Here is a 288,358-nt window from a genome sequence, read left to right on the forward strand (position 1 = left end):
AATGCTCCAAATGTGGTCTGGCCACAAGATATAGGGCTGAGATTCTAGTACAATGCTGTGAGTGAGTGCAGTGGAGTTGGTGGTGCTGTTTCTCAGAAGGGGATGTTCAACTGAGACTCAACTGCTCTCAGGTGGACATAAATTATTTCCAGAATATTAACTTTGAGGAAGAGCTGAGCAAGTATCCTTAGTGTTCTGGCCAATCCTTCAATCAACATCACAAAGGTACTGGCATCCCTTGGGAGCTGCTTATTGGCTGCCATCTTTCTTACATCACAACAATGGCAGTACTTTCTGGGCTGAGGACTGTAATGTGCTTTGAGATGTGCTGAAGTCACAAATAAATAAATGATGCTATTTAAATTCAAGTGTTTCATTCCTTCCTACTCACCTCCATTTGTAACTCTAGTTACACTGTGAGAGATTGTCAAGGGTAAAAGCAACTCTTGCTGATCACAAGACAAAATACAGATGGCGAGATTTGCAAGAGCTGAAGGAGTAAGGGGAAGGAAAGTGTAACAGAGAGAAAGGGGACAGTAATAAAAAACAAAGGACAGGGCAGACAGGGAGAAAAAAAGCAAAAAAATACATAGGTACAGGAGATTGGAGTCCGTTCAGGGCACCCCAAATCTCCATGAGCTGGAGGAGGAATGAGGTAAAGAATTGATGATGTCTATCTCAATGTCTAAATATTCAAACATGCCCCTTGGCAACCTGAATCCAAACTAAGACTCAGCAGACTGAAGGACACTCAATCTTAACTCTACCTTAACAAATATGCAAAATCATGCAAGAAAGTAGAAAACTTTATGAATAAGTAAATGTCCAATCCAATGGGCATCATAGGCATCAACCACTGTTCATTCTACCCTAAGTCACGATGTGAACAATGCTATAAATGTATTCATCTGCTAAAACACTTTCCGTTGGTTTTAATTCATGGGCAAAAACTGCAGTGTTTCTTTGAGAATTTAGTTCTGTTTTTGAGGAAGTGTGTTTAGAAATTTTTTTCTCTGGTGTAAAAGCAAATTTCAACAAGAACACTGAGAGTATTTGATTCTCTCTCAGAGCCCTGAACTTTCCAACTGCTTGTGAAGGTGAGATTGGCAAGAAGCTTACAGATCCCAGGTACATAGTAATCACAGCACCACCCAGTGGATGTTGATAGAATTATTTCCATATGAGAATTCTCAATACAGCCATTACAGTTTCATGGAACAATGTTTTTCCATGTAAACAAAGATATGGGAAGTTAGTTGTCCATTAGTATGTAGACTGGTCAGAATATCAGAGTCTAAAATATATAAGTAATAATATCGTGCTTTTGTAATATTCATTCCTTCATGTAGACCTCCTGCAAGTCTGGCATTTAATGCCCCTGTAAAGGCAATGGTGGGCCATCTTTATGATTTGCCGCAGTCCATCTGGTATTGCTACGCCACAATGCAGAGTTCCAGAACTTTTCACACTGGAACAGTGAAGGACAAAAGTATATTCCAATTGATAACAATGGACGTGATTTTTGAAGAGAACTTGAAGTCTGCACGTTGCAGTTGCTCTTTCAGTTGGTAGAGTCATTGGTTTTGAAGGTGTTATCAAAGGGGTTGTTGCAGTCCACCTTGTAGATGGTGTACACTGCAGCTAAATGCTGCTGGTGGTGCAGGGAGTTACTATTTCCAGTGCTGAATGAAGTGCTGCTCAATAAGCTGTTTTGTGAGCTTCGTATGTTTTGTTGGAGCTATACACATCCAAGTTGGTGGAGAGTATTCCACCATGTTCCTTGTACTTTGTGGATGGAGAATAGATTCTCAGAACTAGAGAAATGAGTCAGCCATCCTAGAGTATGGATACGGTTACCAGTTAAACTTCAGGTCAATGGTCACTCCTATATATCGATAGGGGGAATTGATGACAGCAATATTATTGAACGTCAGTGGGAGCTAATAAGACTCTCTCCTGAAAAAAACCAGAAATTGCTGGAAAAACTGTAAAGGTCTGGCAGTATCTGTGGAGACAAAGCAAAATTAACATTTCAGATTATCAGTTCTGCAGAAGGGTTACTGGAAAACTCTCCTTTCGCTCCACAGATGCTGATTTTCCAGCAATTACTGATTTTATTTCTGATTTCCAGCAATTACTGATTTTATTCCTGATTTTCAGCATCCTCAGTTCTTTCAGTTTTTTTTCCTACTGGAAATGATCATTGTGGCACCAATCTTAGTTGCCATTATTAACCTAAGCCTGAATGTTATTGCAGGTCTTGCTGTGAGCACTAGCTACTCCATTCATCTGTAAAATTGTGCACTTTCCAATATCTGACCTTACAGTGAAGTCCTGGAGCTGATTCTCATTGATTTCAACTTTGGCAGGACCTCTTGGTGCCACATGAGGTGAGATACTGCCTTAGTGTCACTCTCACCTCACCTCTGGACTACTTCTCCTCTCTTATCCATACTTGAATCAAGGCTGAATTGAGGTCAGGAGCTGAGTGGCCCTGATAGAACACAAACTGAACGTTAATGTGTGGCTTAATGCTGAGTAAGTGCCATTTAATAGCACTTCTGACAGCAGACTTCCCATTAATCTTTTTTTTTAGTTAGTTCATATAATTAGTATGGATCAGAGACATCAACAATTAATCTTGTTAATAATTCTGGACCTCTAGATGTTATTGGACAAAAAATGCAAAGCCAGATGAGGCTCCATGCATGGTTGGCAGGAAAGTTGCAACGGTGATAAAATGAAAGATTGCATTGTCTTTTACTAGCCCAAACCAAATGTCTTCTAGTTATTGCTACATTTTCCATCAAATAGTTTAACTGAAGCATTGAAAATGAATCATGTCATGTCTGTGGCTACTAAAGCTGTCACTTTTTAGAGGAATAAGTCTCAACCACCAGCAATTTAACCAGCTAGTGGAAGGTTGTCAAAATCACTATGAACTTAGTTGTATTTTGTGCAGAGGCTAAGTAAGGGATTGCTTTTCAAATTTGGGTGATGAGGTCCAATAGTTCATGGAGTATAAGAAGAAAGCTATTGTTGAATGGCTTCAAACCCTTACTTTCTTGATGACTACTACATAAACCAAAACTGCAGCAACTTACAATTGTATACATCCTTTAAAATTATAAAACATCCTGAGGCATTTCTCAAGTGATGTTGGAAGCGCAGTTAACCAGGTGGAGAGTATTCCAGTCAAGATGAAAGTGGTGCTGGAAAAGCACCGCAGGTCAGGCAGCATCTGAGGAGCAGGAATTCCTGCTCCTCGGATGCTGCCTGACCTGCTGTGCTTTTCCAGCACAACTCTAATCTTGACTCTAATCTCCAGCATCTGCAGTACCCACCTCCGCCCTGGAGAGTATTCCACCACACTCCTTGCATCTTGTAAATAAGATAATGATCTGGGGAGTCAGGAGGTGAGAGCACCTGGACTAGTTTAATAAAAGAAACAAGATAGACAGAAAAAAAATAAACAACATTTGATACGAAACCTTTGAGTCCAGCTGTGGGAAATGCAATATGCCTGAAGTAATTTGGCACATCTTCCCCAGTTGGAGTCATGAGCAACACAGTTGGATTTCAATGAGCTGTCACCACAGAGTAATAAATAAGCAAAATTATTGAACTGAGAAAGGGATTTCAATAAAAATGATCTGAAATCAGACACCATGAAGAAGAATTTGCAATTTTTAGTCCCCTATTCCTGTCAATGTGCATGATATGCTTGAAGAGCTAGAAATGGAAGTTAATGAACCGTTTTGCAACAGTCTATGTTGGACTGATTACCCAGTATTACAATAAGCAATTCCTGGTATACCTGATGAGGAAAGGTTTGACGAATAAGAAGTGACTTGATTGAAACATATAAGATCCTGAGAGTTCCTCACAGCATGCATGTTTCCTCTTATGGGTGAATCAAGAACTAGGTATCGCTGTTTAAAAATAAGGGGTCTCCTGTTTAAGGCAAAGATAGGAGAAAACGCTTGTCATAGAGGTTTTTATGTCTTTAGACTTTACTTCCTCAAAAGTGCTGGAAGTAGAGTCCTTGAAGGTTGTTAACCAGAGCTCAACAGATTATCAATAAACAAGATGGCCAAAAGCTATTGGGATAGGCAGGGATGTGAAATAATCAGATCAGCTACAATATTATTATATGGCAGACAGTCTTGAGGGGCCAAATGGCCTACTCCTGCTCCTAACCTGTATTTTTGCTTGTTCATACATATGTATCAATAGCTGGCATCAAATTTTTACCAAATCAGTATTTTTTGAAGCAAAACTTCCATCTATATGTTGGTATATGTGTGAATAAATGTTTAATGTCATAGGCATCAACAAACCTAATCTACCATCCCAATAATGTGAGGTGAATCTGAAGGAATACAGTACAACCTCGATTATCCAAACATCAATTATCTGAATTTTGGATTATCCAAACAACATCTCAAAGTCGCGTAAAAACGGCATTAAGCAACTTAGCATTTGGTTATCAGTTAAGTAGCACTATAGCATGCATTTCTGGATAACCGAGATATGTTCGATAGCCAGCACTCAAATTACTGTTTGTTTATGATAGCACAGTTATCGGTTAAATAGCATTATGGCATGCATTGGCGGATAACCGAGAAATGTTCGGATAACCGGCACCCATTAATTACCACTTGTTTCCAGTTATCTGAACAATCAATTATCCGAACAAAATAGTCCATGCCGTCTCGTTCAGATAATCAAGGTTCTACTGTACTCAGTTGTAAAGACTCAGAACAGTAATTTACTGCAAATGTTGATACTAAAGTTTGAGGTAAGAAATTATTAATATAAGACAGCAGCAATACTAATGAATAGAGTCTAAACACAAGAAATGGTATGGTTTATGTATGTCAATTTGTATTTCAAGGTTAGCAGAATTTTAGCAATAACTCTGCCATATCAATTAAATTTCCTCAACCCACCATCTTCCTCCTTACCTTCCCTTTGCCTTTAGGAGAATACTAAGTATCCAGGGTGAGGGCTGTGAGTATTGTGAAATTAAATATTTTTTCAACTATTTTAACCCAATGATGGGAGTGTCCACTCCAAATTCAGATCTGGTATGAGGTAACGAAGGGCATGGTTTTGTCTCCACTACTTGAAATGGTTTTTCCTGAATCTCAGAAGGCCTCCAGCCATTGCATCTTTGTGGAAGTGCTCCAGCAGCCAAGCCAGCAGAAGTACAAAGGTTACAGAGCAACATGGGCCTGATTGTGTCTATAACATTGCTATTTCGAGGAAGTACAACATACCACAAATGGAACAATCTTGGAATTTATTTTTGCTGCACAACTTCTCCCTTTGCAAAAAGACAAATCAAGGGGATCAGTTTGACATAACCATTCCAAAGGAGACTGATGGGGAAATCTCATGACTTTAATACAAAATAAAACTAAACGGGTTAGGTTCAAATGAGTTTGTAAGTGTTTTTCTGACATCTGCTGGGCAGTTTGAGTTGTGACTGAAGTGTTTTAGATAACTTTAAGATTATGGTGGGAAGAACAAGTGAGGTGGTCAGATGGGGACTGGATTAGGAAGGTCTGGTGGTTACTTTGGCCATCAGAACAAGGCAGAGCAGACTTCCTACACACTGAATAAATTGCATTTGGGATGCAATGATGTCAAGAGTTTTCCGACATGTGACAGGAGTCTAGTGGGTCTTCACTCACCACCATTTTAACTCCTTGAAATCACAGTAAACAGAAATACACAATGAGGAAGATCTGTGATAGGGTAGCCGCAAGGAGTAATTAAGTGGCAAAAAGTTGATGGTGCAGGGACAATGTAGATGGTTTTGGTTTTTTTAAATAAACGTAATACGAGCACAGAGTTTAAATTCATGAGTGGAATCATGTACCCTACTCCATGTTGAGTTCGGTGGTGGTTGCATATAGTTAAACGGGAAGGAAACTCCTAGCATCCACTTCTGTTAAGCCCATGGGACAATGTCCATGGATGACTGTCCTGCCTTGCTTCCAGTTGAGGCCACTAAGTGGTTAATTAATGCTCATTTGAGCACTTTATCCCTTGGTCATTGGTGATAACCCAGCAGGGGCAGGGGACAGTATGAAGAACATAACAAGCATTCCATGGTCCAGGGATAAAGGACTTGTTATTTGAGGGGTGGTTGAGGACTCTGGATCTATACTCGATGGAGTTTAGAAGGATGAGGGGGCATCTGATTGATATGAGATACTGAGAGGCCTGGATATAGTGGATGTGGAAAAGATACTTCCAATTGTAGGACTATCTGGGACTAGAGGTCACAGCCTGTGAGTGAAGGGAGGACCTTTTAGAATTGAAATGAGGAGGAATTTCTTCAGACAGAGGATGGGTAATCTGTGGTTCTAATTATCACAGAGAGCTGTGGAGGCAAAATCATTGAGTGACTTTAAGACAGAGATAGATTGTTTTTTGATTAGTAAGGGAACCAAAGATTATGGGAGATGGCAGGAGAATGGGATTGGGAAACATCTCAGCCACAATTGAATGGTGGAGCACACTTGATGGGCCAAAAAGTCTAATTCTACTCCTACATCTGATGGGGTTCTTTGCCTGGAGGACCAGCAGAGGGGGCTGTGCCACTAGACCCTGCCAGCCTGGTCTGAAGTTGCCATCCAGGTCAATGCCACCTCCTGGCTGCAGAGGAATGGCCAGCAGTGCCACAAGAAAGTCAATGACCATCTCCACTCCACCTGAGTAAGTGCCACATTCGTGTCTGCCACTGCTCTCTCTACTACTGCACCTGCCTCCCACCAAGAATCCAGCTCTGGCAATTTCACTGTTGCACACAACATCCTCTCTCTCATGCCAATCACCTTCCCCCAACCTCCTCTCACTACCTATTCCCCACTGGCATCAGCAGTAATAGTTGTGCCACTCTGGATGCCCTCACTCAGTGATCCCCTGTTTCTCACCAACAGGAGAGCTCAGCCCATCTCAGGACAGAGAGAGCCCAGAGTGGCGGAAGGAGCCCAACATTGTTTACTCACCTCCTCCCTATGAGAAGAGAATCCCACTCCTTGCAGGAGAAGATTGAGACCACTGCTGCAAGGATGCCCAAACATTCACATCCTTCCAAACCAGAAGGTACTAATCTTCATTCAACAGCAAATCTCAAATTAAGTGACTCTCAATCAGTGCATACTACTTCTAACACTGGCTGTGATGACTTCTCCCTCTTTTGTCTCATAGGTTCTCACCAGCCATCCCAAACCCTCTGTGGAGAAAATGCCCAACTCCCCTACAAGCTGCCTCCCTGACCTCTGAGTTCTTTGAAGAGGTAACAAGTGGGTTAGACCAGGGAAACCCAATGGACGTTATTTACCTAGACTTCCAACACGTCTTTGATAAAGTGCCTCACAGGAGGCTGCTGAGTAAGGCGAGGGCATAGTGTTCAAGGTGAGCTCCTGGCGTGGATTGAGGATTGGCTGACTGACAGAAGGTAGAGAATTGGTATAAAAGGTTCTTTTTTGGAATGGCAGCTGGTGACAAGTGGTGTCCCACAGGGTTCAGCGTTGAGGATGCAGCCGTTCACTTTATACATACATGATCTGGACAAAAAAAACTAGGGGCGTTCTGGTGAAGTTCGCGAATGATACAAAGTTAGGCTGACAGGCAAATAGTTCTGAGGAGGTGGGGAGGCTACAGAAAGATTTAGACTGTTTAGGAGAATAGTCCAGGAAATGGCTGATGAAATTCAATATGAGCAAATGTGAGGTCTTGCACTTTGGAAAAAAGAACACAGGCACGGACTATTTTATAAACAGTGAGAAAATTCATAATGCCAAAGTACAAGGGGATCTGTGAGTGCTTGTACAGGATTCCTTAAAGGTTGACTTGTAGGTTGAGTCCATGGTAAAGAAAGCAAATGCAATGTTGTCATTTATCTCAAGAGATTTGGAATGTAAAAGCAGTGATCTGCTACTGAGACGTTATGAAGTTCTGGTTAGGCCCATTTAGAATACTGTGTCCAGTTTTGGGCCCCACACCTCAAGAAAGACATACTGGCACTGGAGCGTGTCCAGCAGAGATTCACATGAATGATCCCTGGAATGGTAGGCCTAACGTACAATGAATGGCTGAGGATCCTGGGATTGTATTCGTTGGAGTTTAGAAGGTTGAGGGAAGATCGAGTAGAAACTTACAAGATACTGATGGCTTAGGGTGAACGCTGAGAAATTGTTTCCGTCAGGTGGGGATACGAGGACTTGTGAGCACAGCCTTAGAATTAGAGGGGGTCAATTTAGAATGGAAATGAGGAGACATTTCTTCAGCCAGAGAGTGGTGGGCCTGTGGAATTAATTGCCATGGAGCACAGTGGAAGCCGAGATATTAAATGTCTTCAGTGCGGAGACTGATAAATTCTTAATCTCGCACGGAATTAAGGGATAAAGGAGAGTTCGGGTAAGTGGTGTTGAAATGCCCATCAACCACGATTGAATGGCAGAGTGGACTCGATGGGCCAAATGGCCTTACTCCCACTCCTATTTCTTATGGTCTTATGGTCTGAGGACTATCCTACCAAGGCCTCAGAGGATATGCCAAGATTGCCTCCTGCCCCCTCACCAGCTTTATTAGTGGCATCTCAAGGGCAACAAGAGGTCTGGAGAGTGTGGGATCTGGTGAGCACCTCACTGTGACAATTCTACAGATGGCTGAGGAAGAAATGCTGCAGGCTGCTGGCACTCAGGACTGCCAGAGATCAGGCACCAGCTCAGCTCCAGAGCTGCAGTTGGAGGAATGTAAACGTAATGAATGGGTTCTTGTGAATTAGATTTTTGTTAAACAGTGAAGTACACAATAGACCAATAGAACTTTATATTATAAAACATGACTTTATCTGACCTCTACAAGGATTCACCACATGAAAAATAGTAGGTGAATTGGTTTGAAAGCAGTCAAGGCATCGGGCAATGCTAACAAAAATAGAGATTGCTGGAAAAGCTCAGTAGGTCTGACAACATCTGTGGAGAGAAATCATAGTTAATGTTTCAGGTCCAGTGACCCTTCCTCAGAACCGTTCTGAGAAAGGGTCACTCAAGCTGAAACATTCACTCTGATTTCGCTTCACAGATGCTGCTAGACCTGCAGAACTTTTCCAGAAATCTCTATTTTTGTTTCTGATGGACAGCATCTGCAGTTCTTTTGGTTTTTAAAGGGTAATGAGTAATTGGACATGTGGGTTGTCATTCAGGGCACAAAATTGGCATGGGGCAAATAAAGACCTATTGGGGTGGGTACGGGAAGATAAGTTTATGTAGGGACCAAGATGGGCCATTGGGCACAGGTTGACTTGGAAAGTCTAGGGGGCAAGGGGATGAATGCAAGGCATGAGTTGGCATGAGTGAAGGGAGGGGGCAGGGTGAAGGCTCCATGGATAGAAACGTAGAACATAGGAACAGACATCAGCCATTGAACCTGCTACACCATTCAGTATGATTCTAACCGATCATCCAACTCAGTAGCCTGCTTTTGCTTTTTCTATATATCCTCTGGTCCCGTTAGTCCCAAGTGCTATATCCAACTCTTCCTTGTTATCATACAATGTTTTGACCTCAACTGCTTTTTCTGGAAGTGAATTCCAAAGGCTCACTGCTCTCTTGGTGATGTTTTATGTTTTATTTTTTATTTTATAATTTTAGACCTAGGGGTATAGCCCCAAGCGGGGCTTCTGCCAAGCCCAGCCCACCTCCCCACTTGGCATCTCCCCAGTTACTAACATAGCCTGCACCTGTAGACATACCATCTGACACCCAGGCAGCCATTTTGAACCTCAGGCTCATGCAGTCTGGAACTCCCCCAACTCTGCATATCTGACTCAGACAAAATTCTAAGCAATTGATTCTATGTCTACTCTATTGAATCTGTCTGTAATATTACACTTCTCGTGACTCAGTCTCCTTTTCTTGTTTTTGGAGGAAGGAGCACAAGGCTGTTTAGCATTTCCTGTTGATATAATCTTCTAGTTCTGATCAGAAGTTCACAAATCTTTTTTGCACTGGTTCCAATCTTTCCACAGCCTTTTCTGTAAACATGAAGATTGATACTGCGTCCATTGCCTGTATAAACCAGGCATTTGTTTTTGCCAATAGTAAAAGTAGCGAAACAGATAACTGTTAAGTTTTAAGTTGGTTAATGCTTGCAAACATTATACCTAATACTAATCTAATTGTCAAATGTGTAGTAAGTATTACAAATGAAACAGTTCCATACTTTTGCATTGGACCACCAGGACTCATTGATACTGTACCGATACCCACCACTAGAGGTACAAAATGAACATGAGACAGAATATTTTGGCTACACATCTGTCAATTTCCTTACTTGGTACATGGAAACCTTGATTATGGCTAAACACTATAGCACAATGTCAGTGGCTGAATAGTGAGTTTAACATTTAAAATATTTTCTGTTAACGTGACAGATCAATTTAAGTGATTACCCAGTGATAGTGTGGCTTGTCCATTGGATATGTAAACATATTCCAGTATTAGTAGGTTGTTTACTTTCTTTACTGCCAAACCTGTGATAAACTACTTTGAAATATGTTGTTTCACACCTCACTGACATAATATAAAGAATATTAATTGCTGCAGTATCAGCTACCTGCCAAGTGTGGGCAGGATTACCTTGAAATACTTGCAAACATTATACCTAATACTGATTAAACCTCTTACTTCGCCACTATAACTTCACTTTAGTATTGATTGGGTAATGAAAGATGTTGAAAGTTGCTCCCTTTCATTATCATTAGGTCACCCAAGTAATAATAGCCTATCCCTAATTATTTTGGAAAGTTTGTTTATGTTCTCATCTTCTGTATTATTTCAAATAAGTTGCTTACCATTCCACACTACCTGTCGCTTGTTATTTTACTTTTAGTTTGAGATTTCCTGTCCTTTCTGGTACTTCAGTTCACCCCGACATTCACCCAGAATGACACAGCCTGTTGTGATCTCAAATCCAACTACTGCAGCCTATGGCAAAATTGAACAAACATCTATTGCTCGATCTGATGTAACCACTTCCTGTAATAGTGCCTCCCTCATTCTGTTCCCACATTTTATTACCACTTCAGACACATCCTTGTTGAGCTTTAGGAAACCATGACTTTGAGGAGGTTTGATTTAAGTGCTTCCAATGATAAAAGACTAAATTGTAATGAACAAATAAATTGGAATAAAGAGTACATTGTGTAAATGAAGGTGAAAATGCATATATGTGTGTGTGTTGAAGTGAAGTGACAAATTATATTAAGAGATAGAAGGAAATAGATCAATAGGAATGCAGCGGTAGACATTGAAGGTATATTTTAGAATACACAGAACAAATACATTCCAACAAATGAGAAAGTTTTCATAGAGCTGACCCACCATCTCTAAGACAATAAGACTAAAGGATATACAGACAGAAGTAGACCATTTAGCCCATTGACTCTATTCCACCATTCAATGAGATCATGGCTGATCTGATAACTCTCAACCTCACTTTCCTACCTTATCCACATCACCTTTGATTTTCTTACTAATTAAAAATGTGTCTACCTCAGCTTGGAATACACTTAACAACCCAGTCTCTACAGCCCTCTGATGCAAATAATTCGGCAGAGAGAAGGAAGTCCTCCTCATATCTGTCTTACATGGATGACCTCTTACTAAGGATTATACCCTCAGATCCTAGATTTTCCCAAAGGGGAAACATCTACCCTGTCAAACCCCCTAAGAATCTTACACGCTTTAGTAAAAGTTCCTCTCATAAACTCCAGTAAGTACAAGACCAACCTATTCAATCCCTACTCATTGGAAAATCCCTTCACAACCAGCATCAAACTAATGAGCCTTCTCTGGACTGCTTCCAAGATGAGTAAATCTTTTCTTAGAAAAGGAGACTAAAATGTTCACAGTATTCCATGTGACATCTCACCAATACCTTGTATAGTTTTATACTCCATTCCCTTTTAAATAAAGGCCAAAATTCTATTTGCCTTCTATTTTCTCATTGAACGTCTGTGCTTGCTTTTAGTGATTTATGTACCAGAACCCCAAAATCCCTCTGTGTGGCAGCTTTCCACAGTTTTTCACCATTTAAATAATATTCAACTGTCTTTTCCTTCCTGCCAAAATACATAGTCTCACATTTTCCCACATTACTTTCCTCTGACAAGTTTCTGCTCATTGACTTAACCTATCTGCATTCCTTTCTAGATTCCATGTGTCATTCTCATTAAATGCCATCCCAACTGTTTTAGATTAGACTAGATTACTTACAGTGTGGAAAAAGGCCCTTTGGCCCAACAAGTCCACATCGACCCTCCGAAGAGCAACCCACCAAGACCCATTCCCCTACATTTATCCCTTCACCTAACACTACGGGCAATTTAGCATGGCCAATTCACCTAACCTGCACTTTTTTGGACCGTGGGAGGAAACCGGAGCACCCAGAGGAAACCCACGCAGACACAGGGAGAATGTGCAAACTCCAAACGGGCAGTTGCCTGAGGTGGGAATTGAAACCGGGTCTCTGGCACTGTGAGGCAGCGGTGCTAACCACTGTGCCACCCAAATTTAGTGATAATAAATTCACTTCCAATATCCCAGTCGTTCATATTCATTGTAAATAATGTGGCCCCAGAACTGATCCCAGTGCCACTCCTCTAATTACAAGTTTCCGGCATGAAAATGTCCCCCTTAGCCCAACTCTCTGTCTTCTATTAGTTAGTCAATCCTTCATCCATGCCAATGTACTAGCCCAATATCATGGACTGTTATATTATTGAGTAGCCTTATGATCAGAAATCCAAATATATTCCATCTACAGATTTCACTTTATCTGTCCTGTTTGTTACCTCTTCAAAGAAATGTAATAAAGCTTGAGGCGTAATTTCTGCTTCATGAACCCATATCCTAGAATAATAACCTGGGTTCTGGATTACTAATCCAGTGACATTAATACTACATCACTGCCTACCATCTGATTACCCTTTCACAAATCCATTCTGACTCTTCCTGATTGACTTAAACTTTTCTAAATGACCTGCTATAGCTTCTTTAATAATAGCTATTATCATTTCTTCTATAGAATCCATAGAATACCTACAGTGTGGAAATAGGCCATTCAGCCGAACAAGTCCACACAGACCCTCCAAAAAGCATCCCACCCAGATTCATCACCCTACTCTTTCCCTATAACTCTACATTTCCCATGGCTAATGCATCTAACCCATACATTCCTGAATGCTATGAGCAATTTAGCATGGCCAGTCCACCTAATCTGACAGTAAACTAATGGGTGTGTAGTTTTCTGCTTTGTCTCCCACTCTTTTTGAATAAAGGAGCTACATTGGTATTTTCCAATGTAATGTAACTTTTCCTGAGTAGGACAAGCCTTGGAAAATTAAAAACAATGCATCAACTATTTCTCTAGTCACTTCTTTTAAGCCCTAGGAGAAAGTCCACTAGGCACAGCCACTCATTCAGCCTCAGCTCCAACAACTTGCTCAATAACACTTTCCTAATAATTGCAGTTTTCACAATTTATTTTACTTTTATCTTCTATAGTGAAGACGATAAGAATTCAATTCATCTGTCATTTCCTTATTTTCCATTAATTCCCCAGATTCACTTTCCACAGAACCAACACTCACTGTAACTCTCTTTTACAAAATATCTGCGCAATCTCTTAGCATTTGTTTCTCACCAGCTTTCTCTGCCCTTATTCATCTTTTTTGACTTTTCAAAATATATTATGTCCAATCTTCTGATTTGTCACCCATTTCTATGCAATTACATACTTTTTATTTAACTTTGGTACTATATGTAAATGTTTACAGTTAGCCATGAACAGTGGTTCTCTTTTCTTGTTGGATTGTATTCTGTGAATTCTGAAATATCCCCTTCAATATCTGTCATCGCATCTCTGTTGACCTATCCTTTACCTACTTTGCTAGCTCAAGTATAAATGAAATATTTACAATATATGCTGAAGGATGTTGTTTTGCTCCACAGGTTTGGTTTCAGTTTCATCCATGTTGCGACCTGCCTCTAGAGATCCTGTAACCTCTACAACTCCCACCTGATCCTTTGTTTATCCAGCTTGAAATTTTGCTTGTCTCCCAATATGTTACAGCAGTACCTAGATCCTTTAAACAAATCCCAGCTCAGCTGAGAATATTCCCTGGTGTAGAGAGAACTTGTTGGAACACCACCAAAGTACTGGTAGATTACTGCTACAGCATCACAGAAGCAAGGATTTCAACAACAATTGCATTTAGGTTACTTTTTTCAAGTATACTGGAGATAAATATTGTTTTTTTTATATACTCTGTGGTTTTGACTTTAAAGACTCTCCAGGGATAAAGTCTGTGTTTTAGTCATTAATGACAATTTCAAATAAAATCGAACCATTTGTTTTGTAAAGTTTTTCACCCTCAAATTTCTTCATTTTCAAAATTTGCCGTCAATCAGTGCAATTCTTCATTGTTTTATAGCGTATTTTTAAACAAATACAGTTTGCTTAAAACGTTATTGATCAAATAATTTATAATAACCTGCTAAAACTTGGTTAACACAGCTGGACATTAGTTATCAAAAATATTAAATGTTTCTTAATGAGACCAATATAGGGCACAGTACTCTTGATGTGGTCTCAACAATACACTCAATAACTGAACCATAACCTCCACACTTCTAAAATTTCTCTCACAATGAACAATAATATTTTAATGGTTTTCACAATTACTTGCAGTGCTGTGTCCCAACAATAGGAGATACAGCAATCAAATCTTTCGTAAAGCCTCTTATGGGGTCCCAGAAATGTGTCCACTACAAATTCCCCCTGTCTATCCATGAACTTCCTTCCAGTCATACTTGGAATCATGGAGTCATAGAGATATACAGCATGGTTCAACTTGTTCATACCAACCAGATATCCTAAATTAATCTCATCCTATTTGCCAGCATTTGGCTGATATCCTTCTAAACCCTTCCTATTCATATATCCATCCAAATGTTGTTTAAAAATTGTAATTGTACCAGCCTCCACCACTTTCACTGACAGCTTGTTCCATATACGTACAGCCCTCTGTGTGAAAATGTTGATCCTTAGGTCCCATTTAAACCTTTCCCCTCTCAGGTTAAACCTATGCCCTGTACTGTTGGACTCCACCCTTCCCCTGGGAAAAGACCATGGTTATTCACCTTATCCAAGCCCCTTATAATTTTCTAAACCTTGAAATGATATAATTTTGAAATAAATTCAACAGTTGACTATACACAGATGGAAATGTTTATAAAATACACAGCAGCCACTCACACAAGGGCCAGGCATGCTAGCTTGCTTCAGGTCTGAATATTGTGATACATATCTGAAAAAATATCTAAAACTAGTTAGAGATAAACACAATAAGTCTGCCGCAGAATCATCCGCTCTCCAGGGATAACACCTCACTTGCTTGAAGATCGCGTGATCAGTTATTGATTTTACATATATATATATGTATATATATAAAATTGCACAACAGTTTCAGAATTAGTAAACAAGGACATTATGTTTACCAATTCATTCTGAGTTTGTCAGAAACACCAGGAAGAATTCAAGCCTTTTCCTCACAGGTAAGTTGGTAGAGAGATACAAAAAATACAGATAACAAGGTGTCTAAAAGCTTCTTTCATCAGTATTAATCCTGCATGAGTCAGTAAACCACTTTTAAATCAGCAAACATGACTTTTAAAAGACACACACAATTATTTTCTAGTTTAATTGGATTGGTCAGCTATTTAAAGGTTTTTTTTATATAAGTCTCAATTTTTAGAATATAGTTATTGATGTCCTGCCATTCAGAATTCCCAATATAAGTTTTGGACCCTCCTTGAAGCTCTAGAAGCAAGTACAATTAAATAGGAAAGTAGCAATGTAATTAATTAAAATTACAGGAAAATAACAATGTAATTATTTACAATTAAAGGAAAATACCAATGTAATTAATTACAATTATAGGAAAATACCAATGTAATTAATTGATGAAACAAACACAAAGATTGCTGGTGAAGTTCAGTATCTGTGGAGAGAAATAGAGTCTGGCATGTTCTGAAGAAGAGCCGTAAAAGACTTGAAACTTTAACTCTATTTCTCTCCACAGATGTTGCCAAATCTGCTGAGCTTCTCCAGCATTTTCTGCAATTTTTTTGGGATTTCCAGCATCCGCAGTGTTTTCTTCCAATTAATTGACTAATTTACCAAATGAAAGTGCAATTAAAAAATAACTACAGACCTCTATTTGGCTTATTTGTTTTGAAGTAATGTGAATTAATGGCTTTTGTAGAAAGCAAACTCCCCTGGTCATGCATAATATTGGCAAACATGTCTCATCCATTCGTAACCTCCACTGAATGTACATTCATCTTACTGATATTCTCAGTTGGTTCACATGTTGGTAGTCTGGATGGTGGTTTGTGGCACAGAGTGGTGCCAAAAGGCGGGGTTCAATTCCTGTACTTGCTGAGGTCATCATGAAGGCACCACCTTCTCAACCTTGTTCCTTAAATGAGGTGTGGAGATGCTCACATTAAATTCACCATGAGTTCTCTGTTTCTAAAAAGAGAGCTGCCTCTAGGGCTATGGGGACCTACACTTTCAAAACTTTCAAATACACAGCACGTGATTATTTCACCTTTGTGAAACACTGTATAGAAAGGGTATTATTAACCTAGAGAGAGTTCAGAAGAGATTTGCCAGGATTTTGTTGGGTATGGAAGGTTTGAATTACAAAAAAAGGTTGGATAGGCTGGGACATTTTTCACTGGAGTTTAAGAGGTTGAGAGGTGAACTTAGAGTGGTTTATAAAATCATGAGAGGTATATATAGGGTTAATGGTAGGTGTTTTTCACTAGGATGGGGGACTTCCAGACCAGGGAGCATATTTTTAAGATGAGAGGAGGGAGATTTAAGAAAGATATGGGTGGCAATTTTTTTACACAGAGGGTGATTCACCTGTGGAATGAACTTCCCGAGGAAGTGGTGCATGTGAGCACAGTTACAACTTAGATGCTTAGATAAGGACATGAATAGGAAAGGTTTGGAGGGATATGGGTCAGGATCAAGCCAGTTTAGTTTGGGATTATGTTTGGCATGGAGTGGTTGGACCGAAGAGTCTACTTCCGAGCTGTATTACTCGATGACTTTTCAATTTTAATGATGACATCGGAATTGACAACAAAATATAACTGGAAAAGTCTGTTTCACAAAATATCTACTTAATAAACCTTGTAATCACAATCGATCTCTGACTTTATCATCAGATAAATCTTAGTTTTATCATGTTATGAATTTTGTATTAACACGTGAATTCTCCCTCAGGGAAAAAAGAAGTTCCCCTCATCTCTGTCAGAAAGGGTGACACCTAATTTGAAAACAGGCCCCCTAGTTCTGGGCTCACATACCAGGAGACATTCTTTTCCACATCTCCTTGTCAAAACTATTCAGGATCTTTAAACCTTAATCACCTCACTACTCATTCTTCTCAGCTGCAGTGAAAACAAGCCCAGCCTTTCCAATCTTTCTTCTTTGGGCAATCCTTTCATTCCAGGTATCAATCCAATGAACCTCCTTTAACCAACTCTAATGCATTTATTTCCCTCCTTAAATAAGGAGACCAAAACGACACATAGTATACAAGATGCGATCTCAACAAAGCCCGACATAACCCAAGTATGACATTCGTATTTTACATTCATCCTTTGCATATTAACATTTACGATTCAATTAGCCTTTTTAATTACTAATGCACTAGAGACTCATGCACTAAAACATCGGGATCCCTCTCTGCCTCACAATTGTATGGTCATTCTCCATTTAGGAAATACTCTGCCCTTATTACTCTTCAGCCCTTGGGGTTAAAGGGATCAAAGAATATGGAGGACAGCAGGTACAGGTTATTTAGTTGGATGATCAACATGGTCATAATGAACAGAGGAGCAGACTCAAAGGGTAAAATGGCCTACTGCTGCTCCTATTTTATAAGTTTTTGAGATAATCAAGGTGCAAATGGAAAGTAAAACCTTGTAACAGTCTGTGTGATGAAGGACAAAGTATTTGACTAATTAATGGGACTGAAGGTTGACAAGTCACTAGGAACTGAATGCCAGCATCCAAAGCTTTTAAAGGAAGTCGCTGTGGTGATAGTACAGGCATTAGTCAAAATACTCCAAAGTATTCCAGATAGTTCCAGCAGATTGGAAAATCACTATAGTGATAACCCAGTTCAAGAGGGAGGCTCATAGTAAATAGGAAACTATAAGCCAATTTGTCAAATGCTTGTTGCTGGGAAATGCTGGAGTCCATTATTAAGGAAGCAATAATAGAAAGTTTAGAAAGGCTCAATGATTTGGAGGAGGCGGCAGAGTGCAATATATCCAAATTTACTGATGATACAAAAATAGGGGTGAGGGCAGATGCAATGAGGACATAGGAATCTGCAAAAACTATTGATCATTGGAGTGAGCAAGCAAAAATGGTGTATTGGAGTGAATGAGCAAAGATGGAGCATTGGAGGGAAAGAGCAAAGATGGAGTATTCGAGTGAGCGAGCAAAGATGGAATATTGGAGTGAGTGAGCAAAGGTGGAGTATTTGAGTGAGTGAGCAAAGATGGAGCATTGGAGTGAATGAGCAAAGATGAAGTATTGGAGTGAGTGAGCAAAGAAGGAGTATTGGAGTGAGTGAGCTAGTGTGGAGCTTTGGAGTGAGTGAGCAAAGATAAAGTATTGGAGTGAGTGAGCTAAGCTGGGGCATTGAAGTGAGGAGCAAAGCTGGGGCATTGGAGTAAGTGAGCAAAGATGGAGTATTGGAGTGAGTGAGCTAAGATGGTGTTTTGGAGTGAGTGAGCAAAGATGGAGTATTGGAATGAATAAGCAAAGAAGGAGTATTGGAGTAAAGGAGAAAAAATGGAGTATTGGGGTGAGTGAGCTAAGTTGGGGCATTGGAGTGAGTGACCAAAGATAGAATATTGGAGAGAGTGAGCAAAGCTGTGGCATTGGAGTGAGTGAGCAAAGATGGAGTATTGGAGTGAATGAGCAAAGATGGGGCATTGGAGTGAGTGAGCAAAGATGGAGTATTGGAGTGAATGAGCAAAGATAGAGTATTCGAGTGAGTGAGCTAGGATGAAGCATTGGAGTGAGTGAGCAAAGGTGCAGCATTGGAGTGAGTGAGCAAAGACGGAGTAATGGAGTCTTGGAATGAATGCGCAATGATGGATTATTGGAGCGAATGAGCAAAGACGGAGTATTGGAGTGAGTGAGCAAAGATGGAGTATTAGGGTGAATGAGAAAAGATGGAGTATTGGAGTGAGTGAACTAAGATGGAGCTTTGCAGTGAGTAAGCAAAGATGGAGCTTTGGAGTGAGTGAGCAAAGATGGAGTATTGGAGTGAGTGAGCAAAGGTGCATCATTGGAGTGAGTGAGCTAAGTTGGAGCTTTGGAGTGAATAAGCAAAGATGGAGCTTTGGAGTGAGTGAGCAAAGATGGAGTATTGCAGTGAATGAGCAAAGATGGAGTAATGGAGTGAATGAGCAAAGCTGGGGCATTGGAGTGAGTGAGCAAATCTGGGGCATTGGAGTGAGTGAGCAAAGATGGAGCTTTGGAGTGATTGAGCAAAGATGGAGCTTTGGAGCGAATGAGAAAAGATGGAGTACTGGATTGTGAGCTGAGATGGAGTATTGGAGTGAATGAGCAAGGATGGTGCAATGGAGTAGTGCGCAAAGATGGAGTATTGGAGTGAGTGAGCAAAGATGGAGCATTGGAGTGAGTGAGCAAAGATAGAGTATTCGAGTGAGTGAGCTAGGATGAGGCATTGGAGTGAGTGAGCAAAGGTGCAGCATTGGAGTGAGTGAGCAAAGACGGAGTAATGGAGTCTTGGAATGAATGTGCAATGATGGATTATTGGAGCGAATGAGCAAAGACGGAGTATTGGAGTGAGTGAGCAAAGATGGAGTATTAGGGTGAATGAGAAAAGATGGAGAATTGGAGTGAGTGAACTAAGATGGAGCTTTGCAGTGAGTAAGCAAAGATGGAGCTTTGGAGTGAGTGAGCAAAGATGGAGCTTTGGAGTGAGTGAGCAAAGATAGGGCATTGGAGTGAGTGAGCAAAGATAGAATATTGGAGTGAATGAGAAAAGATGGAGTATTGGACTGTGTGAGCTGAGATGGATTATTGGAGTGAGTGAGCTAAGATGGAATATGGCATTAGTGAGCAAAGATGGAGTATTGGAGTGAGTGAGCTATGATGGAGTAATTGGAGTGAGTGAGCAAAGATAGAGCTTTGGAGTGAGTGAGCAAGGATGAGGCATTGGAGGGAGTGAGCAAAGGTGCAGCATTGGAGTGAGTGAGCTAAGGTGGAGTATTGGAGTGACTATGCAAAGATAGAGTATTGGAGTGAGTGAGCAAAGATGGAGTATTGGAGTGAGTGAGCAAAATGGAGTATTGGAGTGAGTGAGCAAAGATGGAGTATTGCAGTGAATGATCAAAGATGGAGTAATGGAGTGAGTGAGCAAGCTGGGGCATTGGAGTGAGAAAGCAAAGATGGAGTATTGGAGTGAGTGAGCAAAATGGAGTATTGGAGTGAATGATCAAAGATGGAGTAATGGAGTGAGTGAGCAAAGCTGGAGTATTGGAGTGAGTGAGCAAAGATGGAGTATTGCAGTGAATGAGCAAAGATGGAGTAATGGAGTGAGTGAGCAAAGCTGGGGCATTGGAGTGAGTAAGCAAAGATGGAGCTTTGGAGTGAGTGAGCAAAGTTGGAATATTGGAGTGAATGAGAAAAGATGGAGTATTGGACTGAGTGAGCTGAGTTGGAGTATTGGAGTGAGTGAGCAAAGATGGAGTATTGGAGTGAATGAGCAAAGATGGAGCTTTGGAGTGAGTGAGCAAAGATAGAATATTGGAGTGAATGAGAAAAGATGGAGTATTGGACTGAGTGAGCTGAGTTGGAGTATTGGAGTGAGTGAGCTAAGATGGAATATTGGAATTAGTGAACTCAGATAGAGTATTGGAGTGAGTGAGCTATGGTGGAGTAATGGAGTGAATGAGCAAAGATGGTGTTTTGGAGTGAGTGAGCAAAGATGGAGTATTGGAGTGAGTGAGCAAATCTGGGTCATTGGAGTGAGGGAGCAAAGATGGAGTATTGGAGTGAGTGAGCTAGGATGAGGCATTGGAGTGAGTGAGTAAAAGGTGCAGCATTGGTGTGAGTGAGCTAAGGTGGAGCTTTGGAGTGAGTAAGCAAAGATGGAGCTTTGGAGTGAGTGAGCAAAGATGGAGTATTGGAGAGAGTGAGCAAAGATGGAGTATTGCAGTGAATGAGCAAAGATGGAGTAATGGAGTGAATGAGCAAAGCTGGGGCATTGGAGTGTGTGAGCTAAGGTGGAGCATTGGAATGAATGAGCAAAGGTGGGGCATTGGAGTGAGTGAGCAAAGATGGCATATTGGAGTGAATGAGCTAAGGTAGAGCATTGGAGTGAGTGAGCTAAGGTGGAGCATTGGAGTGAATGAGCAAACGTGGGACATTGGAGTGATGCCGTATTGGGGTGTACGAGCTAAGGTGGAGCATTGGAGTGAATGAACAGAGCTGGGGCATTTGAGTGAGGGAGCAACGATGGAGAATTGGAGTGAGTGAGCAACGATGGAGCATTGGAGTGAGTGAGCTAAGATGGAGTATTGGAGTGAGTGAGCAAAGATAGAGTATTGGAGCGAGTGAGCAAAGATGCAGCATTGGAGTGAGTGAGCAAAGATAGAATATTCAAGTGAGTGAGCTAAGATGAGGCATTGGTGTGAGTGAGCAAAGGTGCAGCATTGGAGTGAGTGAGCAAAGACAGAGTAATAGTGTATTGTAATGAATGTGCAATGATGGATTATTGGAGTGAATGAGCTAAGATAGAGTATTCGAGTGAGTGAGCTAAGATGGAGTATTGGAGTGAATGAGCTAAGGTGGAGCATTGGAGTGAATGAACAAAGCTGGGGCATTGGAGTGAGTGAGCAACGATGGAGCATTGGAGTGAGTGAGCTAAGATAGAATATTCGAGTGAGTGAGCTAAGATGAGGCATTGGTGTGAGTGAGCAAAGGTGCAGCATTGGAGTGAATGAGCAAAGACAGAGTAATGGTGTATTGTAATGAATGTGCAATGATGGATTATTGGAGTGAATGAGCTAAGATAGAGTATTCGAGTGAGTGAGCTAAGATGGAGGATTGGAGTGAGTGAGCAAAGATGGAGTATTGAAGTGAATGAGCAAAGATGGAGTATTGGAGTGAGTGAGCTAAGGTGGAGTATTGGAGTGAATGAGCAAAGGTGGGGCATTGGAGTGATTGAGCAAAGGTGGAGTAATGGAGTGAGTGAGCAAAGCTGGGGCATTGGAGTGAGTAAGCAAAGATGGACCTTTGGAGTGAGTGAGCAAAGATGGAGTTTTGGAGTGAGTGAGCAAAGATTGATTATTTGAGTGAGTGAGCAAAGATGGAGTACTGCAGTGAATGAGCAAAGATGGAGTAATGGAGTGAATGAGCAAAGCTGGGGCATTGGAGTGAGTGAGCAAAGATGGAGCTTTGGAGTGAGTGAGCCAAGATAGAATATTGGAGTGAATGAGAAAAGATGGAGTATTTGACTGAGTGAGCTGAGTTGGAGTATTGGTGTGAGTGAGCTAAGATGGAATATTGGAATTAGTGAGCTCAGCTGGAGTATTGGAGTGAATGAGCAAAGATGGCGTTCTGTATGAGTGAGCAAAGATGGAGTATTGGAGTGAGTGAGCAAATCTGGGTCATTGGAGTGAGTGAGCAAAGATGGAGCTTTGGAGTGAGTGAGCAAAGATAGCGTATTCGAGTGAGTGAGCTAGGATGAGGCATTGGAGTGAGTGAGTAAAAGGTGCAGCATTGGAGTGAGTGAGCTAAGGTGGAGTTTTGGAGTGAGTGAGCAAACGTGGGACATTGGAGTGAGTGAGCACAGATGGGTATTGGAGTGAATGAGCTAAGGTGGAGCATTGGAGTGAATGAACAGAGGTGGGGCATTGGAGTAAGTGAGCAAAGATGCAGCATTGGAGTGAGTGAGCAAAGATAGAATATTCGAGTGAGTGAGCTAAGATGAGGCATTGATGTGAGTGAGCAAAGGTGCAGCATTGGAGTGAGTGAGTAAAGACAAAGTAATGGTGTCTTGTAATGAATGTGCAATGATGGATTAGTGGAGTGAATGAGGTAAGATAGAGTATTGGAGTGAGTGAGCTAAGATGGAGGATTGGAGTGAATGAGCAAAGCTGGGGCATTGGAGTGGGTGAGCAAAGGTGGAGTATTGGAGTGAGTGAGCTCAGGTGGAGTATTGGAGTGAGTGAACAAAGATGGAGTATTGGAGTGAGTGAGCAAAATGGAGTATTGGAGTGAATGAGCAAAGATGGAGTAATGGAGTGAGTGAGCAAAGCTGGGGCATTGGAGTGAGTAAGCAAAGATGGACCTTTGGAGTGAGTGAGCAAAGATGGAGGATTGGAGTGAGTGAGCAAAGATAGATTATTTGAGTGAGTGAGCAAAGATGGAGTATTGCAGTGAATGAGCAAAGATGGAGTATTGGAGTGAATGAGCAAAGCTGGGGCATTGGAGTGAGTGAGCTGAGTTGGAGTATTGGAGTGAGCGAGCTAAGATGGAATATTGGAATTAGTGAACTCAGATGGAGTATTGGAGTGAGTGAGCTATGGTGGAGTAATGGTGTGAATGAGCAAAGATGGTGTTTTGGAGTGAGTGAGCAAATCTGGGTCATTGGAGTAAGGGAGCAAAGATGGAGCTTTGGAGTGAGTGAGCAAAGATAGCGTATTCGAGTGAGTGAGCTAGGATGAGTCATTGGAGTGAGTGAGCAAAGGTGCAGCATTGGAGTGAGTGAGCTAAGGTGGAGCTTTGGAGTGAATAAGCAAAGATGGAGTATTGGAGAGAGTGAGCAAAGATGGAGTATTGCAGTGAATGAGCAAAGATGGAGTAATGGAGTGAGTGAGCAAATCTGGGGCATTGGAGTGAGTGAGCAAAGATGGAGCTTTGGAGTGATTGAGCAAAGATGGAGCTTTGGAGTGAGTGAGCAAAGATGGAGTATTGGAGTGAATGAGAAAAGATGGAGTACTGGATTGTGAGCTGAGATGGAGTATTGGAGTGAATGAGCAAGGATGGTGCAATGGAGTGAGTGCGCAAAGATGGAGTATTGGAGTGAGTGAGCAAGGATGGAGCATTGGAGTGAGTGAGCAAAGATAGAGTATTCGAGTGAGTGAGCAAAGATGGTGCTTTGGAGTGAGTGAGCTAAGGTGGAGCATTGGAGTGAGTGAGCAAATCTGAGGCATTGGAGTGAGTGAGCAAAGATAGAATATTGGAGTGAATGAGAAAAGATGGAGTATTGGACTGTGTGAGCTGAGATGGATTATTGGAGTGAGTGAGCTAAGATGGTGTTTTGGAGTGAGTGAGCAAAGATAGAGTATTCGAGTGAGTGAGCTAGGATGAGGCATTGGAGTGAGTGAGCATAGGTGCAGCATTGGAGTGAGTGAGCAAAGACGGAGTAATGGAGTCTTGGAATGAATGTGCAATGATGGATTATTGGAGCGAATGAGCAAAGACGGAGTATTGGAGTGAGTGAGCAAAGATGGAGCTTTGGAGTGAGTGAGCAAAGATAGAATATTGGAGTGAATGAGAAAAGATGGAGTATTGGACTGAGTGAGCTGAGTTGGAGTATTGGAGTGAATGAGCAAAAATGGTGTTTTGGAGTGAGTGAGCAAAGATGGAGTATTGGAGTGAGATAGCAAAGATGGAGCTTTGGAGAGAGTGAGCAAAGTTTTGATTATTGCAGTGAATGAGCAAAGATCGAGTAATGGAGTGAATGAGCAAAGCTGGGGCATTGGAGTGAGTGAGCAAAGATGGAGCTTTGGAGTGAGTGAGCAAAGATAGAATATTGGAGTGAATGAGAAAAGATGGAGTATTGGACTGAGTGAGCTGAGTTGGAGTATTGGATTGAGTGAGCTATGGTGGAGTATTGGAGTGAATGAGTAAAAATGGTGTTTTGGAGTGAGTGAGCAAAGATGGAGTATTGGAGTGTGATAGCAAAAATGGAGCTTTGGAGTGAGTGAGCAAAGATAGCATATTGGAGTGACTGAGCTAGGATGAGGCATTGGAGTCAGTGAGCAAAGATGGACCTTTGGAGTGAGTGAGCAAACATGGAGTATTGGAGTGAGTGAGCAAAGATGGAGTATTGGAGTGAGTGAGCTAAGGTGGAGCATTGGAGTGAGTGAGCAAATCTGGGGCATTGGAGTGAGTGAGCAAAGATGGAGCTTTGGAGTGATTGAGCAAAGATGGACCTTTGGAGTGAGTGAGCAAAGATGGAGTATTGGAGCGAATGAGAAAAGATGGAGTACTGGATGGTGAGCTGAGATTGAGTATTGGAGTGAATGAGCAAGGATGGTGCAATGGAGTGAGTGCGCAACGATGGAGTATTGGAGTGAGTGAACAAAGATGGAGCATTGGAGTGAGTGAGCAAAGATAGAGTATTCGAGTGAGTGAGCTAGGATGAGGCATTGGAGTGAGTGAGCAAAGGTGCAGCATTGGAGTGAGTGTGCAAAGATGGAGTAATGGAGTGAGTGAGCAAAGATGGAGTATTAGGGTGAATGAGAAAAGATGGAGTATTGGAGTGAGTGAACTAAGATGGAGCTTTGCAGTGAGTAAGCAAAGATGGAGCTTTGGAGTGAGTGAGCAAAGATGGTGTATTGGAGTGAGTGAGCAAATCTGGGGCATTGGAGTGAGTGAGCAAAGATAGTGCTTTGGACTGAGTGAGCTAAGGTGGAGCATTGGAGTGAGTGAGCAAATCTGAGGCATTGGAGTGAGTGAGCAAAGATGGAATATGGCATTAGTGAGCAAAGATGGAGTATTGGAGTGAATGAGCTATGATGGAGTATTGGAGTGAATGAGCAAAGAGGGTGTTTTGGAGTGAGTGAGCAAATCTGGGTCATTGGAGTGAGTGAGCAAAGATGGAGCTTTGGAGTGAGTGAGCAAGGATGAGGCATTGGAGGGAGTGAGCAAAGGTGCAGCATTGGAGTGAGTGAGCTAAGGTGGTGTATTGGAGTGACTGTGCAAAGATAGAGTATTGGAGTGAGTGAGCAAAATGGAGTATTGGAGTGAGTGAGCAAAGATGGAGTATTGGAGTGAATGATCAAAGATGGTGTAATGGAGTGAGTGAGCAAAGCTGGGGCATTGGAGTGAGTAAGCAAAGATGGAGTATTGGAGTGAGTGAGCAAAGATGGAGCATTTGAGTGAGTGAGCAAAGATGGAGCTTTGGAGTGAGTGAGCAAAGATAGAATATTGGATTGAATGAGAAAAGATGGAGTATTGGACTGAGTGAGCTGAGTTGGAGTATTGGAGTGAGTGAGCTAAGATGGAATATTGGAATTACTGAGCTCAGCTGGAGTATTGGAGTGAGTGAGCTATGATGGAGTATTGGAGTGAATGAGCAAAGATGGAGTAATGGAGTGAGTGAGCAAAGCTGGGACATTGGAGTGAGTAAGCAAAGATGGACCTTTGGAGTGAGTGAGCAAAGATGGAGTATTGGAGTGAATGAGCAAAGATAGATTATTTGAGTGAGTGAGCAAAGATGGAGTATTGCAGTGAATGAGCAAAGCTGGGGCATTGGAGTGAGTGAGCAAAGATAGAATATTGGAGTGAATGAGAAAAGATGGAGTATTGGAGTGAATGAGAAAAGATGGAGTATTGGAGTGAGTGAGCTATGGTGGAGTATTGGAGTGAATGAGCAATAATGGTGTTTTGGAGTGAGTGAGCAAAGATGGAATATTGGAGTGAGTGAACAAATCTGGATCATTGGAGTGAGGGAGCAAAGATAGAGTATTCGAGTGAGTGAGCTAGGATGAGGCATTGGAGTGAGTGAGCAAATCTGGGTCATTGGAGTGATTGAGCAAAGATGGAGCTTTGGAGTGATTGAGCAAAGATGGAGCTTTGGAGTGAGTGAGCTAAGATGGAGCTTTGGAGAGAGTGAGCAAAATGGAGTATTGGAGTGAATGAGAAAACATGGAGTATTGGAGTGAGTGAGCCAAGGTGGAGCTTTGGAGTGAGTGAGCAAAGATGGAGCATTGGAGTGAGTGAGCAAAATGGAGTATTGGAGTGAATGAGAAAAGATGGAGTATTGGAGTGATTGAGCCAAGATGGAGTATTGGAGTGAGTGAGCCAATGTGGAGCTTTGGAATGAGTGAGCAAAGATGGAGCATTGGAGTGAGTGAGCAAAATGGAGTATTGGAGTGAATGAGAAATGATGGGGAATTGGAGTGAATGAGCAAAGATGGAGTATTGGAGTGAGTGAGCAAAGATGGAGTATTAGGGTGAATGAGAAAAGGTGGAGTATTGGAGTGATTGAACTAAGATGGAGCTTTGGAGTGAGTGAGCAAAGATGGAGCTTTGGAGTGAGTGAGCAAAGACAAAATATTGGAATGAGTGAGCAAAGATGGAGTATTGGACTGAGTGAGCTGAGTTGGAGTATTGGAGTGAGTGAGCAAAGATGGTGTTTTGGAGTGAATGAGCAAAGATGGTGTTTTGGAGTGAGTGAGCAAATCTGGGTCATTGGAGTGAGGGAGCAAAGATGGAGTTTTGGAGTGAGTGAACAAAGAAAGAGTATTCGAGTGAGTGAGCTAGGATGAGTCATTGGAGTGAGTGAGCAAAGGTGCAGCATTGGAGTGAGTGAGCTAAGGTGGAGCATTGGAGTGAGTGAGCAAAGATGGAGCTTTGGAGTGATTGAGCAAAGATGGACCTTTGGAGTGAGTGAGCAAAGATGGAGTATTGGAGTGAATGAGAAAAGATGGAGTACTGGATGGTGAGCTGAGATTGAGTATTGGAGTGAATGAGCAAGGATGGTGCAATGGAGTGAGTGCGCAACGATGGAGTATTGGAGTGAGTGAACAAAGATGGAGCATTGGAGTGAGTGAGCAAAGATAGAGTATTCGAGTGAGTGAGCTAGGATGAGGCATTGGAGTGAGTGAGCAAAGGTGCAGCATTGGAGTGAGTGAGCAAAGATGGAGTAATGGAGTCTTGGAATAAATGTGCAATGATGGATTATTGGAGCGAATGAGCAAAGACGGAGTATTGGAGTGAGTGAGCAAAGATGGAGTATTAGGGTGAATGAGAAAAGATGGAGTATTGGAGTGAGTGAACTAAGATGGAGCTTTGCAGTGAGTAAGCAAAGATGGAGCTTTGCAGTGAGTAAGCAAAGATGGAGCTTTGGAGAGAGTGAGCAAAGATGGAGTATTGGAGTGAGTGAGCAAATCTGGGACATTGGAGTGAGTGAGCAAAGATGGTGCTTTGGACTGAGTGAGCTAAGGTGGAGCATTGGAGTGAGTGAGCAAATCTGGGGCATTGGAGTGAGTGAGCAAAGATGGTGCTTTGGACTGAGTGAGCTAAGGTGGAGCATTGGAGTGAGTGAGCAAATCTGAGGCATTGGAGTGAGTGAGCAAAGATGGAATATGGCATTAGTGAGCAAAGATGGAGTATTGGAGTGAGTGAGCTATGATGGAGTATTGGAGTGAATGAGCAAAGATGGTGTTTTGGAGTGAGTGAGCAAATCTGGGTCATTGGAGTGAGTGAGCAAAGATGGAGCTTTGGAGTGAGTGAGCAAGGATGAGGCATTGGAGGGAGTGAGCAAAGGTGCAGCATTGGAGTGAGTGAGCTAAGGTGGTGTATTGGAGTGACTGTGCAAAGATAGAGTATTGGAGTGAGTGAGCAAAATGGAGTATTGGAGTGAGTGAGCAAAGATGGAGTATTGGAGTGAATGATCAAAGATGGTGTAATGGAGTGAGTGAGCAAAGCTGGGGCATTGGAGTGAGTAAGCAAAGATGGAGTATTGGAGTGAGTGAGCAAAGATGGAGCATTTGAGTGAGTGAGCAAAGATGGAGCTTTGGAGTGAGTTAGCAAAGATAGAATATTGGATTGAATGAGAAAAGATGGAGTATTGGACTGAGTGAGCTGAGTTGGAGTATTGGAGTGAGTGAGCTAAGATGGAATATTGGAATTACTGAGCTCAGCTGGAGTATTGGAGTGAGTGAGCTATGATGGAGTATTGGAGTGAATGAGCAAAGATGGAGTAATGGAGTGAGTGAGCAAAGCTGGGACATTGGAGTGAGTAAGCAAAGATGGACCTTTGGAGTGAGTGAGCAAAGATGGAGTATTGCAGTGAATGAGAAAAGATGGAGTATTGGAGTGAATGAGAAAAGATGGAGTATTGGACTGAGTGAGCTGAGTTGGAGTATTGGAGTGAGTGAGCTATGGTGGAGTATTGGAGTGAATGAGCAAAGATGGAGTAATGGAGTGAGTGAGCAAATCTGGGGCATTGGAGTGAGTGAGCAAAGATGGAGCTTTGGAGTGATTGAGCAAAGATGGAGCTTTGGAGTGAGTGAGCAAAGATGGAGTATTGGAGTGAATGAGAAAAGATGGAGTACTGGATTGTGAGCTGAGATGGAGTATTGGAGTGAATGAGCAAGGATGGTGCAATGGAGTGAGTGCGCAAAGATGGAGTATTGGAGTGAGTGAGCAAGGATGGAGCATTGGAGTGAGTGAGCAAAGATAGAGTATTCGAGTGAGTGAGCAAAGATGGTGCTTTGGAGTGAGTGAGCTAAGGTGGAGCATTGGAGTGAGTGAGCAAATCTGAGGCATTGGAGTGAGTGAGCAAAGATAGAATATTGGAGTGAATGAGAAAAGATGGAGTATTGGACTGTGTGAGCTGAGATGGATTATTGGAGTGAGTGAGCTAAGATGGTGTTTTGGAGTGAGTGAGCAAAGATAGAGTATTCGAGTGAGTGAGCTAGGATGAGGCATTGGAGTGAGTGAGCATAGGTGCAGCATTGGAGTGAGTGAGCAAAGACGGAGTAATGGAGTCTTGGAATGAATGTGCAATGATGGATTATTGGAGCGAATGAGCAAAGACGGAGTATTGGAGTGAGTGAGCAAAGATGGAGCTTTGGAGTGAGTGAGCAAAGATAGAATATTGGAGTGAATGAGAAAAGATGGAGTATTGGACTGAGTGAGCTGAGTTGGAGTATTGGAGTGAATGAGCAAAAATGGTGTTTTGGAGTGAGTGAGCAAAGATGGAGTATTGGAGTGAGATAGCAAAGATGGAGCTTTGGAGAGAGTGAGCAAAGTTTTGATTATTGCAGTGAATGAGCAAAGATCGAGTAATGGAGTGAATGAGCAAAGCTGGGGCATTGGAGTGAGTGAGCAAAGATGGAGCTTTGGAGTGAGTGAGCAAAGATAGAATATTGGAGTGAATGAGAAAAGATGGAGTATTGGACTGAGTGAGCTGAGTTGGAGTATTGGATTGAGTGAGCTATGGTGGAGTATTGGAGTGAATGAGTAAAAATGGTGTTTTGGAGTGAGTGAGCAAAGATGGAGTATTGGAGTGTGATAGCAAAAATGGAGCTTTGGAGTGAGTGAGCAAAGATAGCATATTGGAGTGACTGAGCTAGGATGAGGCATTGGAGTCAGTGAGCAAAGATGGACCTTTGGAGTGAGTGAGCAAACATGGAGTATTGGAGTGAGTGAGCAAAGATGGAGTATTGGAGTGAGTGAGCTAAGGTGGAGCATTGGAGTGAGTGAGCAAATCTGGGGCATTGGAGTGAGTGAGCAAAGATGGAGCTTTGGAGTGATTGAGCAAAGATGGACCTTTGGAGTGAGTGAGCAAAGATGGAGTATTGGAGCGAATGAGAAAAGATGGAGTACTGGATGGTGAGCTGAGATTGAGTATTGGAGTGAATGAGCAAGGATGGTGCAATGGAGTGAGTGCGCAACGATGGAGTATTGGAGTGAGTGAACAAAGATGGAGCATTGGAGTGAGTGAGCAAAGATAGAGTATTCGAGTGAGTGAGCTAGGATGAGGCATTGGAGTGAGTGAGCAAAGGTGCAGCATTGGAGTGAGTGTGCAAAGATGGAGTAATGGAGTGAGTGAGCAAAGATGGAGTATTAGGGTGAATGAGAAAAGATGGAGTATTGGAGTGAGTGAACTAAGATGGAGCTTTGCAGTGAGTAAGCAAAGATGGAGCTTTGGAGTGAGTGAGCAAAGATGGTGTATTGGAGTGAGTGAGCAAATCTGGGGCATTGGAGTGAGTGAGCAAAGATAGTGCTTTGGACTGAGTGAGCTAAGGTGGAGCATTGGAGTGAGTGAGCAAATCTGAGGCATTGGAGTGAGTGAGCAAAGATGGAATATGGCATTAGTGAGCAAAGATGGAGTATTGGAGTGAATGAGCTATGATGGAGTATTGGAGTGAATGAGCAAAGAGGGTGTTTTGGAGTGAGTGAGCAAATCTGGGTCATTGGAGTGAGTGAGCAAAGATGGAGCTTTGGAGTGAGTGAGCAAGGATGAGGCATTGGAGGGAGTGAGCAAAGGTGCAGCATTGGAGTGAGTGAGCTAAGGTGGTGTATTGGAGTGACTGTGCAAAGATAGAGTATTGGAGTGAGTGAGCAAAATGGAGTATTGGAGTGAGTGAGCAAAGATGGAGTATTGGAGTGAATGATCAAAGATGGTGTAATGGAGTGAGTGAGCAAAGCTGGGGCATTGGAGTGAGTAAGCAAAGATGGAGTATTGGAGTGAGTGAGCAAAGATGGAGCATTTGAGTGAGTGAGCAAAGATGGAGCTTTGGAGTGAGTGAGCAAAGATAGAATATTGGATTGAATGAGAAAAGATGGAGTATTGGACTGAGTGAGCTGAGTTGGAGTATTGGAGTGAGTGAGCTAAGATGGAATATTGGAATTACTGAGCTCAGCTGGAGTATTGGAGTGAGTGAGCTATGATGGAGTATTGGAGTGAATGAGCAAAGATGGAGTAATGGAGTGAGTGAGCAAAGCTGGGACATTGGAGTGAGTAAGCAAAGATGGACCTTTGGAGTGAGTGAGCAAAGATGGAGTATTGGAGTGAATGAGCAAAGATAGATTATTTGAGTGAGTGAGCAAAGATGGAGTATTGCAGTGAATGAGCAAAGCTGGGGCATTGGAGTGAGTGAGCAAAGATAGAATATTGGAGTGAATGAGAAAAGATGGAGTATTGGAGTGAATGAGAAAAGATGGAGTATTGGAGTGAGTGAGCTATGGTGGAGTATTGGAGTGAATGAGCAATAATGGTGTTTTGGAGTGAGTGAGCAAAGATGGAATATTGGAGTGAGTGAACAAATCTGGATCATTGGAGTGAGGGAGCAAAGATAGAGTATTCGAGTGAGTGAGCTAGGATGAGGCATTGGAGTGAGTGAGCAAATCTGGGTCATTGGAGTGATTGAGCAAAGATGGAGCTTTGGAGTGATTGAGCAAAGATGGAGCTTTGGAGTGAGTGAGCTAAGATGGAGCTTTGGAGAGAGTGAGCAAAATGGAGTATTGGAGTGAATGAGAAAACATGGAGTATTGGAGTGAGTGAGCCAAGGTGGAGCTTTGGAGTGAGTGAGCAAAGATGGAGCATTGGAGTGAGTGAGCAAAATGGAGTATTGGAGTGAATGAGAAAAGATGGAGTATTGGAGTGATTGAGCCAAGATGGAGTATTGGAGTGAGTGAGCCAATGTGGAGCTTTGGAATGAGTGAGCAAAGATGGAGCATTGGAGTGAGTGAGCAAAATGGAGTATTGGAGTGAATGAGAAATGATGGGGAATTGGAGTGAATGAGCAAAGATGGAGTATTGGAGTGAGTGAGCAAAGATGGAGTATTAGGGTGAATGAGAAAAGGTGGAGTATTGGAGTGATTGAACTAAGATGGAGCTTTGGAGTGAGTGAGCAAAGATGGAGCTTTGGAGTGAGTGAGCAAAGACAAAATATTGGAATGAGTGAGCAAAGATGGAGTATTGGACTGAGTGAGCTGAGTTGGAGTATTGGAGTGAGTGAGCAAAGATGGTGTTTTGGAGTGAATGAGCAAAGATGGTGTTTTGGAGTGAGTGAGCAAATCTGGGTCATTGGAGTGAGGGAGCAAAGATGGAGTTTTGGAGTGAGTGAACAAAGAAAGAGTATTCGAGTGAGTGAGCTAGGATGAGTCATTGGAGTGAGTGAGCAAAGGTGCAGCATTGGAGTGAGTGAGCTAAGGTGGAGCATTGGAGTGAGTGAGCAAAGATGGAGCTTTGGAGTGATTGAGCAAAGATGGACCTTTGGAGTGAGTGAGCAAAGATGGAGTATTGGAGTGAATGAGAAAAGATGGAGTACTGGATGGTGAGCTGAGATTGAGTATTGGAGTGAATGAGCAAGGATGGTGCAATGGAGTGAGTGCGCAACGATGGAGTATTGGAGTGAGTGAACAAAGATGGAGCATTGGAGTGAGTGAGCAAAGATAGAGTATTCGAGTGAGTGAGCTAGGATGAGGCATTGGAGTGAGTGAGCAAAGGTGCAGCATTGGAGTGAGTGAGCAAAGATGGAGTAATGGAGTCTTGGAATAAATGTGCAATGATGGATTATTGGAGCGAATGAGCAAAGACGGAGTATTGGAGTGAGTGAGCAAAGATGGAGTATTAGGGTGAATGAGAAAAGATGGAGTATTGGAGTGAGTGAACTAAGATGGAGCTTTGCAGTGAGTAAGCAAAGATGGAGCTTTGCAGTGAGTAAGCAAAGATGGAGCTTTGGAGAGAGTGAGCAAAGATGGAGTATTGGAGTGAGTGAGCAAATCTGGGACATTGGAGTGAGTGAGCAAAGATGGTGCTTTGGACTGAGTGAGCTAAGGTGGAGCATTGGAGTGAGTGAGCAAATCTGGGGCATTGGAGTGAGTGAGCAAAGATGGTGCTTTGGACTGAGTGAGCTAAGGTGGAGCATTGGAGTGAGTGAGCAAATCTGAGGCATTGGAGTGAGTGAGCAAAGATGGAATATGGCATTAGTGAGCAAAGATGGAGTATTGGAGTGAGTGAGCTATGATGGAGTATTGGAGTGAATGAGCAAAGATGGTGTTTTGGAGTGAGTGAGCAAATCTGGGTCATTGGAGTGAGTGAGCAAAGATGGAGCTTTGGAGTGAGTGAGCAAGGATGAGGCATTGGAGGGAGTGAGCAAAGGTGCAGCATTGGAGTGAGTGAGCTAAGGTGGTGTATTGGAGTGACTGTGCAAAGATAGAGTATTGGAGTGAGTGAGCAAAATGGAGTATTGGAGTGAGTGAGCAAAGATGGAGTATTGGAGTGAATGATCAAAGATGGTGTAATGGAGTGAGTGAGCAAAGCTGGGGCATTGGAGTGAGTAAGCAAAGATGGAGTATTGGAGTGAGTGAGCAAAGATGGAGCATTTGAGTGAGTGAGCAAAGATGGAGCTTTGGAGTGAGTGAGCAAAGATAGAATATTGGATTGAATGAGAAAAGATGGAGTATTGGACTGAGTGAGCTGAGTTGGAGTATTGGAGTGAGTGAGCTAAGATGGAATATTGGAATTACTGAGCTCAGCTGGAGTATTGGAGTGAGTGAGCTATGATGGAGTATTGGAGTGAATGAGCAAAGATGGAGTAATGGAGTGAGTGAGCAAAGCTGGGACATTGGAGTGAGTAAGCAAAGATGGACCTTTGGAGTGAGTGAGCAAAAATGGAGTATTGGAGTGAATGAGCAAAGATAGATTATTTGAGTGAGTGAGCAAAGATGGAGTATTGCAGTGAATGAGCAAAGCTGGGGCATTGGAGTGAGTGAGCAAAGATAGAATATTGGAGTGAATGAGAAAAGATGGAGTATTGGAGTGAATGAGAAAAGATGGAGTATTGGAGTGAGTGAGCTATGGTGGAGTATTGGAGTGAATGAGCAATAATGGTGTTTTGGAGTGAGTGAGCAAAGATGGAATATTGGAGTGAGTGAACAAATCTGGATCATTGGAGTGAGGGAGCAAAGATAGAGTATTCGAGTGAGTGAGCTAGGATGAGGCATTGGAGTGAGTGAGCAAATCTGGGTCATTGGAGTGATTGAGCAAAGATGGAGCTTTGGAGTGAGTGAGCTAAGATGGAGCTTTGGAGAGAGTGAGCAAAATGGAGTATTGGAGTGAATGAGAAAACATGGAGTATTGGAGTGAGTGAGCCAAGGTGGAGCTTTGGAGTGAGTGAGCAAAGATGGAGCATTGGAGTGAGTGAGCAAAATGGAGTATTGGAGTGAATGAGAAAAGATGGAGTATTGGAGTGATTGAGCCAAGATGGAGTATTGGAGTGAGTGAGCCAATGTGGAGCTTTGGAATGAGTGAGCAAAGATGGAGCATTGGAGTGAGTGAGCAAAATGGAGTATTGGAGTGAATGAGAAATGATGGGGAATTGGAGTGAATGAGCAAAGATGGAGTATTGGAGTGAGTGAGCAAAGATGGAGTATTAGGGTGAATGAGAAAAGGTGGAGTATTGGAGTGATTGAACTAAGATGGAGCTTTGGAGTGAGTGAGCAAAGATGGAGCTTTGGAGTGAGTGAGCAAAGACAAAATATTGGAATGAGTGAGCAAAGATGGAGTATTGGACTGAGTGAGCTGAGTTGGAGTATTGGAGTGAGTGAGCAAAGATGGTGTTTTGGAGTGAATGAGCAAAGATGGTGTTTTGGAGTGAGTGAGCAAATCTGGGTCATTGGAGTGAGGGAGCAAAGATGGAGTTTTGGAGTGAGTGAACAAAGAAAGAGTATTCGAGTGAGTGAGCTAGGATGAGTCATTGGAGTGAGTGAGCAAAGGTGCAGCATTGGAGTGAGTGAGCTAAGGTGGAGCATTGGAGTGAGTGAGCAAAGATGGAGCTTTGGAGTGATTGAGCAAAGATGGACCTTTGGAGTGAGTGAGCAAAGATGGAGTATTGGAGTGAATGAGAAAAGATGGAGTACTGGATGGTGAGCTGAGATTGAGTATTGGAGTGAATGAGCAAGGATGGTGCAATGGAGTGAGTGCGCAACGATGGAGTATTGGAGTGAGTGAACAAAGATGGAGCATTGGAGTGAGTGAGCAAAGATAGAGTATTCGAGTGAGTGAGCTAGGATGAGGCATTGGAGTGAGTGAGCAAAGGTGCAGCATTGGAGTGAGTGAGCAAAGATGGAGTAATGGAGTCTTGGAATGAATGTGCAATGATGGATTATTGGAGCGAATGAGCAAAGACGGAGTATTGGAGTGAGTGAGCAAAGATGGAGTATTAGGGTGAATGAGAAAAGATGGAGTATTGGAGTGAGTGAACTAAGATGGAGCTTTGCAGTGAGTAAGCAAAGATGGAGCTTTGGAGAGAGTGAGCAAAGATGGAGTATTGGAGTGAGTGAGCAAATCTGGGACATTGGAGTGAGTGAGCAAAGATGGTGCTTTGGACTGAGTGAGCTAAGGTGGAGCATTGGAGTGAGTGAGCAAATCTGGGGCATTGGAGTGAGTGAGCAAAGATGGTGCTTTGGACTGAGTGAGCTAAGGTGGAGCATTGGAGTGAGTGAGCAAATCTGAGGCATTGGAGTGAGTGAGCAAAGATGGAATATGGCATTAGTGAGCAAAGATGGAGTATTGGAGTGAGTGAGCTATGATGGAGTATTGGAGTGAATGAGCAAAGATGGTGTTTTGGAGTGAGTGAGCAAATCTGGGTCATTGGAGTGAGTGAGCAAAGATGGAGCTTTGGAGTGAGTGAGCAAGGATGAGGCATTGGAGGGAGTGAGCAAAGGTGCAGCATTGGAGTGAGTGAGCTAAGGTGGTGTATTGGAGTGACTGTGCAAAGATAGAGTATTGGAGTGAGTGAGCAAAATGGAGTATTGGAGTGAGTGAGCAAAGATGGAGTATTGGAGTGAATGATCAAAGATGGTGTAATGGAGTGAGTGAGCAAAGCTGGGGCATTGGAGTGAGTAAGCAAAGATGGAGTATTGGAGTGAGTGAGCAAAGATGGAGCATTTGAGTGAGTGAGCAAAGATGGAGCTTTGGAGTGAGTTAGCAAAGATAGAATATTGGATTGAATGAGAAAAGATGGAGTATTGGACTGAGTGAGCTGAGTTGGAGTATTGGAGTGAGTGAGCTAAGATGGAATATTGGAATTACTGAGCTCAGCTGGAGTATTGGAGTGAGTGAGCTATGATGGAGTATTGGAGTGAATGAGCAAAGATGGAGTAATGGAGTGAGTGAGCAAAGCTGGGACATTGGAGTGAGTAAGCAAAGATGGACCTTTGGAGTGAGTGAGCAAAGATGGAGTATTGCAGTGAATGAGAAAAGATGGAGTATTGGAGTGAATGAGAAAAGATGGAGTATTGGACTGAGTGAGCTGAGTTGGAGTATTGGAGTGAGTGAGCTATGGTGGAGTATTGGAGTGAATGAGCAATAATGGTGTTTTGGAGTGAGTGAGCAAAGATGGAATATTGGAGTGAGTGAACAAATCTGGGTCATTGGAGTGAGGGAGCAAAGATCGAGCTTTGGAGTGAATGAGCAAAGATAGCGTATTCGAGTGAGTGAGCTAGGATGAGGCATTGGAGTGAGTGAGCAAATCTGGGTCATTGGAGTGATTGAGCAAAGATGGAGCTTTGGAGTGATTGAGCAAAGATGGAGCTTTGGAGTGAGTGAGCTAAGATGGAGCTTTGGAGAGAGTGAGCAAAGATGTAGTATTGGAGTGAGTGAGCTAAGATGGAGTATTGGAATGAGTGAGCAAAATGGAGTATTGGAGTGAATGAGAAAACATGGAGTATTGGAGTGAGTGAGCCAAGGTGGAGCTTTGGAGTGAGTGAGCTAAGATGGAGTATTGGAGTGAGTGAGCAAAATGGAGTATTGGAGTGAATGAGAAAAGATGGAGTATTGGAGTGAGTGAGCCAAGGTGGAGTATTGGAGTGAGTGAGCCAACGTGGAGCTTTGGAGTGAGTGAGCAAAGATGGAGCATTGGAGTGAGTGAGCAAAGATGGAGTATTGGAGTGAATGAGAAATGATGGAGAATTGGAGTGAATGAGAAATGATGGAGTATTGGAGTGAGTGAGCAAAGGTGGAGTGTTGGAGTGAGTGAGCTGAGATGGAGTATTGGACTGAGTGGGCTAAGGTGGAGCATTGGAGTGAGTGAGCTAAGGTGGAGCATTGGAGTGAATGAGAAAAGGTGGGGCGTTGGAGTGAATGAGCAAAGATGGAGTATTGGAGAGAGTGAGCAAAGATGGAGTATTGGAGTGAATGAGCAAAGATGGAGTATTAGAGTGAGTGTGCAAAGATGGAGTATTGGAGTGAATGAGAAATGATGGAGTATTGGAGTGAGTGAGCTAAGGTGGAGCTTTGGAGTGAGTGAGCTAAGTTGGAGCATTGGAGTGAATGAGCAAAGGTGGAGTATTGGAGTGAATGAGCTAAGGTGGAGCATTGGAGTGAATGAACAAAGCTGGGGCATTGGAGTGAGTGAGCAACGATGGAGCATTGGAGTGAGTGAGCTAAGATGGAGTATTGGAGTGAGTGAGCAAAGATAGAGTATTGGAGTGATTGAGAAAAGATGGAGCATTGGAGTGAGTGAGCAAAGATAGTGTATTCGAGTGAGTGAGCTAAGATGAGGCATTGGTGTGAGTGAGCAAAGACGGAGTAATGGTGTCTTGTAATGAATGTGTAATGATGGATTATTGGAGTGAATGAGCTAAGATAGAGTATTCTAGTGAGTGAGCAAAAATGGAGTATTGCAGTGAGTGAGCAAAGGTGGATTATTGGAATAAGTGAGCAACAATGAGGCAGATGCGATTTAATGTAGGAAAGTGTGAGGTAGTGCACTTTGTATAATAAGATTAAAAAGGCAAATTATTACTTACTTGGAGAGAGACCTGAGAACAGTTCAGCCCAGTGGCATTTGGGTCCTCTTTCTCACAAACAAAAAAATTAGCATACAGGTACAGCAAGTAATTAAGAAGGTGAATAGAATTTTGGCTTATGTTGCTAGGGGATTGGTATTTAAAAACTGGGATGTTCTTTCTACAATTGGACAGGGTGTTGGTGAAAACGCCCTTTGAATATTGCTTACAGTTTTGGTTAATGGATTTAAGAAATGATATCTTAGCAGTGGAAGTTGTTCAAAAGAAATTCACTATGCTGATTCCTGAGATGAAGGGAAGACTTATCATTAACGGCTAAACAGTTTAGTCAGTTATTTATTAGAATTTATAAGGTAAGCGATTATCTTTTGGAAACATACAAAATTCTGAGCTTCTTGACAGGGGAGACCTTCGAGAAGATGTTTCCACTAGAACGGGAATCTCGAACCAGGAGGTACATTTACAGACTTAAGCAGCACTCATATAAAACTGTGCCACAAAGGATCCCCTTTCAGTGAGTAATGGATGTTTGAAATTTTCTACCCCGGAGAGTTGTGGAGGCTAGATCATTGAAAGTATTCAATGAAAGTATTCAAAGTAGATAGATTTTGAAATATTGGACAGTTGAGGATCATGAAGAGAGGTTTGAAACAGGAATTTAGGCCTTGAGCAGATGAATCGTGGTCTTATAGGACAGTGGGACAGGCTTGAGGGGCTGAATGACCTAGATGTGCTCCTATTTGCTATGTTCCCAATTGCTATTAACTTTTCATATCCATTCCTGTAGAAACTCTCTTGCACCCTGGATTATTTCATTATATTGATGTTAGTTGTCTCACCTCTAGCCTCATCCATTCTCTCATTCCATTCCTTGTCTTTATTTTATTGATCTTAATCATAGAATATTTACAACTTGGAAAGAGGCTATTTGGTTGGATTTTTTGCAAGCCCTCTGCAAGTGCATCTCACTTATTCTGCTCACCTGCCTTTGTCTAGAAACACTGCAAATCTTTTCTCTTCAAATAGCTAGCCAATTCCCTTTAGAAAACTTGGATTAAATCTGTCTTTATCATTGTCTTTGACAATGCACTTCAGATTCTAATCACTTGCTGTATAAAAAAAGTTTCTTCCCGTTGCAGTTGCCTCGTGTGCCAATAAAAGCTTAAATTGGTATGCCCTCATTCTCAATGGTTCTGCAAACTGGAACAAGTTCTCCCAACTACTGTGATCAGACTCTTCATGACTTTGAACATCTCTATTAGATTACCTCTTGATGTTTTGATGCCCAAGGAGAACAGCCTCAGTTTTGTCAATGGAACTAAAATCTCTCATCTCGAGAGTCATTCTTCGGAATCTTTCAAGCACCATCTCGAATACCTCAACTATTGTGCCCACAATTTTCCAGTTGAGGCAGAACCAATGTTTTGAGCTTGTTGATTGTAACTTTCTCATGTTTGTGCTCTATGCCCTAATTTATAATGCCCCAAGGTTCCATATTCTTTATTAGCTGCTTTCTCAACCCACCTGGCCACTTTTAATAATTTATAACTACTATGCTAGTAGTCCTTGTTCATTCTTCCATCAATAACTGCAACATTTCTTCAATACAAATGTCAGAGTGTGGTGGTAGAAAAACAGTCAGTCGATGGGCTGAATGGCCTTACTTCCACTCCTATGTCTTATAGTCTTATGGTCAGGCAGCATCCAATGAGCAGGAGAATCGACATTTCGGGCATAAGCCCTTCATCAGGAAATCTGAAATACAAGTGTACAAAATCACCCCAAGGGACAGGGTGTTGGAGAGGGAATAGATGCCTAACCAAAGGAAATATCAGGTAAATTATCACAAAGCTTGGTTATCAGAGGTGCTCTTGTAAGTGGTCGATGTGTAAAAATGAGGAAATTCAAGGTAGTGGTATTCAGACATTCACTATCAATTGTGGGGCAAAGTGAGGGGATACACATGAGGCAAGAGTCAAAAGAAGAGAATTCTGAAAGGAAGCTTGAGATACTGAAGGATCTAGTGAACTACTCCAACTCTGTATTGGTCAAGAAAAAACAAGGTTGGCAAGATACACAACATATAGTTTAACTAGCTTCCACCTGTTCTACACGCTGGCCAAAGGTTTGGGTCATTTTATATGTAACTTCCCTTATGAAGTGGAAGGGCTTTTTATAGCACACTTCATTTCTGGTGGTGAGCTAAGATTGCAAAACTATACAAGCCCCTAACGTCCACCTTGCTATTTGCAGGTGTGATCCCAGAACAAACTACTGAAGTAATGGCTTTTCTGAAAATATTTGTTCTCATAAATGAAGAAGCACTTTAAACATAAAATGGAGCACTGTGCAGAGATCGAAATGACTTGATAAGGGCTGCACTAATAGTCAACAAGCTATGAGTATCCCTGGTGTTTCTGGTGCAGGGGTAGAGGCGGGGCTTCCAGCTGCCGAGCACATCGATAGGAGGCGTCAGATTATCCCAGGAGAATCTAAGAGAGCCGCTGTGGAGCAGGCTAGGGAAGCTGTACACCGCTGAGCCCTTCTCGCTCTCACCATGACAATACACACCAGTCGAACTCACACAACCAAAATACAGATGGCATGTCTGGCTAAGGTAAGTACTTGCTGAACAGGCTATTGTACGCTTAAGTAAAAGCACAGGTACTTTTCTGAGCAGTGTAAAGAGAGTGTAGCCTGTATTGACATGTTGAGAAATTTTATATTCACCTGGAGGATTAAAAGATGCTAGAACGTTAGCAGCATTCATATTTTTATGAAACTACAATAAGCAGAAAGAGCCGGTCTAATGCATCAGACTGACAATTTAAGCCATATACTGGATGAAACAGAAATAGTTTAAAATTGGAGGTTAGATGCGCACTCCCAACTAAATCCATGCAGTAAATGAGTTGGACGCGGACGACAGTGTCTGTAGAATTCACCCTATCCAGTTGTTAACTTGGAGCAGAGAGCTGTTTGTGTAAGGAAACCATTTGTTGTCCTACATTGTTCGCACCAGCGGAATGATGTACTAGATTTACTCTTTTACAGATGTCTTTTTCAATCTCTGTTTACTGTTACCTTGCAGATGGAGAAAGTGATCGTAGCAATGCAAGACCCTGACGTAGGCATTAAGATGAAATACCAAAAACTTATAATTACAGGCATCCCCCATGCAGTCACTGGTAAGGGCGTTATTGGTTCATTATTAAGGAGATTTTTAAGACAATAGTTGGGTTATACCACCTTCTTGAGGAACTGTAAACATAACCGTGTTTTCTAAGTTTTTGAAACTGTTCTAAAATCTATCTCAGCTCCGGAGAGTGAATCTTACTTCCGCACTTTGGTCAAAAAAAATACGGGTTTGCATTTATGTAGCACTTTTTTGTCCTGCGATATGACAACGCGTTTTCAAGTCAATTATTACTCTCAGCAAGTAGGAAATGTGGCAGCCAATTGCACAAACAGCAATCTCATCACCATCATCATATTTTGTGATCTTTAAGGAATAAATATTGACCAGGACACCACTTCCACACTGTTCTTCCGTGTTTTTATTCATTCGCGGGGTGTGGGCGTCACTGGCTAGGCCAGCAATTATCCCCCAGCCCAAATTGCCTCGAGGGCAGTTAAGAGTCATTGCTGTGGGTCTGGGGTCACATGTAGACTAGACCAGGTAGGGATGGCAATTTCCTCCTCTAAAGGGCATTAGTGAACCAAATTGTTTTTTATAACTGTAGAGTCATGAAGTCATTCAGCACAGAAACAGACCTTTTGGTCCAACTCACCCACACTGACCAGGTTTGCCGAATTAAATAGTCCCACTTGCCTGCATTTAGCCCATTTCCCTCTAAATCTTTCTGATTCAAGCCTTTGTCCAAATGTTTCTTTAAATCTTGCATCTACTAGTTCCTTTGGCACTTTAGTCCACTTCTGAACCACCTGCTTCATGGAAAAGTTGTCCCTCAGGTCCCTTTTAATTTTTTCTCCTTTCACTATGCCCCTAAGGTTTGAACTTGCCTACCCTAGGGAAAAGACATTTACTACTCACCTTATCTATGCTCCTCATGATTTCATAAACCTCTCAACCTCCTATGCTCTAGTGAAAAAAGTCTCAGTCAATCCAGCCTATCCTTATAACTCAAACCCTCCAATCCTGGCAACACCCTGGTCAATCTTGTCTGAACCCTCTTCAATGTAATAATATCCTATCCATAGCAGGGCGACCAGAACTGTGCATGCTACTCCACAAGTGGCCTCACCAATGTCCTGTGCAAACTCAACATAACCTCCCAAGTCCTGTACTCAATGGTCTGAGCAATGAAGATAAACATGATAAATACATTCTTAATTACCCTGTCTACCTGTGATACAACTTTCAAAGAACTGTATACCTGAACCCCTAGGTCTCGCTGTTTGACAACACTACCCAGGGCCCAATCCTTAATTACATAAGTCCTGCCCTTGTTTGTTTTACTAAAATGCAATATGTCCCATTTATCCAAATTAAACAAAGATCCCTTTCTAATCTTGGATAACATTCTTCACTGTCAATTGCACCACTAATTTTGGTGTCTTCCGCAAACTTTCTAATTATACTTCCTAAATTCTCATCCAAACTGTTTATGTAAACTACAAATGAAAGCGGATCCAGCACCAATCCCTACGGAACACCACTTGTCACAGGGCTCCAATCCAAAAAAAAACTGTCCACCACCACCCTCTGACTCCTACGTTTAAGCCAATTTTGTATTCAATTGGCAAGCTGTCCCACATAATCTAACTTTACCAATTAGTCTACCATGTGGAAACTTGTCAAAGGCTGTTATTAAAGTCCATGTAGACAATGGCTACCATTCTGCCCTCATCAATCTTTTTGGCTACTCCCTCAAAAAACTTAATCAAGTTTGAGAGACATGATTTCCCATGCACAAAGCTATGCTGACTGTCCCTAGCCAGTCCTTGCCTCTCCAAATACATGTAAATGAGAAGGAGGAAGAGAGGAGACCAGATCGAGGCATACAAGATAATGAGTGGAATAGATAGTCAATAGCCAGAGACTTTTCCCCAGGACAGGATTGACTGTATGAGGAGTCAAAGTTTAAAGATATTAGGAGAAAGGTATAGAGGAGACGTCAGAGATAGTTCTTTACGCAGAGAGTTGTGAATGCATGGAATGCATTGCCAGCGGTGATGGTGGAAGCAGAGTCATTGGGGACATTTAAGCGACTGCTGGGCACGCACATGGATAGCAGTGAGTTGAGGGGTGCGTAGGCTAAGTTATTATATTTCACATTAGGATTAAACCTCGGCACAACATCGGGGGCCTAAGGGCCTATTCTGTGCTGTACTTTTCTATGTTCTGTGTTCTCGATGTTCTAAATCCTATCAGACAGAATTCCCTCCAACAAACACCCACCACTGACCGAAAGCTAACAGGAGATTATTGGTGTAAAGGGAACAAATTAACTTGCAAATGTTTTAAATTATAAACCAAGCATTCCCTTGATGGCAGAAATGCTATGATTGGCATCCAATCCGGATTATCCATATCCATATCTATTAATGCAAGGCCATTCACCTTCAAGTCTAGCTGCTATCAGGTTCTCTCGAACCTATCTGGCTTGTCTCACTGTTCTCTGGGTTTCTTACCATGATTTTCACCAGCGTTGTGTTCAACAGCATCTCTGCCAGACTCTTATTCTTCCTTGACTGAGTGAGATGGGTGGCTGCTCCATCTCCCCATCTTTTCTATTCAAATGCCGTTGTTGTGCTAGGTTCTGCAGTACTGAACAAACAGTCAGTACACCCTGTCCAGAGTACTGGAGCACACCTTCTGCATGGCCAGGTGATGGAAGTGCTCCTTCAGAAGGCCAATTATCTGTTCTAAGATGACCCTTGTAGATGTCTGAGTAGTGTTATAGGGCTACTTCGCATCAGCCTGAGGGTTGTGCACTGGGGTCATTAACCTACGTTTTGGGGGTACTCCTAATCACCCAGAATCCAGAACCTCAGAGCTGCTTAGAGTGCAGTGCCACAGCTAGAGGAAACATTACCAGTGCCCTTAACATACCCACAACAGGTTCTTCCCGGGTTGCTGAAGAGCACAACTGATGATACTGAGACTTTGAACCCACACTCTGCTTAGCATTCACTTGAACTTCCACTTAAGCTGTGAAGGCTCTGTCCATGGGCTGTTCTTGTAAAGAGAGAGAGAGAGAGCGAGCACTGCAGATGCTGGAGATTACTGTCACTGGAAAAGCACAGCAGGTCAGGCAGCATCTGAGGAGCTGCAGAGTCGATGTTTCGGGCATAAGCCCTTCATCAGGAATTTGGGGCAGTGAAGGGGGCTGAAAGATAAATAGAAGGGGAAGGGTGGGGCTGGGGGGAAGATAGTCGGGAAGGCAATAGATAGATGGAAGAGAGGGTGGAGCGGATAGGTAGGAAGGAAGACGAACAGGTAGGACAGTTCAAGATGGCATGGTGCAGAGTTGGAGGGTTGGATCTGGGAGGAGGTGGGGCAGGGGAGATGAGGAAACTGGTGAAAGCATCATTGATGCTCATGTGATTGGAGGGTATCAAGGTGGAAGATGCGGCATTCTTACTCCAGGCATCAGGATTTGGCAGTGGAGGAGGCCCAGGACTTGCATGCCCTTGGTGGAGTTGGAGAGGGAGTAGAAGTGGTCAGCCACAGGGCAGTGGGGTTGTTTGGTACATGTGTCCCGGAGGTTGTTCCCAGAAATGTTCCACAAGTTGGCATTCTGTCTCCCCAGTGTGGACCACATCGAGAGCAACAGACACAGTAGATGAGGTGTTTGAATGTGCAGAAAAATTTCTTCCGGATATGGAAGATTTTTGGAGCCTTGGATAGAGGTGAGGGGGTGGTATTACACCTCTTGTGGCAGTAAGGCAAGGTGCCAAGAGTGGAAGGTGGGTTGGTGGGGGACGTGGACTTTTCGAGGGAGTCACGGAGGGAATGGTCTTTGCGGAATGCGAACAGGGGTGAGGAGGGAAAGAAATCTCTGCTTGTGGTGGCTGACTGTAGATGGTGGAAATGGCGGAGGATAAATACGGTATCCGGAGATTAGTGGGGTAGAAGGTGAGGACCAGGGGTGTTCTATCCTTGTTGCAGTTGGAGGAGTGGGGTTCAAGGGCTAAGGTGCAGGAAGTGGACGAGATGCACTGGAGGGCACTGTTGATCAATCGGTTGGGAAATTTCAATCCTTGAAAGGGGAGGCCATCTGGCATGTCCCTGAGTGGAATTGCTCCTCTTGGAAGCAGATATAGTGGAAGCAGAGGAATTGGGAGTAAGGGGTAGCATTTTTAAAGGGGGGTGCGGGTTGGGAGGGGGTGTAGTCAAGGTAGCTGTGGGAATTAGTGGGTTTGAAGTAGATGGCCCATGTTGAGTTGGTTACCGGAGATGGAGATAGAGAGGCCCAGGAAGGGGAGGGAGGTGTTCGAGGTAGTCCAGGCAAACTTGAAGTCAAGGTGGAAGGTTTTTGTGAAGTTGATGAACTGTTCAACCTCCTCGTGGGAACACGAGGTGGCACCGATAAAGTCATCAATATAGCGAAGGATAAGGTGGGGAATGGTGCCAGTGTAACTGTGGAAGATGGACTGTTCCACATATCCGACGAAGACACAGGCATAGCTGGGGCCCATGCGGGTGCCCATGACTACCCCTTTGGTCTGAAGGAAGTGAGAGGATTCGAAGGAGAAATTGTTGAGGATGAGGTCCAGTTCCACCAATCGAATGAGTGTGTCAGTGGAAGGGTACTGGTTAGGTCAGTGGGAGAGGAAGAAACAGAGTATTTAGAGTCATAGAAACATATAGCACGGAAACAGACTCTTCGGTCCAACTTGTCCATGCCAACCAGATATCCCAATCTAATCTAGTCCCATTGCCAGCACTTGGCTCATATCCCTCTAAACCCTTCCTATTTATATACCCATTTGGATGTCTTTTACAAGCTGTAATTGTACCAGCCTCCACCACTTCCTCTGGTACCTCTTCCAATACCCATACCACCCTCTGTATGAAAAAGTTACCCCTTCAGTCTCTTTTATATCTTTCCCCTCTCACCCTAAACCTATGCCCTCTAGTTCTGGACTCCCCCCCCCCCCCCCCCCCCCCCCTCCCCTCCCCCCGGGAAAAGATTTTGTCTTTTTATCCTATCCATGCCCCTCATGATTTTATAAACCTTTATAAGGTCACCCCTCAGCCTCCAACACTCAAGGGAAAATAGCCCAGCCTATTCAACCTCTCCCTATAGCTCAAATCCTCCAACCCTGGCAACATCTTTGTAAATCTTTTCTGAACCTTTTCAACTTTCACAACATCTTTTCCGATAGGAAGGAGACCAGAATTGCACGCAATATTCCAGCCAAACCAATGTCCAGTACGGCCGCAACATGACCTCCCAACTCCTATATTCAATACTCTCTCCAATAAAGGAAAGCATACCAAACACTTTCACTATCGTATCTACCTGTGACTTTATTTTCAAGGAGCAATGAACCGGCACTCCAAGGTCCCTTTGTTCAGCACCACTCCCCAAGACCTTACCATTAAGTGTATAAGTCCTGTCCTGTTTTGCAGCACTTCACATTTATCTAAATTAAACTCCATCTGCCATCCCTCAGCTCATTCGTCCATTTCATCAAGAATCTGTTGTAATCTGAGGTAACTTTCTTCACTGTTCATTGCACATCCAATTTTGGTGTCATCCACAAACTTACTAACAATACTGGAGGCTTTGTAATGGCGGATGGACATGTATAGGGACTGGATGTCCACAGTGAAGATGAGGCGTTGGGGGCCAGGAAGTCGTAAGTCAAGGAGGAGGTGAAGGACATGTGTAGTGTGTCCCAAATGTATGTGGGGATTTCCTGGAGCAAGGGGATCAGGAAGGTTTCAAGATATGAGGAGATAGGTTCGGGGGGCAGGAGTAGGCAGAGACAATGGGTCGACCGAAGCAGTCAGGTTTGTGAATTTTGGATAAGAGGTAGAACCGGGTGGTGTGGGGTTCCGGGACTCTGAGGTTAGAGGCTGTGGATAGGAGATCCCCTGAGGTGATGAGGTTGTGGATGAGTCTGGGAGATGATGGTTTAGTGATGGAAGGTGAGGTCATGGTCGAGGGGACAGTGGGAGAAGGGGTCTGTGAGTTGGTGCTTGACTTCAGTGGTATAGGGGCACTGCTGAAAATGGCTACACTCCATTGTAGACTACAAAGTGCTGATGCAATGTGAACTGAGACCATCCAGCCTGGGATTTTATTTCTGTTACTGGGTCCCTGACACCCTTACCACTGTCCTGTTCAGACCAGAGAAGACCTCCTGGGTTATTCCTAATCCCAGTGTAGTGTTTCACTGTGATTAAAAACAAAAATTGCTGAAGAAACTCAACTAGTCTGGCTTCATCTATGGAAAAACAGTATGACTCAAAATGGTAACTCAGTTTCTCTCTCCGTAGATGCTGCCAGACCTGATAAGTTTCTACAGCACTTATAGAGTCATAGAGTCATAGAGATGTACAGCATGGAAACAGACCCTTCAGTCTAACCCGCCCATGTCAACCAGATATCCCAATCCAATTTAGTCCCATCTGCCAGCACCCTGCCCATATCCCTCTAAACCCTTCCTATTCATATACCAATCCAAATGCCTCTTAAATGTTGCAATTGTACCAGCCTCCACAACTTTTTCTGGCAGCTCATTCCATACACGTACCACCCTCTGCATAAAAACATTGCCCCTTAGGTCTTTTTTATATCTTTTCTTTCTCACCCCAAACCTATGCCCTCTAGTTCTGGACTCCCCCACCCCAGGGAAAAGACTTTGCCTATTTATCTTATCCATGCCCCTCATAATTTTGTAAACCTCTATAAGGTCACCCCTCAGCCTCCGACGCTCCAGGGAAAACAGCCCCAGTCTATTCAGCCTCTGTCTATAGCTCAAATCCTCCTTTCTTTTATTTCAAATTTACAGAATTCAAAGTACTTTGCTTTTATTTTAGTGTTTAATTATTCTATGATTGACTCTGTTCACAATTGATACTCACTGCGTTTGAGTCATGAAGTCTAAGTTAAGGCTATACTGAAAGAACACAGATTTTAGAAAGAGCTGGAAACCAGAGTTGTAAGAATGTCGTGGACAATGTACAGTTTTGTGTCAAAAGGTATGACACTGGAAAAGTGCAGCAGGTCAGGCGACATCTGAAGAGCAGAAGAGTGGATGGTTCGGGCCCGAAACATCAACTCTCCTCCTCGGATGCTGCCTGACTTGCTGTGCTTTTCCAGCGTCACACTTTTTTACTCTGAACTCCAGCATCTGCAATCCTCACTTTCTCCCAATGTACAGTTTGTATAAGACTATTATGAATAAAGTTGCTGTACATATGGAAACTGATGTCATCACTGTGTAGATCTGAGATATGATATACACAACAGCTGATACTGACTATTTTCACTAATACTCACTGCATAAAAAGTTATCTACTTCACCTTAGCTCATGGTTGTCTAATAGAAATTTTTGAATATTGAAAAAAATAGCTATTGTGTCTCATAACTTGGAAACCAAAGTCTTAAATGCAATTCAGGTAAATATTCTTCACACTTATATTTATGGAACAAATATCTGCCACTGTTCAGTGGAAAACATGCAACTTTTCTCTACAAAGTTTAGGATAATGGGACGAATTAACATTAATAGTGGGGAAAATGCTAGAGTTTATTGTAAAAGAAGTGAAAACAGAACACCTGGAAAGCATTAATGGGATTGGACAAAGTCATCATTGGCTTATGAAAGATAAGTCATGCTTAAGTAACCTATTGGAATTTTTTGAGGATGTGACTAGTAGAGTTGACAAGGGAGAACCAGTGTGTGTGGTGTATTTGGATTTCAAAAAGTTTCTGTATAAAGTCCCACATAAGAAACTAGTGGGCAAAATTGAAGCTTATACAATTGAGGGTAATATACTGGCATTGATTGAAAATTCATTGACAGATTTTTAACAAATCTGAAAGATTAGGAGTGAGAATAAATGGGTCTTCTTTCCAGTGGCAGACGGTGACTAGTGCTGTCTCACCAGGAACAGTACTTGAGCCCCACCTATTTGTGATAAGTGTAAGTGAAGTGTAAACTGCAAGAGGCAATATTTCCAGGTTTATTGATGACACAAAACAAGATGGGATTGTGAATTGTGAGGAGGATGCATGTTGGCTTCAGGGAGATATAGTCAAATTTATGGCAGAAACACTTACATGAATAAATGTGAAGTTATACATTTCAGTCTGAAAAACAGGCAAGGTATTAGTTATGGTGCTATGTTAGGAAATATGGATGTATAAATCAACCTGGGTGTTTCTGTACACTAGTCAATGAAAGTAAACAGGCATCTGCAGCAAGTAATTGGGAGGTAAGTGGCATGTTGGCTTTCATTGCTGGAGGGTTTTAATGCAGAAGTCAGGATATCCTACTGCAGTTATACAGGATTTGAGTGAGACCACACCTGGAGTATTGTGAGCAGTTTGATCTCCTTATCTAAAACGTAATTTACTTGCCCTAGAGGGAGTCCAGCAAACGTTCATTAGGCCTGATACTAGGAATGGAAGGACTGTCACGTGAGGAGAAGCTGGTGAGTCTAGGCCTGTGTTCTGTAGGGTTTAGAAGACTGAGAGGGTATCTTATGAAGACATGCAAGATTTTAACAGGGCTAGACAGATTAAATGTTGGGAGAATATTTCCCCTTATTGGAGAACCTAGAACCAGGGGTTACAATCTCAGGATACAGGGTAGGCCATTTAGGACTGAGATGATGAAGCGGTTCTTCACTCAGCGAATAATCAATAAGTGCAATTGCTACCACAGGAAACTGAAGGCAGGATTATTGAGTATATTCAAGAAAGAGATAAATACATTTTTAGATCTAAAATGAATCAAGGAGTATAGAGAGAAAGCAGGAGTATGGTGTTGAGTTAGAGGATCAGCCATGAATGATGGAACAAGAACTTTAAGGTCCTACTCCAGCTCTGAGCTTCTCTGGTTAAGTGAATTAATGGTCACCGCGGGCTGGATTTTCATATTTGGGCAGAGCCCTAATGCCTAGATGAATTCTGGGTTGGGGTTAAGGTTAGAGTCCTGCACATGTAACTCTTGCTAAACGTGAATACTTTAATTGGTCAGGTCTAATTAATGATGCCAAGTGAGTGGTGCTTACTGGTGTCAGTGTCAAAGGCAAGTGGAAGACAGAATGAGGGCTGTATTGCTTTCCTGAGAGGCTAATCACATAAACACATATGATGGAGTACAAATAAGTAAAGATGCATTGATCAGGCAGTAAAGGATGCCATCATTTAAACAGTAGAAAGAAACTGTCCTTTCACACCATAATGAACTGTGCGTTGGTATGAACCAGATCTTTCAAATTTGTTAAAATCTCTATTAATGTGAAAAATTCTGACCTCCCCAGACAATCGCCAGACTCGTAATGGAGCTGTTAGTTGCAGGTACGTGGGGTTTCCATTCCCTCTGCAACCCCACACTCTACTTTGAAAATTGCAGACAGACTCAAAAGTCCTTGGATCCACAGATTGCTTCTGGAAACACAATTTTAAAATCATGCCCTAAACCTGGTACAGACCATACTGACAATGGTAAATCCAGTCCACCATGCCTTTGTGTGGCTTTTTCCAACAGTTTTCAGCAATAGTTTGATTTCATCAGAGTGTTGGCAAGTGTGTAAATGGCATGTGCTAAGAGTTCCATCGCTTTCCATCCAAAAAATAGTTGGTTGTAATTTGCCCGCTATGATTACAAGTTTCATTCAAGATGCTTGTTATTGCTTGATTTGCTTTCTTTCTGCTTGTTAGGAGTGATTATTCTGGTTGGTTGAGTTGACCACAATGACAGAGATCTAAGTTGACTGTATAATTTTGTGGGCCCCTTGGAGTCAAAAGTTGAATCTTGGGTTGATTATTGCTAATAATATAGATCTCACATACTACCAGTGGCACAGCCAATCTCTGAGAGTACCTTTGGGAAACTGGCCTATAAATAATACCAATAATAGTTGGACAATGCTACAGGAATGTTATTGTTTGTAAATTGTTATCTTTGTAATGCTGAGACTCTTAAAATGCGCAGTATTAAGTTAACTCTAGTCAAAGCAATTATATCAAATATAATTGAATGTATTCAATCATATTTTATGATTTGTAAACCTAGTATTTTAATTTTGAAAACTATCCAGTCATTGATGCTTGTATTTATTGTGAAAATGCCTTATTTTGGTTCTTTTTTTATCAGGCAATGATATTGTCGAGTGGCTTATTCAAAACTTTTCTATATCTGAAGAAGGTAAGGAAAATTGCTTTTCTGCTTTTTATACGTTACTTCTTTTTCTGAAAGATTGGACTGGAATTTGATTCTTCAAATTGAATATAAATTATTACTGAAAAGCCTTGTGTATGATATCATGTTTGGGTATATGAATAGGATGGGATTAGAGGGAGATGGGCCAAGTTCTGGTAAATGGGATTAGGTCAGATTGGGATGTCTGGTTGGCTTGGACAAGTTTGACTGAACGTTCTGTTTCCGTGCTGCATGACTCTATGACTCTATAACTTCTATGTTGTATGTTACAAGTCACATCATGAAACTTTAATGAAGCTGCCCAAGGCATTGGTAAAACGAAAGTCTGCAGTTGTAGTTCTATTTGTAATGAATTTTCTGAACTCAGTTGGATCATTGAAGGAAGCAATTGACTGTAGATGAGATACTTGTTCAAAGAAAGCAAATGGAAAAGGAAACATGAAACTAGTCACTATAAGTTGCTTTTCGGGGATCTTAAAATAGAGATTGGCACATGAATTGTAGTGCTCAAAATACTAATGATACAAAAGCCAGGTAGATTAATGTATGATTTCTTACTAAAAAGATTGTCTTTCTGTGAAGCATTAAACCAAATCAATTTTCTTTAAAGTTTTAGGTTATTATTTTGTATAATTCATGCTATGAATACTTAAATAAATCAGTTCTCATTTTCTTTATCCACCCCCTTTCTGTTATAACTAACAACATTCTAAATTGTCTAAAATGGTAGATGATGACCCTGAATCTCCTCAGACTTCTGGCCTCAGCATCTCTGTAACCTTGTCAGAAGCACTTCACATGGTGACATAGCAGAGGTTCAGGAATTCAGAGCTGCTACATTGCTAAATTCACTGTGAATCAGTGTTGATAATTATAATTATCTAGTCACTTTGCAGCTGGCCTCTGTAGTTAATAGAGCCATTTATAATGTTGATAAAATTTTACATTAAATAAACTTATAGCATGCTGGTAATCATAATGTGTTATACCTCCTGCAGAAAGCTGGGTAATGCTTTTTTTGCTGTGCTGTGTTTTAGCTCTATTTCAGTATTAATATTTCAAACTTTGAATATGATCATATTAACTGGATCAATTCAAGTGATTTGAAGACTGGCAGAATTAACATGTTATTTTCAGGAATTAGTGTTTCAGAATTCTGCAAATCACTTATGTATGTCTGTGTTTATCCACATCAAGGGATGTTGGGATTTATAATGGGCCATTGCTTTCTGTTCAATTTATACATGAATATCATCAAGTCGCTCCGAAATGTCATTGTTTTTCTAAATTTGACCTAATATTTATAAGTTTGCTCATTGCTTGCACAATTGGGCACATTCAATCATTTTACTTTGTTCGGTCATTAATTATAATTAAATGTAAACATGCAAAAAAAAAGGCATTTGAAAGAAGGAACAAATGGTCCTGGTTACTAAATGTATTGCTACTGCAGGAATTGTTCCAACTTAATTTTAGCAGTTCAGTGAACACAGAAATGAACATGAAATGGGATTGAGCAGGTTAGGATATGACAGTATAGTTTTTGGTAAGTCCAGGTCTATGGAGAATGGATGGTAGGAAACAGGAAAGCATTGTAAAATCAAGTTGGAGGTAACAAAAGTTGCGATGACAATTTCCGAGCAAATAGGCAGAGATGGGTGACTTGAAAGTGGTTGGTTTGTGCGATGAAAAAGAAATAGATTCATAGTTTCAAGGTAAAATATGATGCAAAATTTGGGAGCACGTGAGTCGGGGGAAAGAGAGAGAATCGGTGGCAGAGTTTTTTTCTCAATGTTTAATTGAAGAAAGTTGTGATTGGTCATGAAGTGGATGCCAAGCAAGCAATCTGACAACACTGGAGCAGTGGAGACATTTTAAATAGGCAAAGCTTGATTATATCAGTGCACGTGTGAAACCTGATGTCCTGCCATCCATTGACATCACCAAGGGACAACGTATAGCTGGGAAATGGGTCAGAAACAGCAAGTATAGACCTTTAGGGGAGTCCTGAGATAGCAGTGCAATGGCTGGAAGAGAAACCATTTCTGGAGATTTTCTTAACAATGGAATGATGTCGGGTCAGTCCTGCACACCTGGATAGCAATAGCCTGACGAAGAATTTCAGTCCATAAGTTATTTCTTTTGATGTTTGTCACTGATCTCTCATTATAGAAAATTGCTGTTTTTAATATTGTCTGTTCCTACCTTGTGTTATTGGGTGGAATAATAATAAGGATTTCACTCTTTTCAACCAAATGCCGTGAGGTTAAGGTGAATTTTCAAGATGTTCTACTTTCCCACTGTAACTTTGGTTGAGCATTCACAGAAACTACAAAAGTATAACATCTGCCAGCACGGACAACTGGAACTCCTGTAGAAAATCACCCTTTATTTTTCACATCTATATATTCTATTATGGTGATGAATCTTGATAGAGTTTGGGTGCTTGACAAAACGTAAAAGAGACTGTTTGTTTTAGTTAACTGTCTTTTTAGTTTAATTGCCAACACATTCAAGTTTCAGTATGGATTTGTTAGGAACAGGGTCCCTATACTTTACCATTGACTAGAGATTTTTGCAGATGAAAGTGAGGACAGCAGATACTGGAGATTAAAGTCAACAGTGCAGTGCTGGAAAAGCACAGCAGGTCAGGCAGCATCCGAGGAGCAGGAGAATCGACGTTTCGGGCAAAAGACCTTCCAGCACCCCACACTCGACTCGAGAGATTTTTCTATGTTGAATTTGCCACAAAGGTTTTTCTCCTATCTGTATGGATGTTAAATGTACAGCTCTTATCTTGCTGATGACTGAATGCAATAGCAGATGACATGAAGCGAATTTTCAATTTTCAACCTCAAGACTGAATTTCCAAATCTCCACTACTGCCAGCATGTGGAATGAGATAACTGAATGGGATTGGCACCACTGCTCATGGTATTGTATATGTAGTTCAACTGTGTCTGTACCTCACTATGAAGTACGTGTATTTCCACCATCTACTTCAGACATAGGAATTGACAAGGCCTTCTATGTCTAGTATACTGGAGGAAAGCCACTAACTCTTCTAACTAGAAGAGACAATACCATGCAAGAAGAAGTAGGTTATTATATGATTGTAACTAGTTATAGATTACATTGATTTGACAGATATTGAGCAGAAAATTTCTTGCCTCTAAATAACATGGGCATTGGCAAGCACAAAAAGGGTGAAGTTGTCAGTCATGAAATTCTGGACATTAAGATCAGAAAGTACGATTCTCCAACCAAGTAATGAATGGTGGGATGAGAATTAGAATTAACTTTAATGTCACAGATGCTCAATGAGTACAGTGAATATTTTACACGTTGTCACTTACAGTGCCATCTTAGGTACAAAGGTGCCCAGGTACAGCTTCTTCAATTTCAAAATCTTAGACAATAGAGAAATAAAATATCCAATATTGCAGAAATAAAAATTCAGTACAACGGTCATCCAACCCAGACCACGTTGGCACCCAGCCTCCAGTCTGCAACAGGCCCTGGCTCCAGACCACACTTCAACTTGAGGATCATGAAGCTGGAACATATTTCAGGCAGCCATGCTAGGCCAATAGGTCGCCATGCACTCAGAGGCCTATTTTTATAAAGTTCCATGCATTGACATCTCATTGTTAGTTAACTTCATCTACGAGTAAAAAATGAGGTCTGCAGATGCTGGAGATCACAGCTGCAAATGTGTTGCTGGTCAAAGCACAGCAGGTTAGGCAGCATCTCAGGAATAGAGAATTCGACGTTTCGAGCATAAGCCCTTCATCAGGAACATCAATATACAGTTTCCCATTCTCCCACCCTCTGTATAGAAATTGGACAGCAACATTTCCCAACGTGAAAGTCAGAGGGATCTAAAGGGCAACTGTTTTCATGCAGACAATTATGTGTGTATGGAATGAGTTACCAGAGGAAGTGATTGAGGCTGGTACAATTACAACATTTAAAAGGCATCTGGATGGGTATGTGAATAGGAAGGGTTTGGAGGGATATGGGTCAAGTGCTAGAAAACGGGACTAGATTAAGTTAGGATATCTGGTCGGCATGGACGAGTTGGACTGAAGGGTCTGTTTCCATGCTGTACATCCCTATGACTCTATGATCTGGCAACTCTGTCTCACTGCTTGCTCCTCCAGACCTCAATCTTGGACAGCAGTCACTAACATCTCAGCACAAGCACCATGGGCAGCAACTGTCCATAACCCCATCCACAGATATCGGTAGCAGCTACCTATTAGCTTCATTATACCTTCATGGCACACCTCTAATCCACTTAGTGTAGACCTGCATTTCAGTGGTGGCCTTTGCAGTACACTTGTAGCTTTCATTGAAGCACTGCTGCCAGAACACATGGCACAGAGGGAGAGGTATCCCTCAGGGCTTATCACTTGGTCCCTTAGTGCCAGCTTGGATGCGCATAGTATTTCTGAACATCCTTGTTTTGCTTTTTTGCACTTTGCCCCCTCAGCTAACGTTCAAAGGCTCACAGCACTCCAGTTTCAATTTGCCTCCTAGCACAGACACAAAGGCAGAAATCTTGTCATGGATGTCTCTAGTCATCTGTCAAGTGGATGGACCTGTTGCTGTAGCACACTGTGCTATATCAGCCTCTCGCCTGCACTATGTGCCTGCAGTATAAATGGCAAGCACATGCTGCATGTGCTTCAGAAAAATGGCTACCTGTCAAAGTCTAAAGGCAATAGACCTCAGTCCGATTAGGGAGACAATCCTTGGTCGGGGGTCCAAGGACAGGAAGTCAAGGGTCTCATGCACTTGGACTTGGTCAGTCACCCACTTGGACTACTATAGTGTTGCAACACAACCTGGAAGAGCAAAACCTCATGTTCTGCTTAGGCACTTTACTGTCTCTAGGACAAAGAATGGAGAGTCCCTAATCAAAGAAAGGTCACTGGGACCTGAAACATTGGTTCTGCTTTCTCTCCACTGTTGCTGCCAGATCTGCTGAACTTTTCCAGCAATGTTTGTGCGAAGATTTGTAGCTCGGGTGCTCGTTGTTGTGGTTCTGTGTGTTTTCCAGCAATTTCTGCTTTTGTTACAACCTCTAGGATTCAACATTGAGTTCCAAAAGTTCAGAGCATGACCTCTGTACTACTATGTTTCTTACATCTCCCACCCTCCCCAGGCTGTGTCTTGTTGGCTTTGTTGTCGGCACAGCGGACCCATTTTCTTCTTTTTCATAGTTGACACGGCCACTTACTTTACACATCTATCACTCCTTTACAACCATTGTCACTTCCTTTGTCATTACTCGGCGGATTCACACTATCTGTCCCACTTGCTCCTCCTCCCCCCTCTGTCTATAGCATGAAAGACATTTTCCCAGTTCCTTTCAGTTCTGAAAAAGAGTCATGCTGGACTTGAAATGTATTCTCTGTTTCTCTTTGTACAGATGCTGCCCGAAATACTGAAAGCCTCCAGCGCTTTCTATCTTATTTCAAAATTCCATGACTACAGGATTTCAGTTGTATTTGTTAATTGTTCTGTTTGGCTATTGCATAATAAAAGTGAATTTTTCAAATGTTTAAAGGCTTATCAGTATGTAATGGTCTCACATTGAACCATGAAAGGATGTTGAGCTACCCTAGGCACTGGGGACAGCGTAGCATTCCTTTTTGGCAATGCTCTAAGATGGATAATGCTAAGGATGGGTAAACAGTGTACCTTAGTTTTCAAGTAGCAATACATGCATGAATGTGCACCTGTACATGCACTGAAGTGCCACCATGCCACCTGTGCGTCCCAGACAGCATTTGTTTTTGATTTCCCCCCCCCCCCCCCCCCCCAACTGAGACAATGCATACGGAAGGACAATGCCTGGCTGGCAGCATTTGACTGGGTGCAAGGTTGGTTTTTAAAGATGGTGCCAATGCAAGGAATCCCAGGGAGCTCTGCAGAAATTAATACCTCTATCTGTGGCATAAAGGCAAAGACAATAAGTGGGGTGCTATAGGAAATGAGAGTGTAGTGCTGGAAACGCTCAGTAAGTCAGGCAGCATCCGAGGAGCAGGAAAATCAATGTTTTGAGCAAAAGCCTTTCATCAGCCCATCATCCTGTTTCTCGGATGCTGCGTGACCTGCTGCACTTTTCCAGCAGCACACTCTTGACTCTAATTACCAGTATTTGCAGTCCTCACTATTGCCTGCTAGAGGAAATGAGGCAAGTCTCAGAAAATAGTTTGTGAAATCTTGCTAGGTCTCAAGGAGAAACCCTTCATGAAACTTGACAGAATTGACACTTAACCAATTTCGAATAAAATTCCGACTCTTGTTACAGAGTCTATGACAAGGTTTGGAACATTAGATCTAACTCCTCCAAGATCCTATGCTGTTCTCCCAAATATTCATATCATATCTTCATAATAGGTGGTGCTTAAGACCCTCTTCAGTTTTACCCTTCTCAGACCCTATACCAATATGCAACCACCACCCCCTGCCTTCACCATAACACCTTGACTGAGTTGTGGATGAAAATCCGTGTAATCTGACTTGAATCTATTCAATAACCTAGCCTATAGTAATGCCTGGAATGGAGTTTTCCAAAGTTTAATGACACTTGAATGAGAAAGGTTTCTCCTCATGTCTGTTTTAAAGGGAAACCTTTATTCGGAAACCATGCCTCCTATTTCTAGATTATCAGCATCTAGCCTGCTGAAGCCCTTCGCAATCCAATATGATTTCAAATTGAGTTTTATAAGATTATTACAGTTTGGAATTATAGCTTTAAATGTAAGGCATGTGAAGAAGTTCATTTGACATGTTCTGCAGTCTGCCTGAGAGTAAGCCTTTGTGGTTTGATTGGTAGAGATCAAAAAAGGACTTGGATGTTTTTCAACCAAGAAAATGATGTGTGACAATTACGCTCAGACACAATATTTACCCAGCCTGAGGGTTTATAATGCAGGGACTTAGAGTCTCCCAAGGTCCCAAAAATGTGTTGGAGGTACCATGTTAGAAGTAGTGATGCTGTAAATTGTCTTTTACTTCTAATATTGATATAAAGCTGGGGTCACAAATAACTAATTAACAGTGCTCCCATAATTGAAAGTTAATGCATTTTACTGATCAGTGGAGAGAAGTTGTGATGTACTGTACTCCGATGTGGGAGGGAAATGGTCATTAGATAAAGGAAAGCATCAAATGTAACATAAACAGCTCAGTTTCTGGTTTTGAGACTGGCTGTCATGCAATGAGGGGTATCTGGGTTCCAAGAGATCGATTGGGTTAGAGGACTCTCTAGTCCGAGGTATGGGCAGATGTTTCTGTGGCCAGCAGTGAAAAATTAGAATGATGTGTTGCTTCTCTCGTCCCAGGATCAAGGATGTCTCAGAGAGGCTGCAGAATGTTCTCAAGGGAGAAAGGGACCAGCAGGAGGTAATTGGACATAGGCATAGGAAGGGAAAAGGTTGAGATTCTAAAGGAAGATTACAGAATGTTAGGCATGAATTTAAAAAGCAGGTCCTTGAGAGTAGTAATAGCTGGATTACTCCCGGTGCTACGAGCTAGTGAGGGCAGGAATAGGAGGATAGAGCAAATGAATACATGGCTGAGGAGCTGGTGTCTGAGAGAAGGATTCACATATTAGGATCACTGGAATCTCTTCTGAGGTAGAAGTGACCTGTACAAGAAGGACGGATTGCACCTAAATTGGAAGGTGACTAACATACTGGCAGGGAGATTTGCGAGAGCTGCTCGGGAGGATTTCAACTAGTTGTGGGGTGCATGGGGTGTGTGTGTGGGGAAGGGGCGGGGGGGAGGATGGGGGGGGGAAGGGGGACCCAGGGAGATAGTGTGGAAAGGTATCAATCTGAGACTGGTACAGTTGAGAACAAAGGTGAGCAAATAGTCAGGGCTAGCAGGGACAAAGAAGGACTGATAAATTAAACTGCATTTATTTCAATGCAAGAGGCCTAACATGGGAGGCAGATGAAGTCAGGGCATGGTTAGGAACATGAGACTGGGATAGCATAGCAATTACAGAAACATGGCTCGGGGATGGGCGGGACTGGCAGCTTTATGTTCCAGAATACAAATGCTACAGGAAGGACGGAGAGGGAGGCGAGAGGAGGGGGAGCGGCATTTTTGATAAGGGATAGCATTACAGTTGTGGTGAGGGAGGATATTCCCGGAAATACATCCAGGGAAGTTACTTAGGTAAACTGAGAAATAAGAAAGGGATGATCACCTTATTGGGATTGTATTATGGACCCCCTAATTGTCAGAGGGAAATTGAGAAACATATTTGTAAGGAAATCTCAGTTATCTGTAAGAATAATAGGATGGTTATAGTTGGGGATTTTAATTTTCCAAACATAGACTGGGACTGCCATTGTGTTAAGGTTTTAGATGGAGATGAATTTGTTAAGTGTGTACAAGACAATTTTCTGATTCAGTATGTGGATGTACCTACTAGAGAAGGTGCAAAACTTGACCTCTTGTTGTGAAATACGGCAGGGTAGGTGACTGAGGTGTCAGTGGGGGAGCACTTTGGGGCCAACGACCATAATTCTATTAGTTTTAAAATAGTGATAGACCAGATTTAAAAGTTGAAGTTCTAAATTGGAGAAAGGCTAATTTTGATGGTATTAGGCAAGAACTTTCAAAAGCTGATTGGGGGTAGATGTTCACAGGTAAAGGGACGGCTGGAAAATGGAAAGCCTTCAGAAATGAGATAACGAGAGTCCAGAGAATGTATATTCCTGTTAGGGTGAACGGAAAGGCTGACAGGTGTAGGGAATGCTGGATGACGAAAGAAATTGAGGGTTTGGTTAAGGAAAAGAAGGAAGCATATGTCAGGTATACACAGGATAGAATGAGTGAATCCTTAGAAAAGTATAAAGGAAGTAGGAGTATACTTAAGAGAGAAATTAGGAGGGCAAAAAGGAACATGAGATAGCTTTAGCAAATAGAGTTAAGGAGAATCCAAAGGGTTTTCACAAATACATTAAAGACAAAAGGGTAACTAGGGAGGGAATAGAACCCCTTAAAGATCAGCAAGGCGGCCTTTGTGTGGAGCTGCAGGAGATGGGGGAGATACTAAACAAGTATTTTGCATCAGTATTTACTGTGGAAAAGGATAATGAAGATATAGAATGTAGGGAAATAGATGGTGACATGTTGAAAAATGTCCATATTACAATGGAGGAAGTGCTGGATGTCTTGAAATGCATAAATGAATAAATCCCCAGGACCTGATCAGGTGTCCCCTAGAACTCTGTGGGAATCTGGGAAAGGCAGTTTATTGAGATATTTCTATCATCTGGTCGGCATGGACAAGTTGGACCGAACGGTTGGTTTCTGTGCTATACATCGCGATAACCCTGATAAATTAAAATTTAAGATAAGTTTCTCTATGTGGAGAGTTAGCAGAAGGTCAGATAATTCTCCTTGGAGCTCAGGTTAAGCAGTGATTTAAACCAGGAGCAGATTTCTTTCCAGGATATTTAATTTACAGAGAGACAGAGGGAGAAATTATTAACATCACAATTTTTAGTAACTACTTTCAAGTAATTGGCAAATAATGCAGGTTAAAAATGTGAAGATTATTTTACTCAGTAAGTTCTGAGCATCTGGAACAGTTTGAACGACAGCTGGATGCAGATTCAGTAGTTATTGTCAAAATAAATTTGCAATTTAGCTTTTTTAAGGAAGGATTTGGAGGACTACAGGCAAATGGGAGGTTAGTTGGGACAGACTGGCACCATCTACAGAGAGAGAGAGTACAGCCCCAATGGACTGAACAGCCCCCAACCCCTGTGTTCAGTGAATCTGCCCCATTCACTGTGAATGATGAAGCTCATGCCATGGCAGAGCCATAGAGATGTACAGCATGAAAATAACGCCTTTGGTCAAACTGGTCCATGCTGACCAGATGTCCTAGCCTAATCAAGACAAAAGATGGAAAATTATAGGCCAATTAGCCTAAACTCGGTTGTTGGTAAAATTCTAGAATCCATCGTTAAGGATGAGGTTTCTAAATTCTTGGAAGAGCAGGGTCGGATTAGAACAAGTAACATGGATTTGGTGAGGGGAGGTCATGCCTGATAAACCTATTAGAATTCTTTGAAGAGGTGGCAAGTAGGTTAGACCAGGGAAACCCAGTTGATGTGGTCTATCTAGACTTCCAAAAGGCCTTTGATAAGGTGCCACACAGGAGGCTGCTGTGTAGGGTGAGGGCCCATGGTGTTCGAGGTGAGCTACTGACATGGATTGAGGATTGGCTGTCTGACAGAAGGCAGAGAGTTGGGATAAGAGGTTCTTTTTTGGAATGGCAGCCGGTGGCAAGCGGTGTCCCGCAGGGTTCAGTGTTGGGGCCGCAGCTGTTCATATTATATATTCATGATCTGGATGAAGGGACTGGGAGCATTCTAGTGAAGTTTGCCGATGATACGAAGTTAGGTGGACAGGCAGGTAGTACTGAGAAAGTGGGGAGGCTGCAGAAGGATCTAGACCGTTTGGGAGAGTGGTCCAGGAAATGGCTGATGAAGTTCAATGTGAGCAAATGCGAGGTCTTGCACTTTGGAAAAAAGAATACAAGCATGGGCTACTTTCTAAACGGTGAGAAAATTCATAAAACCAAAGTACAAAGGGATCTGGGAGCGCTAGTTGAGGAGTCTCTTGAACATGCAGGTTGAATCCATGATTAAGAAAGCGAATGCAATGTTGTTATTTATCTCAAGAGGGTTGGAATATAAAAGCTGCGATGTGCTACTGAGACTTTATAAAGCTCTGGTTAGGCCCCATATGGAGTACTGTGTCCAGTTTTGGGCCCCACACCTCAGGAGGGACATACTGGCACTGGAGTGTGTCCAGCGGAGATTCACATGGATGATCCCTGGAATGGTAGGTCTAACATACGAGGAACGGCTGAGGATCCTGGGATCGTACTCATTGGAGTTTAAAAGGTTAAGGGGAGATCTAATAGAAACTTACAAGATAATACATGGCTTGGAAAGGGTGAACGCTAAGAAATTGTTTCCGTTAGATGGGGATACTAGGACCCGTGGGAACAGTCTTAAAATTAGAGGGGGTCAATTCAGAACAGAAATGCGGAGACATTTCTTCAGCCAGAGAGTGGTGGGCCTGTGGAATTCATTTGCGGAGTGCAGTGGAGGCCGGGACGCTAAATGTCTTCAAGGCAGAGATTGATAGATTCTTGATGTCACAAGGAATTAAGGGCTACGGGGGGAATGCAGGTAAGTGGAGTTGAAATGCCCATCAGCCATGATTAAATGGCAGAGTGGACTCGATGGGCCGAATGGCCTTACTTCCACTCCTATGTCTTATGGTCTTATGATAGTCACAGGTGAGGTACTGGAAGACTGGAGGTTGGCTAACGTGGTGCCTATATTTCAGAAAGGTGCTAAGGACGAGCCAGGGAACCATAGAACAGTGAGCCTGACGTCAGTGGTGGGCAAGTTGTTGGAGGGAATCCTGAGGGACAGGATGTACATGTATTTGGAAAGGCAAGGAATGATTCGGGATAGTCTATATGGCTCTGTGCATGGGACATGGTGTCTCACAAACTTAATTGAGTTTTTTGAATACGTAACAAAGAGGATTGATGAGGGCAGAGTGGTAGATGTGATCTATGTGGACTTCAGTAAGGCATTCAACAAGGTTCCCCATGGGAGACTGGTTGGCAAGTTAAATCTCATGGAATACAGGGAGAACTAGCCATTTGGATACAGAACTGGCTCAAAGGTAGAAGACAGAGGGTGATGGTGGAAAGTTGTTTTTCAGACTGGAGGCCTGTGACCAGTGGAGTGCCAAAAGGATCGGAGCTGGGTCTACTATGTTTCATTATTTGTATAAATGATTTGGATGTAAGCCTAAGAGGTATAGTTAGTAAGTTTGTAGTTGACACCAAAGTTGGAGGTGTAGTGGACAGCAAAGAGGGCTATTTCCAATTCCAATGGGATCTAGATCAAATGGGCCAATGGGCTGAGGCGTGGCAGATGGAATTTAATTTAGGTAAATGTGAGGTGCTGCATTTTGGGAAAGCAAATATTAGCAGGATTTGTATACTTTATGGTAAGGTCCTGGGGAGTGTTGCTGAACAAAGGGACTTTGCAGCGCAGATTCATTAGCTCCTTGAAAGTGGAGTCACAGGTAGACAGGATAGTGAAGAAGGCGTTTGGTATGCTTTCCTTTATTGGTCAGAGTATTGAGTACAGGAGTTGAGAGGTCATGTTGCAGCTGTACAGGACATTGGTTAGGCCATTGTTGAAATATTGCATGCAATTCTGGTCTCCTTCCTATCAGAACGATTTGAAATCTGAAAGGGTTCAGAAAAGATTTACAAGGACGTTGCCAGGGTTGGAAGATTTGAGCTATAGGGAGAGGCTGAATATGCTCGGGCTGTTTTCCCTGGAGCGTCGGAGGCTGAGGGGTGACCTTATAGAGGTTTATAAAATCATGAGGGGCATGAATAGGATAAATAGACAAAGTCTTTTCCCTGGGGTGGGGGAGTCTAGAACTAGAGAGGAGAAAGATATAAAAGAGACTGAAGGGGCAACGTTTTCAAGCAGAGGGTGGTACATGTATGAAATGAGCTGCCAGAAGAAGTTATGGAGGCTAGTACAATTGCAACACTTAAAAGGCATCTGGATGGGTGTATGAATAGGAAGGGTTTGGAGGGATATGTGCCAAGTGCTGGCAAGTGGAACTAGATTGGGTTGGGATATCTGGTCAGCGTGGACAGGTTGGACCAAATGATCTGTTTCCGTACTGTACATCTCTATGATCATGACGCTATAAGTAGTGTTCTAAGGATTCTTAGAAATTCATTCTGGAAGGCCAGTGAGAAAGATGACTTTTTCTGTGCTGAATGAATTAAGAACTCCCTGTAAATTTCGGAAAGCATGTTGAGGTTGTCATTCAAAATTCCTACTCAATAGACAGCATTTTGGGAATTTGCTGCTTTCTTCCTGATTCCTGCAGCTTAAATAATCTACCCAAGGAAAAGAAAATAAGGTCGAGTAAATTGTTTATTTTAGTGGCTTGTTACAGTAAAATATTTTAAAATGTGGAACCTTGTCATTTTTTTCAGCTAATAACTGGAAGCTCAAATCTCAGGTCAAACGTCTCTGCAGAGATTGTAACATAGGCTTTATTCTTCTCAACTAAAAGCAACCTGATAAATCAAAATCTTTTCCCAGGATTTAACCTAGTGTAATTTTTTTCTGAAACAAAATTACTCAAGAAATTCAACAGGTTTGACAGCATGTGAGGAGGGAGATCAGAGTTAACGTTTTAGGTTTCGTTCTTTGGTTTTATTGGAAATGTTTCTGACCTGCCTTCATTATAAGTATATCCCTTTATAAAAGATGAGACCAAAACTATCAGCTCTCTAGATGCTGATTCACCAGTGGCCTGTACAATGTAGCAAACCTTTTACAATGCACATACACCAATTGGGATTTCCTTGACAATATCACAGAGTTGCTGTATGATAGCATTATAAAGATTTACAAATAGCTTCAGAAAAGAATTGCTATGTGTATAACCTAGTACTATCATCCAGATTTAGTTGTGACACTACTATGTTGACCTCGCACTATCTCGTGCTCCCACGAGGAGGTTAAACAGTTCATCCACTTTACTAACACCTTCCACCCCAACCTCAAATTTTCCTGGACCGTCTCAGACTCCTCCCTCCCCTTCCTAGACCTCTCCATTTCTATCTCGGGTGACCGACTCAACACAGACATTTACTATAAACCGACCGACTCCCACAGCTACACCTCCACCCACCCTGCCCCCTGTAAAAACGCCAACACATATTCCCAATTCCTTCGCTTCGCCATATCTGCTCCCAAGAGGACCAATTCCAAAATCGAACAACCCAAATGGCCTCCTTTTTCAAAGACCACAATTTCCCCTCAGACATGGTCGACGATGCTCTTCACCGCATCTCCTCCACATCCCGCACCTCCGCCCTTGAACCCTGCCCCTCCAATCGCCACCAGGACAGAACCCCACTGGTCCTCACCTTCCACTCCACCAACCTCCGGATACATCGTATCATCCTCCGTCATTTCCGCCACCTCCAAACAGACCCCACCACCAGGGATATATTTCCCTCCCCACCCCTATCAGCGTTCCAGAGAGACCACTCCCTCGTCAGGTCCACACCCCCCACCAACCCAACCTCCACTCCTGGCACCTTCCCCTGCAACCGCAAGAAGTGCAAAACCTGCGCCCACACCTCCCCCCTCACCTCCCTCCAAGGTTCCAATGGATCCTTCCATATCCGTCGCAAATTCACCTGCACCTCCACACACATCATTTACTGTCTCCGTTGCACCTGATGTGGTCTCCTCTACATTGGGGAGACAGGCCGCCTACTTGCGGAAGGTTTCAGGGAACACCTCTGGGACACCCGCACCAACCAACCCAACCGTCCCGTGGCTGAACACTTTAACTCCCCCTCCCACTCTGCCAAGGACATTCAGGTCCTTGGCTGGAAGAGCACCTCATCTTCCACCTGGGAGCCCTCCAACCACACGGGATGGATGTAGATTTCTCCAGCTTCCTCATTTCCCTCCCCTTCCCCCACCTTATCTCAGTCCCAACCCCCGGATTCAGCACCGCCCTCTTGACCTGCAATCTTCTTCCCGACCTCTCCGCCCCACCCCCTTTCTGGCCTATCACCCTCACCCTCACCTCCTTCCACCTATCGTATTCCCAGCACCCCTCCCCCAAATTCCCTCCCCCCTACCTTTTATCACAGCCCTTCTGGCACACCAGCCTCATTCCTGAAGAAGGGCTTATACCCGAAACGTCGATTCTCCTGCTCCTCGAATGCTGCCAGCCCTGCTGTATTTTTCCAGCACCACATTTTTCAACTCGCATAGATTGCAAAGCACCTCTGAAAATCTACGAACCAGTCTTCAGTGAATTGTGAAAAGTATATTGGATGGCTGAAAGCTTCTGGAATTGGGATGGCCTGTGCTTTTGATTCAGACTATCTAGTATTTGTGTATCTTTGCTCTGCCTGTAGGGTTCCTGTCACCAGCCTTCATTTTTGTAAAGACATAAAGTGCCATACAATTGGCATTCACAATGTCTATCATCCTAACACCTGAACATGACGTTCAACAGTGATGTAGCATTGTTACTTTTGGAATCGTACCTGTGTCTCTTATTTGTAAAAGTGTTCTTCAGTTGTAAAATCACATTGATACTGATGTCAATCCAAATATTGATTTGCTTCTCTACATGAGCAATTATTCTAATAAACCAAGCTGTCAAAGTTTGAATAATTTATGGAATTGCCACAGTGGGTTAATCCTACATGCATACTGAGAATTGAATGGATCCTAGATTGCTGCACCCCATTTGTCTAGCGTATTACCAATAGTCCATCATCATTTGTGGCCTGATTAGGCTTTCAGTTTAAAAGCAGAGATGACAGTTCTCTAATATTTACTAAATACCAACATTTGTTAGAATCCATTCCTAGAACCAAAAGTGATTGTTGGTAGTTTTTAGAATTTGCTTTGATTTGATATGGGATAAAATAGGAATCAATTGAAATCTATTGCTTCAAGAGACATCACACAATACTCATCCCTAAGGAACATTACTTAATGAGCACTGCTTTACTTCAGGCCAGTTGCTAATTATGGTTCAAATCAACAGTCTCTGGAGGGATAGTCCTGTCCTTACAACTGCACACATCAAATTTATCAATTAAATTTATCTTTTGGGATCTCTTCTGGTCCCAGAACAGTTCCTTGCTGAGTATGAAGCTCAATGCCTTTTCCAATAAAGCTCAGTTGTATTATGGTTTATATTTACCACTTAGGCCTATACTTTGTAGACAGCTACATGGCATCACAACATGTGATGTTCCAGTATAAAGGCAATCACCTCACCTTCACTCACTCACTTTGGACAGTGGATTGAGTGTAGTAAGTTATGTTTATGTAATGTACAGTAACATTATTAACCACAGAATGAAGACTGTGTATAATCCATGTTTTTGCAGCATTGTAAATAGTTAGTGTTAAAAGTAGACTTCAAGATATCTGACTCAAAAGATCCTGACTTTTTGTCGTGTATTTGCACAGGCTAACATGTGGAAAATACAAATGGTGTCATGTTGTCATAAGTGGAGACCAAAAGCGAGTCATAAAGATGGTTAGTGGTAATAAGTGGACATTAAAAGATAAAAGGTAAAAAGCATTTTCCTAATGGTAACTTGTCAGTCAATCTGCCCAAGTTCAGAACTGAAGTTACAACTACAACCAAGACTAATGTGCTGTGATCAAAATTAAAGGCTATCAACATGAATTGAAGCTCATGCTGAAGCACCATGAGTATTCTACCTTCTGTCCATCTGGCTATCTCTCTCTTTAAAAGGAAATAGTATGCTACTGCTGACCCCATTAAAACAGAGGGAGCTTTAAATAATTCCAAAATTATAGCTCTAAAGCAGTTCTCGAAAAAAATACAACTTACAAGCATTGAAAGAAATGCTTTCTAAACTCATGAGGCCTTTCCTTTGTTCAGCCGTCAGTCAGTTCTGCCAATTTTTTTTTGTGTAAAGATTTTAAAAAGCCTGCATGCAATCATCACTCCCTTTTTGGTGGCAGCACCACCTACAGGCAAAAACCTACTCCTACAAGCTTGGAGCTTTTAAAGGTGCTTCAAGAAATTTTAAAAAACACCTTTGAAAGCCACAACAACAAAAGAAAGAAGTCAACTGATAATTTTAATGCTATAGCAACAATAAATGTGTGCAAAAACAACTCTTAACGCTGCAATATCAGAAAGGAGAGAAACCCAACAATAATACCAAAAATACCACACTGCAATGTACATTTTTACTTGCAATTTTAATAATTGTAATTGATGGTGGAAAGCAAATATCTCACCGTGGACTGACAATTCAATGACATTCTGTCAGAATTTATGTTATTTAAAGAAATAATTGGTCTTTATTTCCTGGATCAACAGATAACTGACAAAGGCTGGCAGTCAAGATTCTTTTTGCTTTGGACACTGAAGGATTAAGGAATAATTATATCCTCCATTTATTCTTATGATTGCAAGGATCCTTGACAACATTTTTTGGATTTTAGATTGAATTAAAGTTCGAGTCAGTTTAAGGATTCACAATCTTCAGTTCATTTCATATTGTCAACAGCCAAGTGAAATGACTGACCAATTTATAGACAGGTGTTAATGCAACTGTATGAAAGTCAACCAAAGTTAACTTAGCTGAAAGGCTTATGGAATTGATCATTGCTTCAACAACATAAAACCCTTCAAAAAAGCTCTTGTGGACAAAGCCAAATAGTATACTATTGATGCACTACTGGAAGAGCAGTTAGAGTAGAAGAGCAACATCTCCAGGCTCTTCACCCTGAAACAACTATTGCAGGTGTCGGTAGGTTCAGTGGAGCTTGCTGAGGTATGGCTTGTCTCATCCATCAAAAAATTATCAGTTAAGGATTCAGAGATGTCCTTTCTGACCTGGTATCAGCAACCCAGATCATACCATAGAAAACATTTGCAAGAGAAATGGGGAAAGAGCGGAGGTGTTAGGCCAGCTGGAGACTTCTTTCTACAAACTAGTCTAAGCATGATGAGTGAATGTATTCGTTTGGTCTGTCTTTTTTGTTCCCAGTGAGTTTGAACGCAAGGTGGCAACTAGGCAAGTAAAGTGAATGGCCTGTCTCCCCATCCGACCTTTCTCAAAACCTACAGAGAAGGGGAGATGGCAGCTGGCCCACCTGCTCATGGGCCTACTGAGTCCAATTCACACTTAAGGATCTCATCTAACCGCCACTGATCTTTGACCCACAGTGAGGGAGCCTACAGTATGAGGGAGTCCTGGCAGCTTTATGGACAGGCTAATGTTTGGCAAGTAGGTGGGAACCTCTTGTATTGGACATCTGACCACATTAGAGGCAACCGTCCACCCTCCTCAAGATCAGCCAGTTATTGAATCCTACCCCTCCCTGCCCTCTTAAGTCTAGCTTCCCACCTCCGTCTCGCTGGGATCCTGGATCCTGGGCTCCTTGGGCTGATGGGATTGCCTGCAGTTCAGTAATGGTCACTACTTCTGGTTGGTGCTTCTGGGACAGAGCTTTTAATCATCAGCCCTCAAGACAGGATTTTATCCATAGTCAGGGCAGAATCTGCATTGTTATTTTGTCTTTCTAAAGGGAAATAACTATCAGCAATTTTTAACAATGTTGGAGCAGTAAAAATAATCAAATGACAGTTCAGCTAGTCAGGAATAAAGGGTTGAACTTTCCAGTTTGGAGGAAGCAAATGGAGTATAAATAAAGAATCTTGCACTGTGACAGTTCCCTGGTGGGATCCTGTCTTTAAGCAATCTTACAGAAGATGGCATCTGAGGAGCACCTGGCACCCACTTGGTAATAGTAGATGGCTAACTAAGTGACAATGGGGGCAAATTGGGGAAATGTTGGATGAACTGTTCATTGTTCAGGGTGGGGGAGCAGGTAGTCATCTCACAGAAAACCAGTGGACCACTGGTGGTCTTTTTAATCCCTCTGCCCAAACCTGCAAAAATCACACGGGCAACATTCTCAGCCACTGGCCATTCTGTTGGAGGGGTTCCCCCTTACTAAATGATGGCCGCACTTACTTTGGAACAACTTTAGAAATTTCCAGAGGACAGCTCCATGTTGAGGTGTCTTTGCAATTCCCCTGCCTATATCGACAGAGCCCACCTTTCCTAATGTGGCCAATCAGCCAAAACTCCCTGTGTCCTCATTGGCCCTACAAACCACTCCGCCTACTCACTGTCCTTAATTAGATACAGTGAGATGACATATTAATTGGCAACAATCATGGACATTGACACCTCAAATGATTCTGACGGTAGTGTTCTGATACCCAAAGGCCTTCCTGAGCAATACTAACCTTTTCCTTAACACAGATCATACCTAAATTACAATTCAAAGAGCTGCAGCACAATAATCCCATATGAGCTGTCTAGGACTGATTTGCATCTGTCTCTGTTAGAGGAACTCTCTGGTGCAAAAGCATAGGCTGCAACAAAAATGGGTAATTTTATGCAGTACTATCCAGGAAGTGAATTGGAATATGGATTAGCACCAGTTTATCCGATCATAAACATTTTCAGGTAGTGTCTGGGACAGCGAAGAAAAATATCTATCCTCAGACTTCATAGGAAGTGTTTCTACCAACTACCTAATTTCCTTACTGATTAGGGGAGAAGAAGGTGAGTCATTTCTCTGTAATTCCTTCTTGTGTCTGATGATCATTGTGAGCTATCATGTTTTGGAGAAACAGACATTCCCCTGAGTTCCAATAATGAGCATTGAACGCCATTTTAATTAATAGCTCTCTTTCTGCTCGGAAACAATCATCAGACAGAAAGGCATGGAGCTTTTCAAAGAACAACATTGTTCAAACTGAGGTGATTTATCTAATTCAGTTGCTCAAGATGCTTAATCTAATTTGGGTTTGGTCTTAACATAAAACTCTCCATAATGGTTTAAAAGTTCTCCACAAGATTTCTTTGTAATGATATCACAAGATATAGGCCATAGAAAATGAAGAATCTGCCATTTCTGCAGATTATTTTTGCATCATCATTTAAACAGTAGAAAAGCAAAACTGCAATTTTAACTTTATTAACTTAGCTAAACAGCGCACATCAAGCAACTGTGAGTGAGGAATTCATCCACGTAAACCTGAAAACATTGTAGGTGTATCCTTTAAGTAAAAGCAAAATACTGCAGATGCTGGAAATCTGAAGTAATAACAGAAAATGCTGGAGAGATGTAGCAGATCTGGCAGAATCTTTCAAGTTAAAAGGCTCTTTTTTGAATTGAAGAGAGGGACATGGAAAGCTGATGGGTTTTATAATCCTATAAGTGAAAGAGTAAGCAAGATCGGAGTGCCCAGGTGACACAGATCAAAATGCAAAGGGAGTTGTCATGATTATAGAGAAATGGGATAGATTTAGAGTAGAGTAGGGAGATTTTATCAATCGTTAGATAAGCACATGGATGATGATGGGATAGTTTAGGGGGACAAGCTGAGAATAGTTCACAGGTCGATGCAACATCGAGGGCTGAAGGGCCTGTTCTGCGTTGTATTGTTCTTTGTTCTATGTTCTATGTTAATAACAGAACACAGGTTGTCTCTGCTCAACTAAGAAAATTAGATGCTGGAAAGGGAAAAAAATGGAGGACAGAGTTTGCTGGAATATTGCAGCAAATCTAGGACCAAAATATGAGCACAGATGATGTACTAAAATGGTCAGCTACCGGAAGGTTGAAATGAGTATTGGCATTCTGTAAAGTGCTCATGCCAGTGTGGAGGAGTGAATACAGTTGAGTAGATTGAAAGAAGTGCAAGTAAATGAACGTTTGACTAGATGAATGACTGCTGTTGTTCCATTTTTTACCCAGGAATAGACCTTGGCAGCACAAAACTATTATGTGCAGAAAGATTTGTTGTAATATTTTACTGGACCTGAAGGAAAGTGATCAAAATGTTCCAAAGTGCCACAGTGTGGTAAAACAAACATTTAATCTAGCTAATTTTAAATTTATACCCTAAAGGGAGTGGAAATTACTTCGCTAGAATTGATGTTTATTTTGACATTGTACGCATTTGAGATTTCTATATTAATTGGAAAATATTTGAGTGCAACCTTTGTGGCCCTACAGAAGTGATTAATTTTCCATTGTAAACATTTTGAAAACTTTAATCTGACTCCAGGAGAAAGCATCTGTTACACCTTACAATTTTTAGAAATCTTGATGAACTTGAGAAATTCCAGCTTACTGATATAATTATAGGCACAACAAACAGAAGTATGAATGTGCTGGCAGAATTTCTTTGCTTTGTAAATTCTAAAACTTATTTTTGACCCCTCAAAAATATTGCTCTAACGTGTTTAAATTAAAGATCGTTGTTAAAGTATAGGCATGAAAAACCAGGTCAGAGACCAATGGATCAAGCAAAGCTCTGCAATCTTGCCACATCTAGTCATGAATGTTAGAGGATAGTTGACCATTAAACAATAAGAGTGGCAGCTCACAAACACCTCCCTCCTCAAGGATGAGGAAGCTCAACATGGGGTGGCACGGTGGCTCAGTGGTTAGCACTGCTGCCTTACAGCACCAGGGTCCCAAGTTCAATTCTAGCCTTGGAATTACTTGGGTGACTGTCTGTCTGTGTAGAGTTTGCACATTCTCCCTTTGTCTGTGTAGGTTTCCTCTGGGTGCTCTGGTTTCCTCCCACAGTACAAAGATGTGCGGGTCAGGTGAATTGGCCATGCGAAATTGTTTGTAGTGCTAGGTGCACTAGGCAGGGGTAAATGTGGGTGGGTTACTCTTCGGAGGTTCGGTGTGGACTTGTTGGGCCAAAGGGCCTGTTTCTGCACTGTAAGTAATGTAATTTAACACATCAGTGTAAAAGTCATAGCTAAAATATTTGCAGCCATCTTCCATTGGAAGTGCTGAGTGAATGATCCATCTCAACCTCCTCTTGAAGTCCCCAGCATCACAGATGCCAGATTTCAACATTTTTGATGAATTCTACATGATATCAATCAACAGCAAAAAGCACTGGTTACTGTAAAGGCTATGGGGCCTGACAATATTTCAGCAATGGTGTTGAAGATGTGCTCCAGAACTAGCCATGCTGTATAGTCAAGCTGATCCAATACTGCTATAATGCTGGCACTTACTTAGTATTCTGGGCAATTGCCCAGCATACTGTCCTACCTACTCAAGGCCTAACAATCCAATCAAGTTAATTACTGCTCATCAACCTGTACTTGATCAGCAGTCCTATACAGTGATGAAAGGGGTTAATGACAGTGCTATCAAGTAGCTGTTATTCATCAGGAACCTATTCGTTGATATTCTGCTTGGGTTCTGCCATGACCACCTGCCTCTTGATCTCAATGCAACCATTAGTCCAAGTATGAACAAGAGAGCTTAATGGGAAAGAGGTGATATAAAGGTAACATTTGAACAAGTGTGACATCAAAGTACCTTGGCAAAACTTAAGTGAATGGTAAACTCTCCACTGGTTGGAATCATACTTAGTATAAAGGAAGATGTTTGTGGTTGTTGGAGGTCAGTCACCTCATCTCCAGAACACTGGTGCAGGAGTTCTGCAGGGAATCAGCATATGACTTCCTCATCTTTGGCTGAGCTTTTTCAAGGGCCTTCCCTCCATAATGAGCTCATTTCTGGGGGTGTTTTCTGATTGCTCATTATTTAACTCCATTTGTAACTCATCAGATCCTAATGCAGACCATCTCCACATGGTACAAGACCTGGAGACCATTCAGGTTCAGATTGATAAGTGGAGATGTTTTGTGGTGCAGTGGTTGGCTCCTTATACCTTTCAGCTAGAACCTCTGGGCTCCTGTTCTAGGACTTGATGGCTGTGGAAAGAGCACTAAAGTTGGCCAAATATCAACCTGTAATTCCTTCCAATATGCTTCTGGCAGACTGAGAGAGTAAGAGGGTCTCCTGATCAGCCATATTTGATGTATAGTACTCTTTAAACTGTAACCCTAGCCAAAATGCTGGTGACCTGTTCCAGGAAACCACAGCTATAATAATATATATCGATATGTGTTTGTCTGCTGCACATGACACAGGACTGATGGAGCTTCTTATTCTAAGAGTTATAAATTACACTTGAGTGCCACAAACGATTCAGATAATGATTATCTTCAAAAATAAAGAATCTAATGGTCTAAGACATTCAAATGTATTACCATTGCTGATTTTAACCCTTCTATTCTTGTATTTCACCAGCTTGCCTATTTCAAAGTCCAGGCAAAGTTAGAATTGACTTCACTATAATTTTACTTTGAATGATATTGATTCATAATTTATACTTCAGGCTCAAGCCTTCATCTTGATTTAGTAGAAAAATTATTTTTGTCAAATACTGCTTTGTATTTCAGCATTCTGGGAGAGTTAGAATTATTTTCCAGTCTTCACTTTTAGAAAAAAAGGAAATGTACTCCTTTCCTTAGAAAATGAAAAGCCTATCAATGAAAGCTGAAATGAAAATTGGCTACAATTAGTTACCATTTAAGAAATATTTGTCAAGTAAATGCTGTGTTTTTCAGTCAATTATGAAGAAAAATATTGATATTATATGACAAATGTGAAATTCTGGTTAAAATCTGGAAATTTATTGTACAGGTTGTTATCATACAAATTTTCACACATTCATATACATTTATTTTTGTACTATTTTAACAAATATATTGATTCATCTTTGCCTCTGCTTAAATGATAGGCCTGCAGTTTGATACCAAAGCACAGTGATTGTACATGTATATTGTCTTGAGGATTTCTGGCTAACCATTTGTATCATTAGTGAATTGCAATTAATTGAGAAGTTTTATTTTTGTATTGCAGAGTCTCTTCATCTTGGTGACCTAATAGTAAAGTATGGTTACATTTACCCACTAAAGGATCCAAAGAATTTTGTTCTCCGGGCAGATGATTCTCCTTATCGATTTCAGGTAAGACCTTGTAAACTTAATAACTTTACAAACAGGGAAATTGTGCCATTGTCTTTACCTGTGGATTAATGAATATATATCAATATAAGTCAGAATGCTTTCTGATTTTTACATGTAAAATTTACTGTATAAGGGTGGACTACAAGATAAAATAAATGCAGCTTTAATCAGCTATAAAAGACTGAATTTCAACATTTGTAACTGTTTATTAAACAAGAATAATGTTCAATCAAATACAGAATATGTTGTCAGTACGCCTTTAAGGGATATGCTTGTGATATGCTTATTGTGTCATGACATGTGACCTGAGGGTATAAAGGCCTCCGCCTTCATCTTGGGCAACTTGAAGCATGACATGCTGAGGAAATGTGTTGCTCTTTGTAACCGAACGGCTTAATGTTAGCATGGATGATGAGAGTGTGCCAGTGAATGTAATGTGTATGAAATTGCAATAACTTCTAAGATTCAGAATTTACTTCTCAGCTGCATATTATTCTAATATTTAAGTAAATAACACAAATAAATCAACATTTGATCACATTTGAGTTGACCATTTGTCCAATTCTGTGTATAACCTGGGGAGGAAATTTAAGTAACTTCAATCTGCGTATTTGGTGACATTGTTTTGAATTTTCATGCTGGATATATTATAAATAAATGTAAATAATTGAAATGTATCTCTTGTACCCTGGTCATTCTGGAGATGTTTAAAATTGATTTTTAAAAATGATGTAAACTTTCAATGCTGCAAGAGCCTGCAAGCACTTGATTGCATATTTGGCTTGAGTCCAAACAAATGCTAACAAGTTGATGAATAAAAGTCCTGCAGAATAAAACCTTGTGGGATTGGGTTCATAAACTGACTGATATGACTAAAAGCTGAATTTAAAAGGGCATATTGCTGCTGGCACACTAACATTAATTTCATGTGCTATTTTGATTAATGGATTTCCAAGACCAGTCTGAGCTTTCAGACTGTCTTTCATAATCTGCTTTACTTCTGGTGTATTTTGCTCTTATTCTGACTGCCTGCTCCTGTCAGCTAATTTTGAATCCTTGCCTTATTTGGAGGAATGGCCAGAAGAAGTGAAGGAATAGCAACAGTCTCATCACGCAAGATGATCAAACACATTGCACATGAAAAGCTCTGTGAGTGAAGCAAGTAATGCAGAGAAGGCTGTAACTATCCCACTGGTTAATTCCCCTAAAAATGCACTTTCTGGGTTCTGGAAGGGGTGTTCCTCTGCTACTAGCTTTATAGGCGGACATGTTGCAGAATGCAAACAGATGCTGGGTTAAGCATTATATAATGGACATAGGGTTATAGAGTCATATAGCATGGAACTGGGGTCTTTGGCTCAACTCATCCATGCTGACCAGATTTCCTAAACTGAAATAGTCCCGTTTGCCTGCATTTGGCCAATTTCCCTTTAAACCTTCACCATCCATGAACCTGCCTAAATGTTTTTTCAATTTTGTAATTGTATCCATCTCGACCGCTTCCTCTGGCAGCTCATTCCATATACGCACCCCCCTCTGTGTGAAAAAGTTACCCCTCTGGTCTTTTTTTTAAAATCTCTTCCCTCTCACCTTAAATCTGTGCCCTCTAGTTTTGGACTTATCTACCCTGGGAAAAGACTTTGGCTATTCACTCTATCCATGCCCCTTATGATTTCATAAACCTCTACAGGTTATCCCTCACCCTCCTACCCTGCAGGGAATAAGTTCCAGCCTATCCAGCTTTTGTTTATGACTCAATGTTTCCAGCCTGAAAACTTTTTTACACCCTTTCCAATTTAATAACCTCCTTCCTATAGCAGAACAACTTGAACTGCACATCTTACTTCAAATGTGGCCTTACGAAAGTCTTGTAGAGTTGTAACATGGTGTCCCAACTCCTGTACTCAATGCTCTGACTGATGAAGGCAAGTGTGCTAAATACTTTCTTTGCCACCCAGTTCTCAGCTGTGACACTTCTTTCAAGGACCTATGTACTGCACCCCTAGATCTTCCTGTTTGATAATACTTCCAGAGCCCTATCATAAACTGTATAAGTCTTGCCCTGATTTGTCTTGCCAAAATGCAACATCTCCAATTTGCCTGAATTAAACTCCATCTGCATTCCTCAGCCCAATAGCCCAATTATAGAGTCATACAGCACAAAAACAGACCATTCAGTCCAAACAATCCATGCCATCCATCATCCCAACCTAAGCTAGCCCACCTTCCTGCAGTGACTGACATCCCTCCAAACATTTCTTATTCATTTACTTAATCAAATATCTTTTAAAAGTTGTAACTGTATCAGAATCCACCAATTCTTCTGGAAGTTCACTCCAGAAGTTGAATAGGATCCTGTGTTCTCTTCATTGTCCATCATACCATCAGTTCTGGTGTCATCATCAAACTTACTAATCATACCTCCTCTATTTACATTCAAATTGTCTATATAAATGATGAAGAACAGTGAACCCAGCATCAATCCTTGTAGCACACCAATGGCCACAGGCCTCAAACTGACCGACCAACCCTCTAACACCATCCTCTGTCTCCTACTGTAAAGCCGATTTTGAATCCATATGGCTACCACTGCCTGGATCCCATGTGATATTACTAATTACTCTACCTTGTGGACTAGTTGTCAAAGGCCTTCCTAAAGCATATGTAGACAACGCCTACCCACTGCCTTCATCTGTCTTCTTAATCACCTCTTCAAAAGCCTTGAGTAAGTTCGTGAGATACGATTTCACATGCACAAAGCTATGGTGACTATCCATAATCGATCCTTGCCTTTTCAAATACATACAAATCCTGTCCCCTAGAATCTCCTCCAACAACTTGCCCACTACTGTAGGCTCAACAGTCTGTAGTTCCCTGGCTTTGCCTTGCAATCTTTTGTAAATATCAGCACAACATTAGCCACCCTCCAGTTTCTGGCACCTTGTCTTTGGCTGTTAATGATACAAATATACCTGCTAGGGGCCCGCAATTTCTTCCCTAGCTTCCCATAATATCTTGGAATACATTTGATCAGGCCCTAGGGATTTATGCATTTTAAGATCTCCAGTACTTCCTCTTTGATAATGTGGACTTTTTTCAAGATATCACCATTTCTTTCCCCAAATTTCCTAGCTTCCATGTCTTTTACCATAGTAAATACTGACAAGAAATATTTGTTTAGGATCTCATCCATCTCCTGTGGTTCCACACAAAAACCGCCTCACTAATCTTTAAGGGGTCCTAATCTCTCCCTTGCTACACTTCTGGCCTTAATATACTTGCAGAGTCTCTTTGGATTCTCCTTAACCCTATCTGCCAAAGGTATCTCATATCTCTTTTTTGCCCTCTGGATTTACCTGTATTCCTGCGTTCCTGTACTCAAGGGATTCATTTGATCCCAGCTGGCTATGCTTGACCCATGCCTCCTTTTTCTTGACAAAAGCCTCAATTTCTCCAGTCATCTGTTCCCTATTCCTGCCAGCTTTGCCCTTCACACTAATAGGAACATGCTGGCCCTGAACTCTCAGTATTTTTCTTTCGAAAGCCTCCCAGTTGCTAGATGTCCCTTTACCTTCAGCTTCCTCCAATCAACCTTTGAAAGTTCCTGGCTGATACTATCAAAATTGGCCTTGCTCAAGTTTAGAACTTTAACTTGTGAACCAGTCTTATCCTTTTCCATAACTATTTCAAAACTAATAGAATTATGATCACTGGCCCCAAAGTGCTCCCCCACTAACACCTCAGCCATTTGCCCTGCCTTATTTCCTAAGAGGAAGTCGGGTTTTACCCCCTTCTCCTGTACAGTCATCGACAAGCTGATTTGAGAAAGTTTACCTGAACACATTTTAAAAATTCCCCTCCCTCTGAGCTCTTAACACTATGGCAATCCCAGTCTATGTTTGGAAAGTTAAAATCCCCAACTATTATTCTTAGACCCATCTGCGACCTCCCTACATGTTTGGCATATTGAAGCAAAGTTTCAGAGCAGTGAAATTGAACTTCTCCTGAGCGAGACACAAAGTTTCCTGCATCTTCCCACAGGGTCTCCAACATTTTCACCATCAGCTGCTCAAAATTGGCATCCTCAACTAAATTGGATAGGTCTCGAAAATGACCATTCGGGATCACAATGCTGGATTAACGCATACTCATTCTTTCTGATGCAAGCAGTGCACCAACTTCTGGTTGCCTGCTAAATTTTCTTTTAGTTTTTTCATGGAATGTAGGCATCCTTGGCAAGGCCGGCATTTGTTGCTCATGCCTAATTACTCTTGGACTGAGTGGCTTACTAGGCTATTTTGGAGGGCAGTCAAGAATCAACCACATTACTGTAGCTGTGGAGACACACGTAAGACGGCAGATTTCCTTCCCTGCATGTTACTGAGTAGATACCATTTTTCAACATGAAAATGGTAATTTTATGGTAACCACTACTGGAACTAGATTTAAATTCCAGGAATATTATTTGAATTTAAATTCCACCAGCTGCTCTGGTGAGACTTGAACCCATGTCATCCTATTATGAAGCTGCGCCTCTGGATTGCCAGTCCACTACCACTTTCTTTTCATGATAGCTGTTTATAGCCCAGCACTAAATATTTTGTTGAGTGTTTAGAGTCTCAATAGGAGTCCAAGGTCATACCACAACATGTAACATTTCCACAAGAGTTGCATTCTGCCTGGATCAGATGTTGGAAATATTTGTACAATGTCTGCAAAAGGAAGATACGTGAATGGTAGCACTGCATGCTCCAAGGTCGGTGACATTGCTGATAATGCCTTTGCAATGTTGCCCTGTTGGGGAGAAATGTGAGGTTCCTCAGACAAACCTTTTAAAAAATTAAAAATCACACAACACCAGGTTTAATTGAAAGTACTAGCTGATGAAGGGGCGATGCTCCAAAAACCCGTGCTTCCAATTAAACCTGTTGGACTATAACCCGGTGTTGTGTGATTTTTAACTTTTGTACACTCCAGTCCAACACCGGCATCTCCAAACTTTGTAAAGATAGTGGGACCAGGGAACCTTGCTAGTTAATGCCAGGTTTTAATCGAGGAGAAACGTTGACTCTCAGAGATATATTTTACTAAAGGTCTGCCAAATGCCAATTTTGGGGCATTTCATGGAAGGTTTCTCTCTGAGCTCCAGTGACTTATCTCATGCAATTTTACATGTCTTGGATATTTGTTTGAAACTGCTCTCTTGATTCTTAAATAAGAAATCTGAACTCCGTATCCAATTTCAGTGATATGAAGATAGTGCAGACTAGCAAACTTCATTGAAAATAATTGACAGATCAAAATCCCAAAAGTAGTGTAAGTGTTGAATATGATTCAAAACACAATATTGCAATGAATTGCTTTGATGCTTAGACAATGAACTCATTTTGCTTTCCTCATGCTCCCTTCCCCACCCCTCAGTCCAACAACCACGCAGTGGTTTCAGCAGAATCTCCTCTGTCTGTGTGGTTCAGTGCCATGTTGGCCATTGTGTTTATTCACTTAGCCATCACGGAAGCTTGTTTATTTGTGTTATTTTGGAATAGATCAGTCTGCCTTGGCACGAAAATTCACTTCTCTGAGGAATACCAACTGTGCAAAATTAGCACCAGTTCCTTCTGTAGTTCGTGAATGGTGGTGCTCCCAGAGGATATCAATATTCCAAAATACAGTGATACAATTAAAGCAACCATTTTATCTTTTACTAGTTAAGAAAGAATTACATCGCGTTGTGTCAATAACCCAATGGAACCAGGAGTAACTAAAACAATGTATTTCTCTGCAGTGTGATCAAATAATGTTCACGTTAGTTGACTTGATGTTCATGAAACTCATTTGTCTATGAATAAGTCTGTTACTATTTACTAAGAAGCATACTATAAGACAGTTCTGTTCACTAGATGTAATGCTCATATGAAGCTATAAATTTAACTGTTTAAGGTTGTGCAATTTTCAGATTAGATTACTTACAGTGAGGAAACAGACCCTTCAGCCCAACAAGTCCACACCGGCCCACCAAAGCGAAACCCACCCATGCCCATACATTTACTCCTTCACCTAACACTACGGGCAATTTAGCATGGCCAATTCACTTGACCTGCACATCTTTGTGACTGTGGGGGGAAACTGGAGCACCCGGAGGAAACTCACGCAGCCACGGGGAGAACGTGCAAACTCCTCAGGCGACTGACTGTGTGGAGTTTGCACATTCTCCCCGTGTCTGCGTGGGTTTCCTCCGGATGCTCCAGTTTCCTCCCACAGCCCAAACATGTGCAGGTTAGGCGAATTGGCCACGCTAAATTGCCCGTAGTGTTAGGTGCAGGGGTAAATGTCGGGGAATGGGTCTGGGTGGATGCGCTACGGCGGGTCGGTGTGGACTTGTTGGGCCGAAGGGCCTGTTTCTACACTGTAAGTAATCTAATCCACACAGTCAGTCACCTGAGGCGCGAATTGAACCCGGGTCTCTGGCGCTGAGAGGCAGCATTGCTAACCACTGTGCCACCGTGCTGCCCACAAAAATGTATAAGGATTTTTTGTTTTGTTTAGTTTAAAAAAAGACTAAATGACCTATGCCTACCATGCTAAGCTACTTTCAATTTTAACAAAACAATATATTAAATTGCAGTCTGTGATGTTTAATCCTATCACCCTTTTATATACATAAGCATTCACATTGTGTTATAATAATGCACTAAAACGTCCTTGTTATTTATATTGCTTCCGTGAAAATAAAATGGAACAGAAGGTGACCTCACCATTAGTTGGAAATATGGTCAATAGTGTAAGAAAACTACTAAATATTTTAAAATTACTACATGGTTGAACTAAAATATGATCATGATTTGAAGCAGGCCAATAGCACTGTGTGATGCTGCCTTCGGGTGGGGAGTTGTGGGTGGGATAGTTATGTAATTTGATCAGTTTGATTTATTATACAATATAGAGCTGAAAAATGTGTTGCTGGAATATGCCCGAAACGTCGATTCTCTTGCTTTTTGGATGCTGCCTGACCTGCTGCGCTTTTCCAGCAACACATTTTTCAGCTCTGATCTCCAGCATCTGCAGTCCTCACTTTCTCCTAATTGATTATACAATATAGCGATGTTTATACATCTTAACATTTACATACCAATTAAGGGATTGCAATGTAATAGCAAACTGTTGCACATTAGTTTTACATTGACCACTGTCATTGAAGTTATCAGTTAAATCCATCAGGTGTACAGAGACACCAACTTTATATAAATTGCTTTATTTTTCAAACTATGTTAAGGGCAAGCACAGGTTTTCAGGTATGGCATTACTGAATGTGTGGTAAGGTACCACAAGCTATTGGATACTGCCACAAGCATTATCAAGTGAAATTGTCATTTGGGAGGAAATAAAGGACGGCTAAATATGAAAACACCCAACTGTATAAAATCTCATGAGATTTACTACAGGTCTCATTATAAGTAATCTATTTCCTGTCTCATCTTTCTAGACCCCTTACTTCTGGACTTCATATAAATGGCCTGCAACAGAACTTGATTATGGTAAGTGTACATTCAATTTGTAACTAAACATAGCAGACTTAATTCTAACAGAAGTTTAAAGCTTACCTTTTCCACTAATGTTCATTGTTACAACTTTAAACTACACTTCCAATAATAACTTGCATTTATATAGCACTCTTCATTTAAGTAAATAAAATGCTTTATATGGACAGAAGGTGACAATGAGCAAAAAAAAGAGATTTGAGGAAAGAAATTTTAGGAGTCAAATTCTAAACGTGCAGCAGTGGGGCAAGGATCAAGGGAAAACTGAGAAATGGGTAGCACTGGTAGTGGTATATTCTAATCCCAGAAGGGTGCAATAATTGGAGTAAAAAATCATTTTATAGCAGTTTTGAATACCATGTATTTTTCAAAGATGGGTGTATCCTTTATTGAGTGTTCTAGGGTACAACATAAAATTTGAACAGGAAAGATCAAGGTCCATTCAGTTTCTAAAAGGAATATTCTGATTGTCAAGTATTTTTCAATTAAAATAAGATATTTTAACATTTAAGAAATATTGCTGAAAAAAGACACACTTTGTTTTATGAGGACAGTTCACAAGAATTCTAATTCAAGGGGAAAACCAACATTACATGAGAGTTATGTTCAATCCTTCCAAATATAATTCCTTCTGTGATGTGATCAAAACTTTGAAAGTTTTGGAAAACCAAACTTTGCAGTAGGTTGTTATGGAAAATTAGATCCATTGGGCAGACTCATAAAAGATATTATATTTTGTTTTTGTGGGACATAACATCATGAAGATGTAACACTTTCAATCCTCTAAGCTACCACAATATATCTTGTGAATCTTTTGCTCTTTAGCTATATATTTGACTAAGAAGAACATAAAGAGGCAGGGAGACTTAGTTGGCTACGAGAAGGTAAGAAAACAATATCCTTGAATTTGAGCAGCATCATTTTCTGTGTCACAAATATTTGTCTTTTGTATGTGTGTGGCTATTATCACAATTTTATTAACTGTTCAGAAAATCCCAATGGTGTGAACTAAGTGCAGGCATTATAATTCAGGAAAATTAAATACATATTGAAAGATGAATCAAGTATGAATATCATTCAAAATATTGCTTAGAGCTAAGTTTTTTTGTCAAGTTGGAGCAGAAACACAGTTTACCCACTGTGCTCTAAATGGAAATTTTATGTGGAAATTAGTGCAGCTAACAGATGTTCTCCTGAAATTAGGTCACTAAAATGAGAATGTATAACTATTACGTTACACTCTGCTGTCTTTATCTAAAAACCATTCATCCCTGCTTTGGGTGTAGCATGTTCCTAAAAAACTGTCCAGTTACTGATCAGTCAGGCACATATAAATTAAAGACAAAAGCTTTCTAAGCCTGAATAAAGGAGAAACATTTTTAGAATGGACAGAATAGTTAATAAAGTATACAATATCCTAGATTTTATTCATGGGTCACAGAGTACAGGAGAAAGGAGGGTATGCTGAGTCTGTATAAAACCCTTGGTAGTCCTCATCTGGAGTATTATGGACACTGGTAGCTCCTGTCTGTGGATGCTCTGAAGAGAGCGCAGGAGAGGTTTAGGAAAATGATTCCTGGAATGAAAAGCTTCAGTTATGAAGATAGATTGGAAGTGTTTTCCTTGGAAGGAGAAGGCCAAGAGATTTGATAAATGGTTGCAAAATCATAATGAAGTTGGACAGACTGAATAGGAGGAAACTAACCACTTTCATAAAAGGATTGAGAACAGATATAAGCTCATTTCAAAATAAATAAATTGATGTGAGAAAACACTTCTCACAATGAGTAATTAGAGACTGGAACATACTGCCTGGAAGAATGGTAGTGGCAGGTTCAGTTGGAGCATTCAGGAGGATATTAGATCATAATATACATAAAAATGAATATTCAGGTTTAGAGGGAAAAGTCAGGAGAATGTCATTGATTCATTATGATCATTCAGAGAGCTAGTATAGACACGATGGGCCAAATCACACTCTTCTGCCTCATAACAAATATTTCTTCGCATTAATGTTACTTTCAATACCCTCATCTCCAACAATATTTGTACCATTGTCCATCCCTGTTATTTAGTCTAGAATGGTCCTCAGCTTCACTTGAAGTCTGAAGGTTATCAACAGGAATATACCTAGTGAATAACGGGTTCACCCATACAGCATCAAACCCAATATGAGGACATAAAATTCTTTTCAACCTCATTCAGCTCTGACAAAAATGTTCACAACATCAGTAATATCATGGAAAACTTGTGTTCTTTATTACCAACTATCTGCTTAAACTCCTTTGCTCTGCACCTTACATCCACATCTCTAACAAGCACCAAGGAGCGAATATGGCAGCATATTCAATAAAGGTTTGTGTAGAATTACCCCTCAATTTGACTAACTTTCAAAGTACCGTTGCATTTTCATTGCTAATTGAATGTCAGAATTTGCCAGAGTTGGGTTCTGTTCTGGCCTTAAGTGTCAATCTAATTGTACATATTGAAGGCTAATATCAATTATTGTGTAGTTATGGTGAGACTAAAGTGACCAGAAATACCTATGACTTATTTATCACCTGAAGATAGTACAGAGCCGTAGCTGATTAGTGTAGACCTGATTAATAAAGGTAATTTTCCGATGAGCATTGCTCGTCTGTTGTGTATCTCAGAGATTTGGGCACGTGGTACAAAAGAAATTGTGTATAGTATGTGCTTGAATTTCCGATCTGAGCTCCCAGAGGGGAGGTTCAGTGCCACTCACACAATGGCATAAAATTACCTTTGAGTCAATTTATTCAAAAATTGAATTGAATATTTAACTAAAGTGTGAGGAAAGTACAGACTTCTGGAATTTCCTATCAGTAAAGTAAATAATAATTTATTTCTCTAGTTATTCATTTATGTTATTTTGGTAATGAAAAGACATTTACATATAAAACAAAATAGGTCACTTCATCTTTTGTCAACTGTTTTATCACCTCTAGGGAATACCCGTCTCTTTTTTAACTGTACCTTATCTTCTGGAAACAAGCTGCAAGCCTATCCTAAGCTCTCTAGAGAAGGACGTGTTCATAATGTTGAGTAACCTCCCTTTGCATTCTAGTTGTACAGTATAATTGGGCACATGTTCACAAAGGATCACACTGTTAGCAATACCAGGACTATTTCATTTTAAATCAAAAGCAGTACACAACTGCATATGCATCATTTCTATCCAAACAGGCTTTGATTTAGAAAATAATTTTTTAAATCCCTTTCAAAATGTTTAATTCCTACAGGACAGTTACAATCTACTGCACAAGAGGATCAATCATACTTGGGATTTTGTGGTAATGCAAGCCAGAGAACAGCTCAGGTTAGTCCACTGCTTATGCTTTATACTATGCCTGTTTGTACTGTACATGTAGTTCTAAATGACATTTTTATAAATTCTACCTGCTTTTAGTTATTGGATCAGATTTTGTGGAAAACACTAGTAGAAAAGCTTAATTGTATTTTACCAGCGTAAAGGTACATTTGGTTTAGTGTATACAAAATACTTTAAACTGGAATAGTTACAGATTTATTGTTGTGCTTATATTGATGTGTTTAGAATGCAGGTTTAACATGTCATTGCTATGAATAATTAAGGAACATATGGTAATCCATAACACTATAAATAGATGCAGAACTATAGAGGCGTAACTCCATAACAAAATATTAGGTAAACCACATTTTGTATGCTTTGCATTTGTTTCAACAAAATAGAGTCAAAAATGTAAAGTCCTAAATTATTTGATACATGTTTAAATTATCATTGTGCTGAGTCTTTTTTTTATTTTCTAATATTGTACTAACTACATGTGTCTCTAAAATTATGAATAATGGAAAATTATTTTTTTTCAGTTTTTATTCTAATTCAAAATTGATCTTGGTTCAAGGCTAAAGTTTTTAGATGTATGTGGTTGTGTAAGATGAAGAATACATTCAGATGTGGCATATGTTCACTTTGCTCTGCTCTGTACAATAACGTTCTGTCAAAATTGGCAAATAGTTTTTGCGATTTCTTGTATCTGCTGAGGAGAGTGAAAGAGAAAAAGAATTGGCAGCAGGGGGGGATTTGTGGTTGCACATTAGGAGAAAATTAAAAATCACCCTGCAGGATTGTATTGGAGAATCTGTGCTTTGGAACATCATTGTGCAACAGTGTGATTGCAGGATCTGATCCAAGAAAGTGAGAATACATCTCGTCAGAAAATTCTGTTTTCAAGGGGATTATTTTTCAGAGTTATGAAAGTTGTACCTGAGGGGGGAAAAAAGCAGTAGATTCGCCTGCTAATGCTTAAATAATGAAGTGCTTCCTATTAACACAGTGCCGATCAGAAGTCAGACTTTCTTTTTGTGCCCTACAGCACAGTAAGAAAATTGTTTGCTAGCCACCCTATCATCTTTGCTGGGGTCTGGGATTTTGAATTATGAAACTATTGTGTGGTTGCTGCTTACTAAAGCAAGAAACCATATCACTGACAGATAAATCAAGACGTTTGCTGTACTTTCTGGGTCCAAGTAGTTTTCAATGTAAATATTGCTATTTGCAGACTTCTGTGCATTGTAGACTTCTGTTCAAATATGAAGGTGATTTTTGTTACATCAAAGAGAATAGATTCTGTTACACCATTGAGGACTGGAACACAAATATTATGTAATGATCTTGCTGTTGGTATTTATTATTACCAGTTTAAACCCAATAAATATTTCCAAGTTCGGTATTTTATTCTTCCCTCCTGTTTTATTGCTGTTTGTCGCTTTCATCCTGATTTTCCTTTTGCCAGTGGGACATGAGGGCAAATAGTGACAGATGGCCGATCCAGCTTGGGTATCACGTGGTCAGGGTAGAAGTGACTTCAACATTTATTTTATTTGTTGATGCAGGGAGTATACTAGTCTCATTATTTTTATTGTTGATGGACAGAATGCTTTTCTTTATTTTATGGGGGGTTTTGTTTTAAAAACAAGGAAGCAGCAACTTATGACATCACAGTAGTAAGGCATCGCGACACAAAATGCCAAATTACTGTCTTCCCCATTTATAGTTGATTTGGGGAGGAATTGAGTGAAGGTTTTCACTGTAAACAAAAACTGTAAGTGTATTATATATACATTCACTTTTTTAAAAGCACAGAATTGCTTAATGATACATTGAAAGCAAATCAGAAATGGAAGGATTGCTACAAACTTTACAGCAAGTAAGAAGAAGAGACAAAACAAAGGTCTGTACCAAGTAGATATGCAATACCACAGAAAAAAGATGTGAGGGAATAAATTACACAATCCAGAACAAACGGCACGAATTATGTTGCACAATTAACTGCTTAGTGCAATATGGAAAACATACCAACTTCTTATTTCCCGCTAGTTTGAATGATTTCTGTGTGAGTATTTACTGCTAATTTTGTTGCTTATTGGCTGTGTGCATCATTAGGCAATTTAAACTCATCACTTGGTAGCATCGGTTAGAACCGGCCTCTCAAGCAGTGCCATCAGATAACTAAACTAATCTTTTCATTGTTAAGTGCGAAAATAGATTTTTCCACCATGGTGGCTCGGTGGTTAGCACTCTTAGCACCAGGAATCCAGGTTTGATTCCATCCTCAAGTGGCTGTCTGTGTGGAGTTTGCATGTTGTCTGTGTGGGTTTCCTCCAGGTGCTCCAATTTCCTCCCACAGTCCAAAGATATGAAGATTAGATAGATTGACCATGCGAAGGTATCTGCTGCATTCAGGGACATGCAGGACAGATGGGTCAGGCCTATTAAATGCAGGGTTATAGTGTTACAAAACGGTGTAAACTCCCTGATTTAATTTAAACCATCAACACAGAAAAGATTTATCCCATGCAGTAATCTGTGAAAATGCAAGAGGCCAAGAAGTAATTTTATTTAAAGTAAAAATTAACAACTTTATTTCTTAAAGTATAACTGAGAATAATTAACTAACAACTACTTACAACTCCTTCCTCTAACCTATCTTTTACTTTCCCTCTACAATGCTGGTCCGATTAAAAATCCCTATTAAGATTTACAAAACGAAACTTCTTATCTCAAAACCAAGCAACTTTCGGTTCTTCTCTGTATTCCTGTCTTCTTTTCTTCTTGGGGATTCTGCTTCACGGGTTACTGATCAATAAAGGTACCTTTTTAAAAGAGCTATTTTTCAAGCAGTCTGTACATGCTCGTGGCTTGGCAGTTGTCCTTCCAACTGTTCAATTTTCCCCAGTCCTATACTCCCAAAACATCAGATTGTGTCATTGGCTTTTAAGATTCTCAGTATACTGGAGTTTGGTTTTTTGGGGGGTATAATTTAAACTGATTGGCCTAATTCAAATCTATTTTTGTCTCCTGGCAGCCAGTTACACTAACTGCAGGACCAAAATGTCACATTATGTCTTTTTTCAGAAAGCTTGGTACTGTCAGGTAGTTCTGTTGCTTTGAACACTCTTAAAGGTACAGTACACCCATATCTTCATAACAGTAGGAATAGGGTAGAGGGGGTGGGTCTGGGTTGGGTGCTCTTTGGAGGGTCAGTGTGAACTTGATGGGCTGAATGGTCTCCCACACTGTAGGGACTCTATGTTTCTGTGTTGGGAGGGATAGGTGCGAAGCTTGGTGCAATGCCTGTGACCTAATGGTGCTGGACTCCTCTGTGCTCTTTAACGTTGTTTGTAGGGCATCTAGCAAAGGCCTCAAGCAAAAACGTATAGCTACAGCAGGCCCTGGAATTCACACAGGAAGTGAATCAGTGATCGATTGCAATGGGAAAGAAGCTTTGAAGGTTGGGGGTGGGGAAGTGGTGTTGACAGAAGGAAAGATGACGGGAACTTGCGGCAAATCAGTCAACTATGAATGGTTCCTGGTCAATGGTCACAGATGATTTGAACATTCAGGAAGTGGAAGTCCTTCAATTAAGAAATCTTGAAGGGGTTTACAGTACATCCATCAGTGATTTATCTGTGCCATACAAAATGCATCCTATATTTGGAGAGGCCAGAAACAGAATAGAACAATCACACTGTGCCTGAACAGGATAAGCTCCTTCGCTGTTGGAAGACAGATGTCAGTCATTCAACAAGTACATGCACAAAACATTGGGTGGGTGTAAAATAAAGTGATTTGCCTAAATGTCATGCAGCCCTTGCATGAATGCAGATAGCAACATCCTGCAGAAGCATTTGCACATGTGCCACTGACCTCACTGCACTCTGAACACCGTGACCACAGCAGCAGTGCGTGACCCCCATCAAGGTAGAGAGGAGGCTGGGGTGAGGCAGAGATGGAGTCAGTCTGTGAAAGGGACCTTCCCAGAGCCTGGAGGCCAGGCTTGGGACTGCTGCTGCTATGTGCTTGGGATTTGGGGGAGCAGTGGTGGCGGGTGGTGAATCTGATGTAGGTTTCAACCTCAAACATAGCACCTCGGTTATAGAAAAGGACCCCAACTTGGATTGCTGGGCAAGTGTGGTGAAGGAATGGCAACAAGAGCCAGGCACCAGGGAGGGGAGATATATGACATCTCATGTTCCATGCAGAATATTAAAATAAGGGGACTGTTTTCCGCTAGAAGAAGACATATAATCATAGAATCCCTACAACACAGAAACAGGCCAATCGGCCCATTTGCATCTGCACCAATCCTCCAAAGAGCATCCCAACCAGACCCAGATCCCTGCCCTTTTCTTGTGAACCTGCATTTCCTATGGGTAATCCACCTATTGTCCACAACCCTGGACACTATGGACAATATCGGGAATCACTGAAGTCAGGGAGGGTCCCAGAGGACTGGGAAATTGCTCATGTACCCCCTCCCCATTTTAATAAGGGAGTAAGGCAAAAGACAGGAAATTACAGGCCGGTTAGCTTGATCTTGGTTATTGGTAAGATTTTAGAGATTGTGAAGGATGAGATTTCTGAATACTTAGAAGTGTGTGGTTAAATAGGGCAAAGTCAGCATGGTTTCATCAAGGTCAGAATTCTGAGGTGGTAACAAGCAGATTAGACAGAGGAGAACCAATAGATGTTATCTTCTTGGACTTCCAGAAGGCCTTTGTCAAAGTGTCGCACAGGCGGCTGAGTAAAATAAGGGCCCCATGGTGTCAGAGGCAAGGTGCTACCATGGATAGAAGATTGGCTGTCTGGCAGAAAGCAAAGTAGGGATAAAAGGGTCCTTCTCAGGTTGGCAGCCATGACTAGTGGTGTTCCGCCAAGGTCAGTGCTGGGATCACTACTTTTCACTTTATACATTAACGATCTAGATGAAGGAACTTGAGGGCATTCTGACTAAGTTTGCAGATGATACAAAGATAGGTGGAGGTACAGGTAGCATTGAGGAAATAAGGAGGCTGCAGAGGGGTTTAGGCAGATTTGGAGAGTGGGCAAAGTGGCAGATGGAATACAACATGGGAAAGTGTAAGGTGATGTATTTTGGTAGGAAGAATAGAGGCAGACTATTTTCTAAAAAGGGAGAAAATTCTGAAATCTGAAGTGCAACAGAACTTGGGAGTCCTTGACCAGGATTCTCTTAACGTTAACTTGCAGGTTGAGTTGGTAGTTAGGAAGCCAAATGCAATGTTGGCAATTATTTTGACAGGACTTGAATATAAAAGCAAGGATGTGCTTCTGAGGCTTTATAAGACTCTGGTCAGACCACATTTAGAATATTGTGAGCAAGTTTGGGCCCAGTATCTCAGGAAGGATATACTGGCTTTGGAGCAGATCCAGAGGAGGTTCACAAGAAAGATCCCAGGAATGAAAAGATTAACATATGTAGAACGTTTGAGGACTCTGTGTCTATACTCAATGGATAGAAGGATGAGGGGTGATCTGATTGAAGCTTACAGAATACTGAACAACCTGAATAGAGTGAATGTTGGGAAGATGTTTCCATTGCTGAAAATGTGTTGCTGGAAAAGCTCAGCAGGTCAGGCAGCATCCAAGGAGCAGGGGAGTCAACATTTCGGGCATGAGCCCTTCTTCAGGAATCCTGAAGAAGGGCTCATGCCCGAAACGTCAATTCTCCTGCTCCTTCGATGCTGCTTGACCTGCTGCGCTTTTCCAGCAACACATTTTCAGCTCTGATCTCCAGCATCTGCAGTCCTCACTTTCTCCTAGAAGATGTTTCCATTGGCAGGAGAGACTAGTAACCGAGGGCAGACCCTTAGAGTAAAGAGAGAGGATGCTTTAGAACAGCAATGAGGTAAAAACCTCTTCAGCCAGAGGGTGGTGAATCTTTGGAATTCATTGCCACAGAACGTTTGAAGGCCAGGTCATTTAGTATATTTAAGACAGAGATAGATAGGTTCTTGATTTTTAAGAGGATCAAAGCTTACAGGGAGAAAGCGGGAGAATGGGGTTGAAAAACTTATCAACCATGATTGAACAGCAGAGCAGATTCAGTGGAGCCGAATGGTCTTACTTCTGTTCATATGTCTTATTGTATTAATTTAGCATGGTCAATCCATCTAAACTGGACATCTTTGGACTGTGGGAGGAAACCGAATCACCTGCAAAAATTCCAAACAGATATTGGGAAAACATGAAAACTCCACACACAGTAGCCTGAGGATGGAACTGAACCTGGGTCCCTGGTGCTGTGAGGCAGCAGAGCTAACCACTGAGCCACCATGCCACTAACAAAATCCCTTCAGTTGTAGTGTACACTCTAACAGTTTTGACTCCTGGTTGTAGCGCTGCAGAAACAACACAGTAATTATCGTGGAGATTACAATGCACCACTTCCACAGAAACTACTTCCTCAAAACTTCCAGCAGTGCCGTCTTTGAGCCTGGGAGCTGTTTCTGGTTACTCAAGAATGACATAGAGCATCTCAATGTGCAACCGCATGCTCTTCGAGTCACTTAGTAGTGGTATTTGCAGCTTATTAGCCAGTATAAAAATCCTCATGGCTACTGCGAATCAGCAAGTGGCAAACAGATTGAGTGACAGTAACTTTCACAGCCACAGGCAGAGCTGTGTGAAAAAATGTTCTTGACTGCAGGACACCATCCTGGTGTTGTTCAGCTCTTGGCTCTTGCACAAGCCTCTTACTGAAGATCATCACACCGTCTGTAGAGTCTGTAAATCTTTCAAGGGCCTGCTTACTATTACTATCACTGATCCAAATCTTTCTCAATAACTGCAAGAGCCCCCTTGCCACTAATCTGTCCTGTCCTCTTAAATTGGGAACAATGGAATATTCATTTTAAAATGAGCCTGCGCCATGAATTCACAACTTAAGTTTTCTTTTCTTTAGCTCCAGCTGTCTCTCTCAAAAGTTTCTTTGGACAATGTGGTGCAGTGTGCTGAATTTTATTGAAAATTGGCTGGCCATATTGCACTGTCTTGGTTTCTCTCTTGCACTTTAATGAGATATCGCCTGCAATTTCCACCGTTCTGGTCATTATGTCTGCACCATGCCCCCATGGTGCACTCTTACAGTATCTCACATTCAGGAGCAGAGTAAATGCTTACCACAGCCTGGGTCTTTGGGAATTTATGCAGTTGGTGCCATATTTAAGTTCTGGTTGTGCACCAGGCAGGAACTGCCACTCCTGTTGTGTTGCTGCACAATTCTAAAGCACGAGACTGATTAAGGGAAACCGGTATCCTGCTTCCCCAATAGGGAGCTGGATGGCGGGTTAAGCAGACGGTGGAAAAGAGGGCTATACTCTTTGCCCAGGACCACCAGAGGAGTCTGCAGGATCAGACTCTGCCAGCCTGGTCAAAACTTGCCATCCAGATCATTGTGCCTCACCTCCCATTTCTCTGCATTAAACTTCATCCATCACCTAATCGCCTACTGCACCAATATGTCAAACTGCTTTTGATGTTCTACACTGTCCTTAGGGTTTAAAACCTCTCAAGTTTTGTGTTGTTAACAAAAATTTGTAATTGTCCCCTGCATACCAAAATGTAGATCATTCATAAATTTATGGAAAAGCAAGGCTCCATATACCAGTTCCTCAGGAACTCCATTACAAATCTTTACCAGCCTGACTTTCAAAAAATACTGTTAACCAGTACTGTTTCCTATGCCTTCAGACAATTTTGTTTCCACTTTGCCACTACCCTCCTTATTCAATGGTCTATAATTTTCCTCCAACATAAAACAGTGAACCTGTGGATGCTGAAAATCTGAAACTGAAGATGGGTCACTGGACCTGAGACATTGACTCTGACTCTGCTTTCTCTGCACAAATGCAGCCAGATGTGCTGAGTTTCTCAGGTTTTTGTATTTTTATTTCAACTTTCATCAGGAGTTTGTTGTGTGACACTGTGTCAAATGCCTTTTAGAAGTCTGCACTGTATATACCACATCAATAACTTTCCTCTCATCAACCTTCTCTGTTACCTATTCAAAAAACCTCCAGCACGTTAAGTTAGACACAATTTTCCCTTAACAAATACATGCTGACTCTTTGAAATCAATCCAATTTTCCGTCTATTAACTCTACCCATCCCACATAATTGTCTTGAATGGGTCCCCCACTGCTGAAGTTAACTGGTCTGTAATTGCGAAGGAAATCTTTACAACTTGTTTTGAACAGAATTGTAGCACCAGCAGCATTTCCAAAACCAGGGAAAATTGAAAGAAAATTAGGTGTGCCTCTGCAATTTCCACTTTAAATTCATTAATTCCGCTTGTGCTCTCATCTCATCTGGTCCCATTGCCTTACCAAATTGACATACTGACAGTGTATCCAATGCCACCTCCTGATCAATTTGAGACTTTGTGGTGACTGGGTTTCCTTCTGTCATCGTGGCGTGGACAGGACCAGGCTTAGAGTTAAACACAGATGCAAACTATTCATTTAATATCTCAACCATGCCTCTTGCCTTGACGTTTAAGTCCCCTTTTTGGTCCATAATTGGTTCAATTCCTCTTTTACCACCCATTTCCAATTGATATGTTTATAGAGGTTTTTAGGATTACCCTGAGATGTTGGAAAATGCTGGACAAGATGGAGGCTTGAAGGTGAAAGTGGTGAGTTAAGCCACCAGTACCATCGCTCAGATCCTAATTATCTGAAATGGTGACAATCTCGTTTCTCTCTCTTGCATGGAAGAAAGGCAAAATGGATATAAATGAGGTGAGAATGCATAATAATGAGATGCCTTTTGTAGCCTTCTGGTGAGATTTTTGTCTTGCCGATAAGGTTTTGGCAGGAAAATTAGACTCTTCTTTTCTTAACCTCTTGAATCTAACTTTTCTGATCTGGTTATATTGTACCAACTGATTTGCCCTTGTCCGTGTTGTTCAGGAGCTGGGCAAACTCCACCCAGTCAAGATGGACCTCCCCACAACTTTAACATTGCTGAAATCAGACACTGAATGTCCAGCAACCCATCCAAGATGGCAGTCACATCACCGGAGTGCACACTGCCCTTTCAGACCAATTGATGTTCACACACACTCAAAGGCAAAATACACAAGTGCTGGAAATCAGAAATAACGTGCTGGAAATGCTCCGCAGATCTGGCAGCGTCTGTGGAAACAGTCAATGCTTCTGGGCAGTGAATGTTAAATCTGTTTCTCTCCTCAGATGTCAATCTGTCTGACCTGCTGAGTTTTTCCAGCAACTCATAATTTTATTCCAAGCTGTTTCAACTTCATTAGATGGGTCTAGAGTCCAACGGAATTCTGGTAAGTTCAATTTCTTTTTGGTTTTTAGTAGTCCGGTGAGAATGTCTTGTGATTCCTAGCCCCATGTTTCCCCCACCTCTTGGCCCCAGCTCCAATCAATAACCTTTCTAATACCCTCGCCACTTGCGTTGCAGTGGATGGTCATGGGGGTGAACTGACTTCTCCCTCCTCCTCACTGACAATAGAACCTTGCTGCCTAGTCTCAGGACAGAATCCGTATTTCGGCGTACCATGTGCTTGCAGAGAAAGCCATATATTTAGACCAATAATCTCAATACCAGCCCTGAATTAAGTCATAGCAACACTGTCTCCTAATGGGTAAACCAGTAGAATTGCCTCGTGTGATCCTTAGTGACAGTAGTTCTTTCATAACTGAAATGGCTGAAATTATACGGGTGGAAGACCCATAACAGTGGAGGATGTACCTTTTGAAAGCACAGTTCAATGACACTATCCCAACATCTACAGTGCTATTACATTGAAAGACGGTAGCGATCAATTGCACAAGACAGATGATACACAAGTTAGAATTTGTAGAATTAATATTGGCTGACATTCTATTACAGTTCTTTCAGAGACTTCATCTTTCAGTGAACCTTTTGTCTTTATTGAAGTGAAATTGAAAGGTCTCATGACTTTACTTTGAAGAGCAGAACAGTTTCCCATCCTGTTCCTGTGAATATTTATTCCTCCATAGTTAGACTGTAACTAATCTTGTAACTGAAGAAACTGTACCGAGGTAACTTTGTACCCAAGATGGTGCTGTAAGTACAACTTATAAACTTGTACATGGGACAATAAAGCTAATTCTACTTCTAATTCAACAAATTCTAATTCAATATCAACAGACCAATTTTACCCAGTCCTCAGTGTTGAATTTGGAAACTTGATGTGCACAAATTGGATGCCATATTTACCCACATGACATCAGCACCTACGCTACAAATGTGACTCCATGAATGTGATGTTCTTTGGGATATCCTGAAAATGGGCCAATATAAACACCAGTAATTTTTGGCAGAACACAGTGTTGCATGTATTCATCAGGACTTCACTCAGTAAAAGTAGAGAGACTAATTTCACATGCATAGACATCCACCAAGAGGTCACCTTTGCAATGATAAACACATGAAAATCTTCTTATATTACATCAATACTGTTAATATATTTGGGGTGCATCAGATGTCTCCTATGTCAGACTAATGGATAAGCAAAGGCAGGAGAAAGTGAGGACTGCAGATGCTGGAGATCAGAGCTGAAAATGTGTTGCTGGAAAAGCGTAGCAGGTCAGGCAGCATCCAAGGAGCAGGAGAGTTGACGTTTCGGGCATGAGTCTGAGCATGATTCCTGAAGAAGGGCTCGTGCCCGAAACGTTGACTCTCCTGTTCCTTGAATGCTGCCTGATCTGCTGTGCTTTTCCAGCAACACAAGCAAAGTTAAAAGAGAGCCAAATTGAATACATTGGTCTTGAAAGTTGGAGGTTCCATGCCTATTTTATGGGCATAAAATGGAGATTTATGTGGATGGAGTGCAGGTGCATAGGGTGGGAAGTAAGCCCCTAGTTGAGTCCCTATCCAAAATCTATTTGTATCTGGCTACATCATGTGTCTTTACTTGCAATTTCTCATCCCAAGCTTGGATATTGGTTGGATCTTGCATTACGCTTCATTGCTTCAGTGTGATAGGAGTTGAAAATAGAACGGAAAGTTGTAAAATTGTCAGCACCCCGCCCCATATCTGACCTTAAGAATAAAGGAAAAGTGACCAATGACATAGATGGAGACAGTTGATTGGAGAATGTTACATGGGTTTCTGTAGTGATATCCTAAGGAGTGGGGATTGGCCCTACAAACATTGTAACTTTCCCTTGCCTCATCAATCACTGCCACTCGGAGGGTGTTCTGCTTAGAGTTGTAATAAAATGCTGTTAACGTGCAGCTGATGACCTGATATGCTTTGTTAACCACCTCATGTTGGCTGACGGTTTCTGTGGTAATGTATTGGTTAACTAAATTTGTGGGTGAGGAATATCCAGAAAACAAAGGTTCTGCTGGAATTTGACATAAGTCCACACCTGGAGCTTTTAAATAAGCTCAATGCATGCAGAATTGCTGGTAAAATCTAAAGGTGATGATAAATGGGAAATGCATTACTAGGGACAAATACCAAAGGAATTCCACTGGATGCTTCATCTGGATTTTATCATGATTGCACCATACATGAATACCATGGAGATAGATACTTCTGGTAACTTTAAAATGTTTTCAATCTACTTGTAGGAACACACCTCTATGGCAGGTGGGATCTGAACCCAGAACCTCTAACCTAGACCTACAGACATTAACCACTGGGTCACAAGAGCACCCTTTGGTAATGTCATATCTGCAGGTGATACCAAACTCTGGAGTCAAGTTAAAGGAAATTGAAAATTTTCAAACGGCTGCTGAAAAATTACGAGCATCATCACTTCCAAGCTTGGTGGGCTGAAAGTGCAGTTTTGCAGGATTAACTCTGTGTATGTAGATAGGGTCACAGAAATGCAAACTGAATTAATGTAGTAATATTTGATATAGAATATTTAATATAGGAAGGATGTGACTGTCTTGCTACTATAATTGTTTTTGGCCTTAGTGTGCTTAACTTTTTAACCTGATGGGGATATAATGTACCGTAAGTTATTGATGTTCTTGTGTACTTTTCAGGAGCTAGAGAAGTTTTATAAATTTCCTTTCCAGTGATAGTTTAATGTTTAATGTTGAGGTAGAGGACTGAGTAGGAAATACATTCAAAAAGAATCCATTTAAAAGAGATAAAGATTAGCAAGGTTAGATCTCATGGAATACAGGGAGAACTAGCCATTTGGATACAGAACTGGCTCAAAGGTAGAGACAGAGGGTGGTGGAGGAGGATCATTTTTCAGACTGGAGGCCTGTGACCAGTGGAATGCCACAAGGATCGGTGCTGGGTCCTCTCATTTTTGTCATTTACATAAATGATTTGGATGCGAGCATAAGAGGTACAGTTAGTAAGTTTGCAGATGACACCAAAATTGGAGGAGTAGTGGACAGCGAAGAGGGTTACTTCAGGTTACAACAGCATCTGGACCAAATGGACCAATGGGCTAAGAAGTGGCAGATGGAGTTTAATTCCGATAAATGCGAGGTGCTGCATTTTGAGAAAGCAAATCTTAGCAGGACTTATACACTTAATGATAAGGTCCTAGGGAGTGTTGCTGAACAAAGAGATCTTGGAGTGCAGATTCATAGCTCCTTGAAAGTGGAGTCGCAGGTAGATAGGATAGTGAAGAAGGTGTTTGGTATGCTTTCCTTTATTGGTCAGAATATTGAGTACAGGAGTTGGGAGGTCATGTTGCGGCTGTACAGGACATTGGTTGGGCCACTGTTGGAATATTGCATGCAATTCTGATCTCATTTATATCGGAAAGATGGTGTGAAACTTGAAAGGGTTCAGAAAAGATTTACAAGGATGTTGCCAGGGTTGGAGGATTTGAACTATAGGGAGAGACTGAACAGGCTAGGGCTGTTTTCCCTGGAGCGTCAGAGGCTGAGGGGTAACCTTATAGAGGTTTACAAAATTGAGGAGTATGGATAGGATAAGTAGGCAAAGTCTTTTCCCTGGGGTTGGGGAGTTCAGAACTAGAGGGCATAGGTTTGGGTTAGAGGGGAAAGATCTAAAAGAGACCTAAGGGGCAACTTTTTCACGCAGAGGGTGGTACGTGTATGGAATGAGCTGCAAGAGGAAATGGTGGCGGCTGGTACAATTGCAACATTGAAGAGGCATTTGGATGGTTATATGAATAGGAAGGGTTTGGAGGGATATGTGCTGGCAGGTGGGACTAGATGGGGTTGGGATATCTGGTCAGCATGGACGGGTTGGACCAAAGGGTCTGTTTCCATGCTGTACATCTCTGACTCTCTGACTCTAAAAGCTTAGCTTGTGTATAGGCAGAGCGCACAGAGCAGGAATGGACATAGGACTGCTGGTTAAGTGAGGCTTTATATTTGGGTGGTTGCTTTACCTGAAACACTACTTGGATAGTGTGTCCCACCCGAATTGCCACCTCTAACCAAAAAAAAGATTCTGTGCACCAGATAGGTAAGGTGACTAGTTTCAGTTTTTTTTAGTTTTTCAGTAGCATCATTGGAAATTTAGAATAGTGGGAATGGCAGTTAGGGCAGTTGAATGTTCCTCCTGCAGATTGTGGAAGGTAAGGGTCACCACTAGTGTCCCTGCTGACTTTATCTGCAGGACATGTACCCAACTCCAGCTCCTCGAAAACCGCGTTAGGGAACTGGAGCTGGAGGTGGATGAACTTCAGATATTTGGGAGGCAGAGGGGGTTATTGGGAGGAGTTACAGGGAGGTAGTCACACCTCAGGTAAAAGAACAAGGTAGATGGGTTACAGTCAGGGGACGGAAAGGGATCCGGCAGGTAGTGCTTGTGGCCATTCCCCTGAACAGCAAGTATATCATTTTGGATACTGTTGGGGGGGATGACTTACCAGGGGTAAGCAATGAAGCACAGGTCTGTTCCTGTTGCTCAGAAGGGAAGGGGGATGAGGAGCAGAGCATTAGTCATTAGGGACTCCATAGTTAGGGGGACAGACAGGAGGTTCTGTGGGAATGAGAGAGACTCACAGTTGGTGCGTTGCCTCCCAGGTGCCAGGGTTCGCAATGTCTCTGATCGTGTTTTCGTGATCCTTGAGGAGGAGGGGGAGCAGCTGCAAGTCGTGGTCCACACAGGCACTAACAACATTAGATAAGAAGAGAGATGGGGATTTAAGGCAGAAATTCAGGGAGCTAAGATGGAAGCTTAGAGCTAGAACAAAGAGTTGTTATCTCTGCTTTCTGGGGCTTTTACCTGAAACGTTGATTTTCCTGCTACCTTTGATGCTGCCTGACCTGCTGTGTTTTTCCAGCACCACTCTAATCTAATCTCTGGTTTGTTGCTCATGCCATGTGTTAGCGAGGCGAGGAATAGAGAGAGAGAGGAGTTGAATACGTGGCTACAGGGATAGTGCAGGAGGAAGGATTTCTGATTCCTGGATAATTGGGGCTCATTCTAGGACAGGTGGGACCTCTACGAAGAGGATGGTCTTCACCTGAACCAGAGGGGTACCAATATCCTGTGGGGGAAATTTGCTAATGCTCTTCAGGTGAGTTTAAACTAATTCAGCAGGGGGATGGGAACCTAAATTGTAGTTCAAGTATACAGGAGGTTGAGAGTAGTGAGGTCAGAAATAAGGTTTCAAGGTGGCAAGAAGGCACTGGCAAGTAAGAAGTTGGTTTGAAATGTGTTCTCTTCAATGCCAGGAGCATCTGGAATAAGGTAGGTGAACTTGCAGCATGGGTTGGTACCGGGATTTCGATGTTGTGGCCATTGCAGAGACAGGAATAGTTGTTGCAAGTTCTGGGATCTAGATATTTCAGTAAGAACAGAGAAAATGTGGGAAGGTGTGGCATTTTGTCAAAGACAGTATTACTGTTGCAGAGAGGATGTTTGAGACTCATCTACTGAGATAGTATGGGCTGAGGTTAGAAATAGGAAAGGAGAGGTCGCCCGGTTGGGAGTTTTCTATAGGCCTCCAAATTCCAGAGATGTAGGGGAAAGGATAGCAAAGATAATTCTTGCTAGGAGTGAGACAGAGAGGGTAGTTGTTATGGGGGACTTTAGCTTTTCAAATATTACATTACATTACATCCCCTACAGTGTGGAAACAGGCCCTTTGGCCCAACAAGTCCACACCAACCCTCCGAAGAGTAACTCACTCAGATCCATTACCCTCTAACTAATGCACCTAACCTTAGGAATACTACAGTTCAAGTACTTTAGATGGGTCAATTTTTGTCCAATGTGTGTAGGAGGTTTCCTGACACAGTATGTAAACAGACCAACAAGGGGCGAGGCCACATTGGTTTTGGAACTGGGTTATGAACTCGGCCAGGTGTTAGATTTGGAGGTAGGAGAGCACTTTGGTGATAGTGACCACAATTCGGTTCTGTTTACTTTAGCGATGGAAAGGGATAGGTACATACCACAGGGCAAGAGTTATAGCTGGGGAAAGGCAATTACAATGAAATTGGGCAAGATTTAGGATGCACAGGATGGGGAAGGAAATTGCAGGGAATGGGCACAATTGAAATGTGAAGCTTATTCAAGGAACAGCTACTGCGGATCTTTGATAAGTATGTACCGATCAGACCGGGAGGAGGTTGTCAAGCAGAGGAGCTGTGGTTTACAAAGGAAGTTGAATCTCTTGTCAAGAGGAAGAAAGAAGGCTTATGTTAGGATGAGATGTGATGTCTCAGTTAGGGCGCTTGAGTTACAAGCTAGCCAGGAAAGACCTAAAGAGAGAGCTAAGAAGAACCAGAAGGGGACATGAGAAGTTATTGGTGGGCGGCACGGTGGCACAGTGGTTAGCACTGCTGCCTCACAGCACCAGAGACCTAGGTTCAATTCCCGCCTCCGGTGACTGACTGTGTGGAGTTTGCACATTCTCCCCGTGTCTGCGTGGGTTTCCTCCAGTTGTTCCGGTTTCCTCCCACAGTCCAAAGATGTGCGGGTCAGGTGAATTGGCCATGCTAAATTGCCCATAGTGTTAGGTAAGGGGTATGGGTGGGTTGTGCTTCGGCGGGTCAGTGTGGACTTGTTGGGCCGAAGGGCCTGTTTCCACACTGTAAGTAATCTAATCTAATATGACCAAGGAAAGCCCTCAAGCTTTCTATCGCTATATCAGGAATAAAAGCATGACGAGAGTAAGATTAGGGCCAATCAAGGGCCATAGTGGGAAGTTGTGTGTGGTGTCAGAGGAGATAAGGGAAGCGCTAAATTAATACTTTTTGTCAGTATTCATACTAGAAAAAGACAATGTTATTGAAGAGAATACTGAGATACATGCTACTAGACTAGAGGGAATTGAGGTTCACAAGGAGGAGATATTAGCAATTCTGGAAAATGTGGAAATAGATAAGTCCCCTGGGCCAGAAGGGATTTATGCTAGGATTTTCTGGGAAGCCAGGGAGGAGATTGCATAACTTTTGGCTTGGATCTTTATGTCATCATTGTCTACAGGATTAGTGCCAGAAGACCGGAGGATAGTAAATGTGGTTCTCCTGTTCAAGAAGGGGAGTAGAGACAACCCTGGTAATTATAGACCAGTGAGCCTTCCTTTGGATGTAGATAAAGTGTTGGAAAGGGTTATAAAAAATTGGATTTATAATCATCTAGAAAGGACTAAGTTGATTAGGGATAGTTAACATGGTTTTGTGAAGGGTAGGTCATGCCTCACAAACGTTATGGAGTTCTTTGAGAAGGTGACCAAACCGGTGGATGAAGGTAAAGCTGGTGATGTGGTGTATATGGATTTCATTAAGGCATTTGATAAGGTTCCCCATGGTAGGCTATTGCACAAAATATGGAGGCATGGGATTGAAAGTGATTTAGGGGTTTAGATCATAAATTGGCTAGCTGAAAGAAGACAGAATGACAATTGATGGGAAATGTTCATCCTGGAGTTCAGTTACTGTTGGTGTACTGCAAGGATCTATTTTAGGTCCAAAGCTGTTGGTCATTTTTAAAAATGACCTGGATGAGCGCATTAAAGGATGGGTTAGTAAATTTGCAGATGACACTAAGATCAGTAGAGCTGTGGATAGTGAGGAAGGATATTGTAGGTTAGAGGGGCATAGCTGGACTGAGAGGTGGCAAGTGGAATTTAATGCAGAAAAGTGTAAGCTAATTCACTTTGGAAGGAGTAACAGGAATGCAGAGTATTGGGCTAATAGTAAGATTCTTGGTAGTGTGGATGAGCAGAGAGATCTTGGTGTCCAGGTACATAGATCCCACTCGGGTTGATAGGCTTGTTAAGAAGGCATACAGTGTGTTAGCTTTTATTGGTGGAAGGACTGAGTTTCAGGACTGAGGTCATGTTACAGCTGTACAAAACTCTGGTGCAGCCACATTTGGAGTATTGCATACAATTCTGGTCACCACATCAGAGGAAGGATGTGAAAGCTTTGGAAAGGGTTGAGAGAAGATTTACTAGGATGTTGTCTGGTTTGGAAGGAAGGTCTAACAAGGAAAGGCTGAGGGACTTGAGGCTGTTTTCATTTGAGTGAAGGAGGTTGAAAGGTGACTTAATTGAGACATATAAAATAATCAGAGTTAGATACATTGGACAGTGAGAGTCTTTTTTTTCATATAGTGATGGCTAGCATGATAGGATATAGTTTTAAGTTGAGGGGTGATAGATATAGGACAGATGTCAGAGGTAGTTTCTTTACTCTGTAGGGGTGTGGAACACACTGCCTGAAACAGTAGTAGACTGTCCAACCTTAAGGGCATTTTAATGGTCATTGGATAGGCATATGGACGAGAATGGAATAGTGTAGTTTAGATGGACCTCAGATTGGTTTCACAGGTTGGTGCAACATCGAGGGCCGAAGGGCCTGTACTGCGCTGTAAAGTTCTATATTCCCTCTTCTATTAAAAAAAAGTCAATTATCTGGCTTCAAAATGTCTCTGCATCTAGAGCTGTTTGGTAATTCCCTTTTATAAAACCGCCTACCCAGCAAGTTTAAAGTGAGATACAAGTACATATACACCTGACAATATGCCACATGTCTCCTAGGGCATTTCCCTCTTCTTTGTGCAATGGAGAATTTTCAGGGGTGAGACTGTTTCTCTGAGCTGTGCCTCTCCCTGTCCATGGTTCCTAAGCTCTCAACCTCAGGCGACTGTTGAAGTTAGAGAATGGATTCAGTGGGATGTAATCAAAAAAACCTCTACAGATTATGTGATCCAAGTTAACACCTTTAATAGTCATCATAATATATCTAAATATATGTCAGTAAATATATTCAACAGCAAATTTCTATATTAAACAGTAACTGTATATTAAGCAGTAAACCCATGTTGACGAATCTCAGACCCTTCAGCCCATCGGGACCCTGCTTCACCATGGCTGGTCTGGAGAACTCCTACATCATTTGCGATATGGCCTGAGATGAAATCTGACAGTATGTAACACAACATGTCTCACTGCCAATGAATGGGGCAAAGTTCCTGATATTAGTATTACTCTGAATCTAAGATTCCATGCTACATCACCATTCTGTGGTGCTTTCAGTATGTTTCCAGACATTCCATAGTACAGAAAGACATCTTCAGGTAGCTTTGTGTGTCAGCTCAACAAGACCGTTCTCACAGGCTGGTCAATGACATGTGGTCGCCTCTCAGGCTGTTTTTGCATTAGACCTGCTTTCCATGTACTTTTCCACTTAATTTCGATTGCTCATTGTCATATCACTAATAGTCAGGGTTGAAGATATAATTTTTAATCCCACCTGGATTAAAATGTCTCTGGTGCTTAGGCTAATACCCTGCCTCTCATCCTTCCCACTGCTTGCTGCTCCTCAACTCTTTGGTATTTGCTGTGCCAGGCCTGCTGCTGCTCACATGCAGTTGTGAGAACAGCAGCTGCTGCTGGCCGCAACACTGCGCCCAAGTGGGGGTGACACCTGCCTCACCCCGGGTCAGGCAATGTATGGGTGGACATGTGCTTGTCTCATTCAGCCGGGCCCTTATTGTGCCATCTCCCAAAGATATGGATGAGGGACTAGGGTGGGCCACATCAGTGTAGGAAAGAGAGCCCTAAGTGAGTGAGTGGGGAAGAGGGAGTTTGGTGACAGGCAGTTCAGACTGATTGGGGGTGGGTGTAGGCAGCACAAGTGCTGAATATGTCTGAAGGAGCATTGTGAAAGAGGCTCACTGAACAGGGAGGAATGTTGGGAAAATGGGATTGATGAGTGACTGAGTTGGGAGGAGGGTTGAGAATAGGGGGATTGCTGAGCGAGTGAGTTGGGAGGAGGGTTTGGGAAGAGAAGTAGCTGAGTGATGAGCAGTTCGGGAGAGGGCTTGAGATTGGGGTTGCTGAGTGACTGAGTCAGGAGATGATTTGGTAAGAGTGATGCTGAGTGAATAATAGTTTTGGGCAGAGAGGGATTTTTGGAACATTTATTTCTCCCAGCTTCAAGAGCCCAAAAACAAGTTGATCCATCTCAGTAATGATCAGTGAAGAATTATTATAGAATGTATATCACCTGTAATGTGAATCTTCTAATGACGTTTAAAATGTCTGATCATTAGAGGAGCAGTTTAAAATAACTTGTTGTAGAGTTTTCACAGAATGTGCATCCTTACTCAGAATTACCATCAATCTAAAGGAATTAGCATCCGCTGGTATATACCATTCCTAATGCTTATCTAATTACTTGCAAAATAAACACAAAATGCTGTATCATTTTAATGTATGATTTTCTTTTGAAGCCTTTTATCCTTGTTAACTTCAGGGAGAAAGAAAACTTCCCTCACTGTTCAAATATGTCTTTGTTGGAGAGAGTGAGAAGATTACAAAGAACAGCATTGACAGTGGCTAGATCAACCCACGGCTAGACCAACCATTGCTAGGCATCTACAGCAGACCAGAATAAGTACAGGACGTATGTAGGTAGAACAGTGATCAGTACCTACTCATGCGATATTGCTTGGATTCCAAATCTGAATGGAAGACGGGACAAAGCATCAGAGTGTGGGAGGTATTCAAGGCTGGGCCGGGTTTGGTGAGGGGGAATAGAGCGGAGGGGAAGAAGATCATCAGTTTGGAAAGGAATCCGGGGTTTGTAGTGATCAGTGGTAGGAAGCGGTCAGAAGTGGCATTCTTGCTCTTCTAAGCTCGACATGAAGTAGCAGCCAATCTCAAGGTTTGGTTTTACTGAGTGCAACAGAGCAGCACAAACTTATTCGGAGAACATGTTTTTGAAGTGGGGACCTCAGACGGCCATTGGGTGAATAATGTTAATATATAGGTAATGGTATAGTTGCCATAGTCTCTCAGCATTCTCGTGTGTGTGAGAGAGAGAGAGAGAGACAGAGACAGAGACATGTACCTCGTGGTGATTTAAACTGAGGGTCACTACACCTCAGATGGGGGGGAAAGAGGTTGAGAAGGAGAGTCCTTCATAATAACCTCACTCGGTATAGGATTTGAATCCACACTGTTGGCATCACCCTGCTTTACAAACAGGTTGTCCAACTAATTGAGCTAAACCAACCCCCCCACCACCCCCACATACACACACACACACCACCACCAAACCCATCTTCATATTGAAAGAGACTAATGCGTGTTTCAGATATGCTTCCTGGATACTTTTCTTTCAGGTTATGTTGCACGATGTGGTTCCTGCTTAATATGCTGCTGAATAGCAGAGATAAGCTTCAGCAAAAGTTTAACAATTATGAGAAGTAGAAAAAAAGGAAAGATTAGATAAAGAGTAATAGTAGGAAGCTAAGCTTGAACATAATCACAGGCACAGATCACTTGAGCCGAATGGCCTTTTCTGTGCTGTAAATTCTGAGTAATGTATGTGCTCAGATACAGCTAAGCTGTTAAATGGATTCATTTCTCTATGTAAATCAACAGGGCAGCTAAGCAACGGAGAAAGTCTGATCGTGTTGTACTGGATTGTCAGGAGCAGGCCTATTGGCTCGTCAACAGACCTCCAGTAAGTCTTTTTACTTACCAGCAATTACGTTATTCGGAAGACCGCTTTTGTTGATTTGTGATGGCAAGATGCTGAGATTTTCCCTTCTGTAAAGTCACAACCTTGTGTGTCCAGTTGTAGATTGGGTGACAATTTTCCAGCAAGAATTGGTATTCCTACATTCTCTTGGGAACTTGTCAGTAAGGTGGGACTGTGGAAGATTGTAGCTTAGAATCCAAACAATGAAGACAGAAAATGTAACCTAGACTATCAATCTTATCAAATTACTTAACCTCAACTTTATCTGGCTGGGTGTTTCAGTCTACAGCACAAGTGGTATCTCATATTGACAAAATGCACTGAACTCTGAAAAAATATTCTTTGTAACTACCACTCAAATCTACCACAAGCAACAAAAATCTTCTCAAAATTTGGAATACTATGCTCATCGCCTAGCTGGTAATTTATTTAGTATAAACTGGGTTATCTTCACTGTCAGTTAAATTTTGTTCTATTTTGCAGGTGGCTGCTGATGTGTAGAAATGTAAATGATTTTTAAATTAATATTCTTTCACTATCCTGCAATATGTTATGCAGAATTACCAGGTGAACATGACCTAATTTGCTCCCTGAAAGGTGGTTCACCTTTCGTAACTGCTTTTCCCTAATGCCTAGGGAAAGCAGGACTCTGCAGATTACCTACTGGAACTGCAGCCCTGAAAGTGGGCAACTTATCCCAGCACCAATATGCTTTCTGTGGACAACCCACCAATTATAAGGAGTCCCATTGGCTAAAAGCAAGGGGGCCTTACACTGATATCTACTCCAAGACTTAACGGACTGTGTTAGTGTGTGCATTGGAGCATGTAATACCAGTGACAGGCACAGATTTGCAACAATGGTCAAGAGCTTAGTCTTGCTGCTGTAACCAAATCAGAAGCAGGGGCTCATGAGGACTATTTCACACTTGCAACAGATTAATATTGGCAAAAGAACGTACAAAACATCCTCTTGACTAGGAATGGTATCCGGCAGTGGGTAAGCCCAGAAGCAAAAAGAGAAAATACTACTGAATGCTATTGAGTGCATGTGGTCTTTCCTATTCAGTCCATGTAATTTCAGGAGGTGACAGGCTGGCAGAGCACCCAGAGAAACAGAATAAAAAGTGATTTCAGCCTCTTACACTATTTCCACAGGAGTTCCAGTCAAATCCTGGAAAGATTACAATCAGCAACTAGGAATGTCTGATTGAATTGCAGACTCTTAGAATTTTCAAAATTTAGACAATCAGTATGGAAGTTTTGTTTTATTTTTAAAAAATACCTTTATCAGAGATTTGCATCTTTGAAGAAGTTTAATTGCTCTGTTAATAAAAAAAATACTAAAAATAAAGGAGAATAAAATTGGTTCAGATATTGACATTGGAGCAATTTGCTTGTTTCTGCTATTTTATAAATGTTATAATAGGAGCAGTAGGACATACCACATTATTGGACATCTGGTGGCAGAAGTCTGGACAGATCACAAGCAAGAGTACCTTCTAAACAGGTGTACAGGTTTCTCACACAGGTTTGCTGGAGTTTTAAAAGGCTGAGTTCAAACAGACTGCAGTTTGGCTGTAGCAAGGGCCTGAACCAGCAGTGTGGGGTAATATTTTTATACCCCAGATGTAAATGCTTTTGTAGGGGGGTAAGATCTGTTTAAGTGTCATGATCTGAATTTTTTTGTGTTTTGAGCATAAGTTGGCATGGTGGCAACATGATGATAAGAAGGGCCATGGAGTGGGGGGCGGGGTGAGAGCCTGAAGATCTATTAGTGCCTCAAGCAACTGTGATGAAGTCCTAGAGAACCATGTGGACCTTATAACCAGGCAACCTGTTCACTTTCCTAACCTCATGACTGCTTAGACTCTACTTCTGGGAATTGCAGACCACGAGTTCCCTCATGAAAAAGTGAGGACTGCAGATGCTGGAGATCAGAGTTGAGTGTGGTGCTAGAAAAGTTGAGTGCGATTTGGGCAAAAGCCCTTGAGGGGTCGATTCTCCTGCTCCTCGGATGCTGCCTGACCTGCTGTGCTTTTCCAGCACGAGTTTCCTCACTCATGCTTCCTGCCTCTCCAGCCAAAACTTTGGGGGCCATGATTTTTACTTTTGTCATTGCTAGATCCTTCCAAATTTGCATCTGGAGATGAGAGTAAGTACACAAGCAGAGAATTGAATTCTATTTGGATTAGAGGTACATTGTAAATTAAGCGATTTAGACCTGAAAACAACAATTAACCCTATTACATTCATTAACTAATGAAGATATTAATCTGCATTTGATTTATAAAACATCTCCACTTTGAATCTCTCAAATATTGCAATGTACTGCTCAAGTATCTGGTATCATAGATATTTCCTTGCACCTGAGAATCTGTTAACATAACATTTCAAATCTTAGGAACAAAAACTATACAAAAGAATAGAAAATATGGACGTCAACAGGCACTCAGATCAATATGGTTTCCTCTGTGGTTATTCACAGAACTGAATAAAGGTTCTGAGGGTCACGTCCTTAATACAGTGCTTCCTAGTTTCAGGCCAAAAAACTGAAAGCATTAAAACAGCTTTTATCCACAGCTAAATAGGTTACATTGCCCAACGGGTGGTAATGGATCAAGAGCCACCAGATTAACGGCCTGAATGCGCTGGCATAAAGACATAGAGCTGTCCCTGGAGGAACAAAGTAAGCTGCTTTCATGCTGAAAGCTAACGCTTTTATCGATTGACAAAAAATATTTGTGATATATCCAGATAAATCTGCAACTTGGGCTCTGTTATAGATAAATCTGTAATTTAGAACAGCACCCAATACACTGTAGTTTTATGTTTATTGAGAAAAGACAGATGGACAAAATAAAATTCATATTGCATTGTGCATTAGTAAATGACCTTTTTCTGCTTTATTTCTCTGAAACATGTTAGCTACATTGCACAATGAATTACAATACTAGATCTCATGCCTGATACAACCTCACAGAAGCATACTTTGATTTCAATTGCATTCTGATCATAAGAGCTTTGTAAGGAGAAACTACAGAGAAAATGTACCATTCGGTAACAAAGACAAAGTGTTTCATAACTGCTAGGTGAATGATAAAATATCACAGAATGTAAAAGTAGACCGTTCGGCCCATTGAATTCCTGCAATTTCTTTTCTCTGCAAGTACATGGAAGTCAGAACATGGAAGCATTGAACCCAAATACTCTATGCTGGCATTTACCCAACTAGCATCAAATAATTCTAATTATGTTTAGCAATTCCATTGCCACACCTTTCATCATTTTCTTTTATCCATCTACCTCATCTTGAATCCTTCCATAGTTTCTGATAGACTGAAAGTGAAATTCACAACCTCGCAGTTTTTTTTATGCAAAGACATTGCTCTTGATCTCCTTCCAAATCACTTACAATTATTCCTGCATATTTGGTCCATAGTGTTCGAGCCTTCATGACTGCCTGCTTCTATTGACCTTATCCTGTCCCTGTATAATTTTAAGCACTTTCAATGTTTCACCTTATAATTTGCATTTCTAATGAAGAGACAGCATTTTTCATCTGTAAATGTTTGTACTTTATTATACCAAGTAACATGTAAATGAATTTCTGCTGTACTCTTAAAACCCAAATGCTTTTTCTGTGGTGTAGATACCAATAACACACACACTTCCCTGACTGAGGTTTAAATAAGATTCTATAAAGGCTAATCTTTATTCTGTTTGTTATGTTGGACACCTCTTACGACAAAATCTAGAAATCTGTTAGTTTGATAGGCCGCTGATATAGCTATGTTCCTGTCATTCATGTTTGAAGGACTGGAACCTCAAATCTCTTACATCTTCGACAACATCTAGTCATTGCTAAGCATCTCACGTTTTTCGCAAAGGATCTTATCTCACTTGCTGACATTGACTTCCATTTACCATTCTTTAGTCCACTCTCTCCCTAGTCAATGAATTCACTGTCTATTTTGATAACATGCGAACATCAACTTGCTGTCCATCTATAAAACTAGATCATTGATGTGCACTTTTGAGTTATGTCTTTTTTGAAATCTACACCGGACACCTCTGGCTACTTGCTCTAAGTTCATGGTCATTTTCACCCTCACTAAGATAATTGGAGTTTATACCCCTTCCCCAGCTGCATTGTTTTGCCCTAGTTGCCTTTGAAAAGAGTTGCTTCAACAGCAGTTTCGGTACAGAATTCTAAACAAAAATATCCAGGCCAATCATAAGTTTGTTGTTTGGTAATGAATTCAGGGATTTTTTTTTAAATTGATACTTTGGCTCTGCAACAAGGATTCAATATTTGTTCAGCTGTAATACTGCAAATGAAAGTCAAAGATAATTCAGTCAGGGGGATTGGGAGTATTGAAGGGCAGGGTTTAGATTTAGATTATATTTAAAACTTAAGGCAAAAAAATGTGGGAAAATACTGAATAAGGAAAATTACTCTAAAGCATGTTAAAAATTGAATTGAGAATATTAGCAAAAATGCAAAAAAAACTTTCTGTAGACATGCCCGTAAGAGAGCATGATCAAGATTTGTCAGAGCCAGTGTAAAATATTGTTTTTTTTTGACTCAGCAAAGGTGGTTGAAATGTAGGAGGTAACAAAAAGTGAAACAAAAGTCACTATGGCTCAATGACTGAGAACAAAGAGTCAAATCAGACTCGAAGTTAATTGTTACTCTCCACAGAGGCTGTAAGAACTGCTGAGTTTCTACAGCATTCGCTCTGTGACCCACATTTGCAGTATTTTGCCTTTATTCAAGCATTGTGGAAGTTATTTGAATTAAAGGTACATAACTTACAAGGATATGATATATTGTATCAAAACATCATTAGTAAAACGACAAAGAAATAATAAAGCTTGACTGTAATTTTCCAAATTTACGCTGAGGAAAATTATACAGAGATCTATAGAGTAGCTGGTAATTGCATCATTTTTATTTCTAAAAATGAAGAGAAATACATCATAAAGAATGAGACAACAGCTATTTCTATATGTTTATAGTTCATACTATGGCAAGAAATTATGAAGCACTTGGAGAAATAGGAGTGAAGAAGGAACAGCCAACATAGATTCTCAAACAGAAGGTTATGGGGGATAGATTTAGGATGTGGCTTAAATGGATTAAAAAGAAACATTTATTAAGTTGTTATGCTGGTCATATTAATAAAGAAATGGTTGGAAGGATAAACTTTCAACTAATAAGATCAGGCATATGGTAATTTACAAAGGTTTATGCCTCTTACTTACTGCAAAATAAATGGCCTGGACTTAAGGATTCAGCATAACATTAAAATTTGTTGATGTCACCAAATTGTGTCAAGGGCAGTGAAGTTCTAATGGGCATTTTGATCATGGCATCAGGTAGGTTATAGCAACGTAATTGCATGCCTGCACAATTGCTACTGTTATTTGACTTGAGATGAGAAAGTGACTTGATCAACATGACCAAAGATCATTGAAAGATCACAGGTTGTTTATATTGGTTAACACGTTTAGAAAAGAAAACAAATATTAATGCTGCTCTTCAACATAGTCAAACGCTACAAGGTACTTCATAACATTATTGAATAAAAATTTGACATGGAGTCATGAGGCATTAGAAGAGTTGACCAAAAGCTTTGAAAGAAAGAATGCTTTAAGGAACATCTTAAAGAAGGAGCGAAGCATAGAAAGGCCATGAGGTTCAGGGAAGAACTCTGGAGTTTAAGGCCTGGAAAGCAGAAAACATGGCTGTCGGTCCCATGATGGAATGATTAAAGTTGAAACCAAAAGACCATAAATGGAGGAGCAGCACAGAGGTTGCAGAGGTTTATTGGGCCAGAGGAAGCTACACAGATGAGGAGAGGTTAGGCCATTGAGGGATTTGAAAATAAAAGGAGCTGTAAAATTCTGCAAGTGTTTGTAGATGATTTAGTGCAAACTGGAGCATTATGGAAGATTTCAAGTTTAAGGAATGTGAAAGATGGGAAGACAGCCATCAGATATTAGTTATTGGATAAAGATACCCATCATCCATGCAGAAGATATGAACAGGAGGAGGTCATTTGACCCCTTGACGTTGCTGTGTTATTTCATATAATCATGGCTGACCATCAAATTCAACACTTTTAAACCTGCCATCCCTCTATATCCCTTGATCCCCTTAGCCACAGAAGGTATATCTACCTCCTTCTTGAAACCTCAATGTTTTGATAGTGAATTCCATAGGCTCACCACTCTCTGGGTGAATAAGTTTTTCCTCAACTCAGTCCTCAAAGGTTTACCCCTTATTCTTAAACTATGATCCCAGGTTCTGGACTCTCCCACCATTGGGAATATCCTATCTGCTCCTGTTGGAATTCTATATGTTTCCATGAGTTCTCCCCTCATTCTTCTAAACTCCAGTGAATACAATCCTAACTGACTCAACCTCTCCTCATGTGTCAGTCTTGCCATCTGAAGAATCAACTTGGTAAACCTTTGTTGCATTCTCTCTATAAAAATAACATCCTTCCTCAGATAAGAAGAAACCACAATTGCACGCAATATTCCAGATGTGGCTTCACCAATGCCCTGTATAATTTCGGTAAGACATTCTTGTTCCTGTACTAAAATCCTCTTGCTGTGAAGGCCAAGATACAGATTGCCTTTTCTACTGCCTGCTGCACCTGTCTGTTCACTTTCAGCGATTAGTGCATAAGGATGCTCAGGTCTTGTTGAACAATCCCCTCTCTCAATTCACAGCCAGTCAATAATCTGCCTTCCTATTTTTGATACCAAAGTGAATAAACCAACATTTATCTACATTTCAATATATTTGCCATGCATTTGCAGACTCAGCGTTGATCCAAACCATACTGCAACATCTCTGCATCCTCTTCACAGCTCAATCTTCCACCTAAGGTTCCACTTTCACGGAACTCTAGCAGGGCAGAAGTTAATATACTGTAAGGATTTAAGCTTGAATGTGTGATATGCTAACATGGCACAGAATACATCATCAAAGGAAGTGATGCAATGTCACATGATCTTGCTCTCTCTTGCAGACTCATGGCACAATTAAGCTGCAGCAAGACTTTTCTTACATAAAGTTCATGTTTTCCTTACCTCAGCAGACTCTGTATATACTCTTTAGCAGCACAACAAGACCCAGAATATTATATGGTGGCAGCAAGTGAAGGAACGATATGGAAAAGTCTCCACCATTATCGAAAAGCTGCGAGGAGGCTGCAGGCCCCAATCAAGCAGAAGCATGGCGGAAGTGGCGCCGAATATTTACAAGGTATCGCACAGCATCTGGCCCCCCTGTGAAGCCAGTCAGTGAGCAGGTCAGTATGCTCTTGTATGCAATGGTGGCTGTGCAAGTGATATCCTAAAAAGTCAGGCCAGGGATCAACGAAGAAAAAACTACATACAAGAAACTAATAAAACACTTGATGCCTACTCCAATCTGCGAAAAATTTACCATTATCAAGTGGGCTAACTTTAATAAGAGTACCCAGCAACAGGGGGATGTATTGATATTTTTTATCAAAAATCTGTGCAGATGTACGGAGAACTGTGAAAATGGCAGCTTGAACGAAGAACTAATCAGGGACAGAATTGTTGTCAGAGTCAGAGACGAAGCATTATCTGATCACTTGCAGTCAAGGGATCACTTAACACGAAAGGTAATTCAGCCAAGCAGACATGCTGAGGTCAGGAAGCAAAATCCATCGGAGATTCGGGGTGACAGGGAGAACCATATCCCAGAAATGACTGACTCAGTGGAGTGTGTTCAGGTTAAAAGCACAGAGCTGGCCACAAAATCACAGGGAAGCAAGAACAACATACAACACTACCCCAGCTAACTGCTAACGGTGTACCGTTTTTGCAACAAGGATCATTTCCAAGCCGAGTGTTGTAGAAAGTATCCTATACAAAATAAGCAAAAGGAGAAGCCTTTGAAAGGTAGCAAAATTCATGAAATAGAAAATAATAATGATATTAAGGTGCCATCCAGGGAACCAGGCAGAAACTTCTGGGATGCTGATATCCTAGTACTGTAGAGGGAAACAAGACATACTTTAAATTTGATATGGGTGATCTGTGGATGCTAAACCATGGTTGAAGGAAACTTCTCTTCACTTGTCCTGCAAAAAAACAATATGGGCCAGAAGAGTGCAATTCTTCAATATAGAGAAAGAAAAATCGCTGACATTTCTTTATCTGATCCTAAACCCGAGTTGTTCCCACTTTAAAAGGAAAACCTGTACTGACTTGCATCTGGTTTGCAGACTAGAGGAACTAGGATGCCAAAATCAGCCTAAAAACATCAAAACTGACATCCCACTGCCTTTCACAGGACTAAGAAAGCTGAAGAAAATGTACTTCATCATTGTAACTCTTGAACCAAAATCTTCTCTTGGCATTTCTCCACAGACAGATTTAGGAAGGCTGTACTCATTAGTTACAGGCTCATTGGTGGCTAGTCATGCTTACGGATGACTGGTAAATTCTTCTACTGTAGGGAAAAATGAAGCTATACTCATGTGCAGGACAATTGGATCATTCCTTTTCAAGCTTTTGTCTAGCTTTCTGGTTCATCACTCCATCCCAAAGGGTCATTATGCAAACATTTCAAACTCCCTGAAGGGGTGCCTCTCTGTGTGCTGTATAAACCATTATCAATTAGAATTGAAGGCCACAGATTGTGATGCCTGGAGATACTACATCAGGAATATTACAGAGAACATAGATTGAGCAAAGAACCACCATGATAGACAAAAAACGCTCAAGTGTCTGTTTACACCCAGAGAAGTTCCTCTTTCCGAAGGCACTGAAGGAGTTGACTCTGTGTTGAAGCAAGAGTTATTTCACATTGAACAGGAGCAAGAAGGTGGTGCTCAGAGAATGATCCCAGGACCAGACTCCCCGGACCTTTCAGAATCTGCACCGAATTTACATAGCTCAACAAAGCAATTGAACGTGAAGTTCATCTGTGGATGAGAAACGAGAAAGAGGAGACTGGACTTATTCTTAACAAAGAATGCAAGTTCTTATAGCTACCTTTTCAAATTCCTCCAATAATACAATAGACTGAGGATGGTGACATTTGATGAAACGCTAGACCATGTGCCCGGAAAGCAACAGACCACAGCAGATGCATTGTTCCGTCTCCATTTGTCAAGACCTGAACAAGGTGATACAGTTTTCATTGATGTGGTAGCAACCTTTACATTGATAGCAATCACTACTCCATTGGCAACAACTCTAACTGGGTGAATCAATATGCATAGAAATCTGATGAAAAATGTATTCACGTCAGCAAGAACTGCATCAAAGGACGGCCAATATACCTACCACATGATCCCATTCTCAACTACTAGTATGAAGAGAGAGGATACCTCCGTGTAATAAATTATTTACTTAATTATGACAAAAGATTGATTGATTATTTCAGGAGCCTGGGACTCAATTTACTGCAATGATTGTGCCGAGGACATCTGGGTATCACAAGAATTCAGGCCAGGGCAAGCTATTCTGTTCGATAGTCTTGTCTCTCAAAATTGAAAGAGATGATATCAAGGTGTATTACATGTGCTGGTCGTTGTTAAGAAGTAAGAGAACTGTTGGTTTAATCTTCCTTTCTCTCAAGGTTACGGGAACATCTAGGGATGGACTTCATTAAGCACAGAGGTAAAATGTCTTGAGGTCAGAAGCCATGTGCCACTCTAGATGGATAGAAATCAAGCAACTGCAGGGTCACGTGCCTGAAGAAATGATTGCATCGCTGAAGATGGTCTTTGCAACACATGGAATCCAACACTTTGTTACGTCAGAATATTTCATGAGTATTTCAAAGAATTCACAGCCTCATTTAGATTTGACCGTACTACCAGTTCAGCACGATATCCTCAAAGCAGCAGTAGGCTGAAAGAGGTATGTAGAGTGAAAGCATTATTGCCCACTCCTGCAACTCCACTCCAAAATGCTCAAAAACAATGCAAACGTCTCCTGGAGAGAAGACAAAACTTATTCCCTACTCTCCCATACACAGTCTTGCCAAGCTGGTGATTTGGAAAGATGAGGGAGAAAGAAGATCAGTACTCTTCCTATGTCGAACTATAACAAACATCACAAAGCATGCAATCGACTGGAGCTCTGATCAGGAGAGCCAGTTTGGATTAGAGACTAAGTTCGTAATGGACATGTTGGAATAGACACTACTTCCACAGACCTACCTCATTTGAAAGTGATACAGTGTGACAAAACAGTAGTTTCTACACAGCAGTCATCAACACAAACAGACCAGAGATCCAAATGATGACCTATTATTTAACCAGAATCATCTGTCAATTTTCCTTCTGCCCAAACAGAGTGTAGGAGATCAAGTAAAGGTCTCAGACATCCAATTTACCACCAATGGAGCTGAGAACACATTCTGTAGACTAGTAAAGCCACCAGAGCAGTTGTTCTTCTAAAATAGAAATGGAAGTCAGACTCCAGGAGGAGATATAAAATAACAGGTAGAATCAGAATCTTGGAGGGGTATGTAGTATTAGGAGTTAAGACTGATTGACACATTAATAACTCTGAGTACGTCATCACAAGAAATGAGGCAGTGTCACATAATCTTGCTCTTCCTTGCAGCCTCCTGGCAAGATCAAGTCACAGTGAGATAGAGTCATAGTGATGTACAGCATGGAAACAGACCATTCAGTCCAACCCAATCTAGTCCCACCTGCTAGCACCCAGCCCATATCCCTCCAAAGCCTTCCAATTCATATATCCATCCAAATGCCTCTTAAATGTTGCAATTGTACCAGCCTCCACCACTTCCTCTGGCAGCTCATTCTATACCCATACCACCCTCTGTGTGAAAATGTTGCCCCGTAGGTCTCTTTTATATCTTCCCTCTCTCACCCTAATCCTATGCCCTCTAGTTCTGGATTGGCCCACGCCAGGGAAAAAACTTTGCCTAGTTACCCTATCCATGCCCCTCATAATTTTGTAAACCTCTACAAGGTCACCCCTCAGCCTCCGATGCTCCAGGGAAAACAGCCCCAGCCTGTTCAGCCTCTTCCTATAGTTCAAATCTTCCAACCCTGGCAACATTCTTGTGAATCTTTTCTGAACCATTTCAAGTTTCACAACACCTTTCCGATAGGAAGGAGACCAGAATTGCATGCAATATTCCAACAGTGGCCTAACCAATGCCCTGTACAGCTGTAACATGACCTCCCAACTCCTGTACTCCATATTCTGACCAATAAAAGAAAGCATACCAAACACCTTCTTCACTATCCTACCTACCTGTGACTCCACTTTCAAGGAGCTATGACCCTGCACTTCAAGGTCTCTTTTGTCAGTAACACTCCCGAGGACCTTACCATCAAGTGTATACGTTCTGCTAAGATTTGCTTTCCCAAATTGCAGCACCTCGCATTTATCTGAATTAAACTCCATCTGCCACTTCTCAGCCCATTGGCCCATCTGGTCCAGATCCTGTTGTAATCTGAGGTACCCTTCTTCGCTGTCCACTACACCTCCAATTTTGGTGTCATCTGCAAACTTACGAACTGTACCTCTTATACTCGCATCCAAATCATTTATGTAAATGACAAAATGTAGAGGACCCAGAACCGATCCTTGTGGCACTCCACTGATCACAGGCCTCCAGTCTGAAAAACAACCCTCCACCACCAACCTCTGTCGTCTACCTTTGAGCCAATTCTGTATCCAAATGGCTAGTTCTCCCTGTATTCCATGAGATCTAACCTTGCTAATCAGTCTCCCATGGGGAACCGTGTCGAATGCCTTACTGAAGTCCATATGAATCACTTCTACTGCTCTGCACTCATCAATCCTCTTTGTTATTTCTTCAAAAAACTCAATCAAGGATGTGAGACATGATTCCCCATGCACAAAGCCATGTTGACTATCCCTAATCAGTCCTTGCCTTTCCTTGCATGTACATCCTGTCCCTCAGGATTCTCTCCAACAACTTGCCCCCCACCGAGGTCAGGCTCACTGGTCTATCATTCCCTGGCTTGTCTATACTGCCCTTCTTAAACAGTGGCACCACATTTGTCAACCTCCAGTCTTCCGGCACCTCACCTGTGACTATCAATGATACACATGTTTCAGCAAGAGGTCCAGCAATCATTTCTATAACTTCCCACAGAGTTCTCAGGTACATCTGATCATGTCCTGAGGATTTATCCACCTTTACCCATTTCAAGACATCCAGCACTTCCTCCTCTGTGTAATCTGGACATTTTGCAAGATGTCACCGTCCATTTCCCTACAGTTTATATCTTCCATATCATTTTCCACAGTAAATACTGATGCAAAATACTCATTTACTATCCCCCCCATTTTCTGCGGCTCCACACAAAGGCCTCCTTGCTGATCTTTGAGGGACCCTATTCTCTTCCTAGTTACCCTTTTGTCCTTAATGTATTTGTAAAAACTCTTTCGATTCTCCTTAATTCTATTTGCCAAAGCTATCTCATGTCCCCTTTTTGGCCTCGTGACTTTTCCCTTAAGTTCACTCCTACTTCCTTTATACTCTTCTAAGGATTCACTCGATCTATCCTGTCTATACCTTATATATGCTTCCTTCTTTTTCTTAACCAAACCCTCAATTTCTTTAGTCATCCGGCATTCCCTATACCTACCAGCCTTTCCTTTCACCCTGGCAGGAATATACTTTCTCTGGATTTTCATTATCTCATTTCTGAAGGCTTCCCATTTTCCAGCCATCCCTTTACCTACGAACATCTGCCCCCAATCAGCTTTCAAAAGCTCTTGCCTAATACCGTCAAAATTGGCCTTTCTCCAATTTAGAACTTCAACTTTTAAATCTGGTCTATGTTTCTTAAACAAAGTTAATCTTTTCCTTACATCAGCCATCCATGTAAATGTTCTTTATCAGCACAATGAAACCAGGAATATTATGTTTGGAATATTGTGCTTGATCTCAGTTTCAATGAACTGGCTATGGGGCACATGATGAGGGAAATAAAGGTACATTTAGCCAAAGCCTTATCTTCTACTTTTTGCCCACCATTCTCCTTTCTGAACTGTGTATTTGACACCAGGTGATCAGTTCTGATAAATAATCTAATGACCACTGAAAGGAGCTGCCAAAGAGATGCTGGGGTTTGTCAGGGTGTTACTGCAGCCCAGAAAGAATCTGTACAACAAGAAGAAACAATCTAATTAGAATAAAGAATAACTTCCCTGTTATGAGTCACAACTTTCTTGTGAAAAGTGTAAGAACTGAGTAAATTATTGGCTTTGGGGTTGCAGCATCTGTCAGTGAGGACAAAAAAGTGAAACAGCAATATAATTTAGATTCCTTTCATGGATATTTGGATGAATTTTAAAAAAAGTTATTTTGGTACAGTGTTTTGACTGTAACTGTATTAATGTTCAAGTCAACTGCATATATTGCTAAAGTTGCTCCTGGTTTCATACTCCTCTACCATTAGCTCTCTTTAACAATTCCCGTTTCAAACCCCCCAACTGTCTGAATCATTCTCAAAATATTGAATGAATTGTTCGCATTTAAATGGCTGTGTTATGTTTATTAGAAATGGAATTTTCTAGTGACCAACATGAGGACTTTTTCAATAAACATGAGCATTTTCTTCTCCAAAATGAAAGTGAAACATATAACAGATGACTGGAGATTCTGGATCATGTAATAGATCTCCAGCTCCTCACTTGTAATTCAAACCAAAATACAACAAGGACATTGCTTAGATAACATAGGGAGCAATTTAATAGTAATTTGTAGCCCTTTCTGTCAAACAAACCTCCTCTGTCCCACTGCACCAGTCACCAAATCAATTACTTTCAATCTCTGGGCTATTCATACTCATTAAACCAACAACAACATTTTTACTGGTGAGGAATTCAGAAAGCTAACTTTGTTTTTGAAGTTATTCATTATTAGAGTGCAGTTAATTTGTCACTTCCTTTCAACATCTATTTCCCTACAGTTTATATCTTCCATATCATTTTCCACGGTAAATACTGATGCAAAATACTCAGTTAGTATCTCCCCCATTTTCTGCGGCTCCACACAAAGGCCGCCTTGCTGATCTTTGAGGGGCCCTATTCTCTCCCTAGTTACCCTTTTGTCCTTTAATGTATTTGTAAAAACTCTTTGGATTCTCCTTAATTCTATTTGCCAATGCTATCTCATGTCCGCTTTTTGGCCTCATGATTTCTCCCTTAAGTGTACTCCCACTTCCTTTATACTCTCCTAAGGATTCACTCGATCTATCCTGTCTATATGTATAGAAAAGTTGTGGCATGGAAATCGGGTACATAATCCATCATGTCAGCACCCAAGAAAAACCAACCTCCCATTCTAATCCCAACTTCCAACTCCTAATCTATAGCTCTGCAGTTACAGCATTTCAGCTGCAGATCTAGACACCAATTTAAATGAGTTCAGGGTTTGATTTCTGCCTCCATCATTACACCAGGAATCAAATTCCAGACACTCCCTACCCTCTGGGTGAAAATGTTTTCTACTGTCCCCTCTAATTCTTTTAACAATCACCTGATTTGACATTAAATTGTATTTAATACCTAATACACCAATGAGAGCCCCATTTAAAACGTAAGTGAATTGATATTGCCTCTTGAAAATGGACAAGTCATTTATGTGGTCACTGCACAGATCGATGAGCATTAATTTTGCTTGAATCTCAACAGCCGGTTTCTATATGCCACTGTATGTTAGCAATAGGCTTACCTCCTTTTCAAATGTAGAATCTAACTAATTTCTAGTTGGCAGATTTTTCTGCAGAAGAAACATGGCTGGTCAACCTTTTGACATTCAGTGACAATATTTAGGACCAGGATTTTATATTTTGAGAGTCAGGATGAAATGGGGTTCCAACCATGCACTACATTGGGAGCAGTCACTTGCAATGAATTTGCCTGAGTTGGCCAATTAATGGCCAGAGGGCACACTCGCCAACCAAATAAGGACAGTGGGTGTGTTCTCAATGCCACAATGCTCATTGTAATGCCTCCAGAGCAGGAAGCGCCATATCTACCATTGTCCTCCTGGCAGCTGGCCTGTTCCAAGCTCTTCTACCTTGAGGTTCTCATAGGCAATCCCAGTTGGCTTCTGACAATTGGTCTTGATCGGTCTATGTCTTACCTTAACTGGCTTGTGGCCTCTTCTGAGGAGTCATTCCTTCTCCCACTCCTGGCTCTGGGAAGATGGCCTGAGAATGGGGTGGTATCAACAAATCAATTGCTGGCCAGCATTACAAAATATTGCACCCACCTACCTCATTTCTCACCCCCATATTGGGCCAAGGTTTGATCCAAGATATGTTGCGACTGATTAGCATTTGGACATGGGTTGCGACATACTACAAAATTGGAAAACTAAACTTGATCAATATGAGGCTAAGCGTTAATGCTGGAACTGCGGGTCTAACAAAGGAATGATCTTCAAGGGGCTTTTATATCTGAAAATTGTACATTACTGTTTTAGAAATTCTTGTGTTCACAAATTCTAAAATCAAGTCCAGGTTGTTACTTTGAATTTTGGTGGTTTGTTTTGTGATTTGCAAAAATCTGTGAACTCTTTTACAGTTTACAATTCTTCCCAGATTAAATGCTGAAAGAATGCATGTGCTATTTGGCATTGTATTTAAAATAATTTTCTAAGGACATTAATATCTATTTCCAGCCTGGAGCAATAAATATCATGGAATCGACCCCAAAAGGAAGTAACATCCATACGACAAAGGTCACGTTGGTAAGTATGTTATTTTCAATATTCTTCTAAATTAACATTGCACATGGCATTGAAAAATGGTCAACCCAGTTCAATTCCATTTGGAAGTTAGAATTGAATCTGCATCCACTGTCCTTACAGGTTATGAATTCCAACCACAATGTACATTTTTTAAAAAATTCATCTCCCCTGTTCCATTTGTCAATTTTTGTTATATCTGTATCCTTTTGGTTCTTATAGGTTTTTCTCTCTCTTTGTTCTTGTTATAATTTGAATACCTATTAATTCTTCCTTTCACATTCTCTATTCTCAAGAGACAACAATTACAGTTAATCTCTGTACTGAGCTGAAACCCTCAAACATAGTACCACTTCATCAGTTTTCTCTTCATGCTTTGCTATCACCTTTTTTAAAATTAATCTCCGTACTTCTTCATACACATATCTTGTAAATATTCCTGACATCAGATGATGGATGCCCCAGTCCCAGGCCAATCTGTCAGTGGCACACCAAGAATATTTTAAAACAAAGCCTTCACACATTTCTGTTATTTCTATAAATTCTCCAAACCTTCTCTCTTCCCAGAGTGCGCTCATTGACTCCATGACAAATAAAACTGCTCAAGCTCTTCCTCCCAAGTTACCTGCTGCCTTTCAACCCAAACTTCCACTCTGTCCTTTGCACATTCAACTTCCTCTCTATTCAATTATGCCCTGCCAACACACATACACTAGAAGTTTTGCACACATTCCCTCCATTTCGCACCCAAACTTGAGTAGATGTTTTCCTGAAAAAGAGTAAGCAGCTCTTTGAGCACTATCTCAAGGATTCACCTCTAGTGAGATTCATTACCACAGGAGATTGGAAGAGCTGTCTTAAAAACTCAGTCCCATGATATTCAAGGTGCAGTGCGTACCTCTGGCCGAGAGTAATCTCTTACTTAATAACATAATTGATCTCTTTCCTAAGTAATCAGATCGCAAATCTGCCTACAAATGTCAAATAACTTCAGAGATTTATGGAGGACTTGAACACATTAAGTCCTCAAGCGCGTGTCTTCATGAGAGAAACATGAAAGTACACCTCACCTCTCACTGTTAAACCATTTATATTTTAACAGTGAGGAACACTAAAGGAGATGGTGTAATTAAAAATCTTGTCCTGCTGGTATCTGTTTGCTGTACTCATAGTGCATGAGGCAACATGTTGATTATTTCAAATTTAATATTCACTTGAAAGAAGCCAATTAAATGTCATATAAGTACCTCTTATTATTTCTCAAAACTAAAACCTCATTCATATGTTGAGATATTGATAAAAGAAATCTTTTCAGTACAAATCTTACTTGGATCATCTGCTCATCCCATATATCTCCAAAAATTATACATACATTAAAAAATCATTGAATTATATCTTAGAATTTAATTTGGCCAGGTTTTGCTATCAAAATTGTGAGTCAGCTAATGACACTCCATGTTATTTGAATAAATGGACATGCGAATTCAGGTGAGAGGCAATGCCCCATTAACTCCAATTTTCAAAGGTTGCTTAGCCACTTCAGGAGAGTTACTATGTTAGTTCAGCTCAAATGTGAATGAAAGACAAACAAAAAGTGGGTTGCTCTTCAGAGGGTCCGTGCAGACTTGATCTGCTGAATGGCCTTTTTCCACACTGTAGAGAATCTATTATTCTATGTGGTGACATTACAATTCTCATTGAATCATACAGTAGTGAAGAGGTCCTTCAGCCCATCAAGTCTGTACTGCCAAAATAAGACTACTACCTCCACTAGTCCCTGTTTCCCACAATTCAAGTACTCATCCAAGCACTTCTTGAAGATCATGATGTTTCCCTCCTTAAATACCCTTCCAGTCAGTGAATTCCAGAACCCCGCCATCCCCAAAAATGAAAAATATTTTCCTCAAATCCTATCCTGCATCGTGCCTTAAAGTTATCCCCATTGTTGTTCACCCTTCAATTAAGGAGAACATGCGCTGTCAATGACCTTCATAATCATATACACCTGTATCCGTCTTTCCTTAAGCTCCTCTCCTCCAAATAAAACAATTTAAGATTATCCAGCCACTCTTCAGAGGTGAAATACTCCATACCAAGCAACACCCTGGTGAATCTCCCCTGCACCCTTTCTAGTGCATTCACATCCTTCCTACAGTGAGCCGACCAAAACTACACGCAATACTCCAGCTGTGGCTTAGTGAAAGTTCTGTACAGCTCTGACATGACCTCCCCACTTTAATAGTCCATGCCATAATAGATAAAGGCAAGATATTTCAGAAATTAAAATGGATATCAAAAGGGCTTTCTTTATTTATCTTACCATACATTTGGTAGGCTTTGTATATTCCTATTTACTTTGGTTAAAAATAGATTATACTACTGTACTGTGATTTGTGATCCATTTCGTTAAACTCTGACATAAGTGCTTGGCACCTGTTGTGCAGTCCCTCCAAGAGATGCAGGCAAGTATACTGATTCTTAAAACAATAACCATAAGCATCAAATAATAAGCTTTAAAATCACACCACACAATCAAAACTCAGTTGCTTACATAAAAAGAATCAACATTCGCCAAAGAAAATGCAAGAAACTCTGATTTCATCCCATCATGTTTTCAGCCTGATCATGTCTTTAGAAACCTTTCTCTCTTGTTCAGGCTGCTACATTTCTTTTGTTCTCCTCTCATTCTGTCCCTCATATTTCATGGGGCGGTGGATATTTCCAACTTGCTACCCTGATGATTGCAGAGCAGTGCCCATTATTGAAATGACTGAAGTTTTACTTCCATTGAATGAATAAAATGAAGATCTGTTAGTATGAGTTTGACTGCAGAGGAAATTTCATCTGTTGTGGCAATGCATACGTTATCTCCTGTAATGTAAGAAACCAGGCAGCATGGTATTAAAGAACCTAAAAGACATTTACTAAAACTAACATTTAGGTTAATACCTTACATTCCTCAGGCACATGAGTATCGGGTAAAATATTAAACTAATAGTTTGTAACAGAGAAACATATTTCCAGTAGAGTGTCACGCTTTAAATGATCCAAGTTAAGATGAAGGATAAGATATTTGTACCTTTAGGTCACATGTTATGACGCAGTGATGATATTGAACGTGAGACATAACATAACTGAAATATCTCCACAGAGCCCAATATTCCATCACCCTTTATATACATGTGGAGAGTCCTTGATGCTGATCTGGCTCCCTCAGGGCCAGCTCTCAGAGTGAAAAGCATATCTGACACTCCTGTTTATCTGTCAGCCAGAGCTCTCTGAACCAGATTAACAGCCCCAATCAGAAACTTTTATTCTATGAGGTCCACCTGACTGACCTCATTACAATCACTACAATAGCATCACCCTTTTTACAAAGGTCAAAACATATCCCAAACAGGTATACATGAGTGTACATAAACATGCATTGGCAGATCAATAATTATACCAACAGGTAAAACCATGCTTAGCAGCCTAAAGTTTCAATGTTGGTGTGATGCTTTAGAGATTGACAACTTGTCCTAACCTGTTGATCATGTACTCACCTCACTTCTCTATTGCATTTGTTTGACATCTTGCATGTCTACCTGCTGGCTGCTGTCACCCAATATCACTACTGTCAGAGTGTTCCTCTGTAATCTCTTTCTGCAGGATTGGTGTACCATAACATTCATTTGAGCTGATTTCTGATCCTTTGCAATGTAGCACCATGATCACCAATGATCTGGACTGGTTTTATATTTTGGAAACTCTTTCTGGTATCCTAATATTTTAAAATCTATTTCCAACTCTCACTCTCTGACCACTGCACAACTTTGGTAGATCTCTTTCTAGTTGCTCATCAGGTATCTCTTTCATTCTTCTCTGTCTTTGAAGAAGAATGTCCTGTGACTCAGAATGGTTAGAAAATTGCTTATCTGGCAACGTCATTCTCTTTGCCTTCTGTTCATAAGTTGTGCTGGGGATGGTAATCCCTTGTCCAATGTATTGCAAGGAAGTACAGCAATGCAATGCAAGATTAATGTTTTGTTGCTCAATCCTTATTAATTTGATGGTGCTACTATACTGCTTCAGTGTGAATCATGGCTTGTTTTTTATTCACTCATGGGACATGGGTATCACTGGCTGGCCAACATTTATTGCACATTTCTAGTTGCCTTTGAAATGAATGGCTTGCTAGGCCATTTCAGAGTCTGGATAGTTGAAAGTCAACCATCATTGTTGTGGATCTGGAGTCACATGTAGGCCAGGCCAGGCGAGGCGAGGATAGTAGAGTTCCTTCCCTGAAGGACATTAATGAACTAGATGGGTTTTTCCAACAAACACTGATTTCATCATCATCAGTGTATTCTTAATTCTAGATTGATGTTAAGTTCAAATTCCACCATCTGCCATGGAGAGATTCAAACCCAAGTTCCCAGAACATTACCTGAGTTTCTGGATTAATAGTTTCGCTATAATATCACAAGGCCATTGCCTCTCCTTTGTGATATGGGTCCCACTCCACTTAAAATGGTTTGCCAGTGTTGTCAATATGCTTGTTGAGTTGCAAAATCATCAAACAATGGCCATTTACAAACGTAATCTGTCATAAGGTTGTAGTCTTCCCCGTGCACTGTGAATAAGTTTGTTGTTACATTTGTCCAAAGTGTGGATAGGATGGTCATGTGGATGTAGATGTGAATGTCCACTGCTAGGGTTGATATGCTCAGCATGCCTCACGTGAATTCATAAGTCATTGAATGTCCAGATTCATCCCTTGCCAGTATAGAGATTCACGTGCTCACTGTCTTGTGTGCTCAATACTCATGTGTCCCTAATGTAACATTGACATCTTGGTACAATGTTTTTGGGGTTAGGACCTGTTGCCCTTTTAAATGATTTGTTGAGATATACCAAGTTCATCTGCGTCTGGGCAAAATGAATGAAGCTACTCAGGTACTTCTTTCGTACTGTTAGGCCAACCCTTGGTAATGAATTTCTGCAATTCTAGTGGTTGTTCATGGTTGTCAGGTGCCAGTTATAACTGTTTACACTGACTATAGCCAAAATGTAACAAATCAACATCAAGAAAATTTTCAACTTCTAGTCAAGAGCATGGAAGTGTAGATCAAGAGGAACATGTTGGTCTTTGTGTGAGTTGATTAATCTGCTCAGCATGTAATCATCCTGGCACTTGGCTTGCATCTCACATCAAAGTCATATCCTTGACTGATTCAGTTGCATCATTTGTTCTTCCATGTTTGATGTAGTGTGAATCTCATCAATTGTGACAACACCAAGATCAGTGCATTACTGATATTCCTACCACTGCTGGGCCATTGATATCTATAGGTAGAAGATTTTGACATGACAAAATGAACTTGCAAATTGGCACAGTAGTGTGATTCTGCCAATGCATGAAATTGGTGTTCCGTTATATGCTGTGAGATGGTCTCTTTTTGGTAGTACCATGGAGTGCCATTTACTGAGGTGCATGTCTTTCAGGATGAGCATTGGCTGCCATGCCACTGTCCTGTCTTTTCAGGATATTGATATTAATGATTGTAAAGTTTGCTGATTGCCTTATACCATTGACAGGGTATATGGGCTTAACAATATACAAAGCTTGTTTATCTTCTGAAATTCACCTTTCTCTTGATTCTCTCTGAATCTCATTGACATGATTGCCTTTGTGATTCATTCTTAACACTTATCTTGCTGCCAGTACTGTGGTGTTGTACCATCTTGTTGATCACCAGTGTTTTGTTCTGAGGTTTGGCTTTGCCACTGGAACCATATTTCCTGCATATGCATGCCCAATGTCCCTTGGTGTCGTATACTTTACAGGTATCAAGAATAACTGGACAGGGTTTGGGTCAATGCAATAAACCACATTTGTTACTCAGTTTGTTGGCTTGATGCATTTCACTGACCATAGTGTACCAAAAGCATGGAATTGTTGGCCTGCTAATATAGCTTTGCACTTAGGTCTATCCTCACATAATGTGTAAATGGAATGGTTCTTTCTCTTGTCCTAAAGACTTTAAGTGTTGTAGTGGCAATGACTAACTCACAAAGCCTCTCTGATCATACCCCTTTGGAAATATCATCCCTATTTTCTTTGCTGATGCATCTTCCAACAAACTGGTCAATAGACTCTTGGAGTTTGCGTCTGTCTCACATGAGTTGGAATCCATTAATCATGAAATTAATTCTTCGTTTGAGCTGATCTTCAACAACCTTTCTGATCTTTCCTGGATTTTTTTAAATACCCATGGGAAAGACTGGATGCGTTAATTCTACTAAATCCCTCCTTGCCAATGGAAGCATGATTTTTAGAGATCACTGGTGTGTGTTGCTTACTTCTTGTCAATGCAGATTAAAAACTTCTTCCTCAAGAACACTGACTTTGCAGGAGATTTTATTAGAAAACGTTATTTGGGAACAGAGCATTCTTGTTCCAAACTTCTGAATGGCACTGTGTTGCAGTTGAAAAGTACATTTTGTGCTTTTTGTTCATTTTTTCTCATTCCTTTTAATTAAAGCTATATTAGAAATGATCTTTTCTGAAAAAAACTTATATGCTGACTTAAACTACTTTTTGCACTTTTCTTGGTCATTAATACTGATCTGCAGATCTGTACAACTCTCTATGCTCAACAAAACTGATGCTGCTGAAGGGTGGAAAATTCTCCCTTTGTCTGGATTCTTTGTTGTCCAGAGTTATTGTCCAGTTGATCTTCAGTTAGTTTTCTGAATATCTACTACCAAGATATTGGAGTGGTTTATGGATGGTCATGACTCCAACAATGACGTCAGTTTGCCTCCAACAGGGAGTTTCTTCTTGATTTGGCAATACTTGGGTTCTCTCTGTAACATAAGACAATGGATTTGGATATGGTGGTATTTAAAATTCTAATAGACATGTATTACAAATAACTGTTAAGTATAAACATTACATTCCTCAGGCACATAAGTGTCTCAATAAACATTAAGCTATTAGTTAACAACAGAGGAGCCTGCTCTGTAGTATGTCATGCTTCTAATGCTCTGAGGAAAGATTGTTTAAGATCTTTACATCCCTTAGGTGACATAATGTTTTGAGCATTTCTTTTTAAAGGTGTATTGAAGAACTAACCATGATCCATAACCCAACAGTAATTTGTATAACATGCATCTAGTGTATAAATCACAGAAACATAGAAGATACGTGCAGGAGTAGGCCATTCAGCCCTTCGAACCTGCACCACCATTCATTACAGTCGTGGTTGATCATGCAATCTCAGTATCCCATGCACGCTTTCTCTCAATACCCCTTGATCTCTTTAATTGCAAGGGCTACATCCAGCTCCCTCTTGAATATATCTAATGAACTGGCCCCAACAACTTTGTGGAAGAGAATTCCACAGGTTCACAACGCTGCGTGAAGAAATTCCTCATCTCAACCTGAATGGCTTACCCCTTATTTTTAGACTGTGACCCCTAGTTCTGGATGTCCCAACATCGGGAACATACTTCCTGCACCTAGCTTGTCCAGTCCCTTCAGGATTTTATATGTTTCTATGAGATCCCCCCCCTCCCCCGCTTAGTCTTCTATATTGCAGGGAGTACAAGTCCAGTCGATCTAATCTTTCTTCATATGTCAGTCCTACCATCCCATGAATCAGTCAGGTGAACCTTCGCTGGACTCCCTCAATAGCAAGAATGTCCTTTCTCATACTAGAAGACCAAAACTGCACTCATAACTTAGTTGAATATACCAATTAAACATCTATTCCTTTAATAAAATTCCATGGTTTTGGACCAGCATCCTGTCCTCCTAATTTATGATTCTAAGTTTCATCATTGGTTACCCCTGTCTTGTCCCTCTTGTAATTGCTGTGCTCCTCACTTCTGTCCTGCATGAGCTCAATTGTGATTTTGTACACTGGCACTCATTCTTCATCTGGTACAGTGCCTGAAAATGCAACTAGCAGATTGGCTCAAATCTGGCTGCTGTTCTTCATGTTCTTAGAAGAATATCTGGAATATACTGCTCTCTAAGAATGATATAAAATTATTTCATATCTCCACCCATTGAGCAAAAAATTACTCTGCTGTGAAGAGGGAAGAGGACCCAGGTACAATTTGTCTGTAATCAGTAATTTCTGATCTTTAGCCATTAAGATGATAGATCAGAACTCTGAGTTACTAACAGACATATTCAACTTTTAGATAAGATATGTCTCTTTTAAAATGAAACTGTAAGCCAAGCATGGCTAATGATGTGCCCTCTAAGAATATAATTCACTCACTGCAAGTAGTATCCCTGTGAGAACCATTGGAATGTGAGTTGTGGTGTTCTAAAGAAGCTTCAAAGAGGGACTTCAAAAGGCAGAGGTACAAGGTAATCTAATTACCTCCTCTCAGCAGGAAAATATCTCCTGGCAGTTATATTCCAGACTGTGGCCTTGAGTCAAAAGACATCGTTTTTTTTTTCTTTACTCTTCTAAAAATGTATAAAAAAGGGTTTTAAAAACCAACTGTAATCCATGGTCTGTGTGTTTTAATGGGTTGATAGTGTGGACTAATGTGTTCTAAATGTCACAACTGTTAAACATCTCCACACCAGGTATAGAGACAAGATAACCTCTTGCCCTGTGTGCTGGAAGCCAGTCACCATCAAAAAAGAAGCAGGTCACAAGAATTTCAGCTAGCCTACAAAGTCAAGAATCTCAAATCAACTACTCAACTACCAACACCTACATTACCAGTAACACCCAACATAATAGCTGGAATATTTAGTTAACTATTCTTTAGAGACTTACCTGTTTATTTTTTAACCTTTTTATCCTTTTCTGGACTCCCTTCTCATTTCTAATCTGTGTATGTCTTTTGCATTATTATTTCTTCTTGTATTTAGTTACTAATAAACTCTCTCTCTTCTTTAAATCAGAAAGTGTGATTAAAATGACTCATTTTAAACATAATCCATTTGGTCTGGGAGAATGGTATCCACAGGGAAGGAGTTTTTTTTAAATTGTGTGACAAATTGAGGGAGTGGGAATGGAAAGTAACAGAGTCAGCTCATCTGGGATCATGACCGTGTGGAGTATTCCATGTGAAACTGTAACAAGTAGAGAACTTCACTGGGGGACTGATCATAACATTAGCAAATAAAGTAATTTCAGTCAAAAATTAAAGTCACATTAAAAACGAAATATTTACAACATATTGAAAATGACAGGTAATGTGAAGAGTGTATTACTACTAAATAACTAGATTGGGTTATTGGTACTTACAGCTAATAATTAGAACATCGTTGGGAAGGTCAAAATACCACTTTTTTATTTCTAAGTTTTTTAAAGTTCTGATGACTGAGTTATTAATAATGTAACTTAAAGAAGCAGGCTTAAACATAACAACATGTGCCTAGCAATTAGTAAGTGGAAGCATCCACTTTGAAACTTTGTGGAATGAATAACATACAAACAAAATAACATACAAATAAAATGAACAGAAGTAAAATATTCAGGGAAGGTTCCATAGATTCACTTAATATTAAACAAGGTCTAGTTCTACTTTGAAAAAGTATGCTGTTTAAATTACAACCAAAGCCTTTGCCAAATACACCATATGTTCAGCTGTGCTGAAAGGAAGTCTAGCTTCTTCGCATTTCATTCTTTTCAACCAGCAGTACGATCCTTCCGGCAGTACATCCTGTTTAGAGCTGCTGTGAACAGCTTGGCATCAAGAGTTGTGTTGCATAACTTCCCACAGAACGTACATCGTATTTGTCCATATAATTGTATATTGTCTAATTAAGCCAATGCTTATTGATCGTTATTATTTTACAAGCTTTTTGAATACTTCTTCCCTGAGGGATCCTTAGTGTGTCCAGTAGGCCAATGTTCACTGAACAGATGTATGTTTAGAATTGGTTTTTAAAAAGTGCTCTTCTGAGTAAAATATAATAGTTTCTTTACCATTACATAACATCTTGATTAATTCAAGATGGTAAGTGGGAACAATAAATCACATTAATTGAAATTTAAAAGGAAGTGAACAATTAAAGGAACAGAAATTAGCCAGACAGAAACTCATACTGTCTTTGCAAAGCTCAAAGATCATTTCAATCCATTGGCAAAAAATCCCAAGTTTGAAGGAAGAAAGAGCTAAGAAATGTTTCTGGCAACCTGAGGAAAAGGAGATCCAATACACGAACATAATTATGCAGGTTAGTGACAAAATTGTTTAGACACCTCTTTAATAACTACCAGTGAGGCATAAATGGATGAGATAATGAGGTGACTATGAATAGATTGTCCTATATTGCATTTTATTGTGCCATCTACTTGTGTCCAAATGGTAGCGTACTTAATGTAATGTCATAAAGTATGAACATAAGAATTATAAGTATGAACCTATGAGGTAGAAACTCAAAATGAATACTTCCCTACCAAAGAGTATTGATTTGAGTGGCCTTCTCTTTCCCTGGAAGAACCCTCTGTGAATCTTCACATCTTGACAAAGTTATTAAAATGCAAATAATCCCTCAGGACATATCTTTAGAATTGTTAAAATTTAAATTACCCTTCCTCTGATAAATGGCGGCAGTTCAGAATGACTCACAAGAATACCAATTCAAGGGGGAAAACAAACATTTGTACTGCATGACAAGTAGACATGATGGTCTTCCCCTTCAACTGCTATTTTTGTAAGTTCCCTGATGCATGCAAGATGAAAAGCTTAGACAAAACATGTATTTTTGCAGCAATGCTCAATTCTTTTCCTTGAGTATATGTATATCAGTATGAATGAGGTAGTAGGTGTGGTTATGTATACTCAGCATTGACCAATAAACAAATATCTATCCTTGAAAACATTTTGTTTAAAAAACTATTATCAGCTAGTTGAAAAGTGGAATAGAAAGAAAGCCATATTTACCAACATCCCCCCTCTCCATCTGACCCATAACATGAGAAATAAACACAGACAGCTTTGAGTCTGAATTTACCATTAGTCTCACTGGTTGTGTCAGCTCTAATGTTGCTATCAATAGATATTTTCCACTTGAATTTTTGCTGACCCAGTTCTCAGAAGATAGTCATTAACCACTTAACTGTGGTAAGTTTGCAAATATTTGCAAATATTGTGGCATCTTGACAGGTGTATCTTTTTCTAGTGTCACTGAAAGTGTGTCATACTGAATTGGAATATCTCTGATAAATTTTAACACAATTGAGCACTCAAGTGTCTTAATGATGTCAACAGTCCGGCTGTCCTAATTTTGTTTCAAAACTGGAGCAACTGCATACCCGAATTATCTGTCAAAGTGAGATCTTCCCATCTCAATGCTCTGATACAATTTGTATAGACATTAGCAGATGGGCACTGCTGAAGAAGCAGCAGGACCTGCCAGGAATCACTGTTACATTCTCCTTTGTTCAAATACTTGGATAAGGTTGAATTGGCAAACCCACTGGTGCCGTGTCAATTTCAGCCATAGACACACAGGCTTATTGTGAACATAAATGAGCACAGAAAGAAAAAGAACAGTGCCTCATATTGTTGAACTGAACTTATTTTTTTTAAATGAACTACAGAATACAACGGAACACCTGGGAATGATGAATGCATGTTACAAATGTCTAGGATTTTTGCTTGGTCTTGGAGTCCTTAAGGAGGTGAAAATGGATTCGCTGAAAAACTTAATATAGATTTCAATTATTTTAGAATCTGAATATTTTATTCCATACCCTTTACCCACTCCCACACCGCAGGCCAAGTCATCACATGTGTGACTTTCAGCACAGCCAGTCCATTTCACCTACTTTTGGTCCCCATTATCGGCCTTTCTCCTTCCTTGGCTTACTGTCAGCCATCCTTTATCCTGCCTACATGTCTTTCTCACACTCTGGGCTCTGTCTCCATTTATTCACTTACTCTTTTTACCAACCCATTCCCAGTCTTCAGTTCAAAATGAATACTTCCCTACTAAAGAGTATTGATTTGAGTGGCCTTCTCTTTCCCTGGAAGAACCCTCAGTGAATCTTCACATCTTGACAAAGTTATTAAAATGCAAATAATCCCTCAGGACATATCTTTATACCACCTTTACCTAACTACAGTTTGGTTCTGATGAAGGGTTACTGGGCTCAAAGTGTTGACTCTACATTCTCTCCACAGATGCTGCCAGACTTGCTGGGTTTCGCCAGCAATTTCTATTTTTTTTATTCAAACCCCTTGTTAGGAATAAACCATAGGTATAATCTGTAAGACCATTTAAGATTACCATGAACTATATTGACTGTAACTAATCTCTAATTTTTTGTTTCTTTTTGCACCCATTCCTGTCCAAGTAAGTATTAATGTAGTATTAAAAAACATTTCTTAACGTGTGGAATTGCCAAATCTCAAGGAAAAAAAGTCATAGTCTTGGAAAATCTACTTTGTAATAGAAAGTTAGTCATAGAAGGATGGTTAGTTTTTTATGTTTTGTTAAGTTTATGCCTGTATTTAGAAGAAATTGACAATTGCTTGTAGCTAGAATTTCCACATTGGCACCAAATTGGATTACTTTAGGAAACTTCTTTCAGTTCATTTTCTTCACCTGAAGATTATCAGTCAATGGCTAAATATTTGTCAAAATATTCTCTAAATAACCTTTGTTGAAAAATGATTGAAATACAAGGTCCCACCTGCATTATAGGAGAAGAAATAAAGCATATGACAGCTGTCACTTATTTTCTCATGGGTGGAAATGAGTGACAGTAAACAATAAGAATGATTTTTAAAATTCAGTGTAAGAATTTTACCTGTGATGCACTTAAATCTCCCTAACACTCAGATCTAGCTTTAAGCATGAGGTCCCAATTGTCCATTAATGCATTCCTGCAACAGAATACGAGTTACAACCAACAACCACAGCTTTTTCCTCCTTCTCAGATAGTGTTTCCTTTCAGAGTCTCCCATGATAGAAGCATCTAGAATTCACTTGTGTGCACCCCGTGCTTCCAAAACTGGTTCTGTTTATGCTTTGGCTTTGTTAATATCACAGCCTATTGTTCATATGCCTTCAACATATTTTTAATATGAATGTGTTATCAATGTGACAATGACCAGATAATCTGATTTGTGATGTTGCTTGAGGGACATATATTGAGCAGGACACTGTAAACAATTGCCTTGCTTTTCTTTGAAATAGTCCCATGAAATTTTTTACGCCCACCTGAACAGACATGTGGGTCCTTAGTAGCGTATTTTTGATGAGATTATCAAACTAACTTAGTAGCCAATTCAAATCACCCTTTAGATTGTGATCAGCTTGAAAGAGTTTGACTTATATTTGTGTTAAGTAGAAGGTACACTACTTTACAACCAAAGTGTTAAAGCAAGGCTAAGTGTTCCATTCTGTGTTCCCTGTGATTTTCCTCTCATTTAATTTAGTGCATGAAAAGTCATAGACTGGTGATCATAGAAGCAGAAAGCATCAGGTATTTTTATTAAGAATGTGGAGATGTTATGAGTTAATTCAATTACTTACAGAAAATAGTCCATTAAATCAACCAAAAACATAGCTGCATGATTGACCTTGCTGATTGCAAATAAACCATTTACATTTTCTTTACAGAAAGAATAGTGCATTTTACAAAAGAGAGGTAAGTGCATAAATCTGTTTTTTTTGTACAAAATATCTCGTAATTTTTAATGCAGACAGCAATACTGCAAATGCAGTAATTCATTGTCATTGGTTTAGTTAGGCAAATGTCATTTGATATATGTTCTATATTCACTGTTAGAATGCAACAATATAACATTAAAAATACTAGCCTCCTGACTGGGCATCCATTAAAGTTATATACATGGCAAGGATTTGTGTGTCAGACCTTTTACCATATGTGTAGTACAGTTACTTTGAATCTCTTGATAGGTTTTGTTACACTACCATACTGATGAACATCTAGCAGCTAAGGTAGAAGCATTGTCCATCAGACAGTAGGCCTTACCTTTAGGCCAGTCACTAACAAATAAAGGAAGTAATTTGTGGTGGTGATTGGGAGGTGAAAAAAAAACAATTTATTGGCTCCAGACTTTGAATTGGGCACTTGCAAGTAAGAAAGGGGTGAATCAGGTATTCTCAAAACCAAGTGAACACCTCAAAGTTAAAATTACAATGCACAAGAAAATAGGTAAAATATAAGTAAATATGGATGAAAGGAACAAAATGTCAATAGACCTAAGTGTCTGACACTATACTAAGATTAATGGCAGGTGACCTGAGGTTGTAATGTGCCAGGCAATTTAAATTTTTCTCTTTCTAAAATGTACTGTTTTCCCATAGTGTCCCAGTGACAGAGAAAGGGTAGACCAAGCCTTGACTGTGAGATAGGTCTTCCTGCCAGTTATGGATAGGCAACTGTCTAAAGGTCTCTAATCAGAGTTGAGGTCTTTGCATCTCCTAAGTCCCAAGTTAGTAAGCTCACTGTAGTTTGCCAGTCACCTTAACCCCTACCTGCCAGTTCCTGCTCCAAGCTAATCCAAGTGTGATTCGAAAATAATGATACAGAAAGCAAGGTTAACTTGACAAGGAAATAAATGCAAAAGTTTCACTGTAATACAAGCAGATCTCTCAAGTCTTAATTCAAAGTGAATCAAATTATTAGCTGAAATGTGACAGTGATAGGAAGTGAGTGTGGAAATCTATCTGCTTTAAGTAGGATTTATAAACAAAATAAATTTGGATATTTTATTATTCCTAAATAACTGAGAGTGTGTGATCTGTGACTGAGTGAAAAGATATTGGGCTGAACCCTACCTGAAATTGGCTGTCATTTTTGGCAAATTCCCACGAGCCTGAGAGAATTTTCTCACGTTACCTTCCCAACTCGTCTCATTGTCTAGAATCCACACCCCTATGGTACCACACTCACCACAGGTGGAAGTACTGGCAGCTGCCAGGGTGTCTAGCACCAGCTCCATCTTTAGAGCCAGCTGGGCATCCCGGTCAGGTGCTGGTAGCTTGCAGTTGCCTTGTGAGGTCCATTTTATTTCCCCTGGACATGTCGGACAGAGCAACCTGTTTTGCTGACAGGGACCTCAAGATCCAACTGGATGGGAGTTGCATGCGGTCACTATGCAACAAACTTGCACTGATGACTTACGGAGGTTCAGAGATCAGGTGGTGAGCTGGCATCTCCAGGTAACCATTCTGACTTTCACGTCAGGAATTATTGCCATTCAGTTTCCCTGCAATGGATGGGGGAATGGGAAGCTGCATATCAATGAAGCAAGATGCCATAACAGTGAGGATGTTCTGGATGTAAGTTGCTTGCTGAGCTGGAAGGTTTGTTTTCAGACGTTTTGTTACCGTGCTAAGTAACACCATCAGTGAGCTTCCGGTGAATGTTGCAAATGGGCCTCCTGCTGTCACCAGTGATTATCTCACTGTCCAGTGTTTGGTTTGAAAATGGGACTTTTGCTCTCGACTGAGAAGTTCTTTACTCCCTTTTCTTATGATTTTCCCAACTTTATCACCAAAATCCATGTCATTCAGAGCATGTGAAGATTCCACCCATTGACTTATTTTAGGAGTAATTTAATTCCAGCTTTGCAAATACTGTTTGCACAGCAATTAGACTTTTGCTTTTGACTTGGAATGGAATCAGATTTACTTTTAAACCTATTTGTGTGCTTAGTTTTGTTTCAGTGTTGGAACAGGTTTTGTTGTTGCAACACTTTCAGTAAATGCCTCAGGTTGTTTCTTTATATATGTTAAAGACCTTGTGTAAATGGAAGCTGATCTTTTTTTAAAAAACATGGGGGAAAGTCACTGGATTAGTGATCCAGAGGTACACACTGATGCTCTGAGAATATAGTTTCAAATCCCATCATCAGAATTAAAAACTAGTCTAATGGTGACCATGAAAGTTTTGTCAATTATTGTTGAATTCCTATCTGACTCACTAATGCCCTTTAGGGATGGCCATTTCTATCCTACTCTAACTCAGAACCCCCACAATGTTGTTAAATCTTAGCAGCCCTCCAAAATGGCATAACAAACTGTTTAGTTATATCAAACTGCTATGAAATCTGAAGAAAGGAATGAAAACAAGACTAATGGCTGAGCATTGACCTTGTTATGAGTAACAGTAATGACAAAGCCAACTCTGCTGACCCTGCAAAGTCCTCCTTACTGAGACATTGTGCTAAAATTAGAACAGTAACATAGTCATACTCACAGAATTATACTTTATAGCTGATAAGCCAGGCATCAGCATCACCATTCCTTTGTGTCCACAGGTTGCAGCATAGTGGTATACAGTCAGGAGGGAGTTGTAATGAAAGTTTCCAACATTGATTCTAGAGCCTATGGAGTCAAGTCAAACATGGACAAGGAAATCACCTGTTGATTACCACCCAGGCCAGCTTCTCATCTGATGAATCAGTACCCGTCCAGTTGGAGGAAGGACTGGAGAGGGCAAGGGCACAGAATATACTCTGGATGGGGGAACTTCAATGTCCATCACTAAGAATAGCTCTGTAGTTTCACTAATTATTGAACTAATTATTGCATCCTCGAGAATATAGCTGCCTGATTGAGTCTAAGGTGGTGGTGAGAAAACCAGAAAAAGGGAAAACCTATTTGACCTTTCCCCACTATCTATCACAGACACATCTATCTGTGACAATATTCTTGGTAGTAATCATGATGCAGTTATATGGAGATGAGGTCCCATCTTCATATGCAGCATGCTCTCCATTGTACAGCACTGCCACGGTGCTAACTGCGATAGCTTTCAAACAGATCTAGTAATTTAAAGTTGAGCATCCATAAGGTATTATGGCTATCAGCAGCAACAGTATGCAACTATAATCAAGCATAACCCCATTGTAACCATTGCCATCAAATCAGGACACCAGTCCTCGTTCACTGAAGATTGCTGGAGGGCATGTCAGAACCAGCATGAAGCATCTCTAAAATGTACTGTTAAGCAGCACTTGCTCAGCAGTATGCTGCTCATTGATACTCAATTTGCATTATGGCAGGGCAAATCAACTCTTAACATCATTAGAGCCTTGACTCAAATATAGACAAAAGAACTGAATGCCAGAGGTGAGGTGAGAATGACTGAACTTGACATCAAGGCAGCATGTGATCAAGTATGATAGCATGGAGCCCTGGCAAAACTGGAATCAATAGGATGGAAAGGGAATAGGGGACTTTGCTAGTTGCAATCATACTCAGCACAAAGGAAGATCGTTGTGGTTGTTGGAGATTAATCATTTCAGTCCCAGGACATCTCTTCAGGATTCCTCAGGGTACTGACCTAGATTTGACTATCTCCAGTTGCTTCATCAATGACCTTCCCTTTATTGTAAGGTCAGAAGTATCAATATGCAATTACGAGTAAACATTGTTCAGTCCAATTTGCTGTTCCTCAGACGCTGAAGCAGTCCTTGCCTATAAACAGAAAGACCTAACCAACATCTGGGTTTGAGCTGATAAGTGCTGCAAATGTGTTGCTGGTCAAACCACAGCAGGCCAGGCAGCATCTCAGGAATAGAGAATTCGACGTTTCAAGCATAAGCCCTTCATCAGGATTTCATTCCTGATGAAGAGCTTATGCTTGAAACGTCGAATTCTCTATTCCTGAGATGCTGCCTGGCCTGCTGTAGTTTGACCAGCAACACATTTGCAGCTGTGATCTCCAGCATCTGCAGACCTCATTTTTTACTTGAGCTGATAAGTGGCAAGTTACATTCGTGCTACAAAGTACCAGAGAATGGCCACCTCCGACATGTGAAAATGCAACCATTGCCTCTTGGCATTCGATGACATTACCATCACTGAGCTCTGAGCTCCTCCTACTAACATTCTGGGGTTTGCCAGTGTTAAGAAACTGAAATAGTACAATATAAATCCCAGGGGTGTAAGAGCAGATCAGAGGTTAAGAGTTTTGTAGCACAACATTTACCTACTAACTCCCCAAAGCCACTCCTTTATCTACAAAGGCAGAATTGGGAGTCTTCTCCACTTGCCTGGATAAATGCAGCTCCAAAACCACAAGAAATCCAAAGCTTGAATGTCGTCCCATCCGACAACTTTCAACATTCTGTCCCTCCACCACCAACTCGCAGTGGCAACACTGTGTACCATCTACAAGATGCACTGCAGCAATCCACATGGCTTCATAAACAGCACCTTCCAAACCCATGACATGTCCTACCTCAGATGATGAGGGCAACAGGTGCATGGAAACATCACAACTTTCAGGTTCCTCTCCAAGCGATGTACCATCCTGACTTGGAAGTATAACACCTTTCCTTCACTGCTGCTGGATTAAAATCTTGGGATTATATGGACACAGACAGACACATACAGACAGACAGACAGACATGCATGGTACCGCCTACACAAGGATAATGAGGGATGGGTGATAAACGCTGGTACAGCCAATGACAACACCATGCTGTAAACAAGTAGTACAACATAGTAGAATCCTGCAGAGCATTTCTGATATTTTCTGTGTATTTTAATTATATTAGAGATTAATAATTGCTAAAAGAAAATAATTTGGTCCAATGCCATTAGCATGATATAGCGATTGCATTATCTTTACACTCAGTATTAAAACTCTACTCTTACTGGGAGATTTTCACAAGCCAAGAGGAATACCTTTGAAATGTTCCTAGTGAAAATAATGTTGCTGCTAAACAATGTGGGAAATTAAGAATAATTCCTGTGATAAGGAACGATCTACCACTTATTTAGTGATACCATCTTAGAATTACCATAGCATGCTCCTTGCTACAAAATAAAACATATAGAAGAAATGTGTGTCTAAAATTTGCTAAGGTGTTAAGATATCATGAAAAATGCATTGAGTTACATTTTTTTTTCCTTTCTCGCTGCAATTGTGTGAACTGTCTCTTTGGACAACTAGATTGACTATTACAGAAAAGCATTGACAAGATCAAGAGTTAAATCATCTGTGTCCTTGGAGGGGTATGTTTTCTTCTCTATTTAATTGTATAATTCTAACTTGGTTATCTATAGACATAGTCAGGGACTTTTCTTCAGTGCATCTTTTTCATCTTGGTAATGTTCTCCCACTATCAATTCCTTATTTTGATCATTCTTTTCAGAAATGTCTGTTACTTTGTTATTATTTTGTATTGTCATTATTCACCTATCAGCCTTCACAGAGAATTTGTGTGGGCTATTCTTCAGGTGGCAGAGCTGAACAGTTCTCACCTACCATTCCATCAGCGTGCACATCCAGAAGACCATCAGACACCATTTCTCCCACCTCCGACAAGATGCCACCACCAGACACATATCCTCCTCACCTCCCTATTCACCTTCCACAGGAGGCCGTTCCCTCCGGGACACCCTTGTCCACTCTTCCTTCATTCCCAACACCCCCTACAACCCCACAGCACCTTCCCCTGCAACTACTGAAGGTGTTACAGGTGCCCATTTACCACCTCCTTCCTCAGTATCCAAGGGCCCAAACATATCTTCTAGGCAAAGCAGTAGTAAACCTGCACTTCTCACAATCTGGTCTACTGCATTCACTGCTCACAATGTGGTCTCCTCTACACTGGGGAAATGAACCATAAACTGGATGACCGCTTCACCAAACATCTATGTTCTGAGCACATAAAAGACCCTGAGCTTCCAGTTGCCTCCCATTTTAACACACCACCATGTTCCCTTGCCAACATCTCTCTCGGGGCTTGCTGTAGTTGGGCGGCACGGTGGCACAGTGGTTAGCACTGCTGCCTCACAGCGCCAGAGACCTGGGTTCAATTCCCACCTCAGGCGACTGACTGTGTGGAGTTTGCACGTTCTCCCCGTGTCTGCGTGGGTTTCCTCCGGGTGCTCCGGTTTCCTCCCACAGTCCAAAGATGTTCAGGTCAGGTGAATTAGCCATGCTAAATTGCCCGCACTGTTAGGTAAGGGGTAAATGTAGGGGTATGGGTGGGTTGCGCTTTGGCGGGTCGGTGTGGACTTGTTGGGCCGAAGGACCTGTTTCCATACTGTAAGTAATCTAATCTAGTAATCTAATCTAGTAGTACTCAAGTAAAAAGTGAGGTCTGCAGATGCTGGAGATCAGAGCTGAAAATGTGTTGCTGGTTAAAGCACAGCAGTTCAGGCAGCATCCAAGGAACAGGAAATTCGACGTTTCGGGCCAGAGCCTTTCATCATTCCTGATGAAGGGCTCTGGCCCGAAACGTCGAATTTCCTGTTCCTTGGATGCTGCCTGAACTGCTGTGCTTTAACCAACAACACATTTTCAGTAGTAGTACTCAAGTAAAGCTCAGCACAAGCTGGAACAACAGCACCTCATTTCTGCTTGTGGACCCTACAGCCCTCTGGACTCCAAATCAAGTTCAATAATTTTAGCGCCTGAACTCCCCCAGAATGCATACCAGGCGTTGTTATCACATAGTCTGCCATAACACACTACCTATCGATAGCCACTAGCAGCCCACATTAACAGCTATTCACCCTGCCAGCTGATTCGTTATTGACTCCTTTGTCTGTCCAAATGTTCTTCTCTCTATTTGGGTTCTATCCCTACCTATCATTTACTCCTTAACCCCTCCTCCTGTATATAATCCAACATTTTCCAAACCACCATCAGTTCTGAGGAAGGGTCACCGGACCTGAAATGTTAACTTTGATTTCTCTTCACAGATGCTGCCAGACTTGCTGAGCTTTTCCAACAACTTCTGTTTTAGTTCTCATGTGAAATTTGTGCATGTACACTTTCAGCAAGAACCAATGAATGAGTTAAGCATGGAATCTGTGGGTGATTTTTTTTCTCTCTCAGTTGTGACATGGGGGTCTCTGAAGCTAATTGTGCTGAGTTGGAATTTCTGCCAGAGTGAGATGTGGTGCTCCTAGCCATTCTGTACCAGAAGCACAATGCAGCACAGAATTGGAGACATCTTGGCTTTATGACTCAGCCAAGCCACAAACAAACTAATTGATCCATTAAGTTAAAAATACCTTTGCTTTGTGCCTATTAGTTTGAGTCAACAAGCTAATTACCTCATTGTCAGCAATGAGCACTTCGTTATACAAATATCTAGATCTATGTACATCACAATACATTTAGCAAATGTTGACTTCCTAAAAGTTAGGTATTTGAGGTTTTTGAAATCTTAGATCATTGTGGTTTATATAGCAACCTTAACTGAATTTTGGATGATCCCCAGATTACAGGGAGGAGACTGATGTGGAGACCAGTCAAAGGTATTTTTGTTTTCTTTCATTCACAGGATATAGGGACCAGCATATATGGCCTGTCTCGAGGAACCCATGAGTGAGTGTGGGTATGTGTGGGTACATATATTTGTGTGCGTGCACCGCAAAAGTTCATTTGATGTAGATAGACCCACAATGCCATGGGGGGAGTGGGGAAGTCAGAGGGGAGTGGATTTCCAGGATTTTGATATTAAAGGAACAGCGATAGATTTCAAAATCTGAATGGTGAGTAGCATATCCTTTTCGATGTTAGTGGTCATGGTTTGGAAGGTGTTGTCTAAAGGCTTCACGAATTTCTGTTGCACATCTTGTAGACATTAGGCACTGCTGCTGTTGTGTGTTATTGGTGAAGGGAGTGGAAATTTGTAGATGTGATGCCGATCTAACAGGATGCTTACCATCTGGATGGTGTCAATCTTCTTGTGTTGTTGGAGCTGCACTTACCCAGGCAAGTGGAGTGCATGCCATCACATGCCTAGCTTGTGCCTTGTAGATGGTGGACAGGCTTTGGGAGTTAGGAGATGAGTTATTCACAACAGGATTTCAGCCTCTAAACTGCTGTTATGGCTGCAGTATTCTTACAGTTCGTCCAGTTCAGATTCTAGTCAATGGTAAGCCCCCCGCCACCCCTCCCCAGGATATTGACCGTGGGAGATTCAGTGATCTTATTGATATTGAATGTCAAGGGGTGATAGTTGGATTCTCTCTTGTTGGAGATGGTCATTAACTGGCACTTGTGTAACGGTGCCACTTGTTAACTCAAGCCTGGATATTGTCCAGAACTTACTGCATTTGGACATGGAGTGCTTCATTATCTGAAGAGTCACAAATGATGCTGAACATTGTGCAATCATCAGCAAACATTCCCATGTCTGTCCTTATGATGGAGGGAAGACCACTGGTGAAGCAGCTGGAGATGATTAGGTCTGGAACACTGCTCTGAGGAACTTTATCAGTGATATGGAGCAGAGATGACTTACTTCCAACAAACACAGCCATCTCCCTTGGTGCCAGGTATGACTCCAACCTGTGGAGAGTTTGCCCTCTGAGGGTCTCTTCACGCCATATTAATATGTGGCCTTGATGTCAAGGATAGTCACTCTGATCTTTCCACTTGCCCCTACTACCATTGTCTGTCCAACATACTCCATTACACGTACTTTGAATGCCACATAAGGTTGAGGGAAACAGTGGTGGTTTCATTATTTTAGTTGTGCCATTACTAAGACCACTCATTATCAACCTTGCAGTGTTTCCCAATTTTGCCTTTCGCAGCTTATCTGATGCTGAAACCCGCAATCATGATTTTGTTAACTTTAGACTTGACTGTTCTAATGCAACTCCTGGTGAGTTCCACTTCATTAACTTGAGGGAATCCAATATCTGCTGCTCTATCCTAACTCAAACAAAATCCCAAGCCCCTATCACCTCCATGTTCGCTGATCTGCATTTGCATCCACTCCTAATTAAGGTTTACCAGTTGCGTTCCCAGAATAACAGGACAGATAAGACAGATTTAAAGACTGAGTGGTGATCTTATTGAAATCTACAAAATACTTACAGGGTTAGACTGTCGTGACATAAGTAAAATGTTTCCCCTGGTTAGGGAGTCGAAGGTAGGCTTAAAAATAGGATCAAGTTGAGAAGAAATGTTTTGCTTTAAGGTTAGTAAATCTTTAAAATTCTGTACCCCAGAGGACTGTGGCCTTTGGGTGTGTTTAAAGTACAGATCTAGACATTTTTGATTATCAATGATGTAAAGGATTCTGGGAATACTGTGAGTAAAATATGTGTTCAATCCAGACATGATTATATTGAATAGTGGAGCAGACTCAATGGCTTACTTCAGCTCTTATGTTCCTAAGTCCCAGCTTCATTTTTAATACTCATCCTTGTTTGAAAATCCCTCCCTATCTCTACAATCTTACCAGGCTTACAAACCTCCTCTATTTCTGACCTATAGTGCATCTCCAATTGTAAATGCTCCTCCACTGGTAGTCTAGGCACTGAGCTTTGGAAACCCTCATGAAGTCTTTTGGCCTCTATCGTGCTTTGCTCTTTTAAGACAGCGCTTGAAGCCTGGCTTGATTATACATTTTGTCATCTGATCAACAGATCTTCTTTGGTATTATACTTAATTTTATGTTGCTTCTTGTACTGTTTTATTGTTAAAAATGCTATTTAAAAAGATGACAAATTACAAAGGCATTTCAAGACTGGGATTCATTGGAATTATTGCTACAAATTTAGGTTAGGCTATTGTACAAGTGGTCTGCAAAAGTGACTCCTGCAAATGAAATTTCACATTTTTGAAAAAATCTACACTTCCATAAACATATTGGTACTGTGGATTGAGTGATATCCTGAGCTATAGCTAACCCCTTTGGAAACAAGTTCAAATCATATATATATTAAAGTTTTGCACTCTATTAAATATAAGGCATTTTCTGAAATGAGTTTATAGTTCAGTTTCTAAAGCAGGTGAACTGTTACAATACTGATAAATATCAACTTACAAATTTTAACCTGTATCATTTTATTGTTTTACTTGAGATCTTGCATGGAGTAAATGTATTTTATAAAAAAGACAAATACCAACCTAAAATAGCTGTTATGATCATCTGACCATAGATTAAGGAAGATTCAGGATACCCAGCGGGATTAAACAAAATCATCTGCACTGAAATTATTATTTTCTCTAAAGGGTATTGAAACTGGATAACTAGGTCAATGTCAAGCTATTTGTATCGTGTTTTGTATGAATAACATCCCATATTGGGAAATAAAATGCTCACTTGCCAGTTAGCCAACTTGGAAAAACAATTGAGTTACACTCCGGAAAACATAGTGAACCACATTTTAGGTTACTCCTTGGTAGAATTGCAGAGAAAATGATCTCTCTCTCTCTCTCTCTCTCTCTCTCTCTCTCTCTCTCTCTCACATCCCCTCACCACCACCACCACCACATAGCCCCCTCACCCCCCCCCCCCAACTACATGTTTCTTGCACCACTTCAGAAGACAGTACCTAGACAAAAAGCACATTAGGAAAAAACATTCACCTAGAACTCAGCTATCTACAAGCTTCAGCACTGCAGAGGCTGCCAATCGACCATCAAACAACTATGATCCCAGGTTATTAATCCAGCACTTTAAGGAAACTAAGGGCTTTTAAACTGCCTAACCTTTCCTCTTCCTTTCTTACCAGGCACACATTCCTTTTCAAACGTAATAGCCATGTTTGCGGGTGTGTTTGATATTGCAATGGATTATTTTTATCAGAGTTAGTAGGTCATAAAATTGACCTTTCTTCCACTCAAACTGACATTGTAATTGGCTCCTTCATTCTGATCTATTTAACTACATTTTTAATTGGTGTTTGATAGCTGCCTGCTAATAAGAAACAAAAATATTTGTTGTGAACAAAGGAGAGGAGTTTGAAAATATCAGTGCCAAATGCCCCTTCACCTGGTCATAGCTGAGTTAGTATAAAATATATTAATGTCACAGTGAGTGTTCAGAATCATTCCAGTAAGACTGATTCAAATTCAAATTGATACTGCTGTTTGGCAATGGGCATTTATTGTGAAATATTTCAGTATAAAAATATCTGATAAATATCTGTGATTATGATCAATGAATGTATACATTTTCTTCACAGGTTTGTGAAGCACTGTGAGCAATATCTTCTGCATGATCCTATTATGTCTAGCTGTCTTCCCAGTAACCCTTGGATTACAAGTGGCACTTTGTACTGGACAATGAATGCTGATTTGTAAGTATTGGGAGCATTTTATTGTCCATCTGAATAGACCAAGTTTAGAGTACAAGGATATGTAGGATGTGTAGAGCAGCAGAAAGTATGAGATTCATGTTTCCCTCACTCACCCTCCCAACATGGTACAGCTAAGTCAAGACCTCAGAAAGGGGAATATCCAATGAAGACATTGCAGATTACACACAATCCCCTCTTCTAGACTTTTTGTTGTGCCACTACAGCTTATTATATGGCTCCAATCCCTGTTAGTCTGATACAGAAAGGCAAATATTCCATGCAATGACTTTTGTTATTCTGTCATCGGCCTAGGTAGATCAACCACCCTAAACCAAGGCCAATGAAAGGAGTTGAACATTATAAAGACAATGAAAATAGTTCCCAAAAATAACAGAAAAGAAGTTAGATTTGGGCCTTAAACACTTGCTAAAGGAAACAAGCTAATTTACTCAGTGCCCTCATGAGACTATGGTAGGAATTTTACCAGAAAACAGCTAAGTGCAAGTTTCATCAAGTTTAAAAGCAGGTTGCAGTCCTTGAGGCTTCTGGAGTTCTATCACTCAGCCAGCCCAAACTCATCTCACTGACTAGATGCCACATTCCCCTGGTGTCCATCCTGCCCAATGCAAAGTTGGAAAATGCCATTTGTTGTAGGCAGATATATTTGTCTTTGCCAGAACACCCAGGAAGACTGGCACCATCTTTGACCACTAGCCTTGCAACTAGTCAAGTGATGACAGTCCAGAGTTATTTTTCACCATCAATGTAGCGGCAATACCAACCGCAGCCCAATGCCTCCCATGGCATGTAAATTGCATAGCTGATGCTACCTTCCATATACAAGTGCACGTTACTACCCCAATTGCGTGTTAATTACACAGCCTAACTGTCCTTGGCCACATTCCTTCTTACACACCTTTACATTGCTGTTGCTCTTTCCCTTATGCCCATCACAGCCCAGTATATTATTATTCAATGTGGGACCCTTGCATACAGGGAAGACACCAAGCCATTCAAAGCATTCACCTTTACTCTCAGAAATCAAACAATCAGAAGCTACATTTTAGCCTCTTGGAACAGAAACGAACTGCTTACATGCCAAGCACCAATGGTTTTATAGTCAGTCAATGATTACTGTCCCCAGCTCTTTTCTACAGGAGTCAGGTATCAAGTAGTCCTGTCTGGCTTTTAACCCCAACACTGCTGCCCTGCAGAAGGTCACCTTCCTCATGCTTAATGACCTCATGCTCCTTCTCAAAAGGTTCCTCCTGCTCTCCCAACTTGTCAGCATCCATTATGGTAGAAGGGATAGACTATGTATGAGGTAGCAAAGAGAAGATGGGGGCACTTAACTTGGTGGAGAGGTAAAGGTCATTGGCCTCTTGCAGCTTTGCTGCCCATTCTTCCAGACAGTGGACACTACATTGGCCCAGGAGATTACTTCAAGACAAGGGTGGCAGTAGTTGAAGTGGTGTGCACCTGGGGGTTAGAATATAGCATGAATGCCATAAGATCTAAACACCAGTGAATTCTTCTGCCACTGCTGACGGCAAGATTATACAAGAACAGCACGGTGTGGAGGCAGAGTGCATGCTTAATGAAGTGAGCAGCAGAGAGTTGCACGAGAAAAGTCACCAGGCTTCACAGAGGGGAGCCCTCCATGAAACTCCCCAGAATTGACACCCAGCCAGACTGTAGGAAAATTCAGCCCCATATTGCAGTATTTCCAGGTGTATCCATTCTTAATAATTAATTCTTCAAGCTGAATCAAGCCACCGAAACTCAGTTTAACCATGACTTATAACCAATTATAGAATGATGTAGCAAAGAAAGAAGCTATTCTGCCCAGTTTTTTGAAAGCGCTGTCCAATTTATCCCATTGTCGGGAAGTGGTAGCATGGTAACATTGCAGGTAAAGTCATCATACTCCCAGAGGGCCATAGGGCAGCTGGGTCATTAGAGAGAGACAACTGGTAGTTAGTTTAACATGTGAGACAGCAGCCTCAGGCAATGGCAAGGCTGAGAAGGTGAGACCTTAGTGATGTCCTCAGCCTGTACAGGAATTAAACATTTTGGCATCACTCAGCATCATGAACCAACTGAGCCAACTGACCAATATATACAGAAATCCTGGCTAATGGTCTAGGGCCGTGACAGCTCATAGAAATTAAATTCATAAATTATGAATATAAAACTAGTCTCAGTGTTGGTGACCATGAAACTATCATTGATTGTTGGAGAATCTCATTGTATAGGGTGTAGGTTTGCTCGCTGAGCTGTAGGTTTGATATCCAGACGTTTCATTACCTGGCTAGGTAACATCATCCGAGCTTCACTTGGAAGTCGCCACTGATGATGTTACACCCTAAACCTCAACCAGAGCTACAAACCTTGCAAAAATCTCATTGTGTCTTTCTGGAAGGAAATCTGCCATCCTTATCCAGTTGAGCCTATGTATGACTCCAGTCCCACTGCAATAAGGTTGACTCCCGGCTTCTGAAATGACCTACCTGCCATCTGTTGAAAGACAATTGGAAGGTGCAACAAATGCTCGTCTTACCATGAGTGCCCATGTCCCATGAAAAAAATAGAAAGAAAATGCTTCCTTGTCCTTTCCTATAGCCTGGCGGATAATTTCCCCTCATTTGTACACAAAGAAAATCAGCCTAATTATAAGTCAAAAAGTGAGCCACTGGAAAAGCACACCGGGTCATGCAGCAACCAAGGAGCAGGAGAGCTGATGTTCCTGGCATAAGCCCTTCATGAGGAAAGGGGGAGAGTGGAGGTGGGAGATGAGGTAACTGGTGAAATCAACGTTGATGCTGTGTGGTTGGAAGGCCTCAAGATGGAAGATGAGGTGTTTTTCCTCCACGCATCAGGTGGCTGGGATTTGATGGAGGAGGCCCAGGATTTGCATGTCCTTGGTGGAATGCAAGGGGGAGTTGAAATGGTTGGCCACAGGGCGTTGGGGCTGTTTGGTGTGTATGTCCCAGAGATGTTCCCTGAAACATTCTGCAAGTTGGGATCCTGTCTCCCCAGTGTCGAGGTGACCATATCATGAGCAACAGACACAGTAGACTAGGTGTTTGGATGTGGAAGGATCCTTTGAGGGCTTGGATGGAAGTGAGGGGAGAGGTGTGAGTACAGGTTTTACACCTCCTGCTGTGACAAGGGAAGGTACCGGATGTGGAGGGTGAGTTGGTGGGGAGGGGCATGGACCTAACGAGAGTCACGGAGGGAATGGTCTCTACAGAATGGTGATAGAGGTGAGGAGGGAAATACATCTCTGGTGGTGGGGTCTGAATGAAAGTGGCGCAAATGGTGGGGGATGAGACACTACATCCGGAGATTGGTGAGATGGAAGGTGAGGACTGGGGGGGTTCTACCCTTGTTGTGATTGGAAGGGTGGGGTTCAAGGGTGGAGGTGTGTGAAGTTGAAGAAATGCACTGCAGGACATTGTTGATCATGTGGGAGGGGAATTTGTGGTCCTTGAAGTTGGAGGCCATCTGGCATATTCTGGAGTGGAATTGCTCTTCCTGGGACCACATACAGCAGAGGAATTTGGAGTAAAGGTTAAAGTTTTTACAAGAGGGATGAGTATGGGAAGATGTAGTCCAGTTGCTGTGGGAGTCAGTGGGTTTGAAGTAGATGTCCATGTTAAGTCCATCACTGGAGAGGTCCAGGAATGGGATGGAGATGTCTGAAGTGGTCCAGGTGAATTTGAGGTCAGGGTGGAAGCTGTTCATGAAGTTGATGAACTGTTCAACCCCCTCCTGGGAGCACAAGGTGACGCTGATACAGTCATCAATGGAGCGGAGGAAAAGATGAGGAATGGTTTTGGTGTAACTGCGGAAGATGGACTGTTCTATGTATCTGATGAAGAAGGAGGCATAGCGGGGCCCTTACAGGAGCCCATGGCTACCCCTTTTGTCCCCCTTAGTCCAGGAACTCCCTACACATATTCAGGACACCACCCACGCTCTCCACCTCCTCCATTACTTTTGTTTTCCCAGCCCCCCAATACCTCATCCTCACCATGGACATCGAGTCCCTGTACACATCCATCCACCACAGCGAATGCTTCCAAATCCACCCTTTCTACCCCACCCGCAAACCCAACCAGTACCCCAGCAACTCCACTCCAGACAGCCTTCTACTTCAAGGACCACAATATCCCCTCCCACGTGGCCCTCCAGTGCATCTCTTCTACTTCCTGCACCTCCACCCTTGAACCCCACCCCTCTAACCACAGCAAGGATAGAATCCTTGGGTGATCACCTTCCACCCCACCAATCTCTGGATACATCGCATCATCCTCCACCATTCCCACCACCTGGGATATGTTTCCTCCTCCACTCCTACCTGCGTTCTCCAGAAACCATTCCCTCCGCGATTGTCTCATTAGATCCAGGCCTCCCACCCCCACCACCACCAACCCACCCTCCACTCCTGGCACCTTCTCTTGCCACCACAAGAGGTGTAAAACCTGCACCCACAACGCACCCCCCCGCCCCCCACCCCACCTCCGTCCAAAGCCCTAAAGGATCGTTCCATTTCTGGCAGAGATTTTCCTGCATCCAAACACCACATCTACTATATCAGTTGCTCTCCATGTGGTCTCCTTTACATTGGGGAGGCAGGACACCAACTCTCAGAGCATTTCAGAGAACAGTACCCAGGAAACACATACCAACCAACTCCACTGCCCTGTGGCCAATCACTTAAACTCCCCCTCCCACTCAACCAAGGACATGCAAGTCTTGGACTTCCTCCACTATCAAATCCTGGCCACCCAACAACTGGAGGAAGAACACCTTGGGACCCTCTAATCACACGGCATCAACATCGATTTCACCAGTTTCCTCACCTCCCTCCCCCCACCTCATCCCAGATCCAACTCTCCAACTCAGCACCACACTCTTGAATGTCTGTCCTGTCTGCTCCAACCTATCACCATCACCCCCCCCCCCCCCCCCACCTGCATCCACTTATCACCTACCCAGGTACCTTTCCCCCAGCCCCACTCCCCTCCTATTTATCTTTGAGTTCCACCTCTCTTCCATTCCTGATGAACGGCTTATGCCCAAAATGTCAACTCTCCTCCTCCTCGGATGCTGCCTGACCTGCTGTACTTTTCCAGCATCTCATTTTTGACTTTGATCTCCACCGTCAGCAGTCCTCACTTTCTTCTAATTAATTATAAGTTCAAGTCTGAAAAGTTTCATACATCTGCAGATGTTTATACACACCAACCTATGTATTGAATACATTTTTTAGTCTGTTCCCACCTTGAATTGACCATGTATCTGATGTAGTCCACACAACAGCACCGATCTGCACTGCCACAAAGTGTGTGCATGAGCTTTGAGGTGAGGAGGGGGAAAAGTGGTTTTAGTCAGTATGACACAATAGGTGGATAACTAATCAGTAGCCCACTTAATAAGCGGCCACCTTATTTGCTGATTTATCTTAAATGGTGAACTAACCAGGTAGCCAAGTTGAAGATCACTTATACCCACTTGGATCCTTCAGAACTTATCATGTTGGACCATACTACTACTGTGCAAAAAGGATAAATATCATGCTAGAAATGCTGGTAATACAGCTGTCAAATCCATTATCCTCTCTTCATCACAGTACTAATCTCCTACTATTATTTGACATGCAAATCTCACTAAAGCAGATCCAAATATTTGGATTTGAAATAACAAAAAACATTGCTGAATCTTTCCAACCACATGACCAGATATTGTACAGCCATACAGTCTAAATCAGAATAGAAAATATTATTTCTATATTAATAGTGTTTCAAAAAGAGTTGAAGTTCATAACTTTCTCTATATTGACAGAGTGACCATTCCAACAAGGTTACGTGTAGAGCGCTGGGCATTCAATTTCAGTGAATTGCTACATGATCCCCTTGGCAGGCAACAATTTAGATACTTTCTGGAAAGAGAGTTCAGTGGTAAGAACAACTAACTCAAATTAATTTGCTCATGTTTAAAACGCGTTGGCTACAGAACTATTCATAAAGGGTTTATAATTTATTCAGTTACCTTTTCTACCATCCCCCATTTTTATCTCCATGGGTCTAATATAGTATCCTCGCAATACAGATAAACAAGCAAGATCAGCCCAAAGGCTTAATTAAAATTTGGAACAAAAGGTACTTTATTCTCGTGAATGCGCATTGCAGTTCATAGAGGAAGGTGGACACAGTCAAAGATTTCCTCTTCCAAGTGAGAATAGAATGTTTCTTCATATCAAAGTTTTTTTTCCAGAATTGAAATTTTTGGAGAACAGTGGATCATGTGGTCTGGACTGTCTCTCTCAAATGTTGAGCTCACATGGGCAAATTGTGTCAATTCAACTGGCTGGTTGCCTGTAAAGGTTAAGGCCAATTGTCAGAGATTGACTGGAACTACTCAGTGGTCCTAAAGGTTCCCCTTCCATTGGGTGCACCACAGCTTTCTGATGACAGCCTCCAGAAGGCTGGGATCCTAGCACTCCAAGTTGCCTTAGAAGCTTTCCCTAATATCCTGACTACAGCTACATTATAGTCACAAGCTTCCCCTTGGGCTTTTCCTTCTCCACAATGGTGACCTGGGTACCATTTTTCATTATAAATTTGTTACGGTTACTGAGAGGACCATTCAAGAAGGAGGGCTCTCCCCTACTACTAATAGCAGTTTGTGGCTCCTAATGGTCTTCCAGCTTTGTCAATACGGCTACTGTCCTTAATTTGACAGTGAGCCCGCTCTCTGTTATCCAGTGACAAAGCGAAGCAAATCCAGTGTCAATTACTGTTACTGCAGCAAGTCAGATCAGGACCACCATTTCATCCCAACATCTGGTTCCAAACCCAAACCTGTCTAATATTATGTTTACTGAAAGGTAGGAGGAAATTCCGAGAATTCAGAACCATTTGTAAAAGTAATCATTAGCTCAATGATTTTTAACACTTGTATCTGTATTAATTGTATGTATTTCAAAACTAGCTGAAAATCTTAGTTTCTGGGAGGCTTGCGAAGATGTCCAGTATGGAGAACAGTCAAAAGTTGATGAGAAAGTGGAGGCCATCTTTGAGTAAGTTCATCATTTTGAACATAAATGCTACTAACAGCTATTATTCATTTTATGAATAAGGCAAAGGTAAAGTTACCATAGTCTTACTAGACCATAAAGCTGCTCTCCCACTAGAGAGAAAGAGAGAGAGAGAGACAATTGATGATGATTTGGTCTGAGGGAAGAGGTTAAGAAGGAGACTCTTTCATGGTAACCTCAGCTAGTACAAGAATTGAACCCTCACTCTGCATGACTTTGCAATTGACCATAACCTTGTTGGGCTTGTTTAAAAAGTGGTGCTAAATTCATGAACATAGCAAAAACAAATCATAAAAAACTGTAATGTTCTCATTGAACAAATTGCTCTATAGAAATTACTGAAGTAGATTTACACATTAGTGCACAGTAGTCTCATTGCAACTTTATAATCTATGTTTGAGAACTCTGTTCACAATGTGATTTAGTTCTAGCGTACAACTCAACCTTGGATGACTGGAAAGTGAACAATGTCTCAGTTGGTAGGCACCTCACTAAAGGGTTTAAGCTCCAAAATCAAGACTGGCAGTCCAGTGTGGTGCTGAGTAACTGCTGCAATATTGTAACACGGGTAAATGTATAAGGTCCCATGACACTATTGTGAAGAAGAGTGAAAGATTAAGTCTCGTTTCTTGGAAAATACCCTTCCCTCAATTCACATTGCTGAAACAGATTACCTGATGGTTATCAATTTGCTATTTGTGGAAGTTGCAAATTGGATGCTGCAACAGCATTACCACATTTTAAATGTCTGATGATTGGGAAAAGCACTCACATAAATGCAACTCTTTCCTTTTTCCCACCAGTGAAACGAAGTGTTTTTAATGCAGCAGTGATTGAGATCTAAAGTGTTTTATCTAATTTATCTTGGCAGCACTTTTGTGTCGGCCTTGCTAACTGTGAATTGAATAATGCCACCAGCAGGATATTAGAGGGAAATCTAACTGGATCTAGGTCTTTTTTCATCAAAGAAATCTAATGTTCTTATCAAAGCGGATCGATGTTCCCAAGTTAATGCTAATCCTGGTCTAATGTTTCAGGGGCTAAGAGGATATTTTGTGTATGTTTTCACTCAACATTTGAAGAACTAATTCCAAATCCCCAACTTGGTAACAATGTCCTTCTCTTTTGCCTGTAGTTTGTAATTAATTAATTATTTACAATTTCTGTCTAATATGACAAATATACCCCATTTCCTCTTCCTGTTTTACAAGCAATTTCTCTTGCTATCACTTTATTAGACTGCTTCATTGGTTAAGGAAATAGTTTATTGGGTGTTATCTTCACAACATCCCAGATATGACATTGACATTACTGCCCTTCTGTTAATTTGCAATTTATGAATTTCCATTACAAGTAATTATTGTATAAGCTGATCGTCCATGAACATTGCAACTTCAAGCCTTCCCTGAAGATTATGTCTACTGTGCAGTCATTACATTTCTGATATCACTCTTGCAAAGAAATCTGTGCCCTATTTTGTTGCCTGTTTCTGAGATTATTTAATACCCATTAATTTGGTGCACATACTTAACTCTTTGCATCAAACATTGCTTAAATGGAAAACCTACTCTGTACATTGAAGAGCTGGTTACAAAGGAGTTCTAGGATGCAACTGTGCTCAGCAGATTGAGAGCAACCTACTTCCCATCATTCCATGGAACAGCTCTCTGGGGTTGGAATGCATCACAACCGGACAAATCTACTTCAAAATGTCACACGTCAACAAAAGGAGTCATATCCTATTCTAGATTAAGCCCATTATTTCCTTAATCAAATCAAACAAACAGTATTAGGAAATGAAAACAGTTTCAGGGTCTGTAAGATGTTAGGCCTGTTATTCGCAGTCCTGCATATCTCATAGTATACTGTGCTTAGCAGCAGCCATTGTTAATTGGGATCTAGAATGGAACATGGTATTCAGAATATTTCATGGATCATACAATATAGAACAGTGCAGAACAGGATCAGGCCTTTCAGCCCACCATGTCTGCACTGACCATGATGCTGTTCTAAACTAATCCCATCTGCCAGTGCATGGTCTATATTACTCTATTCCCTGCCTGTTCATGTGTCTGCCTATATGTTTCTTAAAATTTGCAATTGTACCTGGTTTTACCACCTCTCCAGGGAACACGTTCCAGCATCTACCCATCCCTCTGTGTTGAAAAAAAAACTTGCTTCACACATCTCCTTTAAATTTTCCAACTTTCACCTTTAAACGTGTACCCCTAGTATTTCGCATTTTCACCCTGGGAAAAAGACCCCAACTATCCACCCTATCCACATCTCTAATAATTTTATCTACATCTGTCAAGTTGCCCCTCAGCCTCTGATGGTCTAACGAAAACCATCCAAGTTTGTCCAACCTCTCCTTATAGCTAATACACCCAAATCCAAGCAACATCCCGGGAAGCCTCTTTTACACCCTGTTCAAAGTCTCCACATCCTTCCTATAGCATGGTGACTGGAACTGCACATGTTACTCCAAATGTGGCCTAACTAAAGTCATACAGCTGCAACCTGGCTTGCCAACTTTTATATTCAGTGTCCCAATCAATGAGGGCAAGCATGCCAATTGCCTTCTTTACCACCTTATCCATTTGTGTTACCATTTTCAGAAAGACTTGGATTTGCAGTCCAAGATTGCTCTGTATATCGATGCTCCCAAGGGTTCTGCCATTTACTGTGTACTTTTCTTTTACATTTGACCTTCCAAAATGCAACACCTCACACTTGTCCGAGTTAAACGCCAACTGTCATTTCGCGGCACAACTTCCCAATTGATCTATTTCCTGCTCTATAATTTGACAATCTTCCTCATTATCCACACACCCACCAATTTCTGTATCATCTGCAAACTTATTAATCAGACCACGTATATTTTAATCAAAATCATTTGCATGAATATTACAAACAACAGAGGTCACAGCACAGAACATCACTTCTCACAGACCTCCAGTGAGGAGAACATTCCTCCACAACTACTCTCTATCTTCTATGACCTAGCCAATTTTGTATCCAACTTATCAACTTACTATGGATCCCATGTGACTAAATCTTCTGGACCAGCCTACCACAATTTGACCTTGTCAGATGTTTTAGTGAAGTCTATGTATACACCATCCACTGCACTGTCCTCCTCAGTCATCTTGTCATTTCTTCAAACAACTCAATCAAATTTGTGAGACAAGGCTTCCCCTGTACAAAACCATGCTGACTATTCCTAATAAGTTCATTGTTTTCCAAATGTGAGTTAATCATGTCCTTTAGAATCATCTTCAATAATTTCCCTACCACATTTGTAAAATTCTCTGGTCTATAATTTCCTGGATTATTCCTATTGCCTTTCTTAAACCAAAGGAAAAGCTTTGGCTATGCTTCAGTCTTCTGAGAACTCACCCATGGCTAAGGAGGATACAAAGATCCAGGCAGCAGCCATCTCCTCCCTTGTCTCCCAGAGTTTCCTGGAGAGTTATCTACCTTAATGATTTTCAAGAAACTAAAATCACCTCCTTCCTAATATCGACATGCTTTGACCAACATACCCCTCCCTAATTTTACTATCACTCATTCCCTTCACTTTAGTGAATACTGATGTGCAGTAATCATTAAGGACCTCACCCACTTTCTCTGGTTCAACACATTAATTTCCTCCTTTGTCCTTAAGTAGACCTGGTATCCCTAGCTACACTCTTGCTCCTAAATATGTATAAAATTCCTTGGAATTCTCTTCAATCCCACATGCCAGGACATTTCCTAGTCAATTTTAGCCCTTTTAATTTTTTGTTCAAATTTTTATTTTATTTAAGCTTGTTTCCTCATTAACCTGAATAGAGATTTTATTAGGCACTTCTGGAGTAGGTGGGACTTGAACCCGGTCTCCCAGTCCAGTGGTAGAGACACTGCCACTCTGCCTCGCTTTATGTTCCTCAAGAGCAATGTTGATTTTAGTTTTCTAAGACTTCCATATGTGTCTTTTTTTTCTTTCTGATGAAACTTTCAATATCTTGTCATTCAGGATTCCCAAACCTTGCCATCCTTATCTTTCTTCCTCACAGGAACATACGGAGAGTCATTGAGTCATACAGCATGGAAATACATGTTTTGGTCCAACCAGTCCATGTTGAACTAGTCCCACCTGCCTACTCCTGGCCCATATTCCTCCAAACCTTTCCTATTCATGTATGTATCCAAATGTCTTTTAAACGTTGTAATTGTACCCATATCCACCATTTTCTCAGGAGGTTTATTCCAAACGTGAACCACCCTCTGTGTAAAAAAAAATTACTTACTTTTTTTTATCTCTCGTCTCCTTAGTCTAGAAATTCCCTCATCCTAGGGAAAACTACCATTAACTCAATCTATACCTCTGATTATTTTATAAACTTCTATCAGGACGCCTCTCAACCTGCTACACTCCACTGAAAAAGTCCAAGTCTAACCAGCCTTCCTTTATAACTCTAACTTTCCATAACCATCAACATCCTGGTAAATCTCTTCTGAACCCTCTCCAGCCTGATAATATCCTTCTTATAACTGGGCCACCAGAAATGGACACTAGGCCTCACGAATATCCTGTACAACCCCAACACGGTTTCCCAACTCTTATACTCAAAGGACTGAGCAATGAGGCCAAGTGTACCAAAAACCTTTTTAACTGCCCTGTCTATATATGATGCAAACTTCAAAGAATTATGCACCTGCTCCCCGAGGTCCCTCTGTTCTGCAGCACTACTCTAGGCCCTACCCTTGTTTGTCGTACCAAAATGCAATACCTCGCATTTACCCAGATTGAACTCCAGCTGCTATTTTTCAGCCCACTGACCCATTTGGATGAGAATGCAAGGCATGATTTGTAAGCTTGCTGATGATACTAAAATAGGTAGTATCGTAGACAGTGAGGAAGGTTATCAGAAATTGTAATAGGACTTGATCATCTGGGCCTCCGTCAAGTACATGTAGGTCCTGAATCTCCTCCAGTGTCAAACCCTCAATGCCTGGAGAAAGAGCCCCTCATATTCCACCTTGAGCAACCACACGGGATCAATTTGGATTTCAACAGTTTTCTCATTCACCCCCCCCACCCCCAAACATTATTCCAGTCCCAAGCTTCCAACTAGGCACCACCCTCCTGACCCGACCTTCACCCCTTCACCTTTCCTATCTATCTGTTCCATCCTCCTCTCTGACCTATCACCTTCTCCCTCACCTTCATCTCCCTATAGCATTTTCAGCTACATTCCCTCTAGCCCCCACCCCCCTCCCATTTATCTCTCAGCCCCCCGACCCACAAGGCTCACTCCTGATGAAGGGCTTATGCCCGAAACGTTGATTCTCCTGCTCCATGACCTGCTGTGCTTCTCCAGCACCACACTCTTGACTTTGATCAGTTGGGGAAGTGAGCTGAGAAATGGCAAATGCAGTTTAATACAGATAAGTATGGGTTTTGCATTTTGGAAAGTCAAATCAAGGTAAGAGTTTCGAGGTGAATGGTAGGGCCTTAAGGAGTAGAGTAGAACAGAGGGACCTTAGAGTTCAAGTTCACAGTCTCTAAAGGTGGAGTCACAGGTAGACAGGGCAGTGAACAAGGCTTTTGGCACACTGGCCTTCATCAGTCAGGGCATTGAATATAGAAGTGGAGAAGTTATGTTGCAGTTATGCAGGACATTGGTGAGGCTGCACTTGGAGTATTGTGTTCAATTTTGGTCACATTGTTGTAGGAAGGATGTTATTAAACTGGAAAGAGTGCAGAAGAAATTTACAAGATGTTGCCAGGATTCAATGGTCTGAGTTATAGGGAGAGGTTGAACAAGCTAGGACTTTTCTATTTAGAGCATAGGAGACTGAAGTGGGGGCAGGGGGAATCTTATATAGGATCATGAGAGGCACTCAGTCTTTTTTCCCCAGAGGTGGGGAATTAAGGACTAGAGGGCATCGGTGGAAGGTTAGAGGGAAAAGATTAAAAGGGAACCTAAGGGACAACTTTTTTACACAGAGGGTGGTACGTACAGGAATGAACTGCCAGCGGAAGTGATTGAGATGGGTACATTAACAACATTTAAAAGGCATTTGAACAAATACACAGACAGGATAGGTTTAAATGGATATGGACGAAGTGCAAAGAAATGTGGTTAGCATGGGCAGACATTTTGGTTAGCATGGACCAGTTTGGGCTAAAGGGCCTGTTTCCGTATAGGACCCTATGATAAGATCTCTTCGTAATCTGAGAAAACTTTCTTCATTGGTCTAAAACGCCAGCAATTTTGGTGTTGTCTGCAAACTTACTAACCATGCCTTCTATTCTCATCCACCTGAACACTGACCAAATCACTTTTAAAGGACTCCTGTGTGTCAGATGTGCTTTTACACTCAAACAGCTGCCCCCAATACTGTTATAATTAGCCTTCTCCCAATTTAGCACCTTTACCTAAGGACCAGGCTTATCCTTTTCCATAACTATTGTAAAAGTTAACGGAATTACGATCCCTGTTCCCAAATTGGTCCCCCCATTGAAAATTCAATCACCCAGCAGGCCCATTTCTCAATACAAGGTCCAATATGGCCCCTTCCCTTGTTGGACAATCTGCATATTATTTCAAGAAGCTCTCTTAGATGCAAGTAAGAAATTCTGCTTCATTTGAGCCGTGGCACTAAGGGAGTGCCAGTCAATATTGGGGGAGCTAAAATCATTCATTACAACAACAGTAGTTTTCACATCTTTCCAAGATCTGCTTCTGTTTCTGTTCCTCTTCAGGCTATTGGAGGCCAATATGAAAACCCTCATAATTATTGAATCTTTCTGATTCTCGATATGGCCTCATTGGGTGAGCCCTCCAAGCTGTCTTCTCTTAGTTCTTCTCTTAGTGATATTAGAAGAAGAATTAGAATCCCTACAATGTGGAAACAGACCCTTCGGCCCAACAAGTCCACACTGACCCTCCGAAGAGTAAACCACCCAAACCCATTCCCCTACCCTGTATTTACCCCTAACTAATGCCTACACATTAGTTTACACATTTATAGCCTACACATCCCTGAACACTATGGGCAATTTAGCATGGCCAATTCACCTGACCTGCATATCCTGGGATTGTGGGAGGAGAACTGAGCACCCAGAGGAAATCTACACAGACATGGGGAGAATTTGCAAACCTCACACTGACAGTCGTTCGAAGCTGAAATCAAACCCGGGTTCCTGGCACTGTGAGGCAGCAGTGCTAACCATTATGCCACCGTGCTGCCCATAATGCCCCATACAGTACTCACCCTTTTTTCACCCCTTTTTACATCCCTCTTTATCTTGATCCGAAAAAAATGAGCTGCAGGTCCTCTGCGTCTCTCAGCCAAGTTTCTGCAATGGCTTCAAAGTATACTTCCATGTACTAATCCAAGCTCTAAGCTCATTTGCCTTACCTGGTATACTCTTTTCATTAAAATATATACAATTCAGACTCCCAATCCTACCATATTCATTAACGTTGCCGTGTCTTTTCTTCCTATTAGACTTACTTGACTTAACCTCTAACTTCTCCCCCCAGCCACACTAGTTTAAACCCTCTCAAGAGGCACTAACAAACCTCCCTGCAAGAATATTGGTGTCCCTCCAGTCTAGGTGCAACCTGTTCTACTTGTAGAAATCCCTTCTGCCCTAGAGGAGATCCTAACAATCCTAGATATCTGTAGCACTCCCTCCTTCACCAGGTCTTTAGCCACACATTCAACTAGTTCTGGCCTCACTGGCATGTGGCACAGGGAGTAATCCTGAGATTACAACCCATAGGTCCTGCTTTTTAACTTTCTACGTAACTCCCTAAATTCATTTTGCAGGACTTTATCTCTCTTTATGCCTGTCTCATTAATACCAATATGGATCAGGACTTCTGGCTGCTCACCCTCCCCTGTCTGAACATCCTGTGCCCACTCAGAGATATCCTTTACCCTGGTGCCAGGGAGGCAAAACACTATCCTGGCACCTCAGGTGATTTTAGTTGATAAAAGCCAAGTACAACTGGAAATGTGGGCAGATAGCAAAAGAAGTAATTTTGATCTAAGAGGAATGTCTCCATTATTCAATGCAGCAATGAAGTAGTGAACTAAAAATGTCATCGTTTGCTGGTTCAGAATTCCTGATTACACAGCATATGGGACTCTTGGTGCCATATGTCTCTGTGCCCCTTTACACAACCTGCCTGGTGATTAGAGATTGTCAATACTAAGATCCAATACGTTTCCTATCCCCTACACAACCCAGTCAAGTGAATTCTATTGACAATTGTGTTTATCCCACCCGCTAAATTACAAATGGACAGACTTTCTCAATGTAGTCTGACTCACTAAAAGTTAGCTCCAGATTGTATTAGAATATTGACCTTTTGACTTTTATTATTTATCGAAAGTTTGTGTTACTTGCAGACAGTTTTTGGCAGCAGGAGCCAGCAAATGGGTAAATATCGACAGTAAAACAATGGAAAAGACTCTTGATGGATTACAAATTCCCCATCGCTATGTATTTGAAGATGCACAAATGCACATTTATATGCTAATGAAAAAGGTACGTGGACCTAAATTGGAACCTTTGTGTGTAAAACATATCAGTATAAATTAAATGTTCGTATTCACTCGAGTTCCACTTGATAGAAGGTGGAAAAGATTTGAAAAATCAAGAAATGATTTCTGAAATCCTAGCCTTTAACTTACTGTTTTACATAATATTTATTGTGGTCAGTCCAGTTAAGATGCTTGGGACAGAAAATCATAATTAAAACAATTTCTATTATTTTCAAAACCACAAACTGCTCAACAGACATTTCATATTCTTTTGACACCTATATAAGGAATATGATGGCCATTGGTATATATTTTTAACAAAACAAAGCCATTTGATACTGTCCCATTGCCAGCCTTCAGTTTTAGCAATCGAGCTGCACTCCAGTAAAGTTTTGGCTTCATTGTTGAATGGGGATCATTATATTGTTTTATAAATACATGAAAAGCCATTGTGCAGACATTTTAATATCAAATAAATTATTCACAAGCTCTTGCATTCTGATAATGAAGTGATAAAATGACAGTGTATTAGGAATGGTAAATTTTGTGTGTTAATTCCACTTGTATTATCTCATTTGCATTTGGTAAAACCATTGCTGCAGGGATTAATGACATTAAACTCAAAATATTCATGGGGAATTGTTGAAAATTACAATGTAAATTCTATGACTGCAGTCAGCAAAAAGGATTAATAATTGACATTGTGGATTAGCATTGCTGACCATTCCAACCCATAATGCTGGCAGTGAGAGAGAGATTCTAAGTGCTGTGCATAATAGATGAAAGATTAATTAATGATATTGAAATTAGTATAATTTTTGGATTTAGGGGAACGAACAATAGTGCTGCTTTGGAATATCATTGCACACAACAATTTGTGTCATCCCTAAATCCGAAGTACTGGAGCTGAGATATAACTGCAGCACTGGGGACTCCCCATGAGTTCACAGCAGTCAGGCATATACAGAACACGGGAGCTTCATTTGCTTTATACTCAACCCAATGAGATTTCATTCTCTCTGACATTGAATGTGAATTAGAGAGTAATAATAATAGAGACATGGACATTGGCTGCAAAGGATTCCAGATTGCAGTGAAAACATGGGATTGGATTTTTCCATCCCATATAAGGCATGAGGATAAAGAGGCAGGAATGACCTGATTCCAGGATATTTTAATGGTGCAGATTAACTTATGGGTCTCGAGCCTGCATGCAGCAATTGCTAAGCCAGTGTTTGTATTGCTAGTATAGAGCTTTCCAAGCCCTACCTTACAGTTTTCATGGAGTTGTGCTGATTTGTGAATAAGAAGTTGTTGATATCAGCTCAGAGATATTGTCATCCATGGAGGAGACCTGTGTGAAAATGACCTTGCACCAGTCACTGGTAAATGCAGCATTAAAGGAATTACACGGTGGGACAGTGGTTAGCACTGCTGCCTCACAGCACCAGAGACCTGGGTTCAATTCCTGCCTCAGGCAACTGTCTGTGTGGAGTTTGCACATTTGCCCTGTATCTGTGTGGGTTTCCTCCAGGTGCTCCGGTTTCCTCCCACAATCCAAAGATGTGCAGGTTAGGTGAATTGGCCATGCTAAATTGCCCGTAGTGTTAGGTGAAGGGGTAAATGTAGGGGAATGAGTCTGGATGGGTTGCTCTTTGGAGAGTCACTGTGGGCTTGTTGGGCCGAAGGGCCTGTTTCCACACTGTAAGTAAGTAATCTAATGAATTGTTGTTATTATTATAATAATCATTTTGAACCAGGACGTAAAGATCAACTGGGAAATTACAGATCACTCCGTTTAACTACAGTGGTGAGGAAACTTTAAGAAACAATTGCTTGGGATGGATGGAATTAAGTGACACAGAAAAATGTCAATTAATTTGGAAGGGTCAGTACGGATTTGTTAAGGGAAAATCATGGCTAGCTAACTTTCTGGAATTCTTTGAAGAGACAAAAGACTGGGTTGATGAGGGAAAATTGTTAAAGTAATGTATATAAATTTCTAAAAAGCATTCAATATGGTGCCACACAACAGATCTGTAGGATAAGTTATAGGCCATGAAATAAAAGGGCAAGTGGACGCAAAATTGGTTGAGTGAGAAGAAAGACCTGTAATGGTGAATGGGCACTTTTTCAGCTAGAAGGATGTTTGCAGTGAGTTCTTCATTGGTGGGCAATGGGATCCTTGCTTTTCCTGATATACATAAATGATGTGGAGTTTGGTATACAAGGAGACAATTTCAAAATTTGTTGACATAGAGTCATAGAGATGTACAGCATTGAAACAGACCCATCGGTCCAAATCATCCATGCAAACCAAATATCCTAACCTAATCTAGTCCCATTTGCCAGAAATTAGCCCAAATCCCTCTAAACCATTCCTATTCATATACCCATCCAGATGCCTTTTAAATGCTGCAAATGCACCAGCCTCCACCACTTCCTCTGGCAGCTCTTTCCATACACGCACAACCCTCTGCGTGAAAAAGTTTCCCCTTGTGTCCCTTTTATATTTTTCCCCTCTCTACCCAAAACCTATGCTCTCTAGATCTGGACTCTCCCACCCCAGGGAAAAGACTTTCTCTATTTATCCTATCCATGCCCCTCATGATTTTGTAAACCTCTGTAAGGTCACCCCTCAGCTTCCGACACTCCAGGGAAAACAGCTCCAGCCTACTCAGCCTCTCCCTGTAGCTCAAATCCTCCAATCCTGGCAACATCCTTGTAAATCTTTTCTGTACCCTTTCAAGTTTCACAACATCCTTCCAATAGGAAGGAGACAGAATTGCACGCAATATTCCAAAGGTGGCCTAACCAACATCCTGGACAGTCACAACATGACCTCCCAACTCCTGTAGTCAATACTCTCTCCAATAAAGGTAAACATACTAAACACCTTCTTCACTACCCTATCTACCTGCAACTCCACTTTCAAGGAGCAATGAACCTGCACTCCAAGGTCTCTTTGTTCAGTAACACTCCCTAGGCCCTTACCATTAAGTGCATAAGTCCTGCTAAGATTTGCATTTCCAAAATGCAGCACCTCTTATTTATCTAAATTAAACTCCATCTGCCACTCCTCAGCCCATTGGTCCATTTGATCAAGATATCCACTACATCTCCAATTTTGGTGTCATCAGCAAACTTACTAACTGTACCTCCAATGTTCACATCCAAATCATTTTATATAAATGATGAAAAGTAGTGGACCCAGCACCAATCCTTGTGGCACTCCACTGGCCATAGGCCTCCAGTCTGAAAAACAACCCTCCACCACCACCCTCTGTCTTCTACCTTTGAGCCAGTTCTGTATCCAAATGGCTAGTTCTCCCTGTATTCCGTGAGATCTAACCTTGCTAATCAGTCACCGATGGGAAACCTTGTCAAACATGTTACTGAAGTCCATATAGATCACGTCCACCGCTCTGTCTTCATCAATCCTCTTGATACTGCTTCATAAAACTCAATCAAGTTTGTGAAACCTGATTTCCCACGCACAAAGAGAATAGGTGGCAGATGCAGAGAAATCTGAGATGGTGCATTTTGATACAAAGAACATGGAGAACCAGTCTAAAATATAGGTTCTTATTGTAGAGAATGTGCAGGAACAGAATGACCGGATGCAATTGAGACATTAGAGGCGGCATGACAGATGGAAGGAGCTGTTAATAGAGTATTCTCGAATTCACAAATAGGGGCACAAAGTAAGAGAGAAGGCAAGTTCTGATGAACTGATTGGACTTTAGATGGAGTATTGTGCATTTTGGGTGCCACACTGGAGAAAGAATTAGATTGCATTGGAGAGAGACTGCAGATAATGTTTATGTGAATGATTCCAAGGTTGACGCACTTCAGTTATGAGGAAAGATTGGAAATGTTGGAACTATTTTCCTTGGAGAGGACAAGGCTAAGAGAATATTTGATAGCAGTTTTCAAAATAATGGTGGATCCAGAAGGAGAGGATATGGAGAAACTGTTCCCACTTGTAATTGGACCAAAGACTAGAGAGCTCAGTTTTCAAGTGTTTTACAAAAGAAACAAATGTAAGGCAAAAAAGACATTTTCACTCAGAGAATAGTTGAGGTCTGGAATGCACTGTCTGGAAGTGTAATGGAAGCAGGTTCAATGGAGGCATTTAAGAGGATATTTGGATGTCTATTTAAATGGAAACAACGTACAGGGTTACAGAGAAAGGTGGGAAATTGGGGCAAACTCAAAATGCCCAAAGAGCCAATGCACCAGAGCAGCTCTGTGAAATCCAGCTTTAGAAGGTAGAGTAAAAACCTAGTTAAATAAACCTTGTACAAGTGGATAACATATCAATCCTGCAGACCATGTAAGTGTTCCAAACTTGCAGCAATGAGCTAATTTATTCACAATAGTTCCTAATTTAAATTATTACATCAGGAATGGACTTTTAAAATGAGTGACACTTTCACTTTTTGATGCTTCTCAAGAATTGTGGACAGATTGATAGTGCATAAATCTAAACATTTTTTTAAGCATAAATCCACCAACATGTTTTTGGCATCTTTTTAAACACTTAATAATCAATGAAGTCTATGCCCAGGTTTACGTCTGCAGCTGTACAAATACATCAAAGAAGTTTTGAAAATAAGACTGTATCTAAACAAGAATTAACTTACTTTGATTTTAAATCTCTGAAGATATCAGGAAATTTAATTTAGATTAGATTAGATTCCCTACAGTATAGAAACACGCCCTTTCGGCCCAACAAGTCCACACCAACCCTCCGAAGAGTAACCCATTCATACCCATTCCCCTACCCTATATTTAACCATGACTAATGCACCTAACATTGTGGGCAATTTAGCATGGCCAATTCACCTAACCTGCACATCTTTGGATGATGGGAGGAAACCAGAGCATCTGGAGGAAACCCACACAGACACTGGGAGAATGTGCAAACTCCACACAGTCAGTCGCCTGAGGCAGGAATCGAACCCGGGTGCCTGGCGCTGTGGAGCAGCAGAGCTGACCACTGAGCCACCATGCTGCCCCATGGTGATTGTTAATTTTCTGAATATTTTAGATTGTTAGTTTTCCGGAATATCTCTGAAATGCCAAGCAGCTACTGGTCTTTGAAGGTGTGCTATTTTAAAAGGATGAAAAGTGAAACTCACTCCAACATGTGGAGATCAGTTCCACAATGCTGGACATCAAGCTCTGTCTAACCTACATCATAGTAACCATTATAATCCACCTGCTGAGCTCTTTGACATCACTGGTTAACTAGGTTGGAGGTACACAGCTGGAAGAGAAAGTTCAAACATTAAGCTTTCAGTAATATTTAATTTTACATCAACAAATTAAAAGAACATACTATAAACTGATAGACATAACAGTTATTTCAAGCTAACAAAACATTGTAATTGATCAATAATCTGACACTATCAGGGAATCTTAACCTTAAAAAAGAGACAGATTCTGAATGTGTTGCAGGGAGGTGTATTTCAGTTTTACAAATCAGATTCCTAACCCAAACCCATCTCCAACCCATTCATGAATCCTATTGTGATTCAGTTTTTAAACTTTAACGTCAATGAACAATATTGTCAGTGCCTTAAGGCCTCAGTACATCGAGGAAGACGTGGCAGACCTAGGAGATTAGTGTCTCCTGGATCACTGTTGGAAAAAGCCTGCTTCTGGGTAACCCTTGCAAAACTCCTCAACTACTACCCGCAAAGGTCCAGCCACAAGAACTGAAGTCTTCCTACAGAGACTACATGGCAATACTGAAATAGGAGCAGGAGTAGACCATCCAGCCTTTAGAGCCTGCAGTACCATACAATATGATCATGGCTGAAATTCAGCTCAGTACCCTATTCCCCTTTTTGTCCCATACACTTTGATCCCTTTAGCCCTATCAGTTTCCTTCTTGAAAACATTCAATATTATGACCTCAACAGTTTTCCATGGCAGAGAATTCCAAAGGTTCATCACCCTCTGGGTGAAGTCATTTCTCCTCAGTCCTAAATGGTCTACCCCACATCCTTTGTCTGTGACCTCTGGTTCTGGAGTTCCCAGTTTACTCAACTTACTTAATCAAGTACCATTAATTCACATTGCTAATACTGGTCAAACCTGGAGTACTCTTCAATTCCTGGTGAAGGAGAAATCCACAGAAGAGTTACAAAACCTGCAGCCTCAACTTTGATTAAGACTGTGCTATCCTTATAATTACAGATAAAAAAATTAAACAAAAAGTCCAATATTTCAGTCGAGGTGTAACCATCTTCGAAAAACATCAAAAATATATAGGTGGAAAGGGATACAAATAGTTTACAGACATATACTGTTAGATTAAGGAAAGTGGACAAAGTGTTGGCAAATGGATTATAATGTGGGAAAATGTGAAATTATTCATTTTGGAAGAGAGACTAAAGGAACAGAGTATTATTGAAATGAGGAGAAACTGCAGAAAGCTGCAACACAAAGGGAAATGGGTGGGGTGCGAGCTTGTGCATGAAACACAGAAAGCTTGCATACACATGCAGCAAGTAATCAGAAGGCTACTGGAATGTTGGCTCTTATGTCAAGGGAGTTGGAGTATGGGAATAAGGAGTCTTACTGTAACTGTATAAGGTGCTGGTGAGACCACATGTGGAGTACTGTAAAGCGGTTTTAGACCCCTTGTCTAAGAAATTATTATTTCATAAGAAGCAGTTCAGAAAAGGTTCACTAGGATGATCCCCGGTGTGGAGGGATTGTCTTATGAGCAAAGGTTAACAGGTTGAGAGTCTACTCCCTGGAGTTTAGCAGAATCAGAGGTGCTGTCATTGAAATATACAGGATTCTTAAGGGAACTGACAGGCTAAATGCTGAGAGGATCTTTCCCCTCATTGGAGACTCTAAGATCAGAGAAGAGGGCATAGTCTCAGAATTAATGTGTCCCAATTTAAGATTGAGATGAGGAGGAATTTCTTCTCTCAAAAGGTTGAGTCTTTGCCACAGAGAACTGTGAGGGCAAAGTCGTTATGTATACTTATAGCTGAGACAGATTCTTGATCAGTAGGGTTATGGGGAAAGGACAGGAAAGTCAACATGAGGAACATCGGATCAGCTGGGGTCCTATTGGTAAGGAAGACCTGGCTTGAGGGACTGAATGGCCTGTTCCAGTTCTTGTTTCTTATGGCCTTCTTTAATAAGGACAGTGTGATTTGTGTTTCCTATGGAGAAAAAATGTTAATGCATATTACTAACTCCTTAAACTTATTGATATCTTGTTGATATTGTTACTCCAGGATTCTTACCCACGTTACTTAAAGTCAGATATGTACAAGAATATTCTAGCAAGATCCATTGTTCCACAGGAAACCAAGAGAAGGTATGTTGTTACATGCAGTATCCAGAAAATATTTTTGAGGCAAAAAGTTGATTTGCTAAAAAGTAGTAACAGTTTTTTTTTGTGGCTTTTGTTTCAGCCAACCTTTAGAATAAATAACATTGTGTATACTGATATTTTAGTAAGTTGTATAAAGTTAGTTTTTCCAAAAACATCAACCAAAATGTAAATGCCAGCCTACATAAAATAATTTCTTTTATAAGTACATTCATGAAAGGGGGTTTAAAATGTTGTTAAATTTAAATTACACTCTATGGCAAATATTCCTCTCACGTTCAGTTCATTTTGCAAAATGTAATTTTAATGTTTTATCACTGAAATCTTAAAAAAGTGATTTCATGTACTACTTTAATCTTACATAAACCTATGTTAAGTAGATGCAGAATTTTCTCTGTTACTATATATTAAAGAGAACAATTCACCAGGGCTTATGTATTTTATCAATGCACAAACTGTTTAAAAAGTATATACTTTTTTGCATCTATGTTTATATAGCATGGTTCCATTCATGAGGTGGCATCGTTATTCCAACGCCAGCTCTGTACAGATGTTCTACCCAAAGGACAATGACGGGAAAGGAAAGGATGCAACGGTTTCACAGGTTCAAAACTAAACACACCACACTAACAGCATGTTTTTTTCTTTACCCTGCTATATTTCTACATCTCTTAAAATACTCCCACACTTTCCATAGAGTCATATATAATCATTGATATGTTTCATTGCTGACTTTACATCACAGTTTTACATGTTACTTGTTATCCCAGGATGTAAAAATTGAATTCCTTGTTGAAAACCAACTAAATTCGTAAACTCACCTGTATGCCATTTTTGAGTAACCCAAAGATTTAGGGAATCACATAGATTGCTATACCCCTCAAAGGTGTTTTCAACTGCTTTGCGTTATGTGATATGTTTGCCCTTAACAGTATTTTATTAAAATCCTTTTGAAGTATTAAATAATGTACCATTAATGTTGCTAACCTTTAAGTTCCATTTGAAGAGCACAAGATGAAAACGTATATGTTGTATATGGATGTTGTAAAAACATGTCATGGCGTAGGAGGATATGGGTTTATGATCTGGATTCTTCATCTGTTGAGTTCCTAGTCTCAGCTGTAAAACTGGGGAAGGTCTTCAAGTATTCCATTATAAGGAGGAAAGAAATTATAAGGTCAATCACCCACTGTAGCCACCATAGTCCTCCAAACATCTGTTATAGTTAGAATGAAGAGCCGATAGAAAATGGGCCCCAGGCAAGTTTCTTGGTTGGGGTGAACATCACGATTGGAATCTCAGGAGAAAAAGAATTAAACTAAAGAATAACTGCCATCATATATTTGAGGTTTTACATATATATGGGCATAACCCACTAATGTTGAGCAATTTATCCAGCGCTCTCAATAAATTAGCTTTCCCACCTTTACAGTTTCAGACTAGAAAGCCTCATTGCTGGTAATTGTCTTCTAATTTTTTGATGTTCCCCTACTTTCCTTTACAAAATCTCGAATATTGATGTTTCCTACTCTTGATGCAAAATGCATTAGGCAGTATTGTAATAAAGTCATATTTGTGTTTTGGTTATACCCTACATATCAAGTATTTTGTGTTCCTACAGTATTAATCTTCATAAAATCTTCATACAAATAAATATTCTTTATAACAGCTTGGTGTTTTTCTCATTTATAAAATCACATTCCCTGTCTGCATGACATCTTCACTGCAGAACAAAGTTTTTTTTTAATATAAAGAATGTTTTAGCAAAAGCACATTTAATTAATTATTCTATATTTGGATATAAAGATGTAAAATGTTAAAAAGGTTTTTCTATCCATTAGTCAGTACAATTTAATATTTACAATAGTTTCTTATTACATTGCTGAACCTCAAAATACTTTTCCTTTTCTTTTATCCCTACAGCTATGTCGATTCTCCCACCCTTTGGCAAACCTAGGAGTGTTCACTGGACCAAATATCCCAATTAATTCCGAGGATGCACCTTCCTGGTCCCATTCCAGCCTTCCCTCATTTTGCCCTGGAATCCTTCCTGCTGCAACTTCCCCTTCCTGTAGCTGCACTGACCCTCAGAGGTTCGCTGTTTGTTCCTGACTTCCATTTTCAGCATGTGATAAGAATATTAATGAGTTGTGTTTTGGTTCTTCTAAATTCAAATCTCCTTCACTAGTTAATGCAAGAGTAGAACCATGGTATTCCCAAGACCTGATGTAAGTCATTTTTAACAATAGTATATTAATTTTCAACACATACAGCATATTACAAATCTTGTATACATACCAAGGGTTGTACAAAGCATTGATCAAGTGTCACCTTTCATTGAAACAATAAAACTATTAGGATCCACTATTAAGTCATTTGATAAATTTCAATTATTCACCATCTTAGAAAATAGTTGGCCAAGAAATTTCAAAATATATTTATACGCAACTTATATATTACCACCTGCTGAATAATTACATTTATTGAAATGAATACCAGAGACAATATCAACAATGTTAGTAACTTGTTACTTAATCCTAATAATGTACTTTGACAGATCCAGATCATGGCAGATTGTTATGTAATTTCCGTTATTTGTATGCATTAACAATGAAATTTAATAGAAAAAGTCAAAATAGAAAAACTACTGAAGTTCAAAATGGATATTTCAGTGAGAAATTCATCTGATATCGTAGGCTAGATTTTACTTTAGATATCACTATCCATTCATTAGATTTACTTTTGTGTGGCTTCTCCACAATAACTTGCTGTTAGTGGGAAATCAAAATGCTGCTGCACCCTGTACTCCTGTATGAATAGGCCAAGCTGCTGTCAGTCTCTTTAAGTAATTTTACTGAAATATTGTGAATGCCGAACAGAGTCTAAACTGGGAAGTGCAATTTTGTGTGATGAATTCATTGTCAAATAGGTACCAAAAGCAAAACAAAAGGTCAGAAAGATAGATAGGGCTGAAAGAGAAAGAGGAAAGGAGATGGAAAGAGAGAGTAATAAATTGTGTAACGTTTAAAAAGAAAATGCTCTAATAACATTTAAAAACTGAAAGAGTTAGACTCTGCATTTGCGAAGTTGTTTGGAAATAGTTAAAGATTACCATACTATAAAATTCATTTAAATGGAGAGCCAAATAATGATTGCCTTCTTCATGCAGTGTAAGGAGAAGCAGAACAACTTGCTAGAAATGTTTTGAATTTTACATTTAATTGTTTAGCTGCACTTGCCTGAATTTCCTGTTAGGTTCACACACAAGTAATAATAAGTATCAATAGCCTCAATTGATATTGTAGTAAATTCAGGTCCTGGATTTTTTCATTGTTTAAACAGTTGGGAACAATATATTCAATGTAACTGGAACAAACTCACAGAAAACTGTTCACTTTTTCTGTGTTCATGAATCAAGCATGTAGAATAAATGGAATATTTTGCAAAGGACAGGGAAACATTTAGAATACTCAGCTTTAAATGGCGTCTCTTCATTATCAAAAATTCTGGTTATTGTCACTCATCAGTTTAAGCTGCGACTTGTACTTTGTTTATTATTTGTCTTTTAATTGTTATTACGTTTTTATAAAAACTACAGAAATTGCAGGTACTGAGTTAGGTTTAGCCATTGTGCACTGATCATCTAACGGCAGGTATTGTCACTACACTATAAAGATACTAATGGTACTAATGTATATGTCTGAAAATCACAAAGTTCATTTATGCCAATGAGCATTGCAGGAAGGGAGATGTTAAAATAAGGTGAGTCTGTGTCATTTTTCAAACTTATTTTCACTATTGTAATTCTACTCATCGTGCAAGATTCAAACTGCTATATAAAGTAAAGTAATGCCAGGATACACCAAAATAATGGCTTCAAGTAATAAACTTCCTGCTAACATAAATGTTACTGCATTAATCAGTAATTTCCCACTGGATGACAGTTTGAACAGGATTAGAGACTGGATTACAGTATAGTAACAATAGGTAATCTTATCATTCTCATGCAGCAATCACTGAACCAACATGAGTTACTATTATTTTAATTCTAACTTTGCTGCAAACTATGAAAGTAGATTATGCCATCATTGCTTTTAAAATAAATGCTGTTATGTAAGACAAATTGTAATTATGGAGAAGCCATAGTTAACTATAAATTAAAGCTTCTCGGTTTAAGTCTCGCTAGGTGCAATATTAAGGCCAACTCTGGTTAATTAAGCTCAGACTCTATTTACATATTCTTTGTCAGAGCAGGCAGTACTGACGCCAGCATTATGGATTCCAAAATAGGTTATTCAAAAATTTTGTCTTTTTGCACTTTCCTCTCAGAAGTCAAGATGAATTTCTCTTTGCCAATAGTTTCACACCCAAAATGGCAGAAAATAATCTGAAATATTTTTTCAAACAATCACACCATTTCAGTTCTTTCCTGTGTAGAACAAAATGGTGCAAATTTCCCAGCCATTAAATGATTTTTTTTTAAAAAATCCCAATCAATTTAAAAGGGCCAAAACAATGTGAATGTCAACCTCTCTGATTTTTGTGTGTACCCATCCTTCTGCACATGCAGTCACAAGCCATTGCTGCCCAATTTGCATACGAATAATGAGATGTGCCCTTTCTTTAAAGAACAAATTATCTTGATTGGGAATTGTGATTGGTTCCTTTGAATTTATGTCAAACTGAGCTTGGATATAATGAAGCAGAGGTTTTTACTCGAGTTAAATGCACAAAATATTCAGTGGATCTGGTGACATCTGGAGAAACAGAATTAAATGGTGGAGGGACTGGAAAGCCAGGGGGCACTGAGAGACTATCGCTCTCCTGACTCCCCATGACTAAGTCATGTCACAGAGTTTGACCTTCCTGGATGCCAATTGCCCTTAAGATCCAGGCTTCATCCCACCACATTTGGTATGGTGAGAGGGGTACCCAACATGTGTTCCACCAGGTTTACCTCTTCAGCCTACCTTTGGGCTGAGAGGGCAACCACTTGATTGTGTATCCTGCAACCAATAGAAGGCCACACAGGGTTGCATCCTCCATAGAACCCCCGGTCTCCACACCAACCCTCTTCTTCCTCATCAGGGATAGTCTGCTATCGCGCTAAAGAGGCTACCTTCTCCATCACAGCCTGCTCATTGACCAATACTTCCTGCAGAACCAGCAGTGGCCATCACTCCTGTACAGCTGCTTGCCCCTGATTTTTCTGACAGCCTTTGGATGTGACATTGTCATCCTAAAGGTCCCAGGTATCCCAGTGGCAGGCAGGTAAACACCTAATTGAGATTTAATAGTAAGGAAGCTCCTGGAAATGCCATGGTTTCCACTAGCTCTCAGGTAAGTGGATTGGGCAACTGCTATGGTCATTAAATTCACCAGAAAACTTTACGTTGATTTGTTTTTCAGAACTGAGACATTTGAAGCAAGCAGAGGGACTGAGACAGTGAGAAACACAAATAACTAAAAAGAAAATTCCCCGCTGGTTGGAAGGCTAGGAAAATTACTTAGGAAGAGGGTTTATGGTGTAAGGCAAAAGCAGATGTTACAGGACAAGTAAACAAAAGTTGGGTCTAGAGTAGGTGTAAATGGGATTTACAAAATCTCAATCCAACAGGGTTTATTGTCTGACGATTCAGTTGTAAGGAAGAAATGGTGAACTGTTGAATGTTGATTCCAAAAGACAGCAAGGTGTTTAATTGTAAGATGAGGTGCTGTTTCCCAAGCTTATGTTGAGCTTGGAACTGCATGAGGCCAAGAATAAAAAGGTCAGAGTAGTAGTGAGAGAGAATTAAAATGATGTCCCACAAAATGGTCACCCAAGTTGGGTTTGGCCTCATCAGTGTATCATCCTGAGCAGCGAGTACAAAAGAATTGTCATCCTGTCTTTTACCACCAATGCTGAATTACAAACACTAATTACAACTGCTCTGAGAATTACCATAGATCAGCCATCTGACAGCAGTCAGAGCACAATCATTTTTGGAGAATCAGAGGAACTGGATGATTTACTGTGGCCATGGTTGTGCTCTGCTATGAGGAATCCAGCACTGGAAGGAACAAGCAATAAAGTACTAGCTGCAACCAGTGTCTCAGCCAACCCATTCGAAACTGCAGTGAGAAGAGGTGTTGCTCAAGTGAGTGGGGGCAGGCAGAAACACAACCTGTACAAGGCCCAAATTTATCACCACACATTGTTTTGTGACATAACTCTACAAAGAAGTCTATAAAAAAAAACTAGCTTCCAAAAATATTAATTACTGAAGATGATCCCAATCAAGAGTCAAATGATACATTTGTTCGAACAAATGTTCAGCCAAAATGACGTCTCATAAATCACTCTTAAAGTGCTCAATTCTATAGTTTAGACCCCACTGTCCTGACCTTATCATGCTCTGAATGCATTCCTCACAAACCACCAATCTGCCTCATAGCAACGTCGTTCATAGAATTCGGTGTAATGTGTGTTACAATTTCTGCTTTGTAAATAAGTATGGTGTAGGTGTGCTCATTGAATTCTGCCCCTTAGTATTTTCTCTTTCTCACAGTGTAAGGTATGTGCATACCTCCAAACTGTGTGTGTTTAAGAAGTTGGATAGGTGAGTGTCAGTGGTCTTAGGTACTGAGAATATTAAGTAAAGACTGTGCGCTATTGATCAGTTATAATTATGGAAGGCTGCTTTACACATTGATGTATCATTTGTGTAGCTGAGCTATTCCCTTTCTGTTGGCCACACCTTCAATACATCCAGTGTGTAATCTCATACAAATTGCAAATCCTGTCCTACTGATCGGTCCACCAAAGAAACAATATCGCTATAAAAATTATAAAATACTGAATTTTTTTTAAAATGAACACCAGCAGATAATCTGGGATTTTTATGCAGGCATTAAGGATGGGAGGTTCAGAGATGTTTAAGCTACAGCCATATTGTAATCTTTTCTCATTGATGGGTAATTGCAAAAATATGAGAAGCAAGAACTGAGGACATCTACTGCTTGACATGGTGATAAGTTCAAATGAAGTCGAATTTAAAGTTTGTCTGCAGTCTATAAGGACGAGAGTGTTCCCTCAGGCTACTGAACAATGCTACCCTGCTCAATTTAAAGTCAGAAATCAACACCATCGAGAACCAATGTGAGTTTCCCTGGAGCAGCCAATAACTGAGCAGACAGCAGATAACCTCTACAATTGGTAAGTTTCCAAAGCTAGAACTAGCAAGAGGCCACACAGCTTGAAAGCAGCAGCAGACTTCCAATGCATGTGGGTGAAGGAGAAGGTTCTTCTAAATGGAGGCAACATAGAGTCATAGAGATGTACAGCACGGAAACAGACCCTTCGGTCCAACCCGTCCATGCCGACCAGATATCTTAACCTAATCTAGTTTTACTTATCAGCACCTGACCCATATCCCTCCAAACCCTTCCTGTTCATATATCCATCCACATACCTTTTAATCTCCAACTTCTTGAAATCTAAAATTAAAAATGTCCTTTGCAGCCAGAGACTGCTGGTATTGGAAGTGCAGGACTACCTCTAACTGCTGCAGTATCCAGGCAGGATGAGCATCTGAACCTCTCAAATTCTAGTCTCCAGCCCCGCCATTGACCTTGTGGTTTTTAACGGGTTGGGATGGGCAACTAGCCTTTCCTCCAGGCCCCTCATCCTACACACATGAAAAAGGCCTCAAGTGAGACAGAGCTATAGAACTGGTTTGCCGAATAACAGCACTGTCCTGAAAAAGGCAGAGACTCCTAAGCAAGCCGTCAAGCTACACGGTATATATCCAAATTGCTCAGACAACTGAAAACCTGGATGGTCCTATTAAAAATTACCTAGCATACCAAACTTAACAAACTTAGATTTTTGGTGGGGGATGTCATGTGTATTAAGATGGACATTTGGATAAGCGATCATTGATTAGCTGCAGGACATTTTGTTCTGTTTGACTGCAAAATTAAGTTTGCCATATGATAATAGTGCAGTTGGAAATGCTCAGTGCTTCTAAATCATGCAATAAAGTCCCTTCAGTGGTATAGATGAAAATCCAGTCAGGGAATAAAGCTCAAGTACTGGATATAGAGTTCCTGTTCAACAGAGTAAAATGGTTCAAGGACTTACCCATAGACGTAGTGGTAGAAGGTAGGTTACTGACAAGAATTTATTTTTCTTTAGTTAAAAGTGGCAAACGAGTCAGACATAATTAAGACATGTATTTGATTCTGATTAATAATATTCAAAGTAAATTGTGAAGTTCTACCAAAGCATGTTTATGGCAGATGCACTGTAGGAGTATATTTTGGCCACTGTAGATATTGTGAGGCATGATGTGCTCTTGGAATAATGAAACTATAAAGTATGAGAAGTGTTGGAAAAATGCAGTATACAGCATAGTTATCCAAAGGCACAGAAGACAACACTATGCAGCATTTGATATGCAACATGGATAATGGACAACCAAAGAGTAAGTTAATGGACACTTGCTAGAAACTATACTTTTGTACAATTTGAAAATGATGATGAAAAGGTGAAAAATGTCAGTTGTTTAACAATAGGTCATGAAACTATTTTAATTGTCAAAAGCAAAACTGTTTTTCATTGATTAGAATATGAGATAATAATATGGATTCACTGCTTCCCCTAGTCTCCCTCTTACTGCAGATGAAGTCCCCCTGGAAACTCAAGATTACCTGAATATGGAAAGTGCAGAAATGTCAAAGGTCAAGGATGCTGAATTTGAAGAGGATGAATTTGGATGGACAACAAGATGTTAGAAAAAATGCCTAGAGTATAAATTGTTTTGTTTTCTTGTTATTGTGAAGTGCCTTTATTTATATTAAAAGAAATTGCACTTTATAGTTTTAGAGCATGTTTCACATAACTTCAATATTTCCCTTAAAAATAATTTTACTAATTTTATATCAAATATTTGAATGTAAATGCACTTCATTACACGTCATACAGTGGCATATTTATTGTTTAATTTGTGAAAGTTTGCTATAAACAAATTGTCAACTTAAGAACAAAGATATACCTTATTTATTTTGACATTTATCTGGTTGACTGCTTCTCTCTCTCTCTCTCAATTGTCAAAAAAGAAGTTACATCCAAATCGATTTCAAATTCTTTTAATCTTAATATTACACCACAAGTCGATCTGAGGAAGTGAAGAGATGTTTTCATGTTTGACCAGATCGTACATGTGCATCTTTAAACAGATTAACAGCTGGTTGCACATACCACATAGGGGAACAATTTCTCACATAAATGTTAAATATTAGGAATTTAATCCTTATAAATTCTAAAGATCAAGTTATTCTATTAGTGATTTGTTAGAAGAAAGGGAAACAAATTTACTTTTATTGAACATCTCAGCATTTTTGAGAGAGTTGAAAGCTGTTTGGAACCAATTACTCAAACTGCAGCCACTGTTATCTGGCCCATTGCAACAGCTGATTGTGTGCAGCAAAAAACATGAATAGTTATCATTTGGAATATTGACCAGAATATTGAGAGAGATTCCTGCTGTTCTCAAAATGGTACTCATCTAAATGGTGATCCCTCCAACAATACACCAATGCATCAAATCTGTGCTAAATTGTCTAGATTGTATACTCAAGTCTTGAATTCAACAACCTTTTGAACCAGAGGCAAGTACTACCAACACAACCAAGTTGACACTTTAAAAAGAACAGAAATTAGGTTATCTGCCCCAGACTAGTTGCTCAAATTACTTATTAGTTTTAAGATTGTAAATGACTATTTACATACTATCATAACCTTTTCCCTCTTACATCAAGACAATGCAGTGTCCTTACACTTGCCTGAGTTGCTGATGGGGCATTGTCTTTTTAGTTTGTATTCAGTCATTATGTACTGCTGTCTTGAATACTACTGGTTCGTTTATGATTACTGATCATAACTGAGGTGTGTGATTTTCACAAAAAAAATGACAATTATATAAGACGATTCATGCAATGTCAATAAAACTCCTGATGCATGGAACTGGTCTTTGGAGCATAAAATTGGAAGCAGAAAATCAACAGGCAGTTTTTCCCCATCCCAGATTAATCTCTACTGACTTCAGTACACGTGGATATTAAACTAATTGTTGCTCACTTTTTTGTTTGTTCTGTGGGCAGTAATATTGAAAAATAGCCAACCAATGTTTAGAAGTACTTTTTAAAATTAAAATGTGTGTATATCAAAAGAAACACTTATCTATCAAATACTGTTCCAAAGTATTGAACACGGTTAACTGAGGCTCCAGGGTATTAGAATGAAGTTACTACTAGCTCAGTACAAATGTGTCATATTATGAACTTGCAGTCAATATTTAACAGTTTGTGTTGAATTTTTAATGTGACTGTTGTAAGTTATGTGACTTTGGCATTTGGTCTATAGGTAGTATCAAGTCTCAGGCAGATACCTCATTAAATATGGAAGCCTGCAGCCATCTGAGTAATTCACACATCTCTTTCTTTAAGGGTGGGTTAGTACAAAGAGATTATGTATTTACTAGATTGTCTGACTCCATGTTTCATTCTGGACAACAAAAAAATTCAATTTGGAGCAGATGGAAGTGAGTGGTCACAATTAATTTCCTATGTATCATGATGGGTTTTTTTCCCATCAGACTAGACTGAATGGACCTCAGATACTAACCCACAAAACGGGATGTGGAATCAACCTGAACAACATAGATGAAGCAGAAAAGACCTTTAACTTGTCAAAAGCCCCAGGAAAGCTGCGATTGTACTGGATGACTGTAGGTTGCTCTCCCATTGGAAAGAGACAGTGAGTTTAACCTCAGGGTCACCATGCTACAGGCAAGAGACAAGGCTGAAGAAGGCAGGGCTTTCATTGTGACCTTGGCCATACAGGAATTGAACCCAGGCTGTTGGCATCATACTACATCGTAAACCAGCTAACTGAGCTGACCGACAGCTGCATGGCAACAACTGATTTCCTGTTTCAAAGTAGCTGTTGCAGGTGGAATACCAACAGAACCATCAGCTGAGCCAGTTTGTGTAATTAAACTTTGAGCCCTGTTCAATGTCATAACCAGGAAATTAAAAATAACACTTCAAGTTAATCGGACTGCAACATTCTGCAGTCTTGACATTTCCAGTGTTGAATGGTGGTGGACTTCCAAACAACGGACAGGAAAAGGAGGCCCCACCCTCCATTATGATGGAGAAGCCCAGCACATCAATGTCAAAGAGAACACTGAAGCACTTGTACCCACATTCAGTCAGACATACCAAGTGGATGATTCATTCTTAATGTCCTCCTGAAGTCTTCAACATGATAGGTTCTATTTTCAACACAATTCACATTGTCACATACATGCAATTAGACTTATAGATTTCATAGTTCCAGCAAGCCACTACTTAGAGTCATAGAGATGTACAGCATGGAAACAGACCCTTTGGTCCAACCCGTCCATGGTGACCAGATATCCCAACACAATCTAGTCCCACCTGCCAGCACCTGGCCCATATCCCTCCAAACCCTTCCTTTTCATATACCCATCCAAATGCCTCTTAAATGTTACTTATGAAAACAAATGGTGAATGAACATGTTGCTTTTGAAATGTAATGGAGTTGAGAGGTCAGATGACATTTCCCATTTCTGGCAACTTAATTGAACTAATCAAAGCCTGGAAACCAGCCTGCATGGCTGGATAATTTAGTAAATCTATTCAATGGATAAATAGCCATTATTGTCCAAATAATTAGGTAAACTATAATAAAACTTATGTGATATCTGACCAATTGGAAACATCTAGCAACTGTAATCTCATGTCATCCCTTGCCCCAGCCTGATCCCCCAGGCTTCACTGTCACTATATCACTTCAGAATAACATTTGATTGTAAAAGAAACTGTTGAACAGTGAAGTATTTCTCATTGTGTTTACAATGAAGAAGTCTCTGAAGTTTGCAGTGCCCATTAAAGTCTGTTGTCATTTGATTCCAACAATTACCAGGAACAACAATGGGTTAACCATCATTTTTGACATACCAGCTGCACAGGTCAGAAAATTACACGTCAGAGAAAAAAAATAGAAGTTGCTGGAAAAGCTCAGGTCTGGCCGTCTCTGTGGAGAGAAATCAGAGTTAACGTTTCGAGTCTGCTAACTCTTCCTCAGAACTTTACATGTCCAGCCGTAAGAGACCATTTGTGAAGACAGTGAACAAGAGTTACAATGGTCATGAGAGAAACCAAGTATCTGATAAAGAACATTTAGTGGGATAGGTTTTGAAGAGCAGCCTGCTGACAAAAAAGAACTCTCATCAACCATAGGACCTGCTGAAGATTCACGACAAGGCAAAGAATTCAGGCATGCCTTTGCCTATCTAATTAAGAATCCAAACCAGCTTTTTGCTGCGGGGTTAGACTGGAGCCCAGTGGGCATGAAGCCAGAGAAACTTGCTATTGCAAGCAATAAGATACTGTAAGCCTACCTTCATAAAAATCAAATGTTTATTTCTTCAGTAGACTAAAATGGGAGTATAAGTCCACGACTTTTAAAGATTAAGAGAAACAAGTGTGACAATGATTTTTGTTTTGATTTTCTAGCAGCTACGTCTTTTGTAATTTTTTTTGAGTGTCTAAGTGGGTGCTGATGCAAATATGTGGTAATTATTTATCTTTTTTCCACAATTAAACCTGTCAATTGAACTATTTTAAATAGTTGTAGCGCTCAGGGAGGTTAAAACACTTTGAAGCGTGATGTATTTTTAACGAGAGCACAATTAGTCGCCAGGTTCAAAAAAAAAAGGAGCAATATCTTGCCAAATATTCCCTGTCTGTCTGATATCAACTAGTTGAAGGCATTGGAAAGCCTATGGGCACTGATAACATTCCAGCAATGGTATTGAACTAACCATCATCTTCGCCAATTTGTTACAGAACAGCACGGAAAACTGTCAAAAAATGTGACACTGGAAGAGCACAGCAGGTCAGGCAGCTTCCATGGAGCAGGAGAGTTGATGTTAGATTAGATTACTTAGATTACTTACAGTATGGAAACAGGCCCTTCGGCCCAACAAGTCCACACCGACCCGCCGAAGTGCAAACCCACTCAGACCCATTCCCCCACATTTTACCCCTTGACCTAACACGACGGGCAATTTAGCATGGCCAAATCACCTAACCTGCACATTTTTGGACTATGGGAGGAAACCAGAACACCCGGAGGAAACCCACGCAGACACGGGGAGAATGTGCAAATTCCACACAGACAGTCGCCTGAGGCGGGAATTGAACCTGGGTCGCTGGCGCTGTGAGGCAGCAGTGCTCACCACCACTGTGCCATCATGCCACCTTCTTGAACTGTCCTACCTGTCCATCTTTCTTTTCCAGCTATCCACTCCACCCTCCCCTCCAACCTATCACTCGCACTCCCCACCTGCATCCACCTATTGCTTTGTCAGCTACCTTCCTCCCACCCTGACTCCCACCCTCATATTTATCTCTCAGCCTTCCTCACCACTGCCCCCCCCCCCCCATCCCCACCCCCATTCCTGATGGGGTCAGCCACAGGGTGGTGGAATTGTTTGGTGCGTGCGTCCTAGAGATGTTCGCTGAAACATTCCACAAGCTGGCATCCGGTCTTCCCAATGTTCCGGGTATACGCCCTTCATCAGGAATGGGGGGGGGGTGAGGAAGGGGGCTGAGGGATAAATAGCGGGGGGGGGAAGTCGGGGTAGGAGGAAGGTAGCTGAGAAAGCGATTGGTGGATGCAGGTGGTGAATGATAGTGATAGGTTGGAGGGGAGGGTGGAGTGGATAGATGGGAAAGGAAGATGGCCAGGTAGGACAGTTCAAGAAGGCGGTGCCAAGTTGGAGAGCCAGATCTGGGGTGAGGTGGGGGGGGGGAGGGGAGATGAGAAAACTGGTGAAGTCAACATTCATTCCGTATGGTTGGAGGGTCCCAAAGCGGAAAGATAAGGTAGTGGAAGAGTAGGTTGGAGAAAGCTCAGGACTTAGCAGACTGGAGAGGGGGTTGAAGGGGTCGGCCACAGGGTAGTGGGATTGTTTGGTGCATGTGTCCCAGAGATGTTGGTTGAAACATTCCCCAAGGTGGCGTCCTGTCTTCCCAATGTACAGGAGACCACATCGAGAGCAACGGTAGATGAGGTGTTTGGAGGTTCAGGAAAATCTCTCCTGGATGTGAAATGGTCCTCTGGGGTCTTGGATGGATGTGAGGGAGGTGGTGTGGGCACAGGTTTTATACCTCTTGCTGTGGCAAGGGGAGGTTGCAGGAGTGGAGGGTAGGTTGGTGGGGGCGAACTGCCCAGCTATTCACCTGTACTCTAAAATCCAAATTGACTCATTACTGTTCCATTACTCTCAGGCATTAGCAAAATGATACATGATGTTGCTGGCTGTGCTACCGGAGCAACACTGACATGGTAATAACTTTCTTGCTGAGGTTCAGTTTCAGCTCTGACAGGACCACTCAACCACTGTTCTCATTCCAGCTTTAGTTCAAAAGTGAACTAAAGAGCTGAACTCAAACAGTAAGGTGACCTAACTGCCTTTGATACCATGGCAGCATTGACCAAGTATGGTATTAAGGAGCCCTAGTAAAACGGAATTCAATGAGAATCAGGAAAACAGGTCACATGGGATGAGGCATACCTAGTTGGAAGGAAGATGGTTGTGGTTGCTGATGGCTAATCATCTCAGTCCCAGGAGTTAATTGCAGGAGTTCCTCAGGGTACTGTTGTGGGTCCAAATATCTTCAGCTGCTTTATCACTGACCCTCCCACATGCCACCATCATAGATTAGGCTATTCAAATGCACAGGGTCAGTCTCACTTGAATAACATTCAGCTGAGGCTCATAAGTGACTGGGAATATGCATACCACCCAAGTGGCAGGCAATAATTATCTCCTGCAAAAGATAATCCACATTTGTTTGACCATCATTGAACTCCAAATGTCAAATTCCTGAGAGTTATCATTAGCTACAACACATTCTCAGCCATACTGCAAAACAGCTGAAAATGTGTTGCTGGTTAAAGCACAGCAGGTTAGGCAGCATCCAAGGAATAGGAAATTCGACGTTTCGGGCATAAGCCCTTCATCAGGAATCCTGATGAAGGGCTTATGCCCGAAACGTCGAATTTCCTATTCCTTGGATGCTGCCTAACCTGCTATGCTTTAACCAGCAACACATTTTCAGCTGTGATCTCCAGCATCTGCAGACCTCATGTTTTACCCATACTGCAAAACACACATGCTTAGTACTCCTGCCAATATTGCCAGTGACATCATTCCATTCACTCATAATGCCGGCAGAGTGTTTCACAAAATGTGCATGTGCAGAATTTTCTTCATGTACAACGTGATCCTTTCACTGATGTCAGGAGACACAGCCTAACCGTAAACAGAACTAGGGAAAGTGAGGACTGCAGATGCTGGAGATGAGAGTTGAGACTGTGGTGCTGGAAAAGCAACAGGGGTCAGGCAGCATCTGAGGAGCCCTTCATCAGGAATGAGGCTGCGAGCCAAGGATGTGGTGAGGTAAATGGGAGGGGGTGGGGCTAGGGGGAAAGTAGCTAAGAGTGAGATAGGTAAATAGAGGTGGTGATAATGGTGATAGGTAGGAGAGGAGGGTGGAGTGTATAGGTGAGATGGAAGATGGACAGGTAGAACAGGTCATGAGAGCAGTGCCAAGTTGGAAGGTTGGAACTGGGATAAGGTGGGGGGAGGGGAAATTAGGAAATTGGCGAAATTCACTTTCATGCCATATGGTTGGAGAGTCCCGAGGCAGAAGATGAGGTGTCCTTCCTCCAGGCGTCAGCTGGTAAGGGAGTGGCGATGGAAGAGGCCCAGGACCTGCATGTCCTTGGCAAAGTGGGAGGGGGAGTTGAAGTGTTTGGCCATGGGGCAGTGGGGTTGATAGGTGCGGGTGTTTCAGAGATGTTCTCTGAAGCGGTCTGCAAGTAGACATCCTGTCTCCCCAGTGTGGAGGAGACTGCATCGGGAGCAACAGAAACAGCAAATGACGTGTGGAAGTGCAGGTAAAACTTTGATGGATGTGGAAGGCTCCTTTGGGGCCTTGAACAGAGGTGGGCGGGGTGGTGTGAGCACAGGTTTTGCAATTCCTGTGATGGCAGGGAAAAGTGCTGGAAGGGGAGGGTGGGTTGGTGGGTGCATAGACCTGACAAGGCAGTTGTAGAGGGAATGGTCTTTATGGAAAGTGGATAGGGGTGGGGAGGGAAATATATCCCTGGTGGTGGGGTCCATTTGTAGGTTGCGGAAATGGAAGATGATGATGCAATGCACACAGAGGTTGGTGGAGTGGAAGGTGAGGACTGGGGGCGGGGGGGGGGGTTCTGTCCCTGTTGCGGTTGAAGAGGTGGGGCTCAAGGGCAGAGGTGCAGTTTCATAATCAGGAATCCTGATGAAGGGCTTTTGCCTGAAACGGCGATTTTCTTGCTTCTCAGATGCTGCCTGACCTAGAACATAGAACAATACAGCACAGAACAGGCCCTTTGGCCCACGATGTTGTGCCGAACATCTATCCTAGATTAAGCACCCATCCATGTACCTATCCAATTGCCGCTTAAAGGTCGTCAATGATTCTGACTCTACCACTGCCACGGGCAGCACATTCCATGCCCCCACCACTCTCTGGGTAAAGAACTCACCCCTGACATCTCCCCTATACCTTCCACCCTTCACCTTAAGTTTATGTCCCCTTGTAATACTCTGTTGTACCCGGGGAAAAAGTTTCTGACTGTCTCCTCTATCTATTCCTCTGATCATCTTATAAATCTCTATCAAGTCACCCCTCATCCTTCGCCGTTCCAACGAGAAAAGGCTGAGAACTCTCAACCTGTTCTCGTACGACCTATTCACCATTCCAGGCAACATCCTGGTAAATCTTCTCTGCACCCTCTCCAAAGCTTCCACATCTTTCCTAAAGTGAGGCGACCAGAACTGCACACAGTACTCCAAATGTGGCCTAACCAAAGTCCTGTACAGCTGCAACATCACTTCACGACTCTTGAATTCAATCCCTCTGCTAATGAACGCTAATACACCATAGGCCTTCTTACAAGCTCTATCCACCTGAGTGGCAACTTTCAAAGATCTATGTACATAGACCCCAAGATCCCTCTGTTCCTCCACCTGACTAAGAACTCTACCGTTAACCCTGTATTCCGCATTCTTATTTGTTCTTCCAAAATGGACAACCTCACACTTGGCAAGGTTGAACTCCATCTGCCACTCCTCAGCCCAGCTCTGCATCATATCTAAGTCCCTTTGCAGCCAACAACAGCCCTCCTCACTGTCCACAACTCCACCAATCTTCGCATCGTCTGCAAATTTACTGACCCACCCTTCGACTCACTCATCCAAGTCATTAATAAAAATTACAAACAGAAGAGGACCCAGAACTGATCCCTGCGGAACTCCACTTGTAACTGGGCTCCAGGCTGAATATTTACCATCTACCACCACTCTCTGACTTCGACCGGTTAGCCAGTTTTCAATCCAATTGGCCAAGTTTCCCTCTATCCCATGCCTCCTGACTTTCTGCATAAGCCTACCATGGGGAACCTTATCAAATGCCTTACTAAAATCCATGTACACTACATCCACTGCTCTACCCTCAGCCACATGCTTGGTCACCTCCTTAAAGAATTCAATAAGACTTGTAAGGCAAGACCTACCCTTCACAAATCCGTGCTGGCTGTCCCTAATCAAGCAGTGTCTTTCCAGATACTCATAAATCCTATCCCTCAGTACCCTTTCCATTACTTTGCCTACCACAGAAGTAAGACTAACTGGCCTGTAATTCCCGGGGTTATCCCTATTCCCTTTTTTGAACAGGGGCACAACATTCGCTACTCTCCAGTCCCCTGGTACCACCCCCATTGACAGTGAAGACGAAAAGATCATTGCCAACGGTACTGCAATTTCCTCTCTTGCTTCCCACATAATCCTAGGATATATCCCGTCAGGCCCGGGGGACTTGTCTATCCTCAAGTTTTTCAAAATGTCCAACACATCTTCCTTCCTAACAAGTATCTCTTCTAGCTTACCAGTCCGTTTCACACTCTCCTCTTCAACAATACGGTCCCTCTCGTTCGTAAATACTGAAGAAAAGTACTCGTTCAAGACCTCTCCTATCTCCTCCGACTCAATACACAATCTCCCACTACTGTCCTTGATCGGACCTACCCTCGTTCTCGTCATTCTCATGTTTCTCACATATGCATAAAATGCCTTGGGGTTATCCTTGATCCTATCCGCCAAGGATTTTTCATGCCCTCTCTTAGCTCTCCTAATCCCTTTCTTCAGGTCCCTTCTGGCTATCCTGTATCCCTCCACTGCTCTGACTGAACCCTGTTTCCTCAACCTTATGTAAGCCTCCTTCTTCCTCTTTACTAGGCATTCAACCTCCCTCGTCAACCAAGGCTCCCTCACACGACCATTTCTTTCCTGCCTGATAGGTACATACATATCAAGGACGCGTCGTATCTGCTCCTTGAAAAAGTTCCACATTTCCACCACATCCTTCCCTGACAGCCTATGCTCCCAACTTATGCTCCTCAAATCCTGTCTTACAGCATCGTAATTTCCCTTCCCCCAATTGTAAAATCTACCCTGTTGTGCGCACCTGTCTCTCTCCATGACCAAGGTGAAAGTCACAGAATTGTGGTCACCATCACCAAAATGTTCACTCACTAACAAGCCCATCACTTGTCCCGGCTCATTACCGAGTACCAAATCCAATATGGCCTCTCCTCTGGTTGGACAATCTACATACTGAGTTAGAAAAGCTTCCTGGACACACTGCACAAACACCGCCCCATCCAATCTACTTGATCTAAAGAGCTTCCAATCAATATTTGGGAAGTTGAAGTCGCCCATGACTACGACCCTGTGGCTTCTGCACCTTTCCAAAATCTGTTTCCCAATCTGTTCCTCCACATCTCTGCTGCTATTGGGGGGCCTATAGTAAACACCCAACAAGGTGACTGCACCTTTCCTATTTCTGACTTCAGCCCATACTACCTCCAAAGGCAGATCCCCCTCAAACTTCCTTTCTGCAGCCGTTATACCATTTTTAATTAGCAATGCCACCCCCCCCCTCCTTTTTTACCACCCTCCCTAATCTTACTGAAACATCTGTAACCAGGAACCTCCAACAACCATTCCTGTCCCTCATCTATCCACTTTTCCGTGATGGCCACAACATCATAGTCCCAGGTACCGATCCATGCCTTAAGTTCACCCACCTTATTTCTGATACTTCTTGCGTTGAAGTATACGCACTTGAGCCCATCTCTGTGTCCGCAAGTATTCCCTGTCAGTGCTACCTTCTCCACAGCCTCCCTACATTCTTGGACATCCTGAAACACAGCTAGCTTACTTGCTGGACTACAAGTCCTGATCCCATCCCCCTGCCAAATTAGTTTAAACCCCCCCCCAAAGAGTGCTAGCAAACCTACCCCCCAGGATATTGGTGCCCTTCTGGTTCAGGTGCAACCCGTCCAACCCGACCTGCTGTGCTTTTTCCAGCACCACTCTAATCTCCAGTATCTGCAGTTCCCTCTTTCGCCAAAATCATCGAATTCCCATCCTAGCAGCACTGTCAGTGCTCTAGCACCCCATGGATTGCAGCAGTTCAAAACGGTGAATTGCCACTACCTTCTCTAGGATAGCTAGGCTGGCCCAGCTAACAACCACCACATTTTTAAGGAAATTGTATAAATGGTCCCCACCACAATAACGCTTTTCAAATCATTCAGTACTCAAACATTCATTGATACATAAAAATGCATAAATTTAAAATTACATTCAATAATAGGATTTGGAGTTTATCTAACCACGGAAGAAAATCTCCCGAAGCTGAAATGTAAAGCTCATCCTTTGCAAATCACTTTCACAGTTTCATGCCAAGTCATCCAGCAGGTGGCAGTAAAAGATTACTTGACAGGTTAACTGCCCTATCTACATTTTAAAACAGGTACATTTTTGTCCCAGTAGAAGTGATGAACATAATTGTTGCTAACTGGTCTGGACTTGGATCAAGATCAGGTGGAAGTCCCAATGCAGCTAAATTTGCAGGAATTGTCCAGAAAGTTGAAACTTGGGCATTTACTTGGTGTCTGTAAGTCTGAACTGAGCCAACTCTGAGAGACTCAGAGGCTTCAGATGACTTTGACTTAATTGCCTGAGTAGTTGTCAGGAATAGTTGCTCTAACACTAGGCTAACTGTAAAACTAACCACTTAATCCCAACAATCACACTCCCATCAATTCTTGATTGCCCCACTCCACCCACGCTGCAAATATGTTGCTGGTCAAAGCACAGCAGGTTAGGCAGCATCTCAGGAATAGAGAATTCGACGTTTCGAGCATAAGCCCTTCATCAGGAATCCACCCACATCAACTTTCCATGAACCTGACTCCAAACCCCAGACCCCACAAACCTGACTAAAGCCTGATTTGTACACACTCCCCACTCCTGCCAACACTACATTCCCGACTGCTCCCCAACCTAACAGCCACAGACCTGCCCTAAGCCTTCACCTATTTACTGAGCTTTTACCCTCCCTCACTCATACATCTGACACCTAATCACTACACCTGCCTGGCACTGTACACCCCCACCCAGCTGGCATCCTTTTCAAGATGGGAAAGAGGAAAACAACAGAAATCTAGAGGCCTTTTGGCTTGACATCTGTCATGAAGAAGGATTTCAAAAGGGAAAATCTTACTCGACCAACTTTATTGATTATTTTGAGGAGGTAACAGAGTGACTGAATATGGTCAGAGAATGTGCAGTCAGGGGTTCAGTGTCAGATCAGACATCTTGCAGGTTTCAAGGTGGAAAACAGACTAGGAGTTTAGGGTAATTATTCAGAGGGGTAAAAACAATGACTGCATATGCTGGAAACCAGATTCTGGATCAGTGGTGCTGGAAGAGCATAGCAGTTCAGGCAGCATCCTACGAGCAGCAAAATTGACATTTCGGGCAAAATCCCTTCATCAGGAATAAAGGCAGAGAGACCGAAGCATAGAGAGATAAGCTAGAGGTGAGTGGGGGTGGGGAAGAGTAGCATAGAGTACAATGGATGAATGGGGGAGGGGATGAAGGTGATAGGTCAGGGAGGAGGGTGGAGTGGATAGGTGGAAAAGGAGCTAGGCAGGTAGGACAAGTCCGGACAAGTCATGGGAACAGTACTGAGTTGGAAGTTTGAAACTAGGATGAGGTCGGGGAAGGGGAAATGAGGAAGCTGTTGAAGTCCACATTGATGCCCTGGGTTTGAAGTATTCCGAGGCGGAAGATGAGGCGTTCTTCCTCCAGGTGTCTGGTGGTGAGGAAGCGGTGGTGAAGGAGGCCCAGGACCTCCATGTCCTCGGCAGAGTGGGAGGGGGAGTTGAAATGTTGGGCCACGGGGCGGTGTGGTTGATTGGTGCTGGTGTCTCCGAGATGTTCCCTAAAGCGCTCTGCTAGGAGGCGCCCAGTCTCCCCAATGTAGAGGAGACCGCATGGGGAGCAACAGATACAATAAGTGGTATTAGTGGATGTGCAGGTAAAACTTTGCTGGATGTGGAAGGCTCCTTTAGGGCCTTGGATAGAGGAGAGGGAGGAGGTGTGGGCACAGGTTTTACAGTTCTTGCAGTGGCAGGGGAAAGTGCCAGGATGGGAGGGTGGGTCGTAGGGAGGCATGGACCTGACCAGGTAGTCACGGAGGGAACGGTCTTTGCGGAAGGCGGAAAGGGGTGGGGAGTGAAATATATCCCTTGTGGTGGGGTCTTTTTGGAGGTGGCAGAAATGTCGGGGGATGATTTGGTTTATGCGTAGATTTGTAGGGTGGAAGGTGAGCACCAGGGGCGTTCTGTCCTTGTTACGGTTGGAGGGGTGGCATCTGAGGGCGGAGGTGCGGAATGTGGATGAGATGCGTTGGAGGGCATCTTTAACCACCCCCTTTCCGCCTTCCGCAAAGACCGTTCCCTCTATGACTACCTGGTCAGGTCCATGCCTCCCTACGACTCACCCTCCCATCCTGGCACTTTCCCCTGCCACCGCAGGAACTGTAAAACCTGTGCCCACACCTCCTCCCTCACCTCTATCCAAGGCCCTAAAGGAGCTTTCCACATCCAGCAAAGTTTTACCTGCACATCCACTAATATCATTTATTGTATCCGTTGCTCCCGTTGCGGTCTCCTCTACATTGGGGAGACTGGGCGCCTCCTAGCAGAGCGCTTTAGGGAACATCTCGGAGACACCCAATCAACCACACCGCCCCATGGCCCAACATTTCAACTCCCCCTCCCACTCTGCCGAGGACATGGAGGTCCTGGGCCTCCTTCACCGCCACTCCCTCACCACCAGACACCAGGAGGAAGAACGCCTCATCTTCCGCCTCGGAACACTTCAACCCCAGGGCATCAATGTGGACTTCAACAGTTTCCTCATTTCCCCTTCCCCCACCTCATCCTAGTTTCAAACTTCCAGCTCAGCACTGTCCCCATGACTTGTCCGACCTGCCTAGCTCCTTTTCCACCTATCCACTCCACCCTCTCCTCCTTGACCTATCATCTTCATCTCCTCCCCCACTCACCCATTGTACTCTATGCTACTCTTCCCCACCCCGACTCTCCCCAAGCTTATCTCTCCACGCTTCAGTCTCTCTGCCTTTATTCCTAATGAAGGGCTTTTGCCCGAAACGTCGATTTTGCTGCTTGTTGGATGCTGCCTGAACTGCTGTGCTCTTCCAGCACCACTGATCCAGAATCTGGTAATTATTCAGAGTCCACAGAAGGTGACAAGTGGCTTTCCACAAGGAAAAATGCTGAGACAACCGCTGTTCACAATTTACATCAATAATTTACCACCACCAGAGATATATTTCCCTCCACAACCCTATCCACTTTCCGTAAAGACCATTCCCTCTGCCACTCCCTTGTCAGGTCCATGCCCCCCACCATCTCACCTTCCCCTTCACCTTTGAATATCCATGATTTCTTTTTATGTGCAATTGTCCTTCATTTGGCTAAACCCAGAACTCAACATTCTGTCTTTAATCCCCATTGAGGCACAGTGGCTCAGTGGTTAGCACTGCTGCCTCACAGCACTAGGGTCCCAGGTTTGATTTCAGCCTCAGGCGACTGTCTGTGTGGAGTTTGCACATTCTCCCTGTGTCTGTAGGTTTCCTCCCACAGTCTAAAGATGTGCAGGTCAGGTGAATTGGCTGTGCTAAATTACCCAGTGTTAGGTGCATTAGTCAGAGGGTAATGAGTCTGGGGGGGGGAGGATGGTTACTCTCTGGAGGGTCAGTGTGGACTGGTTGGACTGAAGGGCTTGTTTCCACAATGTAGGGAATCTAATCTAACATGTTGACCAAGCTTTTAGTCACCTGGTCTAATATCTCATGAGTGACAAATTCTGATTGACAATGCTACTGTGCAACTGGCTTGGAATGTTTCACTATGATAAAGGCACCAAATAAAGGTAAGTGCGTGCTGTGTACATTTACAGCTCATAAAGAGGCCATTCAACTTTTCATGTATGTGCCAGTTGAATGGCTACTCATTCCACTCGCACTGACCAGAACCTGGTCAATAGCTTTCCAGGTTACAGTACTTCAGCTGCAGACCCAGGTTTCTTTTAAATGTGTTGAGGGATTCTCCCTTAACCAGCCAACTGGGTGGTAAAATCCATACAATCACCACTCTCTGGGTAAAAATGTTTTCCTCATGTCCTCTCTTATCACTCTACCATTCACTTTAAGTCTGTGCCTACTGTGGTAATTAATCTCACCACTAGAGAAAACAGTCTTCCCCAAACACTCTGCCTATGCCCCTCAATATTTTGTACGAATGATCAAGTCATCCCTTGGCCTCCTTTTTTCCAAAGGTGACCAGATCATGCATAAAACTCCATCTATGGTTTAAACAGTGTCTCATATAGTCCAATATTACATCCCTATTCTTGTATTCATCACTTCACCAAATGAAGAAAAGCATCCCATATGCCTTCTTTATTACCTTATCTACTTGCCCTGTTACCTTCAGGAACCTGTGGACATGCACTCCAACATCTCTCACCTCAATGATCCTGTCAATATCCTCCCACACTTATTGTGTATTCCCTTGCTTTGTTTATCTCCCCAAAGCCATAACCTCACCCTAATCCAGACTGAATTTGATTTGCCACTTTGTCTCCTCAACAAAATCATTGCTATTTTCTTGAGGTCAACAGCCAACCTTTCACCAACAACACCTGACCAATTTTGCATCATCTACAAATTTATTTCACCTGATGAAGGGGCAGCACTCAGAAAGCTTGTGATTTCAAATAAACCTGTTGGACTATAACTTGGTGTTGAGAGACTTCTGACCTTGACCACCCCAGTCCAACACCGGCATCTCCACATTACAAATTTCCCAGTTATATCTTCCACGTTTCAGTTTAAATCATGATATATGTGACAAACAATAAAGGAACCAAAATTGAACCATGTAGTATGCCAGTGGAAAATCTGCTGCATTCACAAAAAAAGCATGTCAACCATTACCCTTTGACTTAAAGGGGATTACTGGACGTCTCTGAAGAAAGTTTGCTAAATTTTCTTTTCCATATTTTAACTCCTGCAGATCAGAAATGACCAAGGATAATTCATGCTGGAACTGCAGAACAGCTGCTAGCTGGTGCTTGCCCAGATTTGGTTCATTGCATTCGGCCCATTGCATTTACCTCCATGACCTATCAGAGGGCAACCACAGATGAGACAGGAGTCAAAATTTGATGGCCAAACCAATGAGTGACCTTTGAAGGAGTGGGATGCTAACATCTTGCATAAGCAATATGCAAGTCAAAGTTCAGTAAGCTTTCAGCTGACATGTGTACTATATTACTTCATTGTATCCAAAGGAGGATCTGGAACATTCATTCACTCCTCCCCCTTTGGTTTTGTCCTTTATCAGCAATTCCACAAATCACAAACATACTCTTAATGCTGATTGTTTTAGCTAACACCTCAATTTTCTTTCACAGTTATTGCCAGTGAAGATTGTAGAAGATTGCAAACAGCCCTTGTTCAAATGCTAGCTAAATTGACTGGAATCATAGCTGACTAATTTTGAAACTCGTTCCTGGACCCATACATCTTCATGAACAAACGAAGTTGTTGAACTATCTGGCAAATTGTTAATGATTATGCTGCTGAAGGGGTAAGCCTGTAACGTCGACTCTCTTGCTCCTCAGATGCTGCCTGAGCTGCTGTGCTTTTTCCAGCACCAATCTTTATCGGCAGTGATTATGCTATTCCCCTATGAAGTCCAGGTTAATGTGCATCACATTAAGCGAATACTTTACTAGAGGGACAGAAAACAAAACACTAATCCATAAAAAGATTTTTATTTGAAATTTTGAATTTCAATAACATTTTATTAACTTTTCAGAATCCAGGAAGTTTTTGGTGTATGTTTGGGGGAATTTTCCAGAGCAATGTTTTTCTGATCCAACCAGAAAGAGACATTGCTGGATTTGGTCAATTAGCATTGGAAACAGAAAAAAATCAACATAAATATAGTAACTGGAGAGGATGAGTTTAAATTATACTAAGAACAGATGTGGCCCAGTAAAGTCAAAGATTAGCAAGTAAAAAATGTATTGCAGCTTTCAAAGACAAAATAGTTCAGGCATATTCTGAACAAAGTAGACAGTCCCAAATAGGACTGGGTCAAGAATCAGAGGACACTGATTTAATAATGAATTTTTAAAAGAATTAAAGCCAATGTCAGGAAGAACCATTCTACAATGCCAGTAGTTTAGATCTGGAGTGGAATGCTTGAATGTTTGGTTTCAATACTAGCTTTAAAACAGGAATTGAATAATCATATTGTGTGCAATTCTCGTCTCCCTCATACAGATACAGGAAGGATGTTGTGAAACTTGAAAGGGCTCATAAAAGATTACAAGGATGTTGCCAGCGTTGGAGGCTGTGTGCTATAGGGAGAGGCTGAATAGGCTGAGGTTGTTTTCCCTGGAGTGTCAGAGGCTGAGGGATGACCTTATAGAGGTTGATAAAATCGTAAGGGCATTGATAGGGTAAATAGACAAGGTCTTTTCCCTGGGGTGTAGGAGTCCAGAACTAGAGGGCATAGGTTTAAGGTGAGATGGGAAAGATTTAAAAAGGACCTAAGGGGTAACCTTTTCACGCAGAGGGTGGTGTGTTTATGGAATGAGCTGCCAGAGGAAGTGGTGTGGGCTGATACAATTACAACATTTAAATGGGTTTATGAATAAGAAGAGTTTAGAGGAATATGTGCTGGCAAATGGGACCAGATTAATTTAGAATATGTGGCTGGCAAGGACGAGATGGACAGAAGGGTGTTTCGGTGCTGTAGATCTTTACGACACTAAATGAAGAGAAACATTTCCAGAGATACGAGGAAAAGACAAGGAAGTGAAACTCGCTGATTACTGCTGCAAGGAAATGGCTTGGACAGATGAGGTTGAACAGTCTTTTACTCTGAAATTATGCATTGCTTTCACACATGCTCCAATGTGTATCGCATTAAACTTTTCAGAGATGAGCCAGGAAAAAAATGGCAAACCAAAAAAAAACTTGCATTACTTTATTTCATACTGAGTAAACACACACTGAGTAACAATCAGGTTCAACTTGACAATGCACAATTTAAAATAATAAACATGCTGCCCTTCCCTGTGTGAGTCATTTCCTTCAATTTAGCCTTCTGGTAATTGTTGCATCTTCCTGCTTTTTTAAAAAAAAAATTGAACATCAGTATTACTATTCCTATTTCTGTGTTAAACAGATTAAAGCACCTATACCTATCAACCCTTGCCAGAAGGGCAAATAATTTAAAATGGCAAACAGAATGGTAGACATGATCTTAGTTGTGCTAAAATACAAAGATTTGGAAGTTACGTTACAATTTTATAAAGCTCAGTCTAGATCTGATTTAGGGATTTGTATTCAGGTCAGGATAATGTGTCAGGAAGGATATTTTTGGCCTTGAAAAATTGTGGTATTTATGATCATTTAATTTTGTGATAGGATGGACAGAAACTATTCCTGTTAAAAGAACTAAATAATTCAGAATTAAAAATCACACAACACCAGGCTATAGTCCAACAGGTTTAATTGAAAGCACTAGTTTTTGGAGCACCACTCCTTTATCGGGTGATTGTGACTGATCACCTGATGAAGGAGTGGCAATCCGAAAGCTATTGCTTCCAATTAAAACTGTTGGACTATAGCCGGGTGTTATGTGATTTTTAACATTGTACATCCCAGTCCAACTAGGCGAAAGTGAGGACCATAGATGCTGGAAACCAGAGTTTAGATCAGAGTGTTGCTGGAAAAGCACAGCAGGTCAGGCAGCATCCGAGGAGCAGGAAAATCGACGTTTCGGGCAAAAGCCCTTCATCAGGAAATCAGTCATGCTGCCTGACCTACTGTGCTTTTCCAGCACCACTCTGATCTAAACCCCCATCCCAGTCCACCACCGGCATCTCCAAATCATAAAAAATTCAGGAGTGTTAACGGGAAACACATTTCACATCTCAATGATGATGCAAGTTCCAACTTTCCCTCCATGAGCTGTCTGCAATCTTTGGCCATGTCACTTTTCTCCAATGCTTCTGAACTGTCAAACAAGTGAGTGGAATAGTCCTTACCTGCATTATTATCTAATTATGGCCAGAGAAACACTTAGTGATTTCACTTCGTGCTTCTGCTTCGTTATTTCTGGTGTCTCCCAAGGATCCATCCTTCCCTGTGCATTATCCATATTTCTCACCCACATGCTGCCCCTCAACAACAGCAAAGTGTTCATGTACACATGTATACTCACCCAGCAAGTTCAGTCTCACCACGTCCTCTTTCAATTCCTCCGTTGTTGCTAATTTATCATACTGCTTAACAGACATAGCCCTGCACCAACGCTGAGTGCACAGATATTTCTTTCAATTAAATATTGAAAAGACTGAAGCCATCATTTTGGTACTTGCTACAAAGTTCATACCCCAGCTACTCACTTGATTCGCTTTGCTGCCAAAGGTCTGTTTGTAACTTCAGTACTGCTTTTGATCCAGAGATGAATTTCTGGCTTCATATCAGTGCAATCAAGAGGACAGTTTTGCCATCTTAATAGCATTGGCAGATTTTACCCTCGTCTCAGCCTTGCTGTTGAAACCCTTATTCTTGCCTTCATCTCCTCTAAACCTGATGATTTCAACATACTCTACAAGCCAGTGCTTAAGGGCATGTCAGGAATAATACTAAACATCAGATATTAACCTGGTGAAGCTATAAAACAGCTGTAATACTTGCATTACAAACAGCATAATCAGACAGTGATAACTAGGGCTAAGCGATTTTGGAACCAATGGATAGGATCTGCAGTCCTGCCAAGTCTAGATGTGAATAGTGGTGGACAATTGAACAACTCACTGGAGAAGGCGGCTCAACAAATCTCCTGATCTTCAAAGATGGGAAGTACACCAGTGCAAAAGATAAGGCTGAAGCATTTGCGACAATCTTCAGCCAGAAGTGCCTGGTGCCATCTTGGATTCCTTCAGACATTCCCAGTATCACACATGCCAGTTTTCAGTCAATACAATTCACTTAATGTGATATAGAGTCATAGAGATGTTCGATATTGCAAAGGTTATGGACAACATTCCAGTAACACTACTGAAGATTTGTGCTCCAGAACTTGCTGCAGTCCATCCAACACTGCAACACTGGCATCTACCCAACATTGTAGAAAACTGGACGAAAATAAAACAGGACAAATCCAACATAGCTAAATACCATCCTATTAGTCCACTTTTGATCATCAGTAAAGTGATGGAAAGTGTCATCAACAGCACTTGCAGATCAATAATCTGCTCAATGGTACTCAGCTTGGGATCCACGAAGGTCACTCAGCTTCTGACCTCATTCCGGTCTTAGTTCAAACATAAACAAAAAAGCTGAATTCCAGAGGTGAAGTGAAAGTGATTGCCCCTGACATCAAGGCTGCATTTGACTGAGTGCAGCATCAAGGAGTGCTAGCAAAACTAGTCAATGGGAATCACGGGAAAATGTTCCACAAGTTGGAGTCATAGTCGTACAGCACAGAAACAGACACTTCGGTCCAACTAGTGAATGCTGAAAATGATCCCAAAATAAATTAACCCCACTTGCCTGCTCCTGGTCCATATCCCTCCAAACCTCTCATATTCATGTAGATATCTAAATGTATTTTAAACTTTATAACTGTGCCCCACATGCACCACTTCCTCAGGAAGTGGATTCCACATACGGACTGCCCTCTGTGCAAAAAATTGCCCATGTCTTTTTTAAATCTCTCTCCTCTCACCTTAAAAATATGCCCCCCTAGTCTTGAAACTCCCCCATCCTAGGGAAAAGATACCTACTTTTAATGCTTTCTCTATCCCTCATGATTTTATAAACCTCTTTCAGGTCACCCTCTCAACCTCCTATTCAGAAAGTTTATAGCCTTAAATGTTGTCCTTAAATACTTAGACTAAAATGTAATTTTGAATTATAGAACACATTTGCTGCACACTAGAAAAAAGTACAGCAAGGAAGGATAAGATAATTAAGAATATTTGCCTTAACATCAGTGAATTTGTACAAACAGGACACCAAGTGATAACATTCATGGTCGTTCCTTTCTGAAATTAATGAACAATGTATAATTCTGACTTCAGAACGAAACTCTGTATCAATTAACTTCTCTCCCGAATTATTGTCCTTCACTATTATCTGTCTAGTTCAGAAGTTAATGAAAACACTGCATGTTTTGTGTTTGCGACAGTAATGCCTTTGTAAATCTGTGTATAAAAATAGGCTGTTTTTGATAGTACAATGGAGTATCTGGCCTGGACTCTTGATAAAAGAGAGTTTCCTACTCACCTGGATTATTAGAGTCCAGTTAGTTTGACTTATGTTGTAACAGAGATGCTATTAATAAATAATGATTAAAATTAAACTGTCTGTGAGAGTTTTTTTATTCCAGACTACCAAAGACACGATCTCCGGGACGGATGTGCTCAGAACATTCTCAACATGAGAAAAGATAAAATATTAAACGCACTTTCCTCTGTACTTCAACTACTCTTCTAGCACCTTCACCGAGAGGCTTACAGGTTAAGTTCATAAGGAATTCCCTCGGCCATCTCAAATCTGTACTTTAATACTGCTCTCTAGTAGAAAGAGTCCTAGCCTTTCCAGCTTCTCGTTATAAATCAAACCTTCCATACCTGGCAACATCCTGGTAAATCTTTTCTGAACCCGCTCTAGCTTTATAAAATCCTATAACTGGGCAACCAGAACTGGACACATAGCTGACATAAAGGAAGATGGCTCTGGTTGTTCGAGGTTAGTCACCTCAGCTCCAGGACATCACTGCAGGAGTTCCTTAGGGCACTGTCCGAGGCCCAAATTTATTTTGCTGCTTCATCAATGACCTTCCTTGCATCATAATGTCAAGTGTGGGGCATGTTCACTGATGATTGCACAAAATTAGCACCATTCACAACTCCTCAAACAGTCTACATCCAAATGCAGCAAGATCTGAACAATATCCAGGCTGGACTGACAAGTGGCATGTAACCTTCATGCAACAGTTGACCAGAAACTGGACAAGCTATATAAATACTGTGGCTGAAAGAGCAGACCAGAGGTGAAGAATCTTGCAGTGTCTCAGCGCCCTGACTGTCCAAAGCTTGTCTATCATCTACAAGGCACAAGTCAAGAGTCTGATCAAATACTCTCCACTTGCCTGGATCAATGCAGCTCCAAAAAATCACTTAAAAAGCTTGACACCATCCAGTACAAAGTAGGCCAACTGCAACAAGGACAGAACCCCCCCCCCCCCCCCCCCCCCCCCCACCCCTCACCCGCTCCACCCCCCCCCAACCCTCAAGTTCCACCCCACCAACCTCCGCATAAACCATATCATCTGCCAACATTTCCGCCACCTACAAATGGACCCCACCACCAGGGATACATTTCCCTCCCCACGCCGATCCACTTTCCACAAAAACCAATCCCTCAGTGACCGCCTGGTCAGGTCTACGCTCCCCAAAAACCCACCCTCCCCTCCGGGCACCTTCCCCTGCCACCACAGGAATTGCAAAACCTGCGCCCACCCCTCCCCCTCACCTCCATCCAAGGCCCCAAAGGAGCCTTCCACATCCATCAATATCATTTATTGTATCCCTTCCTCCCGATGCGGTCTCCTTTATATTGGGGAGACTGGATGCTTCCTTGTAGAGCGCTTTAGGGAACATCTCCGGAACACCTGCACCAATCAACCCCACGCCCTGTGGCCGAACATTTCAACTCCCCCTCCCAATCTGCCAAGAACATGCAGGTCCTGGGCTTCCTCCACCGCCACTCCCTCACCACCCGACGCCAGGAGGAAGAGCGCCTCATTTTCCGCCTAGGAACACTTAAACACCAGGGCATCAATGTGGACTTCACCAGTTTCCTCATTTCCCTTCCCCCCCCCACCTTACCCCAGTTCCAACCTGCCAGCTCAGCACCATCCTCATGACCTGCCCATCTTTCTTCCCATCTATTTGCTCCACCCTCTCTTCGACATATCACCCCCACCTCCATCCACCTATTGCAGTCTTAGCTACCTTCTCCCCAGCCCCAACCCCCTCCCATTTATCCTTCCATCTGGAGGCTCCCTGCCTCATTCCTGATGCAGTGCTTTTGCCTGAAACATCTATTTTCCTGCTCCTCGGATGCTGCCTGACCTGCTGTGCTTTTTCAGCACCACTCTAATTTTGACTCTGATCTCCAGCATCTGCAGTCCTCACTTTCGCCTAGCTTAATTGGCACATCAAAGATATTCACTCATTCCACCACTGACTCTTTGTAGTGGCAGTTTATACGATTGACAGGATTCACCACAGAAATTCACCAAGACAGTACCTTCCAACCTCTCAGCCTCTACCATCTAGAAAGATACCATCTGCAAACTCCCCTCCAAGCCACTCACCATCCTGACTTGGAGATAAATCACTGTTTTATCAGTGATGCTCATGAAATGCCACATAACCCAGTGAGGCATAACACAAGATATCAGTGCTCTTCAAGTTGTGCCCTTATAGACTTCACCAAGTTTAATCAGTCTACAATTGGTAGCAGCACCTGCAGTTCCTAGGTTCTAAAATCTGGAATACCGTCATTACATTTTGGGCCTTATACCTAACTTTCCTCTTCAGAACATACCATAACATCTACCTTTTTAATCAAGTTTTTGTTTATCTGAGCTAATGTCATCTTATGTAGCTTGGTGCCACATCTTGCTTCCTAATGCCCCCGTGATGTGCTTTAGAACATTTTGTTACAGTAAAGGCACTATACAACTTGTTATGAACAATAGTGGAAATCTTAAATACTCTCAATCACAAAGCTTACAAAGGTTACATCAATTTAACATTCGGAACCTGAAAGGGGACTAAGGGATTTAGAGGCAACACAGAGATGCCAATGCTAGATGATTTAATTGTAGAGCAGTGCTCAGGAACTACTCTAGTCCTATCCTTATTCGACCATCGGAAGATTGGGTTGGGGATGTGATTGCAGAAACAATCAGATGAGCAGACTGAAGTTTCCCTTTAACTGAGGCTCCTTGCAGTCACAGGGTTGGGAAATTACTTGAATCCATCATGCTTCAGCATAGATTGCTCACAAGAAATTGATACCCTGGAACAAGATACTGAAGAGAACTGCAAAAAAGAAAAGGGAACATTCGAGTTGAACAATGAAACAAAAAGTAATTGAAGACACATAATAGAAATTGAATAATGGTAAAGACTCTTAACTAAACAGAACTCCATGTAACACCTGATAGCTATGGCTATAGCTTGCAAGTTTTACAACATCTTTCACTAAAATATTAAGATATTAGTGCGTGCTCACTATTTTGCATTTTATTTAAACCTTAAGAGCTTTTGAATAAATATAAAATACTTCCCCAAGAAACCACTGAAAAGAGAGTCAGTATTTGCTACCCCAAACTTTCCTCAATCAGTTGAGAGAGGAATATTATTTCACCACCCGCTCAACTAGGAATTGATATACAACAAAATAAAGGGAATGAAAGGATCCAAAAGGTATTTTTAAAATACTACCAAACCTTTGATTTTAGATCTTCACATATTTGAGTAAATGTATATCATGGAATGTTCACCTTCCAATTTTCAGGCAGCAGTCTTTTATTTTTTTTCAGAAAAGGATACAACCGATTTTCTATTACAGAGAAATGATCATATTTTAGAAACACTGAGCATTCTCCATTTTCTAAAAGTAAAGGGGCCTTACTTCCTGGGAAAAGATTCCATTACTGTCAGTCACACTCCTCCAAAATGTTATCAAAATGGCCATGTTACATGTCAATCTCAGTGGTTACTAGCATATTAATGAATCCTTGAAACATCTTAGATATGCCCAAGACTATTCTCGCCTAGCATCCATATATATCCAATTCAGCAGAAGCCATTAAATAACCATTAATAGAGCTTACTAATAAGCTGGAAACACTGACACAAACTGCAGAATTCCCATTACTGTCCATGAATCAAACCTAGGGCCCTCTTCTTCCACATAGCTCGAATACTCACAGTGTGAACCAGATGACGACTTATGGAGTTTAGACAATTATGCAGGTAATTACGAGCAATTGCTATGAAGACATAGAAATGGAAATGATCAGAACTGTAAAGCAATTGTGAGTAGCCTTCCCCACGCAAAACAACCAAATGTATTTTATTACATTAATATTGAAAAAACATACCATTGACGGCTATACCTTATATGTATGCACACTTTCCTTTCATTAAGTTATTTCCTGATATAACTAGTATGTTTTTGGGTTAACAATTAAATGTGTAATTGCCAATGCAATACCTTTGATTAACCACGTGAATAACTCTGTTCACACTTTTTAAATGTTGGTGAATTTTGTAGTTAGTCAGATACATCGAGACCAAAAGAATGTTTTAGCATTTTTGGATTTTATCAATTAACAATATCATGATGCATCTGCTAATATTCAGGAGTTGGTTGCATGCCCAAACTGAGCATGACATCCCCTTCAAATTCTGGCTCTTTTTATCCTTCTTGTTTTAATTGCACTCTTGCATAGGATAGATTTTTCCTCTGGCTATGTTGCCATTCTGATCAGTTTCCCTCCCTATCACCCAATCATACGACCTTTAACTTCATTCATGTGTTTACTTTGTCCACTCTGACGAAGCTCTATTCCAACCTTTCACTAATTCTCTACCTCAGCATTCCACTGCTACAGATTCAGACTTGAATTCCTTTTAAAATAAGCCATATTGCCATACTTGGCATTCTCTAAAGTACTTTTTCAAGTCTTGTCTGCTATTTTCTTAGGGACAAAAGAAATCAAACATTCTCTTCTTTCTCAATTCCCCATAAACTAGGAGGCGACTTCACCACTTTACTCTTCATTCCACTCATCCTACTTGACATTGCCCAATCAATCAAGCCACCAACAGCAAACACTGCCTTTCTGTCCACAACAACCCTCAGGATGATGGCAGGTATACTTTGCCTCATATTGAAGCCTCTCCAACTGTGGATACTGCCTTAGCGATGGTATGGAGGCCTACATCTACTTTTCCTAAATTACAATCATGATCAAACATCAAAAGTACTACTTTGATTGACTATAATGTGCTCAGCAAATTCTCAAATTGAGAAAAGATAAAATATTAACGCACCTTCCTCTGTACTTCAACCACTCTTCTGGCACCTTCACCACCTGCGATCATTGTTTTTCAGAATCTCCTTTACAATATTTGTTATTTACTATCCAAGACAGCCTGAAATACTTCCTCTTCTTTCATCCCTATTTTACAATCAAAGCCTCAACTTGAACAAAAATATCTGCACTAACAACTCAGCACAAATATCTATCTTAATTCCATCAACCTGACCACCAGTACTCATGTCATTTTGTGGCTAGTTGGTGTTCATGTATCCTGGTGGCTATTTTTCTGCCTGTTTGTCCAATGTAGTGTTTGTTACAGCGCTTGCACTGTATTTTGTAAATGACATTAGTTTTGCTTGTTGTTTGTATAGGGTCTTTCAAGTTCATTAGCTTGAACTTGTTTTAGTGTGTTGGTGGGTTTGTGAGCTACCATGATGCCAAGGGGTCTGAGTAGTCTGGCATGTTATTTCAGAGGTGTCTTTGACGTTGGGAAGAGTGGCTCGGGTTTCTGAACATGTTTTGCCTATTTGTTCAAGTTTGTTGCTGAGAAATCGGCGGACTGTGTTCATTGGGTAGCCATTCTTTTTGAATACACGGTATAGGCGATCTTCTGCTGCTCTGCGTCGTTCCTCTATGCTGCAGTGTGTGGTGGCTCGTTAGAATAATGTTCTGAGGCAGCTTCGTTTATGAGTGTTGGGATGATTGCTTCTGTGGTTCAATACTTGGTCCGTATGTGTTGTTTTCCTGTAGATGCTGGTTTGAAGCTGCCCATTGGCTGTTCACTCTACTGTGACATCTAGGAATGACAGCTTGTTGCTGTTTTCCTCCTCTTCAGTGAATTTTATGCAAGCAAGGGTATTATTAATGGTCTTGAAGGTTTCCTCTAATTTGCTTCATTTAGTGATGACAAAGGTGTCATCCATGTAGCAGACCCAAAGGTTGGGTTGGATGGTTGGTAGAGCTGTTTGTTAAGAGTCTCTGCATTACTGCCTCTATTAAGAACCCAGATATCGGCAATCCCATGGGTGTTCCGTTGGTTTGTCTGTAGGTTTTGATGTTAAAGGTGATGTGGGTGGTAAGGCATAGGTCCAGTAGCTTGACGATACTGTACTTGCTGATGAAGTTAGTGGTATTTGGAGTATGTGTCTTTGGGTCTAATAGTGTAGTCAGTGTTTCCTTGGCCAGGTTAATGTTGTTTGATGTAAGCAGGGCTGTTACATCAAAGGAGACCATTATTTCATCCTCTTCTATCTTAATGTCTTTGGTAGTCTTCAGGAATTCTTGGGTGGAGTGGATGGAGTGGCGTGAGCCTTCTACTAAGCATTTTAGTCTTTGGTGTAGCTCCTTGGCTAATCTGTAAGTTGGTGTTCCAGATGGCAAGACCATAAGTCTGAGGGAGGCTCCAGGTTTGTGAATTTTGGGTAATCCATAGAAGCATGGTGTGTTGGATCAGTCTGTTTTCATTTTTTAGAAGTCGGTCTTATTTATTTCTCCAGATTTCTGATGTTTTTTGAGTAAGGCTGTGATTTGGTTCTCTAGTTGTGGATTGGGTCTATCCACTTGTTGGTAAGTGTCGGTATCTGTAAGTAACGCATTCACTTTTTCATTGTAGTCTCTTCGATTTTGTATGACTGTCAAGCATCCTTGGTCTGCAGGTAGGATAACAATGTTTTTATCTTTTAAGTATTTACAGTGCTTTCCTGTGTATTGAGTGTGTTTCCTTCCTTTTTTTTCTGCTTAATGTTGATGCGACTAGCTGTCTGATAGCTTGCTGGGTTTTCTTTGAGAGCTGGTTGCCTTTTAGTGTTGTTTCTAATGCTGCTAAGAAATCTTTCTTGTCTGCATCCTGGCAGTTGTACTTTAATCTTCTTACTAAGACGGCTTTTTCAGTGTCTGTTAAGGGTCGGTCAGATAAGTTTTTTATCCATGCTTCGGTGTTGTCACTTTGTGTAAGTTTGTCTAGTTTCTTCTGCAGGTCTAGTTTTTTCATTGTCTGTGTTTGTCGCTGTCTAATATCTATGGCTTGTTGTACTTCTCTGTCCATTCATGGTCTATTGCATGAGTGAGTAAAGATTTTTGGTGCAGAGTACATGATTCTTGCTTTCTATTTATATGATGTTTTTTCCTGTGATGTCGTCACTTTCTGAGGTGGTGTTATTGACTTTCCATTCTTCTCTGGTTTCTTTATTTTTCCCATACCTTGTCCCAGCTGAATAGGGAACACAATGCCTGGCCCCCAAACCCATTTTGATCTTCCCAACTGACCTCCCATAAGAGTGGGTAACATAAATTATTCTAGACTCATGTACTGACCCACTGAGTTTCAAAATCCTAATAATCACCATTACCTCAAAACATCGACCAATATGTCCCCACAATCACTATCTTCAAACTCCCTTCACTCTCCAACATCCTTGAACAAGCTGTGCCGTCATATCTGTAATCATCATTGCTTCAAATCGGTAATTGAATCAGTTCACTCAGATCTATGTCTCTGCTTTATTAAATCACTATAAGCAAAAACAAATCTCAAATTCCAGCTTCGAACACTGAACATATCCTCCCTCCTCATCTTCAACATCTTGAAAGGCTTCAACATGACTATATGGTTCTCCAGAAATGTTTCTCTGTTAGCCACCTTTGTAGGACGGCATTCGGTCCGTTCAACAGTTACGTTTCTCCCTACATACCCATTATCCTTACTACTATGAAAACTTAGATCAAATCACTTCTCAAACTTCTAAATTCCAGGCAAAAGTACTCTAATTTCTTTAAACTCTCATCACAATTTAACTCTTGGAATCCTGGTATTGTTCCAGTAAATTTGGTTGCTTCACAGAACTATTCACAGATGTCCAGCTTTTTCCTAATATAATTTTGCTTGCACTGTTTTTGGCACCCTTTCAAGTTTTACATATAGCCTCTTTATACCTTTTAGCTCATAGGGTACCTTGCTCATTTGCAGGATATGTATTTTGCTTCCCCCATTCTTCTATGCTTTGTCTTTTAGTTTACGCATCTTTCAGTTATCTTTGTTTAATTTGCCACATGGGACAAGGGTTGAGTACTTGGACCTTAGTGTTACTCATTGATTCTTTCTCAAAATGCTTTCCGATCTTTCATTTTGTCTAGTTTATTACGGACAGTCGCTGCTCATCACAGTGAAATCAGTTCTATCCAAATCTTAAACCTCAACTGTTTCACATTTCATTCTTTCAAGTATATTGAATTTGAATTGACACTACTACATAAATATTCAGGCAACATTAGGTTGTTAATTAAATATGTTCTTTATTCATCTCTAAATTCAAAATGCTTTGTTAGTCTAAGGATGCATTGCTGCAGAAAACCATTCCAAACACTTGCAATAATCCACCATCTTTCTGGCATGTTTGCTTATCCTAACCACTATACAGTCTATACCATCTGCTTACTTCTCACTATATCCCCTCTTACCTTACAAGTGATTTCATCCATAATTACTAAGGCTACTCCACCCCACATACTATGTTCTCATCTTTTCTATCCTGGCATATTTAGTCCCCAGTCCTGACTGACAATACAACAATGGCTCGGTGACAGTGACCATGTCGTACCCTCCCAAGTTGAACTTGCAATTCAATTATCTCCTTGTGTTCTGCATATTTCCACAAAGATCACTTAGTTTAACCATAAACCTTAACCTGTTATAATGTCTTATTTCTATTGCTTATTTCAATCTCTCTTTAATCAATTTACATCTAAGTTTTCTTCCGCTGTGGAAAATGAAGCACAGTTTCGGACTCTAAATCTTCTCTCTTAAATTTCACTTGTATTCAATTACTACGTTCATATTTTTTTCTGACTAATCCCTCCACATCATTTACTAGTTTAAATTCCCAGTGGCCACTACTGATCCGTTCTGCAAGGCCTTGGGTTGTAGTTTATACCAGTGGTATAGTCCCATCCTGTCCCAGTACTGGTATCAGTGGAGTGCAAAATACAACCACTGACATCCAGTTCTTTAATTTAGCTCTTGGTTCCTGATACTCTCCAAATCAGGTTTCTTGCAACTCTATGCTGATGCTCCTAGCACGAATCCCAACAACTGGAGCTTGCCTTCCCACTGCAACATTCTCTCAAGATAATTTGTGATGGTACCAGGCAGGCAACGTACCATGAGCCACTCGATCCAGTTTAGAGGATAGTCTGTTCCTTTAATGATTGAATGCACTACAACTGCCATATTACCTCACACCTCCCCATTTCGTCAGCCTCCTTCTGAAAGCGGTCGGTTTCAATTCATGCAGCACAACTACTAGTACTGGGACAGAAGGGAATGGGCTTTGTTTGTATCCTGCTGGGACCAGTCTCCTGGCAAATCAAGTAACTAGGGCCATACAGAAGGTTTGAAACTAAACAGGGAGGGGAGGGAAAAGAGTCTGGAGAGGGGATACAAAGCAAAAGGATCTGGTGGCATTTCAGGGCAGGTATTCAGCAAATGATACCCAGAATGGGACTGGAAGGGACAGAGTTGTCGACCATAAAAAGGAACAGCAACAAATAAGGCCAAAAGGAAAAAATGGCTCTTCACTTCAATGTAGGTAGCATTTGTAACAACATAAATTAACTGATAGCACATAAAGAGGTTCATGAATATAATCTCAGTCAATCATGATTACAAGGATATTAAAGCTTGGATCTAAATATTGAAAAGACTGAGTGGTGGGTATAGATATTAACCTAAAATTTGCTGGGTTAACAAAGATGAAATAAAATCAAAAAAGAAAAAAAAATGAAGCCTGGTGATAATCTAATGATAGAAAGATCACTGCTTTTAATGTGCTTCTGTGTCCTGCTGAAGAAATGTGTGCATGTGTTTAAATCAAGTACTGTAATGTCAACAGTGACAACTGAACGGTCACAATGTCTTGTCTGGCTGAAGTTCTGTTTAAAAATTAATACAGTGAGCAGGTGTGATCATGTGGATTATTTCAGTTAAATAAGTATGCGTCATACAGTTGCAGACACAAAGACAATATTCAGTACCGTTCGCAAATCCTCAGACACTAAAGCATGCCCAAATACAGCAAATTCTGGGCATTATCCAAGTTTGGATTAAATAGATTAGATTACTTACAGTGTGGAAACAAGCCCTTTGGCGCATCAAGTCCACACCGACCCACCAAAGCGCAACCCACCCAGAACCATTCCCCTACTTTTGGGCAGTCTGTATATGCTGGTGGCTTGGCAGTTCCCCTCTCAACTATTTAAGTTTTCCCAGTCTTATACCTGCTAAGCATCGGATTGTGTCATTGAATTTTAAGATTGTCAATATACTAAATTCAAACCTGACTCGAGTTTGGTATTTTTCGGGATATAATTTAAACTGATTTGGCCTAATTCAAATCTGTTTTGTCATTTCCAGGCAACCAGCTACCCTAGCTACTGGACAAGCCACCAGCATATACAGACTGCCCAAAAAGAAAAGCACTCTTAAGAGGTACCTTCAGCAATCAGTAACCAGTGAAACCGAAATCCCCAAGAAAAAAAAAACTGGCTGGTTTTGAAAATTTGAATTTTTGGTAAATCTTAATGGCAGGGTTTTATCGGACCAGTATTGTAGAAGGGCAAGTAAAAGATAGGTTAGAGAAAGGAGTTGTAAATAGTTGTTAGTTAATTATTCCCCGTTATGCTTTAAGAAATAAAGTTGTTAATGTTTACTTTAAATAGTTCTTGGTCTCTCGAAATTTCAGTTTACTGCATGGGATACATAATTTAAACCAGCAACACAGAAAATAAGTAGCAGTATTTAACCCATGACATAACAGTTTGGGGGCTCATTGCTGGGAGTTGAATGGTTTGGCAGCCCTTGTCCATGATTTGAACAGTTTGGGCCTTGGATTCGGGATTTGAACAGGTTTAGACAGATTTGAATAGATCTGGGTATACAAAAAATCCCAGCAGATTTAAACACTTGCAGGTTAGTGTCCTAAATCTTTAAATAAAATGAAGGGGAGACAAGTTGTTTAATTTCGGTGACTTATGGCTGATTAAATTAAAAGTGAGAGCAATGGCTCTTAAAATTGCTAAAGAGGTTCTGGGATTTGATGATTCTCAAATTTGCCAAGCAAGTTAAGAAGGAAAGAAAAATGCCATACTTTTAGAATTACCAAATAAGTTAGATTTGAGTTTAACCAAGGACAAAAGTTGAAATTGTAAGCGAGTTATTCAAACACTTAGGTGTGTCAGAGAAACAGACAAGTGCAGTAGACGTAGAAAAAACTTACATTACAATTGAGGCAAATGGAGTTAGAAGATAAACAAAGTGAGAGTGAGAAAGAGAGAGAGAGAAAGAGAAAAAAGAGAAAAGAGAGAAGAAAAAAGAGGGAGAGAAAAAGAGAGAGAGGGAAGAGAAAAGAGAGAGAGGGGAGAGAGAGAGAGAGAGAGAGAGAGAGAGAGAGAGAGAAAGAGAGAGAGAGAGAGAGAGAGAGAGAGAGATCTTAGCTGAGCAAGGAGAGAGAATTTGAACTTCAGAAATTGTGACTTAGTCAACCAAGTCAACAGGATGGAGATTAAAAGAGAAGCTGGTAATGTATAGAATAGGTCAAAGCTCTTACCACATTTTGATGAGAAAGATGTTGAAGCCTTCTTTATTACATTTGAAAAATTGGCTAGGCAGATGGAATGGTCCAAGGATTTATGAGGAATGCTAGTTCAGACTAAACTGGGAGGCAGAGCTAGTCAGGCCACACTGTCAGATGAGGGGTCAAGAGTTTATGAAGGGGTTAAACAGGCTATTTTAAATGCTTATGAATTGGTACCCGAAGCATATAGAGCGCGGTTCAGAAACACAAAGAAGGAAACAGGTCAGATTTGTGTTGAGTTCGAAAGAATTAAACAGTCATTTTGATTGATGGGTTTGTGCTTTAAATATAGATAAGACCTTTGCTGAAGGAGTTTGAAAATTCACTTCCAGAGATGCTAAGAATTCACATGGAGGAACAGAAACTTCAAGTAGGGAGAAGGGCAGCAGAATTAGCAGATGAATACATGATGATGCATAAGACAAGCTTCCGGCCAGAATTTTGTCCTGTGAGGGATAGAAGTTGGGGGAAGGGAAGATCTTACACTACAAAGCAAGGAGTAGAGAGCACTGGTAAGAATATGCCACAGAATAAAAAAGAAGCCCAAGAGGTGCAAGACCTCAGGTGTTTCCACTCTGGTAAAGTGGGACATGTAAAGTCACAGTGCTGGGCGTTAAAGAAAGGCACTGTGGGAAAAGATGTGGTAAAAGAAACTAAGTGAGTGGCATTAGTGATGGTGGTAAAGGAGATTCCAAGAAGAACTGAGAAGCTGCAGGAGAGTGCACAGCCGAGGCAGGGACTGGGTATGGAGTTAGTACCTGATCTCTACAAAGAATTTGCCTCTGTGGGTAAAGGTTACTCAGAAAGAAAAGGAAGAGAAGGACAAGAAGTTGTTGTTTTGAGAGATACAGGATCTAACCAAATGCCGAAGTGAGGGATAAGCGAATATGCACCCTTTCTGATCTGCTACCCATGAGTGTGGTAATTTGTGGGATAGAGGGACAGAAATTTAGCGTCCCCCTATGTAAGATGCGGTTGGAGTGCCAACTTAAGATTGGAGAAGTTGCAGTGGGAGTGATTGACAGCGTGTCAGGTCCAGGAATTCAGTTTGTTGTTGAGAATGATTTGGCAGGATCCAAGGTGGGAGTGACACCCCTTGTTATGGAGAAGCCCAAGAAAGATCAAGAAACTGAGGAGTTAAAACAGAAATATCCTGGTATTTTCCCAGTCTGCGTATTGACAAGTCACAGCACAAAGCAAAAAGAGAAAGATGAAGGAGTTGAGGTGCAGTTAGCAGATACTCTGTTTGACGTAATGGTGCAGGAAAAACTTGCAGAGGGTCAGACAGAAGTGTTGAGTCTTGAAAGGCTAAGAGACATGCAAAGAAAAAAGCAAGACAAGACTATAAAAAGCCCCCAACTGAATGGGTACTCCAAAAAAGAGGCAGAGGATACTCCAGAGGATTATTATTTGAAAGATAGAATCCTAAGACTGAAACGAAGACCACGGGAGGTTAATGCAGAGGAGAAATGGACCAAAGTGCTCCAAATTGCGATGCCAAAAGCATACAGAGGGGCGTTGTTACAGGGAGCACATAAATTACCTGTAGGTGGTCACCTAGAGGTATGAAAGACTCAGGCTAAGGTGCAAAAACATTTTTATTGGCCTGGAATGCACAAGGATGTGATTAACATTTACCAAATGTGTCATACATGCCAAACAGTAGGCAAGCCACAGACAGTAATAAAATCAGCACCTTTGTTGTCAATTCCCATATTTCGTGCAGGTTATAATTGATTGCGTAGATCTCGGGAGGGAACCTAAAAGTGGGAACCAGTACTTGTTAACCAAAATGGATAGGTCTACCAGATTCCCAGAGGCAATTCCATTACAGAGTATCAAGGCAAAAAGGGTAGTAGAGGAGTAAGTAGTTTTCTTCACACAGTATGGGCTACCCAGGGAGATTTAGTCAGTCCAAGGGTCAAATTTTACTGCAAGACTGTTTAAGGAGGTTCTGGATAGGTTAGATATACATCACTTTAAACCCAGTGCGCATCATCCTGAATCTCGGGGAGCTTTAGAAAGGTGACATCAGACCCTGAAGACCATGTTGAGAACGTACTGCCAGGATTACCCAAATGACTGGGATAAAGGTATCTCATTCATATTGTTTGCCATTCGAGATGCCCCAAATAAATCTACTCAGTTCACTCCCTTCAAATGAATATTCAGGCATGAAGCGAGGCCCTTTCAAATTAATTGAAGAAAAATCAACAGGACCAAAGTTGAACATCTCTCAGTTAGATTATGTATTGGAGGTGAGGGAGAGATTAAATCAAGTAGGTGAGTTAGCTAAACAGCACCTAAACAGGGCACAGTATAAAATGAAGCAGGTGGCAGATAAAAGCTCTCAGAATTGGACATTTTCCCAAGGGGATGATGTGTTAGTACTGCTACCACTGATAGGAGATCCCTTCAAAGCCAGCTTTAGTGGTCTCTACCAAATTGTGAAACAGTTGAGTCAGGAGAACTCTCTCAGAAAGATGCCAGATAGAAAAAAAAGGTATTGATATGTCATGTGAACATGTTGAAACTGTATTATACTAGAGAGAAAGAATTGGAGAAACAGGTGTTAGTTACTGCCACGCAGAGTGAGGAATCAAATCCAGATTATGTGGATTTTGATGTGCCTCATAATAGATTTAAAAAATAAAGAAGCCCTTGAGAAGTGGGATAGATTAGTAAACTATCGCAGGAACATAGAACACAGTTGAAAGGTTTGTTACTACAGTATAAGGACAAATGTAAGAATCAGATGGGGAGGACTAATGCTATTGTACATGAAGTAGAAATAGGGAACACTGCTCCCATAAAACAACACCCCTATTGGCTTAATCCTTTCAAAGCCAGACAGGTTCAGATGGAGGTGGAGGTGGAGGCCACGTTCAACGAGGACATTATCAACCTTAGCCAGAGCGAGTGGAGTTTGCCGATCCTTTTAGTTCCCAAACCAGACAGGACTCAACAATTCTGCTTGGATTATTGAAAGGTCAACGCAGTTACGAAATCACACTCATAAACAATTCCTAATTGGCGGATTGTATGGAGAAAGTCAGACAAGCCAGTTACATCACCAAGTTAGACTTAATGCGTGATTACTGGCAGGTACCTTTACCAGAGATGGCGAAAGAAATTTCTGCATTTGTAATCCCAAATGGGCTATATCACTTTAAAGTGATGCTCTTTGGAAAGAAGAATACACCTAGCACATTCCAAAGACTCATGACCAGAGTTGTGACTGGGTAAACAAACTGTGCAGACTATTTGGATGACCTAGTGATCTTTAGTAAGTCCTGGAAAGATCACATTTGGCAGAGCTCTTTGAACAACTATGAGAAGCAAAACTGGTGATAAACCTAAATATAACAGGATCCGCAAAAGCAGGGGTGACATTCTTGGGACATAATGTCAACCTTCCATGACTGATGTTACAGAATGCAAAGACAAAGACCATAGAAGAATTTCCATGACGAACACCGAAGAAAGAGGTGCTTCAATTCGTAGGACTCAGCGGATTCTACCAGAAGTTTGTTCTAAACTTCAGCAATGTAGTGGCACCGTTAACAGATTTACTGAAGAACAACACAAAGTTTCAGGGGACAGAACCATGCCAGGAGGCATTCGACCATTTGAAAACCACCAAACCAGTTTTAGTTACTCCAAACTTTTCAAAACTTTTTAAAGTCGCCTTCAATGCTCGTGACATAGGTATTGGAGCTGTACTCCTACAGGAAGGTGAGGATGGGATTGAGCTGTCAGTTGGTTACTTTTTGAAGAAGATCCACATCCACCAAAGGCAATGCTCCACAATCGAAAAAGAACTATTGAAGTTTGGTACTGGCCTTACAACATTTTAATGCGTGTGTCATGAACAGTGTGTCCAAGACGGTTGTGTACACGGATCACAATTCTCTTACATCTTAGAACGCTTCAAAGACAAGAATAGGAGACCATTTTATTCAAGTCTTAAAAATCATACATGTTTCAGGTCATAAGAATGCAATCACAGATGTGTTATCACAGATTTAAATGATAAAGTTTAGATGAGATTTGTATTTATTTAATGTTTTGAAGTGAAGGCGAACTTAGATTAAAGTTATCGGTATGTTAAGGTCATGTGTTTAAAGAATAGGAAAAAAAAGAAGCCATCTTTTCATTATGATGGGTTTTTTTTAGAAGGGGGGAGGTGTTATGAAGGTGTGTGTGTACTGTTCCTTTGAGAGAGTTAAAAGCTAGCAGAACTACCCGATAGCACTAAGTATTCTGAACAAGACATAATATAACCTTTTGGGTCCAGTAGCTAGGGTAGCTGGTTGCCTGGAAACAAAAGAAATTTGAATTAGGCCAATCAGTTTAAATTATACCCCGAAAAATACCAAACTCCAATAAGGTTTTGAATTTAGCATATTGACAATCTTAAAAGCCAATGACACAATCCGATGCTTAGTGGGTATAAGACCGGAAAAACGTGAACAGTTGATTGGAGAACTGCCAAGCCACCAGTGTGTACAAAAATATAACTCCCTTTAGCGATCAGTAACCTATGAAACAGAAATCCCCAAGAAGAAGAAGAAATCTGGCTGGTTTTGAACATTTGAATTTTGGTACATCTTAATCGGGGGTTTTATCGGACTAGTATTGTAGAAGGAAAAGTAAAAGATAGGTTAGAGGAAGGAGTTGTAAATAGTTGTTAGTTAATTATTCTCTGTTATGCTTTAAGAAATAAAGTTTTTGATTTTTACTTTAAACAGTTTGTGGCCTCTCGAATTTTCACAAATTGTTGCACAGTATAAACTTTTTCTGCGTTGCTGGTTTAAATTAAGCAGAAAGGTTTACCCCATGATATAACAACAGGATAGGGTGGTTTAGTTTTCTGTAAAGACAAAAACACAGAGGGTAGATCTGATCAATGTAAGCAGTTTTCTTTTATTTTTACTCATGAGACGTGGATCATTTATTGCTTGTTGGACAATTAAGAGTCAACCACATTACTGTGTGTCTGGAATAACAAATAGGTCAGGCTGGGTGAGGATGGCAGATTTTGCTCCCTAAAAGACATTAGTAAACCAGATAATCGATAATAGTCATCATTAGACCCTTAATTCCATATACTTTATTGAATTCAAATCCTTCTATCTACCATGGCAGGTTTTGAACACAGGTCCCCGGAATGTTGGCTGAGTTTCTGGATCAATAGTCTAGCAATAATCCCACTAGACCATTGCCTCTTACAACTATGAGGGGCATAAATAGATTAGACCATTAAAGTCATTCTCCCCATGACTGACATATATAAGACCAGACAGCACAAATTCAAGGTGTGGAATAAGTGGTTTACAGGGGACCAGAGGGAAAAAAAAACACACAGGATGGTAGAAATACAGAATGTGCTGTCTGAGGGTGGTGGAGAGGTGCTCTTGCAACAGTTAAGCAGCTCCTGGACAAGCACTTCAAATGCCAGGTCATAGTAGGCAATGGACTAAGTAGAGGTAAAAGGGATCATCATAGTTTGGTGCTTCTTGGTCAGCATAGACATGGCAGGTCTATTTCTACGCTGTATGACTCCCTCTACCATACTGAACCCAATTCAACATCCCAGGGGTTACCACTGACCAGAAACTGAACTGGACTATCCATATAAATAGCTATCCATACAGGTGGTTACATGAGCAGCTGAGGGGCTAGGAATACTACAGAGAATAACTCACCTGCCCAACATCTACAAGGGTCAAATCAGGAGTTTTAGGGAATGCTCTCCAGTTGCCTGGATGGGTGCAACTCCAGTGACACCATCCAGGAAGAAGCAGCCCAACTTGATTGGTGCCCATCAGAAATATCTGCTCCCTCCATCACGGGCAGTGAGGAGCAGCATTGTGTACTATGTATACAAGATTCACTGCAGAAATTCACCAATTCGTTTCTTAGACACCAACCTTCCAAACCTGCAGCCACTTCCATTGAAAAGAATAACAATAACAGATACATGGCAATATCATCACTTGCAAGTCCCCTTTCAAGCCACTCACCATCTGAACTTGAAAATATGTTGCCAATCCTTCACTGTTACTGGATCAATATACAGGAATTCCCTCCCCAAAGGCATTATGGTTCTACCTACAGCAGTTCAAGGTGGCCGCTCAGCACCATCTTCTCAAGAGCAACAAAGGATGTGTTATAAATGCTGGTTCAGTCAGTGACATCCAGGTTTGAGTGAATAAACAAAAGCTTATGAGAAGCCTGAACAAGCCAAGTTGACGAAAACATTTGTTAAAAGGGTCCAATCAATAAGCCTCTCGCTGGGGAGAAATGTTAAAGATCAACTTATCAAACTAGCTGACACATTTGTGATACCCATCAGTGATCAAACTGCTCATTTGCTGGACATTGGACATTCTCTGAGACTGTGTGGAAAGGTATAAGGTGATTCTTGGACAGGTCAATGTAAACTTATGATTGAGAGTATGGTATGGCTTTTTTGCAGAGTATTTTGCTATAATAATATATCATTGAGTTTAACTCCAGTTGTAACAATGGGATAATGATATCCAGACTATGGAAAGTGGGGAATAAAAGCACACAGTTGAGTAGGTATTTTAAAACAAGACAGAATATGTAGAATAGCAAATGATTTTGATCAGATAATGCAAAATCCACATGGATGGGAGAATTCTATAGGCTTCTAACAAGAGCTATACATTGACAAAGAAAATTACCAGGGGAACCCCATCCCTCCAACCGCAACAAGATAGATCACCCCCACTCCAGTCCTCATCTTCCACCCCACTAATCTCCAGACACAATGCATTATCCTTTGACATTTCCACCACCTAAAATCAGACCTCACCACCAGAAATATATCCCCCGCTCCCCCCCCCCCCCAACACCTATCAGCATTCCACAGAGATCATTCCCCCCCCACGACTCCACGTTGGGTCCACATCCCCCACCAATCCACCCTCCATTCCCTGCAGGACCCAAAGGATCCTTCCACATTCGGCAGATATATTCCTGCTTATCAAAACACCTCATTAGTGTCCATTGCTCTCAACGTGATCTGCTCTACTTTGGGGAGACAGGATGCCAACAAAGGGAATGTTTCAGGGAACATCTCTGGGACACACACACCAAACAATCGCACTGCTTGTGGCTGCCACTTCAACTCTCCCTCCCACTCTGCCAAGGATATGCAAATACTGGGCCTCTTCCACTGTCAAATCCAAGCCACCTGACTCCTGGAGGAAGAATGCCTCATCTTCCACCTTGAGACCCTCCAACCACATGGCATCAATATCGACAGTTTCCTCATCTCCCACCCCTATCTCACCCCAGATGCAACCCTTCAACTCTGCACTACCCTCTTGAACTGTCCTACTTGTCCATCTTCCTTCCCACTTATCAGCTCCACCCTCCTCTCCAATCTATCACCATCACCCCACACCTCCGTCTACCCATCGCCTTCCCAGCTATCTTACCTCCACCCAGACTCTCTCAAATCCTTCCTCCCCACCCATCCTACTATATACCTGATGAAGGGCTTATACCCAAAACATCAATTCTCCTGCTCCACTGCTGCTGCCTGACCTGCTGTGCTTTTCCAGCACCACAATAATGTGTTCCACCCTAAGATAATAAAGAAAGTAGCTACAGATATAATGGATGCATTGATAATAATCTTCCAAGAATCCATAGATCTGGAAAACTAACATGTAAAATGTACTAATGTAAAAATGTAAGTCTCATGCAAAAAGCGAGTCAAAAAAAGGGAAACAACTAACCACAGGTCAGTTAGCTTACCATCCATCATTGGGAAATTAATAGCCATTTATAAAAGATAATAATAGCAGAGCATTCAGAAATATAATTATTCAAAGTCGGCATAGCTTCTTGAATTGAAAGCCATGCCTGAAACTTACTGGAATTTTTTGAAGAGGTAACAAATAGGATAAAGGTGAATCAGTAGATGTAACATATTTGTATTTAGAAAAGGCGCAAGACAAGATACCACATATGAGACTATTTTAAGAGTCTATTATGTTGGAAGTAGCATATCAGCACTGATAAGATGATTGGCTGACTCTTAGATTTCAAACAGGGATCGTTTTCAAGAGGGCAACCTGTAATTAGTGAAGAGTCACAAGGATCAATGCTTCAGCCACAATTATTTATCATATACATTAATAACCTGGAATAGTGAAGTGAGTGTACTACTATCAAGTGTGCATATGGCAAAAATTGGTGGGAAGACAAGTGGTGAGGATAACACGTGGGGAGGATGACACAGATTGGGCAAAAAATTTGGCTTATGGAATATAATGTAGTTAAATGTGAAGTTATACACTTTGGCAGGAAAAAAGAGAGAAGTGGAATATTATTAAATTGGAAAAAGGCTGCAAGAAGCTGCAGCACAAAGGGATTTGGAAGTCCTTGTCCATGAATCACAAAATGAAAGCACACAAGTTCAGCAGATAACAAGACGCTTAAATAGTATGTTATTTCAAAGAGCATGAAGTATGAAAATAGAGAAGTCTTGCTAAAAGTATTCAAGGCACTAGTCAGACCAGACTTAAAATACCATAAATGGTTTCGGTCCCATTATTGAAGAAAAGTGATTTGACACTGGAGGCAATCCACTGAAGGTTTACTAGGTTGACCCCAGACATGGAGATATTGTCTCCTGAAGTGAGATTGAGGAGGTTGGGCCAGTTCTCATTTGATTTAGAAGAATGAGAAATTACCATATTGAAACATAAAGTGTTAGGGGGCTGGATACGGTAGGTGCTAAGAGGTTAAACCATTTGAGGGGATCTAGGACCAGAATCTCAGCATAAAGGATTGCATATTTAAAACAGAGATGAGAAGGAAATTGGAGAATGAGGAGGGCAATGAATCTATTGAATTCTTACCTGTAGAGGAAAGTAGAAGAGGAGTCATTAAGAATATGCTAGACTTAGACACAGATTTTTAATCAGTGAGGAAATCAAGAGTTACGGGGAGAAGGCAGGAAAATGGCATTGAAGATTATCAGATCAGCCTAGATCTCATTATACGGCAGGACAGAGTAGATGGACCAAATGACCTACTTCTGTGTATGTTGTATGGGAAGGCAAACATGATTTAAACACACACTAATCCAGCCTTTTAATAACTGTACACTCGTCTGTTAAAATAATGTCTTCAAATTTTCCATATACTGCCTCCCCAAAGCACTATCAACTTTAACATTTGAAAGTTTGCTTTCTTACAGATTAGATGCCCCCAACAGGGCTCTTTTTGCCCTTTCTTGTTCCTACCTGCTGTGAATATGGTCTGATTGGAAGTTGACTTCTCAATTGTTTTAATTATTAATCCACCTCAAAACAAGAGCATATTTAAAATTTTAGTAAATCCATTAAAATATTGATCATATTACGGTTTCAAAATAAGATTTATTACAAGCTGGCATTTCATTTTATAAATTACATGATACAAACCTTCCACCATTAAATCATGTTCATGCACAATTTTAAACCAAAATAAATTACTCCAAAATATATATCCCCATTAAAGGCAACCTAACTGTGCACAGCGTTATATGCATTAGATTTATTTTTATGTAACAAAATATGTGTTGTATATCAGAATAAATTAAGACAGCTTAATAAGAAACCTTTTCCACCCACAATTTACATAGAATCTTTATCATAATATACATACAATATATCATTCTAACATATCTCCACATAATCTCCATTGTTCCTTTAGAACATTTTTTTAAAAAGCTGGTTTTTTTCACCTAGCTGAACTGAAAGTAGCAACTTCTGCAACTGGTTGCATATTCTAGTCCACAGTTTTAAAAGTAGACCAACTATTATGATTACTGTAATAATTCAACTAACATCAAAACCACAGTAAAGTACAATATTTCAAGTATCTTTTGTTTTTAAAATCCATTCTGTGAATTTGAGAGACAATTAGTAATATGAAGCACTATGTTATTTAGAAGTTGATGGTTAAAAAACATGAAGTATAGTTCAGGAAACAAAGGTGACCTAATATGAAATCATGAACTAGATCACAGAGTATAGACGCTGGTGAAGAGGATTCTGTCTCCGGCAATGGAATTAATTTAGGCTTATTATAGATGAACATTTGTAAAGAACTCAATTATTTTAGCATATTGTTACTCACCAATAATTGAAAAGGATTTTAGATAAAAGACAAAATATGTCAGGCAGGAGGAATGTTTCCAATAAAATTACTAGGCTCATGAGGACAAATGCCTGCATTTTTTTTAAAGTTGCATGTTTTTTGGAAATCAAGACATTTTCCATGTTAACAGGAGAATAAAACCAAAGAAAGGTTTTAATTTTTGTCCACCAAGTGTCAGACAAAACCAGCAACTGAAACAGATATCCTTTAACTATGCATATAAGTATTATTGCAGTATCCATAGAACAAGCATGATGGTTTTGTTTTGAAGAACTGGACATTTTTATCCTCCTTAGATTTTCTACGTTCAATTTTAGCACAAAAGTATTTCAAACCAGAAAATCTATCTTGCCTCTATGATCCTTCCTCCAACTCAAATGTGGGTAAGTTTATCGAGAAGACCCAGTTATACCCCACAATGTGTCAGGTTTTTACAAATCAACATTTGAAAATATACTAGATAGTATAAGGATTTAGCACCTTTTCCAAGACAAAATGGTGTATATGTTTACTTGTTAACACAAGATAATGGTGCAAAGCAAAACAATTCTCTTACGGAATACATTCATTCAGCAACAATTATACCATGAGACCAAACTGGCTAAATATTGATTTTATGCTACAGAAAAGTGACCATAGACCAAAGACTAAAATCAAGAGAATCCTGCACTTAAGATGGTCTGAAAACACTTGAGGAAATAAAGATTTCCAGCAATCATCTTGGATTCTAGCCCTTCAAGCCCATTTTCCAAGAGTTAAATCATTAAGTTATTTGCATAACTTGATGACAAGCCTTTGGTAAGTGCTACTGCATGACATTAAATGTAAACATGCACGTTTAACTACTCAGACAATAGGACTGAGTTTCCCCAATTTATCTAATAGTCTATCAACCAATCTTGTTTGTCCTTAATACTCAGTTGCGAACAATACTTCAGCTGAGCACTAATATTGGTGAAGTTGCAATGTGGTGGCAGTTCCTTAATTAGAATTTGATTAAACACAAATCAGCTGCAAGGTGATTTCTATCAAGGTGAGTATCTATTATTGCCGAAATCTAAAGCATCTGCTGAAAAATTCCTCACATTTGCAACAGTATTCAAGAAAATCCAATTTTTAAAAAAACTATTCTTACTTTTACATGCAAATTTCCTAGTTGTTCCAATTAAATATAAAAACAAAATCTCGTAATTGCAATGGAAGTCACTCATCTCCATTCAAAGCTTGCAATTTTCTACTATTATATACTATAGGCAGCTTAGTTTCATGAACATTTTAAATTCCCTAATAACTCCATCAAATGACTATATGCAAAAGGAGAACATTGTGATTTCAAAGTGCGTGAGGTAAAAGGACATCAACATGAAATGTTATATCATATCTCTCCCTACAAATGCTGCCTAACCTGAGTATTTCTGGAACTTTGTGTACTACATATACAAACCAAAGCATAGGTTGTCAGAGGTACTTAAGTCTGGCTCAATCAATCCTCAATAGGAATATAGAACATGGAGGTCAAGTGAAGCAAACCATTGCCAGCTCAGACCACTCAAAACACATCACCAATCACACTTGGAATATTCTTGGCATCTTTGTAACCATGCCTTATTGGACAAAATTTAGCCAGACAGCCATCAGAAACTAAATCCATGCAAAGATATATCAGGACATTTTGTTCCTAAATTGATCAACCAGTTTCAGGAACAATGCTTCATTTTAAAAAAAAAAGTGGAGTAGTGTAGCAAAATTCACGTCCAAATAGCTGGCCCATTAATTAGGACAACAAATCACTTGTCATAATTTGAATGCAACGTCCTTTAAACGTTTATCATAAAATTTCTTGTGCCATTCTGGTTAAACAAAAATAAGCTTTGGATTGCCACCAATCACCATTTGAGTGAGTGATCTCCCTTCAGTGTTGGACCTATTTACTCTCGCCTGAGCAACAGAAACTAAAATTAAGGTCAAGTTTAATTAAAGACAAAATAAATGCATCAGTTGTTTTTAAAAAAGTTCAACATCCATTTCTTTAGTTATAAAATTCGGGGAGGATCTCTCAGCAGATAAAATCTTAATAGGTTTGAAGTAGATGTCACTTAACTTTACAGTGTTTTGTGGTCTTTTTCTAAAAAGAATTATTTTAAAGCGCAATACAGAAACTCAAGAAGACACTCACCCATATTAGATATTTTGTATAAAAATAATCTGTTTACTCAGATTAGGTTAGTCTATCTAAACTAGCTTAATTCAACAAACAATGTACAAGTCTTCTTTTACATCAGAGCAAAGCTGGTATCCACATGTAAATTTCTGCTTCCAAATCCAGAGGTTTATGTGTTTTTTACCTGGTGGCAACAAAAACACCACACTTCCTGCTACGAGAATATGCCAAATGCTATGTGTATAGTAGTAGTTGTCCTTTGTTTCCAGAAATCCATATACAGCAATAGCAATTAATGCTGCACCTATTCCTGGTAACAAGAAAAACACCCAGCGTTTCCATGTTGGAGGATAGCAATGGCGTCGCTTCACGCCACGAAACACCTGAAAGAACAAAACGAAATTATTGATTTGCTGGTAACTATCTAACTGTAAAATTAAATCTTGCTTTGTCGAGTAAAATTTGTCATCAGGAATTCCTGATGAAGGGCTTTTGCCGAAACGTCTACTCTCCTGCTTCTCGAATGCTGCCTGATCTGCTGTGCTTTTCCAGCACCGCACTCTAATCTCCAACATCGACAGTCCTCACTTTCGCACAATAAAATTTGTACTTATATTCATTTCTAAATGGAAGTAGTCGTAGGTTTGGAAGGTGCTGTCTAAGGATCTTTGATGAATGTCTGGATTGTGATGGAATACTCCTCACCTGGCTGGATAGGTGCAACTTCAATAACACTCGAGAAGTTTGACACCATCTAAGAAAAAGCAGTCTGCTTGAATGGCACCACATTGACAAGCATCTATTCCCTCTATCATTGATACTCAGTAGCAGCAGTGTGGAGAATCTTCAAGATGGACAGTAGAAATTCACCAAAGGTGAAATTTGGATACCATCTTCCAAACCCAAGGCCATTTCCAACTATATAGGAATACTACCACCTTCAAGCCACTCACCATCCTGGCTTAGAATTATATCACAAACCTTCAGCATCAATGGGTTAAAATCCTGGAATTTCCACCAGAATGGCTTAGTGGGTCTGCCTCCTATATATGGACTGCAGGGGTTCAAGGCAGCAGCTCACCACCACCTTATTTAAGGCATCTACAAACAGCCAATAAATGCTGGCCTAGCCAGCAACAAAGTCCCACAAGTGAATTTTTCTTCTTTTAAAACATGCAACATGTAAAAGTAACAGCTGGTCACGGACAGGATAAGAGGGCAGAAGAAATAGGAATTCAAAAGCAAAAAAATCTACTTCTGCCTGAGACAGCATATCAGGAAGCAAGCTGATATTATCGAGGAAAGCAGATTTTCATGTGGGCTCCCAAAAGCATGTTTTCAATCTTCCTAATTTCAGGACAGAAAATAATCATCACTCATTGTGATCAGATGCTAGACAAGTAGCCTGATAGCAAAGAGGCAAAGCAGAGCTCAAAAAAGGTAAGGCAAGGCAAGAGACTAACCAATATCAAAGTGATTGCATGATTTTTCAAACATTTCTTCACCTCAAATTTTGGCATGTCTTCATGAAAGTCATCTCTTATTCCATTGTTTTCATTATAGGACATTTGCTCACTCAAAAGCCGAAATTTGAATATATCCAACTGACAGAACTGGCTTGATCAGTTTGAGTATCTGAATCACTTGTGAAATTTCTCTATTGCTCTGGACACAAAGTAGTGATCCTAAATGGAGTTGTAATTACCAAGATGACAACAGCAGCAAGATAGCAAGGTCAAGATGGTGGCGATGGAGAAGGGCAATTTATGGCATTAGAGCAGTTTAGGGAGGACAAGATGCCACTATTTGATGAAGAGAAGTTCAGAATGATTTGAGACGGAGATTATAACTAGAAAATAAATAATCAGCAATCCAAGATAGAAAGGCAGGAATCATATCTGGCATAGAAACCTGTAGAGGGATGATAGACAAGGATTTTAAAATGGAGATACAAGAGAAATAAAGGAAAGTGATTTTATTTTAAGGGAAGTGCAGGTAAGATGGGAGAAGCTCCCAAGATGTGAGTTGGAAATGAAGACAACACCATCACAATAGCAGTTTGGATGGAGTTGATGGTAGAAACTACAGGTTGGCAGAGGGTTTTTAGAAAAGGGTACAGTGTCACCATTTATGAAGCAGGTTGTTAGGACATCAATATGACAATCGAGAATATGATAACAGGAAAGGGTCAGGGAATAGCCTGGTTTGCAAGTCATAAGATTTTTTGGAAGAAAATTACTGCAGGGTCTTGCTTATTCATTCACTGACACGAGTCCACATGTAGTAGTTTATACGAGGGTTTGTGCATGATACAAGTTAAAACAGCCACTTATTATGTACTTTTATACTCACCCATGCAGTTATCATGATGCACAGGGCAACAAGGCATGGGCCCAATAAGTTCCAAAGACCACGGCGGTCCAGTTGCATTGACATGGCAATCAATAAGGAACCAAGAATAAAAAGTACCTTTAATAATAAAAAGTATAGTGTAAATGTATCACATCTAACAATGAAATATTTAAGACTAATATTAAAGATATCATTGCTAACCTAAATAATTGAACTACACCTTTGAAGAATTTCCAGGATCAAAGTTTCATTTCTTTGAAGTTTGCTGCAGTTACTCCCTCAAGTGGTATTTAATTACTTCAGTAAGAAAACAAAATAGCTTAATTTTACAGCACTATCATACACTGCTCATACAAGTCATCCAGGCACGTGAAAATAGCATCCCCATGGGATCGGAGGTGAACGGTCATGCCTTTTGCTTTTTCAATCTCTCTGAAGACAAACTAAACATGTATTTGGTGAGATGTGACCAACTTCCAAGTCAGAAAGTAAATTGAAAGTACAAGACAGTAGTTATGATCAATCTAATGAATTTTAACCCACACTACTCATCGTTGCGCCATTATACAGAAAACAAATACATTCCCCTTCACCAATCATTAAACTGTGGACTGCTATACTAGAATTAAAGAAAATGGCTTCAAGCTAACTCTTTTGCTCAGCAAAATAATTCAGTCTTGTTGAACAAGCCTGTCAGCTTTCAAAGCTTCTGTTTGAAAAGTTTGACATCTGTCTAATTCCTGAATTTGTTCAAGACCAGAAAAGAGTGTACTCTTGTGGTGCAGTGGTACTACTCCTACCTCTGAGTCAGAAGGCCTTGATTTGAGTCGTACCTGTTTTAGGGGTGCAGCATAACATCCCATGGCAGGTGGATTTAAAAAAAAAACAGAAAGGAAGTGCTACCAGCAGCTTTGATTAGAAGCTGGAACTAGTCATGTTCTAATAAATTGGTATGAGTAGTTCATTGCTTATAAATAAGCAGCTGCATATTTGTCATCGTCCATGGGAAAACAATACTATCTCATTAGTATTATTAATTTGCACACAAGACTATTTTGAAAAAAAACTGAACAGCTAAGCTTTGATACATTTAAAACATCAAAAATGGTCAAAATTTCCAAAAACTACCCCTATGAAAAGTCATTGTTAATACTTACATATTTAGGGAGGGATCTTAACCTCGCCATACACAGAATTGTAACCCACACAGATACAACCGAACCAAGGAAATCACAGTATTGCAGTGTGTCATATTCCATAATGCACATGACAGCAATTCCAGGTTGATCACATGCATGATAAAACTGTAAGGAATAATTTTTAAAATTGTCATTCATTTGGTGGTTCAAAATTTGTCACCATTACAGCAGTTTCTTCACACCATTTTATTATTTCTTTATAAACACAGAACAGATACAGTAGCGTTATTGACATGGTCCTAGACCAGAACTCCAGAGTCTCAAGTTAAAATTCCACCATGATAAGTGTATGAAATAGAATTAATTATTCCTGGTTATCTGTAGGCTAATAACAGAAGTAACCATGAAAGAAGGTGGATTTTTACAGAATTCAAACATTCATTTCTGTGAACAAAATAGGATACTTTTATCCAAAACTCTCTCTACACCATTGATTTATCACCTGACATATCAAAATGATAGACAGGAAAAGCCCCACAAGTCCAACTCACTAATACCATTTAGTTGTCATGCTCAGTGTATCACAATATAGACACACTCATGCCAACTCTAGTCTGACATAGTGGTGGACTTCCCACCCATTCCTTGTTTAAACCTGTTAAAATCTGTATCTTTGGCAGCTCTGTAAAAGGTTACCAAACTGAAATATTGACTATTTTTCCCTGCACATGTACTGCCTGGCCTGTATGTTTTCAGCACTTTCAGTTCAAGTATAATATTTCCAGCATCCATAGTATTTTGCCATTTTATTAATTACACCCTCCGCACACATTGAAACTTCCCCAAAAAGGCACCTGAAAATTTTCTATGCCAGTATTACTTTCAAAACCTCTAAACATTTCATTAACTTTATATTAGTTTAACAAAGTAGACATGTTGCTTAGTTCAGAAACAGAAGAGCTCACTACAGCCCAGTGAAGATTAGCTGACGAAGGGGAGGCTCATGTCATATCATAGTTCACCCATATCACATAAGTTTAGAGGTTTGAAAGTAATACTGGCATAGAAAATTTTCAGGTGCCTTTTTGGGGAAGTTTCAATGTGTGTGGAGGGTGTAATTAATAAAATGGCAAAATACTATGGATGCTGGAAATATTATACTTGAACTGAAAGTGCTGAAAACATATAGGCCAGGCAGTACATAATATGGTGATATGGGTGAACTTTGATAGGATGATAGATGATCTAATATGACATATTCAACAGCAAAAATTGAGCTCCAAATCAGAAAACACAGTTCTTATTTAATAATGCAATCCCCTAATAAAATTACATAATTATTGTGATGACAAGAACAACTTAGAGGTTAAGTGTTCCACAGCAAGGAATTCCCAAATCTTTAACACCAGCTACAAGCTATAAGGCTATATTGATTGAATGCAGCACCAGCAACACTCAAGTAGCTCAACATCATCCAGGATATAACTGTCTATTGACTAGCACCACATCCTTTACCATGATCATTTATTCCCCTCATTTACATATGCAAAGATCTTTATGTGCACCATTAGAAGACAACTGTAGCAACTCATTAAGAATTATAGAATCCCTAGAGTGGAAGCAGGCCATTTGACCCATCAAGTCCACACCTTCCCTCTAAAGAGCCACTCAAACCCACCTTCTGTATCCTATCCCTTAAACCCCCATCTTTCCCATGGCTAATCCACCTAGTCTGCATACCCCTAGATACGACAGGATTTTAGCATGGCCAATCCATCTAGCCTGCACGCCTTTGGACAATGGGAGGAAACCAGAGCAACTAGAGGAAACCCATGGAGACACAGGAAAAATTGCAAACTCCACACAGGCCAGAGGCTGGAACGATGGTACTGTGAGGCAGCAATGCTAAACAATGAGCCACCATGCCACCCCACAAAGATTTTGTCACAGCACTTTCTAAACCAGTAGCCTCTGTTGTTTTGTCCTTCAAATTGACAAGGCCAAGGGAACATCACCAACTCAAGTTCTCTCACATCATATATTGTTGACTTGGATTGACTTAGAAATCATCATTCCATTATCCTCATGAAGTTAAAGCTCTGGATATTAAACTGGAGGTAGGTGTGCTTACACAACCCTGACTGTAGCAATTCAAGGTGATGGTTTCATATAGTCTCAAGTGCAATTAGGGAGGAGCAATAAACACTGGCCTTGCTAGCAACTCTCTCATTCTGTTAACAAATTTAAAAGTTGGGACAGCACATTGATGGACACTACTTTCCAAAGGCAAACGTCAGATGCTGGTTACAGAAGTAATATCTTCCTGCTGTAGGAGTGACCCCCTATAATGTAATCACAATGAAGGCAACATTTAAACAAATTATATTGAACACATCTGTCAATTGGAAATTAAGTTCCTCACTCTTAATAAATCTTAAATGCTTCAGCTTACCGTTGAAAAAAACATGGTGAAGAAATACACGGAAGCTTCTACAAAATAATAGCGATGTACAGCAACCACAATCGGTGGGATGAACATGAGATTACTCAAACTTAACAAGAGGGTTGCCAGCAATTGCCGGCTATATGACTGAGCATTGGTATCATCTGTACAGCTCCATCCATTCCAACCTAAGGAATTTATAAATGAGAAAATTATTATTATTCTGCACAAAAGGAAGAATAAAGCATGGGCAATGCATGAACAAAAAGCAGTATAGCAAGTAGTACAGTATAGACTAATACAAAATACAGCTTCATATAAAGTTTCATAATTATAACATACATGCATACTAAAATCATTTAAAGATTTTGCAAATATCATTCACTGCTGCAGACATAAATCTACCATCAATAGCTACACATACCCATCTGTCTTTGCTAATCAGTTACAATCATGGTGCATTGCTACGTTGCTAGCACAGTACGCATTTACAGAGATTCGCAATACATAATAGCCAGAAGAATAGGTAGACAGCGTGTTCTACAGAGCAATTTATAGATGACTTGAGGATGTCATACACCTGAGCAAGTTTGGCAAATTGATGTATTGCTGTAGCTTCCTCTTGCTGTACTAAAAACACTTTGCTCACCTTCACAATGCTAGCAGACTCAACAAATTTAAACAAAAATGCATAACAAAATATGTTTTAAAATTCAAGTTAAAAATTAAATTTCATTAATAGAATTAAGTTTAGCACACTACCAAAGATAATTACCAAATGACATTTATCAAAGGAGAATTGATCACATATTTAGTAGGAATTTTCAGGAGGGATTGCATAGCAATTTTGTATTGGTAGAAATGGTGGCTTGTCCAGTTACATTCACTTGTTAAATTAACAAAGTTTTAGAAAATGGAGAATGAAGAGAGGGAATCCATAAGTCAAGAGTAACATTTTACTGGAATGAGGCAGTTTTGACCAGGTATCTTGGACAGGGAGTCAGTGATCTGTCAAAACAAAGTACAAATCCTTGGACACCAAGTTACAAAATAATTACAATAGAATTTTCATGCACAAGCCAAAAGTGGATTGCACAGAAAGTTTGAAATAAGCATTTTCTAATGGACAATATAATATCCGTTTTAAAGGCTAAAGAAAGGTGGATTTTGATTTTCAGTGAAAGGCCATGAAATTACTAGTCCAAAATTGTTGCAGTTTTTAGCTTCGGTATTATTGACCCACTCTCTTCTTCTACAGGAGTTAAACTTACCGGCTTTGCAAACACATGCAGCATAAAGATATCCATGAGTTTGAAGAAGTCTGCACTCTCCATATACACCACAATCCCCAACACAGGGATTCAAAATAGCTGATACAGTTACCAAAGCAGAAACCTTGCCACAAGTTTGATTGCTAAAAGATAATAAAATGTGATTATATATTCAGGTACAGCAGTTGATACAAAAATTACTTTTTTCCTTTCCCTGATTCATGAAAAAAAATTTCAGCAAGAGTAATCATGAAGATGAGTATGAATTGTATTAGTTTATCAATCAAGTTTATAAAACTGTTAAAATTAAAACAATAACAGTGGTTTCCTGGTTTGGAAATGTTCAGATTTTTCTGAATCATCAGTTTTAGCTGAATTTGTCTCACTATGAACTGCATCTTACTGTTCTGGGTTTGTGGGCCTATCAAATGTAGTTCACACACTGTAGTATTTTGTAATGTTCAGTTGCATTTCAAGCAATGCATAGTGACGCCAACAGTGCAAATTCGATTCCCATAGTCACCATGAAGGCCCCCCCACTTCTCAGCCTTGTTTTTGACTCAAGCTACACTCACCACTACATGTCTCTCTAAAATGAGCGAGCAGCCCCATGGTCCTCTGGGACTATGCTGATTACTCCTTTACCGCTGCATGCTAACTTTACGTTTCAAGGCACACAGATCCATCTGTACCATTGAGTATGGAGTCCCTCTGCATTCAAATAATACAGTTTTTCTGTTCTCAGATTTTAGATTTAGATTTATTTAATATTGTCACTTTTACCTAGGTACAGTGACAAATATATAATGTCACCATGTTCTGAGCCATCTTGGATTGCAGAATAAATTATATAAATGGAAAATACAGAATAAGTTAAATTGATATTACTAAAATTGAAACAGTTTCTAGTCATCCAGTCATCGCCACTGTCCAACAACATTCCTGGGGTCCTGCCAACATGCTCCTTTTCTGCCACCACCAGCACCGCGGATTCCAAACTGCAGATGGTCACGTGAGTCCTGCACCTTCTCCAACACTGAATATCAACTGACAGATCCTGGCTCTGAGTCAACCAGTGGGGTTGAGCTCGTCTTGTGACGTGCCACCAGACATGGGGGCGGGGGGGGTGGAGATACACAGGGCCCCGGTCTCCCCTGGGAGGTCAGGACAATCAAACCAAAAAAAAATTACCAAGCTGAAAAGATAACGATGAAGCCATGAGCATGCAGCAGAACCTGCCACATGAGCCGTTCTTCCCACAAAAGCAGAAGTATGCATTTTTTGCACATCATAGCCCATCCACCAAACACCTTCCAACTGACCAAATTTATATGAATCCCTGTGCAGACTTTTTACGGCCACTTGACAACTTACAACTTACTGACCTACCCACCTTTCTTACCAAATAATTCTGTTTTTCAATCTTTTCCAGAAGAAATCTGTCCATTTCATACTTAAAATATTTCATAATTTATCACTCATACGCCTTGGCTCAATGGTCGGACTCATGCCAGAGTTAGATGGTGTGTGTTCAAGTCTGAACCCAGAGGTACAAAATTTATGTTGACATTTCAATGAAAAACTGCAAATGACAGCACTGATGGAGGCACAGATTTTGGGATAAATCTTTAAATGGTGTTTGTTCTCTGAAATAAACATAAAAGACCATATATCCCATGGATCTCGATCATTATGACACAAAAGTAGTTATTTGGTCAATTATGTCAGAGCTATTCCTCTGCTCTATCCCTAGTCTTGCAAATTTACTACCTTCAACTGCCTTTTGAAATCAATTGCCTCGGTTTCTATCCCCCCTCCATCTCTGGTGGCACGTCAGAAGACGAGCTAGGACCCCGTTGGTCGACTCAGAGCCAGGATCCATCAGTTGATGTCCAGTGCCAGAGGTGGTGGCAGAAAGGGAGACAGGTTTCAGATCATCAGCACTATTTGAAAAATACGGGGAGTTATCCTGGTCAGCCTTTATTTATCAATAAATGCCACTGAAACCAGATTATCTGGTAAATTTATTTCATTTGATAGTTGTAGGTCTACCATTTTGTGAAAACAGCTGTCATTTTTGCCTTCATTACAACAGAATTTGCATTTCAAAAGTTATTAAAAAGCATTCTCATACATGGTCACATCTTCAGATAACCTGGAGTATAACAAAATCTGCTTCCTCTTACTTTCTGGTGGCAGGAATTTTATATTATTCTAGACAAATCTATTCAATTTACCTCTATTTGACTGAACAAATTTTGACAAACATACACATCATTTATTTAAATCAATTAAAAACTACTGATTTTAATTATCATCAATAATGATCTCACCTTTTATGACTGGAGCAAAGGATTTGCAAAGTGAGATACCAATGATCAGTTTCTGGGTAAGGAACTTGAAGGGATCTTGATAATACTGAAGAATTCATTTTAAGCATGTATCCCCAAGATAAAGCTTTGAAATGAAAAGCATATGCCATGAAGTATAAAACCAACATATGAAAAACATGTCTTTAATATACAAGTTTGAATATAAAACATATGGCAGCCAGTGAATTTTGTCTTTGGAAATTATACATTTCGTTTCAAAACAGAAGCAAATATTCTTCCATATAGTCACAGGCATACAGTCATACAACACGTAAACAGACTCTTCAGTCCAACCAGAGCATGCCAAACTTAATCGCAAACTAAACCAGTCCCACCTGCCTGCTCCTGGCCTACAACCCTTCAACCTTTCCTATTCACATACTCATCCAAATGTCTTTTAAACATTGTTATTGTACCCACATCCACGACTTCCTTAAGAAGTTCATTCCACACATGAACCACCCTTTGTAAAGAAAACTGCCTCTCCTGTCCTTTTTAAATCTGTTTTCTCTCACTTAAAAATGTGCCCCCTAGTCTTGAAATCCCCCATCCTAGGATGGAGGCAAATACCAATTAACTCTATCTATACTTCTTATAATTATGGGAATCCTAAAGATCTAAGTTTTCAGAACAGCTCAGAGCACTTTCATAATAAATAATAAGTAATGTGTTTTAAATCAATTTTATATATTTTATAAAAATGTCAAAAGTCTTCAGGTGATCAATGCTCAGGTTAGGCTCCATTTTTAAACAGGAATAATGATAGAAAGTAAATTGAACTAACCAATATAAACAGCACACAAATATAGCATGCAAAATGAGTCAGATATGGATTTTATATTTATACGGATTTTTTAAAAGGTCTATCTGGGCAAAAAGCTATTAATTTGAACTTTCCTACACATTTGGTAGCTTTCCATATAGAAAAAGTGAATTAAAACTTTGTTCCTAGCTTACTGAAATATGTATTTAGCCCAAGATCCTTCTAGCCTGAAAACAAAATACTTCAGAACCTGGATCCTTGATAACCAGACATCATACACATTCAAAAAGAAATATATGCATATTCTATAAGTCCATTACAGTCTCATTTCTAGGACTTAAACAGAAATGCCAGGGAAGGTTCTCCCCTGAATTTAGTGTCTGTGACACATTCCACCTGTAGAATGCAAAAACTGAGCTAAAACAGGCCCATGGCAATTACTTCAATGATAAACTCTGGTTACAACAAACATTAGTTGTTGGAACACTGAAATAAAAACAAAGTACTGCAAATACTCAGCAGATCAGGAAGCACCTGTGAAGAAATAGCGTTAATCTTTTAGGCCAAAAACTTTGCATTAGAACAAGAAAGAAATTAGAAACTTCATAAATTTTAAGCAAATACACAAAGAAATGAGGAGGGGAGAACAGGAGAAATGTATAATGACAGAAGGCAAAAGGCACCTTCCCAAGACAAGTAAAGAAGCAAAAAACCTTTGACTGACAACAGCACAATTGTCAATAACATCAATTGCCCAAAAAAGAAAGGGTAGGGTGGCTATGATCCATAATAGTGAAATTCAATGTTGCATCTGGAAGACTATAAACTGGTCCCTGTCTCCTCTGAGTAAAGTACGCAACTGGATTCACACTGGGCATTGCCTATGTGGCCATCAGCTCAACAACTGGAAATGCAACTAGTGTCACGAACTTCAGATCATAGAACAAATCATATTAATCTGCCGTCCATTAGAAAACACCCAATTTTTCCACTAGGCACATTGGTCGCCAAATGGATACAAAAACTGGAGAACAAATACAATGGGCTAAGAAACCTGGAGAACTGAGAACAGTTCTTACAAAAGTTGGGTGGACGGCACTACAAACAAGGCACTGAAGTCGAACAAAGAATGGATTATAAGCTGTATCCACTAGTAAAAAGTAGTAGTACTGTTAATCTTCAAGCTTCTGAAGAAGAGTGTAGAAGGCCAAAGACAAAGAGGTCAGAATGGCAGTGGGTGGAGAAATGCAATCCAAGCTATATTTGATCTCGCCAGTGCGATACACTACACTAAGCAGCAACTACAGTTTTCTAACTTGGAAGTAGTACTGGTAAATGACTATTTGACATGGAAACAGCATTTATAATTTTGGATTTTGGGAAGAGAAGAGATATAAGAGCAATAGTTGCATCTCCTACACTTGTATAGGAAGGGAAGAAAGTGTAAAGCATGAGTGGTCATTGAACTGCAAAGGGACTACTCTTTCCATAATGCTCCTTTGAAAAGAAAAATGTGCTTCAAATGATCGAAATGACAAAGGTTGGTGGATTAAAGGCATGTAGAATAGGACTGGAGAATTATTCTGGAGTGGAAGAAGTGATAAAATAACTGCAGTAAATGGGATGGATAGGGTGTGGGATATGGTAGACAAATTTGAAGGATTGGTAAGAAAGATGGCATTGTGACAACAAATGCAATGGATCTATACCTGGTGAATGGAGCACAGTTCTTGCATGAGTGGGGTGAAAGCAATAGTAATCAAGGGACTGAAGGGTGGAAACTGGAAGAAAAATTGAATAAAATTTTGCAGTTCAGGCAACAACAGGAAGCATCACCAACAGAGCAGCCAGGGTACTGGAACGAAGCAGAGGGAGGCTCGAGGCAAGACACAAGAGTGGAATGCCCAAGGTCCCACAAATTCCACAACAAAACAAAAGGTACACAGTTTGGCTGTTGACAGTGTCTAATGTATGTCTGGACATTGGCAGAATCAGGGGCATTGAAAGAGTGAAAGGTTTTCCATAGCTAAAGTCAGGTAAATTTTACTTTTGATCAAAAACTCCATATGCTGTAATGCAAAAGATGAAAATGCATCCTAGGATGTTCAGTTGCTCAACTTGCATTAAAAAGAAATAAAAATCATAATATTGAAAATAAAATTTTAAAACATGTCACAAGCCAATATAAACAAAGTAAGGAAACAAAAAAAAAGCAAATGCTTTTCAGACTCAAGTTTTGCACAAGCAGCATTAAGAAGGTATCCAACATTGAAGCAACTGAAAACAATATAAACTCGATAAGAGATTTATATAGTTTTCAGAGAGCTTCATTCATCTCTAAGTTAGAGTAAATTTTCCTTGATTGAAAATCTAAGTTCAAAACGAAAACAAAGTGCATTAGATAATTTTTAGAATTTCATTGCATTTGTGAACTAATGTGTACCTTCTCCGCAGCTTAGGGAATTGACATCTAGGGACATCACAGGAGACCCAGCACTTAAACAGGCAAACACGGTTGCATTTTCATTGGATAATGAAGTCTAAAAGATTGGAAACAATTTTCTTACTCATCCCTCAATAATAAGCCATTTACTTCTACAAAGAGCAAAATATGAACACAGGGTATAGCTGGAAATATGTCCTAGTACTTTCAGATACTAAATATCAGAATAAGACTGATCTCAACACAATGGGTATGCCCCACTGTGTGAAAAGAGACTGTTAATAAAGAATGTCATTTACATATAAAAAATTAAAAGGCTGACAAGGGAAACTTAAAAGTTACTTCAAAGTTTAGTAACAAAATAGGATCAAATGACATAAATAGCGACAAGCAGAAAGAAAGTAAATCCAAAACAGATGGAAACGTCTTTATACTAAACTTGTGATCACCTCCTGCAGTAACAAGGTAACAAAGTCAACACCGTTGAGATTATTCAAATTACAATAAAATCTTGTTAGAGAGCTTGTTAGTTGCTGAATAAACTTCAATAATCATCAATTTATGATTTAGTGAGTTGAATATCGAAAATAACAATATTTCACATTTTTTGTTACAATATGATAAAAAAAACAAAAAAAAAATTGGAAATCTAAAAGAGGACAGAGAAAGCCAGTTCTGAGGGAGGGTTAGAATCCAAAATTTCAACATCTCCACAGATGCTGACAGACCTGATAAGTAGTCCATTTTTTAACATTCTTTTTCAAATTCCAGTACTCAGATGCAGACATTGTGACCAATAATTCAAAAATGAATTTTTCATCTCAGTAAAATACAAGAGTTTGGATTATGTCACATTTTTGAAGGGAAATGTTTCATCAATGAAATGGTAAAAATGGAAGCTTTAAGCACTAATCAATTTAAAGTATGGAAATGCTTCAAAGGACCCTAGGGAGATTCCAAAACGTCAGTAAATATTGTTTAAAGGGAATGGAAGGTAAAAGTCTCAAACAAATATTTAAATTATTCAAAGTCTGCTTAATTGTAAAGCAACAGTTTACTGGAACAAGTGGGCCAAGTGGTTGAAAATGTAAGGTAAGATTATTATATCAAGGACATCAGACTCGTGAGCAAACAGGACAAGGAACTGTGCATCTCCATAACCAGAGTGAAGAATTGTGAAATGAATATTACAAGGACTGTGAAAGAAGTGTAAATTCAAGTCGATGAATTTAATATCAAATCAACAATAAAATAGCAGGAAGGAAAGCAATATTGAAAAGTAAAGTAATAGCTTTTTAAAAATCTTGAAATTTCGAACAAGTGAACTCAGAACAAGTAAGACACCAGACTAGTAATAGCTAATTTTAATGCCAAAGGAGTGGCTAACATCATGAATACTTAGCACATATCTATACAGAACAAAGAACATAGAACAGCACAGCATTGCACAGGCACTTTGGACCTCGATATTGCGCCGACCTCTTATCCTACTCTAAGAACAAATGTACCCTACATTGTACTATATTCCATGCCTATCCAAGAGTCGCTTAAATGTCCCTAATGTCTCTGACTGCATTTAAAAATACTTAACTCTTTAGCTTGGAATGACCATGCAAATACAGCAACTTTATGTATTTCAATGATGAAGCTACTAAGCTAATGGTGTTGCAGGACTACCTGGGCAGCATTAGTTTCAGTACTATATTGACAGGAAGCTGTAGCTCAACAAATGAGCTTTCTCCTTCTCTCTCGGATTATTGTGTCTCCAGGAACAGCTAACTTTAGAGAAAAAAAAGGGACAGCACTTCTCATTTCAAACTATAAAACAAACTTTATCAAAGTTTCTATTATTCAGAGAAACTGAAGAACATAGTAGAATACATCCATTACAGGCATTGATGCAAATGCAACATTAAGTTCAATACTAAATTTGAACCTAATTAGCCTGATGTGACACCCCAAAAATGTCATATGGAGAAGGTACTTTCAAATATAAAACTATACCTTGTTCAATTGCAAATTCAACATGATGGTTCCACCATTGTCCCTTCCTGTATTCAAGTTCAGCAGAAGAATTATTGGATATTCAGAGGTCACAGGAGTATCTGGTCCATTCAAAACAAAAAATCTCACAGAGACAACATCCACATCTTCTCGAAGAACTGGTTGATTACGAAAACATGACATGCCACCGCTATTTAGTTCAGTGTTATTTGGTTTTACGTATACTCCCAACATATCTGGACTTTTGATGACTGTACCATTGCTTGATAGAGTGAAGTTATTAAACGAAGTAAGAAAGGATCCAGCATTGACAGGTTCACATACTGCAAGAGATAGAAGATTCAAATTTTATATTGAATGTCTTTACAAAATGTAAACATTCCTATCCTCTGGAATGCCTTGTTTTGAAAAAAGAACCAGCAAAATAAAGTTCATTTTGCAAGTCAGAAGAGTACAGCTTATGCTAGAATGTCTGCAGTTAGTTCAAAAGCAGTGTGATGTAATAGCAAAGTGGTCAAACTTGAGCAATCAATCCTCTCAAAAGTAAGTAGGTTATTGGTACATAGTCAAATTTTACTTTAATAGAGATTAGTAAAAAAGGAATAATGTGGTGCAAAAATATTTTACCACAAATTTGATGAGAACTGATATTCTACCACAATTCCTGAAAATTCATCATCTGAGTTGCATTATTCAAGGATTGGCTGATGATACCCACAAGACTCCTCACAGTCACAAAAAGTAAATGTTAATAAAGACCAAGACATTGTCTTCACCTCCACTCCGTTCAGAACGGAAATTTAGTAACTTTGGCAATAATTCTATTACTCTCTTGATCATTACTTCAGATTGATTCAAACAGTTTCTAATACTAGCATACTAAATTAGCAACTGAGCGCAATCTCTGTTTAAAAAAAAAACTACTTTCACATCTGTAGCATCATATCCCTGCCAACCTTACATACACTCCTTTACTATGCTTAGGCTGAATTATTTTAATTGTGTCCTGAATTAACCTAGCATTTCCAGCGTTCTCTGCATACTTTGGTGCATACAATATCTAGTCCTATCTCTCACAAAGTCCAGCTCACACTTAATCTTCAAATTCAAAGTTCTAATTCTTATTTCTGGTTGTGAATCTTATCCATCTCTTATAATTTCAGACATCTAAAGGCCAACCCCAACTCCAGAACTACTCATTTTTACCAATTCCAGTATGCTGCATCCCTTTTCTCTCTCTCATTATTTCATCTACGCTTTAAGCCACAAAGGCCTTAACTTCCAAAATTTCCTCCACTCAAACTTTAACACACCCCTCTTTTCCGATAAAACCCACTTTTACATTAAAGATTCTGATTTTCTTAATATTCCATCCTTTGTCAATGAATGTGTTTTTATCCTGAGAAATCTCACTGAAATGTCTACATTAAAAAGGTGTTATGTGAATACAGGTTGTTTTACATACAAAATATATTTGGTGGGGACTAGAAGATGCAGCGAGTTAAATACTTTAAGTAATTCAAATCCAACTAAAATAAATGCTGTTCGCAAAAGTTCAGAGTGAACTGAATTTAAGCTACCTCAGTTAATGGTAGGTGATAATCTTGTCAGATCAGGCCAAGTTACAATTTTTTTTACAGTACATGTTGCAGCAGTCAAAGTGCCTTCATTCAGAATAAATGAGCCATGTATTTATTGGGAATTATTGGAACTGAAAGTTACTTCCTTTTACAATAGTCTGTACCTCATCAACATAGAATTTATCAATTACAAAACACACCTGTTAAATAAGCTTCAATCTCAAAGGTGATGGTCCAGTTAGGGTTGCTACTTTCAACAGTGAGTTGCATCCATTTCATCCATGGTGGAGAATCCAGTGTTTCTCTGCAAACTAAACTTTCACTGCAATTTACAATCTTCAAGTGTGAGTTAGGTAATGCATTTGATCCTATTAACATGAAGACAGGACAAGACTCCACTGGTCGTGTGTCGACAGCACAGTTTTTAAGATGAATGGTCAGTTCCACAGTGTGCTCAGGAATAAAAATTCTGAGGAGAGCCAAAATAGATATCGTTTTTATACACAACTCAATGCATTTTAAATAATCTTTGAAGAATACCGACTGGGACTTACTTCAAGTGTGAAACCTGATCAACAGAAGAAAGCATCAGTGTAAGTGAAGTGCTTGGTTCAAGAACAGGCACATTAATCAATCGTTGAACAAGCATCTGAGGTTGAAATATGTAGGAACATTTAGTCAAGAAGCCCTGGGAGAAAGATCAAATGGATACACCCATAAATCCAATGTACACAAGCATCAATAATCATATGCATCGTCATGGGTGCATTAGCATACTGTTAGACTACTGAACCAGTAATCCATTGACCTGGACTAATAATCTAGAGAATACAGGTCCAAAATTCTCGAAATAAAAGTGAAATTAAAATTTAGCCCAAGCTGTCAGATTTCCATTCGTGATCAAAACCTGCTAGTCTGGTCTATATGCAATTCTAGTCTTTCTCAATGTGGTCAAGTAACAGCTAGGGGTGGATAATAAATGCAGGTACTGCTAAAATGCAGGAAATACATCTATATTCATTCAATATCTAATAATACAACATTTAAATAACACTCTGTATTCAGCACTTCAGCTTTATTTCAACAAATTAATAAACAGTAGCCTTGTATGGTCAAGAAATACATTTTGGTGTTCAGAAAATTAGATAAGTGCTTAATTCCAAAATCAAAATGTTAGCATTACAAATCAATAACAAAAAGCTGCAGAATGATTGCCACATAGCATTAGTTATTAAACAGGCTAATTTTGAAGAAGCACAATGCGACAAATCAACACACCGCATCCTCAAACATCTTTGCAATAGGAACAAATGGAAAAAGAACACAATGCTAAAACACAATGCAGAGGGAAATCATTTTAGTAGAATTGTTAGTGAGAAATCCATAAGCAGTGATGTATTAAGCATTTTTAAAGTGGCAAAAAAAGGGCAATCAGACATTTTTTCAGGTAAGGGTTCAACATCATCAATTAATACTTTTTTTTTTACCTTCACTTCAATTTTACCATCATCTTTTGGTAGATGTGCAGCTACAAACCAATCACCTGAAACAGGATTAGAAATATTTAAAGTCGTACTACTCTGCACTGCAGATGTCAATGGGATAGTGAGGTTGAATGAAGGAAGAACAACCGTGTCTATTCCAAACTTGGTTTGTAATGGATTGATTACTGGTGGGGCGCCTGCCCGAAAATGGCTGTTGAAAGAAAAACAGCAAATTAGACCAAAAAGGCCATACAAGAATTAACCATAGATTATCCATATTTGCCAACAGACTGACTATAAAGCAAATTTTATTTTTAAAACATGTTTTAAGCTGCATGGACAACAGAATAATTAAGTTTCTAGGCAGTTGTCTGAAGTTATTCACCCATGTAATTACTAATAAGATATATTGGTATTTACTTTCTTACTGTACTCTGAATTTTATCTTACACTCAATGGTTACTGAGCTGTTTGGTTCTTTTAAAACTTTTAACTCATCCAAATTTGTAAAAGTCCACATACACAGTAATGTTAGTATTTTGGCACTCTGGCCCTTTTCCTTTCGAGGCTTGCAAAATCCACTTCAAGAGCACTGTATTTTCTGGCACTTGGAAGACAAACAGACGTGCATTTCCATACCAGCTGTACAAGGAAAGTTTTTGAGGAGTTTGAGAGTAATATTCAGATATGTAAGTTGGACCTGATAAGACAAAGTAAACAGATTATATATACACACACAAATAAATTAAGCAATTTATGAAAAAGGACAAAGTGTGCTGGATCAACACCTATTCACCAGTTTAAACACTTATTCTCTATCACAGGTGTACCAGACCACAGTGGTGAATCTACAGGCTGAACTGCAGAAATCACAAGATTTATTTGGCTCCCAAATCCACGACTAAGGTAGAGCTGCTATAATTTTACCAGACTATCGCGTTCCTCTCTCATTACTAAGAAACAACTAATGGAGAGGTCGAGGGGAATCCTTCATGGTAACCCCACCAGTCTGTAAATTGAACTGTTGCTCACCTTGCATCGTAAACAGCTGTCAAGCCAACTAACTAACCCCCAGACATCTATTACCTACATGGACAAAAGTAATAAATGGACAGAATACCAAAGGAAAATGCTGCAATTACACAACACCTTTCACAACCTCAAAAAGGTCCCAAAATGTTTCACAATACAAGTGGCATGCATTCATATTGCAATGTAGGAAATTTTGCAAACAATTTGAATACAGTAAGGTCCGACAAATGATAATGCAATTAAAAGTAGGCAGATAAGAGAACTTTAAGAGATATAGTTTGTGGGATAAATATTCGCGAGGATACTAGGGAGAACTCCTTCAAAACAGTACCATTAAACATTTTATATTGGTCCAAGGAGGCAGACAAGGCCTTGATTTAACATCTGGTAGGTTAAAAAAATCACCTATAACATGGCAGCACTCCCTCAATATAACATAACAGCATCAGCAGTGAGACTGCTGTTAAAATCTTCTATCACTGAGCATGGCTAACACTGCCAATTTCCCCTCCAAATAATGAACACCCATCGCAACCGGCTCTCTCAATTTCTTCTCCAATACATCAAATGACATTATTGGCACTGCTTCCTGATCTTGTTGGGCATTGGAAAGATTCCTTCCTTCCAAAATCTGTCTTTATAGTAGGAATACATTTGTTCCAGTGTTCTGATATAATCGATCTGAAAGTCTGCCAGTGTCTCTATTGACCTATTCCATAGCCTAGCAGTTCAATTCAGCTTGCAAGTCCACATGTTGACGTTAAGAACTTTAAGACACCTGTCTTGGACCTAATGTCTTCTCCTTTCAAACGAGATATAAACTTCAACCATATTGTAATCACTGTACCTTAGGGGTTCTTTAACTCTGATGTCTTTAATTAACCCTATCACAATACACAATACCTAGTCTAATATTATCAACTCTCTGGTTCATTCCAAGATATGTGCATCCAAGAAACACTCTCAAAGCCTTTTTTTGAATTCCTCACTCAGCTTACTACTGCCAATTTTATTTGACGTCCCCGCGACTCCTCACACCCCTTGATCATAAGCACCCAACATTTCTTCTTGTATGCTTTGCCCCACAATGTGATTATTGCTGGGGAGGCCTGTAAACCCATTCGCACTAGTAACTTCTTACCCTACTATTCCTTTTCACCACCCAAATCAATTCTACATCCCAATCACCTGAAGGATTCATCTGCCAGGTGAAGCAGCAATTTTCTTGCACTTCTGTCAATCTAGTCTACTGTTTGTTTTCACTACTCATGTGTGGCCTCTGCGATGACAAAATTAATTGTAGACTGCACCTCACTTTCTTCTTAAGACACTTTACAGCCTTCAGGCTCAATAGCAAGTTCATTAACTTCAGACCATCAAGACTTTTCCATTTTGATTACACATCTTGTACCTCACCAGTGTCTTGTTTGCATGGGCTTGCTCCTAGCATAGCTGCCCTATTTTCTACCATAATTTAAACGCATTCTTCGGCTATAATCACCCCTTTTCATTAGCACTCTCTTTTACGCTATGCATACTCACTATCTGTTCCATTTGGTCCTCCTCCACTTTTGTCAAGAGCATAAAAGCATCATTTTGCCCTTTTCAATTCCAAATAAGTCATTTTGAATTCAAAATAATAACTGTTTCTCTCTTCATAGATGCTGCGACATCAGTTGAGTGCTGCCAGCATTTTGTTCTTGTTTTAAATCTCCAGCAAATATTTTCGCAACACAGGCGCAGTGACTGGATATGTATTTTTTTTAAATAGAAAGATGCAATCCTTAACTTACCCAAAATTTTAAAGATCTTGGAGCACATTCAAATTCATGCTTTAGTCTCAGCATTTACTTGGTTTTGTGGGAATTACTTAATGCTGACATAGATGAATAACGAACACAACAGTTTCTCCAGAACTTTATCTTTTTGCCTTCATGCCTCACTTCCTTTCCCTGTATTTGCTTAAAAACCATTACATCTTAAAACTTTTCTGTTCTATGAAAGATCAGACTTGAAATGCTAACTTCTTTCTCCATGATGATTCCTGACCTGAGTATATTTTCTGCAAGTATGCCTTTATCTTTAATCCTTCCCAATCCTTGCATGTTCTACAAGCTCCCAACTCTCTCAGTTCTTTAAAAATCCTCACGACCGATCTCTTTCAAGGAGTTTAATTTTCCAATGAATTTTGAAGTTTTCCTCTCAGACCACCCACGACCTTTACCATCTGCTGTGCAACGTATATTGAAAACTTGCTATGCAGTAGAACTTCTATTTACAGGTAAGTCAGTGAGTTTTCACAAGCATTTGAGGTTTTTAAGCAATTTCATCACATGTCCTAAACCACATTAAACTAATTTTGTTAAGTAGCTTAATTCCAATTGAAAATCAGTTATGCCAAGTATGCAGAAGGCTTGAACTTCAAATCAAGCCTTCCCTTAACTAACTTAAGAACAAAAAAAAACTGAATTTATCGTCATCCTTCCAGCGGCGGTGGATCAGTGGCCTCAGTGCCAGGGACCTGGGTTCGATTCCAGCCTCAGGCAACTGTCTGTGTGGAGTTTGCACATTCTCCCAGTTTCTGCGTGGGTTTCCTCCGGGTGTTCCAGTTTCCTCCCACAGTCCAAAGATGTACAGGTTAGGTGAATGGGCCAAGCTAAATTTCCAATATGTTCAGGAATGTGTACATTAGCTGCATTAGTCAAGGGAAATGTAGGGTAATGGGTCTGGGTGTGATACTCTTCAGAGGGGCATGTAGAGACTCTAATTCTAATTCTAAAACACTTGCCCCCACAATCCAGATCTTTCCATAGTCATCACGGTTAATAGTCCATATCTTACGTGTAAAATACATAGCTTGTCCGTCACATCTCTAAGCCTCACAAAAATGTATATATTTCATACTTGCACTTCTCAGGGTCAAGTACCTTCATGAAGTGTAAAACAAGTTCAGGAGTAAACTAGTATGAGGAAAAAGCGAGGACTGTAGGTGCTGGAAATCAGAGTCAAGAGTATAATGCTGAAAAAGCACAGCAGGTCAGGCAGCTGCTGTGCTTTTCCAGCACATTGTTCTCGACAGTAAACTAGTATGAACCTAGTACAATACAACAAGTTTGCTGAGGAATCATTACTCTCAGCACTGCCTGTGCAGAACAGCCTGATCAAGAACAGCTGAAGAGACAGAAGGCTTGTGCTCTTTTCACTTAGACTGTGATGTTGGAAAGAGGCAGACTAAGTTAAAGCACAGCTGTACCCATTTAACAAATAGCTTTAAATGAGACCATTTCTTTAAATTGATTAGGAAAGATAAATCAAATATAATGCATTATGTGATATTGATGTTATTATAAAAACATCATATCCTTCAATTTAACAGAAGCACTGCATCACAGCTACGGGGATAGCAATTTTTATTAGTTTATCAAGATGTCATCCATCATTTGTAGCACTTAATGAATTAAGCAGTCAGCAAGTGATTATTTTCATAAATTACTTGCCCCAAGCATTTATGCTTTCTGTATTTATTGTGCTCAAATTATGCTTTAACTTTCATGACTCACCAACTCAGTAGATCAAAACCATGAAAAATATAAAAGACACCAAAAGGCAGAAACACAACAAATACAATTCAACATAAAATACAATGATACAGAGGGAGGTAAAATAAGGTAAATAGCATCATTTAAGTAAAAGGTGGGGGCCGGGGGGGGGGAAAGGGGGAAGAAAAAGACCAGGAGAATTACATTCCTAGATCTGCGAAGGTGCCAGGAGAAACCAACGTGGCCATTACAAAGTAGTTGCAAAAGGTACGTAAGTCACAAAGGTATAGAATAGAGAATAGTACAATACAGTACAGGCCCTTCAGCCATTGATGCTGTTCCAATCTTTTATCCTACTTTAAGATGAACTAACCTACATACCCTTCACTTTATTATCATCCTTGTGCCAATCCAAGAGTCACTTGAATGTCACTAACTTATCTGACTCCACCCCCACCGTTGGCAGTACATTCCATGCACACACAATTCTTTGTGGAAAGAACTTACCTCTGACATTGTCCCTAAAAGTTCCTCCAATCATTTTATGGCCCTTTGTGATAGCCATGTCTGCACTGGGAAAAAAATCTCTGATTATTCACTCTATGTCTCTCATGGTCATGTACATCTCTATTAAGTTGCCTCTCACTCTTCTTCGCTCCAATGAGAAAAGGCCTAGCTCCCTGAATCTTTCTTCATAAGCCATGTCCTCAGTCCAAGACAGCATTCTGGTAAATCTCCCCTGCACCTTCTCTAAAGCTTCCACATCCTTCCTGTAATGAGGCAATCAGAACTGAACACAATATTCCAAGTGTGCTCTAATCAGGGGTCTATAGAGCTGCAGCATAACTTCGCAGATCTTAAACTCAACCCCTCTGCTAATGAAAGCCAACACACCATATGCCTTTTTAACAACTCTATCAACTTGGGTGGCAACTTTGAGGGATCCCAAGATGCCTCTGTTCTTCCACACTGTCAAGATTTCTGCCTTTAACCCTGTATACTGTATTCAAAGGCGATCTTCCAAAATTAATCACTTCACACTTTTCCAGGTTGAACTCCATCTGCCACATATCAGCCCAGTTTTGCATCCTGTCAATGTCCCATTGCAACCTACAAAACCCTTCACACTATCCACCACTCCACCAACATTCATGTCATTGGCAAACTTACTAATCTCCTTTACACTTCCTTGTCCAAGTTGTTTATAAAAAGTCACAAAAAGGCAAAGGTCCCAGAACAGATCCTTGCGGAACACCGGTCACCGAGCTCCAGGCTGAATACTTTCCACCTACTACCACCCTCTGTCTTCTCTGGGCCAGCCAACTACCTATCCAGACAGCCAAACCTGTATCCTATGCCTCCTTACTTTCAGAATGAGTCTACCACGGAGAACCTTATCAGACACCTTGTTAAAATCCATGTACTCCAAATCCACTGCTCGAACTTCATCGATGTTTTTTGTCACACCATAAAAGAATTCAATAAGGCTCGAGAGGCATGACGTGCCCCTCATATAGCCATGCTGACTACCTCTAATCGAACTATGGCTTTCAAAGTAATCATGAATTCTGTCACTCAGAATCCTCTTCAATAATCTACCCACCACAGACATACAACTGACAGTTCTGTAATTCACAGGATTATCCCCATTCCCTTTCTTGAACAAGGGAATAACATTTGTCACCCTCCAATCATCTGGCACTACTCCAGTGGACAGTGAGGACGCAAAGATCACTGCCAAAGATACAGCAATGTCTCCCTTCACTTCCTGTAGTAATCTAAGGTATATCCCATCTGACCTAGGGGACCGATCTTTCTTTATGTTTCTCAAAACTTTCAGCACATCCTCCTCCTTAACATCAACCTGTTCGAGCATATCAACTGGTTTCAAGCTGTCCTTACAAACAAGAAGGTCCCCCTCAGTAGAGAATATTGAAGCAAAGTATTCATTAAGGACCTCCACTACCTCCTGTGACTCCAGGCACAAGTTCTTTCCACTATCCCTAATCTACCCTACCCTCACTCTTGTTCATCACAAAAATTTAGATGATCAATAAGTCATGTGTTAAACCTCAACTAAAGTATTGCCTAATTCTACACACCACACTTCATAAAAGATTGACTACTGAAGAGGGTACAGAGGAGATTCAGAGTGATGCTTCAGTTAAATGGAGAGATTCAAGTAGTTAGGGCTGTTCTCTTCAGAGTAAACAAAAGTATGGTGAGAATTTATAGAGGTATTTCAAGTTATATAGGGCATTATCAAGCATTTCATTGACAAAAAAAAGCACAAAATTAACCATTTGGCCAACAAATTCTGCATGGGTGCTAATATGCCAAGGGTCTCCCCACATTTTATGTGCCTCCTCGCAGCCTTTCAATATACAATTATAGAGTCATAGAGATGAACAGCACAGAAACAGATCTTTTGGTCCAACCCTTCCATGCTGACCAAGGATTCCCACCTGCCAGCACCTGGCCCATATCCCTCCAAATCCTTTTACTCCATTTTTCTTATATGCACTCACTCCATTTACTTTGAACGCATCCAAGCTGTTTGCCTCAATCACTGAGAGACAGGTTCCACAATCAATGACTCTAACCTAGATATTGACGAAGAAAACGTTTCCCTTTCCCACTCTGGATTAATCATCATGCGTTTCTAGCTTCTAGCTTTAGATTACCCCTCACCAAAGGAAATGCTTTCAAATCCATTTAGAACTTTAAAAACTCTATCATGTTACCCTCAAGTCTTTGTTTCTATCCAGATCAACTTTCCCTCTTCACAAAAATGATCACAAGAGTGAAGGGCTTGTCATATGAGAAGCGGTTCAGGAAAATGGATCTGCATTCGAAGTTTAGAAAAATGAGGGGTATTGATCAAAATTTACAGATTACTGAGAACCCTGCACATGGAGAAGATGTTTCCACTTCTAGGACTGGCAGGGATCCAAGCCTCATAGCGAAGAGTCAACTCTTTAGAATGGAAAGGAGGAGGAATTTCTTAAGCCAGAGGGTAGTGAATCTGTGGAACTCATTACCACAGAAGGCAATGCAGGCCTAGGCATTGAGTATATTTACAACCGAGATTTTTTAATTGTTTGGTAAGGGAATCGATGGTTAGGGGGAGAAGGCAGGGAAATGGGATTGAGAAACTTATCAGCAATGGTCATCAGGCAGAGCAGATACAATGACCTAGTTCTGCTCTTAATATCTTACTGGCCCGATAGCAGTCATCTCAATTCTCATACCATTCTCATACTTCTAGGCTTCAGTGTATTTCTTTTAAATAGCATAATGATAACAACTGTGGTAATGTTACTACACTCAAAAGGTCTGGATTAACATCCCACAAACTGCAAACCCACCAGAACATCTGGGCAAATTTAAATTAATTAGTAAATCTGAAATGCAACTGTAACTGTAAAACTACTAAATGTCATTAGAAGCTACCTGGTTTGCTCATCTTGCCTATACCTGACACTTCAATCAAACCCCTGTAGAAAATGGGTACTGTGGCTGTACTGTACCATATTTGGTTGTGGTCTCAACTCCACTTTCCCTGGCTGTCCCGTAACTTTGCATTCCTGACCAAAAACCCAACTCAGCCTTGAACAGACTCAATGACCCAGCCTCTAATACCTTCTACAGGAGAGAACGTCACAGATTAACGATACTCAGGGAACAAAAAAAATGCTCCCTGAGTTAAGGACTTCAGAAGTTTAATAACTGTTTGTGGATTGAATGAATCAACAAAAGACAACTGTTAAACGTAGAAAGAAACAGCCATGACTGTGTTTGGGATAAGCTGTTAAGGATCAAGGACAAAGTTATACAGGAATTGAAAGAAATTAGCCATGTCTGGATAAAGGTGGAGTGGAAGCTACATGAAAAAAATCTGCTTTGACACCTGCTTGATAAACTGGGCGCTTTATTGCCACAAAAGGACAAGGATTGCCCTGCAGAAGAACTTACGGAGTAACTGTAGGAGGGCTGTGCCTTCAAATGGCCAGTTAAGGCCAGGAACAAAGAAGCTACTTCTAATAAGAAAGCAAGCTACAGACCTGAGGCCTCTAGAAATGCAATCAATGTTGAGGATGAATCATCAATATTGTCACAATACTAACTTGGAAGAGAGAAAATTTTACAAGAATCCATCACTAGAACAAATCAGTAGCAGAACTTCAAAGAACAATACCATACAGGGATCGAACCCAGATACTTTCAGAGACACACTGTTGGTGGAATCTGACTAAGTTCCAGCATTAACAGGTTAATAACCAAGTTGGGTTGGGAGACTTAATGTGTTTCCTTCAGAGCTCTTATTTTGGTCGCTACATGCAATCAAGTTCAAATCACTGTGTCAGTACTTGATTGCCTGTAAGATTTCTTAATAAGTAGCTGAATTGAAGGTAACTTGTGGCAATTTACCACAACAAAATGGAGACCTCTTATTCATAAACTGTGTTGCCTAGCTCTAGTCTTCCTCATAACAGGAAATCTCCTCAGCATCTTGTATTTTAAATTCGGTCACCACTCTTTCCATTAGGCTCCAATGGGTAAAGGCCCAATCTGTCTAACCTCCTTCATAAGTCCACCATTCCAGAAATGTGTTGAATGAACGAACTTCTTTGAAATGCATTCAAAAAATTGCATTTTTTTTCAAATATGGAGACCAAAACTGCAGTCACTGTTCTGCACATGATCTCAGCAAGGCACTGTATAGCTGCAGTAAAACTTTTCCACAGCACGGAACTATCTGCAGTATCTCAGCCAATACTTATCAGTGAATAAGAATCACAAAGAGGCTCTGGTTACCACACTGATGCTTGCAGAAGCTTGCTATGCACAAAGTGGCCTCTCAGTTTGTTACAATCTTATGATGACTATACTTCACAAGTACATAATCAGCCATTAAATGTTCAGGGGCATCTGATGGTCTTGTATGATGGTACAAAAAATGCAAGCCTTTCTTCCCTATGTTATTGGAACTAAACTTCCTGTCTGAGAACCAAAGTATGGCATGTCCTAAAATACTTAGTTTTCAAGTATGTCTGCTACGTAGCCATATATCAGCAATCCTGATTATATCCAGACCTTCTACAATTCATAGAATGCTTCGTGGAATCACAACATCCCTGTACTGCAGATAGAGGCCATTTATCTCATTGAGTCTGCACCAACTTTCTGAAGAGCATTCCACCCTGATCCAGCAACGCACTCCCCCCAAAATCCCATTATCCTAAATCTACTACAGCTTATCCACCCTGGACACAAGGGGAAATTTAGTATGACCAACCCACCTAACCTGCACATCTTTCAACTGTGGGAGGAAACTGAAGCACTCAGCTGAAAGCCACACAGACACAAGGAGATGGTGCAAACTCCAGACTGTTACCCAAGGCTGGAATCGTGTCCTGACCCTGGCTAATCACTGAGCCAACGATTGAAAACAGATACTGCTTTAATTTAATATTTTCTCTGTGACTATAACCAATCTCTGGTCATTCATATTAACCATTAATTTTATTTTTCTCTTGCTCCTAATTCTTCGATTGTTAGGTTTCTGTAGTCATCCTACTTCAAACTCCATATGAGGATTTCAAAATGTTATTTATATCCTAGTCATATTTCCCCATCAGAGCCTTGTTCATTGCCCAGTTCCGATACAGCCAATACCTACAGTACAGACCCTTTTCATTAGAGAGAGAGAGAGAGAAAAAAAGAGAGAGAGAGAAAAAAAGAGAGAGAGAGAGAGAGATCGATCCTGTTGCACAGCCGATGAGCAATCGAATCGCCAGATGTTGCCTCATTGTTGAATATGTCTATGCAGTTCAAAAGCTGAGAAATGGATTCATGAAGATGACATACTACCTCGGAAAACCTGCTTTTCAATTTAGCTCCTAACACTTGAGACTCATCTAATTGTCTTCTTCTCTGTTCGTTTGTGTGTCTGACATGGATTACAATAACCAAATCCTCACCTCCCCTTTTCGGTTTTTGATTACATTAATTCTACAAAAATGACCTAAACTTCCAGTTGCCTGCCATTTCCAAACAGTACTGTATTTGCATATCTGTCTTATGCCTGCGTCAGTGCTCCAGCAAGGCTCAGCACAAACTGGAGGATCCATACCTCATCTTCCGCTTAGGGACTTTGCAACCTTCAGGACTCAATATTGAGTTCAATCATTTTATAGCCTGAACACCTCCATTTTAACCATCCCATACCCAGGTTCTGTCATTACGTGGGCTGCTTTCAGCACAGCCAATCCATTTTCATCCAGTAATAGACTCCATTATCACCTACTTCGCTTTTCTTCTTGCCTAGCTTACTGTTAAAAAATCCCTCTATGCTTAATTTTCTCTTTCCCTCTGTCTCCAGTCCGCTCAATCCTCTCCCCTTGCCATCCCCTGTCATTAGTGTAAAAACCAATTTCTTCTCAATGCTATCAGTTCTGAAATACGGTCATTGTTTTCTCATCTTAGACACTGCCATATCTGCTCAGCTTCTCCAGAAATTTCTAACTTATTTTCAGATCATCGGTATGAATCAATAGTTTTATTGTCACATGTATTTTAGTGAGAAAAACAGAAAAACATATGAAAAGCCTTTCCTCTGTCACCATGATCTGATGCCATTTTGAACAGTTTTAAGAATGAAAAAATAAAATAGAAAGATGTAGCTTAAAGAAAGTCCATCAGTTCTGAGCCAGCTCATCAACAATGATACCATCCTTTCTCCACCATCTTGCTCCACCTACACCAGACACAAGCAACACTGAAGTCACCATTCTTCAGACACTATTGTTCACTGCTGGGCTGATGCTCCTCTGCCACTGCCTTGTCACCACCTGCGTCGGACTAACCAACCTCAGAGTCACATCGCTAACCCACCTCAAAGTCGCTATGATGCCCTTCACCACTGCTTTGCTGCCACCAGCGTCAGACCCAACTAACAATGCAATCACCAATCCTCAGGCACCATCTTTCACCTCTGCAAACTCCGATGCCAGGTCTTGTGCATAGACCGAAAAAGAAAGCAGGGGCCCACTCGCCTCAAGTCCATGTGTGTGCTGTGCCATCTGAGCTCAGGACAAGAGGTATGCAAAAAGAAAAAAAAAGCACTTAGAACCCTACTCCACCACTATCTTGTTGACACGTCTACAGTTCTTTGTTTTGTCCCATCCTATCTAATTTTTCTTTGTAGCTGAACTGCTGCAGCCCGAGCAACATCCTGGTGAATATCTTCTGAATAATCCTAATGCAATCACATCCTTATGCCCGAAACATCGATTCTCCTGCTCCTTGGATGCTGCCTGACCTGCTGCGCTTTTCCAGCAACACATTTTTCAGCTCTGATCTCCAGCATCTGCAGTCCTCACTTTCTTTCTAAGAGTTAAGACAAGGAAAACAAAAATTTGGGGTGAGTTGAGAGAAAGTGGAAGATGGGAGGTAGGCCAAAGAACACTGAACCATGGTGTTAACAAAACAAAGGTGAAGGCTTCAGCTGGACTGAAGTAAGAACACCAACTAGCGATATAACTGAAGTTTAAGTAGGCAGGGCAGTATTCTTGTTGGAGGTGATGTGTGTTCATAACTGAAGATTCGAAAGAAACAGGATGCAAAGATTCAACCTATGACAGTGGCAAGGGAGTGGAATGGAAACAGTAAGTAGGAAACAGAGTTTGTGGCAAATGCATTTTGGCAAATTGCTGCAGATTTTGGAAAACAAAATCTACTGGAACCATTTGTCAGGTCCCTTGGCATCTGTGGAGAGACAAATGAAAGGTAACATTTCAGGTCAATGATCACATATCAAAGTTTTGAAAGCAGTTCTGATGAACAGCAATTAACCTGAAAGGTAAAAACAAAACATAACTGCAAATGCTGGAAATCTGAAAAACAGAAATTACTGGAGAAACTCAGCAATTTCAGTTTTTGAACATGAAATGTCAATTATATTCATCACCACTGATTCTGCCTTACTTGCTGCCTATTTCCAGCATTTTCCAGTTTTAGACTAAAGACAATGACTTTGAATTCCCCAGCATTTGACTGAAGACATTTCAGGTTGTCCTGGACAGGAGTAAGAGTTGAACAATGGGGAAGGTAGTCATAATGGCTGGACAACAAAAGGTGTTAGAAGAGGTTGGTGCCTTCATTGGTGTTAAAAGCCACAGACTAGTCCAGAACAATAAGAATGGACAACATAACATAGTCATAGCCATTGAGAACATAAACTGCAGTTGTCAAATGTAAGTAGTCTGATCAAACAGGAACTGAATTGAAAAAAATCAAAGATGAAATTGCAGCAGAGTTAGACATGGGTTTGAGAAACACCACTCAATGGCTGAAGAAGGGAAAGTTCAAACAAGTTTATTATTCAAATCTGCTTTCATCTAAGGTCACCAATTTTGACAAACCCTTTCTGAAGGATTGCAGATTACTACCTAAATTATGGAGTTATCAGAAAAACATTCCAATTATTTTAAATGCAGCAAAAACATAAAAAAGTTTGCAGTGAAGAGCAAATTTTCATTCAATTTTTCCAAAACTCAGCAGTTAAACAGCTAAGCTTTTATTGAAGTTTACGAAGCTCTATTGTAGCTAAAAACAAAAATGCTGGAAAACTCGCAAGGCACCATCAATGGAGTAAAAAAAATAAATATTTCAGGAGATCCAGAAATATAACTTTGCTTTTGTCCACAGAAATTGTCTGACTTGATTGTCAAGTGTTTCTTTTGTTTTAATATCAAATTTCCAGCACACTTTGCTTTTGTATTTGCTTCTATTTTAGGAGTTCCACAATTTAGGCATCAAAAGTATCAGGAAACTGGTATCTGGATTAGTGGTGCTGGAAGAGCGCAGCAGTTCAGCTAGCATCCGAGGAGCAGTAAAATTGAGGCATTGATGCCTCAATGTGGACTTCACCAGTTCCCTCATTTCCCCTTCCTCCACCTCACCGCAGTTCAAAACTTCCAGCTCAGCACTGTCCCCATGACTTGTCCTACATGCCTATCTTCTTTTCCATGTATTCACTTCCCCCTCCCTCCCATCCCTGACCTATCACCTTCATCTCCTCCCCCACTCACCTATTGTACTCTATGCTACTTTCTCCCCACCGCCCACCCTTCTCTTACTTATCTCCCCACCCTTCAGGCTCAATGCCTTTATTCCTGATGAAGGGCTTTTGCCCGAAACGTCGATTTTACTGCTCCTCTGATGCTGCCTGAACTGCTGTGCTCTTCCAGACCACTTGATTCAGAATCTGGTTTCCAGCATCTGCAGACATTGTTTTTTACCTCAGGAAAGTAGTGGTTTGCCCAAGGAGACGGGAATTTTCAACAATCTAAAATTCTATCAGCCATTCTGTTAGGATATACAACCGAACTCCACTGTATAACGTCATAACGACTGTTATATATCCGAAGTGTTAGCTTGCACCCATGGCGTTTACGATCGCAGGAAATACAGGGTGTTAAGCAGGCCCCGAGGTGATCAGATGTGATCCTCGGACCAGTTCGATCATGCAGTGACCAGCTGCTGGGATACTACCTGTCCGCTGTCTGAGACATACCGAGGGACACCGCACAGCCCGACGGCTTCCTAAAAGGGGCCTTACCAGCAGCGCGAGCCAACCCACACTGCAGCAGAAGGAGAGTCAAGAGGCAGACCAGACACGGCGGCATGAGTAGCACCATTGCTGTCGGACCGGAGCGGCTCCGTGGTCTCACCACACCTTACACCTTACACCTTCCGCTCGGACACCGGCTCAGTTCGACCATCTTCCCGGCGGACGCGACGGTGCCCTCTGACGTCACAGGCCACCTCGCGTCACAGCGGGGTGGGGGTCAACGTGACGTCGACGATACATGACGTCACCGCACAGAGGCGGGGGCTCGTGTGATGTCTCCGAGACGTGACGTTGTTGCAACAAGGGGGCGGTGGTGATACGTGAGGTCACCGACAAACTACGATTTGGAGACGCCGGTGTTGGACTGTTAAAAGTCCCACCACATCAAGTTATAGCCCAACAGGTTTGTTTGAAAGCAGTAACTTTCCAAGCGCTGCTCCTTCTTCAGGTGGTTGCCTACGTCATCATACGGAGGGGGTGTAATCAAAATGACGTCATCATACAGTGGGGTTTAAACAAAATGACGTCATCATACGGAGGGGGTGGAAACAAAATGACGTCGCCGATACGTGCCGTTGCCACGCAGAGTTGGTAGGGGATGGGTGGAGCCAGAAGACGTTTCAGGTGTATGACGTCACCGCACAGAGGTGCGGGGATTCCCGACGTTGCATCTACGTGACGTCACCACGCCACCCGTTTTTGGGTGATGGGGGCGTCACAAAAAAAGGAAAGAGCTGCCGATGCTGGAAATCAGAAACAAAAACATAAATTGCTGCAAGATTAAGTAGGTCTCAGCAGCATCTGTGGGAAAAAAATCAGAGTCAACAGCGATCCCTTATTCAGGATTGCAATCGTCACAGGTATCCAATTGGGGTTTGTGACGTTGCTGAGGTGTTACGTCATCCCGCCGCTGCCTCGCCCTCACCTGGAGCCAGGTGTGCTGGATTCTAACTCATCACATACCTGTCCTTCTGCTATCACACAAAGTGGCTATAATTTGTACTCCACAATGGATTAATGAAAATAGTTTAAAATCCATAAAGATATGAAAGATTAAAGGGTAGCAAGTGAAAATGCTTCTGTGCTCCAAGCAAAACTGTTTTTACAGGATGAAAAAAGTCTCTTTGGTTTATCTTATTGAATCAAGTATCCATCAATTCTAATCTCATTTTCCAGCACTTGGCTTGTGCCGTTCTATTAGTTAATGATTGCCTTGTGCAAATTCTATCCTAATTTCAACTCAAATTTACCTTTAAAACCTTTACACGTAACAGTTACACTGTGAAACATTTTCAGATAAGGTTGACAACTTTTAGGTTATTACTGTCAAGCTTTGTCCCAGCAGAAGCCCTGTAACAAACCACAATACGAAGGACACAAGAAAACCGAAGCAAACAGAAACTGCTGAAAATACTCAGCAAGCAACATTGGAGAAAGAAATAGTCAGTACTCTTAGTCGATAGAACATAAACAAGCTGAAGCTCTAAAAGACTATTAAAGTGCAGATGTGAGTTGAAAAAATAAAAACAGTTGAAGCTAAGTGTGATTTAATGACAAAGCTGCTAATGGTGCAGGTAAAATAAGAGGGTAAGATGAGGGTGCAGGTAAGATGAGAAAAATGCCAGATCTAAAACAACATTTTTGTAAAAATTATCAAAAATGTCAGCATTGACTCAAAATTGACCAAAAACACCTTGTTGAAGTCCTTCATGCAAACCTTGTGGTTTTCTATCCAACTGTTCCAATGAGCTGCTTCTTCAGTGACTGGAGCTTGTGCAAATCTAGGTAAAAATAAGGACTGCAGATGTTGGAAACCAGAGTCTGGATTAGAGTAGTGCTAGAAAAGCACAGCAGGTCAGGCAGCATCCAAGGAGCAGGGAAATTAACGTTTCGGGTAAAAGCCCCCTTGTCCAAATCTGTTGAGCTTTTGTTGAGGACAAGATATATTGATCTTGGAGGATGGCCTTGACCAGCTCTAAGTTTAGATACACTGATTGTACAGTACAACATCTCAGCATTGGCGTTGACTGATTGAATGATATTAGCAAAGTGACTGAAGGAGGAGACAGCATGTGACTCTATTATTCCAAAAGATAAAAATCACACCAGGTTATTGTCCAACAGGTTTATTTGGAATCACTAGCTTTCGGAGTTCTGCTCCTTAAGCGATGTGATAAGGGAGCAGCGTTCTGAAAACCAGTGCTTCCAAATATATCTGTTGTCAAGATCAAGCGAGCTTTTGCCCTTCCGCTCCACGGGAGGTTTCTGTCCTCCCTGAGCTCGCCTTAGGACACCTGTGTTACGGTGTGACAGGTGTGCCGCCCCCAGTCAAACTCCCCACCTGCCACTGTCCCCGGAGCGGGTCGCGCCTAGTCGCCTGGGCGCTTCCGACCAGAAGTGAAAGCCCCTTAGGGCTCACCTCCCCGCCTCATCGGGTAAGTGAAAAAAATGATGAGTAGTGGTATTTAACCTGGATGTTGTGTGATTTTTAACTTTGTCTACCCTAGTCCAACACCAGCACTTCCACATCATTCCAAAACATGGTATCAAATGTGTTCCTACTGAGTCAAGGCATCCTCTTGGTCAGAGCCTGAACACTGCTAGACTTGACTGGCGCGAGATGAAAAATCTGCACGCGCTGGAATCCAAAATAGGCAGGTGGCTGGAAGAACACAGCAAGCCAGACAGCATGAGGAGGTAGAGAAGTTGACGTTTGTGGTGTAACCTTCTTAAGGACTGGGATTGGGCATAGGGGGATCTGCAGATAAAGGGAGTGGAAAGGGGCAGGGTGGTGAAGTGGGGATAGGTGAACACAAGTAGGTGGTATGACCTGGTTGGTCAATGGGAGGAAAGAATTTGGTTGGTGGCAGGGTGCATTGGAAGGGATGGCGAGGGGCTGGGAAGGGAGTTGGGGATGGGAGGGAGGTTATTTGAAATTGGAGAACTCATTGTTGAGTTCTTTGGGCTGTAGGCTGCCCAGGAGGAAGAGTGCTGTTCCTCCAATTTGCGTTGTGATTCATTTTGGCAATGGAGAAGGCCAAGGATGGTCATGTCAGAAAGGAAGTGGTTGAGGGAATTGAAATGGCCGGTGACTGGGAGGTCCAATCGGCCCCTGCGGACCCAGCTGCAATGCTCAATGAACCTGGATGGAGGTGAGGGGGGTGGTGTACTGGCAGGTTTTGCATCTTTTCCGATTGCAGGGAAAGGTACCTGGGGCTTCGGAGGAGTCGGTAGGGAGAGTGGTGCAAACCAAGGACTGTTGATGGGAATGGTCCTTGTGGAAGACAAAAATCATTTGGGAGGGGAAGATGTTCTTGGTGGTGGGGTCTAGTTGGAGTTGGCAGAGGTGTTTAAGGATGATGCGTTGGATATGGAGACTAGTGGGATGGTAAGTAAGGACAAGGGGGGCTCTAGCTTTATTGCATTGGGAGTAGGGGTGTTTAGAGCGGTGGGACGCGGAATGGAGGTGGTGCAACGAATATGGCGAATACTTCCGCCAACTCCAGCTAGACCCCATCACCAAGAACATCTTCTCCTCCTCAGCCCTCTTTGCCTTCCACAAGGACTGTACCCTTCGACAATCCTTGGTGTACTCTTCCCACCGACTGACCCCGCCCCCTCCCCCACTAACCGAACCCCCAGGTACCTTCCTCTGCAATCGGAAATGCTGCAAAATCTGTCAGTACTCCACCCCCCTCACCTCCATCCAGGTTCACCAAGCATTGCAGCCGGGTCCGCAGGGGCTTACTGGACCTCTCAGTCACCGCCCATTTCAATTCCCCCACCCCCCCCCCCCCGCCAACATCACCATCCTTGGCCTCCTCCGTTGCCAAAACGAGCCACAGTGCAATTGGAGGAACAACACCCATCTTCCGTCTGGGCAGCTTACAGCCCAAAGTTCTCCAATTTTAAATAACCTCCCTTTCCAGCTCTTCTCCCTCCCTTCCACTCCTCCCAACCACCATTCCTCCCGTTGACCAACCAGGTCGTACCTTCTACTTGTCTTCACCTATACCCACTTGATCTCCCCACTTCCAGCCTCCTGACTGTCTATTTTAGACTTGACTGGTGCAGCAGAATTTCCTTTACAGAAAAGAGTTGAGTCTCCAGCATTTTCCTTATTTTATTACTTTCTGACTACAACTGACTTTAACATATCTGTTGTCAAACAATCCTGATGTTTGCCATTCACCATTGATGCATAATAGCAGCTGTGTATCATCTACAAAATGCACAGCAGTACCTCACTAAGGCTGTTTTAACAGTACCTGTAAAACCCACAACCTCTACTATCTAGAAGGACATGGGCAGCAGATGCATCAGAATTTCACCACTGGCAAGTTCTCCTCCAAACCCACACCAACCTGACTTGGACAGATAATGTCATGGTGTTTGACTGAATTCCTGGAAGTTCTTCCCTAATTGTGAGTGAAGGAATGGGTTCTCAGTTCATCAGCAGTTCAAGAAGACATTTTACCATCTTCTTCTCCAGCCAATGAGGGAATAGCAACAAATGCTGGCCAAGCCAGCAATACATGCATCTCATTAAAAACACATTGAATGTCGTGCACCTGAAAATTCATGCTAACAACATCTAATTATTTTCTATTTAGTCAGGTATCTGGCCATTTTATCCTTAATTAAAAACTTCACGTATTTCCTACCATATTTGTTAGCTCAAAAACTCCAACTCTGGTAAACCTTTTCTGAACCCTTTGAAGGTTCACATAGGGTTCAGCTCCACTGGAGGATTTTCATCAGAATTTTACTTTCAAAGTGCGTGCAAGTCTGAACTATGTTACAGGGCGACAGTGAGTGCTACGAGGTGATAATGTCTCAAGACTAGTAATCCAGCACCACAGACTAATATTTGGGGGATATAGTTCCAATCCCACCATGACAAACAGTAAAATTCAAGTTCAATTAAAATCTGAAATTACAAGTGTAATGATAACCATGAAACCATTGTCAATTGTTGCAAACGTTCATCAGATTCATTCATGTCCTTTAGGGAAGGAAATTTGCCATCCTTGTCTGGTCTGGTCTGCATGAAACTCCAGGCCCACAGCAATGTCCTTGGCTTTCAACTGCTCTCTAAATTACAAAAAGCAGTGCACCCAGCACTGATACTTGTGGCACACTGCTGGTCACAGGCCACCAGTTTGAAAAGCAACCCTCCACCACTACCCTCTGTCCTCTACCTTCGAGCCAGTTCAGTGTCCAAATGGCTGGTTCTCCCTGTATTCCATGTGATCTAAGCTTGCTAACCAGTCTACCATGAGGAACCTTGTCGAAAGCCTTACTGAAGGCCATATAGATCTCTTCCACTGCTCTGCCCTCGTCAATCCTCTTTGATTCTTCTTCAAAAAACTCAATCAAGTTAGTGACACATGACTTGCCACAAACAATGCCATGTTGACTATCCCTAATCAGCCCTTGTCTTTCCAAATACATGTAAATCCTATCCCTTAGGATTCTCTCCAACGATATGCCCAACACTGATGTCAGGCTCACCTGTTTATAATTGAAAAGTGTAATGCTGGAAAAACACAACACTGGGCGGCACGGTGGCACAGTGGTTAGCACTGCTGCCTCACAGCGCCTGTAGACCCGGGTTCAATTCCCGACTCAGGCGACTGACTGTGTGGAGTTTGCACGTTCTCCCCGTGTCTGCGTGGGTTTCCTCCGGGTGCTCCGGTTTCCTCCCACAGTCCAAAGATGTGCGGGTCAGGTGAATCGGCCAAGCTAAATTGCCCGTAGTGTTAGGTAAGGGGTAAATGTAGGGGTATGGGTGGGTTGCGCTTCGGCGGGTCGGTGTGGACTTGTTGGGCCGAAGGGCCTGTTTCCACACTGTAAGTCTAATCTAATCTAATCTAGTCAGACAGCATCCAAAGAGCAGAAGAGTTGACGTTTCAGGCATAGGCTCTTTATCGGGAATTGGGGTGGAAGATACTGAGAGATAAATAGATGGGTGAGTGTGCGGGTGGGGGAAGATAGCTGGGAAGGCGATGGGTAGATGCAGATGATAGTTGATTGTGATAGTTCGTGGGGGGGGTCAATGGAGCGGATAGGTGGGAAGGAAGATGGACGCATAGGACAGCTCAAAAGGGTGGTGATCTGTATAATCTGCTGTCCTCACTTTCTCCTAGTCACTGGTCTATAATTCCCTGATTTTTCTGTCACCTTTCTTAAATAATGGCACAGCACTGTGTTAGCCAACCTCCAGTCCTCTGGCACCTCACCTGCAATCATCCATGATATAACTATTTCACCAAGGAGCCCAGCAATCACATCCCTAGCTCTCCACAGATCTTCACTTACAGTATTTTCATCATTATTCTTACAGGTCCTCCTCTATTCTAAATGGTTTCAGACTTCTTCACTGATTATGGCATCCTAAGATATTAGTTTACTTATTTCTCTATAGGGTATACTTTAAAAAAGAACATCCCACATCGCTAATTTCTTCTTCCACTAGATGGCAAAAGATATTTGATTTTGAGACCACTCAAATTCTCAACATTTTGTCTTCTCCTCAGTTTAGCTAAAATAATGGGATGAAATTTTCTGGAAGCAACTCCATACATTTAAGAATAATGTTTCTTTGAAGGATTGTACTTAGAAAACATTGGAATTTATCAGCAAAACAATTTCAGAATTAATAAATATACAATTTCTGCTTGCAACAATTCAGGGTGCAAGGATTAAAATATTTAGAAGTAAGTATGAACTCTTCCAAGTTTCCTTGGCAAATAAGTTGAACTGCAAAACTGTCTCAGCTCCTATTCTTCCATGGAACCTTTTTAATCACATTGTTCAATGTCATACTTAGTGCAAACAAGTCTATATCTGGAGCAAGAGGAGAAATATCCCCAATGGCTATGCATGTTACAGATGACTAGATATATTCTGTTTTAATTCTGCGTGGTGGTTGTGATAGAAAATAAAATATTTCCTGTGCCAAATAAAATGAAAAACTTGGAATATCTTTCACGACCTCAGCACACAATGTTTGACATCCAATGAAGTATTTTTCAAGGCACGATGGCTCACATAGTTCGCACTGTTGCCTCACAGTGCCAGAGACCCGGGATTGATTCCAGCCTTGGGTGACTGAGTGGAGTTTGCATGTTGTCCCCATGTCTGCATGGGTTTCCTCTGGTTTCCTCTCACAGTCCAAAGTGTCCAAATTAGGTTAAATTGCCCCATGGTGTCCATGGATGTGCAGGCTAAGTGGATTCACCATGGAAACTGCAGGGTTACAGGGATAGGGTAGAGGAGTGGATCTCAATGGGATGCTGTTCAGAGGGTCAGTGTGGCCTAGATGGGTCAAATAGTCTGCTTCCACACTAGAGATTCTATGAAAAATCATAGTGAGGGATGTCAGAATGTGACAACTAGCGTCATATAAAATTTGTCAAGATTTCTTTTGATTTTAGTACTAATATTGAAAATTAGTTTTAAAACTAATTATAAAATCAACTCAAAGTTTGAAGGGATTATTGAATTAACTGTCAATACCAGTCTTGCATTCAGAAGATTGTAATGATTCAATGATTCTGAGGGAATACTTTTGCCAGAGATACTGTCTTTCAGACGAGAATGAAAATGAGGAAATGAGGAGAGGACAGTCACACCAGTAGGAAGGAGGCAGTAGATAATGATATGTTAAAATAAAGCCTAACCAGTTCAACTGAATGTTAGAAATCACATGTCATCGTTCCGTTGCCTAGAGAACAGGAATGCTGGGTTTCAAAGAAAATGGCAAAAACAGATCACCTAGTTATTTATCTCACTTTTTTTTTGTGTTTTCGCATTGTGCAACAAATTAGCCTGTTCTGAAGAAGGATCGCTGGACTCAAAATGTTAACTCTGATTTCTCTCCAAAGATGCTGAGTTTTCTGGGTGTTTTTCTTCTTTCCAGCATCCACAGTTCTTACAGCTTTTCAAATTAGCTACAATGTTTGCAAAACAATAGTGACTACACGACAAAAGTTAGCAATCGGTTGTGAAGTGTTCCAGAACATGATCATTAAAACAAAGTTTGAAAGAGAAAACAAGTACCTGTACCGAACCCCGTCTTTACCAGGCCGGATCATCATTTTTACAAAATTAAAGTCGATATAATTGTGTATGTTTCTTACAGACTTATAATTGACCAGTCTTTTAGCATTTTTGCATCAGTGCATGTGGCGTAAATAAAAAGTAAAAATGATATACATCAAATTCTTGCACTCGGTCATCTGACTAAACATTGTGCTGTGTACAATTATTTTTAATTGACCTCTTCAGTCATGTTAACACCCACCTCTAGAGTAGGTGAGTCAGCCACACCAGAGGTTGGGACAAACAATTACCATTGTGCCACAAGTAATCTCCACAGTGCTGGGTAGATATTTTTTCATACTTCCGGGATTTCTGCTGCCAGGACCATATTGAAACCCAATGCTGTGCCAGGTCAAATACTGCAAGCTGGGAACTGCCTTTCACAGTTGCATTGTGGGATGAATTGCCCTGGAGGTGGCCAATAGTGGCACATTGGCACTTCAATTTGCTGACAGGGACCTGGAGGACTTGGTGGGTGGGATGATGAAGAGGAGATATACTCTCTTTCATCAATACTGCCAGATTAGACTATGGCGCCTGACTCTGCTAGCCTGGTTTAAAGTTGTCACCTAAATCAGTGCAGTGTCCATGGGACAGAGTAATGCCCAGCAGCGTATGAAGCAGGTAACTGAGCTTCTCCCTTTGCCAAGGGTAAATGCCACAATCTTCTTGCTGCTACCTCAGAATCATTCAAACACTGCTACTGTCCCCACCTTCATTCAATGCTCATGGTCTAACACTTCCACAGTTTCTTGCTCACATTCCCCCACCTGCACCAAAACTGTATCAGCCACTTTAATCAATCCTGACCTTTGTCTCATTCCAGGAGGAAACAGAATACCAAAGGATAGAGAGAACCAAGATGGTTGATAGGGTGCTAACATTTGTTGCCTAACCCCTACGCTTGCCATAGTGGGAGAAAATAGAGACCACTCATGGTCATGCTAAGTCAACAATGTCCAGGCAAGCAAATTGTCAAGTGTTGTAGTACTCTTCCATTACCAGCAGAATGAATGTGCTCTTAACATGCCCAAACCTCTGCCTATTTTGTGACTCATTCTTTTGTCTTGCTACTTACAGGCATTTATAACTTCATTCAAATGAACAAGCTGACACAGAAATAGCAGTCAGATTTATCAGAGATACTCAGGGAAGCTGACTCAAAGTTTGGAAGAGTCCACCAATGCTAACTACTGTATTGCCTGCAGCATACGAACCTCTGGCTATATTCTTAGACAAGTTGACAACTGCAATGGAACCTCTTCAGCACCCTCAGTGTCTGCCAGATATATGCATCAATCTATGCTCCATTGAGATTAGATGCACTACAGTGTGGAAACAGGTCTTCGGCCCAACAAGTCCACACCGCCCCTCCGAAGAGAAACCCACCCAAACCCATTCTCCTACCTAATATTTACCCCTGACTCACGCACCTCACACTGTGGGCAATTTTGTATGGCCAAGTCACCTGACCCGCACATCTTTGGATTGTGGGAGGAAACCAGAGCACTTGGAGGAAACCAATGCAGACACAGGGAGAATGTGCAAACTCCACACAGACAGATGGAAATTGAACCCAGGACCCTGGTTCTGTGAGGCAGCAGTGCTAACCACTGAGCCACTGTGCCACCCAGCCCAATCTTTGGTGCTTAGAAAATCATTATGGGGATGAGGGTCTTTTAACGTTACTTCAGGTATCTCTTCCTCACAAGGAGACCGGGTGGTACTGACAGATACAATAGAAACATTGTACATGTGGTAGCAAGAATGGGAATTTCTTTCCCTTATCCCTCATCTTTCCATTACCCCGGAAAGGCCTATTGCTGCAGGTCAGGCAGCATCCAAGGAGCAGGAAAATTGACATTTTGGGCTGGAGCCCTTCATCAGGAATGAGACTGGGAGCCTGAGGGGTAGAGAGATAAATGGGAGGGGGTTGGAGCTGGGGAGAAGGTAGCTAAGAGTACAATAGGTGAGTGGAGGTAGGGGTAAAGGTGACAGGTCGGAAAGGAGGGTGGAGTGGATAGGTGGGAAGGAAGATTGACAGGTGGGACAGGACATGAAGGATGTGCTGAGCTGGAAGGTTGGTACTGGGTGGGGGGAGAGGAAATGAGGAAACTGGTGAAGTCCACATGATGCCCTGGGGTTGAAGGGTCCCGAGGTGGAAGATAAGGCGTTCTTCCTCCAGGCGTCAAGTGGTGAGGGAGTGGGGATTAAGGAGGCCTAGGACTTGCATGTCCTCGGTAGAGTGGGAAGGGGAGTCGAAATGTTCGGCCATGGGGTGGTGGGGTTGATTGGTGCGATTATCCCAGAGATGTTCTCTAAATCGCTCTGCAAGAAGGTGTCCAATCTCCCCAATGCAGAGGAGACTGCATTGGGAACAGTGGATTCAATAAATGACATGTGGAAGTGCAGGTGAAACTTCGATGGATGTGGAAGGCTCCTTTCGGGCCTTGGATGGAGGTGAGGGGCGAGGTGTGAGCGCAGGTTTTGCAATTCCTGCGGTGGTAGGGGAAGGTGCCTGAAGGGAAGGGTGGGTTGTTAGGGGGCATAGACCTGACCAGGTTGTTGTGGAGGGAGCGGTCTTTGCGGAAAGTGGATAGGGGTGGGGAGGGAAATACAGAGGAACCTCCATTATCCAAACGAGATGGATGGGCACTATTTCGTTTAGATAATTGATTATTTGGTTAATCGATTCAATGCCTTTCCTCTGGGACTCAGAGTTTTCTGTTAGGTCTGCTCATCATTCAGGAGACTGCAGCCCCCTGCCCACCCACAATCCCATCCAACACCACCCCGGCCCGCCCCCAACCCGGGCCAGCACCACCCCCTGCGTCCCCACCCACTGTCTGACCCCAATCCGCGCCATTGCCCCCAGCCGTCCTGGCCCTCCATGTCTCCCCATTCCCCCATGCACCCCTGCCCCCACCGGCCCCCCTCCAGTAGCCAGACTGTACACCAACAGTGAGACTGCTGCTGCCTTTGTGGGGTAAGTCTCCAAATAGTGCAAATTTGCGCACACACACACAAACTTTTACTGCAACTTTTTGACAAGTTCCCCCTTTGCCCTGTACAGGATAATGTTAGAGAGAATATCTGGGGAAGGGGAGTTTCGGGTTCACTCCTATGTAGAACACCAGGGAAAGTGTGGGGGGGAGGGGGAGAGTAGGTGGGATGTCTGTCATTTGGAGATGGTGCCTGGGCTCCCATCGATGTCCAGGACTGTTAACGGCAGCGTTTCAGTGAGCCAAAATTGTTTTTAATCATTGTAAACAAAAGACACAATCAGGATTGAAATAGCTCTTTGATGTGATATTTCTATTGGGACCTCCAGATCTCCTTCAGATAATCCGATATTTGGATAATTGAGGTACCTCTGTATATCCCTGGCGGTTGGGTCCATTTGTAGGTGGCGGAAATGTCAGCAGATGATGCGATTTATGCGAAGGTTGGTGGGTTGGTAGTTGAGGACTGGGTGATTCTGTCCCTGTTGCAGTTGAAGGGTTGGGGTTCAAGGGCAGAGGTGCAGGACGTGGATGAGATGCATTGGAGGGCATCTTCAACCATGTGGGAGGGAAAATTTGAGTCTTTAAAGAAGGAGGCCTCTGGTATGTTCTGTGGTGGAACTGGTCCTCCTGGGAGCAGATGCGGCGGAAGCAAAGGCCTTTTTGCAGGAGATAGGGTAGAAGGAGGTGTAATCCTGGTAGCTGTGGGAGTCAGTGGGTTTGCAAAAAATGTCAATGTTGAGTCAGTCCTCATGGATGGAGATGGAGAGGCCTAAGAAGGGGAGGGAGTTGTCAGAGATGATCCAGGTGAACTTAAGGTTGGGGTGGAATGTGTTGGTGAAATTGATGAACTGTTCGACCTCCTCGTGTGGGCACTACTGCAGTAGCAGAGGAAGAGTTGGGGAGTGCTGCCGGTGTAACTCTGGACTGTTTTACATAGCTGACGAAGAGACAGGCATAGCTGGGGCCCCTCCATTCAAGGCCCCAAAGGAGCCTTCACATCCAAAGTTTCATCTGCACTTCCACACGTCATTTATTGTATCCGTTGCACCCGATGCAGTCTCTTCTATATTGGGGAGACTGGACGCCTTCTAGCAGAGTGCTTTTGAGAACATCTCAGAGATACTCGCACCAATCAACCCCACCACCCGATGGCCGGATATTTCAACTCCCCCTCCCACTCTGCCGAGGACATGCAGGTCCTAGGTCTCTTCCATCCCCACTCCCTCACCACCCGCCTGGAGGAAGGATGCCTTATCTTCCACCTTGTTACCCTTCAACCCCAGGGCATCAATGTGGACTTCACCAGTTTCATCATTTCTCCTCCCACCACCTTACCCCAGTTCCAAACTTCCAGCTCTGCACCGCCCTCATGACCTGTCCCACCTGTCAATCTTCCTTCCCATCTATCAGCTCCACCCTCCTCTCTGACCTATCACCTTTACCCCCACCTCCATCCACCTATTGTACTCTCAGTACCTACTCCCCAACCCAACCATGTTCCCATTTATATCTCCACCTCCGAGGCTCAGCCTCATTCTTGATGAAGGGCCCTGGCCCGAAACATCAATTTTCCTGCTTCTTGGATGCTGCCTGACCTGCTGTGCTTTTCCAGCAACACACTCTCAACTCTGATCTCCAGCATCTGCAGTCCTCACTGTCTCCTCATTGGTGGGAAGTAAGCATTTGCAATTTGGATGAGGAAGAAGCAACCCACATAAACTTCACAGAGTGAGTTGCAGGCTCAGTCTCTCAGTCTAGCCCCATTCAGGATCTAGGAAAATTTAGTCTGGTGCCAAGATTTTCCATTTCAGAGTTAAACTGTGGTGTCAGTTATCTTAGCGGCCATCACTTCTGCCGTAGCAGATGTTCTAGTGCGATCACACCTGACTACAAGCAGAAACTTTAAGTCCTTTGGGGTCAGAAGTTCTCACACCATTCAAAGGCCACCCAGGAATGCAGTCACTCATAGCAAACAAATAGCCTGTGGTCATCACTCTCAACCCCCCCCCACTGGAGATGTCTCCAACTCAGCAAAAGATGATTCTGCACTTCAGTGATGTTTCACTATACACTCTGCTGCACACAATCTCGGCCAGAAAAGAAGTCTTCCTCTTCAGTGATGGGTGAAAATAGTTCGCCCAACAGATCAGGATGGCATCGGATGAAATTACACAGGAGATCAGCGCCATCAGCAAAGTCACATTAGCCCGCCACACTCACCATCACTGTGCACTAAAGGGCTCACATCAACCTCATGCTGTCTGCTTTCTGGGCACTGTGTTTTCTACTCACTTTCTGGGGAAGAGATCACCACCTGGCAAGATTATTAATGCTCAACAAATGTTCTTGCACACTGTCACAGTGAATCCTCTCTTTCTCTCAATGCAGAACAAGCAACCCACAACAGGAAGGAAAGCATCAAGGCAGGTTTAGAATTGTCATAGAATTTCTACGTTGCAGAAAGAGGCCATTGAGTAATAGGATGCCATATTTCTGCACACCTACCACCTCAGGAGACAAGGAAATCCTGCTTCTGGATGAAGATTTAGACTGGTTATGAGCAGATGGAGTGATTGGCAATGCAGGACAAATCGGTGAGAAACACTGGAATCTACTCTTCTCAAGTGTGCACCAGCTTCAGACATTCATACAGCTGCAAAGTCATACAGCACAGAAACAGACCCTTTGGTCCAACCTTCCAACTCAGGACCATCCTATCTGTCCATCTTCCTTCCCATCTATCTGCTCCACCCTCCTCTGATTTATCACAGTCATTGACCTATCGCATTCTCAGCGACCTTCCCCCCCGACCCAACCCCCTCCCATTTATTTCAGCTCCCGTGAGCCACAAGCCTCATTCCTGATGAAGGGCTTATGCTTGAAACGTCAATTCTCGTATTCCTCGGGTGCTGCCTGACTTGCTGTGCTTTTCCAGCACCACACTCTTCGACACTGATCTCCAGCATCTGCAATCCTCACTTTCTCCTAAATGTCTTACTCTAGTCAGCAAGATGCTTAGTGATGAACAGTTTGATTCCAGAAGAGATGTGATCTATATGGACTTCAGTAAGGCATTCAACAACGTTCCCCATGGGAGACTGGTTAACAAGGTTAGCTCTCATGGAATACAGGGAGAACGAGCCATTTGGATACAGAACCGGCTCAAAGGTAGAAGACAGAGGGGTGTGGTGGAGGGTTGCCATTCTGACTGGAGGCCTGTAACCAGTGGAGTGCCACAAGGATCAGTGCTGGGTCCACTACGTTTTCATCATTGATATAAATGATTTGGATGTGAGCATAAGAGGTATAGTTAGTAAGTTTGCAGATGACACCAAAATTGGAGGTGTAGTGGACAGCAAAGAAGGTTACCTCAGATTACAACCGGATCGCGATCAGATGGGCCAATGGGCAGAGAAGTGGCAGATGGCGTTTAATTCAGATAAATACGAGGTGCTGCATTTTGGGAAAGCAAATCTTAGCAGGACTGCAAACTCTATGACTTGAAGAAAATCAAATTGCAATAAAAGTAAATAAAATATGAATAATCAAACCACTGGTTTATATTTCCAGTTATACAAGTATTTGATGACATTCAAATAATCATTTTAAACTGTTTTTAGCAGCCAGAGTAGTGCAGTGGGAGTATGCTGGGCCCATAACCCAGCGGTCGATGGATTAAAACCATCCTCTGCTATTGCTCAATGTCATTGTTAGGGTGACATGGTGGCTCTGTAGTTAGCACTGCTGCCTCACAACACCAGGGTCCCAGGTTCAATTCTAGCCTTGGGTGACTGTCTGTCATACGTGAGTTTCCTCCGGGTGCCCTGGTTTTCTCACACAATCAAAAGATGTGCAGGTCAGATGAATTCGCCATGCTAAATTGCCTGTAGTGTAAGATGTGTTAGTCAGAGGGAAATAGGTCTGGATGGGTTACTCTTCTAAGGGTCGGTGTGGACTGGTTGGGCCGAAGGGCCTGTTTCCACACTGTAAGGAATCTAATCTAATCTTAATATGTTGCCAAAAGCAAAATGTTCCCATCTTCATTAAAATCTCTCAATATGCCACACTTTTGAATCTTACCTTCATGGATTTTCGTCTTAAATTGGCACAATATAAATTTTGAATACCATTGTAATAAGAAACCTAATCTCAATACAAGCCTTGATATATCTAGCAGTTTTGCATGTTTATATGATGGGAATAAACTTTTGCATTGGTCTTTTTAATCTAGGATGAAAAATCTGTAGCCAAGGTAAGACACTTACATCAAGATTGTGTATTTAATAGATCAGGTCATTTATTGTTGCTAAAGAGTTCTGACTTTTTTGTAACTACTGATTTTCATCTTTAGAGAATAATTGGATGTAATTACATAAACAATGTGTTGATTTCAGAACAGAATCAGAAAAAAAATCTTTTTGGATGTTAATGGCATTAATTTCAGTCTTGATAATGTAGGGTAATTGAGAAAGATCACAAAGAGAAAACAGATGAAAGCAGGATTTTTGTCATAAGTTAATTTGTAAATAAGCTATGATATTAGGGCCAACAGTACAGCAGAGTTCAATTCTGCTCAATTTCTGCTGTCAGTCACATAGAGATGAAAATGGAAACAACATTAGAATGAAGAATCATTTCCATCATCAATTATGGCCTCCATGTAGCCAATTCAGTTGCATTGTAAGGATACCTGAGTAGTTCACCAACATTTTAGTTACAAATTACCCTTGATTCGGCAAGGCAGAGAAAAGAATTAAGTAAATAATATAAAAAATTCAGCATTATCAAGAAAGAAGCACTGATAAAATTTACACTTGCAGAATCAACACATCTTATGATAAAATAACAGCAAACTGTGAAAATGGCAAAAATTAGTATTTGGGTCTAGTGAGGGATAAATGGGGACTACGTGAGGACAGAAAGGCAACACACTTTCTTTAGACAAAGAAATATAAAAAGCAAGGTAGAAGGTTTAAACCATAATCTAATACAAAGATAAGACATGTGGCTCAAATCTCTCATTTTGTTATAAATACCAGGTATTGGAGAGCACATCCAGGGCAGCATCTGCTAGGACATATGCTCCAGCAAGTACATACTACGCTATTGGATCATTAGAGGCTTTATAGTCAGCAGATGGTCAAATATTCAATCACTGCAGCAATATTTGTAGCAAGATACCTGAATAAAACAGGGTGAGACTTCAAATCATAAATGCACACTAATTAACGGAGGATGAAGTTGAAGTATCAAAAGAATGAAAAAAATTGCAATTTTGGATGCTAAGATTAATTAGCATATATTTTATTTCAATGGAACCTTTTTTCCAATAAAATGCAATAATTCTTTAAATTGATACAAAACAGGAAATTAACCTTGGTAAATATAAGAAAACATGTATGACAAAGTATTATAAAAATACAAATACTTACAAAATACATATGGAATCCAGACAGTATCAACTTGTAAAGGAAATTAGATTAACTGCATAGTTTAATATTGCAGTAAAAGTAATTTCCCGCTTTTGATCTCATACAAGAACATAGATGTTAACTTGTTTTGAACAAGTCATATACATGTTTCATATAGCTAGTTTTATACATGTACGATTTTCTCATCTTTTTCCTACTTCAGTATTTCCCCTTTCCTCAAAAATTACTACCTGAAGTATTCTTCATTTTGGTCACTATGCTGCAAAATGAAACATTCATTTCAGCAGTCAGTAAAAAAAAGTCAGAAAACCAAAAAAAGTGTCGACCTTTAGTTAATGAATTTGAAAAGACATTGTGAAAGAATAATATCTCTATAGGGATTTGTCTGATCTTCTTGCAACACCGAAAGGAATAATCAGTGTAAGTAATTAACTTTACTTTAGTGACTCTAAATAGGTATGAAGAAATGTATATCATGTTTAAATTATTAGAACTTTCATTTTGTTTATGCTAAACAGAATGTGATATTAGTTATGTTAACAACATTCTTTCTCTCTTGTTGGCCTTTAGTGGGAAGCCTGTTAATTATATGAATTACTGTTGAAAACTCAAAACTAGATTTTTCAAATTTTAAGTCCTCCCAAGCATTATTCTTATGAAAAATGTTTTTTAAAATTTCTCCCAAACTGCTTGTACTCATAAATACCATAGTTTCAAACATTAATTCTATAAAGAAACGAGGATTACAATGCACTAATTGCTTTTTTAAATTTGTCTTTGCCATATTATAAATGATATTTTCATCTTTTCTGAATTTTTTTGCAAAATAGCTCTGAAAGCAAAGATTTTCCTCCAAATTCAGTGCTAAAATCATTTCCAGATTGACTCCAACTCATTGTTAACTAGTTCCAACCTACTGCCCAATTTATAAGATACTGTGCAGTACCAAAGACTAAGAACTATTTTGGTCTTATCTTTATTTAAGTCAAACAGATATAAAATCCATTGTTACTTCGTTAAAGGCAAAACAAAGGAATAGAAGACGAGGTACAACCACATAACCGTCTCTGGTCATGGTCATGATCAAATTCAAGTGTTTAATGTGGGATTGCAAAAATAGTGAAAACAATGAAATCTCATCATGTAAAATGGAAATGTGCTGATTTTTGTTAATGTGGAACAGCTCATCTACAAAATTAATAATGTGGTGATGACATTTCTTTTCAAGTGAAAAAGGCCTGGCCACAGTCATGTGGTATTTGGGGAGAAATGGTGGTGGCAAGAGAAAGAGAAATGGTTCGTTAACCTATGATACTGTTTGGGTCCCTTCCACTACATCACACCATTCCAATATTTTACTTCAAAATAAGTGTATTTTCACTCTGCCTGCATTTTCCTTTATGTCAATGTACTCTGGACTGGATTAACTCTAGATTGGCACCTACAATGCAGAGTCTGACTGTATTTGCTTTCTTACAGGACTACTTTGCAAAGAACTCTGTAAGGACAAAAATAATATTTGTAAAATGGTAAAGATAAGTGAAAACATAATTAGTGCATTGTAATCTATTCCTGGATAGAATTTATGTTTGAAAATATGTTATTTAAGAGTATAAGCATTTTGTGCGAAATTTTAAATTTTTCTCTTTTCATGAAAATGATGGTTGGGATGGTTTAAAATTTGAAAAATCAAGCCATAGGTTTTCAACAATAACTCATAATTAACTAAAGGTCAAGAGAGAGAGAGAATGAGAATTCTTAATATAACTAATATCCCATTATGTTTAACAGATGTAGTGTCAAGCAAAACTTGACATTTGGCTAAAAGCAATAATGTAAGTAGTCAAAGAGTAATGTTTTAAAAGATCTTAAAAAGAGGATGGAGATGGGCTACAGTGGCCCAGTGGTTAGCACCACTCTCTCACAGAGCCCAGGGATTTGAAATCGATTCCAGCCTTAGGTAACTGTCTGAGTGGAGTTTGCATGTTCTTCCCATGTCAATGTGGGTTTCTTCCAATCCACCACAGGTGGATTGGCTGTGGTAAATTTCCATGTAGTATCCAGGGATATGCAGGCTATATTGGGTAGCCATGTGAAATACTGTAAGGGAGAGGATGCTGGGTCTCGACGATGCTCGTTGGAGGGTTGGCACCGATCCCGATGGGCCAGTGGCCTCTTTCTACACTATAGGTATTCTATGTAGAGGTGGAGCAGTTTAAGTAGGGAGTTCCAGAAGTTTGAGCTAAGACGTATGAAGTGATTGCTACCAATTGTGGATTGTTTAAAATCAACAATGCACAAGAAGATGGAATTGAAGGATCACAGAAAACTCAGAGGGTGGTATGACTGGAATAAATCTCAATGATAGGAGTCATGGAGGGATCTGAAAACTGCGATTAGAATTTTAATATTGAGAAATATCATGACAGGGAGATATTGTAAGTCAGTGAAGACAATGGATATAAATAAGACACTGTGATTTAAGATATGGAAAGCAGAATTTTGAGTGACCTCAAATTTATGGAAGGTATGAAGTAGATTGTTGGCCAGAATAGCACTGAAATAGTCAAACTGCGAATTATTAAAGATGTGTTATTGACGGTTTCAGCACAAGGTGAGCTGAGGCTGGGCAGAATCAGGAAATGTAATAGAGATGGAAATTGCTGAGCTTAGTGATCAAGAGTATATGTCACTTTGGAGGTTTAACTCAGGGCCAAATAGGAAATCAGGTTGTGAACAGTCTGATTCAGCCTCATGCAGTAGACAAAGTGAGCAATAGTGTTAGCAACTCGAGAATAGAATCAGTTTTGGAAACAAAGCCAATGGCTTTGGCCTTCCTAATATTAATTTAAGGAAATTGCTGTTCATCAAATATTAGATATCAGGCAAATAGTATGACCTATCAGACCATATAGGGATCATAAGAGGTGATGCTGATATAGAGCTGGCTGAACCTGAGTGCATAGAAACTGATTTCTGGTTTCAAATGATATTTCCAAAGTGCCGTAGATAGAGAAGAAATGGCAAGGTTCTAATTTCTGTTCAAATGCAGTATGACTGCTATGTCATAATTGTTGTGATGTAATTTTAACCTCTTAACTTTAATTAGATGAGCAACTTAAAAAAAAGAGGCCAAGCTAAATTTAAATAGTTTGCTTCTTTTGGGATTTCTGGTGTAAAGGAGCAGGTGTAATCACAGTCAGATTTTTCAGTCTTGGGCTACCTCTCTCAATTAAGGTACAATTAATATATTTGATGATTAAATGGCACTTCAAATAGAAAATATAAATCCAACAAAAATCTAATTTTAAAAATTATGTATTGCAAAGTATCTATTGGTGTTATTTTTGAGTAAGTTGGTGCACATTTGTCAAAATAATATACTATTTTAAACCATTTAACATTAATTAATTTAGTTTTAAGAATAATTTTATTTTCAGATTTTAAGATAAATGCATGATTCCTAAACCATATTGCATAGCATTTGATCATCCTCTTTAAAAAACAATTGTATGATAACAATTATGTTTCTTAAATGTGCCTACTTAACAAGTCAAAATACCATGAAATTCAATTTTACGCCTATTTGACTCACACTGATTTGAGCATGAATCAGAAGAGTTGATAAAGACCCTTTGCAGACCAGTTTTACATCTGTGACTTGGAGATTTAATTGCTGAATTTACAGGAACAACACTTGAAATTTCCCTGGCAAGCAGACCATTAAGCTAAAGCCTATCTTCCGCCTCTCTGATTTGCTTTCTTCAATACTCTCTGGTTGCTGGGTGCTAAAACAAACCAAAGCTCTGTTTACAAAGTCTACTATTACAATACTCCCACCAAATATTTGTCAAAAGTCAGTCCATGCAAAACTATAAATGCATTAATCACAGGTGTGGAACTGTCATAGCAGGTTAGTTCTTTGGTGTGCTTCTCCAGTCTGAGTTTGCAATTCAGGTAAGAGCTTTGGAACAGCAACAACCTTTTTACTGTTTTTATGCAAGATTTCGTAAATCCTTAAAACCAAAGTTTTCAGCAAAATGTTGTTGTTTCAAATTCAAGAGTTAATAGTAATATTGAGAAAGGCTGAAACATTTTTTAAAATTGTGAATTTTCTTGAAGCTATATTTAAAAGACTTTGTGCTGTTGTATGGCATTTGTAGAATCAAGTCAAGTGCGACAGGAAGATCAATTAAAAGTTAAATTACCTTTTCAATTGATTAATTGATTTATAAATGTAACAGATTTGTTAAAATTCTTACATTTCGCTATTTTAATTACTTATTAATGTAATATTTTAAACATTGAATTCTAACAACAGAGCTCAAAAGTAACTTATTTATTGAAACAATATTAATGCTATTGATTGTGATCTCTCCTTGTATACTCTTAATTTCATTATGTGATGGATTTGCTCTTTTCCTATGTGTTACAAAATCATGACAAATACTATGTATAAATATCTTTTAAAATTGTGTTCAGTGGCTGACACAAGAAAGAATCTGAAGCAAGCCAAGAAAGTCATGGCAGCAGGCGTGATCAAGAACATGTCAGATTTTAAGCTAGTTCCTACTTTTCAGCTTCCCATGCTAAATATCACTGTTCATCAAGACATGGATTTCCAGGAAACATCTGAGGAAGAGGAAGAGTTTGAAGATGACAGTGAAGACAGAGAATCAGAATCTGTCACCAAATGCATTGAAAGTGAAAACTGGACTCCTGCATGCCTGTCCTTCAATCCTATAGCAAACAACACAGACACCACATTGCAGCTACTAAGGTTTACCGAGTTAATCAACAATGATATTCAGAAGTACTTCGGCAGAAAAAACAAGGATGATGATCCCGATGCTTGCAATATTTATGAAGATAGGTTTTCTTCTGGTAAATCAGGAAGAGAACTGTACTATGCAGATCTAATAAGAATTGCACAAGATGGAGATCAAGAAGAGGATGAATCTCATGTACATTTAACATCTCCCAGAGATATAGACATACAGGCATTGAAGTTAATCTGTGACAAAGAAAGCATTAAAAAATTAGGACCCTTGGCAGAACTTTTTGAATATGGTTTGCATAAGTACATGAAACAAACAATCTTCAACAGAAGAGATAGCAAGAGACAAAGACTAGATAGAAAATATGCCAATGTAATCCCAATGCACAATCGAAGGCTTCCTTTATCTTTTTGGAGAGAGCCCATTTCTGCTGTGCCTTGCTGTGTCCTTCACACCTGTACACCCGACTTCAGTGATCTTTTAGCGAATTGGACTTCAGAATCAAGTGGACAAGAACTCCAAGTTACTAGAGAAATCTCAACAGAAATAAATAGACAGTCAATGGAATCAGAATCTTATCAGGTTGTATAATGTAAATGTTGTTTGTAAATTAATTTAAAAGTCTGTTTTTAAATTTATAGAATTAACCTGGAATCCTTTAATATCTTAAATATACACATATCTTCCAAAATACTGAAATAATGTTTGGTTTTGCTAATGTAGAAAATAACTGTAGATTTTGTTTTTAATAATTTGTCAAATGCATGTTTTGAAAGTACATATTTTGGCACTATTGAAAAATTGAAATTACCTTAAATTTTTTCTAAATTGACTTTGACAGTTCTCTTGACATTTTATAAATGAAATCCCTAGTAAAAATATGGAATTTTAAGTGTAATGTTATACATTTGTATGGCTGATGTGTAATTACATGGAGCACTACATTTAATAAAACACTAATCATAATTGGGGTATCGTTGGGTAATTTGTTGGCATGTGTAGATATAGTGAATTTAATTTATTAGTGATTATCTCATGCTTTTAAACTTCTAGCTATTTTTTTCAGTACTGTGGAGTTCTAATTATTAGCTGGAGACTTACACATACATGCAGGGAATAATGGAGTATCGAAAAAATTGGAAACACAAGGTTACGCAGCATCTGTTGACAGAACACAAGTTTGATAAGTCCTCAGATCTGGGCTCTGTATCTGAAATGTTATCATTTCAGATTTTCAGCATCTATAGAATTTTGTATCCGACACATCAAACTATTCTTTTTTTATTTGCTGTACATTATTTTGAATTTCCAATCAGATCAAAGTATTAGACCAATCCCAAGATATTTTTAGATTATTTTGGTGTAAGGTTGAGAACTAATATATGCAACTCTGGTAACTCCAACATGTTGAAAGCCTGGATTCAACATACAATTCAATCCTAATTGCTGATTATCTTCATTTAAAATTGCCTGAAGGTGCTAAAACAGAAACCTGCACACTACTATCCAAGTACTTTTATAGCGAAGCATTTGCTAAGGTGTGAAATATGTTGGTTGACAGACAGCAACAGATGCAATATGGCTGTATGATGTCAGGAAGAAAACAAAACAGTTTCTGATGCAACAATGACATTCCTGGCACATTCCATTATGAACCCTTGGAATAAGAAGGATACCACCTCCTCCTCATTTTCTGTCTCCTCCAATAGATTGTTCTCCTGCCATTCCCATAATAAGCACTGCATTTCTCCTGGTGACATTTATAAGATGTCCAATAAGGTGGAAGAACACATTACAAACTCTTTTTTAGGTGATGTCCTCATCAAATTTACAGAATAAATATTAAGTATTGTCCTGAAGTATCCCTGATGTCCTCTTCCCAACACTGAAGAACATGAATGGTGAATGTCACTTTAAGAATCCAAAGAGATGAAGGACAGAAGAATAATTGGGGAGAGAATAAGGCCCCCCTTAAAAGATTAACAAGGCCACCTGTATGTGGAACTGCAGGAGATAGGTGAGATACTATGTGAATATTTCATCTGAGTATTTACTGTGAAGAAGGAAATGGAAGCCAGAGAACTTAGAAAAATAAGTAGTGATATTTTGAAAAGTGTCCATATTACAGAAGAGTTGGTGCTGGATGTCTTAAAAGCGCGGAAAGACAGATACATCCCTGGTTCCTGATCAGGTGTACCTTAGAACTTTGTGGGAAACTAGAAAAGTGATTACTGGACATCTTGCTGAGATATTTGCATCATTGAAAGCCACAGATGAGGAGATGGAAGACTAGTAGTTGGCTAATGTGGTGCTATTATTTAAGAAAGGTAGTAAGGAAAAGCCTGGGAAATATAGTCCGGGGAACATGATGTCAGTAGTGGGTAAGTTGTTCAAGGGGAGTCTGAGGGATAGGGTTTACATGTGGTTGGAAAGGCAAGAATCGATTAGGGAGAGTCAATTTGGCTTTGTGTGTTGGAAATCATGACTCACTAACTTGAGTGAGTTTTTTGAAGAAGTGACAATGAAAATTGATGAAGGCAGAGCAGTGGAGGTTGTCTATTTAGACTTCAGTATGGTATTCAATAAGGGTCTGCATGGTACACTGGTCAGCAAGGTTAGATCACATGGAATCCAGAAAGAGCTAGCCATTTGGATTCAAAATTGACTCGAAGGTAGAAGACAGAAGGTAGTGATGGAGAGTTGCATTTTGAACTGAAGGCCTGTGACCAGCTGCACAATTGGTGCTGGGTCCACTGCTTTTTGTCATTTATTTAAATGATTTGGATGTGAACATAGGAGGTACGGTTAGTGAATTTGCAAATTGCACCAAAATTAGTGGTGTAATGGATAGTGAACAGGGTTATCTCAGACTATAATGGGACTTTGATCAGATGGGTCAAGGAGTGACAGATGGAGTTTAATTTACACAAATATGAGGTATTGCATTTTGATAAGGCAAACCAGGGCAGGACCTATACACTTGATGGTAGGTCCTGGCCAAACAAAGAGACCTTAGGGTGCAGATTCATAGTTCCTTGAAAGTGTAATCATAGGTAGACAGTGTAGATGATGATATTTGGTACATTCGCCTTTATAGGTCAGTGCATTTTGTAGAGGAGTTGGAATGTCATGTTAGGGCTGTATAGGACATTGGTTAGGCCACTGTTAAAATACTGCATTCAATTCTGGTCTTCCTGTTATAGGAAAAATGTTGTTAAACTTGAAAGGATTCAGAAAAGATTTACAAGGATGTTGCTGGGGTTGGAGGGTTTGAGCTATGGGGAGAGGCTGTATTTTTCCAGAGTGTCAGAGGCTGAGGGGTGACCTTATAGAGGTTTGTAAAATCAAAAGGAGCAGCATAGGTGAACAGCCGAGGTCTTTCTCCCCAGGGCAGGGGAGTCCAAAACTAGAAGGCGGCACAGTGGCTCAGTGGTTAACATTGATGTCTCACAGTGCTAGGGACCTGGGTTCAATTCCAGCCTCAGGCAACTGTCTGTGTGGAGTTTTCACATTCTCCCCGTATCTGTGTGGGTTTCCTCCAGGTGCTCCAGTTTCCGCCCATAATCCAGATGTGCAGATTAGGTGAATTGGCTATTCTAAATTGCCCATAGTGTTCAGGGATGTGTAGATTAGGTGCATTAGTCAGGGGTAAATATAGGGTAGGAGAACGGGTCTGGGGGGGTTACTCTTCGGAGGGTCAGTGTGGACTTGTTGGGCTGAAGGGCCTGTTTCCACACTGTAGGGATTCTATGATATAATTCTATGATAGTCTATAGGTTTAAGGTGACTACGTACCAGGAAGGTTCTGACAATCAGCTTTTTAAGAGAGCCTCAGGCCAAGTGTTCCTGGTGTATTCAAAATTTGCATTCAAAATTAAAATTTTGAATTTAAGTGGGAGTGATCTTAGAGGATTATTAGTGCCTGCACATGTTTGTTTGACCATTTTTCTTTTTTAGCAATTTTAGCAAGGGTCCTAAGGGACAAGCTTTTCACACAGGGTGGTGTGTGTACGGAATGAGCTGCCAGAGGAAGTGGTAGAGGCTGGTGCAATTACAACATTTAAAAGGCATCTGGGTGGGAACATGAAAAGGAAGGGGTTATAGGGATATGTGCCAAATGCTAGCAAATGAGACTGGATTAATTTAGGATATCTGATTGGCATAGATGAGTTGCACCAAAGAGACTGTTTCCGTGGTGTCCAATTTGATAACTCTATAACTATGACTCTGTAAGTGGTACTTGAAATCAACATAAATGCCAATGTTTACGTCCAAACTGTTGCTCACAGTTACAAAAGAACATTATGAAATGTCCTGGCAACTTTGGCAGCTTCTTTACTAAGTACCAGGGATTTTCTGACAATCAGCTATTTAAAAAAGCCTCAGGACAACTGTTCCTGGTGTATTAAAAACTTGCATTCAAAATTTAAATTTTGAATTTAAGTGGGAAGGATCTTAGAGGATTATTAGTGCCTGAACATGTTACGAAAGCTCAACCACTTTTTTTTTTGCAATTTTAGCAGCTTGGTTGTTTATTATAATAAATCAGTGCAAAATACTAATTTGTTCACAGGCTTGTAAAAATGTTAAGCAGTTTAGCTTTTTAAATACTATTTTGAGTTAATGGTTGATTAATACATTTTATAAAGCATTTAAGATCTTTTTAAAAAATCATCTTTTAAGAATCCAGGTGTTTGAACTTTGTGAAATACAAAGACTTAAAACAATAGTTATTAAATACAAACCAATAGTTTTTAAATAGAAAACAACTCCTTAATCTGTAAATCTGAACCTTTTACTGGCAAAACTGAAAAGACTTGATAATGACACTGATTACTTGAACATGTGCATATACTATGAGTGTATATATTGAAGTCAGCACAGTGGCTCAGTGTTAGCACTGCTGCCTCATAGTGCCAGGGACCAAAATTTGATTCCACCTTTGGATGATTGTCGATGTGGAGTTTGCACATTCTCCCAGTGTCTGCATGGATTTCCTCTGGGTGTTCCAGTCTCCTCCCACAGTCCAAAAATGTGCAGGTTAGATGAATTGGTCAAGCTAAATTGCACATAGTGTCCAGGGCTGTGTAGGTGAGGTAGAGTAATCATGGGAAGTGCAGGGTTACAGGGATAAGGTAGGGAATGAGTATGGGTTGGATGCTCTTTGGAGGATCGATGTGGACTTGATGGGCTGAATGGCCTGCTTCCACGTGTGGGGATTGTGTGATTCTATAATTGGTTTTATATTATTTAGTCATCTTCTGGCCTTTCCAGCAACTTACTGAAATGACAAAAGATTTAATGGTAGATAGATCAATGCGTTATTTTTATTTTAATCTAAGCACACAAATGTTTAAATACTTGCTATTTGTTCAGAATCATATTTCATCAGGGATTTATTACAGAAGTATATATGATAGATATGGCTAGTTTATGACATTTAATATTGGTGAGGGATGACACACATTAGTAACTTACTTTGAGAAAATATTACTTTAATTATTTTGGTTATTTAAAATATTTTACTTTTTTGTTGCATAAGTAGTGAATTTTATAACAGAAGATTATAACACCATTTATTTATACCTTTCCTGATCCTGACTGAAGCATTACAAAACTCAGGAAAGAATATGTGCAAAGTGTATAATAACCACAGTGCATTGCCCAGAATTGTTTGGTTCATCACTCAATTGAGTTTCTACTCTGCATTGGTTTTGCCTCAAGTCATCATACAGAAGCCATTGATTGGGAGACAAGGAAATATGATGGGTAGTCGCCTTGTTGTTCTTATGTATTTTCCACCATTGAGTAAAACCACTAAGTAAAATTCAAACTAGAAAAGTCTACTTTTCGGATAGTTATCAGAAAATTCTTCTTCATTCAGATGCAGTCAGCATATGAGCATAGTCGTAGATAAAGCCAAAATAAAAACCTTGTAATCATTTAAAAACAACTGAATTCTAGAATGTGATGCATAGGAGTTCCCTGGATGGATAAATCAAGATGAGCTAAATAGAATATTAGCATCCATAATAATCTTCTGATATATCCCACAGTCCATGAGAACTGCAAGGTTACAAGGTAAGGGGGTGGGATGCTGTTCGGAGTGTTGGTGTGGACTCAATGGGCTGAATGGCTTGCTTCTACACTGAAGGGATTCTGTGTATGGAGATACGGTCAACACCACGTGTTTTATCAGGGAGTGCATTCTACCACCAACTAAGGAAATCATCAAAAGTCACAAGATTCCTTCCTTTATGTGGCAAGCATCGCTGCAGAATTAAATTGTGCTTCTTGATATTTTTGTGTTTTCTGTTCTTGGTGAAAAGTTGAAAAGTACCTCTTTCTTTAACATTTATTATTTACTCTCCCCAATTCTGCCTCGAATATTTGGCATGATCTGCCCTGTTCCTATTTAAGCCTCTCCTGAGCAAATCATCATCACTTAAAAATTGATCTTAATTCCTTAATTAAAAATGGTTTGCAAAATCTATGTATAGATATATTTTGACCTAACTTATTTTACACTTTCAAGTTGTTAATTACACAGATAGTTTCCAAATGTAACACATTTTAGTTTATTATTGAAATAGAGATCATGAGCCTTCTGCTCAAATCTCAAGACAGTTGGGTGTTTGCTTCTCATTACCAGGTCTCAGTGCAGCAATGAACACAAGTGAAAGGACAAATTTTATTAAATTTTAAATTGTATTAATAATACAGGGCCACTATAATGGCATAGGACATCCTAAATAAACTCGCAATACAGATATTAAATTTCACATACCATAACTAAGTAAACTCCTAGGATCAAGTTAAGTGTTGTTATTATTCATTAGATTCAATCAAACTAAGATGATCTCATGGTGGCTCATTTATTATCTGCTAACAATTTTCCTCTGGAGAAAGAAAACTCTATTGGGGAGGGGAAAGGTAAGTTTGCATATATCATCTGTTACCTGACAGGTCATTTTGCAAACTGTCATTCAAAATCGATCATGTCACGAAAAGATTCAGATCTTTCTCCAGGCCAGCTCGCTCCTGGACTTACATTACTGGGCAAGCCCTGTGATTGTCTTGTTAATCATTTTCAATTGTTTACTGAATGTAAAAATCATCCTAATGCAGAGCATATTTCTCAACATGACTCTTGGTAATTATAAAATTTACACTAGTGATGGAGCCAATGAAACTACTACTTGTGTGTAACAACTAATCTGGTTTGCTAACATCATTATAGGGAAGGGAACATGCCATCCTAACCTGGTCTAGTCTACACAAAGTAATGTGGTTGATTCTTAACAGCCCTCTGAAATGGCTGAGCAATCTGTACAGATCAGGCAAACAATAAAAGCTGGCCTTGCCAATCCCATAAAGGAATCAAAAGAGGTAGAAACTTCAGTACAAATGATTGAAGTTGAGAGGAGCGATGTTGCATAGGTACATTTTTATACCTTTCTTTATTTTACTTTTTTAAAAAATGATTAACTAAACATAATAAAACAGATGATTATATTCAGAATGAGAAAAAGATGTCCATCCTACCTTGATCATTTCACAGCATATACATGAACCATTATCTATTGCCGATCAAAATATGATAGTGTTTGTATAATGTTTGAAAGGGAGAGCTGTGAAACAACTATTAGATTTATGTAAAGTCGACTTCAAAAGATTGAAAGAGGGACTGACTATATGAAAGGGTGTTCAAAGGTGAATTCAATTTGACATAGAATCAAATTATATTTCTAAGGAGGTAAGAGCTATGCTTGGCAAAAATGGCAGCCATGACAACTAAAGAGGTAAGCAACAATATAACCGAGTAAAAACATGACCACAGATCTTGGTGGCTGAGAAAGATAAGTGAACTTGGATTGATTAATGGCAAGCAACATTCAAGCCACAGAAATGCCAGGCAACAACTTTCAACAAGACAGAATCTAGCTAACTCTATTAGACATTCAATAGTTTTACCATCACAGCAACACGAGCCATCTACTAGATGGAATACACTAACACCAAGGCTCCTTTGACAGCACCTTCCAAACCTGCAAAGTTATCTCCTAGAAGGCCAAGAATAACAGGTGTAGAGGAATACCATCACCTGCAAGTTATCTTCAAGTCACAAACCAATTTTATTTGTAATTATATTACTGTCCCTTTACTGTTTCTGGATCAAAGTCCTGGAATTCCTTTCCTTATAACACAAGGGTCCTCCTGCATCCCAAGGACTGCAATGATTCAAGAAGGCAGTACAGCATAAACTTCTCCAGGGTAATTAATGATTGGCAATTAAAGGTGTCCTAGCCACAATGCCCACATCACATACACAAAATAATAAAAGCTACATAAAAGGAGCATTTTAAAAAAAGGAACGGGAGGGTGATCCGGAGTAACTTGGTACCATGACAATTGCCAATGGTGTTATTGCCAATGAAGTTAAGGAAATGTAAGACATACTACGTCCGAATTTGGAGTAAAGGTAGCATGTTGACTTCTTCCTAGTGAACTAGGATTGCGTACCCTAAAATTTAATGCTAAGGGATAACATGATTGAAGTTTTCAGTGTGTCTATGAAAAACAAAAAGAATAGTCTCTATCTATTCTGTTAGATGGGAAATCCAGGTGACAAGGAGGAGATAATATACAAATTCACAAAATATTGTGGCAGCGATAAGATAAATATTGAACATTATTGGTGCAAGAATGTTGGAGAAGGATGTCACAGATCAAAAAAGTTAACTCAGAACAAATATTCTATGAATGTTTGAAGCCACAATTCCATGAACTAGTTTCTGAATACAGTAGTAAAGTTGAAAAGTTTGAAAGATTTAATAACAGTGAGATAACATGATATGAGAATTTTTCTCAAATTACAGATGGGGATAGGATGGGCCAACTAGTCTCCATGATTAGTATTAACATTTACAAAGCATCTGTATGGGTACATGAATAGGAATCGTTTAGAGGGATAAGGGCCAAATGCTGGCAAATGGATATCTGGTTAATTTAGGATATCTGGTTGGCATAGACGAGTTGAACAGAAAAGTCTGTTTCATGCTGTACAACATCATGACTCTGACTCTGTCAATGTTATGATTTTCTACCATATTGATATATTTAATATTTAAACAACTCCTTAACTATCGATGTATGTCAATGCAACCAAGTTCCAATTTTCAGAGAAAAGCAGTTTTGTATCAATAAAAATCATGTCAATTTTACCATCAGTTAATTTTTTTTAAACACAAAACTGTAACCCAAAAGTGTCCTGAAACATGGGCTGAAACAGAAGTGCTCAATTGTGCACTTTGAAGTCAATTTTTATAATGATACAAATGTTGATATTGACTTTCTGGCTTACAATTTCTGAAAATGATAAGTTAGTTGTACTGACATGTATTTGAAATTAAATAAAGAGGAAATTGACATGACATTTTCATTTAGCCCATTATATTGGAATCATTGCAAATTGGAAATGATGTGGAATAAACTACTTCCAGTATTCATACCATACTGAACAATTTCTAGTAATTTTTCCAAGATTTGAATTTAAAAATCCTGAGTCACAGAGGTTATGTTAATCTGAACACCGAGTGGTAGAAAATCCAATCAACCAATGGTGCAAAAGAGCAATAATGGATTGGCATCCACGATATTTTTTTCTTGTTTTTTTCCTCCCACTCCCCACCCTCTACTAGCATCGAACTGCAGTAGTGCTTGGCGATCCGTTATATACTGTCATTGATATTCAGTTCCATTACAAATCAATAGGATTAAAATCGGGTGCTGCATTTAATGGGCAAACACACCAGTAGCAACTGAAAGAAACTTTACTCTGTAACATTTTAATCTGTGTTATTTTAAAAAATGGCTGAGGACATTTTCAACAGCAATAATTTACAAACATCTTTGCAGTTTCCATTTTATTATGGGAATTATAATAAAGATCATTGTTTG

The 288,358-nt window shown here is 40.7% G+C and overlaps 3 protein-coding genes across 3 annotated transcripts; 2 read left to right on the top strand and 1 right to left on the bottom strand.

The window, feature by feature from the left end:
* The first annotated feature begins 41,275 nt into the window (after positions 1–41,275).
* Positions 41,276–171,876, top strand: rgs11 (regulator of G protein signaling 11). The gene is made up of 17 exons (XM_060840974.1): positions 41,276–41,335; positions 41,810–41,906; positions 52,028–52,078; positions 75,553–75,659; positions 83,143–83,194; positions 84,023–84,081; positions 86,461–86,537; positions 107,357–107,438; positions 123,165–123,233; positions 136,829–136,852; positions 142,139–142,200; positions 148,132–148,245; positions 154,096–154,211; positions 155,245–155,332; positions 163,763–163,901; positions 171,163–171,245; positions 171,759–171,876. The coding sequence occupies exons 1-17, from the start codon at positions 41,276–41,278 to the stop codon at positions 171,874–171,876; spliced, it is 1,398 nt and encodes a 465-aa protein (XP_060696957.1).
* Positions 171,877–222,102: 50,226 nt separating this feature from the next.
* pgap6 (post-glycosylphosphatidylinositol attachment to proteins 6) lies at positions 222,103–257,354 on the bottom strand. Its single transcript, XM_060840692.1, has 13 exons — positions 257,066–257,354; positions 243,392–243,569; positions 242,873–243,080; positions 241,940–242,073; positions 241,586–241,854; positions 239,806–240,128; positions 237,802–237,898; positions 234,557–234,680; positions 232,224–232,366; positions 230,962–231,140; positions 228,528–228,674; positions 227,371–227,487; positions 222,103–225,401 (listed from the first exon to the last, which is right to left on the bottom strand). The coding sequence occupies exons 1-13, from the start codon at positions 257,142–257,144 to the stop codon at positions 225,105–225,107; spliced, it is 2,295 nt and encodes a 764-aa protein (XP_060696675.1). The 5' UTR covers positions 257,145–257,354; the 3' UTR covers positions 222,103–225,104.
* Positions 257,355–278,071: 20,717 nt separating this feature from the next.
* LOC132825594 (protein PERCC1) lies at positions 278,072–278,989 on the top strand. Its single transcript, XM_060840975.1, has one exon. It carries the CDS (start codon positions 278,072–278,074, stop codon positions 278,987–278,989), a length of 918 nt encoding a protein of 305 aa, XP_060696958.1.
* Positions 278,990–288,358: the final 9,369 nt, after the last annotated feature.

The sequence above is a fragment of the Hemiscyllium ocellatum genome, chromosome 20 (assembly GCF_020745735.1).
Source record: "Hemiscyllium ocellatum isolate sHemOce1 chromosome 20, sHemOce1.pat.X.cur, whole genome shotgun sequence".
Classification (NCBI taxonomy): domain Eukaryota; kingdom Metazoa; phylum Chordata; class Chondrichthyes; order Orectolobiformes; family Hemiscylliidae; genus Hemiscyllium; species Hemiscyllium ocellatum.

Excerpts from the sequence above, each read along its gene's own strand:
- rgs11 (XM_060840974.1), top strand. The coding sequence starts at position 41,276 with ATGACAATACACACCAGTCGAACTCACACAACCAAAATACAGATGGCA. Across the intron at positions 41,907-52,027 it reads CATCCCCCATGCAGTCACTG|GCAATGATATTGTCGAGTGG; the intron begins GTAAGGGCGTTA and ends TTTTTTTATCAG. Across the intron at positions 136,853-142,138 it reads GTGCATTTTACAAAAGAGAG|ATTGACTATTACAGAAAAGC; the intron begins GTAAGTGCATAA and ends TTGGACAACTAG.
- pgap6 (XM_060840692.1), bottom strand. The coding sequence starts at position 257,144 with ATGGTGCTACTCATGCCGCCGTGTCTGGTCTGCCTCTTGACTCTCCTT. Across the intron at positions 243,570-257,065 it reads TGGGTTGGCTCGCGCTGCTG|GTCCAACTTACATATCTGAA; the intron begins GTAAGGCCCCTT and ends TTGTCTTATCAG. Across the intron at positions 227,488-228,527 it reads TAAGATCCCTCCCTAAATAT|GTACTTTTTATTCTTGGTTC; the intron begins GTAAGTATTAAC and ends TTATTATTAAAG.
- LOC132825594 (XM_060840975.1), top strand. The coding sequence starts at position 278,072 with ATGTATAAATATCTTTTAAAATTGTGTTCAGTGGCTGACACAAGAAAG.